The following is a 273,472-nucleotide window of genomic DNA, read 5'->3' on the forward strand; positions in this document are numbered from 1 at the left end:
ACATTCTGAACCTTCTTTGAGTCAAGTAGGGCACATGACCAAGGAGCTATTGAAATTCGAATGTAAAAAAAGTTTGTACTTTGTTTACACTCCCTAACTAATTCAACTAGGAATACAAAATGCCGTTTACATTTCCACATGTTTATCAGCTTTGGAAAGCGAATTAATGTCCAAATCGTGAAAATATGACCTGTGCAATGTTGTGTGCAATTTTTCCAACATCATGACACTTATTTGGAGTCTGTGGCTCAAGTGGTTTGAAAGCGCGAATATCCAACTTCAAACTGTCTTTACCTCGGTGACATGTTGCATGTTAAGAACCTGGACTTTTAATTTGGTTATGAACTGCACAGCGCAAAAGGAGAGGAAATCGGGGAAAATAGGCATCATTGTGAGTGCGGCTGAGCGTTACAAGGAATCCTTTCGATTAATGCTCCGTCCTCACGGGCACCTGAGCCTGTGTAAGGACGTTATTTGAATGTGACTGAAGGAGTGGGATGGTAGTTTTATGTATTCAAACAACCATCAATGGAATAGTATTTTTGTTTTGTTTTGTTTCAATACCCCGTGTAGTAGTTGGCGGCAATACACCAATAGGTGTAGTCTAACATAAAACTTTAACGAAGAAGGTCTTCCAAACAGATGTCAGATAATAGGCTGGGCAACGTATCAGCTACATACGTGTGCCAGTGCAATTCCCTCGTCGCTCTGGAGGAGCTGATTCGGCTAGCGTCATCAGCACCATCATCGACTTGACTTCATCACTCTCACACTAGCTATGACAATTACTTTGCCTACGATTCGACAGCCATCCCCAACAGTCATTGAACCACAGCCAGCTGTTGAGTGCACTTTGCACACCCCGCATAAAATTTAAAGGACATCCGATTTGTTTGGTGCAAGCAGCGGCCGATGTCCTGAACTGAAGCCGAAGTAGCCAGTGTGGGGCCTTGGGACGCCTGCGTTCACATTGCAGTTTTTTTCTTGCAAACATGGCGGCCCCTGCGCTAACCAGCCGGGCTGGGTCCGTAAATAGCTTGGGAAACAGCCCCACTGCGACTCCCAGCTCCACGAACAATAACAACAAGATCATGCCAAGCTACCCCGAGCTCGATTTCAGGTCCGGGGCAAGAATCGAGGATTTGAACCGAATGATTCTGGAATTTAGTAAACACGATCAGCGAGAATATGACGACCAGCGAGCGCTCGAGATTCACACCGCCAAGGATTTCATTTTTTCCATGCTCGGTAAGAGATTGTGGGTGGGAAAATCACGTCTGTTTAGCTGACATTTTAACCTAGAATGAGGCAGATTTTTAAAAAATGTATTATGCGAAACGTATTTATGACAATTCTCAATTAACAACTACAGTCCGCTAGCTTGATCAGTGGTGAATGGATGCAATAATAAAAGCAAGTGTGCTGTTGTGCTGTGTGCTGTTTCAAATCTATCAGAGATCAAATCAAGAGGCTGACTATAAATCCCGAATATCTATCTAGTCTCTGACCCATCATTGTCCAGTCCTAGATAAATTGAACAATATAATAATTCATTATTTTAGTCTTACATCATTCATAGGGCTGCACTGCCTGCAAACTGTCTGTGATTACCAATGCTCGAGGGCATACGGCGTGGTTGAAATCTGGTCGGGAGGTTTTATACCCATATAACAACCAGATTTCATCCAAAATACGTTTTTTTCATGATGTCATGAAAAATATGTATTAATCTGATCGAACTACTGACCAGTTATCTAAATGCTACTCAATTAATAAACATGTGCCTAGTGTTTGTGGGCCATGCACCCATTGAATATATGACACTGGAACCATTACAATTATACAAATTGGAGTAATGTTCTTTTTCAGAAGGGTTTGCATGATTCAGTTTAGAACAGTTGGCAAATAACAGCTGGCAGAGCACACCAAAGCGGGTTAGGGTCTCATGGACCCAGTCAAGAAGCTGGGCCTATTCCGTTTCAGACTTGGACTCGGGGGGCTTCATGCGGGCGGAGCTCTTCCCGAGTCCGGTATAATCATATTACCTTGGGCTAATGGTACTCGGGCCGAGTCCTCTTCAGTTTGTCCGGTCCGATTAACTTTTTCAGGAGTAGGGCCATTTTACGTTTTTATCCGGCAGGTGATGAAATACCAGTTAATAAAACATGTTTTATATTTCACCTCCAAGGCATCGAATTTGCTAGGTCATTAGCAAGCTAAAATGTGTGACAGTCTCTGCGGCCCTATAGCTATCGGAGATGGTTCCTAATTTAGAGGATCTATGCTTTAAATGCTTTTGATTTTAGTACAGGCTATGGCAATGCTTTTCGTAGTTTCAGTCCACCAAATAGAAAAGTGCACATTCACTTCCATAATATTTGTTCTAGGCTACCAGCATGTAAGATAAACATGCACTATAATATAGTATATGCTTACCCTTACAAAAATGTACTGCCGTTAAAATACAGTAAAACTTCAGTACAATGAAATAATGTTTTTTAAATGAATAATATCTGGTAGCTTGCTGTGTGTGGCTTTTAATGGTAACCGTTTGTTTATTGTACTGTGCATTTTCTTCTGTTCCACTGAATGCAATTTAGATTTTTTAGAGTAACTAAATTCGTTTTCAGAATTTAACAAAAAAACACATAGGCCTATGTATTTTATTTCAATATCCTACTACAATCCACCAGGATTTACAAACCCCTATATTTATTCCATTTATTTAAACATTATTCCACCTGAATTTGACCCTGACAATTGTACTGTCCCTTAAAGCTTTTCAGCAATTCAAATTACTGCACGCATTGTTATTTTAATGTCAGTAGCTAAATGAGGAGGTAGGCATATCTGTTCCAACAAAAATGTTGATTGGAATCGGTGCTAGCTGCAATAGATCTCTGTGCGCGGTGCAGGCAGCTTGAGCAATCAAGCACATTGCTCAAGTGTCATTGGGACAGAGCGCCCGGTAGGTTACACAACAACACAGCTGGAAAACAATGACAGCTTTGAAATGTGCACAAAAAACTTCGATAACCTCTCTGGGCTAGGCGGGACGAAATCGTCCCACCTACGCAACAGCCAGTGTAATCCTGTGGCGCGATTTTCAAATACCTTAGAAATGCTATTACTTCAATTTCTCAAACATATGACTATTTTACACCATTTTAAAGACAAGACTCTCAATAATCTAACCACACTGTCCGATTTCAAAAAGGCTTTACAACGAAAGCAAAACATTAGATTATGTCAGCAGAGTACCCAGCCAGAAATAATCACACACCCATTTTTCAAGCTAGCATATAATGTCACAAAAACCCAGAAGACAGCTAAATGCAGCACTAACCTTTGATGATCTTCATCAGATGACACACCTAGGACATTATGTTATACAATACATGCATGTTTTGTTCAATCAAGTTCATATTTATATCAAAAACCAGCTTTTTACATTAGCATGTGACGTTCAGAACTTGCATACCCCCCGCAAACCTCCGGTGAATTTACTAAATTACTCACGATAAACTTTCACAAAAAACATAACAATTATTTTAAGAATTATAGATACAGAACTCCTTTGTGCAATCGAGGTGTCCGATTTTAAAATAGCTTTTCGGTGAAAGCACATTTTGCAATATTCTCAGTAGATAGCCCAGCCATCACGGCGAGCTATTTAGACACCCACCAAGTTTAGCCTGACCAAAGTCAGATTTACTATTACAAAAGTTTGATTACCTTTGATGTTCTTCGTCAGAATGCACTCCCAGGACTGCTACTTCAATAACAAATGTTGGTTTGGTCCAAAATAATCCATCGTTATATCCAAATAGCGGCGTTTTGTTCGTGCGTTCAAGACACTATCCGAAGTGTAAATAAGGGTCACGAGCATGGCGCAATTCGTGACCAAAAAATTCTAAATATTCCATTACCGTACTTCGAAGCATGTGAACCGCTGTTTAAAATCCATTTTTATGCCATTTTTCTCGTAAAAAAACGATAATATTCCGACCGGGAATCTGCGTTTAGGTAAACAGAGGAAAGAAAACAAAGCATTCGGTCGACGCGGGCACGCGCCTGAGTCTCACAGTACTGTAACCAGCCACTACCCAAACGCGCTACTTTTTTTCAGCCAGAGCCTGCAAAGCCACGATTCAGCTTTTTGCCGCCTTCTGAGAGCCTATGGGAGCCGTAGGAAGTGTCACGTTATAGCAGAGATCCTCAGTCTTCAATAAACAGAGGCAAGAAGAACGACACCTTGTCAGACAGGCCACTTCCTGCATGAAATCTTCTCAGGTTTTTGCCTGCCATATGAGTTCTGTTATACTCACAGACACCATTCAAACAGTTTTAGAAACTTTAGGGTGTTTTCTATCCAAAGCCAATAATTATATGCATATTCTAGTTACTGGGCAGGAGTAGTAACCAGATTAAATCGGGTACGTTTTTTATCCAGCCGTGTCAATACTGCCCCCTAGCCCTAACAGGATAACATTCTCCTGCATTCTTGTTTTACTTTTGTAAGTAAGGCGGCGGTTTGTTGGGGAGAAGAACTTCAAGGAATGTTTTGCTAGCTGGCTAATTTTAGCTAGCTAACATTAGCTCTAGCTAATCTTCCATGGACATGGTAAGTTAACATTTTTACCTCCTGCAGCTAGCTAGCATTTTGACATTTTGAAATCTGTTTAGCTAATGACGGTGTTGCTGTCTGTCTCTCTGTCTGTGTATGTGTGTGGGAGAGACGGACAGAGTGATGATGATCACAATAACTTTAGAAAACGTGTGCAAAATGCTTACAGTAAGTGTCATGAAAAGCCTGGAAACTCAGAAGGTTGATGTGTTACGGGCCTGGCCCTCCGTAAAGTCCTAAAATATGTCCCAGATCGCTGTGGTGGAGGAGGATGCAAAGTATGTATATGAGCAAGTTGCTCTTTTTTTAAGACCTCTCTAAGCTATAACTGTAACAGACTTCTTCAACTAGTACCATGGAAATACTTTTAGCCAGCTGAGTCCACAAAGTTTTCAGGAAAGTATTTTTCTAGTTTTCTTTCAAAATCTGAAATTGATAAATTTGTAATGTGCTGATTCTCTTCACTGCAGATCTGACCCATCACACCACTATTCAAGAGGGCCACTATGCTGCAGATCGCCTTCTCTGCGGTCCTCGATGAGGATCTACCCGATTACACCACTCTTATTAGGCATTCATAAAAATCCCAATGTGCATTTATATACTCTGTCCCAGTCTTTCTATGCATGTAATGTCTGTGGGTTAATTATGAAACAATTACTGTGCAGATTTGCAAAGAATTGTGATGTAGATTGTTTTTTTGCCATTGCTTGATCTATTTTAAATGTAAGAATATGTTGCAGATTGAAACTTTAATTGGTGCCTATGGAAACAAATAGAAATGTAATGAACAAGGTTTTCAATATCCAACTTTATCCTTTGCAATCCTTTTTACAGTAGGTAATAAGCTGTAGTCAGGTGGTTATTATCAGGTTGTGATGAGGTCTTAACCATGACCTGTAGTCTACATAATAAACTGAGCAAAAAAATAAACGTCCTCTCACTGTCAACTGCTTTTATTTTCAGCAAACTTAACATGTGTAAATATTTGTATGAACATAACAAGATTCAACAACTGAGAGATGAACTGAACAAGTTCCACAGACATGTGACTAACATAAATTGAATAATGTGTCCCTGAACAAAGGGGGGGGGGGTCAAAGTCAAAAGTAACAGTCAGTATCTGGTGTGGCCACCAGCTGCATTAAGTACTGCAGTGCATCTCCTCCTCATGGACTGCACCAGATTTGCCAGTTCTTGCTGTGAGATGTTAACCCACTCTTCCACCAAGGCACCTGCAAGTTTCCGGACATTTCTGGGGGGAATGGCCCTAGCCCTCGCCCTCCGATCCAACAGGTCCCAGATGTGCTCAATGGGATTGAGATAAGGGCTCCTCGCTGGCCATGGCAGAACACTGACATTCCTGTCTTGCAGGAAATCACGCACAGAACAAGCAGTATGGCTGGTGGCATTTTCATGCTGGAGAGTCATGTCAGGATGAGCCTGCAGGAAGGGTACCCCATGAGGGAGGAGGATGTCTTCCCTGTAAGGCACAGCGTTGAGATTGCCTGCAATGACAACAAGCTCAGTCCGATGATGCTGTGACACACCGCCCCAGACCATGACGGACCCTCCACCTCCAAATCGATCCCGCTCCAGAGTACAGGCCTCGGTGTAACGCTCATTCATTCGACGATAAACGCGAATCCGACCATCACCCCTGGTGAGACAAAACCACGACTCGTCAGTGAAGAGCACTTTTTGCCAGTCCTGTCTGGTCCAGCGACGGTGGGTTTGTGCCCATAGGTGACATTGTTGCCGGTGATGTCTGGTGAGGACCTGTCTTACAACAGGCCTACAAGCCCTCAGTCCAGCCTTTCTCAGGCTATTGCGGACAGTCTGAGCACTGATGGAGGGATTGTGCTTTCCTGGTGTAACTCGGGCAGTTGTTGTTGCCATCCTGTACCTGTCCCGTAGGTGTGATGTTTGGATGTACCTATCCTGTGCAGGTGTTGTTACACGTGGTCTGCCACTGCGAGGACAATCAGTTGTCCGTTCTGTCTCCCTGTTGCTCTGTTTTAGGCATCTCACAGTACGGACATTGCAATTTATAGCTCTGGCCACATTTGCAGTCCTCATGCCTCTTTGCAGCATGCCTAAGGCATGTTCACGTAGATGAGCAGGGACCCTGGGCATCTTTCTTGTTATGTTTTTCAGAGTCAGTAGATAGGCCTCTTTCGTGTCCTAAGTTTTCATAACTGTGACCTTAATTGCCTACCGTCTGTAAGCTGTTAGTTTCTTAATGACCGTTCCACAGGTGCATGTTCATTAATTGTTTATGGTTCATTGAACAAGCATGGGAAACAGTGTTTAAACCCTTTACAATGAAGATCTGTGAAGTTATTTGGAATTTTACGAATTATCTTTGAAAGACAGGGTCCTGAAAAAGGGACGTTTTATTTTTTTGATGAGTTTATAACACAATTTAGTGGTCAGAATTATGACGAGGTGGTCAGATAGAGGTATCAATTGCGACCAGAATAAGATGTCATATTTTTTAACCCCCCTTTTCTCCCCAATTTCGATCTTGTCTCAGCGCCGCAACTTCCCAATGGGCTCGAAGGTCAAGTCATGTGTCCTCCAAAACATGACCCGCCAAACCGCGCTTCTTAACACCTGCCTGCTTAACCCGGAAGCCAGCCGCACCAATGTGTTGGAGGAAACACCTTTCGACTGTCAACCAGAGTCAGCCTGCAGTCGCCCGACCCGCCACAAGGAGGTGCTAGAGCGTGATGAGCCAAGTAAAGCCCCCCGGCCAAACCCTCTCTTAACCCGGACGACGCTGGGCCAATTGTGTGCCACCCTATGACATGGCTGAAACAGGAACTAACTTTGCCGCGTTTCATATATAGCAGTGGATATACAAATTAATGTGATATTTGATTCTCTCTTAATAATTCATTGTACAATGAACACACACAATTCCATTTGTGAGTGTGTGATATGGTGGTTGGTGACATATTTATTTCGACAAGAAAAACTTTTATTAACAATGTCAACACTGCCATGTTGATCTGAGACTTGCTGTTGGAAAACCAAGTTAGTGCTCGGCTATCACGGTTGAACCTCCCCTGACTTCACTCCTCGGCTTTCGTCTAGTCGGTTTCTTTAGACTTATCACTCAAACGTGCCCACTAACTCAGTGGCATTCAAAGTCTGGTCATGACCCTTAGTGGGGTCACCATTTTTTTATAAAACAATTAAGATGACAAATCATTGTATGGGACAATATACAAACGTTTTTGAGAAAGATGAAAAATAAATATTTTTTGAGTAAATGTATTTATTGGTTTCATTAAAATGTAATGAATGTAAGTTTTTTTGTTGATATAAAAATCTACATTTTTGCAGGAAGAAATAGGGTCCCCGCTGAAAAAGTTTGAATATCACTGCACTAACTTGAATAACTTTGATTTGACTGGCATATTAGGCTAACTGTTGTGGTGGTGTACTGTTTCAGCAGCAGTGCAGAAAACTGGACACCATGAAAACTCACTCAGATGATGTGAGCAAAAGATACAAAAAGAGTAGCAGACTGACACACACAGTCTCACACACACACAGACTCACAGTAGCACAGTCTCTCTCTTTCTCTCTCTCTCTCTCTCTCTCACACACACACACACACACACACATCATATGTTTTACTGTCCTTGTAAGGACCTAACATTTATTTCCATTCAAAATCCTATTTTCCATAAGCCTAATCCTTACCCGCACTCTTAACCCTAACTCAAATTGTAACTTTAAACCTAAAGCTAACCCCTAAACTTAAAATAGTCTTCGTCCTCATGGAGACCTAGGAAATGGCCCCACGAGGGACAATTTTCCTGGTTTTACTACCCTTGTGGGGACTTTTAGGGATTTACGGTACCCTCAAGGACAGTAATACAAGCCCACACCCACACACACACTTGCACTGTAGGCCTACACACTTAAGCTTCTTGCGCTTAGTGTCCCAAAGTCACAGTGTCTCAAACAAACAGTGACAGTAGACCACAGCGCTGAGCCACTCGGGCCCGTCTCTTATGTTGGGGGTTATGGCTGCTGAGAGGGAACAGACACTTTTTGGAATGAGTGAAGAGGAAGAGAGAAAAAAGAGACAGAGCACTGCAGTCCACATAAATAAACTCAGCCGATGCTAACGGAGCATGCTAGGCTAGCTCAGTCCACTGCAGTGCACACAGAACCCAGAAGCCAACGATGCATAAGATAATGGCAGTCATTTTTTTACATCTGAAATGTTATGGGAAGGTAGGATGACTATGACAGGGGAGATTTATTTAGCCTGTGTTAATATTATTTCATGTATCGGGTTGGAACCGGTTCAGGGAACAGAACAGAAAAATAACAAAACATTTTGAGGAACGAAACCAAAACCCGGGCATGAAAGTGATCTCTAGTGTTCCGGGACAATACCTTTTTTTTTCAAATCTTGAGAACTGGTTAATGATGTTATGTTTAGTTACAAATACAAATGTCATGACTCAAGCCAAGCCCCCTCCATGTCCACCGCTCTCTCCCCACCTGTGAAATTTCAGTCACATCTCGCGACTGCACTTAGTTGACTAATCAAAAATGTAAACAGCTATCTTACCCGTTCCACAGCAAGCTGCTCAATCTGCACTAATTGAGTCAATTTAACCATGTTGATTTCACAGGTTAAAAATGTATGAAAAGGAACTAAACTCAGCAAAAAAGAAACGTCCTCTCACTGTCAACTGCGTTTATTTTCAGCAAACGTAACGTGTAAATATTTGTATGAACATAAGATTCAACAACTGAGACATAAACTGAACAAGTTCCACAGACATGTGACTAACAAAAATTGAATAATGTGTCCCTGAACAAAGGGGGGGGTCAAAGTCAAAAGGAACAGTCAGTATCTGGTGTGGCCACCAGCTGCATTAAGTACTGCAGTGCATCTCCTCCTCATGGACTGCACCAGATTTGCCAGTTCTTGCTGTGAGATGTTACCCCACACTTCCACCAAGGCACAGGCAAGTTTCTGGACATTTCTGGGGGGGAATGGCCCTAGCCCTCACCATCCAATCCTACAGGTCCCAGACGTGCTCAATGGGATTGAGATAAGGGCTCTTCGCCGGCCATGGCAGAACACTGACATTCCTGTCTTGCAGGAAATCACGCACAGAACAAGCAGTATGGCAGGTGCCATTGCCATGCTGGAAGGTCATGTCAGGATGAGCCTGCAGGAAGGGTACCACATGAGGGAGGGGGATGTCTTCCCTGTAAGGCACAGCGTTGAGATTGCCTGCAATGACAACAAGCTCAGTCCGATGATGCTGTGACACACCGCCCCAGACCATGACGGACCCTCCACCTCCAAATCGATCCCGCTCCAGAGTACAGGCCTCGGTGTAATGCTCATTCCTTTGAAATAGCATAGGCTACCTTATTACAGAGAATTTGCACTGTTAAAACCTAATCATAGGCTAGCTATATGCTGTCTATTCATCCCCCTATTTTTTAAGGAGTGGGACAGTCTCCCTCCTTTTGTATTTTTGTCCTTTTTATTGAACAGATAGGACAGGCAAGGAAAGACAGGAAAGGTAGGAGGAGGATGAGTCAACGGGCAGTGGGCCGGATTCGAACCCATGCCAACTCTAACCGCTGGACCACACAGGCCACTATTAATCCCCCTTTATTCTTCTCCCATCAGGTATGGTGCAGAAACTGGACCAGAAGCTCCCTGTGGCCAACGAGTACCTGCTGCTGTCAGGTGGTGTGAGGGAGGGCGTGGTCGACATGGACCTAGATGAGCTGAGTGTTTACGCCCGCGGCACCGACTATGACATGGACTTTACCCTCCTCGTGCCTGCGCTCAAGCTGCACGACCGCAACCAGCCGGTCACTCTGGACATGCGCCACTCAGCCCTGTGCCACTCGTGGCTGAGCCTACGCCTCTTCGACGAGGGCACCATCAACAAGTGGAAGGACTGCTGCACAGTGGTAGACCACATCAATGGCGCCACCAACTACTTCTTCTCACCCACACTGGTGGCTGACTGGTTCTATGAGTCCATCAGCGTGGTCCTGGTGGAGATCCAGAAGAAGCCCCAGCGCGGCATGCCCCGCGTGGAGAAGGTGGAGCGGAACGGCACAATCATCTCCGTCATCCTGGGCGTGGGCAGCAGCCGTATGCTCTATGACATCATGCCTGTGGTCTCCTTCAAGGGATGGCCAGCGGTGGCCCAGAGCTGGCTGATGGAGAACCACTTCTGGGACGGCAAGATCACAGAGGAGGAGGTGATCAGCGGCTTCTACCTGGTGCCTGCCTGCTCCCACAAGGGCCGTAAGGAGAATGAGTGGCGCCTGTCTTTCGCCCGCAGCGAAGTGCAGCTCAAGAAGTGCATCTCGGCCAGCCTGATGCAGGCCTACCAGGCGTGCAAGGCCATCATTATCAAGCTGCTGTCAAGGCCCAAGGCCATCAGCCCCTACCACCTGCGCAGCATGATGTTGTGGGCCTGCGATCGGCTCCCCGCCACCTACCTGTCCCAGGAAGACTTTTCAGCCCACTTCCTGCTAGGCCTCATCGATGACCTGCAGAACTGCCTGGTCAACAAGATGTGCCCCAACTACTTCATCCCACAGTGCAACATGCTGGAGCACCTGTCGGACGAGATGGCCATGCTCCACGCCCGCAAGCTCAGCTCTGTGCGCTCTGACCCGGCCGAGCACCTGCGCACCACCATTGAGCACGCCAAGGCGGCCAACCGACTGACCCTGGAACTGCATTGGCGCGGCAGTGCCTCAAACCTGCCGTCGCCACAGTCGGACGCGGGCGGCGAGCACCAGCCGGATGACCGCTTGGCTAAGAAGCTGCAGCAGCTGGTGACGGAGAACCCCGGAAAGTCCATCTCGGTGTTCATCAACCCCGATGACGTGACGCGGCCGCACTTCCGCATCGACGACAAGTTCTTCTGAGACTTCAAAATAGAAAAAAGCTATTCTTCTCCTCTCCCCACATCACCCATTCTCCCTTTGACTAGATCGATCGGTCGAGTTGTCAAATTAGTCGGTTTCCCAAGTAAAGGTTGCCACAGAGCGTTGTGAGGTGCTTTTGTGCAATGGTGTCTTCCCATTTTGTTTACCTGTCCCCACACCCCACCAACCCTACAGTGCCGTGTCACCTTGAGAAGGCCTTTACAGGACTACATGAAACAGGTGGAAGAAGAGGTACTGCGTCTTTCCTCGGAAAGTTAAGGAATGGCTTAGTCCCTGTAGGGGAACTGATGGTACTAACGCCATAACTGTACATAAAGAGAGTTGAGTGGATATGTGTGTGTGTGGACATTGGTATTATTTTGCACAGAATGTAGAGGCACACAGTTATGGTGGAAGTTGTGATGTGAAGTCTGAAATGTTGCATATCTTTTAGGAAGGCAATTTCAATGGTCTTTTTTTTTCTCTATTGGGCAAAATGCTCTGAATTAATACCTACTGGTTTAGAGTTGTTATTCCAATAAGCTGTATCGCAATGACAAAATGTTTCTAACTTTACATTCTCTGTGCATTCATGTCCATGTCCTATGTGTATAGTGAACAGTTACAGACGTATCCAGAATATGCCAAAAACCTGCAGATATCTAACCGGCAATGTGATTCACATATCTTCATCCTCAAGTGCAATTAGTAAACAAAAACACACACACACACACACACACCACACCACACCACACCACTCCACTCCACTCCACTCCACTCCACTCCACTCCACTCCACTCCACTCCACTCCACTCTACACCACACCACACCACACCACACATACAAGTGCTAACACTCATCATACACACTCCTGATCAGTGAAATGGTGTATTTGTTACGTATTTGTGATATTCCAGAACTCTGGGACCTTGTCCTTTTGTTTGTTTGTGTTATATGGAACTCGGAAACATTTACTGTGATTCTTATTTTCCATATTGCTGCTGACCTTATGAAGATGTTTTATGATTGACTGGTTATGCAAATTAAGTGAACAAACACACAATTATGTATTTTAATTGGACATGGGCGTAGCTACTGTGTACATAGTATTGTAAAACAGCAGTGGGAACCTGCTTGTATCATTTGTATGGACCAATCTGGCAGCGGCATTGTCAGCACCAACGAATCGCGTGGCCTGAGGTTCTTCAAATCCTGTTGAGTCAAACCTGTCATGGACCAAATGAGCAACCTCACCATCGGCAGGGATCATTTGCTCTCGAGTGGCGCAGCGGTCTAAGGCACTGCATCTCATTGCAAGAAGCATCACTGCAGTCCCTGGTTCGAATCCAGGCTGCGTCACATCCGGCCGTGATTGGGAGTCCCATAGGGCGGCGCACAATTGGCCCAGTGTCGTCTGGGTTTGGCCGGGGTAGCCGTCATTGCAAATAAGAATTTGTTCTTAACTGACTTGCCTAGTTAAATAATAAAAAATAAAAACACACTGCCTTACCATCAATTCGGACTAATCACTGGACTGGCCTTTCCAACGGCATACTGGCCGCATTCCGGGCTGACTACATTGCAGATGCCTGCGAAATCTCACAACGCCTGGATAGCTGTCATATCACATCATATGAGATGTCATATCACATCATATGATATAGCAATCTGATGCCTGTCTGTACAAATCGATTGACCATGGGTTGATGCAATACAATATCTGCAATGTAGTTAGCCTGAAACGTGACCATACAGTATGAGAAGGAGAGCAAGTCCCCCCAATGATCAAATTAAATTTTCTGTAGATGGTAACACTATAATCAAGCTAAAATATAATTAAACATATTTAACAACAACTCTAAAGAGAAACTGCTTGAAAATAATTGTCAAAACGATGTTGTATAACATTTAACAGTTGCTTGTCTGATGCACATTAATGATACAGTATGTTGCAAACAATATCAATTTGTGTGATGAATAAAGATGTACAGGATCCTACACTGTTGTCTGGCTCTTTGTATCCAAATTATATCAGTTACATCAGGGGTGACAAAATTATTATATGGAGGGCCTAGTGTCAGCTGGACTTTGATTGTTTCCTTTCAATTAAGACCTAGACAACCAGGTGAGGGGAGTTCCTTACTAACTAGTGGCCTTATTTCATCAATCAAGTACAAGGGAGGAGCGAAAACCCGCAGAGACTCGGTCCTCCGTGGAATGAGTTTGACGTGCATTACATGATCTCACTGTGATATGAAACATGGGTCCCACTTTGCATGGTTCTAGGTTCTGCCATTACAGTATACCTATTTGTAGTTTGTGCACTCATTTACATTTTTAAATGCATTACATTTGTAAACACCAACTCGGTTGTCTTGGTGTCCGTCCTAAATGGGAATGTTGGGGGTTCGATCCCAGATCGAGTCATACCAAAGACTCAAAAAATGAGATCTGATGCCTTTCTGCTTGGCACTCAGCATTAAGAATGCAAACTCTCTCCGTTGTGAGTTATTGTACAAATCCTTGCAATTGTACATGACACAAACAGGTATTACAGTTGTATAACAAGTTGTAGCTATGTATTCAACTGCAATGTAATTACATAGGTTTTGGCTTCTTTATGTGACCGAATAAGGTGCATGTAGGCACAGATATGTAAAGCCGGGTGTACACTACTCGATTTTGGCTACAATTTAGCTGTCAAAATCCCCATGTCATTGCCTACTTGGGGCACACTGCTGTCACCGACGCTCGTTTAATGTGAGCGGTTCAGAGACGCAGTCTGAGGGCTACCAATCTTCTCTTTGAGCAGTCCCAGATGTCCCGATATTTACAAACATGTTTGATTTTATCTGCACAAAATCTGCAATGCTCTTTTAGTGTGAGATTTGCAAAAACACGTTTTGAGAACGCTGGTCAGCAATAGCCAATGAGAGGTTGCCAAAGAAGAAGCCAGTGAGATGATGACATTGCATCACCCAGAATGTGTAGACTCTCGAGCAGGAGCGATGACTACTACTAGTATGTATTTACCTATAACTAAAGCCAAAGTGTCAAATCGTTACAGCTCTGAAGTTCACAAGCAATGCTATTCAATTCAAAATGTTGGCTAGATATTTCAACTCTATATGGCAAGCGGGAATGTCTGACGGAAAACGTTTGAGGCTGCTTTGAGCCACAGCTCATTGTAGCTAAGTTAAATCTAATCACATCATTTTCGTGAGACAGCGTGGTATCGAGAATCCTCACGACCAAGTGAAGAATCTTGTAGTGTGTGACCCCGGTCTGTGCCATATTGTTTAGTGTGTGCACCACTAGGTTGGCCAGACAAAAACAACATCAGGAGTTGATTGTGAGAGGCTCAGCGATGTTAGTGTAGTGTTCACCCGTCTTAAGCTGTGGTAGCTGCTGTCCTTTGAGTACTTGGCTCTTTCGCAATTGTCTTTCCTCGATTCCACTCATCCTCTCTCCTCACATCCTTCTCAAAGTGCATTGAAGGAGAGAAAGCCAGAGATAATCCAGAACCTTGGATCATATCCTCCAATCCATATAGTAAGGTTTTTTGATATTGGACACGTTCACAGCTAAAAGCTGAATCCCATATACTGAAAAAAAGGGAAACAAAGAGAAAAAAGAAATACAAAAGTTGATTTAGATAGGGTAAAATGTAGAGTGATGGCTGAAGGGTTGATTGAAGCAGTTCGGGAAGACTGGAGTGGAGGGAGCATCGTTGGTCTCATAGGGAAGGAAACATCACGGTAGCAGCCAGGGGATTCAGTCAGTCAGACAAGAAGAGAACCGAAGCCTCAGCATCTTGCCATCTCAGACGTCCTGCCTCTCCATATAGCAACTTGGCTTAGTAGATATATAACTATTCATCCAATACCTTTTACAGCACAAACTTGGAGGCAAGGAGAGAAAGAGGCAAGGACTGAGTACACATGGAAAGTGTCACGCCCTGACCTTAGAGACATTTATTTTCCTCTAGTTTGGTTAGGTCAGGGTGTGATGTGGGGTGGGCAATCTAGTTTTTCTATTTCTTTGTTTTGGTTGAGTGTAGTTTCCAATCAGTCTCTAGTGCGTCTCCCCAATCTGGTGAGACCTGTTCTGGCTCCACGTAAGAAGCCTCCAGTGATGATCCATGGCACGAAGCCTCCAGTGATAATCCATGGCCCGGAGCCTCAAGTGATAATCCATGGCAAGAAGCCTGTAGGGATGATCCATGGCCCGGAGCCTGTAGGGATGATCCATGGCACGAAGCCTCCAGTGATAATCCATGGCCCGGAGCCTGTAGGGATGATCCATGGCACGATGCCTCCAGTGATGATCCATGGCGCGGAGCCTGTAGTGATGATCCATGGCACGGAGCCTGCAGCGACGGTCCCCGGTCCGGAACCTCCTGAGACGGCCTACAGTCCGGAACCTCCTGAGACGGCCTACAGTCCGGAACCTCCTAAGACGGCCTACAGTCCGGAGCCTCCAGCGACGGTCTGCAGTCCAGAGTCTTCAGCGGCGGTCTGCAGTCCAGAGTCTTCAGCGGCGGTCTGCAGTCCAGAGTCTTCAGCGGCGGCCTGCAGTCCAGTGTCTTCAGCGGCGGCCTGCAGTCCAGAGTCTTCAGCTTCGGCCTGCAGTCCAGAGTCTTCAGCGGCGGCCTGCAGTCCAGAGTCTTCAGCGGCGGTCTGCAGTCCAGAGTCTTCAGCGGCGGCCTGCAGTCCAGAGTCTTCAGGGACGGTCTGCAGTCCAGAGTCTTCAGCGGCGGTCTGCAGTCCAGAGTCTTCAGCGGCGGCCTGCAGTCCAGAGTCTTCAGCGGCGGTCGGCAGTTCAGAGCCTCCGGCGATGATCCACGGTCTGGTTCCTCCGGCGACACAGAAGCGGGGGGATCAGCGGGCGGAGTGGGGGCTACGCCCCGAATCAGAGCCGCCGCCAAGAATAGATGCCCACCCGGACCCTCCCCTATAGGTTCAGGTTTGCGGCCGGGAGTCCGCACCTTTGGGGGGGGGGGGGGGGGGGGTACTGTCACGCCCTGACCTTAGAGACGTTTATTTTCCTCTAGTTTGGTTAGGTCAGGGTGTGATGTGGGGTGGGCAATCTAGTTTTTCTATTTCTTTGTTTTGGCTGAGTGTGGTTTCCAATCAGAGGCAGCTGTCCATCGTTGTCTCTGATTGGGAACCATACTTAGGCAGCCCTTTTTCCCTCCTTGAGTTGTGGGATCTTGTTTATGTGTAGGTGCAGGTTATGCACTCCATGACTTCACGTTTCGTTTGTTCTGTATTGTTTTGGTGAGTTTCCTTTATTAAACATGTGGAACTCTACGCACGCTGCGCCTTGGTCTACCTTGAACGACGAACGTGACAGAAAGACTTGAGATTCAGCCCGTCACAGTGTCTTGGCCAAAGGACGAATAGAGGTGTCTTGGCCAAAGAACGAATAGAGGTCCCTTGCCTGGGATTCTTCCTCTTGAGGAGAGGAGATACGATCACTAATATTGACAACCTTCTGCTCCCAGACTGCTCTTACGGCTAATGTTGGTAGGTAAGGCAGAGACAGACAACAGCACTGTTCGCACACACTTATACAGGCGTCCTACCTCCCTTTTGGTAGGTAATCCCTGATCTGTAAGTCATTGGAAAAGTGAAAGCCAGTTTTACCACCCTGTTGCTTTCACTAACCCAACCTTGTCAGATCACTAATTACCTCAAGGAAGGTGGAAAGGTGGTATTCAAACAGGCCCCAGATGTGATGTAACAACAGGGAGGGCATGGCATGGTGAATATGGTTGGATGAGTCAGGTCGCAGGGACTGATATGATTTGATGGGGTGCAACAATTAATTGTCCTGAGAGACTGACATGTAGGAATGGGGTGTATTCAGTGAGGTGAAACATTGCAGATAGAAATGGAATGAATATAATACATGATGCTCAATTATGCATGCCAGAAAATCTGATCTGTTCTACAAAAAGCATTTCTATCTGAACGTTTGGTAACGTTGCACCCTTCTGAAGAGACTTTGGAAATCAATTTAGACTCCACCTTCATACTGACTAAGGGCTTCATGTATTGCTTACTGTGACTGAAAATGAGTCTCTGTTTTTTGTATTGTAGTCTACTTTATAGGTCCTCCATTTCCCTTGTAGATTAATAAAAAGCACTTATGAAAGGTAGGGGGTTGATGAAATTGACAGTTCTTTAGGGGCACATACGATATATAATCTGAAATTATACTGATTATATCTGTGTTCTCTGAATTTGTCCTCACACTCTGGCAGCTCTGGCCCAAAACATTCAAATGTGTTGGGATAATCTATTTCTATTTTGTGTACACCCCCACCAGCCTCCCTCCTCCCTCCCCTACCTCTCTACCTCTCTACCACTCTACCTCTGCCAGGTTATTTTTGCTTCCTGTTGTCACAGCACCTGCCAGGACACCTGCGGCCTAGACTTCAACCGTGCGGCCGCACCCCTCTCTTTCCAGCCCCAACCTCTGCAAGCACATGCTCAAGGGGGAAGTTTTCCCTTGGTACAGATCTAGGATGAGCCCCCCCCCCCCCCAATCCTAACCTTTAGAAAGTAGCCTTGTAGACATTAACAGACATTAATACATAGTGATGTACAGCCCACAGCAAAGTGGAAAGACCATAAAAGATTCAGTTTTCCATATCTCACTATGTTAATTTCTCTCCCTCAGGGGTTTTAGTGTGCGTCCCAAATAGCCCCTTATTACCCACACTCTAGAAGTAAAGGAGCCTGGAATAACCTTTTGGGGTTCTAAAAATTGCCACACAGGGAACCGTTCCAGTTCACAAAGGTTCATCGAGGAACCCCTCTGAAAATGTTATTTGAAGATCCCCTGTCACATGATGCTCGATTTGTGAAAAATTGTCACAGATTGACGTTTATATGCTGATACTGGGCTGCCTGTGTAAAAGTTCAAACAGGAACCTGTTTGTGATGGGAGGGGTTAAATGTTAAACCTTTTTAATAATATATTGTAGCAACATTGTAATATAATATTAACATTGCTGATTACATATAGAACCATGACAGTCATCCAAATGCAATGACGACTTTATATAGTAATAAAGTGGTAATTATTCCAACATTGGGATTTGTGTAGGCACTTGAGCAACTCATACACATCTGTAAGCCCATTAAAGCTACAAAACTGTCAGTGTTTAACCTTAACATGTGATGACAATACAACAGAACCGAAAAACAGGAATTATGTTCACTCTCACGGGGGGCCAAGAATAACTATCTGAAAGCGACGCCTTTACTAAGCCACGCCCCGAGTCTTCTCATCTGACCCTCTGGGTTATATTTTAATTACCCAGCATCAATAACCCAGCATCAACAACCCAACCTGGCTCTTTTTAAAGAAAACATTCCAAATAAGTGACCCAATGCCTGCAACCTAGCAGTTAGATCATCCAAACAACCAAGCATTTTTAAACGTGTATTTGTATTTGTATTTATTATGGATCCCCTAAAATACTCTTCCGGTGGTCCAGCAAAATTAAGGCAGTTATACAATTTTAAAAACATTACAATACATTCACAACAGATTTCACAACACATTAAGTGTGTGCCCTCGGGCCCCTACTCTGCTACTACATATCTACAACACAAAATCCATGTGTACGTGTGTGTATAGTGCGTATGTTATCGTGTGTTTGTATGCATGTGTTTGTGCCTATGTGTGTATTGCTTCACAGTCCCGCTGTTCCATATGGTGTATTTTTATCCGTTTTTTACATCTAATTTTACTGCTTGCATGAGTTACTTGATGTACATAGCTCTATGTAGTACTGTGCGTCTCCCATAGTCTGTTCCGGACTTGGGGACAGTGAAGAGACCTCTGGTGGCATGTCTTGTGGGGTATGCATGGGTGTCTGAGCTGTGTGCCAGTAGTTCAAACGGACAACTCGGTATATTCAACCTCTCACAAATAGTGATGAAGTCAATCTCTCCTCCACTTTGAGCCAGGAGAGATTGACATACATATTATTAATGTTAGCCCTATATGTACTACATCTAAGGGCCAGCTGTGCTGCTCTGTTCTGAGCCAACTGAAATTTTCCTAAATCCCTCTTTGTGGCACCAGACCACACAACTGAACAGTAGTCCAGGTGTGACAAAGCTAGGGTCTTTGGGACCTGCCTTGTTGATAGTGCTGTTAAGGCAGAGCAGCGCTTTATTATGGACAAACTTCTCCCCATCTTAGCTACTGTTGTATCAACATGTTTTCACCATGACCTCACCTTGCTCAATTTCCACATTAGACATTACAATATTTAGTTGAGGTTTAGGGTTTAGTGAATGATTTGTCCCAAATACAATGCTTTTCGTTTTTGAACTATTTATGACTAAATTATTCCTTGCCACCCATTTTAAAACTAACTGCAGCTCTTTGTTATGTGTTGCAGTCATTTCAGTCACTGTAGTAGCTGACGTGTATAGTGTTGAGTCATCCACATACATAGACACATTGACCTTACTCAAAGCCAGTGGCATGGCGTTAATCAAGATTGAAAAATGTAAGGGGCCTAGACAGCTGCCCTGGGGAATTCATGATTCTACGTCGATTATGTTGGATAGGCTTCCATTAATGAACACCCTCTGTGTTCTGTTAGACTGGCAACTCTTCATCCACAATATAGCAGGGGGTCTAAAGCCATAACACATACGTTTTTCCAGCAGCAGACTTTGATCGATAATGTCAAAAACCTAACAAAACATGCCCCTCAAGTCTAACAAAACATGCCCCTCATTTTATCATTAATTTCTCTCAGCCAATCAGTCATTTGTATAAGTGCTGTGCTTGTTGAATGTCCTTCGCTATAAGTGTGCTGAAAGTCTATCAATTTGTTTACTGTTAAATAGCATTGTATCTGGTCAAACACCATTTTTTCCAAAAGTTTATTAAGGGTTGGTAACAGGCTAATTGGTCAGCTATTTGAGCCAATAAAGGGTGCTTTACTATTCTTAGGTAGGGGGAATTAGTTTGAATTCCCTCCAGGCCTGAGGGCACATACTTTCTTGTAGGCTTAGATTGAAGATATGGCAAATAGAATTGGCAATATCGTCCGCTATTATCCGCAATAATTTTCAATCCAAGTTGTCAGACCTCGGTGGCTTGTCATTGTTGATAGACAACAATACTTTTTTCACCTCTTCCACACTCACTTTACCGACTTCAAAAGTACAATGCTTATCTTTCATAACTTTGTCAGATATACTTGGATGTGTAGTGTCAGCGTTTGTTACTGGCATGTCCTGCCTAAGTTCGCTAATCTTGGCAATTAAAAAAATTATTAAAGTAGTTGGCAATATCAGTGGGTTTTGTAATGAATGAGCCATCTGATTCAATGCATGATGGAGCGGAGTTTGCCTTTTTGCCCAAAATTTCATTTATGGTGCTCCAAAGCTTTTTACTACCATTGTTATGTCGTTTATCTTTGTTTCATAGAGTAGTTTCTTCTTCTTTTTATTCAGTTTAGTCACATGATTTATCAAAGTGTACGCAAGGTTATCATCGTAAACAAATGTCATTATCATCACAAGAAATCTTTTGGAATTAAAACAGGAAGGCTACAGTTATAATATAGTTGGCTTGACATCCAATGTTGTATTATTCACCATTGCTATTTACATTTACATTTTAAATTTTAGTCATTTAGCAGATGCTCTTATCCAGAGCGACTTACAAATTGGTGCATTCACCTTATAATATCCAGTGGAACAACCACTTTACAATAGTGCATCTAAATCTTTTAAGGGGGGGGTTAGAAGGATTACTTTATCCTATCCCAGGTATTCCTTGAAGAGGTGGGGTTTCAGGTGTCTCCGGAAGGTGGTGATTGACTCCGCTGTCCTGGCGTCGTGAGGGAGCTTGTTCCACCATTGGGGTGCCAGAGCAGCGAACAGTTTTGACTGGGCTGAGCGGGAACTGTGCTTCCTCAGAGGTAGGGAGGCGAGCAGGCCAGAGGTGGATGAACGGAGTGCCCTCGTTTGGGTGTAGGGCCTGATCAGAGCCTGAAGGTACGGAGGTGCCGTTCCCCTCACAGCTCCGTAGGCAAGCACCATGGTCTTGTAGCGGATGCGAGCTTCGACTGGAAGCCAGTGGAGAGAGCGGAGGAGCGGGGTGACGTGAGAGAACTTGGGAAGGTTGAACACCAGACGGGCTGCGGCGTTCTGGATGAGTTGTAGGGGTTTAATGGCACAGGCAGGGAGCCCAGCCAACAGCGAGTTGCAATAATCCAGACGGGAGATGACAAGTGCCTGGATTAGGACCTGCGCCGCTTCATGTGTGAGGCAGGGTCGTACTCTGCGAATGTTGTAGAGCATGAACCTACAGGATCGGGTCACCGCCTTGATGTTGGTGGAGAACGACAGGGTGTTGTCCAGGGTCACGCCAAGGCTCTTAGCACTCTGGGAGGAGGACACAATGGAGTTGTCAACCGTGATGGCGAGATCATGGAACGGGCAGTCCTTCCCCGGGAGGAAGAGCAGCTCCGTCTTGCCGAGGTTCAGCTTGAGGTGGTGATCCGTCATCCACACTGATATGTCTGCCAGACATGCAGAGATGCGATTCGCCACCTGGTTGTCAGAAGGGGGAAAGGAGAAGATTAATTGTGTGTCATCTGCATAGCAATGATATGAGAGACCATGTGAGGATATGACAGAGCCAAGTGACTTGGTGTATAGCGAGAATAGGAGTGGGCCAAGAACAGAGCCCTGGGGGACACCAGTGGTGAGAGCACGTGGTGCGGAGACAGATTCTCGCCACGCCACCTGGTAGGAGCGACCTGTCAGGTAGGACGCAATCCAAGCGTGCGCGGTGCCGGAGATGCCCAGCTCGGAGAGGGTGGAGAGGAGGATCTGATGGTTCACGGTATCAAAGGCAGCAGATAGGTCTAGAAGGATGAGAGCAGAGGAGAGAGAGTTAGCTTTAGCAGTGCGGAGAGCCTCCGTGACACAGAGAAGAGCAGTCTCAGTTGAATGCCCAGTCTTGAAACCTGACTGATTAGGATCAAGAAGGTCATTCTGAGAGAGATAGCAAGAATGCTGGCCAAGGACGGCGCGTTCAAGAGTTTTGGAGAGAAAGGAAAGAAGGGATACTGGTCTGTAGTTGTTGACATCGGAGGGATCGAGTGTAGGTTTTTTTCAGAAGGGGTGCAACTCTCGCTCTCTTGAAGACGGAAGGGACGTAGCCAGCGGTCAAGGATGAGTTGATGAGCGAGGTGAGGTAGGGGAGAAGGTCTCCGGAAATGGTCTGGAGAAGAGAGGAGGGGATAGGGTCAAGTGGGCAGGTTGTTGGGCGGCCGGCCGTCACAAGACGCGAGATTTCATCTGGAGAGAGAGGGGAGAAAGAGGTCAAAGCACAGGGTAGGGCAGTGTGAGCAGGACCAGCAGTGTCGTTTGACTTAGCAAACGAGGATCGGATGTCGTCAACCTTCTTTTCAAAATGGTTGACGAAGTCATCCGCAGAGAGGGAGGAGGGGGGGGGGGAGGGGGAGGAGGATTCAGGAGGGAGGAGAAGGTAGCAAAGAGCTTCCTAGGGTTAGAGGCAGATGCTTGGAGTTTAGAGTGGTAGAAAGTGGCTTTAGCAGCAGAGACAGAAGAGGAAAATGTAGAGAGGAGGGAGTGAAAGGATGCCAGGTCCGCAGGGAGGCGAGTTTTCCTCCATTTCCGCTCGGCTGCCCGGAGCCCTGTTCTGTGAGCTCGCAGTGAGTCGTCGAGCCACGGAGCAGGAGGGGAGGACCGAGCCGGCCTGGAGGATAGGGGACAGAGGAAATCAAAGGATGCAGAGAGGGAGGAGAGGAGGGTTGAGGAGGCAGAATCAGGAGTTAGGTTGGAGAAGGTTTGAGCAGAGGGAAGAGATGATAGGATGGAAGAGGAGAGAGTAGCGGGAGAGAGAGAGCGAAGGTTGGGACGGCGCAATACCATCCGAGTATAAATAGTACTTATATAGGAATGGATAATTGTTTATAAGTCGCTAGATATCCCATAAAGCTATCGCCAAAAACAGCATGTTTTAATCTTCTTCTGAGCAGGGCCGGCGCCAGAACGAATCATTTGGACGGGTATTTGATTTACTGGACCTCCTATGTATGTGTGAATTCATTTATTTTGGTTTTATAGTAAAGACATGTAATTTAACTGTAAAAATGTATTACCTTTTAATATGGCAAGAACACAACCAATCATGATTTTTTCATCTGATTGTCAAACAAATCACTTCAAAAAGTAGGTTAATTAACTTCGCACATTCGTCCAAAATAATTTTAGCAATCGAACAGTTCACTGTGCACCCACCAACTTTCCTTCAAATTCGCAAGTGGCTGAAACTATCTCACTGGAGAAAGCATCTGAGCAAGCAAAACAGCATCCCTCTGTCTTATGCTCTTCTAGGCCAGACAGCATCAGATAAATTGGCTACACATATTGAGACAGAGGGACTCTGTTTTGCTCGTTCGGTTGCTTTAGCTGAGATTGATGCGTCTTTCTGTCGGCACACATCTCGGTCAAATAAATTATCAATATTTGTTATTTTTATTTGGACAGGCCCCCTAAGGCCTGCCCATAATGCCAGTTCTGCTTTTGAATCTGGCAGCGCAACAAATCCAACTGCAAAATAAATTCAATGTGCTCTGCAAGCCCCAGCAAAAAGGTTCCTCCAGAAGCCTTTGCAACATTGAAACATTAAAAGTTCATCCAAGAACCCCTCAACTAACCAATTGTGCAAATATAAACCCGCTGACTGCAACGGTTTCTTGAGGAACTCCACGGTTCCTGGAAATCTCCAGGGTTCCTTGAGTCACCCCTAATTCTAAGATTGTATAGTGCACTACTTTTGTCTAGGGCCATATCGGTCTTGGTAAAAAAGTACTGCACTACATAGGGAATAGAGTGTCATTTAGGACACACCCTTAGAAATATTGAGAACCATAAACCAGTACCATATAGGCCTATATTATCGGCAATACATTACATCTAGCCCTACTAGGCCCAAAGACCATAACATTTTCAATTTCAATCTTTTTTGGAGCCACTAAAATGTAATATGTCATCACTTACAGTCTCCATAGCAACTTACAGCCAGGCAGCCCTTCAGCCCCTACTGCCTACAGGTCACACAAAAGTAACATCACTGTACTTGGGTACCAACCTGTGTTACCATGGAAACTCACACACTAAACCCGTTTGATAAAAATCCTGCAAACATGTTTAAATTCCTCCGGCCTACACCTGCACCCATTTGAGTCATCACTTGAGACTATATCTGGAAAAGAACAGGACTTGTAGTTTAGTGTGTATCCAGACATCTTCAGCCTCATACAACAGCAGAAATCTTAGGCCTATATAAATGGGATCAAAGGGACTTCTGAGCTCAGCTAAATGATGTGAGAACCAAACGTCTGAGTGTTTTGAACACAAATGAGTCAATGTAAAAATCACAAAAGAGTAGGCTATGACAAGGAAAATGTTATTCGATGGAATCTGATGCACCCTATCTTGTGATAGTCAACGCTGTGCAAAGATGTCATCATGGCAAGGGTGGCTATTTGAAGAATCTCAAATATAAAATATATTTTGATTTGTTTAACACTTTTTTGGTTACTACATGATTCCATGTGTGTTATTTCATAGTTTTTATGTCTTCACTATTATTCTACAATGTAGGAAATAGTAAAATATACATAAAAACCCTTGAATGAGTAGGTGTTCTAAAACTTTTGACCAGTAGTGTATGTAAAAGAGCAAAAAGCTTTATTTGATGACTAGAAAAATATATAGCAGGTAGTGCACAATAACAGGTGTTTGTTGTCGGATGCACAAATTCGATAGTGGAAGTGACTCCCCACTGTCTAAAATGTCACCTTAAAACTCCAGCAGGGGAGTCTATCCTGACGTCACTTCTGTAATTCATAGGAGCCCGAGCTGCAGCATAGACTTCAGCACCAAGGCGAGAGGACAGCTCCCGATAAGCAGCCCGCGGACACTGGTAGGCTTAATGCACACGCGTGGACAGACAGCGTACAATTTGCTTGGTCGGAAATCACCCCAAAATCTCCGAGTTAGCCATTTTGCCCTACACAATATCAATTGACTCACGGACAGTCCGGCCATTGATAAAACAGCTGTTCTCACTGGTCACGCTTGTTGATTACAGAGGTAGACAAACCAGGGGAGAAGAAGAACCACATCCCGACCAGAACAGCTCTGACATCTCCCAGAAACGAAGCGTCTTTAACTTCCCTCCCTGATCAACCTAATCACAACGGGAGATGGAGATCATTAAAGTAGATAAAGCAGACAAAGCACCCGGTAAGCAACTTCTTTACTTATTTAATAACAGACTGTGTGGGTGTGAAATAATCGCAGCATGTGTGTGTGTTGTGTGTTCTGTGTATTGAATCAGTGGGTCTGGTGGTGTGTCGGCGGGGGTGCGTGGCCCACGCCTCTGTATGAGTAGACTGCGGTACTTGGTGCTCCTGTACACTTGACAGGCGCCTTGCCGCTTAGCCTACATGAAAATTGCAGTGGTGGATTTATAAGGTGTGGTTTATTTGGCTATGAACATCTGTGTCTGTCTCCTGCTGCCTCGGGCGTAGAGCATCCGTAGCCTACTACGACTCGCCCTTGTAAGGCTACGTCGTTGCTTTTGTTTTCAGTGAATGGCTGACGGAACCCTGATGCAGCAAATGTATGCAGGTTAGCGTTTTTTGTAATGAATCTTGTTCTGGAGGCAGCTCTACGGAGCTGTCAGCTGGCACAGACACAAAGTCATAACATCGGATTTTAAAACTAACGCTAACCTTAACCACAATGCTAACTTTAATGCCTAACCCTACTATTAAATTAAGACCAAAAAGCCATTTTATTTTCGTGTATTTAATATTGCCAATTTTCATTTTCCCATCTAGCGGAAATCACTTAGTTCTGCCTGCAGGACAAGATTCATGACAATAAACGTCAACCTGTCAAATGAACAGCTGCGTAGGGTTTCTGGAGGAGGGGAAGGGTGGGTTCTCTCAATTCTCTGGCTATGGGCAAGGCTGAAGGCCCACACGCATTATCTTTACACATGTAGCAGCCTGTGTTCTAGCCTACTTTGACACCAATATATATATAATATCTATTAATATATAATAGTATCAATATATATATAATATCTATAGGTGTCCCATTAGAATTTTCAGGTAACCTTCTATGTGTATGGGGCATCGGTCACACACACACACACACACACCACACACACATACACAGACAACATCATGAATTGGCTATTGACAGATAACATGTGCCATGGCCCGTGAAGCACATGTATTTAATAGGTAGATGAAAATCAGGCTTGTTTAGGCATTCTTTGACTGAACCTAATTTTAATCTGATTATAAAAGACAGGCCAACTCATATTGGTTGATAAAACGGGTGTTTTGAGTTGGCCTGTCTTTTATAATCAGATTAAAATTAGGTTCAGTCAAAGAATGCTTACACCTGCCAATTTATGTGACCGATGCCCATACACATAAAAGATTAGCTGAAAATTCTAATGGGATACCTATAGATATAGTGTCCTCTCCATGTATTAAAATCAGCATGACGTACATCTTGCACTGGTTATAGGATGGGAATTCCCTTACAAAGCGGCCCTAATCTTATATCCAAAATATTTTTTTTACAGATGGTGGAGCAATTTCTGCATAGTGCATTTTAATATTGTTCTAAATAGAAAAATTAATTATGGCTAAGACAGTAACTTTTCTACAGGAACATTCCATAGGGTGGCGCACAATTGGCCCAGCATCGTCCGAGTTAGGGTTTGGCAGGGGTAGGCCATTATTTTAAATAAGAATTTGTTATTGACTGACTTGCTTAGTTAAATAAAGGTTAAATAGAAAATACATTGTATTTGGCGCATGTGACGAATAAAATTGGATTTAATTTGATAATTACGCTTTGGTTTCTTTGAAGTTCAATTCCACAAGCATCAACATATATAGCAGGTCGATTATTATCCATTGCTACCATATTGTTTCATAGCTATTAATACAATTTTACACGTTTTGTGTACAGGTTACACATGGTATACACTGCACAACACAATTCTTACTTGCAGGTTCCTTCTCGACAATGCAACAAAAATAATAAATAATAAAATATAATAATATTATAAAAGATAAGAAAATGGAGTAGAATAGAATAAACATTTTAGCATAAGTAGGATCTTTTTTAACCTTAACTTAACTAGGCAAGTCAGTTAAGAACAAATTCTTATTTACAATGACGGCCTATACCGGCCAAACCCGGACAACACTGGGACAATTGTGCCAGTTGTGATTAGAGGTCGACCGATTATGATTTTTCAATGCCGATACCGATACCGATTTCAACGCCGATACCGATGCCGGCGAAAACCGCCGATACCGATTAATCGTCCGATTTATTTATTTGTAATAATGACAATTACAACAATACTGAATGAACACTTATTTTAACTTAATATAATACATAAATACTATCAATTTAGCCTCAAATAAATAATGAAACATGTCCAATTTGGTTTAAATAATGCAAAAACAAAGTGTTAGAGAAGTGCAATATGTGCCATGTAAAAAAGCTAACGTTTAAGTTCCTTGCTCAGAACATGAGAACATATGAATGCTGGTGGTTCCTTTTAACATGAGTCTTCAATATTCCCAGGTAAATTTTAAGTTGTAGTTATTATAGGAATTATAGGACTATTTCTCTCTATACGATTTGTATTTCATATACCTTTGACTATTGGATGTTCTTATAGGCACTTTAGTATTGCCAGTGTAACAGTATAGCTTCCATCCCTCTCCTCGCTCCTACAATTCTGGCAAATTAATTACGGCCTTTGTTAGGAATAAATGGACTTCACAGTTCGCAATGAGCCAGGCGGCCCAAACTGTTGTATATACCCTGACTGCTTGCATGGAACGCAAGAGAAGTGACACAACTCCCCTAGTTATAAGAAATTCATGTTAGCAGGCAATATTAACTAAATATGCAGGTTTAAAAATATATACTTGTGTATTGATTTTAAAGAAAGGCAGTGATGTTTATGGTTAGGTACATTGTTGCAACGACAGTGCTTTTTTTTGCAAATGCACTTGTTAAATAATCACCCGTTTGTCGAAGTAGGCTGTGATTCTCTGTAACGGCGGTCTATGGAAGAAGTGGACCAAAATGCGGCGGAGTTAGGGTTCGTCATATTTAATTTACGAACACTATGCATTTCACAAAAAACAACAAAAACTGACAGCCAACACAGTCCTGTCAGGTACTACCACAATGACAAGAACAATTACCCACACCACACAAAGGAAACGTAGGCAACTTATGTGTGACTCCCAATCAACCACAACCCTCTACAGCTGTGCCTGATTGGAAGTCACACGGCCAAAATCAACGAAACAATAAAACACTCACTCCCTTCTGCCACGTCCTGACCCAACTACACCCTCTACTGGTCAGCACGTGACATTCGATGAGAAATTAACAGGCACCGCATCGATTATATGCAACGCAGGACACGTTAGATAAACTGGTAATATCATCAACCATGTGTAGTTAACTAGTGATTATGTTAAGATTGATAGTTTTTTATAAGATAAGTTTAATGCTAGCTAGCAACTTACCTTGGCTTCCTGCTGCCCTCGCATAACAGGTAGTCAGCCTACCACGCAGGCTCCTCGTGGAGTGCAATGTAAGGCAGGTGGTTAGAGCGTTGGACTAGTAACCGGAAGGTTGCAAAAACGAATCCCCGAGGTGACAAGGTAAAAATCTGTTGTTATGTCCCTGAACAAGGCAGTTAACCCCCGTTCCTAGGCCGTCATTGAAAATAAGAATGTGTTCTTAATCTGACTTGCCTAGTTAAATAAAGGTGTAAAATATATATATATATATATATATATATATATATATATATATATATATATATATATAAAAATCCCCCCCCCCAAAAAAAATTGGCAAATTGGTGGCCAAAAATACCGATTAACGATTGTTATGAAAACTTGAAATCGGCCCTAATTAATCGGCCATTCCGATTAATCGGTCGACCTCTAGTTGTGATACAGCCTGGAATCAAACCAGGGTGTCTGAAGTGATGACTCTAGCACTGAGATGCAGTGCCTTAGACCGCTGCGCCACTCGGGAACCCAGTATTTAGCAAAAATATTATGAGTCTGGTAGCAGCAGTTGTGTGTGTGTGTGTGTGTGTGTGTATGTGTGTGTGTGTGCTTCTGGGTTTGACACTTTATCACCTAAATTATTATTATTATTTATTTTGTATTTAACCTTTATTTAACTAGGCAAGTCAGACAAATTCTTATTTACAATGACTGCCTACCCCGGCCAAACCCTAGCCTGGACGACGCTGGGCCAATTGTGCACCGCCCTATGGGACTCCCAATCACATCTGGTTGAGATACAGCCTGGAATCGAACCAGGGTCTGTAGTGATGCCTCTAGCACTGAGATGCAATGTCTTAGACTGCTGCGCCACTCAGGAGCGAGCCCAACAGGTGTAGACCTTACAGTGAAATGCTTACTTACAAGCCCTTAACCAACAATGCAGTTTTAAGAAAAACAAGTGTTAAGTAAAAAATAGATAAGTACATTTAAAAATAATAATAATAATAATTACTATGCAATTATTAGGTAATTACAGTTTTAACTAAAAAGTAGCCCTTTCCTGCAGTCAAATGACCTAGTGGCTCATGGGTGGAATGTTTTAATATTTTAATACATTTCTTTTTTTAAACCCGCTGAAGATCTGGTGTTTCTATGTCAAACGGTTTTGTTATATTTCAGGCTTCTGTGATGTATATAAATTGTAATATTGGGATGCAAACTGAAAATTGAAAGCATTTGAACTCTATATCTGACATGGTACAGGTGTCTTATTTTTTTAAGCCCATAACCATGTGTGTGAGGTATATACTTTTGTTTCAAAGTAGATTTGTTTAAATATTTATTTTCTTATTTTTTATTTAACCTTTAATTATCTAGGCAAGTCAGTTAAGAAGAAATTCTTATTTACAATGATGGCCTATGACTACCAAGAAACACTGTGTGATCCTGATTTAGCCCACTGCAGTAAAAGTATATCGTTAAAGTGGAACTGACTGCCTTTTAACTACTTTGCAGATATGAAACAAACAGACAATCACAATATCATAAAAAAAATATCAAATTCCCAGTTTAAGCTACAAAACCAACTTCATAAGGTTTTAAAAATGCGTTTTATTTTAATAAAAATTCCATGACTTACAGTAAGGCATTGTTGGCAGAATAGATGGATGCAGTTCAATGCATGATTAATATAATTCACCAATACATTTCTTGGTAGTCCAAAACATATAGCTATCAGGTTGTAAATCACAGCTGGCCTGGTACATTGTATGCTGCCTCCACCCATTCGGGATGCACTATTTCAGTTTCAATGACTCAATATTTTGGACAAAAACAGACGAATGTAACTAAGTGTAACTGTAAGGGGTGCGTACTGGCGGCGGAGAAGTCAGACACAGGAGAGCAAAACCTGTGTTTCCAATGGCGCAGTTTAATAATAAAAACCCACCGGAAAACAGAACAATCAATAAATGGGTACAAAACCCAGACATAATGTGCACAAGCACTTACAATAAACAATTCCGGACAAGGACATGGGGGGAACAGAGGGTTAAATACACAACATGTAAAAAATGGAATTGGAACAAGGTGTGTGGGAAGACAAGACAAAACAAATGGAAAATGAAAGGTGGAACAGCGATGGCTAGAAGACCGGTGACGTCGACTGTCGAACGTCGCCCGAACAAGGAGAGGGACCGACTTCGGAGGAAGTCGTGACAGTAACGATTTGCGCTGAGAGTTGGGAAGCAAGTTCAGGGAGTGAGTGTTTTAATGAAGAAATGCAACATAAACCAAAACAAGAAGCACAAACAATGCACAGACATGAAACTGAAACAGAAACAATGACGCCTGGGGAAGGAACCGAAGGGAGTGACAAACTCAGCAAAAAAAGAAACGTCCCTTTTTCAGGACCCTGTCTTTCAAAGATAATTTGTAAAAATCCAAATAACTTCACAGATCTAGTTGGAAACGGTTTAAACACTGTTTCCCATGCTTGTTCAATGAACCATAAACAATGAATGAACATGCACCTGTGGAACGGTCATAACTGCCCGAGTTACACCAGGAACGCACAATCCCTCCACCAGTGCTCAGACTGTCCGCAATAGGTTGAGAGAGGCTGGACTGAGGGCTTGTAGGCCTGTTGTAAGGCAGGTCCTCACCAGACATCACCGGCAACAACGTCGCCTATGGGCACAAACCCACCGTCACTGGACCAGACAGGACTGGCAAAACGTGAACTTCATGGTTGGATTCGCGTTTATCGTCGAAGGAATGAGCATTACACTGAGGCCTGTACTCTGGAGCGGGATCGATTTGGAGGTGGAGGGTCTGTCATGGTCTGGAGCGGTGGGTCACAGCATCATTGTTGTAATTGCAGGCAATCTCAATGCTGTGCGTTACAGGGAACACATCCTCCTCCCTCATGTGATACCCTTCCTGCAGGCTCATTCTGACATGACCCTCCAGCATGACAATGTCACCAGCCATACTGCTTGTTCTGTGCTTGATTTCCGGCAAGACAGGAATGTCAGTGTTCTGCCATGGCCAGCGAAGAGCCCGGATCACAATCCCATTGAGCACGTCTGGGACCTGTTGGATCAGAGGGTGAGGGCTAGGGCCATTCCCCCCATAAATGCCCGGAAACTTGCAGGTGCCTTGATGGAAAAGTGGGGTAACATCTCACAGCAAGAACTGGCAAATCTGGTGCAGTCCATGAGGAGGAGATGCACTGCAGTACTTAATGCAGCTGGTGTCCTCACCAGATACTGACTGTTTCTTTTGATTTTGACCCCCCTTTGCTGACATAACACATTATTCCATTTCTGTTAGTCACTTGTCTGTGGAACTTGTTCAGTTTATGTCTCAGTTGTTGAATCTTGTTATGTTCATAGAAATATTTACACATGGGTTACCGAAACTCGGTCCTCGGGAACCCAAGGGGTGCACATTTAGTTTTTTCCCATAGCACTACACAGCTGAGTCAAATAATCAACTAATATTCAAGCTTTGATATTTTTAATCAGCTGTGTAGTGTTAGGGCAAAAACCAACATGTGCACCCCTTGGGGTCCTGAGGACTGAGTTTGGGAAACGTTGGGCTAGCTTATCTATTTATATAGCTAATTAGCAAACTAAAAACACGGAGCCTAACGTTAACTAGTTAGCTGCTGGGAGGATATCATGTCATTGGAGGAGTGGGTGAGTTACCAACTTTTTCCCCTCATCGTTTTTTGGTGGCTACCGCTAGAGATGCAGGTATCATTTGGCTAGCAAGAAATTTGAATCGCTTTGCTTGCTAGCTAGCTATGCTGAACTTGATCAACTGTTATCCAGTTAGCATATCTCTTGCATTCTTTCACTCTGGCCATCTACTCTGATTTCAGAGCACTCTCGTTTGAGTGTGCCAGAGCGCAGAATAACTAATGAATTTACGAACACACAACACCTGCTGAATATGACCGGTTTCAGTATACGTTGCCAGCAGCACAGTTAGTCACTAACGCTCTAGATAACATGTAAACAGGCTAAGCAGCTCTGCTAGAGCGAGTAAATGGTCAGAGTGAGGTGTTGTCTCATTTTTCTCTGGAAGTAGCTAGCAAGCTAGCCAACTTTAGCCAGTTAGCTAACAGAAAATCTGACAATGCTATGAATTTCCAAACGACCCAGATCGCACTCTGACACACTGGAGGCAATTTATGAATGCACCTTTAGTCGTCAATCAAATGTATTTGGCATCGATCAAATGGGCAGAAAGGCATGCAAGTTCCCATTCAGTTGTCAAGACGTGGTTTTGGAAAGCATGTATTGGCAGGAGAGCTGCAGAAGGACGAGCAGGCTACTATTCCCCATCGTTTATCAGTGCAAGTTTGATGGCAAACTAGCTGAAAAAGTTTGAGGGATTGTCTAATATACCCTCTTTAGATTTTAGCTCATCTCGCTAGCATTAGTTGTTGATCTTGTTGTTGTTGATATGCATAACTGAGGGAGAGACAGCCTACTTTTTCATGGTTGTTTGATCAATAGGACTGTAAAATTCCCAAATATAAGAGGACTCCCATGGTATTTACACATTTGTAGAAATCCATTCAGGTGTATTTTGTGGCTTTTGGCGAATGCGTTCTAATAATCTAAAGTCGCGATGTTGCTACTGCCTGCTGTAAACACACAGTCCAGTTCAAAGTGAATGATGGCAGGCCCATGTGGCAAATGGCTTATTTGCGTAAAGGTCTACTGTAGCTCTGATTGGCTATGGCGCACTGGTCTGCGTAGACTGGACAAGACAATATGTTTTTATTCGGTTTTAATTGTCCAAACGCACAGCCGCTTTCCCAGTCTATATTGCTATAGAATTTGCACAAATGCCTTACTATACGTCATTCCCAAACATTCTATGAATTTACTGTCAGTTCCATTAACCTGGAAAAGCAGGAGCCTTTTGGATATTTAACAACAAGTCAATATTCTTTGTTGATCTCAAGCATTGTTGTTGAGAGAGAGAGAGAGAGATAGAGAGAGAGGCAGGGATAGAGAGAGTGAGAGAGTGAAAGGGAGAGAGTGACAGAAAGGGAAAGAGAGGTCATAAAGATCCACCTCCACAACTGTACAGTGAAAATAAAACAGGTTCTGTTGAATAACTCTTCTTGAGGAACAGTGCAGGTTGCTATCACAAGACATCCCTGTAGAAACCATCCACCAGTAATATGATGAGAGAATTTGACTTTGTTATGAAATAAATGTAACATGTGATGTATCCCAAATGGTGAAGATGGCGCCGGAGGGGATGGCTGCCGTCTTATTGGCTCTTAACCAACCATGCTATTTTGTTCATTTTTTTTGCATTGTTTGTAACTTGTTTTGTACATAATGTTGCTGCTACCGTCTCTTATGACCGAAAAGAGCTTCTCGACATCAGAACTGCGATTACTCACCTCAGATTAGACAAAGAATTTTTCTTCAATGAGTCAGACGGGAGGGAGATACTACAGACACTTGACCAGGCCCAGATCCCCGGCATTCGCTGGAGAAGGAAACAGAGATTTCGCGGAAAAAGATCAGGGTGCCTTGTGAGGATCAGGCGACGAGTGGCTAATCTGCCTTTGTCTCCATCCTCAATTGCTGGAAAATAAATGGGACAAACTGAAAGCACGTATATCCTATCAACGGGACATTAAAAACTGTAATATCTTATGTTTCGAGGCTTGGCTGAACGACGACAACAAGAACATACAGCTGGCGGGTTATACACTCTATCGGCAGGATAGAACAGCAGCCTCTGGTAAGACACGCATGCGTATATGTAAACAACAGCTGGTGCACGATATCTAAGGGAGTCTCGATGTTTTGCTCGCCCGAGGAAGAGTATCTCATGATAAGCTGTAGACCACACTTTCTACCTAGAGTTTTCATCTGTATTTTTTGTAGCTGTCTACATACCACCACAGACCGATGCTGGCACTAAAACCGCACTCAATGAGCTGTATACCACTATAAGCAAACAGGAAAGCGCTCATCCAGAGGCGGCACTCCTAGTGGCCAGGGACTTTAATGCAGGGAAACTTAAATCGGTTTTACCTCATTTTTATCAGCATGTTAAATGTGCAACCAGAGGGAAAACAATTCTAGACCACATTTACTCCACACACAGAGACGCGTACAAAGCTCTCCCTCGCCCTCCATTTGGAAAATCTGACCATAATTCTATCCTCCTGATTCCTGCTTACAAGCAAAAACTAAAACAGAAAGCACCAGTGACTCGGTCTACAAAAAAGTGGTCAGATGAAGCTGATGCTAAACTACAGGACTGCTTTGCTAGCACAGACTGGAATATGTTCCGGGATTCTTCCGATGGCATTGAGGAGTACACCACATCAGTCACTGGCTTTATCAATAAGTGCATCGAGGATGTCGTCCCCACAGCGACTGTACGTACATACCCCAACCAGAAGCCATGGATCACAGGCAACATTCGCACTGAGCTAAAGGGTCGAGTTGCCGCTTTCAAGGAGCGGGACTCAAACCCGGAAGCTTATAAGAAATCCCGCTATGCCCTCCGACAAACCATCAAACAGACAAAGCGTCAATACAGGACTAAGATTGTCTCGTACTACACCGGCTCCGATGCTCGTCAGATGTGGCAGGGCTTGCAAACTATTACAGACTACAAATGGAAGCACAGCCGAGAGATGCCCAGTGACATGAGCCTACCAGATGAGCTAATTAAATTCTATGCTTGCTTCGAGGCAAGTAACACTGAAACATGCATGAGAGCATCAGCTGTTCCGAACGACTGTGTGATCAGGCTCTCCGCAGCCGATGTGAGTAAGACCTTTAAACAGGTCAACATTTACAAGGCCGCTGGGGCCTACGGATTACCAGGACGTGTACTCCGAGTTTAACCCTCTCACCAGGCTCGAATTTGACTCTCACAATATTACCTTATGCAGAATATCTCAACCGCATGGGGTATTAGGTGTGAAGGACATCTCCAATAAGAATCCCTATTGTAAACTATCTAGGGTGATGACAACTAGGGTAATAACTTCAGATAGATTTTTAGTTGTTGTTTAAGGATGTTTTTTACCATACATTAAATGAAATTGAAACAGTAAATGACTCCACCAAGGCAACATACAGTGAGGGAAAAAAGTATTTGATCCCCTGCTGATTTTGTACGTTTGCCCACTGACAAAGAAATGATCAGTCTATCATTTTAATTGTAGGTTTATTTGAACATTGAGAGACAGAATAGCAACAAAAAATCCTGAAAAATGCATGTCAAAAATGTTATAAAATGATTTGCATTTTAATGAGGGAAATAAGTATTTGACCCCTCTGCAAAACATGACTTAGTACTTGGTGGCAAAACCCTTGTTGGCAATCACAGAGGTCAGACGTTTCTTGTAATTGGCCACCAGGTTCTCACACATCTCAGGAGGGATTTTGTCCCACTCCTCTTTGTAGATCTTCTCCAAGTCATTAAGGTTTCGAGGCTGACGTTTGGCAACTCGAACCTTCAGCTTCCTCCACAGATTTTCTATGGGATTAAGGTCTGGAGACTGGCTAGGTCACTAGAGGACCTTGATGTGCTTCTTCTTGAGCCACTCCTTTGTTGCCTTGGTCGTGTGTTTTGGGTCATTGTCATGCTAGAATACCCATCCACGACCCATTTTCAATGCCCTGGCTGAGGGAAGGAGGTTCTCACCCAAGATTTGATGGTACATGGCCCCGTCCATCGTCCCTTTGATGTGGTGAAGTTGTCCTGTCCCCTTAGCAGAAAAACACCCACAAAGCATAATGTTTCCACCTCCATGTTTGACGGTGGGGATGTTGTTCTTGGGGTCATAGGCAGCATTCCTCCTCCTCCAAACACGGCGCGTTGAGTTGATGCCAAAGAGCTCCATTTTGGTCTCATCTGACCACAACACTTTCACCCAGTTGTCCTCTGAATCATTCAGATGTTCATTGGCAGACTTCAGACGGGCATGTATATGTGCTTTCTTGAGCAGGGGGACCTTGCGGGCGCTGCAGGATTTCAGTCCTTCACGGCGTAGTGTGTTACCAATTGTTTTCTTGGTGACTATGGTCCCAGCTGCCTTGAGATCATTGACAAGATCCTCCAGTGTAGTTCTGGGCTGATTCCTCACCGTTCTCATGATCATTGCAACTCCACGAGGTGAGATCTTGCATGGAGCCCCAGGCCGAGGGAGATTGACAGTTCTTTTGTGTTTCTTCCATTTGCGAATAATCGTACCAACTGTTGTCACCTTCTCACCAAGGTGCTTGGCGATGGTCTTGTAGCCCAGTCCAGCCTTGTGTAGGTCTACAATCTTGTCCCTGACATCCTTGGAGAGCTCTTTGGTCTTGGCCATGGTGGAGAGTTTGGAATCTGATTGATTGATTGCTTCTGCGGACAGGTGTCTTTTATACAGGTAACAAACTGAGATTAGGAGCACTCCCTTCAAGAGTGTGCTCCTAATCTCAGCTCATTACCTGTATAAAAGACACCTGGGAACCAGAAATCTTTCTGATTGAGAGGGGGTCAAATACTTATTTCCCTCATTAAAATGCAAATCAATTTCTAACATTTTTGACATGCTGGATTTTTTTGTTGTTATTCTGTCTCTCACTGTTCAAATAAACCTACCATTAAAATTATAGACTGATCATTTCTTTGTCATTGGGCAAATGTACAAAATCAGCAGGGGATCAAATACTTTTATCCCTCACTGTACATAAGGTTCAAGATTTGTTTTATTACATTTTCAATGCACCACATCAAAATAAATAAAAATAATAAACCCCAAGGCGTCGTGCACAACCCATGTCCAAATTATTTCAAGCTTGCTTAACCTGTTGGCACGCGTTGGAGCTAAAAAAAAAAATGACGACACACAAAGTCCAGAAGCACCCCACCGTTGTGGTTACTCACTACTCGTAGATATTCCCTGAGCGAAGTATAGCAGTTCCGTGCAGGTTTCCTCAAAATCCGCAGCAAGCACAGCTATCAATGCAGACAGTACTCCTTAGCAATAACCAATATCCCATGGAAACATGAACTTGTTAATCTTCCCCAAGTAATTCTCTCTTGGTGTCGCACGATGCTAGGCTAACCTCGAGGCTGTCAAATACATCCACGATGAGACGGTAGCTTCAGTCTTTACTAAGTCTTTCTTAACAAAATGATAACTCTTATAAAATAAAATCGGTATTTCCCTTCAAAACTCGGTATGTATGGGTTTTGTTCTATTTTTATCGTCTTCTTGTTACGCGGAGCAGCACAGGGAACCCAAGAGCAGAGATGAATGAACCAAGGTATTTATTGTAACACAGGGAGATATGGAGTGAAGATCCGGTGAAGCTTGGATGAGTTGTAGGAAACCAGATATGGAGGCTGAAGTTGGAGTGTGCTGGGTTGGGACAGGTCCGGAGGGGAATCCAAGGGAGTGGTGGTGAGTCCAAAACAGGGTAGCAGGGTGGTAAGATGTGGAACAGGAGACAGGAGCCAGAGTCAGGGCGGCAAAATGAGCAGAGTAGAAGTGGCAGAACTGAATATTTGTAGAGGTCTTGATAATGGAATGAATTGCAGCTGGTAGGGATCTGCTCTGACTCCAGCACACCTGTCTCCAACCACACAATCACACACAAACAGAAAGGGAGGGGGAGAGAGAGAGTGTACTGGGGGAATGGCTGCAGGTCAAGCAGGCACCAGATGACCACTAGGGGGTGTGGCAGGAGCAGATGTGACACTTTTATAATTTTTCTTCACCAACGGTCATAATGTAATGTCCATCCTTTTCTCAATGTCTCTCTCCCTCTCTTTTTTCCCAGGCCTTCTGTTAACCAGGTCAACTCCCATTGGCCACAGCTTAACAAGCGACCTTATTGGTCAAAACTTAAACTTAAAAGTAAACCAACCTATTCACTTAAGCATTACCAATTCATTATAACAAATAAACCCAATAGTTGGTTCTACCAAGGGTATTACACAAGCATGCGCTGACCAACTGGCAAGTGTCTTCACTGACATTTTCAAACTCTCCCTGTCTGAGTCTATAATACCAACATGTTTCAAGCAGACCACCATAGTCCCTGTGCCCAAGAACACTAAGGTAACCTGCTTAAATGACTACCAACCTGTAGCACTCACGTCTGTAGCCATGAAATGCTTTGTTGTCACAGTACCCAGTCCCACCACACACCAGTACCTCTCCCTCCCTCACCTACAGTTTTACATAGGGGCAAGCCCTGTCTGTGAGAGGGTGTTTAGGTTCTCCTCTGCTGCTGGGAGTGTAATTTGAGGCCCTGATGATGGGCCAAAAGGGTTTCCTTTATGTAACTCTCTCTCTCTCCACCAGCTGGCCGGCTAGCTTAGAGGCACACAGTCAAACAAGGTGCTGGGTTACATAATCAATGTCTGTAGTTACATTGCCCAGATGTAGTGGAGAAAAAACCCAAACAACCTTGGTTGCCAAAGGTGGGAAGTCCCCAGGCCCCCAAAGCAGAGTAGTGTTGTGGCTGCTTTGTCAAAGATTTTCAGCTGAATGTTAGACTGATGTTATGTTGTTTTCCCTTTCCTTCACCACCTCTACCACCCTGTCTTGGGAGGGACACTTTATTATTCATCAGGCCTGGGTTTACATAGTATGAGTAAAAACTTAATCATGCAAAGCTTAAGTATTTTAAAGATACTGTTGGAAACCAGGGGCTCTATTTTTGGCTGGCGTTAAGGCGGCACTAGTGTCAAACGCACGTTAGTTTGGAATTTTGTATTGTAAAAACTGGCGCAATGACCTTTTCCAGCCCTAACGCCATGTTCTGCAATTTACCTGTCTTATATCAGCTCACTTGTGCACAGATGGGCGGGGTGGAAATATTTTAGGTGTGTCCTTAACATGATCCAGAGTGCTAATTTCAGGCAGCACTGAAAGGGATAGTCAAGACCAACCAAAGGCTGGTTTTAGAGGTAACGCAGTTGGTTATGGCTGTGGCGATCAGAAAATCTTGTCAACCGTGATTGTCAAGCAAATAACTACTGGTCTCACGGTAATTGACCGTTAATTAACAAACACATTTAGCATCTCCTGGCTTCCACACATAACCTACAAGCCACTGATGCAGACCTTTGGAACATCTACATTTTAAAAAGGCTAATAAATCCATCACAATAAATCCATTATTTATTTTATACACGTCTAAAGAAACATGATATGAAGAAAATGTAGTCTGTTTCAGAAGAACAGAATAGCATACTCTGAGTTTGACCCATGCCGTATGGCTGTGTTCAATTAGCCTGTCTGGGCCAGTGGGACGCTTGCGTCCCACCCTAATCAACAGCCAGTGGAATCGCGTCGCGCTAAATGCAAAACCTCATAAATGCTGTAACTTCAATTTCTCAAACATATGACTATTTTACACCGTTTTATAGATACACCTCTCCTGAATCGAACCACGTTGTCCGATTTCAAAAAGGCTTTACAGCAAAAGCAAAACATTATATTATGTCAGCAGAGTACCCAGCCAGAAATAATCACACAGCCATTTTCAAAGCAACTAGCATGCATCACAAATACCCAAAACACAGCTAAATGCAGCACTAACCTTTGACAACCTTCATCAGATGACACTCCTAGGACATCATGTTACACAACACATGCATTTTTTGTTCGATAAAGTTCATATTTATATATAAAAACAGCATTTTACATCGGCGCATGACGTTCAGAAAATCATTTCCCTCAAATGCTTCCGATGAATCAGCGCTACAATTTACAAAATTACTATTCGAAAACATTGTTAAAATGTAATATTGTCATTCAAAGACTTATAGATTAACATGTCTTGAATGCCATCTCTTTGCCAGATTTAAAAATAACTTTACTGGGAAATCACACTTTGCAATAAACAACGTGGTATGCCCAGAAAAAAAGTCTAGGCTATAAATGTTGGAGCCATCTTGGAACGATCAACCATCAAAAATACTATTGTAAATAATCCCTTACCTTTGATTATCTTTATCAGAAGGCACTTCTAGGAATCCCAGGTCCATAACAAATGTAGTTTTGTTCAAAAAAGTTAATAATTTATGTCCCAATAGTGTTAGCGCGCTCCGAAGGCTAGTGAAAATGTACCGTGTGCGTCTGACTTGTCGTCAGGAATGAGCAAAAAATATATATTTAAGTTCGTTCAAACATGTCAAACGTTGTATAACAGAAATCTTTAGGGGCTTTTTCAACCAGGGCTTCAATAATATTCCATTGGGACGGTTGCATTGTCTTTCAAAACGTTTCGAAAAGGGAGAGTACCCATGGGCGCCGACATCACAATGGTAATGGCCCATCCCCTGTGACCAAGATAAACATCCTCTCTTTCAGTCAATTTTGATTGTAAAGACTGGGGACATCTAGTGGAAGCCATAGGAAGTGCTAAATGATTCACAAGCCCCTGTGTGTTTCAATGGCAAATGTTTGAAGTGATATCCACACATCAGATTTCAGTTTCCTGTCAGGATTTGTCTCAGGGTTTTGACTGCGATATGAGTTATGTTATACTCACAGACACCATTCAAACAGTTTTAGAAACTTTAGGGTGTTTTCTATCCAAATCAAACAATTATATGCATATTCTAGTTACTGGGCAGGAGTAGTAACCAGATTAAATCGGGTATGTTTTAGAAACCAAAGTTTCTAAAACAGTTTGAATGGTGTCTGTGAGTATAACAGAACTCATATGGCTGGCAAAAAATGTTTCCACCTCCATGTTTGACGGTGGAGATGGTGTTCTTGGGTCATAGGCAGCATTCCTCTTCCTCCAAACACGGCGAGTTGAGTTGATGTCAAAGAGCTCCATTTTGGTCTCATCTGACCACAACACTTTCACCAGTTGTCCTCTGAGTCATTCAGATGTTCATTGGCAGACTTCAGATGGGCCTGTATATGTATTCTTGAGCAGGGGGACCTTGCGGGCGCTGCAGGATTTCAGTCCTTCACGGCGTAGTGTGTTACCAATTGTTTTCTTGGTGACTATGGTCCCAGCTGCCTTGAGATCATTGACAAGATCCTCCCATGTAGTTCTGGACTGATTCCTCACCGTTCTCATGATCATTGCAACTCCACGAGGTGAGATCTTGCATCGCACCAACTGTTGTCACCTTCTCACCAAGCTGCTTGGCGATGGTCTTGTAGCCCATTCCAGCCTTGTGTAGGTCTACAATCTTGTCCCTGACATCCTTGGAGAGCTCTTTGGTCTTGGCCATGGTGGAGAGTTTTGAATCTGATTGATTGCTTCTGTGGACAGGTGTCTTTTATACAGGTAACAAGCTGAGATTAGGAGCACTCCCTTCAAGAGTGTGCTCCTAATCTCAGCTCGTTACCTGTATAAAAGACACCTGGGAGCCAGAAATCTTTCTGATTGAGAGGGGGTCAAATACTTATTTCCCTCATTAAAATGCAAATCAATTTCAAAATTTTTTGACATGTTGGATTTTTTTGTTGTTATTCTGTCTCTCACTGTTCAAATAAACCTACCATTAAAATTATAGACTGATCATTTCTTTGTCATTGGGCAAACGTACAAAATCAGCAGGGGATCATGTAACGGTCGTCGTAGGAAGTGGACCAAGGCGCAGCGGGTTGAGTGCTCATTTTAACTTTTAATATAGAAAATACAAAACAAGAGAACACACAGTAATGCAGGCTACACACAGCAATGCACAAACAACCTCCCACAATTCCCATAACAAACACACAATTATAGGACCTTCAATCAGAGGCAACGATAAACAGCTGCCTCCAATTGAAGACCCCAATCCCAATTACCTAAACATAGAAATAGAATGACTAGACGGAACATAGAAATACACTAACATAGAACATAGACCAAAACCCCGGAATACATAAATCAAACACCCCTCTACATAAACACACACCCCGAACCATATAAAACAAATACCCCCCTGCCACGTCCTGACTAAACTACAATAACAAATAACCCCTTTACTGGTCAGAATGTGACAGATGAATTACCTTTTCCACTTACTGTAGTTGTCTGTGCAGATTTAAGATAGCACGAGGTTGATAGCCCAAGGGCTCAACCGTCTAACTGCATTCACAACAGCAAACACTATAATGTGCTCCTTTCTGCAAGTTTCCATACATGTGACTTCCTGTAGCTGTATGCCCAGTCTTATGACTAAGTCACACAAAGACAAGTTTGTATCAGGTAAGAAAAACACTAGCATTTAAAACCTGTTGAGGATAGGGGGCAGCATTATCACGGCCGGATGAAAAATGTACCCAAATTAAACTGCCTACTACTCGGGCCCAGAAACTAGAATATGCATATTATTAGTAGATTTGGATAGAAAACACTCTGACGTTTCTAAAACTGTTTGAATGATGTCTGTGAGTATAACAGAACTCATATGGAAGGCAAAAACCTGAGAAGAATCCAACCAGGAAGTGGGAAATCTGAGAATTGTAGTTCTTCTTTTGAATCCCTATCGAAACTACAGTGTCTGTGGGGTCACGTTGCACTTCCTAAGGCTTCCATTGGCTGTCAACAACCTTTAGAAAGTGTTTTCATCCTTCTCCTGTTACTGGGCAGAGAATAGTAGCTCAGTCAATGAGTGGACTGCCTGAGGACAAAGGGCTTGGTTATGCGCGAGCCCGCGAGCGCGTTGTTCCTTCTTTTTCTCCTGGAATGAATACGCTATTGTCCGGTTGGAATATTATCGCATTTTTACGTTAAAAATACCCTAAAGATTGATTGTAAACAACGTTTGACATGTTTCTACGAACGGTAATGGAACATTTTGACTTTTTGTGTCTCAAATTACGCTCGCGCATTATGCCTTTGGATAGTGATCTGAACGCACGAACAAAACAGAGGTATTTGGACATAAATATGGAGTATTTCGAACAAAAATAACATTTCTTGTGGAAGTAGGAGTCCTTGGAGTGCATTCCACCAAAGATCAGCAAAGGTAAGGAATGATTTATAACACTAATTCAGAGTTTTGTTGATGCCAGAACTTGACGGGTAGCTGTATAGCTTGCATTGATGGTTGAGCTATGTACTCAGAATATTGAACAATGTGCTTTCTCCGTAAAGCTATTTTAACCTGTTAGGGCTAGGGGGCAGTATTGACACGGCTGGATAAAAAAACATACCCGATTTAATCTGGTTACCACTCCTACCCAGTAACTAGAATATGCATATACTTATTACATATGGATAGAAAACACCCTAAATTTTCTAAAACTGTTTGAATGGTGTCTGTGAGTATAACAGAACTCATTTGGCAGGCAAAACCCTGAGACATTTTCTGACAGGAAGTGGATACCTGATGTGTTGTATTGCCTTTAAACCTATCCCATTGAAAAACACAGGGGCTGAGGAATATTTTGGCACTTCCTATTGCTTCCACTAGATGTCACCAGCCTTTACAAAGTGTTTTGAGTCTTCTGGAGGGAGATCTGACCGAACAAGAGCCATGGAACGATGATGTCCCATTAGACACCTGGCGCGCGAGTTCATGTTGGGTACCCTCGTTCCAATACGTTATAAAAGAGTATGCATTCGTCCACCTTGAATATTATTCATGTTCTGGTTAAAAAAGGCCCTAATGATTTATGCTATACAACGTTTGACATGTTTGAACGAACGTAAATATATTTTTTCCCCTCGTTCATGACGAGAAGTCCGGCTGGCTTAGATCATGTGCTAACAAGACGGAGATTTTTGGACATAAATGATGAGCTTTTTTGAACAAAACTACATTCGTTATGGACCTGTGATACCTGGAAGTGACATCTGATGAAGAGAATCAAAGGTAATGGATTATTTACATAGTATTTTCGATTTTAGATCTCCCCAACATGACGTCTAGTCTGTATCGCAACGCGTATTTTTCTGGGCGCAGTGCTCAGATTATTGCAAAGTGTGATTTCCCAGTAAGGTTATTTTTAAATCTGGCAAGTTGATTGCGTTCAAGAGATGTAAATCTATAATTCTTTAAATGACAATATAATATTTTACCAATGTTTTCTAATTTTAATTATTTAATTTGTGACGCTGACTTGACTGCCGGTTATTGGAGGGAAACGATTTCCTCAACATCAATGCCATAGTAAAACGCTGTTTTTGGATATAAATATGAACTTGATAGAACTAAAAATGCATGCATTGTCTAACATAATGTCCTAGGAGTGTCATCTGATGGAGATTGTAAAAGGTTAGTGCATCATTTTAGCTGGTTTTATGGTTTTGGTGACCCTGTCTTTGAATTGACAAAACATTACACACAACTCTTGTAAATGTACTGTCCTAACATACTCTAAATTTATGCTTTCGCCGTAAAACCTTTTTGAAATCGTAAAACGTGGTTAGATTAAGGAGATGTTTATCTTTCAAAGGGTGTAAAATAGTTGTATGTTTGAAAAATTTGAATTTTGACATTTATTTGGATTCAAATTTGCCGCTCTTGAAATGCACCTGCTGTTGATGGAGTGCACCACGGGTGGCACGCTAGCGTCCCACCTAGCCCATAGAGGTTAACCTGTTGGGGATAGGGGGCAGTATTTGCACGGCCGGATAAAAAACTTACCCGATTTAATCTGGTTACTACTCCTGCCCAGTAACTAGAATATGCATATAATTATTGGCTTTGGATAGAAAACACCCTAAAGTTTCTAAAACTGTTTGAATGGTGTCTGTGAGTATAACAGAACTCATATGGCAGGCAAAAACCTGAGAAGATTCCTTACAGGAAGTGGCCTGTCTGACCATTCCTTGAGCTTCTTGACTCTGTTTATTGAAGACTGAGGATCTTTGCTGTAACGTGACACTTCCTACGGCTCCCATAGGCTCTCAGAAGGCGGGAAAAATCTGAATTATGTAATTCCAGCCCCAGGCTGAAACACATTAGCGCTTTTGGCAAGTGCTCTATCAGAGGACAATGGGCGGAGGCGCGTGCACGAGTCGACCCCATGTTTTTATTTTCTATCGTCTTTGAACCTAAACACAGATTACCGGTCGGAATATTATCGCTTTTTTACGAGAAAAATGGCATAAAAATTGATTTTAAACAGCGGTTGACATGCTTCGAAGTACGGTAATGGAATATTTAGAATTTCTTTGTCACGAAATGCGTTGTGCTCGTAACCCTTATTTACCCTTTCGGATAGTGTCTTGAACGCACGAACAAAACACCGCTATTTGGATATAACTATGGATTATTTGGGACCAAACCAACATTTGTTATTGAAGTAGAAGTCCTGGGAGTGCATTCTGACGAAGAACACCAAAGGTAATAACATTTTTCTTATAGTAAATCTGACTTTGGTGAGTGCTAAACTTGCTGGGTGTCTAAATAGCTAGCCCTGTGATGCCGGGCTATCTACTTAGAATATTGCAAAATGTGCTTTCACCGAAAAGCTATTTTAAAATCGGACATATCGAGTGCATAGAGGAGTTCTGTATCTATAATTCTTAAAATAATTGTTATGCTTTTTGTGAACGTTTATCGTGAGTAATTTAGTAAATGTTTAGTAAATTCACCGGAAGTTTGCCGGGGGTATGCTAGTTCTGAACGTCACATGCTAATGTAAAAAGCTGGTTTTTGATATAAATATGAACTTGATTGAACAAAACATCCATGTATTGTATAACATAATGTCCTAGGTGTGTCATCTGATGAAGATCATCAAAGGTTAGTGCTGCATTTAGCTGTGGTTTGGGTTTATGTGACATTATATGCTAGCTTGAAAAATGGGTGTCTGATTCTTTCTGGCTGGGTACTCTGCTGACATAATCTAATGTTTTGCTTTCGTTGTAAAGCCTTTTTGAAATCGGACAGTGTGGTTAGATTAACGAGAGTCTTGTCTTTAAAATGGTGTAAAATAGTCATATGTTTGAGAAATTGAAGTAATAGCATTTCTAAGGTATTTGAATAACGCGCCACAGGATTCCACTGGCTGTTACGTAGGTGGGACGATTTCGTCCCACCGACCCTAGAGAGGTTAAAATCTGACACAGCGGTTGCATCAAGGAGTAGTGTATCTATAATTCTTTAAATAATTGTTATATATTTTGTCAACGTTGATGATGAGTATTTTTGTAAATTGATGTGCTCATTCACTGGAGGTTTTGGTGGGAATACATTTTCTGAACGTCACGCACCAATGTAAAATGCTGTTTTTGGATATAAATATGAACTTGATCGAACAAAACATACATGTATTGTGTAACATGATGTCCTAGGAGTGTCATCTGATGAAGATCGTCAAAGGTTAATGCTTCATTTTAGCTGTATTTTGGGTTTCTGTGACACATCTCCTTGCTTGGAAAATGGCTGTGTGGTTATTGTTTGTCTATGTACTGTCCTAACATAATCTAATGTTTTGCTTTCGCTGTAAAGCCTTTTTGAAATCGGACAATGTGGTTACATTAAGGAGAAGTGTATCTTTAAAATGGTGCAAAATAGTCATATGTTTGAGAAATTGAAATTATTCGATTTTTGATGTTTTGTTTTTCGCGCCCTGCTGTTCCATTGGACGTTGGCTAGGCGTTCCGCTAGCGGAACGTCTGTTCTCAACAGTTAATAGGAGACTATTCTAAAAGCAGTAAAACATGGCATTGCATGAATAATTATGTAATTTCCCACAACATTTCCTCCCTTTTGAGGCTGTCTCACCCTAATAGAAAATTACTTTAAAGTATTTTCATTATACAAGCATTAACATGAGGGGAAAGAGGGAAAAGGATAGACTATCTTTCACGTTGTACATTACATTTATAAATAACCTCCATTGTCATTGAGTTTCATACCTTCACATAGTGCGATTCATTCTCAGAAAGGGGAAAGGCACTTATGAATTTAAACATCAGTACATAATTTATCACCACACACAAGGCAATCAAAAATATTACTAAGCCATACATCAACCAATGAAATATTGTAGCTCCCATAACACCAAACAATGACTGAAACCATCCAAACGGATTCCAATCGTTGTCTGGTTGGTGTTCATTTGTGAGATCACCACTGAGCTCTTTTAGACGCTCCACTACAACAGTCAAGTTACCTTCACCATGGGGTATAAATGTACAACAATGGTCACCTATCATTTGGCACACTCTTATGCAAACATTCTGTCTCAAACACATGCCCCGTATGTACTTTTCCTCCGGCTAGAAATACATTTTGCACAATGAATCATTCTATCTAACCCATAACACGTTAGTTAGTCACGCTACTGCTAGTCCACTTACATAGTTATAAACATATTAAAACATGCTCAAGTCAATTGTACTGTATCATCCAGAAAGCCATATGTATTGATGCGCTTTAACATTAGAATTCTGATAACATGATAAAACAAAATCCCTACTATAAATGTTATACAACCCAAATGAAGAATGACAGACTCAACATGAAGCACTGAAGACTATCACTCAAATTCAAGACCCTCAACTTAGCACACACCAACACAGTTAGAATGTACATTTACAAACAGGGGACCATGTATAGACAGTTTGTACTACTTATTACCTGTATTAACTTTTCTCATTGCAGCCCCCAGTTATCCCTGTCATACATGAAGGGAACATTTCGGTATTTGCTGTATGACTGATGAGGAACGTTTGTAAAATTCGCGGACGGCGCCGGGCCGTGCACCGGGGCCAGATCTTCCGGGAAGTCATCGAACGAAGTCTCTCAGACGTTCGGTTTCCGTTTAATACAATTTTTAAATTTTGGTCATTTTTCACCTGTCACGGAAAATAACAGCAGAGGGCGAATGGAGGGCACAAGGAATCATATTGCAAATGTAACAAACATCACCAATCACAACGTGGCCTTTTCTCCTAAACGGAAAAGACTTCGAAGACAAAACTTGGCGAGCATAGGTTTGGCATAATGGGCAGTTGGCCCCGAACAAGATGGAGTCGGGGCCTCAACGCTTTTTGAGTTAAGGCCCTTTTTCTGGGATTAAAGGTAAAAAATGAAAATAGAGTGCTAATTTGACCACTTCACATCAAAGTACATGAGCCTACAGTGTCAGAAAAAAAAGAACCAGACATTTACCTATCTTCATTTAAGAGAAATCGTACAATGTACATTTGGTAATGTTCAAAAAAATTAGTTTTTTTCCCAACAAGTTACAGATCCAGTTGCAGTGTGTTCAGATGAATCCGTTAAGGCGGGTTTCGGAGCTCTGCGATATTTCTGTGATTTTCTGAAATAACACAAACTCATTCAACCCTCTGTAAATAAGTCAGTTCTTAACGTAAAGACTTAAAACTCAATATTCTATAAGAGCCTAACCCAAGGAGGATATGTGTTTACTTTCAGCTTCCTGTGTCAACCAGAAGTGCCTTAAAATGGTGTCATAGGTGCTGTTTGGAAGAGTTAAAAAGGTCAGATCTTTCCACAACTTCATATGTGTGACTTGGCAACCCTCATGAACTGTAAATCAGTCATTTATCCCATCAGATGTCAAAGAAAAGCTTACACACAGCTGGTGTCAGGTGGAATGGGCCAAAATTCACCCAACTTATTGTGGGAAGCTTGTGGAAGGCTAGCCAAAACGTTTGACCCAAGTTAAACAATTTAAAGGCAATGCTAGCAAATGCTAATTGAGTGTATGTAAACTTCTGACCCACTGGGAATGTGATGAAAGAAATAAAAGCTGAAATAAATCATTCGCTCTACTATTATTCTAACATTTCACATTCTTCAAATAAATTGGTGATCCTAACTGACCTAAGACAGGGAACTTTTACTAGGATTAGATGTCAGTAACTGTTAAAAACTGAGTTTAAATGTGTTTGGCTAAGGTGTATGTAAACTTCCGACTTCAACTGCACATGCACATTCAGAGGCGGCGCTTCTTGTGGCCAGTGATTTTAATGCAGGGAAACTGAAATCTGTTTTACTTAATTTTTACCAGCATGTCACCTGTGCAACTAGAGGTTTCAAAACTCTTGATCACCTTTACTCCACAGACAGAAACACATACAAGGCTCTCCCTCTCCCTCCCTTCGGAAAATCTGAAAAATTCCTGCTTACAAGCAAAAACGCAAACAAGTACCAGTGATAAGCTCAATACCGAAGTGGTCCGATGAAGCGGATGCTAAGCTACAGGACTGTTTTCCTAGCACAGACTGGAATATGTTCAGGGATTCATCTGATAACATTGAGGTGTTTACCACAGTTACCGGCTTCATCAATACATCGACGACATAGTCCCCACAGTGATCGTACGTACATATCCCAACTAGAAGCCATAGATTACAGGCAAAATCAGCACTGAGATAAAGGCTAGAGTTGCCGCTTTCATGGAACGGGACACTAATCCGGATACTAATCCGAAATTCCACTACGACTTACGACAAGCCATCAAACAAGCAAAGTATCAATACAAGACTAAAATCGAATCCTACTACACTGGCTCTGACACTCTTTGGATGTGTCAGGGCTTGCAAACTATCACGTACTACAAACAGAAACTCAGCCACGAGCTGCCCAGTGACGCGAACCTACCAGATGAGATAAATTCCTTCCATGCTCGCTTCGAGGCAGGCAACACTGACCCATGCATGACAGCACCAGCTGTTCCGGACAGCTGTGTGATCTCGCTCTCTGTAGCTGATGTAACAAATTTAAACAGGTTAGCAGTCACAAAAGCGAAGGGCCAGACGGATTACCAGGACGCATACTCAGAGAATGCACTGACCAGCTGACAAGTGTCTTCACTGACATTTTCAAACTCTCCCTGACCCCGTCTGTAATAGTTACATGTTTCAAGCAGATCACCATAGTCCCTGTGCCCAAGAATGCCAAGCTAACCAGTCTAAATGGCTATTGCCACGTAGCACTCACATCTGTAGCCAAGAAATGCTTTGAATGGCTGGTCATCGCTCATATCAACACCATCATCCAGACAACATGAACCCACCAATTCGCATACTGCCCCAACATATCCACAGATGGTGCAATCTCTAATGCACTCCACACTGCCCTCTCCCATCTGGACAATAGGAACAACTACAGTGCATTCGGAAAGTATTCAGACCACTTTTTACACATTTTGTTACATTACAGCCATTTTCTAAATGGTTTAAATAGTTTTTTCCCCCAACCAATCTACACAATAGCCCTTAATGACAAAGCAAAAACAGTTTTTTTTTTAAATGTTTGCTGATTTATTTAAAAAAAATATTTACTTAAGTATTCAGACCCTTTACTCAGTACTTTGTTGAAGCTCCTTTGGCAGCGATTACAGCCTCATGTCTTCTTGGGTATGACGCTTGGCACATCTGTATTTGGGCAGTTTCTCCCATTCTTGTCTGCAGATCCTTTCTCCCATTCTTGTCTGCAGATCCTCTCAAGCTCTGTCAGGTTAGATGGGGAGCGTCGCTGCACAGCTATTTTCAGGTCTCTCCAGAGATGTTCATTCAGGTTCAAGTCTGCGCTCTGGCTGGGCTACTCCAGGACATTCAGAGACTTGTCCTGAAGCCACTCCTGCATTGTCTTGGCTGTGTGCTTAGGGTCGTTGTCCTGTTGAAAGGTGAACCTTTGCCCCAGTCTGAGGTCATGAGCACTTTGGAGTGGGTTTTGATCAAGGATCTCTCTGTACTTTGCTCCGTTCATCTTTCCCTTGATCCTGACAAGTCTCACAGTCCCTGCCACTGAAAAACATCTCCACAGCATGATGCTGCCACCACCATGCTTCACCATAGGGATGGTGCCAGGTTTCCTCTAGATGTGACATTTAGCATTCAGGCCAAAGCGTTCAATCTTGGTTTCATCAGATCAGAGAATCTTGTCATGGTCTGAGAGTCCTTTAGGTGCCTTCTGGAAGGTTCTCCCATCTCCACAGAAGAACTCTGGAGCTCTGTCAGAGTGATCATTGGGTTCTTTCATCATCTCCCTGACCAAGGCCCTTCTCCCCCGATTGCTCAGTTTGGCCTGGCGGCCAGCTCTAGCAAGAGTCTTGGTGGTTCCAAACTTCTTCCATTTAAGAATGATGGAGGCCACTGTGTTCTTGGGGACCTTCAATGCTGCAGACATTTTTTGGTACCTTATGTAGACAAGTGTGTGCCTTTCCAAATCATGTCCAATCAATTGAATTTACCACAGGTGGACTCCAATCAAGTTGTAGAAACAGGATGCACCTGAGCTCAATTTCAAGTCTCACAGCAAATGGTCTGAATACTAATGCAAATAAGGTATTTCTGTTTTTATTTTGTCATTATGGGGTATTGTGTGTAGATTGAGGGAAAACATTTATTTAGTCAATTTTAGAATAAGGCAGTAACATAACAAAATGTGGAAAAAGGGAAGAGGTCTCAATACTTTCCAAATGCACTGTATGTGAGAATGGTGTTTATTGACTACAGCTCACCGTACCATAGGGCCCTCCAAGCTCATCCCTAAGCTCTTGGACTGAACACCTCCATCTGCAACTGGATCCTGGACTGCCTGACGGGCAACCCCAGGTGGTGAGGGTAAGCAACAACACATCCGCCACACTGACCCTCAATGGGGGCCCCTCAGGTTCGGTATTTAGTCTCCGCCTGTACTCCCTGTTCACCTACTACTGCGTGGGCGCACACGACTCAAATCAAATCAAATTGTATTTGTCACATGCGCCGAATACAACAGGTGTAGACCTTACAGTGAAATGCTTACTACAACCCCTTTACCAACAATGCAGTTGGTTAAGGGTAACAAATAAATAAAGAGCAGTCGGAAAAGAACAATAGCGAGGCTACATACAGTGGGTACCGGTACAGAGTGGGTTTGCTTGGGCACCGGTTAGTCGAGGTAATTGAGTTAATATGTACATGTAGGTTGAGTTATTAAAGTGACTATGCATAGATAATAACAGAGTGTAGCAGCAGCGTAAAAGAGGCGCGGGCAATGCAAATAGTCTAGGTAGCCATTTGATTAGATGTTCAGGAGTCTTATGGCTTGGGGGTGAAAGCTGTTTAGAAGCCTCTTGGACCTAGACTTGGTGCTCCGGCACCGCTCCAACATCATCATTAAGTTTAATGACGACACGACAGTGGTAGGCCTGATCACAGAAGATTAGGAGACAGCCTATAGGGTGGAGGTCAGTGACCTGGCAGTGTGGTGCCAGGACAACAACCTCTCTCAACGTCAACAAGAGAAAGGAGCTGATCGTTGACTACAGGAAACTGAAGGCCGAGCATTCCCCCATCCACATCGACGGGGCTGTAGTGGAGCGGGTCAAAGGAGCTTCAAGTTCCTCAATGTTCCAAGTTGCAACGTTAGCACAAATACTGTTCATCGGTAGCTTCATGAAATGGGTTTCCATGGCCGAGCAGTCGCACACAGGCCTAAGATCACCATGCGTATTCCAAGCGTCGGCTGGAGTGGTGTAAAGCTTGCCCCCATTGGACTCTGGAGTGATGAATCACGCTTCACCATTTCTATTTGTATTTATTATCGATCCCTGTTCGCTGCTGCCATTTACTGCTGGCATGAGTTACTTGATAATAGAGTTCCATGTAGTCATGGCTTTATGTAGTACTGTGCGCCTCCCATAGTCTGTTTTGGACTTGGGGACTGTGAAGAGATGTCTGGTGGCATGTCTTGTGTGGTATGCATGGGTGTCTGAACTGTGTGCCAGTTGTTCAAACAGATAGCTCGGTGCATTCAACATGCCAATATCTCTCACAAATACACAAATACCTGTAGTGATGAAGTCAATCTATGAGTTACTTGATGTGAAATAGATTTCCATGTAGTCATGGCTCTATGTAGTACTGTGCGCCTCCCATAGTCTGTTTTGGACTTGGGGACTGTGAAGAGATGTCTGGTGGCATGTCTTGTGTGGTATGCATGGGTGTCTGAACTGTGTGTCCGTTGTTCAAACAGATATCTTGGTGCATTCAACATGTCAAAATCTCTCACAAATACACAAATATGAAGTCAATCTCTCATCTACTTTGAGCCAGGAGAGATTGACATGCATATGATTAATTATTAATGTTACACTCTGTGTACATCCAAGGGCCAGCTGTGCTGCCCTGTTCTGAGCCAATTGCAAATTTTCTTAGTCCCTCTTTGTGGCATCTGACTACACGACTGAACAGTAGTCCAGGTGCGACAAAACTAGGACCTGTAGGACCTGCCTTGTTGATAGTGCTGTTAAGATTAAAGAGCAGAGCTTTATTATATAAAGACTTCTCCCCATTCTAGCTACTGTGCTATCAATATTTTGACCATGACAGTTCATAATCCAAGGTTACTCCAAGCAGTTTAGTCTCCTTGACTTGCTCATTTTTCACATTATTCATTACAAGATTTAGTTGAGGTTTAGGGTTTAGTGAATGATTTATCCCAAATACAATGCTTTTAGTTTTTGAAATATTTCGGACTAACTTATTCCTTGCCACCCATTCTGAAACTAACTGCAGCTCTTTGTTAAGTGTTGCTGTCATTTCAGTCGCTGTAGTAGCTGACGTGTATAGTTTTGAGTCATTCGCATACATAGACACACTGGCTTTACTTAAAGCCAGCGGCATGTTGTTAGTAAAGATTGAAAAAAGTATGGGGCCTAGACAGCTGCCCTGGAGAATTCCTGATTCTACCTGGATTTTGTTGGAGAGGCTTCCATTAATGAACACCTTCTGTGTTCTGTTTGACAGGTAACTCTTTATCCAGAATATAGCAGGGGGTGTAAAGCTATAACTTATACGTTTTTCCATCAACAAACTATGATCGATAATGTCAAAAGCCGCACTGAAGACTTAACAAAAAAGTCCCCACAATCTTTTTATCATCAATTTCTCTCAGCCAATCATCAGTCATTTGTGTATGTGCTGTGCTTGTTGAATGTCCTTACCTACTTACCTAAAATCGTTCTGAAAGTCTGTTGTCAATTTGTTTACTGTAAAAACAGTATTTTTTCCCCAAAGTTTACTAAAGTTTGGTAACAGGCTGATTGGTCTGCTATTTGAGCCAGTAAAGGGGGCTTTACTATTCTTAGGTAGGGGAATAACTTTTGCTTCCCTCCAGGCCTGAGGGAACACACTTTCTAATAGGCTTAAATTGAAGATATGGTAAAAATGGGTATCAATTTCGTCCGCTATTATCCTCAGTCATTTTCGATCCAAGTTATCAGAGCTTGTCGTTGTTGATAGACAACAATCATTTTTCACCTTTTCCACACTCACTTTACGGAATGAAAAATTACAATTCTTGTCTTTCATAATTTGTTCAGATATACTTGAATGTGTAGTGTCAGCGTTTGTTGATGTCATGCCTAAGTATGCTAATATTTCAAATGAAAAAAGAATTAAAGTAGTTGGCAATATCAGTGGTTTTTGTGATGATTGAGCCATCTGGCCCTGAGTCAATACATGTTAGAATCACCTTTGGCAGCGATTACAGCTGTGAGTCTTTCTGGGTAAGTCTCTACAAGCTTTGCACACCTGGATTGTACAATATTTGCACATTATTCTTTTTTAAATTCTTCAAGCTCTGTCAAGTTGGTTGTTGATCATTGCTTGACATCCATTTTCAAGTCTTGCCATAGATGTTCAATGCTGATTGAAGTCAAAACTTCAATGTCGTCTTGGTAAGCAACTCCAGTGTATATTTGGCCTTGTGTTTTAGGCTATTGTCCTGCTGAAAGGGGAATTTGTCTCCCAGTGTCTGTTGGAAAGCAGACTGGACCAGGTTTTTGTCTAGGATTTTGCCTGTGCTTTGCTCTATTCTGTTTCCTTTTATCCTACAAAACTCCCTAGTCCTTGCCAATGACAATTTAACCTTTATTTAACTAGGCAAGTCAGTTAAGAACAAATTCTTATTTACAATGACTGCCTACCCCGGCCAAACCCGGACGATGCTGGGCCAGTGCCCCTATGGGACTCCCAATCACAGCTGGATGTGATACAGCCAGGATTCAAACCAGGGACTGTAGTGACGACCCCTTGATGCAGTGCCTTAGACAGCTGCGCTACTCGGGAGCCCATAACATGATGCAGCCACCACCATGCTTGAAAATAAAAGAGTGTTAATGTGTTGTTGGATTTTCCCCAAATATAGCACTTTGTATTCAGGACACTATTTATTTAACCTTTATTTAACTAGGCAAGTCAGATAAGAACAAATTCTTATTTTCAATGATGGCCTAGGAACAGTGGGTTAACTGCCTTGTTCAGTGGCAGAACAACAGATTTTTAGCTTGTCACCTCTGGGATTCGATCTCGCAACTTTCCGGTTACAAGTCCAACGCTCTAACCACTAGGCTACCTGCCACCCCTTAAATATGTTCAATAAGGAACCAACAACGGTCTTGGGATATCAAACAACAGCATAGGTAAGTGTGAAGACAGGTACACATGTCAAAATGGCGGAGATCATTTTTTAAATGGTGGGGTTGCTCTTTGCTTAAAGATAAACTTCCAATTTTGGCTTAAAGAACATTAAATGGGGTTTACACAACCCATATTTCTTGACAAACCCTACTTGTTTTACCAAGAATATATACAGTAGCGTTAAGGAGTGGTGCTAGTAAATAAATAAAGTTACCAGCACAGCACACCCTTTGTCCTGTCACCTCATTACCTGTATAAAAGACACCTGGGAGCCAGAAATCTTTCTGATTGAGAGGGGGTCAAATACTTATTTCCCTCATTAACATGCAAATCATTTTATAACATTTTTTACATGCATTTTTCTGGATTTTTTTGTTGTTATTCTGTCTCTCACTGTTCAAATAAACCTACCATTAAAATTATAAACTGATCCTTTCTTTATCAGTGGGCAAACGTACAAAATCAGCAGGGGATCAAATACTTTTCCCCCCCACTATACATTACAATTAGCTTATTATCATTATCGAAATTAAGGTTCTCATTACCCGAAACGTACCTAAACATGATGTGATAATGAGAAATGTGTGTTCGGTAATGAGAGGGCCCTTAGCTCAATTTGTAAACAATAGGATACAGATTATTATGAGTCATCAAACAATATTGACAACATCACTGAAGCCCATTCATGCTTCCATGTTGGTAAGGTAATGGTTTTTTCTCTCCCAATTTGAGATTTTTAGCTGTTTCGGTAACAAGAAGGCCAAGTGGGGTATAGGGGGTGTCTGAGAATAAGAACCTCCTGGTGAAGGTATATAAGCAAATACATTTACTTAGCATGTGCTCATCTAAGGACTACTCCTCTATATGATGCATCATTGGTGAATAAAACTTTATTTAAAAACTGATTGGAGTTTTTACAGGAACTTGAAAAAGTGTTACGTTAATGAGACACGTCCACAGACACTGTGTTTGTACGTAATAAATGTTATAGTTTAATGTAAACTTCAACTAGTATACCAATTTTATGATTTATGGACAAACTACAGCACCATATGTTGTGTTGTATTCAAATAACTTTTTTTCTAAAGTAACATTTCCAAAAATTCCCTGTAATGAGGATATTCAGGGGAAAATGTAAAATTGATATAAGATAAAACACTTTGCCAAAAACTAGCCATCTTAGTCTTTAGAATTTTCTAATTTCTGCAGATACATGATGGTTTTGTAACTGAATTACCCCCCCCCCCCCCCCCCCCCCAAACGTACTTGAAGATCACTCATAGAAAAAAACAGTGTTCAAACATACACTGACTTCCATATTTACCCACCCACACCCTGGTTACCTAACGAAGACATACTTTCTTTAATATGTCCCCAGTTTCTCTGATGTCTTGCCTCTGTCATTGTTCACTGGGAATTTCCTCTAACAGCACTTTCTCCACGTAAACACAGATATAAATAGTTCCCACCATGCAGTGACGCCCATTTACACTCTCAGAATAGACCCTATCCATTTCTATTTCCTGGCGTGCCGGGGTCAAGGGATCACATATCCACATAGTTAAACCGTTTGAATAACTCCTAATTGTGTTTGACGCATGGCGTTACACACACGGAACAGGGAGGTGTGCAGCTGTCCCGCTTGACAAAGGTTAAAAGGTTGACTCCAGTGTCTCATTGCAGTGTTAGATAACCTTCTCGTAAAGCCAAGGCGTGTATGGAAGCAAGCTTGTGTGTGCTACAGGAGCCTGGAGAGAGTGGTGGTGGTGAGGTGGGGGTTTAGGGAGTTAGAGTTTTAGTGTCGCGGCAGCCAGGGCTAAATATGGCCAGGCAGACACACACCGAGTAGACTAGGACTGGTCAGCTAACCTAACCCTTTACAAGTGACATGGACAACTGACTTATACAGGTGCAGAGGGGTTGTGTAAACAGGGGCAAAGGGGGGCGATAGCAGATTAATTAAGGGGTACGAACTGTGTTTTTATGGACGTCTCAGAGAGAGTTGAGGAGACAGAAATGACTCTTTCGCTTGGTAGCCTGTTCCGACGGTTGCTGTCCAAAGACAGTAAGGGAGAGGAGGAAGACGAGGAGGAAGGAACAGCAAAACCGGACAGCGATGAGCAGGGTGAGTTCTCTCTACTCCAAGCCAGGGGTTTCAAACTCATTCCATGGAGGGCCGAGTGTCGGCAGGTTTTTGTTTTTTCCTTTCAATTAATACCTAGACAACCAGGTGAGGGAAGTTCCTTACTAATTAATGATCTTAATTCATTAATCAAGTACAAGGGTGGAGCGAAAACCCTCAGACACTCGGCCCTTCGTGGAATGAGCTTGACACGTGCTCCAAGCCATCCGCATAGGCTCAGACTGAGTAGTTGGCGATAGTGTTCAGTAAGCTAGCTGTAGTAACGAAGTTAACTCAGTGCACGCTCATGTGAGGAGTAACTTTCCTGAGACCTGAAAACTTGCATTAGCTCCAACCTAGATGACTAGGATTTATATCAACAGGCTGAGGCAGTCTTGTGGAATTGGTTCAATGGAGTTGGTTCAGTGCACACTCACATAAGGAGTAACATTGCAGTGTGCAGTGCGATATCCAAGATGGCAATCCAAGATGGCAGCATGTCAAGTCATTTGTCTGTCACTAGTAGATTTTAACCTACAAATAACCTATTAATTTATGGTGGAGCAAATCTACAATTTCCTTGTGGTGTAGTGCAAACTGTTTAGTTTTGCTGGTGTAAAGATCGCGGGTCTCCGTCAACTCGGATAAAAATATTTTTTTATATTTGCACTTCTTTACTTGAAGTTTACCCAAGTAACCCTCTCTATGGCTGGCCTGGGTTCTATCCATAGCTTTCCCTCTGCGGAGTGTCTCGTCCAAGCTGATCCTCTTCGCTCTCAGCCTGGCTGTCAGAGGCAGCTAAACAATCCGCAACCCGTTCTCTCAATCGACCTCCCACACCCAATCTATTTACACATGCACACACTCACATACAAACTCATAGATACACACAGTCCCTCTCTCCCCTTACTTTTCCTTGGCCTCTATTTCTTACATCTCTCAGAGAAAATGACAATTTTCATGATATTACTTTGTGCACTGACTTTACTGAACTCAGGAGAAAACAAACATTGCCGCTGGGTGAGTACATCTGACAATGTGCTCTCCCGTCCATTAGACATTTTGTCTGCGGGAACTCGCTCTTTTTCACTCGGTCCACTCGTCCAAGTGCCGATGCATTTGTGGCATGATGTGAACAGTACAAACTTGTGTCACTACCAAAGTTTAATAGTTTTTAAATGACTGTTGGTTAAAGCCGGTGTCTGATGATTTAAAAATATACTAACTCTATTTTATCAATGTACCAATCGGGCTTCAGGAAGAAGCATAACACAATTACAGCAGCCATGAAGGTTTTAAATGATATCACTGAAGCCATTGACAAAAAAACAGCACTGTGTCTCACTTTTTATTGATCTTATCATCAATACTGACAAAACTAAACTAATGGTGTTTTCTAAAGCAAGAAATAGACCTCTGAACCTTTCACCTATTACTACCTGTCAGGGAAATTAGATTGAGACTGTAACCTCATATAAATATATTGGAATTTGAATTGATGACGGCCTCTCTTTTAAATTGCATATTCAACAACTTACAAAAAAATTGAAGCTGAAGTTGGGATTTTATTTTAGGAATAAGGCCTAATTTTATTTTGTATTGTCTGGAAACTCACTTGTAGAATTCGCTTGCAGTAGGTCTCTTAAAAAAGAGAAGCCATTCGAGGTTATTAAACAGAGGTGCCTAGTTATTCTTCTTTTGTTGATATCAGGTAATGTGCAACCTAACCCTGGCCCTGATATGCAATGTCTCCAAACTCCCTCTGATTTTAAATCTAGATCTGGTTTTGGTAATTTTTCATTTAAATGTATGCAGTCTGTTGTCAAATTGATTGGGTTAGGATTTGGGCTAAATCAACTGATGCAATTGTTTTTTCTGAAACCTGGCTCAGCAAGTCTGTTCTTGATAAGGATATTTGTATAAATGGTTGATCGAGTTAAGAAAGGTGGGGGTGTGGCTATATATGTAAAAGACTAAATTCCTTGTAAGTGTGGCAAAGTCTGACTCTATTTGTAAACAGTTGGAATTTCTTGCTTTGAATCTTGAGGTTTGAATCTTGAGGTTTCAAAGGGTCTCTCTATAACTGTGATTGGCTGTTATAGACCCCCCTCTGCTCTCAGTGATGCATTTTCTTCTCTGATGCACCTTATGTCTAAACTTCTTTACAGTGAAATGATCTTGATTGGTATTGGTTAAAGCCGGTGTCTGATGTTTTTAAAATGTTTTGTAATTCTATGAATCTTACCCAGTTAATTTACTCACCCACCCGCCCAAATCTCAAATGTCCAGAGAAATCTACCCTGATTGATTTGATATTGACATAACATAAATATTCTGCGGTTGGTGTTTTTTGTAATGATTTAAGTGACCATTGTGCTGTTGTTGCTGTTAGAAATACTAAGGTCCATAAGACAAACCCACGCTTTATTCGTAAGATACATTTTACGAGTTTTAATGAGCAAGCTTTCTTTCATGATTTGTTTTATTTTGATTGGTGCAAGAATGAGCTTATTCCTGATGTGGAAACTGGAAATTCTTTCATGCTGGTTTTATCCAAATAGTAAACAAGCATGCCCCATTCCGCAGGTTCAGAGTTAAAGGGTGGGATAATCCATGGTTTTCTTCTGAGCTGTCTTATATTATTCACAAACGTAATCTAGCCTGGGCTAAAGCAAGGAAATCATGTTCTGATGCTGATTGGCTTCTTTTTAGGCAGCTACAAAACAAGTGTTATTTTCTTCTCAGGAAGGCCAGGTCTGAATATTTTATGTTTGTTACCACTGATAACCTGAATGACCCTAGAAAGTTTTGGAAGGCAATTAAGACTGTATGGTAAGAGTATTGTTCATGAATTACCGTCATGTGTATTGAAGGACTCTGTTGCTGTATATGACAAAACTGAAATGCTGAATTGTTTCAATAAGTGCTTTGTATTATCTGGTAGGCTGTTTGATTCAGTATCCTCTGTCTCTGTACAACCCTGTGTGGATGAACCAGTGAGGGCAGGTCAAATGTTAAGCTTTTTGCCATTCTCAGTGCAGGAGGTACAGAAAGCACTGAAAACCTTAGATCAGAGAAAGCCTGCAGGTCCTGATCTTCTTGATCCCTGCTTTTTAAAACTGGCAGCTAATTCCATAGCTGAACCCCTTACATATCTGTTCATTGAGATTTATTTTAAACTGCAAAACCCTTATGCACCACTGCACTTTATATACAAGGGTTGGCTGGCCTTCTAGTCAATCGTAGGCTCAGTCACTGGTATACTTTTATTTACAAAGCCATTTTGGGTTTACTACCATTTTATTTGGGCATTTTTATTGTTCAGACGTGGTGGGTACTCTCTTCGTTCGCAGGACTTTATCCTGCTAACTGTTCCAAATGTCCGAACTGAATTTGGTAAAAGGGCTTTTATGTACTCTGCGCCATTGGCTTTGAACTCCTTACAAAATACTTTTAAACTGGAAGAACTTGTCCCGATTGGTGTTTTTAAATCGTTGATGAAGGATTTTGGGGCTGATTCCTTGACCTGTCAATGTTTTTAATTTGCTGTTTTATGATGTTGTTATACTCTTGTGACTTCTGTTTTTTTTACTAGATTACCTGTAGTTTTTCATGTTGTCTGTCTGTAATTGTGTAATGACTTGGTGCTGCTTATTTTGGCCAGGACAATCTTGAAAAAGAGATTTCAAATCTCAATGAGCACCTCCTGGTTAAATAAAGGTTAAATAAAAATTTAACCAGGTAACTTTGAGTCCTGAAAACTTGCGTTAGCTCCAACCTAGAACAAATGCCTAGACTTTCGCTCAACAGGCTGACACAGTCTTGTGCCGCACAGACCCGAGTTCGAACCCAGTCAGTAATAATGCCTATGCACATGGTAACAGCTGTAACATTAAGAGGCCATAATATAGTTGTCATTCACCAGTACAAGTTGAGGTTTCCATGGGCAAAAGTCGTTTAACGTTTTAGGGTTTTGAATAGAAGGCCTGGTTAGTGTAAAGATAAAATAAAAAAGTTTATAAAATTGCCTGGTTAGTTTTCGTGATAGATGATGGTGAATCATGATGATGAGGATGATTATGTGGAAGAGGAGAAGAGGGATGATGTGAATGACTATAATGGTAATTGTGATGATGGTAGTGATGATGAAGAGTACAGTAGTAGCTTGGTCTTAGTGGGATGGCTCGCTCTTTACTATCCATTGCTCCTGGCTTAGATTGCAGGGGTAGGAGTGTGGTTGGCAAGGACTTTGTGTTTGTCTAAGTGGGGGATGAAACTTTCTGTTTTAATTTCCAAATATCAGGGAAAGTAAGTCAGTAGGCTGATAAGAGTAAGCGGTATGATAACGGTAAACAGTAACATGATGATGATGATGATGATGATGATGCTCTCTAAAGTATCTGTGACACTGACCCAGTTCCAACTTGTCCACACCTGCCATCTGCCAACCAAACTTCTTCCTCCCCCTTCTCTCAATGCCGGCAATAGAAAGTACACAAGTACTCAGCACTGTATAAAAATACATTAATTATAAGGAGCTCCGATCACCTCTCATAACTCTGCCCACAATGTCTCACCTCAGAAATATCTCTGTTTGTTAACACCACCAATAGGACAAAGATGCTTGCCCCTAATACGCCCGCATGCACATACACAACATTTGTATTTCTCATACTTTTTATGAGAATATTCTTGTGAGTGGCAATAGTCTGCACATCTGTTCACTGGTAGGCCTATGTGTTGGATCCATAATGGGGGGCCAAAACAATGAGCCACATATGAAATCCATATTAATGAGGCATACAAGATTATTAGGCACATGTGAGAGGCAGAGACAAAGGACCGGAGGGTGCTACAGTGGTGTGAAAAGCGTGGGGTGCGATGACAATTTGTCATTCACTTCTGTCTTGTCTGCCTAATGTGTATGTGTGAGACTGTGTTTGCTGCTCTTTGTGTGTTAGTGGGTGTGTGTCTGTGAGAGAGCTGATTGTTCGTTGCCTATTCTCCCTGTGTGTGTGTGTGTGTGTGTGTGTGTGTGTGTGTGTGTGTGTGTGTGTGTGTGTGCGCACGCATCTCTGCGTGTGTGTGCGTGTGCATCAACGGACCTTGACCATGAAGACTGTTATGCATTTATAGCCGGCAGTAGCAGTAGCAGCAGCAGTATAGTTCCTTTTTCTATCTCATTTCAACACTCAAGTCAGAGATTTCATCACCCTGTAAATCTAGCGTGTGCCTGTATGATGTGGTTGTGAATGGAGGAATCTATGGGCATAGATAAAGAGACAAAACTATGGAAATATTGATGGCTATTTTCTAGTGCTATGATGAAACAAAATACATGTTCAGGTTGTCTGTCACGACTTCCACCGAAGGTGGTTCCTCTCCCTGTTCGGGCGGTGCTCGGCGTCGCCGGCCTACTAGCCATCACCAATCCATTTGTTTTGTCTTTGGTTCTTTCACACCTGGGTTCATTTGGTTTAATTTCTGTATGTATAATTTCCCCTGTTGCCTGCTTAGGTTTGTGCGGGATTATACGTGTTATGTTGCTCGTTGAGGTTGTGCCTCAGGTTTATTCACGTTTATACTGAGTGTGTATAAGTTTAGGAGCGTTGTTTTCCTCCTTCCGTGAGTACTGTGTTCTCTTGTGTCGTGGGCAGTTTGGGCAGGTGGCTGCTCCCATTACTTCACTGCTGAAGGGGGGACCGGTGCGTCTGCGGTGGTCGGCTGAGGCGGACAGAGCTTTTGGTCGCCTGAAGGCTCTGTTTACCTCGGCTCCCGTGCTGGCTCATCCGGATCCCTCTTTGGCATTCATAGTGGAGGTGGACGTGTCCGAGGCTGGGATTGGAGCCGTGCTCTCACAGCGCTCGGGTACGCCACCGAAGCTCCGCCCCTACGCTTTCTTTTTGAGGAAGCTCAGCCCGGCGGAGCGAAACTATGACATGGGGGATCGGGAGTTGTTGGCTGTCGTCAGAGCTCTGAAGGTGTGGAGACATTGGCATGAGGGGGCTCAACACCCTTTCCTCAGCTGGACTGACCACCGTAATCTGGAGTAACACAATTCGCAACATTGTCATCATGCAGTCATGAGAAAAGTGAGGAGGGTATTCTGTGTGGCACAGAGATAGGTTGCACAATGTTTACAATAGGACCACAATGAAACTGTAAGCAAAATGTAATTTACACGATTTGTTCTGTATCATATTTAGCAAACAAGCATTGATTTCATACTTTTCAATATTATGAAATCATGAAATGACTCTGCAGTAGGAATGAAGGTAATGTAGTACCCTATGAAGAGAGCTGTGTGTTGTTTGGTGTTTAGTTGCGTTGACTGTACGTGCACGCAAGTACGTAAGAGAGCGACGACCTGCCATCCTTTGATGTAGATTGATGTGATGGGGAGCCAGGGTTCCCCTGTGACAGCTGCATTTGCCTCTGTCCTCAGCATGATACCGCCCCCTCCTGGCTTAATGATTATCTTGCATGGAGTTGTGAGCACATTCACCTGAATAGACGTTAGTAGCCTATAATAGGCCTATATCGGGCAGATTTACATTTATTGGAATGAGTCTTATCCTGGAGGCAGAGATGAGCGATTTCCGCTAGATGTGCCAGCAGCAAAGTAAAAATGGTCTATATCGTAAAAATTCATGAAAACAAAAATGAGCTTTTTGGTCTTAATTTAAGGTTAGGTTTAGGCATTAGGTTTAGTAGAGTGGTTAAGGTTAGATTTAGAATCAGATTTGATAAAAGGAGGTCCCTCTATGTTCGATTCTACTATCCATGTATTGGCTTCACTCTTCTAAAATAACCAGGTATCATGATTTTATGATCTTCTCTTGATATGATCATCTTATTTAGCTGTTCCAACGATTTACATGACGATAGCCCTATGGCCCTAGTGCAGGCTACGTTTCAATGTAAAAAGCCCAACGTTCCTAGAGACAATTTATCTAATGTTATCACTTGGCATACTTAATGTAGAAAAAGCAAAACGTGATTTCATAGTCAAATGCATTACTTGGGCAGTGAAATATAATACCATTAACTGTTTCTCAAAGCTACTGATCGGATCATGTTCTGCGAATGTGTTATTCTACTCACACACATTTCTCTACTCACCTTCTTCTGAACCATAAAGATGTAGCCTATGTCTCTGCCTCATATTTCTGAACAGCTGAAATAAAACCTGCAGCGATTTGAATGCACAAACATTCAAGGCCATTGCTTTGCCAATGTTTGCAATGATGATTAAAACATAACATTAAATCGCTAATTAGACTGTGTGTCTGTGTCTTGCTTGTGTTTGATGTGCTGCTTGATGTAACTCCCCACTTTAGTTTTGCCCTTGAGTTTTGCATTTGCGAGTTTGTACAAACATGTTGATCATTTCCTTTGTGCACGTATGTAAATAGCTGCATGTAGCCTAACTACCTTCCTGAAAAAATAACATGAAATAGAGCTTATTCTTAATAGCCTACTGAGGCGTGGAACGCAATAGTTCAAACATATCGACCATGACCTCCTCTATGTACAACATGAAGTTTGTAGGCTACACCAGACAAAGGCGTTCATTGGCGAATTGGCAGTGGAGCATTGAGGAGCAGCAACGCAGGCAACGGAGTGGGCAGCGGCTACCTAAACAAAAATCATGCACATGCGCAGAACTATCCGTATATTTAGCCACGGCAAATCAGGTTTCCAGAAAATCCGGAACAGCAGCCACTTCGATAATCAATAGCTTCTCATTCTCACTCTGACATGTCCTGGAATCTCTCGCGCCCCAGGCTTTTCGCACCACTATAGCCAACCACCAAGGATGAACAAGGCGCATTACCTCATCCACGGCGATCCTGTCACTCTACCCTGCGGTTTAACTTTGGCGTGCGCGCTTGCAACAGAAGAGACATCGTTTTGTATGCGAATAAAACCGAAAGGAGTCATGGGCTTTGGGAAATTATTCTGACTTGTAGCATAACTTGCAATTCATGGAGCCATGGGTGTTTTTGTTGGAATTCTTATCAATGAAAAATATCTCAAGATGTGTCGGTCTAATCCATCGCGTCCCTTTGTCGATGCTTTTCTGCCGTTTTCGATCTGCTGAGGGAAGCCAGAGATCTGGATAGCACGGTGGTCGACCTGAGGTGGCTATGCTTCAATAACCTCCATCGTAATAGAGCGTGTCAGATTGCGTGAATTGACGAAGGAACACAATAACCCAAATCAATGAAGATTCTGAGGCTTTTCCTGAAGAAAGGTGCGCATATGCTGCAGTGTCTCTGTGGAAAGAGATCGAAGTCGACCACAACCACAAGCGGTGAGACATCTTGCATACTTCTTTCTTTCAGTGCGAGGGAGTCTGTTCTCAGTAGTGGCGTGGGGGGATTTTCCTCAGCAGCGGTGTGCTTTTAGCAGTCTAATTTTCTCAATGGGAGGAACAGTGAGAGACATAAATTTGAAAACAAACAAACAATTAGGCATTATGGTCGACTCATTACCTTTGAGACAAAATGCCTCCTTTATCAGCATTTTCACTCAATCAGTGCGACCAGCTCGACATCTAAAAGTCCTTATTTTCAAATCAGTGGAGTCGCATAAGTGGGCTACTGAGAGCCAGTAATTTCATACCAAATGAGCATCTATATACATTAGCCATGCCACTTATATGATAATATTTCATCATCTTCTATTTGATGTGTAAGCCAATGTGATTTTATCAGAAGACATGTTTGTGCGTTGGAGTATGTCAGTGTGTGGATACGTTAATGGGTGTATGTAAGCCTAGACTTTCAAGTGCAACGTTTCACAGGTCAATAGTGTATTGTGTGTAGGATAGATTGCTTCAAATAGTGGAAGAAAGAAACTGCATTCAGGAATTGTATTCTGGGGCGCTGGTATTCCACCCAGCGAAAATGTCCAAAGTCGCCAAATAGGTGCAGACTTCTATGTAGTAATGGATTGATTGACACAGGAGCTGGCTGTGCAGTATGCTACTGTACCTTTTGGCCATGTGTATATATATATATATATAAATAATGAGAGAGATGCATGCAGCTGACATTCAAATAACTACATCAAACTGTTTTTTTCTACTTCTTCTAATACTAAGACCTCAATAAAACAAAATTTACATATATTCTTAGGGTATTTTGACAGGGAGGAAATCAAAGGTGATACAGGCAAGTGGGAGAAAAAGATTGAGAGGTTGGAGTGGGAATTGAACCCTGGTCTCTGGTGAGGAGAGGAGCAGTGGTGATTTTAGCATGTAAATCTTGGTGGGGTAAAACAAAAAAATGTGGGATGCATGCCAGCAAAGCCACTACACAACACCTAAACAATACATGAATTGCACTCAAACAGTGCCTACATATAGCTGTCGCAACAGCAGAGTCCCAACACCTTACCACTGCTACACCTGGCTTTCAGTGGAGCTTATATATATAAAACACTATTTGACGTGTCAAATAACACAATTCTATTACAGAATGTTGTGTGTGCTGAATTTGCACGTGCAAGCCAAGCGCCACCACTACTATCAGTTGCACTGTTAAAGCTGTACAAAAAAAGTATGCAAACAAGCACACACTGGGCCACGAACGTTGTATTTACAACCGCGTTGGTGAAAATAGACCAAGTTATTAGGGTGAGGCACGTGGGCTACTAACAGCTTACTACACAACAGACACTTAGTATTACTTTCTTAGCTACAGTATACATACTTGCATACTATATAATTTATGCAGCAGCATACAAAACATTTTTGGACTCACCTTGTGAAGGTGGCGCAGCGGTCCTTTTGTGGGCAAATCTTATCAAAATCTGTCATTCTCTGGATTTATGGTGGGGGGGACGACACACAGCCACTCCATTGAATAGCAGGCTAACGTTAGTGGTTGCTTTGCCATGCTTGCAGTTAGCCACTGATTCCTTCCAACACACAGCCACTCCATTGAATAGCAGGCTAATATTAGTGGTTGCTTTGCCATGCTTGCAGTTAGCCACTGATTCCTTCCAACACACAGCCACTCCATTGAATAGCAGGCTAACGTTAGTGGTTGCTTTGCCATGCTTGCAGTTGGCCACTGATTCCTTCCAAACGACTCATTGTTGAATTTGCGATTTCAAATCAAATTGTATTTGTCACCTGCGCCGAATAGAATAGGTATAGACCTTAGTGAAATGCTTACTTACAAGCCCTTAACCAACAATGCTTTAAGAAGTAAAAAAAAGTGATAAGTAAAAAAATAAAAGTAACAAATAATTAAACAGCAGCAGTAAAATAACAAGCGAGGCTATATACGGAGTACCAGTACAGAGTCAATGTGCAGGCCACCGGTTAGTTGAGGTAATTGAGATAATATGTACATGTAGGTAGAGTTAAAGTGACTATGCATAGATTATAAACGGAGAGTTGCAGCAGTGTAAAAGAGGGGTTTGTGTAGCCCTTTGATTAGCTGTTCAGGAGTCTAATGGCTTGGGGGTAGAATCTGTTAAGAAGCCCTTTGAACCTAGACTTGGCGCTCCGGTACCACTTGCCGTGTGGTAGCAGACAGAACAGTCTATGACTAGGGTGGCTGGAGTCTTTGACAATTTTAGGGCCTTCCTCTGACACTGCCTGGTATAGAGGTCCTGGATGGCAGAAAAATTGGCCCCAGTGATGTACTGGGCTGTAGGCACTATCGTCTGTAGTGCCTTGCATTCGGAGGCCGAGCAGTTGCCATACCAGGCAGTGATGCAACCAGTCAGGATGCTCTTGATGGTGCAACTATAGAACCTTTTGAGGATCTGAGGACCCATACCAAATCTTTTCAATCTCCTGAGGGGGAATAGGCGTTGTCTCTCCCTCTTCATAACTATCTTAGTGTGTTTGGACCATGATATTTTGTTGGTGATGTGGACACCAAGGAACTTGAAGCTCTCAACCTGCTCCACAACAGCCCCGTCGATGAGAATGGGGACGTGCTCGGTCCTCCTTTTCCTGTAGTCCACGATCATCTCCTTTGTCTTGATCACGTTGAGGGATAGGTTGCTGTCCTGGAACCACACGGCCAGGTCTATGACCTCCTCCCTATAGGCTGTCTCATCGTTGTCGGTGATCAGGCCCACCACTGTTGTCATCAGCAAACTTAACGATGGTGTTGGAGTTGTGCCTGGCCGTGCAGTCATGAGTGAATAGGGAGTACAGGAGGGGACTGAGCACGCACCCCTGAGGGGCTCCCGTGTTGAGAATCAGTGTGGTGGATGTGTTGTTCCCTACCCTTACCACCTGGGGGCGGCCCGTCAGGAAGTCCAGGATCCAGTTACAGAGGGAGGTGTTTAGTCCCAGGGTCCTTAGCTTAGTGATGAGCTTTGAGGGCACTATGGTGTTGAAAGCTGAGCTGTAGTCAATGAATAGCATTCTCACATAGGTGTTCCATTTGTCCAGGTGGGAAAGGGCAGTGTTGAGTGCAATAGAGATTGTATCATCTGTGGATCTGTTGGGGCGGTATGCAAACTGGAGTGGGTCTAGGGTTTCTGGGATAATGGTGTTCATGTGAGCCATGACCAGCCTTTCAAAGTATTTCATGGCTACAGACGTGAGTGCTACGGGTCGGTAGTCATTTAGGCAGGTTACCTTAGTGTTCTTGGACACCAGGGACTGTGGTGGTCTGCTTGAAACATGTTGGTATTACAGACTCAGTCAGGGACAGGTTGAAAATGTCAGTGAAGACACTTGCCAGTTGGTCAGCGCATGCTCAGGGTACACGTCCTGGTAATCCGTCTGGCCCTGCGGCCTTAAGAATGTTGACCTGTTTAAAGGTCTAACTCACAGCTACGGAGAGCTTGATCACACAGTTGTCCAGAACAGCTGGTGCTCTCATGCATGTTTCTGTGTTACTTGCCTCGGAGCGAGCATAGAAGCAATTTAGCTCGTCTGGTAGGTTCGTGTCATTGGGCATCTCTCGGCTGTGCTTCCCTTTGTAGTCTGTAGTAGTTTGCAAGCCCCGCCGCAAACGACGGACGTCAGAGCCTTCCCTGTAGCTCAGTTGGAAGAGCATGGTGTTTGCAACGCCAGGGTTGTGGGTTCGATTCCCACGGGGGGCCAGCACAGGAAAAAAATGTATGAAATTGTATGAAATGTATGTATTTACTACTGTAAGTCGCTCTGGATAAGAGCGTCTGCTAAATGACTAAAATGTAAATGTAAAATGGAGCCGGTGTAGTACGATTCAATCTTATTCCTGTATTGACCCTTTGCCTGTTTGATGGTTCGTCAGAATATAGCGGGATTTCTTATAAGCTTCCGGGTTAGAGTCCCGCTCCTTGAAAGCGGCAGCTCTACTCTTCAGCTCAGTGCGGATGTTGCCTGTAGTCCATGGCTTCTGGTTGGGTTATGTACATACGTTCACTGTGGGGACGACGCCATCGATGCACTTATTGATGAAGCCAGTGACTGATGTGGTGTACTTCTCAATGCCATTGGAAGAATCCCGGAACAAATTACAGTCTGTGCTAGTAAAAAAGTCCTGTAGCTTAGCATCTGCTTCATGACCGCTTTCTTATTGACCGAGTCACTGGTGCTTCCTGCTTTAGTTTTTGCTTGTAAGCAGGAATCAGGAGGATAGAATTATGGTCAGATTTGCCAAATGGAGCGCGAACAACATAACCTGAAAGGCCGCTCAGCAAGGAGGAAGCCACTGCTTCAAAACCGCCATAAAAAAAGCCAGACTACGGTTTGCAACTGCACATGAGCACAAATATCGTACTTTTTGGAGAAATGTCCTCTGGTCTGATGAAACAAAAATAGAAATGTTTGGCCATAATGACCATTGTTATGTTTGGAGGAAAAAGGGGGAGGCTTGCAAGCCGAAGAACACCATCCCAACTGTGAAGCACGGGGGTGGCAGCATCATGTTGTGGGGGTGCTTTGCTGCAGGAGGGACTGGTGCACTTCACAAATTAGATGGCATCATGAGGGAGGACTATTATGTGGATTTTTTTGAAGCAACATCTCACTTCAGTCAGGAAGTTAAAGCTTGGTTGCAAATGGGTCTTCCAAATGGACAATGACCCCAAGCATACTTCCAAAGTTGTGGCAAAATGGCTTAAGTACAACAAAGTCAAGGTATTGGAGTGGCCATCACAAAGCCCTGACCTCAATACTATCAAAAATTTGTGGGCAGAACTGAAAAAGTGTGTGCGAGCAAGGAGGCCTACAAACCTGACTCAGTTACACCAGCTCTGTCAGAAGGAATGGGCCAAAATTCACCCAACTTATTGTGGGAAGCTTGTGGAAGGCTACCTGAAACGTTTGACCCAAGTTAAACAATTTAAAGGCAATGCTACCAAATACTAATTGAGTGTATGTAAACTTCTGACCCACTGGGAATGTGATGAAAGAAATAAAAGCTGAAAGAAATCATTCTCTCTACTATTATTCTGACATTTCACATTCTTCAAATAAAGTTGTGATCCTAACTGACCTAAGACAGGGAATTTTTACTAGGATTAAATGTCAGGAATTGTGAAACTGAGTTTAAATGTATTTGGCTAAGGTGTATGTAAACTTGGATGGTTGAGGGGCAGCTGTTTGGAACTGTGGGGGGGGGGGGGGTGGTGTTTGGAGAGCTGGCGGTTGGGAGCTTGGGCCGGTGGCTGTTGGATTGCTGGTTCGGGTCTGCATTTTTGACAGTGTGATAGATCTGTCGACATGCCCTTGAGCAGGGCGTTGCTTCTTTGTGTCGGTCTGGATGTGAGTCTGTTAGATGAATAATGTGATACAGTTGTTGAGCTGCTTCACTGCAAGTACATTGTGTTTTAAATATTCAATATATAAAAAATAAACACACACACACACACACACACCTTTACACATAATTTGCTGCTGCTACTGCTGCTGCTATTATTATCTATCCTCAAGCCTAGTCACTTTACCTTGCCTATGTACGTACACTATATATATATACAAAAGTATGTGGACACCCCTTCAAATTAGTGGATTCTGCCCATTTCAGCCACACCCATTGCTGACAGTTGTATAAAATTGAGCAGACAGACATGCAATCTCCATAGACAAACATTGGCATTAGAATGGTTTAACTGAAGAGCTCAGGGACTTTTTAAACGTGGCACTGACATAGGATGGCAACTTTCCAAGAAGTCCGTTCATCAAATTTCTGCCCTGATAGAGCTGCCCCGGTAAACTGTAAGTGCTGTTATTGTGAAGTGGAAACGTCTAAGAGCAACAATGGCTCAGCTGTGAAGTGGGAGGCCACACAAGCTCACAGAATGGGACCGTCGAGTGCTGAAGCGCGTAGCGAGTAAAAATCGTCTGTCCACGGTTGTAACACTCACTATTGAATTCCAAACTGCCTCTCGAAGCAACGTCAGAACACTAACTATTCGTTGGGAGCTTCATGAAATGGGTTTCCATGGCCAAGCAGACACACACAAGCCTAAGATCACCATGCGCAATGTCGAGTCGGCTGAAGTAGTGTAAAGCTTGCCGCCATTGGACTCTAGCGCAGTGGAAACGCCTTCTCTGGAGTGATTAATCACGCTTCACCATCTGGCAGTCCAACGGACAAATCTGGGTTTAGCGGATGCCAGGAGAACGCTACCTACCCGAATGCATAGTGCCCACTGTAAAGTTTGGTGGAGGAGGAATAAAGGTTGTTTTTCATAGTTCGGGCTAGGCCCCATAGTTCCAGTGAAGGGAAATCTTAACGCTACAGCATACTACGACATTCTAGATGATTCTGTGCTTCCAATTTTGTGGCAACAGTTTGGGGGAAGCGCTTTACTGTTTCAGCATGGCAATGCCCCTGTGCACAAAGAGAGGTCCATACAGAAATGGTTTGTTGAGATCGGTGTTGAACTTGACTGGCCTGCACAGAATCCTGACCTCAACTCCATCGGACACCTTTGGGATGAATTGGAACGCCGACTGCGAGCCAGGCCTAATCGCCCAACATCAGTGCCCAACCTCACTAATGCTCTTGGGGCTGAATTTAAGCAAGTCCCCACAACAATGTTCCAACATCTAGTGGAAGGCCTTCCCAGAAGAGTGGAGGCTGGTATAGCAGCAAAGAGGGGACCAACTTCATATTAATGCCCATGATTTTGGAATGAGATGTTCAACGAGCAGGTGTCCACATACACTACATCACCAAAAGGTATCTACCTCATACACCCTGTATATTGCTCCATTCTTGTGTATTTTTATTTTATTCCTCTTGTGTTACAATTTAATTTTTAACCTCTGCATTGTTGGCAAGGGCTCGTAAGCAAGCATTTCACAGTAAAGTCTACACCAGTTGTTTTCTGCGTATGTGACAAATACAATTTGATTTGTTTCACTCAATTGGAGAGGACACACCAAAGTAGGCATAATAAGGCCACATTTCTAGGACTCAATCTACAGTGAAGACATGCCTTGGAGAGTAGGACATTTTATTTCAGGTTGGGTTTAAATGATAAAATGGCCCTAATTGAGACCGTGTTGGTTATGCTCAGATAAGGAGATATGAAGAGTTTACAAAACGCTATACAGTATATACATTTTCAGAAATGTTGGTAAATGAGCATTTATTGTTTAAAGAACTTATGAAAGAGCTTGGTGTGTTTTTTTCATTATCTAATCATGGCATGGGCTTGTTCAATGACAAACATGTTTTTTTTAACTTGGTTTAATTTCAGAGAGACAAATAATCATGTTGTGGTACCCAAAACACTATATATTTGCATCTCTCTCAGAGAAATAAGTAGTACTGATAGGTTTTACACAGTCAAATGTAACAAATAATAATTTTAATAAAGAACTAAAAAGGATACATTTGTGACATCAGTATACCTATATATTTTTTTATGAATCAATACTGTCTATGAGATCTGTATGTAAAACAACATTTACATTTGACATTTAAGTGATTTAGCAGATGTGCTTATCCAGAGCGACTTAAAATAGCATCTTAAGATAGCTAGGTGAGACAACCACACATATCACATCCAGTTCAGACCTGGGTTCAAATGTATTAGAAATCTTTTTCACTGTGCTTGATGAAGCTTACCTGGTGCAACAGAACTAATCTTAAGGCCATCTGCATCTCTTATGTCTCATCACCATCATACTGAGGGAGGGATGGAGCGAGAGACCCAGTTCTGTTACCATGGCAACTGTCTGTTACAGCATCCCCTGACAGAGCAATCTTTCTGCCATCATCAGGAACATGACACCTGGCCGACGGAGTGACTGACTGCGCCTCTCACTCCTTCACTGCCTTTGTGTTCCATTATGTAATCCTTGCAGTAGTCTGCAGTCTCACTGAAATGTTTTTACTGCTGCAGCTGAGGTTTTGATGTTTTCGAACATTGACTTGATATGTCATTCAAGCCACGTCTTGTTTTGGTTTCCCACAAATGTTTAGAGGTGGGGGAAAAGAGGGGAGAGAGGAGGTGTGGGAGGAGGAGAGAAAAAAGGAGTATGGGGTTGAGAGAGAGACAGACGAGACATGCTGGCCCGCATAAATAATTAATACATATGTACGCTGAGTGTGTATTTTTAGTGTCTTGATCTATTTGAGAAACACTCGTTTGTTTGTTGAGGAAGTGGAATTCGTATCAATGCAACAGTGAATTTTGCTGCTCTTGAGTGAGAAAAGCACTGTCCATTTCTATGTGGGCTTGAGCTGCTGTTCTTAAGCACACCGTATGAATGACAGATATTCTAAAGAGTAAGAATGAAAGCATGTTTACCAAAGCACCCTGTGACATTGTTGCAAGGGAGAGATGGGGAGAGAGAGGAGGGGGTGTGAGTATACTGTAAGTTGTGAAATTCAACACTGAAAGGAATATAGAGGGGTACACATTTGTATTTATTATGGATCCTCGTTAGCTGCTGCCAAGGCAGGATCTACTCTTCCGGGGACCAAGCAAAATTAAGGCAGTTATCCAATTTTTAAAACATTACAATACATTCACAACACATTGTGTGCCCCCAGGCCCCTATTCTACTACCACATCTACAACACAAAATCCTTGTGCACATGTGTGTGTAGTACGTATGTTATCGTGTGTTTGTATGCATGTGGCTTTGTTTGTTTCTTCACAGTCCCCGCTGTTCCATAAAGTGTAATTGTATCCTTTTTTTTTTTTAAATCAAATTTTACTGACTTGCCTGAGTTACTTGATGTGGAATGGAGTTCCATGTAGTCATAGCTCTATGTAGTACTCCGCGCCTCCCATAGTCTGTTCTGGACTTGTGGGGTATGCATGGATGTCCGAGCTGTGTGCCAGTAGTTCAAACAGACAGCTCGGTGCATTCAACATCAATACCTCTCACAAATACAAGTAGTGATGAAGTCAATCTCTCTACCACTTTGAGCCAGGAGAGATTGACATGCATATTATTCATGTTAGCTCTCTGTGTGCATCTAAGGGCCAGCTGTGCTGCCTTGTTCTGAGCCAGTTGCAATTTACCTAAGTCCCTCTTTGTGGCACCTGACCACATTGAACAGTAATCCAAGTTTTCGTTCAAAGACTGAAAATGTAAACATGGAGTCGTCTCGTGCACGCGCGCACCAGTCTCATTGTTCTCAGATCGACCACCTACCAAATGCGCTACTGTTTTTCAGCCATGGCCTGCAAAGTCATCATTCAACGTTCTGGCGCCTTCTGAGAGCCTATGGGAGCGTTAGAAAATGTCACGTTACAGCAGAGATCCCCTGTTTTGGATAGAGATGACAAAGAAGGCCAAGAAATGGTCAGAGAGGGCGCTTCCTGTTTGGAATCTTCTCAGGTTTTGGCCTGCCAAATGAGTTCTGTTATACTCACAGACACCATTCAAACAGTTTTAGAAACTTTGGAGTGTTTTCTATCCAAAGCTAATAATTATATGCATATTCTAGTTTCTGGGCAGGAGTAATAATCAGATTAAATCGGGTACGTTTTTTATCCGGCCGTGAAAATACTGCCCCCTATCCATAACAAGTTAACCATATGGTATAGTTAACTTTCAGTAGAGGAATTGGGGGTCAAACCTTGGCTCTCTCTTCTGAGGTAAGCTGGTCTGAAGAAAGTAAATCAGGGTGGGGTTTTATACGTGAACATAGAACAGGCTTGTCACATGACGCTTGGTCCTGTCTGTGTCCCTGGGGGCGTGCCGATGACTGATTTTAATCTTTGAACAGAAATACATTCTATCACATTAACATCAGTACATAGCATCTCAATGTATTACAAAAAGCTTTATCGTTATTAATACATTTTATACAACCATTTAGATGCAAGTCCCATAGCTGAGGCTATTATATAAACAGTATTATGGTAATATGGCTATATTGTCTCTTCTGAGTATCACAAAATTGTACCAAGCGGACCAGTTCGGAGCTGGATTCTTCACCAATCTTTTATACCTTCTCCAGAACATAAATGTTGTTCGGTTCCCCAATTCTGTGAGTTGGAAGAATTTTCTGTGTCTCTCTATGAAACCCCTCTGTGTCTCAACTGGGCCACGTGGTAGGTGATTCTCCTCTAGAATTTTACCACCCCTTCACACAGGGCCTGGGTGGGGGGAGGTAGGTTGGGGGATGGTGCAAGGGGGAGGGGGTCAACTGTCCTCCCTGTACTCAAAGAGGGCAGCGTCATGACAGTAGTTTAGTAAATTCACCGGAAGTTTGCGGTAGGTATGCTAGTTCTGAACATCACATGCTAATATAAAAAGCTGTTTTTTGATATAAATATGAACTTGATTGAACAAAACATGCATGTATTGTATAACATAATGTCCTAGGAGTGTCATCTGATGAAGATCATCAAAGGTTAGTGCTGCATTTAGCTGTGGTTTTGGTTTTTGTGACATATATGCTTGCTTTGAAAATGTCTGTATGATTATTTTTGGCAGGGTACTCTCCTGACATAATCTAATGTTTTGCTTTCACTGTAAAGCCTTTTTGAAATCGGACAATGTGGTTAGATTAACGAGAGTCTTGTCTTTAAAATGTTGTAAAATAGTCATATGTTTGAGAAGATATAGCATTTTTGAGTTATTTGTATTTCGCGCCACGCGATTCCACTGGCTGTTGCCACCTCACCCAGGGAGGTTAAGAAGGTAGAACAGCGCTTTATTTTGGACAGACTTTTCACCATTTTAGCTGCTGTTGTATCAATATGTTTTGACCATAACAGTTTACAATCAAGGGTTACTCCAAGCAGTTTAGTCACCTCAATTTGCTCAATTTCCACATTATTCACTACAAGATTTAGTTGAAGTTTAGTGAATGATTTGTCTCAAATGCAATGCCTTTAATTTTTTTACTATTTAGGATTAACTAATTCCTTACCACCCATTCTGAAACTAACTGCAGCTCTTTGTTAAGTGTTGCAGTCATTTAAGTTGCTGTAGTAGCTGACGTGTATAGTGTTGAGTCATCTACATACATAGACACACTGGCCTTACTTAAAGCCAGTGGCATGTTGTTAGTAAAGATTGAAGAAAGTAAGGGGCCTAGACAGCTGCCCTGGGGAATTCCTGATTCTACCTGGATTATGTTGGATAGGCTGCTATTAAAGAACACCCTCTCTGTTCGGTTAGACAGGTAACTCTTTATCCACAATATAGCAGAGGTCTAAAGCCATAACACATACGTTTTTCCAGCAGCAGACTGTGGTCAATAATGTCAAGAGCTGCACTGAAGTCTCACAAAACATCCCCCACAATCATTTTATCATCAATTTCTCTCAGCCAATCATCAGTAATTTGTGTAAGTGCTGTGCTTGTTGAATGTCCTTTGCTATAAGTGTGCTGAAAGTCTCATCAATTTGTTTACTGGTAAATAGCATTGTATCTGGTCAAATAATGTTTTCCAAAAGTTTACTAAAGGTTGGTAACTGGCTGATTGGTCGGCTATTTGAGCCAGAAAAGGGGGCTTTACTATTCTTAGGTAGGGGGAATTACTTTTAGTTCCCTCCAGGCCTGAGGGCACACACTTTCTAGTAGGCCTAGATTGAAGATATGGCAAATAGGAGTGGTTCTTAGTTAACCTGTTAGGGCTAGGGGGCAGTATTGACACGGCCGGATAAAAAACATACCCGATTTAATCTGGTTACTACTCCTGCCCAGTAACTAGAATATGCATTTAATTATTGGCTTTGGATAGAAAAGAGCCTAAAGTTTCTAAAACTGTTTGAATGGTGTCTGTGAGTATAACAGAACTCATATGGCAGGCCAAAACCTGAGAAGATTCCATGCAGGAAGTGGCCTGTCTGAGAAGTTGTGTTTCATCTTGGCTCTTTTAATTGAAGACTGAGGATCTTTGCAATAACGTGACACTTCCTACGGCTCCCATAGGCTCTCAGAGCCCGGGAAAAAGCTGAACAATATCGAGGCAGGCTCTGGCTGAAACACTTTATCGCGTTTGGCAAGTACTATGGGCTTAGGCTCGTGCCCGAGTCGACCGGATGCTTTATTTTCTTTCGTCTGTTTACCTAAACGCAGATTCCCGGTCGGAATGTTATCGCTTTTTTATGAGAAAAATGGCATAAAAATTGATTTTAAACAGCGGTTGACATGCTTCGAAGTACGGTAATGGAATATTTAGAATTCTTTTGTCACGAATTGCGCCATGCTCGTCACCCTTATTTACCCTTTCGGATAGTGTCTTGAACGCACAAACAAAACGCCGCTGTTTGGATATAACTATGGATTATTTTGAACCAAACCAACATTTGTTATTGAAGTAGAAGTCCTGGGAGTGCATTCTGACGAAGACAGCAAAGGTAATAACATTTTTCTTATAGTAAATCTGACTTTCATGAGTGCTAAACTTGCTGGGTGTCTAAATAGCTAGCCCTGTGATGCCGGGCTATCTACTGAGAATATTGCAAAATGTGCTTTCACCGAAACGCTATTTTAAAATCGGACATATCGAGTGCATAGAGGAGTTCTGTATCTATAATTCTTAAAATAATTGTTATGCTATTTGTGAACGTTTATCGTGAGTAATTTAGTAAATTCACCGGCAGTGTTCGGTGGGAATGCTAGTCACATGCTAGTCACATGCTAATGTAAAAAGCTGGTTTTTGATATAAATATGAACTTGATTGAACAAAACATGCATGTATTGTATAACATAATGTCCTAGGGTTGTCATCTGATGAAGATCATCAAAGGTTAGTGCTACATTTAGCTGTGGTTTGGGTTTATGTGACATTATATGCTAGCTTGAAAAATGGGTGTCTGATTATTTCTGGCTGGGTACTCTGCTGACATAATCTAATGTTTTGCTTTCGTTGTAAAGCCTTTTTGAAATTGGACAGTGTGGTTAGATTAACGAGAGTCTTATCTTTAAAATGGTGTAAAATAGTCATATGTTTGAAAAATTGAAGTTTTTGCATTTTTGAGAAATTTGAATAACGCGCCACGGGATTACACTGGCTGTTGAGTAGGTGGGACGCAAGCGTCCCACCTAGCCCATAGAGGTTAAGATACTTTGGCACTAATACATGAAAAAAACCCACTAAACTAAAGGAAATAGTCCACTCAAGTCAAACGCGTATTAACACCACTAACAAATATTCATAACACATGTGTTGTGAGTGTGTATTTACAAATCATATGGCAAAAACAAACAAAAATGGCCAGGCCTTATTTAATGTGGTAGCTCCTCTTATGGCCTAATCCGGATACCTTTATACTAACAACACTGCAGAATTTCACTCACTGCTCTCCCAAGACCATAGCCTCAGGAAACATTCCAGAGAGAGAAAATGATTACCCCATCCCTGGAAAAGAAAGTGTCAATTTCTTTAGCATTCACTACCCTTAGACACGGCAACATGTATCTCACCACCGAGTCTAACATATCACTCCCATATTATATTATATGACTGGTCTCTCTTTTTCATAACCATGTAAAATTATCCTGGTGTCATTACTAGACCAATGTCCAACGACATAGGTAATAGCTGTTTTGCCTTAGATTGTTCCTGTTACCCCTCTAAATGTAATACTTTTTTCTGTCACAAATGTAGTCAATTTCTCAGCGTAAGGAATCAGTGACATTTGAACCCAGCCATCTATTAAAAAGTTGTTTTGAGACGTGGTCTCCGTTAACATATACACTGTAGTGGACTTCCATCAGTCCTGGAACAAAGAATCCTACTCAAGACACATCAGATAATACAGTGTTCCATTAAGTGGAATTGACACCTTCTAAAATAAACAAACATGTAACCCCTTTCCGGTAATCTAATCATTGCAACCTGTTGCATTATTTTAGTAAAAATATAAACCTGTTTGTTTAACAAATCTAGAACCTTCAAAAAGTTGGTGGTCTTATCAGCTTAATATTCAATACTTATTTCAATCTACTTTAATTACTGGACACTGTTCCGCGTAATGGAAACAGATGATCATTTTAGAAAACATTAACTACCTGCTCAAATTCATTGGTATTACCTAAACTATAAAACCGAGCAACAGTAATCAGAAACTGTCAAAGAACGTTTCGGATTCAACTATTCAGACCTCTGCTGAAAATGTCCCACTGCGTCCCTTACAGCCGATATAGCCCAGCGAGCACGACTTGCTTTCACCAGTTGATTAAAACATCGCATTAGTAGAGTCGTCCAAAAACCACTAATAACATATTTCCATTCAGATTATTAGAAGACATTGTTTTCATTTCAGTCTACCCAAACAATATAACATCTTTTTAATACCAACCTCTGCTTCACACTACTTTAAGATGAACCTGTAATGTGCCAAATGTATAAAATAAATCAGCCAATTTAAGGAAAAGACACATTTCGGTGGGCACAATACTACAGCCTCTTACTACCCACAACTTCGATTGTAGCCTTGTTTTATCATGCAATAATTAATACCCATGTTATCAATTATGATCATGGTCACAGCTCTATCGCAATTGCCTATCTACTATTAGTAGAATACATTAAATATAGGTACATCCTTTCTGAGTAGACAACAGGTAATAAAACAAACACTTGCTTTTGTTCACAAGCATATATTCAGTTCATATCCATATTATTAATATTTGATTTAGTTATTTAAATACGACTCCAATCTCAGTAGGTTATTCCAGTAGACCATTTAGGCAACAGAAAAGTGTATTACCTCAATCGCCAGCCATTCATGTTGAATACATTAGCCTTTTAATTCGAACTAAGCCAGCAGCTAAAACATTCAGTTTATATCTTAAACAAATCCTGGCTGCAGTATTTGTCTAGGATAAACATACCAATAAACATACCAATAGACCCAATGCTATTGAAGTGACAAAGAAATCCCGCAAATAACCCAATTACAATGGTTTGTAGTCTTAACATCTGGCACATAACGACACAATTTGCAGAAAACAGCCTTAAAGCTCTTCCAAGTGTTTCTCCAGAGATTTTCACATGCACAGGGATTTATTCACAATCATAGCAGTCAAACAAATTAAATTGACATCCATTGATGTAAAACCAGATCTTGCGCCTTGTAATAAAAGCAGATTATCTTTTCTCATGCAACATATTTAAATTACTTTACTACATCACATTAACTTTGCAATTACAATTAGTTTGATGGAAACCCTAAGTTAGGCTTTGTACGACGTTATAAGTTACGTCGAGATTCCATCTTAATTTGCTGTAACTGTATGAAAAAACAAATGTATTTGATAAATATAGCATCTCCTCTCATACTGCGAGGGTAAAAAAAAACAAATTTTCAGGCCGTATGGGCAGTTTTTATTTTAAATGTAGTACCCGTACGGAGAAAATCCCATAAGCGTTTTATAGTTACATCGTTTATGGTAAGTTAACCAAAACTGGACCCACTCCAATCAGTTTCTAAAACAATTGCCTTGACTTTGTAGACAGTTTAATAATGCTTAAACCTCATCTTCATCAAATTATCAATAAAGGGGACCAACTCAAACTATTTTCCCACTCCTGACAAATGTGTAAGTCTGGGTGTGCAAGTTAGTATTTGAATATTAGTCCAATTATCATTTCATCAAATCTCTAGTAATCGATTACACACATAAAATTCATTATATTTTCATATATTCACAGAATCCATATAGAACGTTAGAAATTCGTAGTTACTCACATCAACCAATCTATTGGCTCAGCAAACATTCTCCCAGTGGGAAAAAACTGAAGTTTCCCGGACACTGCCCTGCAGGATGATGGGATCCTCAATGGTTCTCTAGACTTCCAGAAATTATAGACTTGCCTCTACTTTCTAAAATAACATCCAGCACTCCATACCACCCCGAGATATTCTATGATGGGCAGTGATGGACGGAACCCCAAGATAACGTTATTTAAACGTATTATCCAAAGTTCAATCAACTTACTATGCATATTTCTATATCTTATTATCCAAATTTAAGATTAACACATTTCTACCCTCACACACTCTCATATCACATTCACAGAAAACACAAACAAAAGACACAGGGGCGAATTCAAGTTTTCATAACAATCGGTAATCGGCCTTTTTGGACGCCGATTATGGCCAATTACATTGCAAGCCACGAGGAAACTGTGTGGCAGGCTGATCACCTGTTACGCAAGTGCAGCGTCAAAAGGACCTTGTGGCTGCAAGGAGCCAAGGTAAGTAGCTAGCTAACATTAAACTTATCTTCACAATCACTAGTTAACTACACATGGTTGATGATATTACTAGGTTAACTAGCTTGTCCCGCGTTGCATATAATCAATGCGGTGCCGTTAATTTATCATCGAATCACAGCCTACTTCGCCAAACGGGTGAATTAACAAAAGCGCATTTGTGAAAAAAGCACAATCGTTGCACGAATGTAACTAACCATAAACATCAATGCCTTTCTTTAAAATCAATACACAGAAGTATATATTTTTTAAACCTGCATATTTAGTTAAAAGAAATTCATGTTAGCAGGCAACATTAACTAGAGAAATTGTAACTTCTCTTGCGTTCAGTGCAAGCAGAGTCGGGGTATATGCAACAGTTTGGGCCGCCTGGCTCGTTGCGAACTGTGAACTTATTTGCCATCATTTTACATGATTATGACATTGAAGGTTGTGCAATGTAACAGCAATATTTAGACTTAGGATTGCCACCCATTCGATAAAATACAGAACGGTTCCGTGTTTCACTGAAAGAATAAACGTTTTGTTTTCTAAATGATAGTTTCCGGATTTTACAATATTAATGACCAAAGGCTCGTTTTTCTGTGTTTATTATAATTAAGTTTATGATTTGATAGAGCAGTCTGACTGAGCGGTGGTAGGCAGCATTAATAAGCATTAATTCAAACAGCACTTTACTGCGTTTTCCAACAGCTCTTAGCAAAGCTTGAGGCACAGCGCTGTTTATGACTTCAAGCCTATCAACTCCCGAGATTAGGCTGCCAATACTAAAGTACCTATAAGAACATCCAATAGTCAAAGGTATATAAAATACAAATGGTATAGAGAGAAATAGTCAACGCATCATAATTCCTATAATAGCTATAACCGAAAACTTCTTAACTGGGAATATTGAAGAACTGGGAATATTGAAAAATTAGCTTTCATATGTTCTCATGTTCTGAGCAAGGAACTTAAACGTTAGCTTTATATATATATATATATATATATATATATATATATATATATATATATATATATATATATATATATATATATATATATACTGCTAAAAAAATAAAGGGAACACTTAAAGAACACATCCTAGATCTGAATGAAATAAATAATATTATTAAGTACTTTTTTCTTTACATAGCTGAATGTGCTGACAACAAAATCACACAAAAATAATCAATGGAAATCCAATTTACCAACCCATGGAGGTCTGGATTTGGAGTCTCACTCAAAATTAAAGTGGAAAACCACACTACAGGCTGATCCAACTTTGATGTAATGTCCTTAAAACAAGTCAAAAGGCTCAGTAGTGTGTGTGGCCTCCATGTGCCTGTATGACCTCCCTACAACACCTGGGCATGCTCCTGATAAGGTGGCGGATGGTCTTCTGAGGGATCTCCTCCCAGACCTGGACTAAAGCATCCGCCAACTCCTGGACAGTCTGTGGTGCAACGTGGCGTTGGTGGATGGAGCGAGACATGATGTCCCAGATGTGCTCAATTGGATTCAGGTCTGGGGAACGGGCAGGCCAGTCCATAGCATCAATGCCTTCCTCTTGCAGGAACTGCTGACACACTCCAGCCACATGAGGTCTAGCATTGTCTTGCATTAGGAGGAACCCAGGGCCAACCGCACCAGCATATGGTCTCACAAGGGGTCTGAGGATCTCATTTCGGTACCTAATGGCAGTCAGGCTACCTCTGGCGAGCACATGGAGGGCTGTGCGGCCCCCCCAAAGAAATGCCACCCCACACCATGACTGACCCACCGCCAAACCGGTCATGCTGGAGGATGTTGCAGGCAGCAGAACGTTCTCCACGGCGTCTCCAGACTCTGTCACGTCTGTCACGTGCTCAGTGTGAACCTGCTTTCATCTGTGAAGAGCACAGGGCACCAGTGGCGAATTTGCCAATCTTGGTGTTCTCTGGCAAATGCCAAACGTCCTGCACGGTGTTGGGCTGTAAGCACAACCCCCACCTGTGGACGTCGGGCCCTCATACCACCCTCATGGAGTCTGTTTCTGACCGTTTGAGCAGACACATGCACATTTGTGGCCTGCTGGAGGTCATTTTGCAGGGCTCTGGCAGTGCTTCTCCTGCTCCTCCTTGCACAAAGGCGGAGGTAGCGGTCCTGCTGCTGGGTTGTTGCCCTCCTACGGCCTCCTCCACGTCTCCTGATGTACTGGCCTGTCTCCTGGTAGCGCCTCCATGCTCTGGACACTACATTGACAGACACAGCAAACCTTCTTGCCACAGCTCGCATTGATGTGCCATCCTGGATGAGCTGCACTACATGAGCCACTTGTGTGGGTTGTAGACTCCGTCTCATGCTACCACTAGAGTGAAAGCACCGCCAGCATTCAAAAGTGACCAAAACCTCAGCCAGGACGCATAGGAACTGAGAAGTGGTCTGTGGTCACCACCTGCAGAACCACTCCTTTATTGGGGGTGTCTTGCTAATTGCCTATAATTTCCACCTGTTGTCTATTCCATTTGCACAACAGCATGTGAAATTTATTGTCAATCAGTGTTGCTTCCTAAGTGGACAGTTTGATTTCACAGAAGTGTGATTGACTTGGAGTTACATTGTGTTGTTTCAGTGTTCCCTTTATTTTTTTGAGCAGTATATATATATATATATAAAAAAGCTAAGCAAATAAAAATCGGCTGATTTTAATCGGTATCGGCTTTTTTGGCCCTCCAATAATCGGAATCGGCGGTGAAAAATCATAATCGGTCGACCTCTAATACCATTATCAAAGTATTGCCTAATTAGTGGTCCCAAAACAAAACACTCACAATAGCCTCGAACAACAGTAACCCAGCGCATACCTGTTTACCTCATCCATCAAAACATTACACGTTATAATTTGAACCACTAAGCCAGATGCCCTCGCAAGGCACTCTAGTTCCTCGTTCAATACATTAACCAGTCTTGCTGTGATCAACCCAGTACCACAGAATGACACACCCAAATCGAACTGCCTATAGCTCAGGACCTGAATATTCTTGATACCATTTGAAAGGAAACAGTTTGTGGAAATGTGAAATTAATGTTTGTTCTTAACTGACTTGCCTAGTTTAAATCAAATATCTCAACCATCAGTCATTTCTGTAAGTGCTGTGCTTGTTGAATGTCCTTCCCTATAAGCGTTGTGTTACACGGAGCGGCACAGGGGAACCCGAGAGCGGACTTAGAATGAGTTGCAGCTGATGGGGATCTGCTCTGACTCCAGCACACCTGTCTCCAACCACACCCAAACAGAAAGGGAGGGAGAGAGCGTGTACTGGGGGAATGGCTGTAGGTCAAGCAGACAATGGATGACCACTAGGGGGTGTGGCAGGAGCAGATGTGAAAGCTCTCGTCAGCACCTGAATCTATAAGAGCAGCTAGAGGAAAAGCCTGACTCTGCCACACAAGGTTGGCCTCAAACAGGAGTCTGGGGGAAGATGGGCAGGCGATTTGACCCAATAGTATTTTCCCCACATCGCCCGAGCCTCTTCTTACTGGACACAGGGAACAAGTGGAAACCAGGTGACCAACCCGGCCACAGTATAGACAGCTCCTAGAATCAACATGCTACTGCCTCTCCTCTGGAGATAGACGGGTCTGGCCGAACTGCATGGGTTCAGAACATGCCTGGGGTTGGGATACAGTCGGAGGGGAATAACAAGGCACTGAAGCAGCTGTTAAGGAATTTGCAACCTTAACTACCCTCTCCCTCCGCCGCTCCCGGAGACGGTTGTCAATGTGGATAGTGAGAGAAATGAGTTCATCAATATCTTCAGGCTCCTCCCTGGACACCAACTTGTCCTTTAGGGTCTCAGTGTGTGAGTTACGGAATGCTCCCTGAAGAGTCCTCATCCCAGCCACTCTCTGCGGCAAGGGTGCGGAGCTCACGTGCCATTTGAGCAACACTCTGGGAGCCTTGATGGAGGGACAGGAGTCGTTTAGCCTCTCTAGGGTAGGTGGCACTAAATCGTCCCACCTACGCAACAGCCAGTCTAATCCCATGGCGCGATATTCAAATACCTTAAAAATGCTATTACTTCAATTTCTCAAACATATAACTATTTTACACCATTTTAAAGACAAGACTCTCCTTTATCTAACCACACTGTCCGATTTCAAAAAGGCTTTACAACGAAAGCAAAACATTAGATTATGTCAGCAGAGTACCCAGCCAGAAATAATCAGACACCCATTTTTCAAGCTAGCATTTAATGTCACAAAAACCCAGAAGACAGCTAAATGCAGCACTAACCTTTGATGATCTTCATCAGATGACAACCCTAGGACATTATGTTATACAATACATGCATGTTTTGTTCAATCAAGTTCATATTTATATCAAAAACAGCTTTTTACATTAGCATGTGACGTTCAGAACTAGCATACGGAGTGCAAACTTCCGGGGAATTTACTAACAATTTACTAAATTGCTCACGATAAACGTTCACAAAAAACATAACAATTATTTTAAGAATTATAGACACAGCACTCCTCTATGCACTCGATATGTCCGATTTTAAAATAGCTTTTTGGTGAAAGCACATTTTGCAATATTCTAAGTACATAGCCCAGCCATCACGGGCTAGCTATTTAGACACCCAGCAAGTTTAGCACTCACCAATATCAGATTTAGTATTATAAAAGTTTGATTACCTTTTGTTGTCTTCGTCAGAATGCACTCCCAGGACTGCTACTTCAATAACAAATGTTGGTTTGGTCCAAAATAATCCATCGTTATATCCGAATAGCGGCATTTTGTTCGTGCGTCCCAGACACTATCCGAAATGGTAAATCAGGGTCGCACGCATGGCGCAATTCGTGACAAAAAAATCTAAATATTCCATTACCGTACTTCGAAGCATGTCAACCGCTGTTTAAAATCCATTTTTATGCCATTTTTCTCGTAAAAAAGCGATAATATTCCGACCGGGAATGTCCATTTAGCTAAACAGAGGAAAGAAAACAAAGCTTTCGGTCGACGCGGGCACGAGCCTGAGTCTCACAGTACTGTAACCAGCCACTACCCAAACGCGCTACTTTTTTTTCAGCCAGAGCCTGCAAAGCCACGATTCAGCGTTTTGCCGCCTTCTGAGAGCCTACGGCAGCCGTAGGAAGTGTCACGGGACAGCTAAGTTCCTCACTCTTCAATAAACAGAGACAAGAAGAACGACACCTTGTCAGACAGGCCACTTCCTGCATGAAATCTTCTCAGGTTTTTGCCTGCCATATGAGTTCTGTTATACACAGACACCATTCAAACAGTTTTAGAAACTTTAGGGTGTTTTCTATCCAAAGCCAATATTTATATACATATTCTAGTTACTGGGCAGGAGTAGTAACCAGATTAAATCGGGTACATTTTTTATCCAGCCGTGAAAATACTGCCCCCTAGCCATAACAGGTTAAACATCGTTTGACATGTTTCTACAAACTTTTATTGTACTTTTTTAACTTTTTGTCTGGATGTTGAGAGCGCGCTTTGTGCCTTTGGATTACTGAACTAAACGCGCCAACAAAACTGAGGTTTTTTACATAAAGAGGGACATTATTGAACAAAATGAACATTGTGTAACATGGAGTCCTGGGAGTGCCACCAGATGAAGATCATCAAAGATAAGTGATTAATTTTAATGCTATTTCTGACTTTTGTGACACCTCTCCTTGGTTGGAAAATGGCTGTATGGTTCTGTGGCTAGGCGCTGACCTAACATAATTGCATGGTGTGCTTTCGCCGTAAAGCCTTTTTGAAATCTGACACAGCGGCTGGATTAACAAGATGTTTATCATTAATCCTATGTATAACACTTGTATCTTTCATCAATGTTTATGATGAGTATTTCTGTAATTTGATGTGGCTCTCTGAAAATTCACCGGATGTTTGTTTGAGACAATAATTACTGAACATAACCCGCCAATTTCAACTGAGATTTTTGGCAGTAAAGAGGGGCATTATCAAACAAAACAAACATTTATGGTGTAACATGAAGTCCTGTGAGTGCCATCTGATGAAGATCAAATGTTAGTGATTCATTTAAGAGCTTGGTCATGTTGATTGAGCAGTGCGCCTTGACTAATGAGCATTTGGTGGAGAGTATCCAAGTCTGCTGGGTTCATATCTTGGCCAGATCATACTGTTATGCGGAGCGGCACAGGGGAACCCAAGAGCTGACTTAACCTCCCTGGGCAAGGTGGGACGTTGCGATTATGCAATCGCGGTGTCAGATTTTAAAATAGCTTTTCGGCGAAAGCACATTTTGCAATATTCTGAGTACATAGCCCGGCCATCACAGCTTGCTAATTTGACACCCACCAAGTTTGGCCCTCACCAAACTCAGATTTACTATAAGAAAAGTTGGATTACCTTTGCTGTTCTTCGTCAGAATGCACTCCCAGGACTTCTACTTCAACAACAAATGTTGTTTTGGTTCCAAGTAATCCATAGTTATATTCAAATACATCCATTTTGTTCGTCCGTTCAGGTCAGTATCCGAAGGGTGACGCGCGAGCGCATTTCGTGACAAAAAAATTCAAAATATTCCATTACCGTACATCGAAGCATGTCAAACGCTGTTTAAAATAAATGTTTATTCTATTTTTCTCGTAAAATAGTGATAATATTCCAACCGGGCAACGTTGTATTCATTCAAAGGCTGAAAGAAAAAAATTGAGAATTCACATGAACGCGCATCTCCAGTGTCACTGTTCTCAGCTTGACCACTCACAAAATCTCCTGCTGTTTTTTGCCCAGAGACTGGAGAGACGTCATTCCACATTCTGGAGCCTTCTGAGAGCCAATGGAAGCCTTAGAAAATGTCACGTTACAGCAGAGATGCTGTATTTTTGATAGAGATGGAAGGAGAACAAATTGTCAGACAGGGCACTTCCTGTATGGAATCTTCTCAGGTTTTGGCCTGCCATATGAGTTCTGTTATACTCACAGACACCATTCAAACAGTTTTAGAAACTTTAGAGTGTTTTATATCCAAATCTACTAATTATATGCATATTCCCGTTTCTGGGCAAGAGTAGTAACCAGTTTAAATCGGGTACGTTTTTTATCCGGCCGTGCAAATACTGCCCCCTAGCCCCAACAAGTTAAACGAGGAAACGGATGAATGAACCAAGGTATTTATTGTACCACAGGGAGATATGGAGTGCAGATCTGGGAAACCTTGGATGAGTTGTAGGAAACCAGATGTGGTGGCTGAGGTTGGAGTGTTCTGGGTTGGGACAGGGTAAACAGGTCCGATGGGGAATCCAAGGGAGTAGTGGTGTGGTGAGTCCAGAACAGGGTAGCAGGGTGTTGAGATGTGGAACAGGAGACAGGAGACAGAGTCAGGGCGGCAAAACTGCAGTGAGATGATAAACAGCATCAAGCAGGGAAACAGGTACAGCAGGGTAACAGGATCTTGAATAATAATAATGGCTAGAAGCATAAACTGACTGAGCAGAGATTACGATCTGGCAAAGTGGAAGTGGCAGAACTGAGTATTTGTAGAGGTCTTGATAATGGAATGAGTTGCAGCTGATAGGGACCTGCTCTGACTCCAGAACACCTGTCTCCAATCACACACAAACCGAAAGGGAGGGGGGGAGAGAGAGAGTGTACTGGGGGAATGGCAATTTCACTTCCAATAACATGCAACAAGAAGCCAATCGGCAGCAAAGGGAAACCAATCGCTTGTTATTGGAGGAACAAAGGATGTGTCAACTGCAGATGAATATGGACATGCAAAAGTTAACTGCTGAAATCACTGCGGTGAAAATTGCGCAACAGACTGTCGTGGCCACTCGGTATCTGCAGAAAATGACGCAGAATGATGACGTTGAAGCTTTCCTAAAGGCATTTGAGCACAGGGCAGAATGAGAGGCATGGCCACAGATAAAGTGGGCAGGAATATTGGCTCCATTTCTTTTGTGGGGAAGCTCAACAGGCGCGGTCTGATCTGGAAGCAACAGAAGCCAATGACTAGGACACACTGAAGAAGGAAATATTAGCACGGTTGGGAGTCACTGTCTCTGAGGGCACAGCGGTTCCATACTTGGACATATCAGCCCGAGAAGGCACCCAGGTCACAGACCTTTGACCTGGTCCACCTAGTAAAAAAATGGCTGGAGACCACTACCCTCAATACTGGGGCCATCGTGGAAAGAATAGTGATTGACCACTACATCCGGGACTTACCTTATGAGCTAACGAAGGTTGTCAGCCAGGGCAGTCCCACCACAGCGGACGGAGTGGTGGATTTTGTTGAGAGATGTCGAGCAAGTGACAAACTGCTCACATCCAGCCGTCTGGACAGAACCACCCATGAAAAGGGAGTCTTCAAAGGAGGAAGAAATACATCCGAACTGCAGACACCGCAGGTTTGGAAAGAAAGAATCCAAAGGGCGGATGGGGAACGTGGGCGTCAGGACCTTGCTTTCCAACCTGAAGCAAAGATGAGGAATAGAGGGGTTGATATCGACACCTGGGAGTGCTACCGCTGTGGTGAAATAGGACACATCGCATGGAACTGTCCCAAGAGGGAGGAACCCATGCAGGTTGACATTTCCAATCTACACCACTGCCATGTTATTTCTGGCCATGTCCAAGCCCACCGCCACCCCTCAATCGGTTACAGGTCCAAGGGAAAGAAGTAGATGATCTTCTAAACTCCGGGAGCATGGTCTCCCTCGTCATGCAAGCACTACTAACCCAGCCGCAGAGGACTGCCACTCCAACCATGGACATCACCTGTGTATACAGGGACACCAAAAGGTATCCAACTGCAGATGGAGAGATTAACACCACCAGAGGGCAGTTCAGATGTAACCTAGGGTTGATTTGAAAATCTACCATATCCCGTGCTACTGGGTCACGACTATCCATATTTTCAAGAATTGTGGAAAGGACTACAGGACAAAGGAGATGGCTGTGCCTATATTGGGGAATGCCATGTACCATTTTCCATTTTCCAGTGAAAATAAAAAGAAACCGATACCAAAGAACTCCCTGTCCTATGAAAAGAAAATTAACAAATTGGTCATTACCTGCCTGACTCCCATAGCAGACACTCGCATTCTCCTGGAGGAAGAAGGGGAAGAAATCGACGAAGAGACAGGAAACCCAGTGGGGATAAATGGTCCAGAAATGGTGGAAGAGGAGGAACCAGAAGAGCAGGGCGAGGGGCCTGCAAATGTTAACACAGTATAGGGGAAAGTTTGGTACTACTCAGCTGGACGACCCCACACTACAGAATGCAAGACAGAATGTCAAGGTAATAGATGGTATACCTATAAATCCTGCTAATGTACTCACTTTTCCATGAGAATCCCAGAGTCGAGTTAAGTACGATTTCAACAAGGATTGATCCCCCAAAGACAAAGCTTGGAGGACCTTCCACTGTTGGCAAAGTGTTTACTTCGTTTGTTTTAGGTTTGTATAACAAGAATGCTGCCAAAGCCTGATAATAATAAACAGGTTTAACCCTTTACTTGGACTGGTGTTGTGTGGCTGTATGTGTAAAACCCGCCTTACAAAGAACCCGGCACGGAAAACGCTACAGCGTGCTAAGTGTCTGTCGATTTGTTTACTGTAACATAGCATTGTATCTGGTCAAACACAATTTTTTCCAGAAGTTTACTAAGGGTTGGTAAGAGGCTGATTGGTCGGCTATTTGAGTCAGTAAAGGGGGCTTTACTATTCTTGGGTAGCAGAATGACTGTTGATTCCCTCCAGGCCTGAGGGCACACACTTTGTAGTAGGCTTAGATTTAATATATGGCAAAAAGGAGTGTCAATATCGTACGCTATTATCCTCCAGTAATTTTCCATCCAAGTTGTCAGACCCCAGTGGATTGTCATTGTTCATAGACAACAATAATTTTTTCACCTCTTCCACACTCACTTTACGGAATTCAAAATTACAATACTTGTCTTTCATAATTTGGTCAGATATACTTGGATGTTTAGTGTCAGTGTTTGTTATTGGCATGTCATGCCTAAGTTTGCTAATCGTGCCAATGAAAAAATATTTTAAGTAGGGAAAGGGGGATACCTAGTTAGTTGTATAACTGAATGCATTCAACTGAAATGTGTCTTCCGCATTTAACCCAACCCCTCTGAATCAGAGTGGTGTGGTGGGGCACCCTTATTCGACATCCACGTCCAGGTAACAGTGGATGCTCAGGGGCAGAACTACAGATTTTTACCTTGTCAGCTCAGGGATTCGATCAAGTAAACTTTCGGTTACTGGCCCAATGCTCCTATGTGCCAGGCTACCTGCTGCCCCAGTAGTTGCCAATATCAGTGGGTTTTGTGATGAATGAGCCATCTAATTTAATGAATGATGAAGCGGAGTTTGCCTTTTTGCCCAAAATTTCATTTAAGGTGCTCTAAAGCTTTACTATCATTCTTTGTAATTTGTCTTTGTTTCATAGTGTAGTTTCTTCTTTTCATTCAGTTTAGTCACATGATTTCTCAGTTTGCAGTACGTTTGCCAATTGGTTGTGCAGCCAGACTTATTTGCCATTTATTTTTTTCTCATCCCTCTCAACCATACAACCATACAATTCCTCATCAATCGACATGAATTTAACAGTTTTTAGTCATTTTCTTAATGGATGCATTGTTATTAGTAACTGGGATAAGCAATTTAATAAATGTGTCATGTGCAGCGTCTGGTTGCTTCTTATTACACACCACAGACCAACAAATATTCTTTACATCAACAACATAGGAATTATACAAAACGTATTGCATGACCTCTTATACACTATATTAGGCCCAGCCTTTGGAACTTTGGTTTTCCTAGGTATGGCTACTATATTGTGATGACTACATCCGATGGATCTGGATACTGCTGTCAAGCTAAATTCTGCAGCATTAGTAAAGATGTGATCAATACATGTTGATGATTTAATTCCTGTGCTGTTTGTAACTACCCTGGTAGGTTGACTGAAATGACTGCAACACCAAACAAAGAGCTGCAGTTAGTTTCAGAATGGGTGGCAAAGAATAAGTTAGTCCTAAATATTTCCAAAACTAAAAGCATTGTATTTAGGACAAATCATTCACTAAACCCTAAACCTCGACTAAATATTGTAATGAATAATGTGGAAATTGAGCAAGTTGAGGTTACAAACTGCTTGGAGTAACCCTGGATTTTAAACTGTCATGAACATGTTGATACAACATTAGCTAAGATGGGGAGAAATCCATTCATAATAAAGCGCTCATCTGCCTTCTTAACAACACTATCAATAAGGCAAGTCCTACAGGCCCTAGTTTTGTCGCACCTGGACTACTGTTCAGTAGTGTGGTCAGGCGCCATAAAGTGGGACTTGGGAAAATTACAATTGGCTCAGAACATGGAAGAACGGCTGGCCCTTAAAGGTACACAGGGAGCTAACAATGATATGCATGTCAATCTCTCATGGGTCAAAGTGGAAGAGAGCTTGACTTCATCACTAGTGTTGACAAGCTGAATGTACCGAGCTGTTCGTTTGAACTACTAGCACACAGCTCGAACACCCATTCATACCCCACAGAACATGCCACCAGAGGTCTCTTCACAATCCCCAAGTCCTGAACAGACTATGGGAGGCGCACAGTACTACATAGAGCCATTACTACATGGAACTCTATTCCACATCAGGTAACTGATGCAAGCAGTATAATCACATTTAAAAAAACACAGCTTATGGAACAGCAGGGATGTGAAAAGACACACAAAGGTACAGACATGCATACACACACAAGCGCTAGCACACGCACTCTACACACATGTACATTGTAATATTTTTGTATGGTGGTATTATATTTTGTATTGTAGATATGTAGTGGTGTAATAATGTTTTGTGATGTACTGTTTTATCTTTTGTTTTATATGTAATGTAAGTGCCTTAATGTGTTTGGTCCCCAGGAAGAGTAGCTGCTAATGGGGATCCCTAATAAATACAAAAATGCAAATATTTGAAATGTGTAACTAAATCAAGTAAATCGTGATTGAGTTATATAATCTATATTGTTTTATCAAATGAAAATGTAGTCTTAAGTTGTCTTGAATGGCATATGTTATATATTTTGCCATTTTAAGGTGAAGAATTTGAAGGAAATATAGGCTTACTACTTCTATACGCTTATGCCACGTTCATGTTCTAGTTGGAACTAGGAAACTGACATTTCCGACTTGCTAACTGGTTGAACGCAGCACATTTATAACTACAACCAGTTATCAAGTCAGACATTTGAGTTTCCTAGTTCCAACTAGCACATGAACGCGGTATTATATTCAAATACATTTTTTTTTTTTTTACATTCAGTATCCTTGGTTTCTAATGCTCCGTATAGGTCGATATTTCATTGTGGCGGGAGTATAGATCCTAGACCAGGTGTCATAATCACCTGATGCGGTAACAACTATCAACTGGGTATAATCATTCCTTTAATTCTGTTGCAAAATGCTTTGCAACAAACTGTTTACTCAACTGAAAACAATTGTTTCTATTGGACAAATTCAAGTAGGTCCAGTTTTTTTCTGTTTGCTTCCGTTTGGTTCTTAAACGGTTTCTGTAACCCCTTATCTGCTGTTTTATGCCATCAAGCTTAGTTTAGTCCACAGATGCATGTAATCTCCCATTAGTAGCATTTTAAGAAATCCAGCGGTAACCTGCAGGATCACGTTAAGTTCTGCCTGTTGGTTGCAATCAAGCCTCTGAATCTACTGAAATCACTTGTCACAACATCATAATGGTTGGCATGAGCACCCCCACCTGGCTAGATTAAGTAGGTAGAAGTTGCCCCTCACCCGGTCCTAGATCTGGGGTTAAGGGCAACTTCACCCTCAACACATGACGTGATGATGAGCCTAGATATAGCTCATTATCTGACTTATAGACACGGCTTGAAACGAGAGACTAGCCCAGACATGGTAGAAGAGCGTGACGCGGTATGCATTATGTAACATTTCTCAATCATTAAACAGTGGTGGCAGTCTCGGTTAGAGAGGGGGCCAGTAACCAAAGGGTTGCTGGTTCACATCCCAGGGCGGACAGAGAGCAATCTGGTGCAAATCTCATGTACCAGCTATTGCCATTGTGCCCTTGAGCAAGGCACCTAACCGGATCTAGGGGTGCTGCTCAGCAGCTGACCCTGTGCTGCTTCCAGCCTCTTGTATGTGTGGTTTTCGGGGGGGTTGGGAATTTCCGATACAATAACATTTTGTTCTTGACTGTATTGTAATATTAGAGATGGTCATTATTTAAGCATAAAGAAAGCAGTAAGAGTACAGTGATTTACTTACATTTAGGATAGTGATGGGAGAGTGCAGTGCGCTCTTGAAAAACAGAAGCCAAATCTCTAAATTAGTTATTAGTTGTGTAATGGAGCTCAGAGACATGTGGCATATGCGTGGGTGCCCGGCTGAAAGAGCAAGGCGATCTTTCAGAGATGTATATTTGTAAGCTACAGGATAAAATACTGTGTATAGGGTTTAAGGTGACAAAGTAATTCATCCTTCAGGTATGATCAAACAGTGCTGCTGATCATTGTAGTGGAGTACAGTTCTCATGAACATACACTAGATGGCAATGTCTCATGAATAACTCACCCATCAACATACACAGTATTTTGTTTCTATTCCACAAGGATTCATAGTATAGTAGCCTCATTATAATGTGCTCATTTATTTGCATTTGTGTGTCTGAGTGTCTACACAACTATTTGCTAAGGCTATTTATCCACATACACCTAATATTAGGGATGCAATGGTACAGATGCAATGGTACAGGCCATGGTAACGGTACAGTTTTAGTATCTTTATATTTAAGAAAAAAATGTAAACATCACCCTTTAAACAATGAACTCTTTAAAAAAAATTAAATCTTTAAAACTTTCCATTCAGAAAAATGGCAGCATGACTGACTAGGCCTGGTTTTTGTCTCTACTGTATGAAATCAAGGGGAGAAAAACATTAAAATTAAAAGTGCTTTGACAACCTGTAGCTCTCCATCTCCCAATCCAGTACATAGCGTCACAGTGAGGTAGCTTTGGAAGTCCAACGAGTGGAGAGAGCTAGATAGAAATTGAAAAAAAAATGGACACAGACACCCTATCTGTGATGTTTCATAGAGTTTAGGAATTACTTTGCAGCAAAAATGTATGCGAGAGGGGATATTGTAACATGGTTACATTTTTTTCATCAGGTGACGAAATCCTCAGTCAGTAACCACCGAATAGGGCTGCAAATCTTTGGCTATGAATACTCACAAAGCTTTTGTTATTTCTTTGTTTTATTGAATTTGTCACAAATTGTTGTTGGAAGGCAGCAGTGAGATTGTTGTGTTTTCGCTAACGAGTGGACTCTCCTTGCGCCAGCTCCACCTGCAATGGATACGGCTGGGTGATGGCGACGTAAATGACACATCATGTTAGTGTTTCCACTCGAGTAGCCGACAGTGGCAAAGCAATGCTCGCAGACTGTACTTTGTTTGTTCTTCTTACCCTCGTCATTGTATTGAACGCTGAATCCAAAATGTTCCCCCACAGCGGATTTGAAAGACATCGGTGCCAATTCAAATGTGCTTCTCTCGGTCTCGCTAGCACTTTCCATTGTCAGTTGGGGCTGAAAATATTTGTTTTTAGTTTCCCCTCTCTTCATGAGGCCCCTTTAGGGAGGTTTTCTACTGAGATGTCATTGCAAATTGTCCATTAGTTGTTTAAGGGGGAGGGGGTTGAGGTCACTACATTGAGACATTGCTGTGGAGTAAAGTTTGTCAACCCTCAGGAGCCCTTAACGGCCACAAGCTACGCATCTGGTTCTGTGGATCTGAATGTACAACGTGCGTGTAGTCTGCATCGTAATAAGCAAGTTTTGGAAATTATAGGAAAATTACAGGCATACCGGAATTCCGCGGTTCACGTGTGCGTATTGAACCATTGGGGGTGTACCGAATGGTTCAATAACATACTGTGTACTGTTGCATCCCTACTTTTAATATGCACACCTGTTCAACAGATCTGGGTTAAAATACTATTTCAAATACTTTTAGCGTTTGCTTTAGCCTGCCTGGAGTGCCAGATGGCCAGAATTTGCACTCCTTGGTTCTATTGTGCCAGGAATGCTTAATCAAGCCCAGATAAAGTATTTGAGATAATTTCAAATATTATTTGCTCTGCAGATGTTTTTCAAGCAAAGAGAACTCCACTATAATAGATTTAAGGGGACTGGGAGGTGTTGACTCTGGGCCAGAGTGTTCTCAGTGTTCTCTGCGAACAGGAAAAACATGACACTGGCTTACATTCACGTCAACTTGAATGTTTAATGCTGATAGCTTGCAGGCCGGCGAGCAAGAGGGATTTTGTGTACTTAGTAACACTTTAAAAACACAATGCACTGATTGCCTCCCTCCTCATCGAACGGGAGATAAGGCCATCATCATAATCTCCTCCTGCCTCTACTGTGTGCTGTAGGTTGACTCAGCCAGATGCACACAGAGAGGAAGTTGTAGGAAAATTGTCCTATTTACTCACACTGGCACAAACGAGTTGGATGCATGCAACCTGACGCCTGTAATAATGCGCAGTGCGCTATGATGAACTGCATCTAACTGATTTAATCAAGTGGCAGCTGCTTTCATGTACAATGCATTCAGAAAGTATTCAGACCGCCTGACTTTTTCCACACTTTGTTACGTTATAGCCTTATTCTGAAATGGATGAAATTGTCCCCCCCCCCCTCAATCTACACAATAACCCATAATGACAAAGCAAAAACTGTTTTTTAGAAATGTTTGAATATTTATTAAAAATAAACAAATCACATTTACATAATTATTCAGACCATTTACTTGTTACATTTTAGTCATTTTGCAGACGCTCTTATCCAGAGCGACTTACAGTAGTGAATGCATACATTTCATTTCATGCATTTTTTTTTTTGTACTGGCCCCCCGTGGGAATCGAACCCACATCCCTGGCATTGCACACACCATGCTCTACCAACTGAGCCACAGGGAAGCACTGTTGTTGAAGCACTGTTCCTCCACAGAGGAACTCTGGAACTCTGTCAGAGTGACCATCGGGTTCTTGGTCAACTCCCTGACCAAGGCCCTTCTCTGATTGCTCAGTTTGGCCAGACAGCCAGCTCTAGGAAGAGTCTTGGTGGTTCCAAACTTCTTCAATTTTAGAATGATGGAGGTTACTGTGTTCTTGGGGACCTTCAATGCTGCAGAGATTGTTTGGTATCCTTCCCCAGATCTGTGCCCTGACACAATCCTGTCTCGGAGCTCTACGGTCACTTGCTTCGACCTCATGGCTTGGGTTTTGCTCTGACATGCACTGTGAACTGTGGGTCCTTATATAGACAGGTGTGTGCCTTTCCAAATCATGTCCAATCAATTGAACTTACCACAGGTGGACTCCAAGTTGTAGAAACATCTCAAGGATGATCAATGGAAACAGGATGCACCTGAACTCAATTTCGAGTCTCATAGGAAAGGGTTTGAATACTTATGTAAATAAGGTATTCAGTTTTTTTATTTGTAATAAATTTGCAAAATTTTCTAAAAACCTGCTTTGTAATTATGGGGTATTGTGTGTAGATATGAGGAACATTTTTTATTTAATCAATTTTAGAATAAGGCTGTAATGTAATTTTTTTTATAGAAGGAGCCCATTTTTATTCTCAGCTTCTAAACAAACTAATCAATATTTTGATGCTTCATGAGAACTCACTCTCTCTCTCTCTATACTGTCTGGCCATGAGGAAGAATCAGCTTTTTCTATCCAGTTGCCCAGATATTTGGAAGCAGGGCACCATCCAAAGTACATACGCTTAAATCATCAGCGCTATGTTTATGTGCTCTAGAGAACAACATTTACACTGAAACAAAAAGAAGGTTAATGCTACATGAGAAAGATCACAAATGTTCCATACGCACAAAAAGCTTATTTCTCTCAAATTCTGTGCACAAATTTGGTTACATCCCTGTTGGTGAGCATTTCTCCTCTTCCAAGATAATCCATCCACATGACAGGTGTGCCTTATCAAGAAGCTGATTAAACATCATGATCATTACACAGGTGCTGGGGACAATAAAAAGGACACTCTAAAATGTGCAGTTTTGTCACACAACACAATGCCACAGATGTCTCAAGTTTTGAGGGAGCGTGCAATTGGCATGCTGACTGCAGAAATGACCACCAGAGCTGTTGCCAGATAATTGAATGTTAATTTCTTTACCATAAGCTGCCTCCAATGTTGTTTTAGAGAATTTGGCAGAACATCCAACTGGCCTCACACGCAGACCACGTGTAAACACGCCAGCCCAGGAACTCCACATCCGGCTTTTTCACCTGCAGGATTGTCTGAGACCAGCCACCCGGACAGCTGAGGAAACGGAGGAGTATTTCTGTCTGTAATAAAGCCCTTTTGTGGGGAAAAACATATTCTGTTTGGCTGGGTCTGGCTCCCAGTGGGTGGGCCTATATCCTCCCAGGCCTACCTATGGCTGCACACCTGCCCAGTCATGTGAAATCCATAGATTAGGGTCTAATGAATTTCTTTAAATTTACTGATTTCCTTATATGAACTGTAACTCAGTAAAATTGTTGCATGTTGCGTTTATTTTTGTTAGGTATACATTTTTTTCTATATATTTCATATATCAAGAAAGATCTTAGATGAGATTATATTATTTTTGCCAGGCATCAAAGTTTTGAAATAGGGTGATAGTTATTTAGGTCACAAGGGTCACCACCTTTGTGAATGGGGAGTACCTGAGCCCCCTTCCAAACCTAATCGTCATGTTACAAATGTAGGTTAATGATTCCACAATCATTAGGGGGGTAGAGAGCTGAATCAAAAATGGATCAAGCATATAAGCCCCAGTGGCGTATATGCTTGATCACGTTGAAATTAAAACAAAGATCACTAGAAGATGGCTTAACCGCCGAGTCAGCTAGAGCCTGGGAGAGGGAATAGCGGTCAATTGACTGACCAGGGTCAAATACACCACTGGTTTTCTCAAATAAGAAAACACTGCCAAGATAAAATGCTGGTTAAAAGTATACTTATCCCATTCTTCGCAGTAATGATGCCAGAGTCAGAACTTGCTTTGGCATGGAAGAAGAGGAATTTGTATGCTTCAGTGCATTAACCGTTTTCCATTATTTTGAAGAGTCAGAGATGGCGCTTAAAAAGTAGCTTGATTTAGCTAGCTTAATTGAGATAGTACATCTGTTTCTCAGTTGTCTGAAAGATTGCCAATCCATTAGTCAGTTTTCCTTGCTTTGGCCCAGGCCTGGTTTCTCATCTTGATGAGCTCAGATAGCTCTGAAGAAAACCAAGGGTTAAATCTAAATCTCGCCCCTTTTAAACAATTCAGAGTTAATCTGGCAGAGGCATAAATAGGGAGGATGCAGAGCCAAATCAGGGTCAGGAATAGAGGAGACAGTGGATAATTTACAGTAGAACATTTCATGTAAAAACCCTTGAGAAAAGGACATAATGTCTGACACAGGTAGGAATTATGTAATTTAGCTGCTTATTGTTTACTTGCTTATTGTTTACAACTCAAATGAATAAACATATCATTCATTTATAAATAATTCATTCAGTTTTTATTCATTATATAATTACAAATTATGTATGGAAACTAACTTCAATACAATTTTATTGATCACAGAATGGAAATTAGAAACTCCCTGAGGGGCAATTAAAAACATCACTAATACCACTGATATAAACCCAACTCACTGTAGGGTTACACATCCAAACTCTGTCCTTTGCCATACAGGATCAGCTCTGTTCAAACTTCACACCTGGAGCACACAAGCGGGTATGATTGGAACAGTTGGAACACTTCCTAATGCCAACTCTCCTAGAGGACAGGAAACAGGCCACACTCACGGCAGGCAGCAAGTGGATTGACCCGCCTGCCCATTGACACCCAGCTGCAGCCCCTGTGTTGTGTTTTCCCAGTTGATAGGGAAAGTGGTGATTGTGAAGGGATTCCATGCAACACACACTGTGTTCTCTGAACTGCTGAATCAGCAGTGGATATGAAGTTCTAATTTATGTATGCTAAAACGCAGTTTGAAGGAGCCATTGCTAACTAGCGTTAGCGCAGTGACAAAGTCTACAGGAACAGCTAGCATGCAGAAACATAGAATGTTAGCTGTTCCTGTAGACTTCCAGTCATTGTGCTAACACTAGTTAGCAATGGCTCCAGATACTACCTTCAACTTCCTTCAAACTGCAGGCAGAGACCTTTAACATGGTATCCATGAGTTCATGAGTAGAAAAAGTGGCAAATTTACAAAATGTCACACCATCCCTTTAATAAACCCATGTGTAAGTCCATAAAAGGAGGGAAGAGTTACTGTATATATTGTGTTAGGATTCACTAGTGGCTTGAAACAGGCGGATGAACCTCCTTATTGGCCAATGAATGGGTGTCTAAGACTGAAAAAGAGTTGTGATTGGGTGGTGGGTGCTGACATGCGGGAGGATAGGTTATACATGTCACTTTATCGATTGGATGATCTGCTTGGTCAATTGGTTTTGGAGGTCATTGCCTGGAATTTCGTCAAGCAAACTTTCATTGAAATGTTTTATTGCGTTTTATTTCTGAACCATTTTCTAGTTATGACATGTTGGTAGCACTTTTTTTTTTAACAGTACAAAAATTTCCTGGAATTGACTTCAAAATGACATGGCAAAATGGTTATTACACAATAGTAATTATGTCAGGGATAAATGCCTCCATTCTGTACATTATAATGGACGTCAGTGGGACGAGATGGAGCCGAGTCCTGCGGAGTTCATTTTTCCAAGGTAATGTCCCGCTTATACCACAGTTGCCAAAGAAAACAATAATAAAGCACAAATTTACTGGTAGAAATAACATGTTTTCCTTTATATTTTTATAAGAGAATTCATACTTTCTCATCATTTCTTTGCTAGAGCCGCGACCCAGTCGTTCTTGCGATTAGTTTGATATTTATGGACGCGACCCAGTTGTTCGTTCTATATGTTCCGTTACCATGCTCACTGGCAACGTTCTTGTTCCTTGCTTGATAGCTAGCTGACTAGCTACGGCTAACAGAGTCACGACCACTGCAGCCAGAGTAAAAGCAAAGTAGCTGCATTTGCGTTTGTTTAAGCTATTTTCTATTGACATTCATTTGGATACTTCCATAACAATGAGCTGATGATGCCCGATTTTGCCTGGCATAGCTAGAAAGGTTTCTCGTCAGGACACGTAACACTGTTCATTACAAGGAGGTCACATTGCATATCAAACACTAGGCTAGAAGGTAGCTAAATAGTTTGTTGCTAGCAAACCTGCCAATATGACAACCGAATTAAAAAAGAACAGCTGGTCAAACTAGAAACATGTGGGAGGATTTGACAGCGTAGCGTGACTTGTTGACTGCAACATAGGGACCAGAGAAATTCATGTTCATCATTCACCACGTTAGGTCATCAGATGGGCCAAAAAAAGAAATTCTGCAAAACAAATCAATGCTAGCTAACTATCTAGCTAGCTATGTTTTTCTTCATTGGGCCTGCATTTACAATGTATCCAAATTTGGTTTATGTGGTTGTTGGTTTAGCTTTCTGTAACTTTGTAGCAAGTACTATCTGCATGTGTAGTAGGCTGTCCCGATATCTTTTCCAACTGTCCCATTATCTGGTTTTAATGTCCATTCTAGAATGCCCTTCAAAAACTAGTATTCAACAATGCTATGGTATAATATTAATTAGTTAGCACCATTTTATACCAGGTAATTATTTGATGTACCAGCAAAAATAACCATTGATTCCTCATAATTTCCTAGTAAGCTTGTGGTTTTAACTCCAGTGTTAAGGTACTTATATATAACAACATATGCAATTTATCCAAATGGACTTAGTCATGCGTTTGGGTAGCCCTAGCGGGAATCAAACCCACAACCTCTGGCTTTGCAAGGACCACACTCAATCAACTGAGCCACTCACAACCACAGTATCAGCAGCCAACTGTAGGCCTACCACTGCTGATTTGATGAAGCAGGTCAGTGAGAAAACGAATCATGACATCCTCTCTTCGAGTCACATGGGTCCTCTCCTCTCAGCTCTGAGGTGATCAGGGGGGGGGGTTTGAGTGACAATCAGGAGAATGATAAAGAACCAGGTTGGCAGCCAAACCAAGCTCAATGCACTCTAATGGTATACATGTGCTCCATCCATTCTGTCCCAGCACCATGTACACGCACACACTGGTTGTCTCTACATGACAAGGTGCTCTGGGGATGGTGTCAGGCTAAAATAAAGAGGTTAGGAGAAGAGAGGGGGCTTCATAGTGTCATGTCTTTGGCATCATTAAACTGAAGACTTATTTTTATCAAAAATTCTCTGTAATTATTATTACATGACTAAACTAACTTAATCATGTAATTGTAATTAACTAGGAAGTCGGGGCACCAAGGAAAATATTCAGATTACAAAGTTATAATATAATAAAATTACTTTCAGATATTTTAATATCTGATCAATTAATCTTCTAATTAATGAATTATTCTTCACCTCACGTTAGTCTCATTCCAAACGTCGTAAATTGTTGGTTATCTGCACAAACCCAGTCTTCACTATGAGTCATCCATAGATCAATTGTCTTACATCGTTTATTTACTAACTAAATAATCACAGAAATGCACAAACAAACAATAGATATAGTTACAAGGAAATGATAGCGGATGTGCCCTAGTGGGCTAAACCGGCATCGCGGCTTGGTGGACAAAAGGGAAGTGGGGGTCGACTGAGATAAAAGACACTACAAAGTTGATAATTATAACAATTGAAATGCTAATCCTTTGCACATGAACGCTCACTCATTCGGGAATAATTGCAATCAATATATATATTTACGCTCAGTGTTTCGTCCTGATCTCTGTTGGAAAGTTTGTTTCTGTTGGAGAGTTTGTTCGCCCTCTCTCTCTCTCTCTCTCTCTCTCTCTCTCTCTCTCTGCCGTGGTTAGAATGGATAGTTCAGAGTAACATTCAGCAATGTTGTTATAGAATAGATGTTTCGGCGGTTGTCGTTCTTTGCGTTAAATGATACCAAATTCCTTCAAAGATTTGTTCTTATTCTGTCGGTTCGATAGTCTCAGAGTTTGACCACGTGGTATGGTTAAGAATTCAGCAATGGGTTCAAACCTTAGCCCTCTCGTAATTGAGGTAAGCTTGGTCTGAAGATAAATTCCCAAGGTGGGGGTTATATTCGGAAGAGCAGAAAGGGGCTGTCCCATGACGCCAGATCAATGTCTGTGCTCATGGGGCGGGCCTATGATTTAAAACAGTATAAAAATCACATGACATAATTTCACAAGTTTCATCGTAATTCATTCATTTTATACAGCAATTAGATGCAAGCCTCACAACTGAGACTCTTGTATAAACAGGGTTATGGTAATGTGGCTGTATTGTCTCTCATGAGTTTCACAAAATTGTACCAAACGGACCAGTTCGTAGCAGGCAACTTCAACGACCATTTATACATTCTCCAGAACATGAATATTGTTCAGTTCTCAAGATCTGTGAGGTGGAATACGTTTCTTTGTTCTCTCTATGAAAACGCACTCTCTCTATACTGTCTGGCCATGAGGAAGAATCTCCTCCAGGAATTTATGACCTGCCTAACAGCAGCCTGGGTGTAGGACAGAGAGAGGGGGATGGTGCTCGCTGTACCCAAAGAGGGCAACGTCATGACAATAGCCTCATAGCTCTGCAATTATGGTTGATTTGTTTTATTTCATTATCAGTATCAGCCATGAGCTTCTGATATTAACATGGGGTAATAGTTGTAATCCCCTTCCTCGTTTCCCATTACTTTGTCAACTCCAGAGTGATCACATCACAGTAATCCATACCAGGGTTGGGGTCAATTCGATTTGAAGGTAGTCAATTATTGGATTGGAATTTCAGTTTACTTCCTGAATTGATTGACTTTAATTGAAATTGACCCCGAACCCTGATCAAAATCAAATAACATTATATTTGTCACATGCGCCAAATAACCACTAGGCCACCTGGGGCGGCAGGTATCCTAGTGGTTAGAGCGTTGGACTAGTAACCGAAAAGTTGCAAGATCAAATCCCCGAGCTGACAAGGTAAAAATCTGTTGTTCTGCCCCTGAACAAGGCACTGTTCCTAGGCCGTCATTGAAAATAAGCATTTGTTCTTAACTGACTTGCCTAGTATTTTTTTGTTTGTTGTATTATTAAAATAATACAACAGGTATAGATAGACCTTACTGTGAAATGCTTATTTACAAGCCTTAACCTCTCTAGGGTCGGCGGGACGAAATTGTCCCACCTACATAACAGCCAGTGGAATCTTGTGGCGCGTTATTCAAATACCTTAGAAATGCTATTACTTCAATTTCTCAAACATATGACTATTTCACAGCATTTTAAAGACAAGACTCTCCTTTATCTAACCACACTGTCCGATTTCAAAAAGGCTTTACAGTGAAAGCAAAACATTAGATTATGTCAGCAGAGTACCAAGCCAGAAATAATCAGACACCCATTTTTCAAGCTAGCATATAATGTCACAAAAACCCAGAAGACAGCTAAATGCAGCACTAACCTTTGATGATCTTCATCAGATGACACACCTAGGACATTATGTTATACAATACATGCATGTTTTGTTCAATCAAGTTCATATTTATATCAAAAACCAGCTTTTTACATTAGCATGTGACTAGCATTCCCACCGAACACTGCCGGTGAATTTACTAAATTACTCACGATAAACGTTCACAAAAAACATAAATTATTTTAAGAATTATAGATACAGAACTCCTCTATGCACTCGCTATGTCCGATTTTAAAATAGCTTTTCGGCGAAAGCACATTTCGCAATATTCTCAGTAGATAGCCCGGCATCACAGGGCTAGCTATTTAGACACCCAGCAAGTTTAGCACTCACCAAAGTCAGATTTACTATAAGAAAAATGTTATTACCTTTGCTATTCTTCGTCAGAATGCACTCCCAGGACTTCTACTTCAATAACAAATGTTGGTTTGGTCCCAAATAATCCATTGTTATATCCAAATAGCGGCGTTTTGTTCATGCGTTCAAGACACTATCCGAAAGGGTAAATAAGGGTGACGAGCACGGCGCATTTCGTGACAAAAAAATTCTAAATATTCCATTACCGTACTTCGAAGCATGTCAACCGCTGTTTAAAATCAATTTTTATGCCATTTTTCTCGTAAAAAAGTGATAATATTCCGACCGGGAAAGCGTGTATACTTACAAAGAGAGAGAAAATAAAAACATCTCGTGCACGAGCCTGAGTCTCAGAGTACTCTGACCGGCCACTATCCAAACGCGATAATGTGTTTCAGCCTGGGGCTGCATTGATATCATTCAGCTTTTTCCCAGGTTCTGAGAGCCTATGGGAGCCGTAGGAAGTGTCACGTTACAGCAAAGATCCTCAGTCTTCAATAAAAAGAGCCAAGATGATCAACAACAACTTGTCAGACAGGCCACTTCCTGTTCAGAATCTTCTCAGGTTTTTGCCTGCCATATGAGTTCTGTTATACTCACAGACGCCATTCAAACAGTTTTAGAAACTTTGGAGTGTTTTCTATCCAAAGCCAATAATTATATGCATATTCTAGTTACTGGGCAGGAGTAGTAACCAGTTTAAATCGGGTACGTTTTTTGATCCGGCCGTGTAAATACTGCCCCCTATCCCCAACAGGTTAACTAGTAAATAGTAGCCTACAGAAAAGTGTGTTTTAAATAATTTCTAACTTGTTAACAATTTCTGCTTGTTAGTTTTTGCTACCATGTGGGTTTTAGATTGCTTGAGCCTGCTAACTGAGTGTTAATTCACCTGTTGTCATACATTTCATTTTAAAACATTTATCTTACAAAGGAGTTGTTTAATCGAACTGCTTAACTATTTATCTGTACATGGAATTGTATTTCTTAGTTTTTTTACTCTTTTTTTCTAATCTTTACAGGAAAATGCCACAGGCACTATCTGTGTGGAGACATTTCACTGCAGCTAATATAGAAGGAAAAGCTGTGTACATTTACAAATATTGTGCCAATTCATATGTGAAGAATGCAAAGATGCAGAATCATCTGGCCAAGTGCATACATTTCCCTCAGCGCTCACAACGCAATCTCTGACAAAATTCCCTCTACTTCTATTCGAGGTGAAAATGATGAATCAGACACCTTATCGATAGCAACAGCTCATGGTCGTCCTGGAATCAGAAGTTTTTTTGATTCAATAGAAGAACGTAGTCAGAAATGCTGATGAATGTCTTGCTCGAGCTGTGTATGCAACTGGTTCACCTTTGATGCTCACAGGCAATGTGTATTGCAAGAGATTTCTGAATGTTCTTTGCCCAGCATACACCCCTCCAACCAGACATGCTTTATCTACTCATTGGCTGGATGCAGAGTTCAAGTGAAGGTCAAGCAAATCACAGAGAAAGCAGACTATTGCAATCATCTCTGATGGGTGGTTGAATGTTTGTGGGCAAGGAATAATTAACTACATCATCTCCACCCCTCAACCAGTATTCTACAAGAGCACAGACACAAGGGACAACAGACACACCGGTCTCTACATTGCATATGAGCTGAAGGCAGTCATCAATGACTTTGGACCACAGAAGTATTTGCACTGGTGACAGACAATGCTGCAAACATGAAGGCAGCTTGGTCTAAAGTGGAGGAGTCCTACCCTCACACCACACCCATTGGCTGTGCTGCTCATGCATTGAATCTGCTCCTCAAGGACATCATGGCACTGAAAACAATGGATACACTCTACAAGAGAGCCAAGGAAATGGTAAGGTGTGTGAAGGGTCATCAAGTTATATCAGCAATCTACTTCACCAAGCAAAGTGAGAAGAATAAGAGCACCACATTGAAGCTGCCCAGCAACACCCATTGGGGTGGTGTTGTCATCATGTTTGACAGTTTCTGGAGGGGAAGGAGTCTCTCCAAGAAATGGCCATATCACAGTCTGCCAATATGGACAGCCCCATCAAGAGGATCCTCCTAGATGATGGATTTTGGGAGAGTGGTAAGCAGCCTGAAACTCCTGAAACCTATAGCAGTAGCCATTGCACAGATTGAGGGAGACAATGCCATCCTGTCTGATGTTCAGACTCTGCTTGCAGATGTAAGAAATCCGTACTGCCCTGCCCACTTTACTGTTGCTCCAAGCATAGGAAACTGCAGTTCTGAAATACATAAAAAAAGCGTTAAGACTTCTGCCTGAAGTCCATACATGCCACAGCGTACATGTTGGACCCCAAGTGTGCTGGCATCATTTTCCTGTCCGGTTGCAGAGATCAACAAGGCCTATGGTGTCATCACTACCGTGTCTCACTACCGTGTCTCACCACCTTGGCCTGGATGAGGGCAAGGTTCTTGGCAGTCTGGCGAAGTACACTTCCAAGCAAGGGCTTTGGCATGGAGAAGCAATATGGCAGTCGTGCCAGCATATCTCATCAGCCACCTGGTGGAAGGGACTTTGGATCTGAGGCTCTTTCCCCGTTGCCTCCATCATCCTCCAAATCCCACCAACAGCAGCCACCTCAGAGCGCAACTGGTCCTTGTTTGGGAACACGCACACAACATGCTGACAAATACAAGGGTTGAAAAATTGGTGGCCATCCAGGCAAATCTTATGCTTTTTGAGCCTGACAACGAGCCGTCCTCAACAAGGTTGGAAAGTGACAGTGAAGATGAGGCCTCAGAGTCTAATGTTCATCCCATGTGAAGAGTCAACTAATTTAATTAAAGTTCAATTCAAACTAAATTGTTTTATTTCTATTGGAAGGATTATCATTTGCAATTGTCTACTTATAAGGTTTATGTTTCTGTCTCCATATGATATGGTAAATATATCCAATGCCAAAAAGATCTACATTTAATTACTATTCATTTGCATATATTCCCATGGAAAGTTTACACCTCTGAATATTCCCCAAAATGTGCAACCCTAGCTGACAGACACATTTTTGCCTCTGAATTCAACTTGGATATATGCTATACGCTCTCTTTATCAATTAGCTTTACAGTAGAAGGTAGAAAGAAACAGTGCCTCAGGACAGCTGGCATCCAGCTGGTTCGTGTGTGTGTGTGTGGTCGGTAGGCTACAGGTACAGATACAGGCTACTAGCCTAGGGGCTAGACAGTGGTGGAAAAAGTAAGGATACCTTAATAGAAAATGACTCAAGTAAAAGTGAGTCACCCAGTAAAATACTACTTGAGTAAAAGTCTAAAAGTATTTGCTTTTACATTTATTTAGTATCAAAAGTAAATGTAATCGCTAAAATATACTTAAGTATAAAAAGTAGCCCTACAAGTAAAAGTATGAATAATTTCTTATTCCTTACATTAAGCCAACCAGATGGCACAATTCTTTTTTATTTATTTATGGATAGCCAGGGGCACACCACTCAGACATCATTTACAAATAAAGTATGTGTTTTTTAGTGAGTCTGCCAGATCAGAGGCAGTAGGGATGACAAGGGCCGTTTTCTTAATAAGTGTGTGAATTGGACCATTTTCCTGTGCTGCTAAGCATTCAAAATGTAACGATACTTTTGAGAGTCAGGGAAATGTATGGAATAAGAAGTACATTATTTTCTTTAGGGATGTAGTGAAGTAAAAGTTGTCAAAATGAATAAAGTACATATACCAAAAAACGACATAAGTAGTACCTTAAAGTATTTTTACTTAATTTACACCACTGGGGCTAGGTTTGCTTTACCTCATCCCCAGGCTATATTGCACGCAGGAAGTATGTGTGATGCACGAGATTGGTTTACGTGCCCAGGAAGTATGGATCGCTTTGCGTGATGGAGACCTGCCTTTCTCATAGCCTTTGGTAAAATGATGTTACCGAACACATGTAAGCTGCTGGCGCACCTCCTGCCAAGCAGCCCACCATCGCTTTCGTGTGCAATGCCGCCCCCCCTCTCGCTAACTCTCTTAAACCTCCCTCCTGCTCTCTCTCCCTCCCTCATACACACACTCGCAAAAAAAAAATATATATATATATATATAGTTTCTTCTCCCTATCGCTTTCTTTCTTCCAGCCTCCGATAATTCCTTGTCTGAACCACAACCAAGTAGGATTGCATAGTTAGAAAAAGAAAGGCTGCTTGCAAACCGGGCGACGAAGAGCAGGCTTCACCGGTTGCTCTGATAGTACTTTTCACTACAGGCTACCATGAGATTTGTGCTTAGATTTTTCCAACAGGGCACAGACGTCAATTCACATTGGTTCATATTAATTTGAAAGAATTTACGTGGAAATAACGTTGATTCAACCAGTGTGTGCCCAATGGGTTTGAATTATGTCCGTTTATGATGCTCATTACCTGTGATTATGAAGGCGACATAGATTTTCGACGGTCCTCCAACTTGTTGTGACTCTCAGTCTTCCAGAGAACATTGGGGTTTTTCGAATTTGGATTATTTTTTACCTGGGGCTCGCATGTCGAGGCCATAGTTGAGCAAAAGACAATGCCGTCCGCGGGCTGCGGGGCTAGTGAGTGAGACGTGTGTCCGCGCACATCCAGTACGCTGCTGCCACTGAACTCAGATAGTTGTGGAATGTCGAGCACTGGAAATTTAAGAGGAATGAAAACGATGGATAATGAAACTATTTACGGGACATTTTATCTGGATACCTGGGAATAATCTGGACTGGAGATTAAGAGCAATACCTTGGAGAATTCTGCACAATATACCTTTATGAATTCATGTATTTAGATATATAGTAGCCTACCTATTTGTAAAGACTGCCAGTGCAATATTTTATATGTATATCGATGTTGTTTACATTATTTGGATCACAAATATGTTTGATTTCAGCATTCAGCAAGTTGTCATTTTATTCACCTTACCTACATATTTGTCATCATGGTGCACTTATGCAACCTCATGCATTGGACCAGCCATAATCAGCACCCTCAGCAATATCTTGACAACATCTCGCTCATAGAAGATTTGGAGACGATTCAAGTGGTCTACACTCAGGTTAATCTACCGGGGAGATGGCGGCGGCGCTCGCCAGCTCCCTGATTCGACAGAAACGTCAAGCAAGAGAGGGAAACAGCGAAAAGGTCGCCACTTCCAAACGGCGCACCAGTCCCAGCAAAGATCCCCGCTCCTTGTGCGAGAGGCATATATTTACTGTCTTCAGCAAAGTTCGGTTCTGCAGCGGCAAGAAAAGACCAGTCCGCAGGAAACCAGGTCAGTGACCTCAGAGCAGCGCTGCGTTCAGTACATAAAAACGTAATAGAACGTTCAATTTAACGGAAACTGTACTGAACGACCATGGAGAAACGGTGAGGGGTTGGGTTGTGGTATAAAAATGCACTGCTTCCCTTTAAACACTTAACTCATTGCTTCAAGCCACACCCCGCACACCCACTGAGCGGAGCAAACATATTATCTCAGTCTGTTCAAGAACATACAGTACAAGGAAGTTTTGGGAAATGGTGTCTTTCAGTACAAATCGTTCTGCATCTTAGCAAACTTTCAAGCAAACTGAAAGTACATTTTGTTTTGTTGATAATCACAAGGTATGCTGTGATTAGTCACGATTAATTGCAAATTCAGAATTTCATCAAATTAAGCTGTAATCTAAGATTTTTTTAAATATAAAAAGCATTACAATAATATTGACTTGTTGATTATATCCAAAGTATTGATTAGAAAAATGGAAACCTCAATGTCAACTTGTTTTGACATCGCATTGTTGTTTTTAGCTGTATAGATAATGCATTTTGGATGTTTTCATTTTCTGAAAGCGTCCAAAATACTATGAGATGAATCGCGATAAAAGAAATTGTGCTCTAAAATTACAAAAAGCTAACAAGTTAACTGATTAACTCAGACAGACCTTATTCAAAATAAATCTCTGTAGAAAAGTATCTGTTTACATTCATTCCAAAAGCAAACACATTCACACATTTTCAAATACATAAAAATGTAGTTTAGGCGTGTGTAGTAAATGTAACAAAAACCAATGGACAACTAACAATAACAGATGCTAGCTAAGACGAAATGGAAGGATAGCTATCACCTTTCACTAAGCTAGCTAGCAGTTAGCAATTAACATGTAATGATTAGATACACATTTCATAGAAAGTAACCTTCTAAAATACATATAATTACCGTGGTTCATATGTACACATTTAATTACACTCAATATGAGCTCTCGTTTGTACAAAAAAAAGGAACTATTTAAGAGCCATTTATAATGGAAATGAAATATATTTCAGAAACGCCATCTTGTTCTCATTGACTTGCTTACAAACATAACTAGCTAGCTAGCTACTTAGCTTGGCTACACTCATGTAAATGTGAAAATCTCACTTGGTCAAAACAATTAAATTATACATGAAAATTACCAGAATTCAACACCGTTTAGTTAAACATGTTATCTCTAGATTTTTTTCAAACATAACCATGGGTAGAAACCAAAAAACAGGATAAAAATAAGGAGACATGGAGAGCTAGCTTCAATGTTCTTTTCACTGGGCTTCATCCAACAGTCATGGACTAATGTACGAAAAAAAGAGGCGGTGCCTGCAGCAATAACTCTCCGAATACCTCTCCCTTGTGGTAGTGTTAAGTATACATGTATATCAAGGCAACACTATGGAGGACTACAAAGTAATGGAGTGGATGAGCTTAGAAGTAAGACATTCTTATTTTGTATGATAAGCTAGGCTAAGTAACCTTTTTACAGAATATGCAATTCCACATTCCACATGTTAACACCACCTTTTCACATGTGAGGAGAATAACACTATTTCACCCACACATGTGAACTTACAATTGTGAAGTTTTCTTACATGTGAAACTGCAAATATGAACTTGTTATTATTCTAAGCTCATCATATGAAAAAAGACAAAAAAATTAAATACATTGTTGTTGTTGTTGTTCATGTTCCTCCAGTACATGAAGTGAAGGAAGGCACACTAACGACCTAGACCAGAGCTATCAGTGTCCATGTTAAGGTGAACTATTGTTGGTGAAGAATGCTTTATTGATCCACCAATGGGCCAATTCTCACAGTTCGGCTACAAGCAAGTTAGTCAGAGGTTTATGAGTATCATATCTATCACTGATAGATGAGAGGAGGCAGACCACACACTTCTGCATCCTATTTAACGTATCCCTCCACCTTTCAGTATTTCTATCATCCACTGGGTCTGCCTCATCATCAGCGTTTAACTGGCACACCGACTTGCTCTAAATAGTGCTGTATTTTAGTCTTCTTCTGTCTCTTCCTGCATGATTTGGGCGTCAAGTGGCTGTAGTGCCAAGTTTATCTGTCCCACATTGTGTGCCCTGTTCATGATTTGGAGGTGGCTTCTTAGACCGTTTGTTTTTCGGTTTGGTTTTGATCCACCAACTGAACCTTTTTTATCTATAAGACTGGGAGATGGTTTTCCACTGATTAGTGTTATGTTGGTATCTGCATGCTCTGAATGGCCCTAAAGTACTGTCGTGATTAACCTCTTCCTTTTATTCTCTTTACCTCCTTTTATTCTCTTTACCATTGAGTGATGGTCTGACTCTCTGTAATCTGTCTGCCTCTCTGTGATGATGGGAGGCATTGTTTGCTTCTGTGTCATCACATGTATCTCATGGCATTTCATTCATTATGTAGCCTATCACATGGTACTGCAATAATGGGTACTAACTCAGGCTTACACTATAAGACCAAGAGTTTTTCCTGATCACGTGACCAGACCAGGAAGAGCTCTGGGCCTTAGTTATAGTCTAGTTTTTGCTGGTTTGTCCCTAATCATTGAAAATGGTATTAAGAGTATGAGGGCATGGCATTCAAGTGTTCTGGTGTCTGAGTGACCTGGGCCTTGTTCATTGCAATGGAAAACAAAAATGGCTATTCTTATTGGACACATTCAGGTAGTTCCTCCCTGTTTCACTCCATTTTATTATGTTTGGTGCTTAATGAACATGACCCAAGCAGCTAGCTAACCCTTATCCCTGTTGTTGTGTTGCAGAGCCGCAGCTGAAGGGCATTGTGACGCGACTGTTCAGCGAGCAGGGCTTCTACCTGCAGATGAAGCCGGACGGCACCATAAATGGGACCAAGGACGAGAACAGCGACTACAGTGAGTTTATATGACACACATTACAATTCCCAACATGCACATCTCCTATCATATAATCTTAAAGTACAATACACTTTGTCCTGGTGAGTACGTGAGTCACGTGAGTACGTAAAAATGCCTAGCCGTTACGATAACAAATGCCATTTCATCATGATAGTGTACATGGATATTAACAAACCACAATCTAGAATTCCACAGACATCACCTGTGCAAGCCTCACCACTCCACGCACACCCGTCTGCATTACATTCACACACCTGTTGGAACAGGGTTACGTTTGTGTCACCTTCACAAACACAAACAACTCTGTGTGTGTGTGACCAGCTACATCTGTGCAGACACACTGAAAAGAGTGGAGTTGAGTAGAGAGGAGTGATGGATGGCCCGCACTCTGTCGCATGTACACTGTGACTTGTGTACATTGTGCGCACACACACACACACACACACACACACACACACACACACACACACACACACACACACACACACACACACACACACACACACAGAAACACACTAAAGTGACAGATAAAGTTGATGTCCAGAGCAAAGGGTTGGTTTTTGTATGGTGGGTGGTCCAAGCTATCGAACTGAGCCACAGAGGACCACACATCCAACCTGTCTCAATAGATATGAAGAGTATTAAGTAAGTAGTTAACTGGTGTGCTTGGTTGACTCACACACAACTTTTTACCCTATCTATGTCAGAGTGTGTGTGTTAGTGCTGCAGCACACACTGTATTGCAGGGGCGAGATTACCTACTGTACCTGGCAGTCGTGAAACGGTAGAGAAGAGTGGGCGCGGCAGCCACAGTTCCCACAGTAACTCAACTCGCAACTCTGCTGAACAAAAAACTATTCAGCAAAGAAAAGTCAAACTTCCTCCCCTTTCTCCTCTGCTGTACCAGGGGAAGAGAAGAAGAAGAAGGCCTCTCATTGTATCAGAAGGAAAGATCACAGCATATGAGTCTCCAGAGCTTTAGGGGAAGGAGAATAGAAGAAGAAACAGCTGGCAAGATGTTGAGCTTATTTCTTTCACATCTCCTACTCATTTTGAAGCGATAGATGGAATAGAGAAGTCAGAAGGATGTAATGTAAACTCAACGAGCTATATGAGATGAAGAGAGGAGAGAGAGAAAGAAAGGAGAGGAGGATGGGAGAGGAGGGGAAGAGAGAAAAAGATGGGGGAAAGAGAATAGAGGATGTGAAAAGGGTTGATAAGAGGAGGAGGATAGAAGAGAAGAGAGGAAAGGAGAGGTTGGAGCTGGTCCAAAAACTCTCTTGTTTCCTGGGCCAAAATGACAGGCAGCCGACTACCCAGTTGTGCTTTTTCAGAGTGGATGTATGGTGGGTGTACAGTACAATATGTGTTTTCGTGTAGAGAGAGAGGATTAATGCCTGGTGAGCTGTGTAGCTGGAGGGCTCCTTCACACAGGAGCTCAGTTGCACCCACTCACGATGCTAGAGTATTTTTGCATCCCCTCCTTACCCCGTTGGATTTGTGTCCTTGCGGATTATATCACCTATCCCTCTCCGTTAAAAATCAACAACTTTTATCTGCCTAGCCCACATCAGCGCATCCGATAGGCTTAGCGTTGTTACGTGATCCATGAATGATCGTCCCAGCTCTGCTTTGTGAGGATTGGCATTGTGGAGCTCCATAAGGTTGGCGTTAACATGAGGTTTACGGGCTGCCGAATTTAAAGTGCTTTTTTTTCCTGGGCTTTGGCTCAGAATACAGGAAGCAGTGGTGAGAAATGCTGCCAGGTCTTAGGAGGGTTTTAAGGATATGATGTTAAAGGGACAATATGGGATTGGTACATACATTTTTGGACCTTTAATAAATTATTTGATACATAGCCATTGATTCTTAAAAAATATAATTGATAAATGCTTCATGAGCGTTGTTCAACTGTCACCTTAAATATAAGCTTTCTTAAATCCATTGTTTGTTAACAATGTAATTGTAAACAAACACTGTATAGCCTAAAAACATTGTTAGGGCATGTACTCGATCCATAGCGCAGCGCTGTGGACAGCTGATAATTTCGTTTTTTAAAGGTCATTTCCAATTGAGCTGACATGTACAGCGTTTTCCCGTGACTGCAGTCACCGTGATAGCGAGAACATTGCCTTTTACATTTTTCCAAATCCCAGATTGCCCCTTCAAGCATGTTAGGATAAATGAGGTAGGAGCTGAGGGTGATGCAAGGAGATCAGTTAATGCAGGGATCACTGTCCTGTGTGGCTAAGTTGGTAGAGCATAGTACTTGCAACGTCAGGATCCTGTGTTTGATTTCTGCTGGGGCCACCCATACAAAAATGTATGCATTTTTATTTATTTTATTTCACCTTTATTTAACCAGGTAGGCTAGTTGAGATCAAGTTCTCATTTACAACTGTGACCTGGTCAAGTTAAAGCAAAGCAATGCGACACAAACAACAACACAGAGTTACACATGGAATAAACAAACATACAGTCAATAATACAGTAGAAAAAGTCTATATATAGTGTGTGCAAATGAGGTAGGATAAGGGGGGTAAGGCAATAAATAGGCCATAGAGGTGAAATAATGACAATATAGCAATTAAACAGTGGAGTGGTAGATGTGCAGAAGATGAATGTGCAAGTAGAGATACTGGAGTGCAAAGGAGCAAAAATAAATAAATAAATAACAGTATGGGGATGAAGTAGTTGGATGGGCTATGTACGGGTGCAGTGATCTGTGATCTGCTCTGACAGCTGGTGCTTGAAGTTAGTGAGGGAGATATGTCTCCAGCTTCAGTGATTTTTGCAGTTGGTTCCAGTCATTGGCAGCAGAGAACTGGAAGGAAAGGCGGCCAAAGGAGGAATTGGCGTTGGGGGTGACCAGTGAAATATACCTGCTGGAGCGCGTGCTACGAGTGGGTGCTGCTTTGGTGACCAGTGAGCTGAGATAAGGCGGGGCTTTACCTAACAGAGACTTATAGATGACCTGGAGCCAGTGTGTTTGGCGACGAATATTAAGCGAAGGCCAGCCAACGAGAGCGTACAGGTCGCAGTGGTGGGTAGTATATGGGGCTTTGGGGACAAAATGGATGGCACTGTGATAGACTGCATCCAATTTGCTGAATAGAATGTTGGAGGCTATTTTGTAAATGACATCGCCGAAGTCAAGGATCGGTAGGATAGTCAGTTTTACGAGGGTATGTTTGGCAGCTTGAGTGAAGGATGCTTTGTTTTGCGAAATAGGAAGCCGATTCTAGATTTAATTTTGGATTGGAGGTGCTTAATGTGAGTCTGGAAGGAGAGTTTACAGTTTAACCAGACATTTAGGTATTTATAGTTGTCCACATATTTTAAGTCAGAACCGTCCAGAGTAATGATGCTGGACGGGCGGCCAGGTGTTGGCAGAGATCGGTTGAAGAGCATGCATTTAGTTTTACTTGCATTTAAGAGCAGTTGGAGGCCACGGAAAGAGAGTTGTATGGCATTGAAGCTTGTCTGGAGGTTAGTTAAAACAGTGTCCAAAGAAGGGCCAGAAGTATACAGAATGGTGTCGTCTGCGTAGAGGTGGATCAGAGAATCACCAGCAGCAAGAGCGACATCATTGATGTATACAGAGAAGAGAGTCGGCCCGAGAATTGAATCCTCTGGCACCCCCATAGAGACGGCCAGAGGTCCGGACAACAGGGCCTCCGATTTGACACACTGAGCTCTGTGTGAGAAGTAGTTGGTGAACCAGGCGAGGCAGTCATTTGAGAAACCAAGGCTGTTGAGTCTGCCGATAAGAATGTGGTGATTGACTGAGTCGAAAGCCTTGGCCAGGTCAATGAATACAGCTGCACAGCATTGTCTCTTATCGATGGCGGTTATGATATCGTTTAGGACCTTGAGCGTGGCTGAGGTGCACCCATGACCAGTTCGGAAACCAGATTGCATAGCGGAGAAGGTACTGTGGGATTCGAAATGGTCGGTGATCTGTTTGTTAACTTGGCTTTCGAAGACATTAGAAAGGCAGGGTAGGATAGATATAGGTCTGTAGCAGTTTGGGTCTAGAGTGTCTCCCCCTTTGAAGAGCGGGATGACCGCAGCAGTTTTCCAATCTTTGGAGATCTCAGACGATACGAAAGGGAGGTTGAACAGGCTAGTAATAGGGGTTGCAACAATTTCGGCAGATAATTTTAGAAAGAGAGGGTCCAGATTGTCTAGCCCGACAGATTTGTAGGGGTGCAGATTTTGCAGCTCTTTCAGAACATCAGCTGTCTGGTTTTGTGTGAAGGAGAAATGGGGGAGACTTCGGCAAGTTGCTGTGGGGGGTGCAGGGCTGTTGACCGGGCTACGGGTAGCCAGGTGGAAAGCATGGCCAGCCGTATAAAAATGCTTATTGATATTCTCAATTATCGTGGATTTATCGGTGGTGACAGTGTTTCCTAGCCTCTGTGCAGTGGGCAGCTGAGAGGAGGTGCTCTTATTCTCCATGGACTTTACAGTGTCCCAGAACGTTTTGGAGTTTGTGCTACAGGATGCTCATTTCTGTTTGAAAAAGCTAGTCTTTCCTTTCCTAACTGCCTGTGTATATTGGTTCCCTGAAAAGTTGCATATCGCGGGGGCTATTCGATGCTAATGTAGTACGCCACAGGATGTTTTTGTGCTGGTCAAGGGCAGTCAGGTCTGGAGTGTACCAAGGGCTATATTTGTTCCTGTTTCTACATGTTTTGAATGGGGCATGCTTATTTAAGATGGTGAGGAAAGCACTTTTAAAGAATAACCTGGCATCCTCTACTGACGGAATGAGGTCAATATCCTTCCAGGATACCCTTACCAGGTCGATTAGAAAGGCCTGCTCGCTGAAGTGTTTTAGGGAGCGTTTGACAGTGATGAGGGGTGGTAGTTTGACCGCAGACGTATTACGGACACAGTCAATGAGGCAGTGATCGCTGAGATCCTAGTTGAAGACAGCAGAGGTGTATTTGGAGGGCAGGTTGGTTAGGATGATATCTATGAGGGTGTCCGTGTTTATGGATTTGGGGTTGTACCTGGTAGGTTAATTGATAATTTGTGTGAGATTGAGGGCATAAAGCTTAGATTTTAGGATGGCCGGGGTGTTAAGCATGTCCCAGTTTAGATCACCTAACTGCACGAGCTCTGAAGATAGATGGGGGGCAATCAATTCACATATGGTGACCAGGGCACAGCTGGGGGCAGAAGGTGGTCTATAGCAAGTGGCAACGGTGAGAAACTTGTTTCTGGAAAGGTGGATTTTTAAAAGTAGAAGCTCAAATTGTTTGGGCACAGACAGGGATAGTAAGACAGTGCACTACTGTAAATTGCTGTAAAGTGCATGCACTACGGTAAATTGCTTTGGCTAAAATAATCTGCTAAATGGCATATATGTCCCCTGGGATGTGATCAGTAAGATGGAAAATGTTATAAAAACCCAAATTAGTTCGGGTAGTCCTCTCTCATTGCAAAACATTGTCTCTGAACACGGCCCCGATAGCAATCCCAGCAACACTGTCTCATCTCTGCAGTCTCTGAATACAAATCAAATCAAATTTAAACAGCAGGTCTGGGACAGGTAGCACGTCCGGTGAACAGGTCAGGGTTCCATAGCCACAGGCAGAACAGTTGAAACTGGAGCAGCAGCACGGCCAGCAGCTGTACCACCAACACCAATGTTGTGCCTTTTGAGAAGTGGTCCAAAAATGTTAACATTTTTGGGCACATTTTTGGGCACATGTTTCCCCAAAGAGGTAAAATAAATAAAAATACCATAGTAAAGATGGGTTGGCTGACAACGTCACAAAAATGTATGCATGTGCATCGATCGGGTGCTTTGTTGTGATTCTGAACGGTCACATAACTTTAACAATGACAAGAAGCTGCCATATGGGGAATCGTAGGTGGCTTGTTTCAGCAAGTTTTATCTTGTTTTTGATACCATGTCGTTTTGATTTTTTTTGACTGATTTCATGTCAATGCTAATATGGCTACATTTCATTGCTAGCTAGCTGACCAACAACTGTAACAATGTATTTGAAAGACAAGAAGTGCTCTTTGTTGAAATGTATTTAAGTTTTCAATAAACATTTGGAGACTAAATATAGTTTACATGTTGTCATCAATCTAAGACAACCCTGTCTGTTTTGCCCCATAGTTGCGCACACGTCAGTTTTTTTGCTAAACAACCAACCTGTCTATAGAGAGCAATAGTAATGGCCTCTTTTTTTAGGCACTAACAGAGGCAAACTTTGCCATGGCTCGTTGCCCAAAGCCTATGGGGAAATGTGTGTTTTCTTTCTGGGGGTATGAAGGCAGAAAATAAGGTCTGTGTTAAACACAGACTTATGACATCTTATACATCTTGTTCTATAAGATAATCAGCTAACATAACTTTTTGTGTCTTTTGAAGCATTTACAGTGCATTCAGAAAGTATTCAGACACCTTAATTTTTCCACATTTTGTTACATTACAGCCTAATTCTAAAATAGATTAAATTGTTTTTTTCATTATCAATCTCTACACAATACCCCATAATGGCAAAGCAGAAACAGGTTTTTAATCATTATTGAAAATGTATTAAAAATAAAAACCTGAAGTATCATATTTACATAAGTATTCAGACCCTTTACTCAGTACTTTATTGAAGTACCTTTGGCAGCAATTACAGGCTCGAGTCTTCTTGGGTATGACTCTACAAGCTTTGCATACCGCCCCAACAGATCCACAGATGATGCATTCTCTATTGCATTCCACACTGCCCTTTCACACCTGGACAAAAGGAACACCTATGTGAGAATGCTATTCATTGACTACAGCTCAGCGTTCAACACCATAGTGCCCTCAAAGCTCATCACTAAGCTAAGGACCCTGGGACTGAACACCTCCCTCAGCAACTGGATCCTGGACTTCCTGACAGGCCGCCCCCAGGTGGTAAGGGTAGGGAACAACACATCCGCCATACTGATCCTCAACACGGCCCAGTACATCATTGGGGCCAATTTTCCTACCATCCAGGACCTCTATACCAGGCAGTGTCAGAGGAAGGCCCTAAAATTGCCAAAGACTCCAGCCACCTTGGTCATAGACTGTTCTCTCTGCTACCGCACAGCAAGTGGTACCGGAGTGCCAAGTCTTGGTCCATGAGGCTTCTAAACAGCTTCTACCCCCAAGCCATAAGCTTCTACCCCCCCCCCCCCCTTTTATGCTGCTGCTACTCTCTGTTATTGTCTATGCATAGTCACTTTAATTAACTCTACCTACATGTACAAATTACCTCAATTACTAACCGATGCCCCCGCACTTTGACTCTGTAACAATAGCCTCGCTATTGTCATTTTACTGCTGCTCTTTAATTATTTGTTACTTTTATTTCTATTTATTTTTTGGTATTTATTATAATTGTTTTTTAGGTATATTTCTTAACCGCATTGTTGGTTAAGGGCTTGTAAGTAAGCATTTCACTGTAAGGTCTACCTGTAAGGTCTACCTGTTGTATTTGGCCCATGTGACAAATAACATTTTATTAGATTTTGATTTGATTTGGGGAGTTTCTCCCATTCTTCTCTGCAGATCGTCTCAAGCTCTATCATGTTGGATGGGGAGCATCACTGCACAGCTATTTTCAGGTCTCTCCAAAGATGTTCGAACGGGTTCAAGTCCTGGCTCTGGCTGGGCCACTCAAGGTCATTCAGAGACTTGTCCCGAAGCCACTCCTGCATTGTCTTTGCTGTGAGCTAGGGTCGTTGCTCTGTTGGAAGGTGAACCTGAGAGCTCTGGATCAGGTTTTCATCAAGGAACTTTCTGTACTTTGCTCCGTTCATCTTTCCCTCGATCCTGACTAGTCCCTGCCGCTAAAAAACATCCCCACATCATGATGCTGCCACCATCATGCTTCACCGTAGGGATGGTATTGGCTAGGCGATGAGAGGTGCATGGTTTCCTCCAGGCTTGGCATTCAGGCCAAATATTTCAATCTTGGTTTCATCAGACCAGAGTATCTTGTTTCTCATGGTCTGAGAGTCTTTTAGGTGCCTTTTGGCAAACTTCAAGCAGGCTGTCATGTACCTTTTACCGAGGAGTGGCTTCCATCTGGCCACTCTACCATAAAAGCCTGATTGTTGGAGTGCTGCAGAGATGGTTGTCCTTCTGAGAGATTCTCCCATCTCCACAGAGGAGCTCTGGAGCTCTGTTAGATTGACCATCGGGTTCTTGGTCACCTCCCTGACCAAGGCCCTTCTCCCCCGATTGCTCAGTTTGGCCGGGCGGCCAGCTCTAGGAAGAGTCTTGGTGGTTCCAAACTTCTTCCATTTAAGAATGATGGAGGCCACTGTCTTCAAGGGGACCTTCATTGCTGCAGACATTGTTTGGTACCCTTCCCCAGATTTGTACCTTGACACAATCCTGTCTCGGAGCTCTACGGACAATTCCTTCGATCTCATGGCTTGGTTTTTGCTTTGACTTGCACTGTGGGACCTTATATTGACAGGTGTGTACCTTTCTAAATTATGTGCAATCAATTGAATTTACCACAGGTAGACTCAAGTTGTAGAAACATCTCAAGGATGATCAATAGAGACAGGCTACACCTGAGCTCAATTTCGAGTCTCATAGCAAAGGGTCTGAATACTTATATATACAAGGTATTCATCTTTTTAATTTTTGATACATTTTCATAAATTTCAATTTCTCTGGAGAAACCTGAAAATAGCGCTGCAGTGACGCTCCCCATCCAAATTGATCTGCAGAGAATAATGGGAGAAACTCCTTAAATACAGGTGTGCCAAGCTTGTAGCGTCATACCCAAGAAGACTCTAGGCTGTAATTGCTGCCAAAGGTGCTTCAACAAAGTACTGAGTAAAGGGTCTGAATACTTAAGTAAATGTCATATTTCAGTTTTAGTTTTTTTTATAAATTTGCAAAAAAATATTAAAATTTGTTTTTGCTTTGTCATTATGGGGTATAGTGTGTAGTTTGATGAGGGAAAAAACGATTTTATCCATTTTAGAATAAAGCTGTAACTTGTGGAAAAGTGAAGGGGTCTGAATACTTTCCAGATGCACTGTATGCAATCAAAACAAGCACATAAAGGCATCATAATTCATAAATGGCATGTTACAAGACTGATATTATTTCATAGAACACAACGTTTAAGCCTGTGCCTCATTTGCTGCGTATATCCCAAAGCCACATTTTCTTTCCTCATTAATTTCCCCAATAGGAATGGCCAATGAACCAGAGGTAGAAAATGCTAACTAATTTCTTTTTTTTAGGACTACAAGCTGGTGAGCTCTATTAAGTGCCAAATAAATTAACAGGGTTGGCCGTAACAGGGTTGACGATTTCATCTTAAATCGGACACAAATCCCCCTGTGGTGGGGAATGGAAGCTTGTTGTGGAAAGGGCAATTGAATGCGAGCTTCACCATTTTTATAAATTGTTAAAACATTTCTAGCCTGTCTATCTATGGCTTGACGTGTTATGCTCGACCCGGTCAGTTTTTCACCACAAAACACCAGAAAATGGCCAAAAAGAGTAAAACCAGTACACCTGCTCTTGTGTTACGAACTGTCTAGACAGCCTACTTTTAACCTCTCTTGGGTAGGGGGCAGTATTTTGACATCCGGATGAAAAGCGTGCCCAAAGTACACTGCCTGTTACTCAGGCCCAGAAGCTAGGATATGCATATAATAAATAGTAGATTAATGGTATATTTGGATAGAAAAAACTCTAAAGTTTATAAAACTGTTAAAATAATGTCTGTGAGTATAACAGAACTGATTTGGCAGGCAAAACCCAGAGGACAAACCATCCAGGGTGGAAAAAAATTTAGGTCATAGGATTTTCCAATGGGTTTCTATGGGATACCCTTATTATTAGGAACCTGGTTGCAGTTCCTATGGCTTCCACTAGATGTCAACAGTCTTTAGAAATTGTTCTATGTTTTTCTTTTGAGAAATGAAGAAGTAGTCTTATTCATTGTGTCACTCCAGGTGGACTCTACTGTTTTGGTGCGCGTGAACAGGAGCGTGCTCCACGTTGTTTTTATCCGGTATTAATTGTTTATTCCGTTTATTGTTTATTCTGTCTTAAATTTTATCGATTATTTACGTTTTAGGGTACCTGAGGTTGGATTAGGAATGTTGTTTGAAATGTTTGGACCAAGTTTACAGGTAACTTATTAGATACTTTGTAGGCATGTTGGGCGAGTTGAAACCGGTGTATTTCTGAATCAAACGCGCCAAATAAATGGACATTTTTGGGACATAAAGAAGGACATTATCGAACAAAAGGACCATTTGTGATGTTTCTGGGACATTTTGGAGTGCCAACAGAAGATCTTCAAAGGTAAGGCATTAATTATATCGCTATTTCTGACTTTTGTGTCGCACCTGCCTGGTTGAAAAATTATTTTCATGTATTTGTATGTGGGGCGCTGTCCTCAGATAATCGCATGTTGTGCTTTCGCCGTAAAGCCTTTTTGAAATCTGACACAGCGGCTGGATTAACAAGAAGTTAAGCTTTATTTTGATGTATAGCACATATATTTTCAAGAATGTTAAATATTTTAATTTAATATTTTTGAATTTCGCGCTCTGCAATTTCACCGGATGTTGGCCCTGTACGCACTAAGTCTAGGGGTTATAGGCTTGCCTAATGGTTCTGTAACCTGAATGAATGTGTGCATTAATTTGAAAAGTAAGCATATACGACCAGGGAGACAGCAACCTTACCTTATGTCCATGGCCAGCTCTATCTTGACTATTTTTTGTTGGCAAGCCAAAGCAGATTGTTATGTTCAGTGATGGAAACAAATATACCAACAGGACAACTACAAACAGCCATGCCTGAACTAAAGGTTCAAAATCCAAAGCAAAGGCTGCATGCCCACATGGGACACTAGCTGACGATCACCTTAATTGTGCAACACCTGTCCTTATCAAGACTTGGCAGCACAGCACTTGGACATGGTTCCTGCTACCCCCTGGGGGAATGGAATGTGGTAGTGGTGGTGAGCTGTAGTGTAGTGTCTAAACTACCTAACCTATTCCATAACACTTGGTAAAAATGTAACATTCTGTCATAAAGAACACATGTTCTACTTCATAAAAACATGTATTTCTGCTTGAAAAGAAAGTAGAGTCTATCGTGTCAGACATACACATAGAAGGCGTGCACATGAATGACCAAGAAAACAAAATTAGCCCTCTGGAAACAAGGCTGCAAACTTTAGAAGATGAAATGGGCCAGCAAGAAAACTGAATGAAAGAAAACAACATGAGAATATTGAGGAAATTAGGAAAAACAAGACCTTTCTAGCTATGTGGTCAAAATGATATCAGAGGAGCTTGGTGTGGACATATCACCAGAGGATCTGGAATGATGCCATCGGATCGGTGTGAAACAGAAGAATACCAAATACTCTTGCATGGTAATCTTCAAGCTGTGGAACTATCAGACCAAAGTCAACATTCTAAAGGCACATGGGGGAAAGGAAATCAAAATCCACGGCCAATCCATTCGATTCGTCCAGGACCTGTCTGCTAAGCTGAGAAAAAAATGCAAGCAATATATTCCGATCAGACAGTCACTGGAGGAAAAATGTATCAAGTACCAACTCTGCTTCCCGGCAGTTCTGTGGGTATGGAAGGGAACACAAAGATGGAATTCACAAGGGCAGATGGAGCCCTAAACAGGCTGCAAGAAACTTTTCCAGTTGAATGAGAGCCCATTGCCCTGAGGAGAGGACGATGAGAGAAAAAGCGATAAGGACACTAGGCAACATACAGTGACGTTTAAGACCAGCTTATCATACGTTGGGACAATAATCTTTCCCCCTCCCCCCCCAATACAATGAACTCTACTGTCCCCAAGTAATTGTTATTCTCTAGGAAGTAATGATAGAAGCTACATGGACACTGAAAAGGCAATATAAAAGAGGAAATATAGCACAGATGTTAATAATTGCTCTATGGGATATGTGTGTGGCGGTGTGAGTGGGTGTATGTGCGTGTATGTGTTTGTGAAAATGAATTGGAGTGTGAAGGGGTATGAATATGCGATGGATGGCGAGATAGAATGGGTGGGTGGTTGCATAAGGTATATGTTGTATGTGAATGAAGGAGAATCGATATATGGATGGGTGTAAATGTCTCTGAGAAGAAGGGAAGGTGGGAAAAGATGGGAGGTTGGGATAAACTTTGCCTGGGTGGGTCCAGGGAGGGCAGGGATGGGAGGTGGTGATAAGCTTGGCTTGGGCGAACAAGGGTGGGTAAGGATGGGAGGTGTGGGTAAAGGGGCAAGAAAACTGAGAGGGGGAGGTGGAGATGAAAGGATTGGCCTGGGAGAGGGAGAAGGAGAAGGAAGGATTTAACTATACTATAATGTAATTGTATTTATTTTGTGATTTGCAAACCTGTAAAATGAATGAGTTTTGGACAGATCAGGAGAGGATGTCGAGTCATTATTATTCCTTGTTTGTCATTATAGTTAAGATTTAATGGTGGTTATTGGAGAGATTGGAGGGGGGCTCTATCCGAGGGATTGGGACGGGGTGACTGGGAGGGCATCAGACACTTCTCTGAAGTATGTGTGGAGCTTCCACTCATCCCACTTCAGTCTCTTGGTGAACCCACACACCCCATGTAGACTCCCACCAGCCACTTTCATTTACTTTACAAGTAATACAAACTGACCACAGTACTTAAGTTGCAGTCTTTCTCCAATGTGAATACAATGACATAATCCACAGTCTTTTGGTACATTAGGAGATGAGTTTTAAAAGCCCTAAAAATGCATAGCGCCTCAAAGTACGAAGAAGTACTTTGTTGATTTATGTTTTTTGTGTGTTCTCTGTTAAATGTCTGCTCAGCCCACATACTGTACTTGCACGCTCTATATGTGTAATATATATCAAATTATGTATTCATACTATGACTCTCCCATTCCATGGAATGCCCACCGCCTCATATGACATGTCTGCTAAAATGTTTTATCTGGTTAGTCAATGATAGATGGAACAGACAAGGTTAACTTTGATTCTATACATGTAAAGACCATCCAAATTGAAAGTATTACTTGGAATGTGCACAGGCTTAATGATGGGGAAAAAATATATGGTTCTTGAACTCTTAAAGAGATTGTCAGCAGATGTGGTTTTCCTACAAGAGTTACATTTAAAAAAGTTAGCAATTGAATTTTTAAAGAGGAGCTGGGTTGGAGAGCCCTATGCTGCCACCTACTGTAGTAACAGCAGAGGTGTAGACATCCTGATAAATAAGAATACACCTGTTTCCCTTATAGCCCAGCATACGGACTAAGAAGGCCGTTTTCTCATTTTGAATTGTAGCTTACATGGTGAAAAATACACATTGATTATTTCACTGTACAGTGGTTCCTCCTTTAACCTGTTTAGGATAGGGGGCAGTATTGACACGGCTGGATAAAAAACATACCCGATTTAATCTGGTTACCACTCCTACCCAGTAACTAGAATATGCATATACTTATTACATATGGATAGAAAACACCCTAAATTTTCTAAAACTGTTTGAATGGTGTCTGTGAGTATAACAGAACTCAAATGGCAGGTCAAAACCTGAGAGATTCCTTTACAGGAAGTGGCCTGTCTGACCATTTCTTGAACTTCTTTTCCATCTCTATCATTTACTAAGGATCTCTGCTCTAACGTGACACTTCCCACGTCGTCCATAGGCGCTCAGAGCCCGGGAAAAAACAGAATGTCGTCATTCCAGCCCCAGGCTGAAACACATTATCGCCTTTCTCAAGTGGCCGATCAAGGGACACTGGGCTTATGCGCGTGACCCCGACCGCCCCCGCCTTTGGGATTTTTTCCTCTGTTTGCCGAAAAGGAGATTCCCTGTCGGAATATTATCGCTTTTCTACGAGAAAAATGTCGTAAAAATTGATTTTAAACAGCGGTTGACATGCTTCGAAGTACGGTAATGGAATACTTTGAATTTTATTGTCACGAATTGCGCCATGCGCGCGACACTTCTTTACTATTTCGGATAGTGTCTGGAACGCACGAACAAAACGCCGCTATTCGGATATAACGATGGATTATTTTGGACCAAACCAACATTTGTTATTGAAGTAGCAGTCCTGGGTGTGCATTCTGACGAAGACAACAAAAGGTAATCAAACTTTTATAATAGTAAATATGATTATGGTGAGTGCTAAACTTGCCGGGTGTCTAAATAGCGAGCCCGTGATGCCTGGGCTATGTACTTAGAATATTGCAAAATGTGCTTTCACCAAAAAGCTATTTTAAAATCGGACATATCGAGTGCATAGAGGAGGTCTGTATCTATAATTCTTAAAATAATTGTTATGCTTTTTGTGAACGTTTATCGTGAGTAATTTAGTAAAATGTTAGCGAATTCCCCGGAAGTTTGCGGGGGGTATGCTAGTTCTGAACGTCACATGCTAATGTAAAAAGCTGGTTTTTGATATAAATATGAACTTGATTGAACAAAACATGCATGTATTGTATAACATAATGTCCTAGGGTTGTCATCTGATGAAGATCATCAAAGGTGAGTGCTGCATTTAGCTGTCTTCTGGGTTTTGGTGACATTATATGCTGGCTTGAAAAATGGGTGTCTGATTATTTCTGGCTTGGTACTCTGCTGACATAATCTAATGTTTTGCTTTCGTTGTAAAGCCTTTTTGAAATCGGACAGTGTGGTTAGATTAACGAGAGTCTTGTCTTTAAATGGCTGTAAAATAGTCATATGTTTGAGAAATTGAAGTAATAGGATTTTTAAGGTTTTGAAAATCGCGCCACAGGCTGGCAGTGGCTGTTACGTAGGTGGGACGAATTCGTCCCGCCTAGCCTAGAGAGGTTAAAAGTTGCATCATACTGCGGCACACCTTGCGTGCTGCCGCAGCACGTCATTTAATTCTCAGCCATTTTTTCTGTTACTGCAAGTTATTGCTAGTTTGACCACCAGAGGGCATCTTTGAGAAGCATTTGATAGTATTCCGTATTGGCATTACCAGAGAATTTAAAACCTTTTTTGTAGTAACAGTATATGGGATTGATTTGAAGAAATTTGGCTTAATTAATTAGATTAATATTATGGTGTTTCTATTCAGAGAAAAACAAAAAACGAAACCCTCAGGGTTTCCGTTAGGATGGAATGGAAAATATGGCTATGTACAGTGGTTCCTCCTTTAAAAGTTGCGAGCTTGCACTGCGGGACTTAGAGGTACCCAGCGTCACGGCTTCATTACTCCAGACCACCACAAGGGGGAGTTGGAGCACTCATTATGCATTTGGGTCCCAAGGTTTTTATATGACCAATCATATCGAGTGGTTCCAATGACGAATTTGATGTGAGCCACCGGTCCCTGGGGCTTTCTTCAACAAAGTGGGCTGACAAAACATTACTGTGGAACCAAATGTAAGTAGTTATAATGTCATAACGAGTCAAGCAAAAATGTACAATTGAGAGGAATATGTTAGTTAACCTCTTACATCTAGATGTTCCGCTAGCGGAACACCTGCTCCAATATCCAATGATAGGCGTGGCGCGAATTACAAATTCCTCAAAAATCCCAAAACTTCAATTTTTCAAACATATGACTATTTTACACCATTTTAAAGACAAGACTCTCCTTTATCTAACCACACTGTCCGATTTCAAAAAGGCTTTACAGCGAAAGCAAAACATTAGATTATGTCAGTAGAGTACCCAGCCAGAAATAATCAGACACCCATTTTTCAAGCTAGCATATAATGTCACAAAAAACAAAACCACAGCTAAATGCAGCACTAACCTTTGATGATCTTCATCAGATGACACACCTAGGACATTATGTTATACAATACATGCATGTTTTGTTCAATCAAGTTCATATTTATATCAAAACCCAGCTTTTTACATTAGCATGTGACGTTCAGAACTAGCATACCCCCCGCAAACCTCCGGTGATTTTACTAAATTACTCACGATAAACGTTCACAAAAAACATTACAATTATTTTAAGAATTATAGATACAGAACTCCTTTGTGCAATCGAGGTGTCCGATTTTAAAATAGCTTTTCGGTGAAAGCACATTTTGCAATATTCTGAGTAGATAGCCCAGCCATCACGGCTAGCTATTTAGACACCCACCAAGTTTAGCCCTGACCAAACTCCGATTTACTATTACAAAAGTTTGATTACCTTTGGTGTTCTTCGTCAGAATGCACTCCCAGGACTGCTACTTCAATAACAAATGTTGGTTTGGTTCAAAATAATCCATTGTTATATCCAAATAGCGGCGTTTTGTTTGTGCGTTCAAGACACTATCCGAAGTGTAAATAAGGGTCACGAGCATGGCGCATTTCGTGACAAAAGATTTCTAAATATTCCATTACCGTACTTCGAAGCATGTCAACCGCTGTTTAAAATCAATTTTTATGCCATTTTTCTCGTAAAAAAGCGTTAATATTCCGACCGGGAATCTGCGTTTAGGTAAACAGACGAAAGAAAATAAAGCATGGGGTCGACTCGGGCACGAGCCTGAGTCTCACAGTACTGTGACCAGCCACTACCCAAACGCGCTACTTTTTTTCAGCCAGAGCCTGCAAAGCCACGATTCTGCTTTTTGCCGCCTTCTGAGAGCCCATGGGAGCCGTAGGAAGTGTCACGTAACAGCAGAGATCCCCTGTAATGGATAGAGATAATCAAGAAGGGCAAGAAATTGTCAGACAGGGCACTTCCTGCATGGAATCTTCTCAGGTTTTGGCCTGCCAAATGAGTTCTGTTATACTCACAGACACCATTCAAACAGTTTTAGAAACTTTGGAGTGTTGTCTATCCAAAGCTAATAATTATATGCATATTCTAGTTTCTGGGCAGGAGTAATAATCAGATTAAATCGGGTACGTTTTTTTATCCGGCCATGAAAATACTGCCCCCTAGCCATAACAGGTTAATGTAGAGACAAGTGTTTGCATATTTTTTTGTTAAAAAGGTAATTTACGAAATCGCTATTTAGCAAGTTATCTGACTAGCTACCATTTACACTAGCTAGCTAGCTGGCTATGACAGGAGAATGAATTTGTAATTCCTGTTGTTTAATGTTTTATGGACTCCTTAGAAAACCAGGAGGTCGTCTTGTGAAACCGTGGATATAAAGAATCTAGCTAGCTAAAGCATTTACTGCAAATTGAATGTACAATTGTGTAAGCTTGCCTTGCAATGCAGCTGAAGTAACATAGCTAGCTAACTATTTACTTGCTTATTGTGTAGTGGAGGATAAAAATTACTGTATGCCTATGGATGTGTAGCTAGCTACAGTATGTAGCCGATCTGTGTATGGACCCTAAAACGTTAGGTTCTGAACTAATATTCATACCAATCTATGACCCTCAGCTATCATAGTTGTTGTATCAACTTCAAGTCTGAATGGCATTAATGAAGCCTATGGATAGAGTAGAATATAGTAACTTTATTGTGCCAAGGATGCAAGTCCTATATACATGTACTGTAGTTATTACCACGCAAGAGATTCCCACATTGTAGCCTGTACATTGAATATATTCACTGATCATGTACTCTTCCTTGGCAAATAAAGGTGCGGTTCAGGTATGAATCTCTGAGACATTCTTTTTCAGTCATATCAAACTCCGTTATTTGAATGATGCTGTTTCTGCATGTATGTATTACAATTATACACTTCAACAGTGTTTACCACTCTTGCTCCTGGGACATCAATGATTACACATTGTAACTATGCAATAGACTAGAAACGTGATTGATTTGTAATTCATATATACAGAAAAAAACGATGCCTATCTAACTCCCTTCATCTGCATTAATCTGAGGACACCGGATAGTAGTTCAATGAGATACTTAATTTCAACCAGTGGAGAATGTGAAACGCTTTATTGAAAGAAGTTCATTATCCAGGTGTTAATAAATACATAATACATGCATTATAATTATGATAATTGTAATATTATATTATAAATACAAGTTCAATCTGTACTTCAATGCACATATGGTGTGCATTATAAAATGAGGAAGAAAGACGAGGTGGGGAGAGAGGTGTAGAAGAAAGAAAGGGAAAGAGGTAAGAACAGCAGCAGAGAGCATATGATTCATGAATTACAGTGCTACCCTAATATTCTCTCAGTTCACCACAATTGCGGTGTCTCCTAACCAGCCTTGAGCCCCCAGTTGGCCCGAAGGTTATCTTAAGAGTGGGTGAGGTGGGGATGACGAGACTGGCTTCCTCTCTCACATCAAAACATACCTGCAGACAAGAGACAGATGGATAAAGAGAGAGCATGATTAAGCCTTGTTTTTTTTATTCTAACGCGGTCAGTCATCATAATCATCAGGAGGTGAAATGCAAAACTGACCTTGGATCATTAACTCTGGGACTACTACATCTCTGTCTGTATTTCAATGTAAAGCATCTCTTTAATAATACTTCCTGTTGACCCGACCAAGTGACCTCTCACCTCTGATCATGCTGTGCCCTCTGTGTCAGCCAGTTCAGATGCGGGAGGGGTTCACCAAAACAGCTGATATAACCTAGAGGACTTAGGGAGAAGGGGGAGAGGGATGAAGTGAAAAAGAGAGACTGTTATTGTGTGTGTGTGGTCTCACCTGGTGTCCACACTAAGTGGCGACAGAGTACTTTGTGCTAAAAACAGACACATGAGGACAAACAATAGAAGATAATGTCAATAGAAGATACTGTATGTGACGCAGACACCCATCGGAGTGTACCAGAAACATTTAAATATAGAGAGCTATGTGTCTCACCACTTGGTTATTGCAAGGCTAACCCCAGGGAAATCATGACTTGGCAGCAACCGATAGCAACAGTCCAGTGAAAATGGCTGTGTTTATGTGGTGTAAATCTGAAAATTAGCAGCTGACATCTTATGGGTTTTTAAATTAATTTATGTGAGACAGGTTCCATGTACAACAAGACAGGTAGAGATGAAGAGAGAAAAATAACACAGAACAGTTTAATTACCTCTGGTTATGGACACTTTAGCCAGCAATAACGCTTCCACGGCCTTTTCCGCAGACAGTGAACATCTGGCAATATCTACATTATCGACCCCTTGATCAGCTCACTCTCTGAAAGTAAATAAAATAGCTTATTTTTTGTAGACATGAAAACAATAACTGAGATATAACCATTCAATCTAAAGCAGCAGATGTCATTTTCAGGATACGTCAATACAGGACAGAAAGCTTAACACCAGACTGGTACTGTGGTTGTTCATTAGGTGATGGGAAATATGCAATGATTCCTGCACCATCTACACGCTGCAAAGACACGCTGCAAAGACAACTATAAGCTAAAAAAAAAGCTAACCGTTACACTGTCATGAAATATGATTATATATTGACAATGAAACAAATATGACATGGCCTGCTTATGAGTTGCCATGGAAGGAAGTTAGATTAATTCAACTGAAAATGGCGAGAACAGGCATTTGTGGCTAAATGCTTTTGGTTAGCTTGAGAGAAATCATGCAATTATTAATCATTCTACGGTATGTATGTATGTAATATAGTAGAATGTTATGAACTGACACTGAATCCTAGGAGCTAACTACTAGCTATGTAAAAGCTGGACGGAAGAACACCCAGTGCTGCTTACCTGAGAGTCATCATCACACAGTCCTTTTTCGTAGGTGTCCGCTATGACTTCCTTTGTGTCGGAAAAAAGTTGCTTTCAGAACAGTTATTTTTTATTGAAAAAAAAGGTTTTGCTCTTGACCAAAAGACACAAATGTACCTCCATAGCATATAACAATTTGCCTGTGAATAACCACACCTTCATACAAACGTGCTACTGTATGCAGAATTCTTGACGCACAACCGAAGATGCTGCCATATCCTGCCAGCATGCCCACAAGCGAGCCACTCAGGCGCAGAATGATGACGTGTGGAAGAGGGAAAGGAACAACAACAATTTGTTGCAAGTTGGGGAGGGGGGCTAATAGCTGAACAATAGACTATTCAACTAAAGAATAGTCTAATAGCCGAGCTAGGTGTGAAAAAAAACTCCTATCACAATCCAGATTTGCCCTAATGACCAAGGGGTAGCTTGCTACTCAATTTAATGACTTTTCAAATAAGTTACCTTATTATTACCTTATTATGTTGCCTGACATTTTGTTAGCTACGCTGTCCTTATGAACCACATATTATATCATTACAGCAGTATGTACCTGTCACGTCCTGACCATAGAAAGCTGCTATTTTCTATGGTAGAGTAGGTCAGGGCGTGACGGGGGTTTTCTAGTTTAGTTTAAAATGGCGTCCGACTTGAAAAAATCTAAATATACACATTGCGAGATATTTGACGAAATAGACAGAAATGCCTATATTTCCCCCATAGGAAACAATGGGAAGACCGCAGAGTTCTAATATAATTTTATTGTTGGTTACATTTTAACTATAAAACAACGTGAGCAGGCCTCGTTGTCAACAATAGCGAATCAGGCAATGTGACATTGAACAATAAACTGGGAATAGAACGTTCAGAAGGCGAGTTGGTGCCACAGTGCTCAATAGAACTAATAGGATCTGGCAGGGTGAAAAATGCACAAAAATAAGGCCTGTTTTTTTGCGATTACTTCAAAACGAGGGCAAGCAGCTCGGAATTATAGTCATATTGTGAAACTGGGCTTCACGGCAGATGCAATGAACTAGTTTTTATCAGAAAAGAACGTTAAAAATGTCATGTGTCCAGCCTACTAGCTACACGGATTTCAGAGCACTCTCATCTGAGTGTACCAGAGCGCAGAATAATTAGTTTACGAGCGCTCAACACCCGTTGAATATGGCCGGTGTCAGTAAACGTCGGCAAGAAAAAGGAATTAAATTGTTTCCAGCAGCACAGTTACAGTCACCAACGCTCTGGTTAACACGAAAACTGCCTTACCAGCTCTGCTAGTAAAATGGTCAGAGTGGTCTCATTTGTGTCTAGAAGTTGCTAGCAAGCTAGCCAAAGTTAGCTTGGGTGCTTGACTGCCGTTGTAAGGCCAGAATGCTCAAATCAACCCTACTCCTTGGCCCGAACGTCCAGTGTGCACTCCAAGAGCGAAACGGTCTGAATTGAAATACTGACAATCTGACAAAGCTCTGAATTTATGAGCGTCACGTTGTGCAGCGCCATATTTTCTATTCCATCCTAACGGAAACCCAGAGGGTTTTTCATTTTTCATGGAATAGAAACACCATAATATTAATCAAATTAATTAAGCAAGTACCAGTCAAAAGTTTGGACACACCTACTCATTCCAGGATTTTTCTTTATTTTTACTATTTTCTACATTGTAGAATAATAACAATATTTTGGAGATTTTGTTTTCGTTTAACCTAGATTGAGCGAGAAAAAGGCAATTCTTGAACATGGGGTGAGACATTCTCAGTAATTTGTAAATAAAGCCAGTTAGAATGATTTATTTCTGGAGAAACCTAACTTGATTATTTAGCAGACATCACTTGCTTATATTCAGTCAACACATATCTGAAGAATATCATGGAATATTTAAACATTTTCGTTTCTCCATGCTTGTCTCAGAGCAGCGCGAAACGGTGCTGAAATAGACGGCCACAGCGGGAAGGCTATGTATTCTGTGCCCACTCGTAGTATCTCTCTTCGGTTACACATCCTTGGAATAGCAGAACAGCGTAACGGTCCGGGCAGCCCTTACTGTGCCTGGTTAGCAGTTGGTCAAGTTCTGTTGTCAGAAAAGGAATGGAAATTTCAGGGTGAACTGAAAACCTCATGAACCCGCCACATACTGTATGTTGACTCTGCCTGTCGGAGGTGGAGTTCCAGAGCTCACAGGTGTGCCTGGCATGGATTGTGACTCCATCTCGTTCTTTGCCCTTTTCAACGCGTGAGTGAGTCGATGACTATTCACGCCATTGACTCACTGATTAATGAAGATAATGAGCAATCGGCAAAGGCAATCTTTTTTTTAATTCTCAGAACATTAACCATGTGTGTTCGCTTGTTTTGTACTGTTCTGTATTTTCGACCCAATGATTCGTCTGACAAACAAAGAACTTTGCGTCCTGCAGGCCAAGGCATGGATCAAAGCTGGTAAGACATTCAATAACGTCATCTTCACAGACGAATCAACTGTGGCCCTTGAGCAATTTGCTCAAAATTGCTACAGAAAAAAAGGAAGAATATCAAGAAGATTAACGAAAGTATGAAGATGTTGAAGAAATGCTGCTTTGAGTTAGAAATGTAACACTTTAGAGTACTTAAGCATCGAATACATTGCATGTTGAGGGATTTTCACAACAGTAGCCAGGCTATAAAAAGTATATTTTTTCTGCTAATAGGAATCATTTGCATGATGCGCTACATTCTTTATTGTAACCACAATGTCACACATAATTTGTATCTACCTTTCCAATTACTTTTAGAGTTTGGGAATTACAAATGTGCGCTTTCTTATTAGTTACATTATTTTAGTTCGAACGTGTACACTTTTTTCTTTAAATGATTGTTTTATGTAGTATGCAACATTTTTGACCAGTTGCAATTGTAAGTAGGTCTTATGAAAAAAATCCTACTTCTATTAGGCTGTTAAGCCTCATAGCCTACCTCAGCCAATTAAGTTATTTTGTATAGGTTCTGAAGAAATAGACTCCAATTAATTCAAAACGCTCTCGCACATCTGAGCTATCTTTTTTGCAGGTGCATGGCAACAGCTGGATAAGATGAGGAAAAAGAAGAGTTGTGGAGGGGGGTTCACACCTAGCTCGGCTATTAGACCATTTTTTTGTCAAGGTTGAATAGTCTATTGTTCAGCTAATAGCCCATCCTGCTATGCTTGTGAAATCTAACAATAATACTTTTCCCCCTTTCCACGTTAAAGATTCCAATTGATAAAGTGTTTTTAGCCACAATCAACCCCAACCCCAATTAATACATTTGGGCACAGTCGATAGCTTGCTGGGCTCTAATGTTGAGAGTTCGAAACCTGCTCCCTGCTTGCTATAATGAATGAGTTTGATACACCTGGTATTGGATATGGCTGAGAAAAAACTTGTAAATAGCGGATTTCATAAATTAACTTTATGACAAAAAAATATGCACAATCGTTTGTCTCAACATTAACTAACATATTCCTCTCAATTGTACATTTTCTGCTTGACTCGTTATGACATTATAACTACATACATTTGCTTCCCCGTAATGTTTTGTCAGCCATCTTTGCTGAAGTCACCAGGGACAGGTGGCCCGTGTCAAATTCGTCATTGGAACTCGATATGATTGGTCATATAAAAACCTTGGGACCCAAATGCATAATGAGTGCTCTAACTCCGCCTTGTGGTGGTCTGAAGCAATGAAGCCGTGACGCTGGGTACCTCCAAGTCCCGCGGTGTAAGCTCGCAACTTTTAAAGGAGGAACCACTAAATATCCCAACAGGGGAAAATCTGGTGTTTTTAGATAGAATTATGGCTATATTAGATCAACTCCAGACATTAACTATTATTTTAGCAGGCAACTTAAATCATAAATTCGATAAGATTGACAGACGTAGTAATAAAAAAGGTCAATTCAAGGATGCTCCAAAGAGGCTGAAAAATGTAATCTACAGGACACCAGGATACTAATAATTCCAACTATAAAAGACTGCTCTTTTTTGTAAGAAAAGTTAGTCAAGAATTGACTGCATTTTTATTTCCAAAAATGCACTCAACAATTTACTGGGTTTAAAAATTCATGATGAAGTGATATCAGATTTTTCTTCAGTATCATGCTTAATTACACCAACAGAAAATACACTTAGTGAAAGAATATGGAAAATATAACAAAGTGCATCTTCAAGACCCGCAGTCTATTAAATACATACAGTACAGTACCAGTCAAAGTTTGGACCCACCTACTCATTCCAGGGTTTTTCTTTATTTTATCTTTTTTTCTACGTTGTAGACTAATAGTGAAGACATCAAACTATGAAATAACACATATGGAATCATGTACAGTCGTGGCCAAAAGTTTTGAGAAAGACACAAATATTAATTTTCACGAAGTCTGCTGCCTCAGTGTCTTTAGATATTTTTGTCAGATGTTACTATGGAATACGGAAGTATAATTACAAGCATTTCATAAGTGTCAAAGGCTTTTATTGACAATTACATGAAGTTGATGGAAAGAGTCAATATTTGCAGTGTTGACCCTTCTTTTTCAAGACCTCAGCAATCCGCCCTGGCATGCTGTCTATTAACTTCTGGGCCACATCCTGACTGATGGCAGCCCATTCTTGCATAATCAATGCTTGGAGTTTGTCAGAATTTGTGGGGTTTTGTTTGTCCACCCACCTCTTGAGGATTGACCACAAGTTCTCAATGGGATTAAGGTCTAGGGAGTTTCCTGGCCATGGACCCAAAATATTGATGTTTTGTTCCCCGACCCACTTAGTTATCACTTTTGCCTTATGGCAAGGTGCTCCATCATGCTGGAAAAGGCATTGTTCATCACCAAACTGTTCCTGGATGGTTGGGAGAAGTTGCTCTCGGAGGATGTGTTGGTACCATTCTTTATTCATGGCTGTGTTCTTAGGCAAAATTGTGAGTGAGCCCACTCCCTTGGCTGAGAAGCAACCCCACACATGAATGGTCTCAGGATGCTTTACTGTTGGCATGACACAGGACTGACGGTAGCGCTCACCTTGTCTTTCCGGACAAGCTTTTTTCCGGATGCCCCAAACAATCGGCAAGGGGATTCATCAGAGAAAATGACTTTACCCCAGTCCTCAACAGTCCAATCCCTGTACCTTTTGCAGAATATCTGTCCCTGATGTTTTTCCTGGAGAGAAGTGGCTTCTTTGCTGCCCTTGACACCAGGCCATCCTCCAAAAGTCTTCGCCTCACTGTGCGTGCAGATGCACTCACGCAAGCTCTGTGCTGGTGGTGCCCCGATCCCGCAGCTAAATCAACTTTAGGAGACGGTCCTGGCGCTTGCTGGACTTTCTTGGGCTCCCTGAAGCCTTCTTCACAACATTTGAACCGCTCCCCTTGAAGTTCTTGATGATCCGATAAATGGTTGATTGAGGTGCAATCTTACCAGCAGCAATATCCTTGCCTGTGAAGCCCTTTTTGTGCAAAGCAATGATGACGGCACGTGTTTCCTTGCAGGTTGACAGAGGAAGAACAATGATTCCAAGCACCACCCTCCTTTTGAAGCTTCCAGACTGTTGTTCGAACTCAATCAGCATGACAGAGTGATCTCCAGCCTTGTCCTCGTCAACACTCACACCTGTGTTAACGAGAGAATCACTGACATGATGTCAGCTGGTCCTTTTGTGGCAGGGCTGAAATGCAGTGGAAATGTTTTTGGGGATTCAGTTCATTTGCATGGCAAAGAGGGATTTTGCAATTAATTGCAATTCATCTGATCACTCGTCATAACATTCTGGAGTATATGCACATTGCCGTCATACAAACTGAGGCAGCAGACTTTGTGAAAATGTATATTTGTGTCATTCTCAAAACTTTTGGCCACGACTGTAGTAACTAAAAAAGTGTTTAACATATCAAAATATATTTTATATTTGAGATTCTTCAAAGTGGCCACCCTTTGCCTTGATGACAGCTTTGCACACTCTTGCCATTCTCTCAACCAGCTTCACGAGGTAGTCACCTGGAATGCATTTCAATTAACACGTGTGCCTTGTTAAAAGTTAATTTGTCGAATGTGTTTCCTTCTTAACCTCTTGGGGCTAGGTGGGACGCTAGCGTGCCACCCGTGGTGCACTCCATCAACAGCAGGTGCATTTCAAGAGCGGCAAATTTGAATCCAAATAAATGTCAAAATTCAAATTTTTCAAAAATACAACTATTTTACACCATTTGAAAGATAAACATCTCCTTAATCTAACCACGTTTTACGATTTCAAAAAGGTTTTACGGCGAAAGCATAAATTTAGAGTATGTTAGGACAGTACATTTACAAGAGTTGTGTGTAATGTTTTGTCAAGTCAAAGACAGGGTCACCAAAACCATAAAACCAGCTAAAATGATGCACTAACCTTTTACAATCTCCATCAGATGACACTCCTAGGACATTATGTTAGACAATGCATGCATTTTTAGTTCTATCAAGTTCATATTTATATCCAAAAACAGCGTTTTACTATGGCATTGATGTTGAGGAAATCGTTTCCCTCCAATAACCGGCAGTCAAGTCAGCGTCACAAATTAAATAATTAAAATTAGAAAACATTGGTAAAATATTATATTGTCATTTAAAGAATTATAGATTTACATCTCTTGAACGCAATCAACTTGCCAGATTTAAAAATAACCTTACTGGGAAATCACACTTTGCAATAATCTGAGCACTGCGCCCAGAAAAATACGCGTTGCGATACAGACTAGACGTCATGTTGGGGAGATCTAAAATCGAAAATACTATGTAAATAATCCATTACCTTTGATTCTCTTCATCAGATGTCACTTCCAGGTATCACAGGTCCATAACGAATGTAGTTTTGTTCAAAAAAGCTCATCATTTATGTACAAAAATCTCCGTCTTGTTAGCACATGATCTAAGCCAGCCGGACTTCTCGTCATGAACGAGGGGAAAAAATATATTTACGTTCGTTCAAACATGTCAAACGTTGTATAGCATAAATCATTAGGGCCTTTTTTAACCAGAACATGAATAATATTCAAGGTGGACGAATGCATACTCTTTTATAACGTATTGGAACGAGGGTACCCAACATGAACTCGCGCGCCAGGTGTCTAATGGGACATCATCGTTCCATGGCTCTTGTTCGGTCAGATCTCCCTCCAGAAGACTCAAAACACTTTGTAAAGGCTGGTGACATCTAGTGGAAGCAATAGGAAGTGCCAAAATATTCCTAAGCCCCTGTGTTTTTCAATGGGATAGGTTTAAAGTCAATACAACACATCAGGTATCCACTTCCTGTCAGAAAATGTCTCAGGGTTTTGCCTGCCAAATGAGTTCTGTTATACTCACAGACACCATTCAAACAGTTTTAGAAACTTTAGAGTGTTTTCTATCCATATATAATAAGTATATGCATATTCTAGTTACTGGGTAGGATTAGTAACCAGATTAAATCGGGTACATTTTTTTTATCCAGACGTGCAAATGCTGCCCCCTAGCCCTAACAGGTTAATGCGTTTGAGCCAATCAGTTGTGCTGTGACAAGGTAGGGGTGGTATACAGAAGATCGCCCTATTTGGTAAAAGACCAAGTCCATGTTATAGCAAGAACAGCTCAAATAAGCAAAGAGATACGACAGTCCATCATTACTTTAAGACATGAAAGTCAGTCAATCCGGAACATTTCAAGAACTTTTAAAGTTTCTTCAGGTGTAGTCGCAAAATCATCAAACGCTATGATGAAACTGGCTGTCATGAGGACTGCCACAGGAAAGGAAGACCCAGAGTTTCCTCTGCTGCAGAGGATAAGTTCACTAGAGTTACCAGCCTCAGAAATTGCAGCCCAAATAAATGCTTCACAGAGTTCAAGTAACAGACACATCTCAACATCAACTGTTCAGAGGAGACTGTGTGAATTAGGCCTTCATGGTCGAATTGCTGCAAGAAACCACTACTAAAGGACACCAATAAGAAGAGACTTGCTTGAGCCAAGAAACATGAGCAATGTGGTCTGATGAGTCCAAATGTTAGATTTTTGGTTCCAACCGTTGTGTCTTTATGAGACACAGATCTCCGCATGTGTGGTTCCCACCATGAAGCATGGAGGAGGAGGTGTGATGGTGTGGGAGTGCTTTGCTGGTGACACTGTCAGTGATTTATTTAGAATTCAAGGCACACTTAACCAGCATGGCAATCACAGCATTCTGCAGTAATATGCTATCCCATCTGCTTTGTGCTTAGTGGGGCTATCATTTGTTTTTCAACAGGACAATGACCCAGCACACATCCAGGCTGTGTAAGGGTTATTTGACCAAGAAGGAAAGTGAAGGTGTGCTGCATCACATGATCTGGCCTCCACAATCACCTGATATCAACCCAATTGAGATGGTTTGGGATGAGTTGGTGAAGGAAGAGTGAAGGAAAAGCAGCCAACAAGTGTTCACTTAATGTGGGAACTCCTTCAAGACTGTTAGTAAAGCATTTCTCGTGAAGCTGTTTGAGAGAGCCAAGAGTGTGCAAAGCTGTCATGAAGGCAAAGTGTGGCTACCTTGAAGAATCTAAAATCTAAAATATATTTTGATTGGTTTAACACTTTTTTGTTTACTACGTGATTCCATATGTGTTATTTCATAGTTTTGATGTCTTCACTATTATTCTACAATGTAGAAAATAGTAAAAATAAAGAAAAACCATTGAATGAGTAGGTGTGTCCAAACTTTTGGGATTCATATTATTTGGGATACATATGCATTATTTAGAAACAACAATGCAATTAATGACAATTTTAAAAGCTTCTTTGAAAATCTATGTAAATCAGCATTTAACAACAGCGGGACTGATCCTGCGGCCTTCATAGACTCGAACAATCCCGAAGCAATTATCTGCAGACAAAAAAGAATCACTAAAAACAGAGATTACTCAAAAATAAATATTAGACACTTTTAAAACATTTGTGCAGAGAAAAGCACGAAGAATGGACGGCTTTCCCATAGAATTCTATTTAACATTTTGGGACAAAGTAGCGCCCCTATTTACACAAATAACAACACACGTCTCTCAATTCAGTGCTTCCTAGTTCCATGTATTAAAGACTTATTTCAGTTATATTTAAACCAGGAATATCTGGAGAGTCCCCTGCTGATTACAGACCTATAAGTTTAATAAATTGTGACAAAATAATATCAAAGGAAATATTATATTAATTAAACAGGGTTTATTAAAAAATAGACACAAACAAATACAAGACCATGTTTCAGTTTAATACAATATGTCAAAAAACAAGATATCGATTTATTAATAATGCCTTTTCTATTCAAAACTTTCTATGCTTTCAACGTTCCAACTGAAATAATAAATGTAATAAAAATGTGAAATTAGTTTAGAAAAGGGCACAAGACGGGGATGTCCTCTCTCTCCCCTTCTGTTTGCACTGGAAATGGAACCGCTTGCATAAAGAATTAGACAGGAGCTGTCACGGCTGTCAGAATGATCGGACCAACGCGCAGCATGGTTGTAGTTCCACATCTTTTTATTTATAGTGAAACGTTGCAATACACCAAATACTGCAATACAAAAAACAACAAACCGTGACGCAGAGAGGAAAACACACTACTCAAAATTAACAACCCACAAACCCAAAAGGAAAAACCCCCTACTTAAATATGATCTCCAATCAGAGGCAACGAGGACCAGCTGCCTCCAATTGGAGATCAACCCCAAAAAACAACAACATAGAAAACCTCAAAATTGAAAACCAACTAAACACCCCCTGTCACGCCCTGACCCATCTACTATAGAAAATTACCTCTTACAAGGGTCAGGACGTGACAGGATCAAAAGGTAACAGTTATCAGTATTGGTAAACATGAACTTATAAACTAAACTTATTTGCTGACAATCTCCTGATATACCTGAATATTGAAAATTCAATACAAAAAATATTTTCTCGAATACAGAAAAATCACAGGAAATAAAATTTACCAAGAAAATGAAATAATGGCAATAGGAAAAAGAAATAGAAAGATATCAAATGGGATTCTTATAAGTGACAACAAACAAGAAATATATAAAGATAACTTTCTTCCATTACTCAACAATATGAAAACAGACCTAATTAAATGGAATAATCTCCCCATAAATCTAACAGGTAGAATAAAACTCTTCAGAATGGCATGTCTCCCAAAGTTGTCGTACTTATTCATAATATTCTCGGTAATACGAATTACCCCACCGAAGACTTTCTTCAAAAAAGTATAGTCGGTCATAACAGTATGTATATGGTTTTAACCTCCCAGATCAACTCGCCAACCAAGGCTTTTACTTGCGACATATAGTTAAATGCATAAGAGAGGAACAATGGTTACATATTGAAGATGTGAAATAATACCATGCTATTGTTTGAGGAGAGTGCATAGTTATGAACTTGAAAATGTATTAATAAACGAATTAGGCACATTTGGGCAGTCTTGATACAACATTTTGAACAGAAATGCAATGTTTCTATGAATCAGTCTAAAAGTTTGCACATACACTGCTGCCATCTAGTGGGCAAAATCTAAATTGCGCCAAACCTGGAATATTACATTTGAGCTTTTCACTTCCATTTCAAAGATGATTGAACAAAAAAAGTATTATCTTACCAGATCTAATGTGTTATATTCTCCTACATTAGTGTCATACACAAAATTCAAAGTGTTTACTTTCAATTGGTATCAAGAATATGCATATCCTTTCTTCAGGTCCTGAGCTACAGGCAGTTAGATTTGGGTATGTCATTTTGAAATTGAAAAAAAGGGTCCGATCCTTAGTTACAACAACATGTAAGAAAAGTAAACGTTTTCTACAAGAACCAGTATCACTCCCTAAAAACACAACCCTATGGAACAAGAGACAAAATTCACAAATTCTACAGGACAATGGCAGAGTCGTGCCTTAAGTGTAAAACTAACAATGATAACTAATAATCCATGCCTTCTGGGAATGTTATGCAGTCCAAAAGTTATGGGCGAAGTTAGAAAGTTGGCTGTCAGAAGTATTAAAATGTCAATTTACTTTTAACCAGTTTTTCTGCATATTTCAAGACATGGCATATGAGGGAGAGTGCAGTGACATACCCGATGTGTTGGATGCTACATTTCTCTTCAATCATCTTGAAAAAACATATCATTAAAAACTGAAAATCAACCAATCCACCGTTGTTAACACAATGGAAATGTAAAATGATTTATTATGTAAATGTTGAAAGTGCATGGAGAGAGAAACAAAATGGTGCAGTTTGAGGCCATGTGGTGGAGAGTGATGGGGGTGTGAGCATGTGGGTCTGGGCAGGTGTGATGTAGTTTGTGTGATGTTGTCGTTTGTATGTACATGTTTTGTATTGTTTAAAAAAGGAATGTAAGCCTGTTGTGTACAACTGGGAGTGGCAATAAAATGTCAAAAAAGAGTAGAACAAGTTCATGTGCTGTTAAACAAAACATTTGGCTATTAGATCTTCAATGTTTCTTTAGAAAATAATATTACACTGAACATAACACAACATGCAACAATTTCAAATATTTTACTGAGTTACAGTTTATATAAGGAAATCAATCAATTCAAATAAATTCAGCCTTAATCTATAGATTTCACATGACTGGGAATACAGATATGCATCTGTTGGTCACAGATACCTTTAAAAAAAGGTAGGGGAGTGGATCAGAAAACCAGACAGCATCTGGTGTGACCACCATTTGCCTTATGCAGCACGACACATCTTCGCATAGAGTTGATCAGGCTGTTGATTGTGGCCTGTGGAATGTTGTCCCACTGCTCTTCAATGGATTTGCGAAGTTGCTGGATATTGGCGGGAACTGGAACACGCTGTTGTACACGTCGATCCAGAGCATCCCAAACATGCTCAATGTGTGAAATGTCTAGTGAGTATGCAGGCCATGGAAGAACTGGGACATTTTCAGCGTCCATGAATTGTGTACAGATCCTTGGGACATGTTGAAACATGAGGTGACGACGTCAGATGAATGGCACGAAAATGGTCTTCAGGATCTCGTCACGGTGTCTTTGTGCATTAAAATGTTCATTGATGGAATGCAGTTGTGTTCATTGTCCATAGCTTATGTCTGTCCATACCATAACCCCACCGCCACCATGGGGCACTCTGTTCACAATGTTGAAATCAGCAAACTGCTCACCCACAGGACGCCATACACGGTGTCTGCCATGTGCCCGGTACAGTTGAAACCGGTATTCATCCATGACCGTTTGTGCTGAAGTTCTTTGGTTGTGCAAACCCACTGTTTCATCAGCTGTCCGGGTGGCTGGTCTCAGATGATGCCGGATGTGGAGGTCCTGGGCTGGTGTGGTTACACGTGTTCTGCGGTTGTGAGGCCGGTTGAACGTACTGCAAAATTCTATAAAATGATGTTGGAGGCGGCTTATGATAGAGAAATTAACATTCAATTCTCTTGCAGCAGCTCTTGATGGACATTCCTGTAGTCAGCATGGCAATTTCACGCTCCCTCAAAACTTTAGACATCTGTGGCATTGTGTTGTGTGACAAAACTGTACATTTTATTGTCCCCAGCACAAGGTGCACCTATGTCATGATCATGTTTTAATCAGCTTCTTGATATGCCACACATGTCAGGTGGATGGATTATCTTGGCAAAGGAGAAATGCTCACTAACAGGGATGTAAACAAATTTGTTTACAAATGAGAGAAATAAGCTTTTTGTGCATATGGAACATTTCTGGGATATTTTATTTCAGCTCATGAAACATGGGACAAACACTTTACATGTTGCATTTATATTGTTGTTTTGTGTAAATGAAATATCCTTGGAATGTTCTAACGTTCACTAAAATGTTGTGCACAACATCTGTAACAACCACCACACAACATCCCCCAAGTGTTCTCATTAGGTTGCCTGGTAATGTATTAACCTGTTAGGGCTAGGGGGCAGTATTTACACCGCCGGATAAAAAACGTACCCGATTTAATCTGGTTACCACTCCTACCCAGTAACTAGAATATGCATATACTTATTACATATGGATAGAAAACACCCTAAAGTTTCTAAAACTGTTTGAATGGTGTCTGTGAGTATAACAGAACTCATTTGGCAGGCAAAAATGTGAGAAGGTTTCATTCAGGAAGTGGCCTGTCTGACAAGGTGTCGTTCTTCTTGTCTCTGTTTATTGAAGAGTGAGGATCTTAGCTGTCCCGTGACACTTCCTACGGCTGCCATAGGGTCTCAGAAGGCGGTAAAAAGCTGAATCGTGGCTTTGCAGGCTCTGGCTGAAAAAAAGTAGCGCGTTTGGGTAGTGGCTGGTTACAGTACTGTGAGACTCAGGCTCGTGCCCGCGTCGACCGAAAGCTTTGTTTTCTTTCCTCTGTTTAGCTAAATGGACATTCCCGGTCGGAATATTATCGCTTTTTTACGAGAAAAATGGCATAAAAATGGATTTTAAACAGCGGTTGACATGCTTCGAAGTGCGGTAATGGAATATTTAGATTTTTTTTGTCACGAATTGCGCCATGCGCACGACCCTGATTTACCATTTCAGATAGTGTCTGGGACGCACGAACAAAACGCCGCTATTCAGATATAACGATGGATTATTTTGGACCAAACCAACATTTGTTATTGAAGTAGCAGTCCTGGGAGTGCATTCTGACGAAGACAACAAAAGGTAATCAAACTTTTATAATAGTAAATATGATTATGGTGAGTGCTAAACTTGCCGGGTGTCTAAATAGCTAGCCCGTGATGCCTGGGCTATGTACTTAGAATATTGCAAAATGTGCTTTCACCAAAAAGCTATTTTAAAATCGGACATATCGAATGCATAGAGGAGTTCTGTATCTATAATTCTTAAAATAATTGTTATGCTTTTTGTGAACGTTTATCGTGAGTAATTTAGTAAAATGTTAGCGAATTCCCCGGAAGTTTGCGGGGGGTATGCTAGTTCTGAACGTCACATGCTAATGTAAAAAGCTGGTTTTTGATATAAATATGAACTTGATTGAACAAAACATGCATGTATTGTATAACATAATGTCCTAGGGTTGTCATCTGATGAAGATCATCAAAGGTTAGTGCTGCATTTAGCTGTCTTCTGGGTTTTTGTGACATTATATGCTAGCTTGAAAAATGGGTGTCTGATTATTTCTGGCTTGGTACTCTGCTGACATAATCTAATGTTTTGCTTTCGTTGTAAAGCCTTTTTGAAATCGGACAGTGTGGTTAGATTAACGAGAGTCTTGTCTTTAAATAGCTGTAAAATAGTCATATGTTTGAGAAATTGAAGTAATAGCATTTCAAAGGTTTTGAAAATCGCGCCACAGGCTTCAACTGGCTGTTACGTAGGTGGGACGAATTCGTCCCGCCTAGCCCAGAGAGGATAACACAATGTACCAGTCATGTTTTTAGAACATACTGCGACAACAAAATGTCAGCGCAAAATAAATAGTTCTGAGAAAACATTACAGGAACGTTCTGCTAATGTTGGAGATGTTCTTAAAAACACCCTTTAACCTGTTATGGCTAGGGGGCAGTATTTTCACGGCCGGATAAAAAACGTACCCAATTTAATCTGATTATTACTCCTGCCCAGAAACTAGAATATGCATATAATTATTAGCTTTGGATAGAAAACACTCCAAAGTTTCTAAAACTGTTTAAATGGTGTCTGTGAGTATAACAGAACTCATTTGGCAGGCCAAAACCTGAGAAGATTCTGTACAGGAAGTACCCTGTCTGACCATTTCTTGGCCTTCTTGATTATCTCTATCCAATACAGGGGATCTCTGCTGTTACGTGACACTTCCTACGGCTCCCATGGGCTCTCAGAAGGCGGCAAAAAGCTTAATGATATCGAGGCAGGCCCTGGCTGAAAAACATTAGCGCGTTTGGATAGTGGCCAGTCACAGTACTATGAGACTCAGGCTGAGGCACGAGGGGATCCCATGCTTTTATTTTCTCTCTCTTTTGTACGTAAACACGCTTTCCCGGTCGGAATATTATCGCTTTTTTTACGAGAAAAATGGCATAAAAATTGATTTTAAACAGCGGTTGACATGCTTCGAAGTACGGCAATGGAATATTTAGAAATTTTTTGTCACGAAATGCGTTGTGCGCGTGACCCTTATTTACACTTCGGATAGTGTCTTGAACGCACAAACAAAATGCCGCTATTTGAATATAACAATGGATTATTTGGGACCAAACCAACATTTGTTATTGAAGTAGCAGTCCTGGGAGTGCATTCTGACGAAGAACACCAAAGGTAATCAAACTTTTCTAATAGTAAATCGGAGTTTGGTCAGGGCTAAACTTTGTGGGTGTCTAAATAGCTAGCCGTGATGGCAGGGCTATCTACTCAGAATATTGCAAAATGTGCTTTCACCGAAAAGCTATTTTAAAATCGGACACCTCGATTGCACAAAGGAGTTCTGTATCTATAATTCTTATCCTGTTGGGGATAGGGGGCAGTATTTGCACGGCTGGATAAAAAACGTACCCGATTTAATCTGGTTACTACTCCTGCCCAGTAACTAGAATATGCATATAATTATTGGCTTTGGATAGGAAACACCCTAAAGTCTCTAAAACTGTTTGAATGGTGTCTGTGAGTATAACAGAACTCCTATGGCAGGCCAAAACCTGAGAAGATTTCAAGCAGGAAGTGGCCTGTCTGAGAAGTAGTGTTTCATCTTGGCTCTTTTTTTTGAAGACTCAGGATCATTGCAATAACGTGACACTTCCTACGTCTTCCATAGGGTCTCAGAGCCCGGGAAAACGTTGAACGATATCGAGGCAGGCTCTGGCTGAAACACTTTATCGCTTTTGGCAAGTGGCCACTCAGAGTACTATGGGCTTAGGCGCGTGCCCGCTTCGACCGAATGGTTTATTTTCCTTTGTCTGTTTATCTAAACGCAGATTCCCTGTCGGAATATTATCGCTTTTTTTCTGAGAAAAATGGCATAAAAATTGCATGGCATAAAAATGGCGCAATTCGTGACAAAAAAAATCTAAATATTCCATTACCGTACTTCGAAGCATGTCAACCGCTGTTTAAAATCCATTTTTATGCAATTTTTCTCGTAAAAAAGCGATAATATTCCGACCGGGAATGTCCATTTAGCTAAACAGAGGAAAGTAAACAAAGCTTTCGGTCGACGCGGGCACGAGCCTGAGTCTCACAGTACTGTAACCAGCCACTACCCAAACGCGCTACTTTTTTTCAGCCAGAGCCTGCAATGCCACGATTCAGCATTTTACCGCCTTCTGAGAGCCTATGGCAGCCGTAGGAAGTGTCACGGGACAGCTAAGATCCTCACTCTTCAATAAACAGAGACAAGAAGAACGACACCTTGTCAGACAGGCCACTTACTGCATGAAATCTTCTCAGGTTTTTGCCTGCCATATGAGTTCTGTTATACTCACAGACACCATTCAAACAGTTTTAGAAACTTTAGGGTGTTTTCTATCCAAAGCCAATAATTATATGCATATTCTATTCTAGTTACTGGGCAGGAGTAGTAACCAGATTAAATCGGGTACGTTTTTTATCCAGCCGTGTCAATACTGCCCCCTAGCCCTAACAGGTTAAGCCTCGTACTTAGTCTGCTTCATCACCTAGATCCACATTTTCTATTGGATTTCCATTTGCAGTGAAATCATTAAATTATTTTGAAACTATGGCTATATTGTAACGGCCGTCGTCAGAATTAGACCAAGGTGCAGCAGAGGATGTGTTCATCATTAGAATTTTAATTCAAAAAGAGAACACTTTACAAAAACGAAACAAAAACGACCAGAAACAGTCCTGTCAGGAAACACACTGAACAGAAACAATTACCCAGAAAACCCAAAGGAAAAACATGCTCCTTATGTGTGACTCCCAATCAGCAACAACGAACTTCAGCTGTGCCTGATTGGGAGCCACACACGGCCCAAAACAAAGAAATACAAAAACATAGAAAAAGGAACATAGAACGCCCACCCAATGTAACACCCTGGCCTAACCAAAATAAAGAACAAAAACCCCTCTCTATGGCCAGGGCGTTACATATATGTCTTAGTACATATGCACATCTATTTACACCGCACCACAAACTGCCAGGCAGTAATTTAACATAAATTCTGAAATTAAAAGTCTAAACTTTGCAGTATATATAGAGGATATAAAGAGTAAGAAATAATAGAGGATACTTTGTAGATTTCGTTAGCCTCTCTTTATATAAGACCACAACCTGGAAGTCAGTGAAAAGTGAAGTGTGACGCCTGCTCCCGCTCCCCCACTCTGGCGCTCGAGGGCGTCAGGTGGCCCGTCATTATGCACACTTGTCACCATCATTACGCGCATCTGCGCAATATTGGACTCACCTGGACTCCATTACTTTGTTGATTGCCCTTCTATATCTGTCTGCTCGTCAGTTGGTTCCCTGTGTCAGCATTGATGTCGTTATGTTTTCCCCTGTCCAGATGATGTCTATTGTCCATTAAATGTTCACTCCGTGTACTTGCTTCTCATCTCCGAGCGTCTGTCCTTACAGTATGCTAACACCACAATTTGAAGCATCAGGGAGTTTTTAGTTTTGTTGGTGACGTCGGGTCCGGGTGCCGCTGCCGGAAGAACTATGGTCTATGGTCAAAACATATAGATTCAATGGTTGTAAAGATGGGGAGAGGTCTGTCCGTAATAAAGAGATCCTTTGCTTTTTTGACACCATGATCCAAAAATCAAGTCCCACAGGCTCTAGTTTTGTTTTATCTTGATTATTGTCCAGTCGTGTGGTCGAGTACTGCATGGAAAGACCTAGTTAAGCTGCAGCTGGCCCAGAACAGAGTGGCACGTCTTGTTCTTCATTGTAATCAGAGGGCTATTATAAGTACTATGCAGGCCGGTCTCTCTTGGCTAAGACTTGAGGAGAGACTGACTGCATCACTTCTTCATTTTTATAAGAAATGTTAATGTGTTGAAAGTGCCAAATTGTTTGTATAGTCAACTTGCACACAGATCTGATACACTCACTTACCCGACCAAACATGCCACCAGAGGTCTTTTCACAGTCCCCAAATCCAGAACAAATTCAAGAATGCATACAGTATAATAAAGAGCCATTATTGCATGGAACTCCCTTCCATCGCATATTGCTCAAATAAACAACAAACCTGGTTTAACCTGTTTGGGATAGGGGGCAGTATTTTCACGGCCGGATAAAAAAACGTACCCGATTTAATCTGGTTACTACTCCTACCCAGAAACTAGAATATGCATATAATTTGTAGATTTGGATAGAAAACACTCTAAAGTTTCTAAAACTGTTTGAATGGTGTCTGTGAGTATAACAGAACTCTTATGGCAGGCCAAAACCTGAGAAGATTCCATACAGGAAGTGCCCTGTCTGACAATTTGTTGTCCTTCTGTAGCATCTCTATCGAAAATACAGCATCTGTGCTGTAACGTGACATTTCTAAGGCTTCCATTGGCTCTCAGAAGGCGCCAGAAAGTGGAATGGGGTGTCTGCAGTCTCTGGGCGAAAAACAGCAGGAGAATTTGTGAGTGGTTAGGCTGGGAACAGTGACACTGGAGATGCGCGTCCACGAGACTACTCCATTTTTTTCTTTCAGCCTTTGAATGAATACAACGTCGCCCGGTTGGAATATTATCGCTATTTTACGAGAAAATAGCATAAAAATGTATTTTAAACAGCGTTTGACATGCTTCTAAGTACGGTAATGGAATATTTAGAATTTTTTGTCACGAAATGCGCTCGCACGTCACCCTTCGTATAGTGGCCTGAACGCACGAACAAAACGGAGCTATTTGAATATAACTATGGATTATTTGGAACCAAAACAACATTTGTTGTTGAAGTAGAAGTCCTGGGAGTGCATTCTGACGAAGAACAGCAAAGGTAATCCAATTTTTTAATAGTAATTCTGAGTTTGGTGAGCCCCAAACTTGGTGGGTGTCAAATTAGCTAGCCTGTGATGGCCGGGCTATGTACTCAGAATATTGCAAAATGTGCTTTCGCCGAAAAGCTATTTTAAAATCTGACACCGCGATTGCATAAAGGAGTTCTGTATCTATAATTCTTAAAATAATTGTTATTTTTTTGTGAATGTTTATCATGAGTAATTTTGTAAATTCACTGGAAGTTTGCGGTGGGTATGCTAGTTCTGAACATCACATGCTAATGTAAAAAGCTGGTTTTTGATATAAATATGAACTTGATTGAACAAAACATGCATATATTGTATAACATAATGTCCTAGGAGTGTCATCTGATGAAGATCATCAAAGGTTAGTGCTGCATTTAGCTGTGGTTTTGGTTTTTGTGAAATATATGCTTGCTTTGAAAATGGCTGTGTGATTATTTTTGGCAGGGTACTCTCCTGTTTTGCTTTCGCTGTAAAGTCTTTTTGAAATCGGACAATGTGGTTAGATTAACGAGTCTTGTCTTTAAAATGGTGTAAAAATAATCATATGTTTGAGAAATTGAAGTAATAGCATTTTTGAGGTATTTGTATTTCGCGCCACGCTCTACCATTGGATATTGGTGAGGCGTTCCGCTAGCGGAACGTCTGTCCCTAAAAGGTAAAAAAAACGGATAAAAAAACACCTACGGGCACAAACCCTCTCCCCTATTTGACCGAGATAGTTTGTGTGTATGTACTGATATGTAGGTTACGTGTGCCTTTTTAAAATTGATGCAGTTCTGTCCTTGAGCTTTTCTTGTCTATTAATGTTGTGTATTATGTCATATTTTATGTTTTGTGTGGACCCCAGGAAGAGTAGCTGCTGCTTTCGCAACAGCTAATGGGGATCTTCACAAACAACACATAAACAAACGGCCACTATACAAAACATTATTTAAGATGGTCAACATATGTTTCCAAATTCTGTGAAATGTTTCTGTTTTTTGTTTAACTTTTTTACATTTTAGTCATTTAGCAGACGCTCTTATCCAGAGCGACTTACAGTAGTGAATGCATACATTTCATACATTGTTTTTTTTGTACTGGCCCCCCGTGGGAATCGAACCCACAACCCTGGCGTTGCAAACACCATGCTCTACCAACTGAGCTACAGGGAAGGCTAACTTTATTATATTAACTTTATAATATACCAATTCAAAAGGATGTATCTAGATAGTTCAGTACTTCAGTTTGTTATTGAGGGTGAATATGTGGCTTTCCAATTGATGGCTATATATTTTTTTGCAGCAATTAGACTTAGATTAGAAAAGTTTCCCTGATATTGATCGCCAATATTTACTTTTCCCAACAGACATTATCGTCGAGATGGATATAAATTCAAAAGACACAATGAAATGATAGCACATACATGATCCCAAAATTGTGTCAGTTTATCACAGGACCACAGCATATGTAATAGGGTTCCTTTGTGCTTTCTGTACCTCCAACAGAGATGTGACAAAAGCTAGCCAGCTAGATTGCTAGGTGGCTAGTATTACAGAGAAACAATAAAACGTTCTTATTTATTTATTCATCAAGAAGGAATCAATAAGCTACATAGCTTGATCAAATACATTTACAAACATACCTCCTGCGAGTCCTGCCCATCACTGGCAGCTAAAAATCTTCCACTGGCCTATGGGCATGACGCCTCTGAACAGAGTACACAAACACTTACACAGCCATTTCTAACATGTTTTCTCAGTCTCTTTATCCCACACGCATACACTCACACTTATTCCACTCCCTCATGCATTTGTTTTGATCCACCCCCATCGTGCTCAGACATCCACACACATGCATGCAAAGTCACACGCACGCACACACACACACCATTTTTGGGCTCTTGCTTCGCTTCTTTCCTGGCTTCTGTTATGCATTACTTTTTTTCTGCCTCCAAAGAGAATTTCAAATCAAATCAAATTCTATTAGTCACATGCGCCAAATACAACAGGTGTAGACCTTACAGTGAAATGCTTACTTACGAGCCCCTAACCAACAGTGCAGTTTCAAATAATACGGATAAGAATAAGAGATAAAAGTAACAAGTAATTAAAGAGCAGCAGTAAAAAATAACAATATAAACAGGGTACAGAGTCAATGTGCGGTACAGAGTCAATGTGCGGGGGCACCAGTTAGATGAGGTAGTATGTACATGTAGGTAGAGTTAATTAAAGTGACTATGCATAGATGACAACAGAGAGTGGCAGTGGTGGGGAGGGGGGCAATGCGAATAGTCTGGGTAGCCATTTGACTAGATGTTCAGGAGTCTAATGGCTTGGGATTAGAAGCTGTTTAGAAGCCTCTTGGACCTAGACTTGGTGCTCCGGTACAGCTTGCCATGTGGTTGCGGAGAGAACAGTCTATGACTTGGGTGGCTGGAGTCTTTGACAATTTTTAGGGCCTTCCTCTGACACCGCCTGGTATAGGGGTCCTGGATGGCAGGAAGCTTGGCCCCAGTGATGTACTGGGCCGTTCGCACTACCCTCTGTAGTGCCTTGCGGACGGAGGCCGAGCAGTTACCATACCAGGCAGTGATGCAACCAGTCAGGATGCTCCCAATGATGCAGCTGTAGAACCTTTTGAGGATCTGAGGACCCATGACAAATCTTTTCAGTCTCCTGAGGGGGAATAGGTTTTGGCGTGCTCGCTTCTCGACTGTCATGGTGTGCTTGGACCATGTTAGTTTGTTGGTGATGTGGACACCAAGGAACTTGAAGCTCTCAACCTGCTCCACTGCAGCCCCGTCGATGAGAATGCGGGCCTGCTCGGTCCTCTTTTTCCTGTGGTCCACAATTATCTCCTTTGTCTTGATCACATTGAGGGAGAGGTTGTTGTCCTGGCACCACACGGCCAGGTCTCTGACCTCCTGCCTATAGGCTGTCTTGTTGTTGTCGGTGATCAGGCCTACCACTGTTGTGTCATTGGCAAATTTAATGATGGTGTTGGAGTCGTGCCTGGCCGTGCAGTCATGAGTGAACAGGGAGTATAGGAGGGGGCTGAGCACGCACCCCTGAGGGGCCCCTGTGTTGAGGATCAGCGTGGCGGATGTGTTGTTACCTACCCTTATGTGTTGTTACCTACCCTTGGTTGTGGGCCAACCAAGGACCCTGTTGATTTTGACGGAGTGAAATTGAATGGCACATTCCCCCCCTACACCTGAGGTTCTTATCTGATTCGCTTATTATCTTTTCCCTTATTCATCCAAAGATCCACCATAGATCACTTTTCTTCCACGTCCTACCTTATTCACTACAATGACCCCCAGATAACACTGAACCTGGTTTCCATTCAGTCAACACCCTTTCGAAATTCAAAAGTCACACAGTGCTGTGATGTTGCTGTACTGTATGAGCACTAGGGTATTTAAATTGATGGATAGGAATACACTGTGACCTTTATTATACCTTCCATTCAAGTGAGTGTTCTTTCTCCCGATCCCTCTCTATCTCTCTCTCTCCCATTATATCTCCTCCCGTCTTCCTCTTTTCCTCTTTTCCTCTCTCTCCCTCTCTCGCTCTCTCTCTCCATGTCTCTCTCTTTTTCCTCCCACCTGTCTCTCTCTCTCTCTCTCCCTCCCCCCTCAGCTCTGTTTAACCTCATCCCGGTGGGGCTGCGGGTGGTAGCCATCCAGGGGGTGAAGGCTGGCCTCTACGCAGCCATGAACGGAGAGGGCTTCCTCTACACCTCAGTAAGTCCTGCCTCTTCTACTATACCTGACAGACTGAGTGTGTGTTTTTTTGTTTGTGTATGTTTGTGTGTGGGATTGATTATATTCTAGATATATTAAAACTCATTCTACAGTTTAGATAAACTTTATTAACCGGTACTTTTGTTGTACTGGATATTACTGATTTAGTACTGTGGACCAAATCAGTGTAGATTCGCTGTAAGTCTGCATTTGAACACTGTTTGATTGTGTTCCAAGTGGCACCCCATTCCCTACATAGTGCAGTACTTTTGACCAGGGCCCATAGGGCTCTGGTCAAAATTTGTGCACTACATAGAGAATAGGGTGCTATTTGGGATACAGTCTTTTGTCTCTTTTGGGTTATTTATGGATAATGGCTATTTAGTGTCTGCCTCAGTGAAGTCCTATCCTCTTTTTATCCCTGTTATCATCCTCCTTTCCATCCCTAAATTCTATCTGTTCCCTCCTCTTCCTCCTCTTCTCCTTCCTTTCCCTCCCTCCTCTTCTCATGTTCCCTTTTACTTCACCTACGTTACATTTTCTTCCTCCAGTCTGGTGGTATATAATCCTCTCTTCAGGGCCATTTCATCAAGTGTCTCAGATTAAGTGTGCTGATCTATGATCAGTTTTGCTTTTAGATGTTAATGAATCAGATTATTATGGACAGGGAGAATCTGATTCCAGATCAGCACTCCTATTCTGAAATGTTTGATAAATATGGTCCCAATATTCCCCATTTTGTTTTTGGGTCGTTCTCTGGGGACCATGAGATATCGTACAGCGCACACACACACACACACACACACACACACACACACACACACACACACACACACACACACACACACACACACACACACACACACACACACACACACACACACACACACACACACACACACACATATAGCAACAGCTCTCCAAATTGCGATTTCATCAATGCCCTCTGACCATAATACACTCATTCCTGTCGTGGAAATTCTAATCAATAATGAGGAGAGACAAGGTCAATCACCAATCGGGATATTGCTTTATTCAAAACGTATTAATAACATTTATTAATTATTGCAATAATGAAGCTTATCGACAACCCACCCGTAGGTGATTCGTTGAGAAGCCCAATGATTGGATTTGAGCCACAGCATTTTATAGCAAAGTCCATCCTCCTGGATGTTCATGACAAACAACATATGTATGGAATGGGTCACAAGTTTAAGATTTGTATGAAAGATACTAATAATTCACAGCAAACAGCATCTGCTGTAAAGACTTCTCATTGTGTAGAAACCAGGGTCTGGCCCCGAGCCATCTCTCCATGGTACCTTCCAGTCAGGCACACAGACACTAATCATGCTATGGAATGCGGTCTTTATCACCAATCCATCGTACATCCATTGTCAGTGTTAAATCTCCCAGAGGCCCACTTTCAGTTCACACAGACACAATAGAGTTATAAAAACCCTATATTCTGTTGCATAAAACAACAATTTGATGCAATAAATTCACATGTAGAAAATGCATACATTCTTCATAAACCAAGAAGCATAAAAGCAATAACTAATTGCATGGATACCTGCACATATCACTTATCCGGCTGCTATATCACTGGCACAGCCTCCTCCCAAGAAACTTAGCACTGTCTCCCATTTAAACCTCCAACACATATTCTAAGCATTCTACCAATTTGTCTAGGGAGGTCATGATACACAGTCACCTGCACAAACCCATGAAGAAAAACAAAAGATGCATACAGTTTATATGATTCAAGGCCATATCTTCATAGACAGTGAAAGCTAATATTTAATGCATAATGCAGTGCAAGCAACAATGGAGTTTAATAAAATAAGCTTTAGTTATCTAGCACACCCCAATACATCAGCATGGTAGAAATAACTATTTCCATCCCAGAAACTAAAATTAGCATATGTTGTTGAACAAATCCAGGTAGTGACTCCTGGTTTATTAAAATGTATTCCATTGCTGCCTAATGAACATGACCCAAGACAAGCATCATGATTCCACTATTTATAAGGCAACACCTATAGATCAAATAGATTAGGATCAGTTTCACTCTCTGGATCAGAGTTCCCCTCTCCATTCACCAGGGCATGCTGAGAATAGTGTCAACATCTTTTAGTTCACAACAGCAATCAAAACAATCAATCCATAATACATTAATTGCTTCACTCATAAAGTTATTAACATTCTAAACTCAAATCAATCCTTCAGTTTTAAAAATCATTCAGTTTGCTAATCATAATCAAACCCAATTTAATTATCCAACGGAAATTGACAACGACATTGCTCAGTGATAGGACCAATCACTCAAAACCCTCAATTTAACACACATCGACATTGGCAGAATGTACATTTATATTAACATACAGTATAATTATCCTATAATTCTAGTATTAACTTTCTTATCACGAATATAATACAGATCAGTATCTTAATGCATTCTTAATCTAAATGACTATAATTTTAGCAGTTTGTAGATCTCTACAATCAACCTGATACCCCAAAATGAAATTTTTTAGAGAAGTCTAAAACAATTTTGGGCAACGTTGACTAACCCCCCCCCCCCTCCGCCCCCTCACTTTAGGCACTCAATCTTCTGCCGTCTTCTTCATTGGTTCTTCTTCAGATAGCTTCATAGTTCAAAGTGGATGGCCCATGATAATGTCCCAATTTCAATGTCTCACCTGGGCCGCCACCACCTTTACCACCTATTATGTCTTGTCCATTTGTCAACCAGTATACCAGCAACATAAGAGAAGTTTGGAAAAGATCTCTCCCCATGCTCACTCCACATGGATTCCTGTCACATTCCTGAGAGAGAAGACATGAGAGATAAAACAGTTGATAGCTTAGATTGGAGACTGTACACCGGTTGCCGGCTCTGACTCAGGTCTCTCGGTAGAAGTGGTGCGGACAGGGCCGTATTGAACACCTTTGTCACTTTAATTCAGACAGTTAGAGGGGGTTTTGAGGTACACACACTGTTCGGTCCAATTATCTCTTCCATGCATTAAGACACCGACTGACGTCACCTTTCATGATGACCTCAAGAGAGGACAGATCAGAACAACAGTTTAGTTCAGTTCATTTTTGATTCAGGAAATCCAGACAAGCATTGACTATATGATAAATTATTACCTTTACCAATGATTCGTAATACCAATGTCTAAACATATGTCAAAGAGAATAACACATTCTATTGAAACTATTTTTTTCAAATTGGCTTATGCTCCCCATCACTGTCAACTTCACTGCAGGGCCAAAGGATCAGGAAGTTAGACCTGTAACCCATCAGGAGAAATTCCAACAGTCCAGCAGACCTAATCTGGTGAGATTTGTATCAAACAGAACAGAACAAACAACACAACAATACACTTCTTCACATGTCACTCAATATTTACATTTACATTTAAGTCATTTAGCAGATGCTCTTATCCAGAGCGACTTACAAAATGGTGCATTCACCTTATGATATCCAGTGGAACAACCACTTTACAATAGTGCATCTAAATCTTTTAAGGGGGGGGGGGGTTAGAAGGATTACTTTATCCTATCCTAGGTATTCCTTAAAGAGGTGGGGTTTCAGGTGTCTCAGGAAGGTGGTGATTGACTCCGCTGTCCTGGCGTCGTGAGGGAGCTCAATACACTCCTACATATCACTCAAGGTGTGTAAACTTAACCCTTGGGCGGCCTACATCCAGCGAAATTTTTTTTTTTTCAAATGATATCGTTTTATAGATACACCTCTCCTGAATCGAACCACGTTGTCCAATTTCAAAAAGGCTTTACAGCAAAAGCAAAACATTAGATTATGTTAGAGGAGTATATCGTAAAAGTAGCCACATAGCCATTTTCCGACCAACCACATGCATCACAAATAACCAAAAAACAGCTAAATGCAGCACTAACCTTTGACAATCTTCATCAGATGACACACCTAGGACATCATGTTACACAATACATGCATTCTTTTGTTCGATAAAGTTCATATTTATATATAAAAACAGCATTTTACATCGGTGCGTAACGTTGACTAACTATTTTCCCTCAAATGCATCCGATGAAACAGAGCTACAATTTACTAAATTACTATTCGAAAACATTTTTTAAATGTAATATTGTCATTCTAAGATTTATAGATGAATATCTCTTGAAAGCACCTGTAATGCCAGATTTAAAATTAACTTTACTGGGTAATCATACTTTGCGATGAAAGGGGATGCGATACTCTGAAAAATAGGCTAACGTTACAGGTCAGCGCCATCTTGGAACAATCGCATATCACATCTAGTCTTGTATACTATTGTCAATAATCCCTTACCTTTGGTTGTCTTCATCAGAAAGCACTTCCAGGTATCCCAGGTCCACAACAAATGTATTTTCGCTCGAAAAAAATACTCCTTTATGTTCCAAGAGCTTGTTCTTGTTAGCGCGTCTGAAGGCTGCTCCAAAACTTCCGTCGGCCACGGGACAGCCATTTCGAGAAAATGCATTTTTTCCCCATTTAGGTTCGTTCAAACATGTCAAACTTTGTATAACATAAATCTTCAGGGCGTTTTTCAACAAGAGAGCCAATAAGATTCGAGGGGGACGATTGCATTGTGTTTCAAAACGTTTCGAAAGGGGAGGGTAACCAGGGGCGTCGGCGTCATAATGGTGATGGCCCTCTCCGTGTGACCACGTTCCACTGCATCTCATTCATTCAGTTTTCACAGTAGGAGTCTCAAATCACTTTGTAAAGACTGGGGACATCTAGTGGAAGCAATAGGAAGTGCTCAATGAACCATAGCTCACGGTGTGATTAATAGGCAACGTGATGAAGTTGAGTTCGCAATTCAGAATTCCACTTCCTGTTTCGATCTGTCTCGGAGTTTTGACTGCCATATGAGTTCTGTTATACTCACAGACACCATTCAAACAGTTTTAGAAACTTTAGGGTGTTTTCTATCCACAAGTATTAATTAAATGCATATCCTAGCTTCTGAGTTTGAGTAGGAGGCCGTTTAAAATGGGCACTAATTTTTTTCAAAAATCGCTTTAGCGCCCCCTATCCTAGGGGAACGCCAAGAGGTTAATCTAAAACCTCAGAGGATTAGTACCCCCCAATTTTGACACATGACTCCCAATGTGAGTAATGTGTAAAAAAAAACAGTACTACTGGTTAAAAATAAAACAAAATCATTTCAAGTAGCTAAGTCGAATTAGAATCGATGCCCTTAATAACTCTATAAAGAAAAATAATTGTACCCATATGGTCATAGTAAAATAGACTTAAGACAGCCTACCCGTAGTCAAAGGCAACGCCCTCTCCTTCTTCATAATGATCAATATTACAAATTACCTTCAAATCAGTATTACAAATGACCTAAATTCATTATCCAAATAGCTTTCCAGTGAGGGTGATCAAACCACACAGGAAAGTCAAGACAGAGAGGTCAGAGGTCATACAAACCCTTCAAAGAAGTATTTCTTACTATATTAGACTAATTAATGTAAAACAGTCAAACATTTCATACATTTCCTATCCCCGGTTTCCAGTAAGTTTCCAGTACATTTCTAATCAAAAGAATTCACGTGTTCAATTAAAACTCAGAATAGAAAAACTTCAGAATATTCCGTGTGTGTGTGCCCCTTTAAGCTACCTTGCCACAAAGACCAATGGAAAACTCACAAAACCCAAAGGAAATAGAACACTCACAATAAATCAAACATAGTATTTTAAAAACACCAAAAAATAGTCATAACAAGAGTGTTGTGTGTGGGTATTTGCAGACCTTAAGGTAAAAATAAACAAAAATGGACAGGCTTTATTTAATTTGCTAGTTTACGGCCTCAATCTCACTCACTGCTCTCCTCAAGACCATAGTCTCGGGAAACATTCCAAAGTGAGAATGAAAAAACAACATTTCGGAAAAAAACACAACATTTTGTTAGCATTCACTATACTACACCGATTCACCAACCCAAAAGTTTTAACTACAAACAAAAACTGATAAAAGTCCACTGTACTCCCTCAAATTATTCATTGTTTGTTTTAATGTACCCCAACGTTTATGTGCACTTAATTTAGCATGCGCCATCTCACCACCGAGTCTAACGATTCACTCCCATATTATATTATATGACTGGTCTCTCATTTCCATAACCATGTAAAATTTTCCTGGTATCATTACTAGACCAATGTCCAATGACATATGTAATAGCTGTTTCTCCTTAGATGTTTCCTGTTACCTCTCTAAATGTAATACTTTTTTCTGTCGCAAATGTAGTCAAAGTCACAGTGTAAGGAATCAGTGATCCTTTCCGGTATTCAAATCATTTCAACCTGTTGCATTAATTTAGTAAAAATATTAACCTGTTGTTTAACCTCTCTCGGGTATGTGGGACGAAATCGTCCCACCTAGTCAACAGCCAGTGGAATCGAGTGGCACGATATTCAAAAACCTTAAAAATGCTATAACTTCAATTTCTCAAACATATGACTATTTTACACCATTTTAAAGACAAGACTCTCGTTAATCTAACCACATTGTCCGATTTCAAAAAGGCTTTACAACGAAAGCAAAACATTAGATTATGTCAGGAGAGTACCCAGCCAGAAATAATCACACACCCATTTTTCAAGCTAGCATATAATGTCACAAAAACCAAAACCACAGCTAAATGCAGCACTAACCTTTGATGATCTTCATCAGATGACACTCCTAGGACATTATGTTATACAATACATGCATGTTTTGTTCAATCAAGTTCATATTTATATCAAAAACCAGCTTTTTACATTAGCATGTGACATTCAGAACTAGCAAACATACCGAAAACTTCCGGTGAATTTACTAAATTACTCACGATAAACGTTCACAAAAAACATAATTATTTTAAGAATTATAGATACAGATCTCCTTTATGCAATCGCGGTGTCAGATTTAAAATAGCTTTTCGGCAAAAGCACATTTTGCAATATTCTGAGTAGATAGCTCGCCATCACGGGCTAGCTAATTTGACACCCACCAAGTTTGGCGTTCACTAATCTCAGAATTACTATAAGAAAAATCGGATTACCTTTGCTGTTCTTCGTCAGAATGCACTCCCAGGACTTCTACTTCAACCACAAATGTTGTTTTGGTTCAAAATAATCCATAGTTATTTTCAAATATCCTCTGTTTTGTCCATGCGTTCAGGTCCCTATCCAAACGGTGACGCGCGGACGCATGTCGTGACAAAAAATGTCTAAATATTCCATTACCATACTTCGAAGCATGTCAAACGCTGTTTAAAATCAATTTTTATGCGATTTTTCTCGTAAAATAGCGATAATATTCCGACCGGGAGACGGAAAGAAGAAAAAGCTGTCAACGACCGGATTTGAGCCACAGCATTTTATAGCAAAGTCCATCCTCCTGGATGTTCATGACGAACAACATATGTATGGACATATGTATGGAATGGGTCACAAGGTTCAGATTCATATGAAAGATACTAATAATTAATTCAAACAGTTTTAGAAACTTTAGGGTGTTTTCTATCCATATCTAATAAGTATATGCATATTCTAGTTACTGGGTAGGAGTAGTAACCAGATTAAATCGGGTACGTTTTTTATCCGGCGGTGTAAATACTGCCCCCTAGCCCTAAGAGGTTAACATAATGTCCTAGGGTTGTCATCTGATGAAGATCATCAAAGGCTAGTGCTGCATTTAGCTGTGGTTTGGGTTTATGTGACATTATATGCTAGCTTGAAAAATGGGTGTCTGATTATTTCTGGCTGGGTACTCTGCTGACATAATCTAATGTTTTGCTTTCGTTGTAAAGCCTTTTTGAAATCGGACAGTGTGGTTAGATTAACGAGAGTCTTGTCTTTAAAATGGTGTAAAATAGTCATATGTTTGAAAAATTGAAGTTTTTGAAGGTTTTTGAATAACGCGCCACGGGATTACACTGGCTGTTACGTAGGTGGGACGATTTGGTGCCACCTATCCTAGAGAGGTTAACAGCAAACAGCATCTGCTGTAAAGACTTCTCATTGTGTAGAAACCAGGGTCTGGCCCCGAGCCTGACTGGTACCTTCCAGTCAGGCGCACAGACACTAATCATGCTATGGAATGCGGTCTTTATCACCAATCCGTCGTAAATCCACTGTCAGTGTTAAATCTCCCAGAGGTCCACTTTCAGTTCACACAGACACAATAGAGTTATAAGAACCCTCTATTCTGTTGTATAAAACAACCATTTGATGCAATAACAGTATTATTGTAATTTCTGTTCTGATACTGCATAACACACCTACTAAACAGATGTGTCCTAGAGGTTTGGAAAATACCATTACCCCCTTATTTTGGAGCACTATATTGTATTTCTTGGGTATTGTTATTCTGGCCAAGATCAACAGCAGATTTCAAAGGGGAAGGACAACTCCCTAAAGAGTGGAATTGCAGAGGTTGGAGCCATTAGTTTGTTTGACATCCCAACATAAAACACAGTCTCCCTACAACAGGCCTCTTAGCAGTTGTACATGTATATCTGTGTGGCTCTTAGAGAATGCGAGAGTGGGGCCACTGGCTTTGTATGCCACTGTGCTGTGGGTCCATCCCTAATTCATTATTGATGCCTGTCTATAAAAGTTAAAAATGCAATTCTTGATTTTCTATATGCAGAGAAGGGGGGGTTCTTTCAGTGTCAACAAGCAACCATTGTTTTACGAACAAACCACAATGGTTGCATCGTCAGTGTTTTCTCAGATCAAAGTCAAACGTGTTTTTATGCATTGCCCACGATGTGAATTTAATAAATACTGCAGTACATTTTTCAAATTCATCAATGTCAAAACTTACTTGACTATCTTGGATATTTTTATAGAAGTAATAGCACAAACGATCGATTAAAATGTCAGTAAAAACTTTCCACAGTCCCCCTCATCTCCCCACCTCACCAATGGGCCTACACCCAGTAGTGCACTACGCCAGATTCAGCCGTGGACATTTTTTTCTTGATCGGATAGTCAGGGGTGCGAAGCATAATTATAAATAAATTTGGCCACAAAAAGATTGGCCACAAAAAGCCCAAGCAGATATAATAGACTAAAACATAATCATTTCAAACCTTGTTTACATTTGTATATGGTCACATATACTCCATCTTTATTATGAGTGGGAATACTTTGGAACAGATTTCCAAAATGGTAATCACTTGGAGCTGATTTGCTGGTGTTTTTACAGTCTTTTATATCCAACAATAAAAACATTTAAATTAAACTTTTTTGGAAGGTGGTTGTGTGCAACAAGGAGTGGCAATTGAATGCAAGCAAGAACAACAAAAAAGGAAATTGTTAAAACATTTCCAGCCTGTCTATCGAGCAGGTTGACATTTATTGTCATGAATCTTACCCTGGAGGCAGAACTTAGTGATTCCTGCTAGATGGGCTAGCTGCAATGTCAACATTGTCTACATTGTAAAAATATATGAAAACAAAAATGTTCTTTTTTGGTCTTAGTGTAGGGTTAGGCATTAGAGTGAGGGTTAGATTTAAAATCAGATTTTATGACTTTATGGCTGTGCTAGCTAGTGACCACTCTGCAGAGCTGCCTCCAGGGCAAGATACATGACAATCAATGCACACCTGTGTTTATCTATGGGAAACAGTGTTGACGTGTTATGCTCGAGCTGCTCAGTTTTACACCACGAAACACCAGAAAAAGGCCAAAAAGAGTAGAACCAGCTCACCTGCTTTTACACTATGATTTGACTATTGGATGTTCAATGTTTCTTTTGTAAAAAATATTTTAAAATGAATAGTTTAAAACGAGAGTTCAGTTCATGCTTTTGTCAAAACAACAAAATGAACTAAGGCTTTGCAATGATGGTGAGAACTTCGGTACAGTTGGGGGTCAAGAGAGGGTGCACGAAGATACATGTCAAAATGCTGAATTTTGGCACTTTAGCAAGTCTTCATTCATATAAAAAAATATTCTCCATGTGGACTATATGAAAGGGCACTAATATAGCAGAATTGTAATATTGGTGCACAATGTATACTTAAAATATCAGAGGGATGCAAAAGGCACTCTTTCAGTTGAACGACCCAGGAACCAAAAGGAAAAAGTGTGATCGTGGGGTGTGATTGCGTTGATTGCTGTCTTTGCTTGTTAAACTGACGTGTGCTCGCTTTTTTGTCATTTTACTTGATCAAGATCTGTGGCCGAGGAAATAAATAACCTTTGTAGCTACAGTCTCCTACCGCTACGTTTGCGTTATGTAATGTCATAAGTGTGACAGTGGTGTTATCAGGAGGATAAGACATTTGTTGCTGTAGTTAGTGATGATTGGTGGTGATGGGAGTGTAATAAGGAGGCTCTGGCTGCGATTCCCTCCTTCATTTCAGAAATCGATTGATGGAGACCATGACGGGTAGAAAGAAGATATATGGAAGAAAGACATGTCCTGGATAATCTTGATAGGATATGGGTATCACAGCACAGTAAAGTGAGTGGCCTCCAGTTTTGAGGTGTACTGGGTTATTACAGCATATTGGCCTTTTATCTTCCTGCTTCAATAGCTTTCATCAGCTTGCCCTGCGCTACCTGGAACTGAGCCTTATTGCTTAGTCAGTGTTCTTCTCCGGTATAAAGTGAGCTTAGTAACACAACCTGCAGGTATAATGCTTCAACTCAAAATAACTGTTATTTACTCAGGCATTATAAGGGGGCATACATGATTAGCAGAAGTCTTATAAACGTATTATAATAATACATTATGCAGTTTTTAAGTAAATGTTATCATCCAGTGGAAGCAGCCTAAGGCGGGAAATCTGGGTTATTAAACCTTAAAGCGGAAGTACTGCTTTCATTGTAGGAGATACAGAAATGTTTGGATTGGATATACAGTACCAGTCAAAAGTTTGCACTCACCTACTCATTCAAGGGTTTCTCTTTATTTTTTTTATTTTTTCTACATTGTAGAATAATAGTGAAGACATCAAAACTATGAAATAACACATACGGAATCATGTAGTAACCAAAAAAAGTGTTAAACAAATCAAAATATATTTTAGATTCTTCAAAGTAGCCACCCTTTGCCTTGATGACAGCTTTGCACACTCTTGGCATTCTCTCAACCAGCTTCATGAGGAATAGTTTTCCAACAGTCTTGAAAGAGTTTCCACATATGCTGAGCACTTGTTGGCTGCTTTTCCTTCACTCTGCGGTCCAACTCATCCCAAACCATCTCAATTGGGTTGCGGTTGGGTGATTGTGGAGGCCAGGTCATCTGATTCAGCACTCCATCACGTTCCTTCTTGGTCAAATAGCCCTTAGACAGCCTGGAGGTTTTTTTTTGGTCATTGTCTTGTTGAAAAACAAATTATAGTCCCACTAAGCGCAAAGCAGATGGGATTGCGTATTGCTGCAGAATGCTGTGGTAGCCATGCTGGTTAAGTGTGCCTTGAATTCTAAATAAATCACTGACATTGTCACCAGCAAAGCACCCCCACACCATCACACCTGCTCCTCCATGCTTTACGGTGGGAACCACACATGCGGAGATCATCCATTCACCTACTCTGCGTCTCACATAGACAGCTGTTTGCACCAAAAATCTCAAATTTGGGCTCATCCGAACAAAGGACAGATTTCCACCGGTCTAATGTCCATTGCTCATGTTTCTTGGCCCAAGCTTAATAATAATCCAAGATGGCGTAACAGTCAGACGTCTTTGTCTTTGTCTTGTCGTGTCCCTTGTATATATCTTTTTATATATTTTTCTTCGCATATCTTTTTAAAATATTTTCCTTAACCTCAACTTCTAAATACTCTCCTGCAACCCGCCTCACCCAATGTGGCGTGATCTGTTTTTTTCTAAAGTATTTCTATTTACTTCGGATCTGGAATCCCTCAACTGAAGCTAGTCAGCTAACTAGCTACCAGCTATCAGTCAGCAAACCACTGCTAGCGGTCATCAGCTAACCTTTACAGTGAGGGAAAAAAGTATTTGATCCCCTGCTGATTTTGTATGTTTGCCCACTGACAAAGAAATGATCAGTCTATAATTTTAATGGTAGGTTTATTTGAACAGTGAGAGACAGAATAACAACAAAAAAAATCAGAAAAACGAATGTCAAAAATGTTATAAATTGATTTGCATTTTAATGAGGGAAATAAGTATTTGACCCCTCTGCAAAACATGACTTAGTACTTGGTGGCAAAACCCTTGATGGCAATCACAGAGGTTAGACGTTTCTTGTAATTGGCCACCAGGTTTGCACACATCTCAGGAGGGATTTTGTCCCACTCCTCTTTGCAGATCTTCTCCAAGTTATTAAGGTTTCGAGGCTGATGTTTGGCAACTCGAACCTTCAGCTCCCTCCACAGATTTTCTATGGGATTAAGGTCTGGAGACTGGCTAGGCCACTCCATTACCTTAATGTGCTTCTTCTTGAGCTACTCCTTTGTTGCCTTGGCCGTGTGTTTTGGGTCATTGTCATGCTGGAATACCCATCCACGACCCATTTTCAATGCCCTGACTGAGGGAAGGAGGTTCTCACCAAAGATTTGACGGTACATGGCCCCGGCCATCGTCCCTTTGATGCGGTGAAGTTGTCCTGTCCCCTTAGCAGAAAAACACCCCCAAAGCATAATGTTTCCACCTCCATGTTTGACGGTGCGTATGGTGTTCTTGGGGTCATAAGCAGCATTACTCCTCCTCCAAACACGGCGAGTTGAGTTGATGCCAAAGAGCTCCATTTTGGTCTCATCTGACCACAACACTTTCACCCAGTTGTCCTCTGAATCATTCAGATGTTCATTGGCAAACTTCAGAGGGGCATGTATATGTGCTTTCTTGAGCAGGGGGACCTTGCGGGCGCTGCAGGATTTCAGTCCTTCACGGCGTAGTGTGTTACCAATTGTTTTCTTGGTGACTATGGTCCCAGCTGCCTTGAGATCATTGACAAGATCCTCCCGTGTATTTCTGGGCTGATTCCTCACCGTTCTCATGATCACTGCAACTCCCCAAGGTGAGATCTTGCATGGAGCCCCAGGCCGAGGGAGATTAACCTCTCTAGGGTATGTGGGACGAAATCGTCCCACCTACTCAACAGCCAGTGGAATCCCGTGGCGCGATATTCAAATACCTTAGAAATGCTATTACTTCAATTTCTCAAACATATGACTATTTTACACCATTTTAAAGACAAGACTCTCATTAATCTAACCACACTGTCCGATTTCAAAAAGGCTGTACAACGAAAGCAAAACATTAGATTATGTCAGCAGAGTACCCAGCCAGAAATAATCAGACACCCATTTTTCAAGCTAGCATATAATGTCACATAAACCCAAACAACAGCTAAATGCAGCACTAACCTTTGATGATCTTCATCAGATGACACTCCTAGGACATTATGTTATACAATACATGCATGTTTTGTTCAATCAAGTTCATATTTATATCAAAAAACAGCTTTTTACATTAGCATGTGACGTTCAGAACTAGCATACCCACCGCAAACTTCCGGTGAATTTACTAAATTACTCACGATAAACGTTCACAAAAAATATAACAATTATTTTAAGAATTATAGATACAGAACTGCTTTATGCAATCGCTATGTCCAATTTTAAAATAACTTTTCGGCAAAAGCACATTTTGCAATATTCTGAGTAGATAGCTCGCCATCACGGGCTAGCTATTTTGACACCCACCAAGTTTGGCCCTCACCAAACTCAGATTTACTATAAGAAAAATTGGATTACCTTTGCTGTTCTTCGTCAGAATGCACTCCCAGGACTTCTACTTCAATAACAAATGTTGGTTTGGTTACAAATAATCCATAGTTATGTTCAAATATCCTCTGTTTTGTTCGTGCGTTCAAGACACTATCCGAAGGGTGACGAAGGGTGATGCGCCCGACGCGTTTCGTGACAAAAAAATTCTAAATATTCCATTACCGTACTTCGAAGCATGTCAACCGCTGTTTAAAATCAATTTTTATGCGATTTTTCTTGTAAAAAAGCGATAATATTCCGACCGGGAAACCCTGTTTTCGTTCAAAGACGAAAAAATTAAAACATGGTGTCGGCTCGTGCACGCGCCTCCCAGTCTCATTGTTCTCTGATCGACCACTATCCAAATGCACTACTGTTTTTCAGCCATGGCCTGCAAAGTCATCATTCAACGTTTTGACGCCTTCTGAGAGCCTATGGGAGCCGTAGGAAGTGTCACGTTACAGCAGAGATCCTCAGTTTTCAATAAAGAGAGTGTAGAAGGCCAAGAAATGGTCAGAGAGGGCACTTCCTGTAAGGAATCTTCTCAGGTTTTTGCCTGCCATATGAGTTCTGTTATACTCACAGACACCATTCAAACAGTTTTAGAAACTTTAGGGTGTTTTCTATCCAAATCAAACAATTCTAGTTTCTGGGCAGTAGTAATAACCAGATTAAATCGGGTACGTTTTTTATCCGGCTGTGCAAATACTGCCCCCTACCCTAGAGAGGTTAACAGTTCTTTTGTGTTTCTTCCATTTGCGAGTAATCACACCAACTGTTGTCACCTTCTCACCAAGCTGCTTGGCGATGGTCTTGTAGCCCATTCCAGCCTTGTGTAGGTCTACAATCTTGTCCCTGAAATCCTTGGAGAGCTCTTTGGTCTTGGCCATGGTGGAGAGTTTGGAATCTGATTGCTTCTGTGGACAGGTGTCTTTTATACAGGTAACAAACTGAGATTAGGAGCACTCCCGTTAAGAGTGTGCTCCTAATCTCAGCTCATTACCTGTATAAAAGACACCCGGGAGCCAGAAATCTTTCTGATTGAGAGGGGATCAAATGCTTATTTCCCTCATTAAAATGCAAATCAATTTATAACATTCTTTACGTGTTTTTCTGGATTTTTTTATTGTTATTCTGTCTCTCACTGTTCAAATAAACTTACCATTAAAATTATAGACTGATCATTTCTTTGTCAGTGGGCAAACGTACAAACTCAGCAGGGGATCAAATACTTTTTTCCCTCACTGTAGCTCGGAAAGCTCTCGCCAGTTCGTACAATCGTGACTCAAACCAGAGCATAAGGGACCTATTTTTTCTCTCCATTTCCCCGGATTCCTACCGCAAACTCTGAACATTTTCATCTGGATCTTCGCAACTAGCTAACCACAATCCCGAGTGATTACTCCTGGCTAGCGTTTCCATCCCGGAGCAAGCACCAAATAGCCTGAAGCTAGCCCGGCTAGGGCTTCTGGGCTACCACCGAAGCCCACTCCTGGGCTACAATATCCGGACCCCTCCTACTGCCGGTACGGGGCACGGAACCCTGCCGATCCTCTACTACTGGAATACTGACATAATCTGCCCGAGGATTCCAACAAGCCCCTCAGGTGCGACGTCTGCTGAAGGCCCATTCTGCTAACCGCGGCCTGCTAGCTACCTAGAACTACTTGGAACCCTACTAATCCACGACTGGTCTATCGACGTCACCGCACGAAGAGGCAAAAACCGACTTACCTCCATCGCGATGTCCCCCAAAGGCCCTTCTGCTAACTTGCTAGCCCTGGTCTGCTAAGTGGCTAGACCCGGTCTGCTAGCTTGCTAGCACCAGTCTGCTAACTGCTTGCTTGCTAACCCCGATCTACTAACTGCTAGCTGTTAGCTTGTTAGCCCCGGCCTACTAACTGCTAGCTTATTATCCCCGGCCTGCTAACTGTCTGAATCGCCGTGTCCCCAGCCAGCCCAACCACTCACTGGACCCATATGATCGCTTGGCTATGCATGCTTCTCTCTAATATCAATATGCCTCGTCCATTACTGTCCTGGTTAGTGATTACTGTCTTATTTCACTGTAGAGCCTCTAGCCCTGCTCAATATGCCTTAACCAACCATGTTGTTCCACTTCCTACATATGCGATGACATCACCTGGTTTAAACGTCTCTAGAGACTATATCTCTCTCATCATTACTCAATGCCTAGGTTTACCTCCAATGTACTCACATCCTACCTTACCTTTGTCTGTACACTATGCCTTGAATCTATGCTATCGTGCCCAGAAACCTGCTCCTTTTACTCTCTGTTCCGAACGTGCTAGATGGCCAGTTCGTATAGCCTTCAGCCATACCCTTATCCTACTTCTCCTCTGTTCCTCTGGTGATGTAGAGGTTAATCCAGTTCCTGCAGTGCCTAGCTCCACTCCCACTCCCCAGGTGCTTTCATTTGTTTCTGTAACCGTAGAAGCTTTGGTTTCATTCATGTTAACATTAGAAGCCTACTCCCTAAGTTTGTTTTACTCACTGCTTTAGCACACTCTGTCAACCCGAATGTCTGAGCCGTGTCTGAATCCTGGCTTAGGAAAACAACCAAAAACCCTGAAATCTCCATCCCTAACTATAACGTTTTCCGCCAAGATTGAACTGCCAAAGGGGGCAGTGTTGCAATCTACTGCAGAGATAGCCTGCAGAGTTCTGTCTTACTATCCAGGTCTGTACCCAAACAATTCTAGCTTCTACTTCTAAAAATTCACCTTTCCAGAAACAAGTCTCTCACTGTTGCCGCTGACTATAGACCACCCTCTGCCCCCAGCTGTGCCCTCGACACCAATCTATGCTTGATGCCCTCAATCTCACACAAATGATCAATGAACCTACCAGGTACAACCCCAAATCCGTAAACACGGGCACCCTCATAGATATCATCCTAACTAACTCGCCCTCCAAATACACCTCTGCTGTTTTCAATCAAGATCTCAGCGATCACTGCCGCATTGCCTGCATCCGTAATGGGTCTGCGATCAAACGACCACCCCTCATCACTGTCAAACGCTCCCTAAAACACTTCTGCGAGCAGGCCTTTCTAATCGACCTGGCCGGGGTATCCTGGAATGACATTGACATCCCGTCAGTAGAGGATGCCTGGTTATTCTTTAAAAGTGCCTTCCTCACCATCTTAAATAAGCATGCCCCATTCAAAAAATGTAGAACTAGGAATAGATATAGTCCTTGGTTCACTCCAGACCTGACTGCCCTTGACCAGCACAAAAACATCCTGTGGCATTCTGCATTAGCATCAAATAGCCCCCGTGATATGCAACTTTTCAGGGAAGTTAGGAACAAATATACACAGGCAGTTAGGAAAGCTAAGGCTAACTTTTTCAAACAGAAATTTGCATCCTGTAGTACAAACTCAAAAAAGTTCTGGGACACTGTAAAGTCCATGGAGAATAAGAGCACCTCCTCCCAGCTGCCCACTGCTCTGTGGCTAGGAAACACTGTCACCGCCGATAAATCCAGTATAATTGAGAATTTCAATAAGCATTTCTCTACGGCTGGCCATGCTTTCCACCTGGCTAACCCTACCCTGGTCAACTGCCCGGCACTCTCCACAGCAACCCGCCCAAGCCCCCACCTTTTCTCCTTCACCCAAATCCAGATAGCTGATGTTCTGAAAGAGCTGCAAAATCTGGACCCCTACAAATCAGCCGGGCTAGACAATCTGGACCCTCTCTTTCTAAAATGATCTGCCGAAATTGTTGCAACCCCTATTACTAGCCTGTTCAACCTCTCTTTCGTATCGTCTGAGATTCCCAAAGATTGGAAAGCTGCCGCGGTCATCCCCCTCTTCAAAGGGGGTGACACTCTAGACCCAAACTGCTACAGACCTATATCTATCCTACCCTGTCTTTCTGAGGTCTTTGAAAGCCAAGTTAACAAACAGATTACCGACCATTTCGAATCCCACCGTACCTTCTCCGCTATGCAATCTGGATTCAGAGCTGGTCATGGGTGCATCTCAGCCACGCTCAAGGTCCTAAACGATATCATAACCGCCATCGACAAGAGACATTACCGTATTCATCGACCTGGCCAAGGCTTTCGACTCTGTCAATCACCACATTCTTATTGGCAGACTCGACAGCCTTGGTTTCTCAAATGATTGCCTCGCCTCGTTTACCAACTACTTCTCTGATAGAGTGTGTCAAATCGGAGGGCCTGTTATCCGGACCTCTGGCAGTCTCTATGGGGGTGCCACAGGGTTCAATTCTCGGACCTACTCTCTTCTCTGTATACATCAATGATGTCGTTCTTGCTACTGGTGATTCTCTGATCCACCTCTACGCAGACGACACCATTCTGTATAACTCTGTCCCCTCTTTGGACACTGTGTTAACTAACCTCCAGACGAGTTTCAATGCCATACAACTCTCCTTCCATGACCTCCAACTGCTCTTAAATGCAAGTAAAACTAAATGCATGTTATTCAATCGATCACTGCCCACACCAGCCCGCCCGTCCAGCACCGCTACTCTGGACGGCTCTGACTTAGAATATGTGGACAACTACAAATACCTAGGTGTCTGGTTAGACTGTAAACTCTCCTTCCAGACTCACATTAAGCATCTCCAATCCAAAATTAAATCTAGAATCGGCTTCCTATATCGCAACAAAGCATCATTCAATCATGCTGCCAAACATACCCTCGTAAAACTGACCATCCTACCGATCCTCGACTTCGGCGATGTCATCTATAAAATAGCCTCCAACACTCTACTCAACAAACTGGATGCAGTCTATCACAGTGCCATCCGTTTTGTCACCAAAGCCCCATATACTTCCCACCACTGTGACCTGTACGCTCTCGTTGGTTGGCCCTCGCTTCATACTTGTCGCCAAACCCACTGGCTACAGGTTATCTACAAGTCTCTGCTAGGTAAAGCCCTGCCTTATCTCAGCTCACTGGTCACCATAGCAGCACCCACTCGTAGCATGCGCTCCAGCAGGTATATCTCACTGGTCACCCCCAAAGCCAATTCCTCCTTTGGTCGCCTTTACTTCCAGTTCTCTGCTGCCAATGACTGGAATGAACTGCAAAAAAAAAAATGAAACTGGAGACTCATATCTCCCTCACTAGCTTTAAGCACCAGCTGTCAGAGCAGCTCACAGATCACTGCACCTGTACATAGCCCATCTATAAACAGCCCATTTATCTACCTCATCACCATACTGTATGTATTTATTTATCTTGCTCCTTTGCACCCCAGTATCTCTACTTGCACATTCATCTTCTGCACATCTACCATTCCAGTGTTTAATTGCTATATTGTAATTACTTCGCCACCATGGCCTATTTATTGCCTTAACTCCCTTGTCTTACCTCATTTCCACTCACTGTATATAGACTTTTTGTTTTCTTTTTTTTCTACTGTATTATTGACTGTATGTTTTGTTTATTCCATGTGTAACTTTGTGTTGTTGTATGTTTCGAATTGCTATGCTTTATCTTGGCCAGGTCGCAGTTGCAAATGAGAACTTGTTCTCACTAGCCTGGTTAAACCTGGTTAAATAAAGGTAAAAAAAAATTTTTTTAAAGCAAGTCTCTTCTTCTTATTGGTGTCCTTTAGTAGTGGTTTCTTTGCAGCAATTCGACCATGAAGGCCTGATTAACGCAGTCTCCTCTGAACAGTTGATGTTGAGATGTGTCTGTTACTTGAACTCTGTGAAGCATTTATTTGGGCTGCAATCTGAGGTGCAGTTAACTCTAATGAACTTATCCTCTGCAGCAGAGGTAACTCTGGGTCTTTGTTTCCTGTGGTGGTCCTCATGAGAGCCAGGTTCATCATCGCGCTTGATGGTTTTTGCGACTGCACTTGAAGAAACTTTCAAAGTTCTTGACATTTCCCGGATTGATTGACACAATAAAAAAAGTTATCCTTTGAGATAATACTATACTCATTTTATTCACATTAAAACACACTGTTTTGCAATGAAGGTCTACAGTAGCCTCAACAGCACTCTCTGGGGTAGCACCATGGTGTAGCCGGAGGACAGCTAGTTTCCGTCCTCCTCTGTGTAAATTGACTTCAATACAAAATGGTTCTCACTCCCTTCCATAGACTTATACAGTAAGTATGACAACTTCCAGAGGACTTCCTCCAACCTATCAGAGCTTTTGCAGTATGAACTGACATGTTGTCGACCCAATCAAAGGATCATAGAATTAATCTAGTACTGATAGCACAAGCTAAAGCTAGCTAGCACTGCAGTGCATAAAATGTGGTGAGTAGTTGACTCAAAGAGAAAAATACAATAGTTGAACAGTTTTGAACAACTTAATTTCTTCAAAAATGAGAGAGAAGGCTAGCTATTTTTAGTTGTATTTTTTTCACTTTCACTTAACTAGCTAGAGAATGCATCTAGCTAGTTTAGCCTACTCAAACACCCAGCTCAAACAGAGGGATGCTATGTTAGCTAGCTGACTATGGCTATCCAACACTGGAACTTCCAAGTCAAGGTAAGTTTTTGTTTTTATTCATTTATTGCCATCGGGGTCCACCGGGGTAACTGCTAAACTGCTTGCTCCACACTGTACTGCATGGTTGTAGCCTGTTTATGAACGCCTTAGTTCTAGTTGACTATGACATTAGCTAATATGATGACAATGATGTAGGTTGTGTGTAGTGGTTACGTATGGCTTGGAAAGGTTTATTCGCCGGGTCACAGACAGCTGTTGTATTGTGCACTGAAAAGGTGAGAGGAGAGCGCGTAGATTCTTGAAGGAATTATACAACGAGGAAATGTTCATGCTTTTTGGACGTGGCTGCTATGAAAATGAACTGTGTTTGCGTTGATCAGGGGTGTATTCATCTTTTATAACCTTTGTCTACGTGGCAGTTTAGCAGATGTGTGAGAGGGTGGTGGGAACATAGTGTACAAACAAGTGATAACGCCAGTTTTCTTACTATCTAGCTGCTGCTGCTCAAGCTAGCCTATGTTCTCTTCATATCTCCACACAGCTGTGCCCTTGAAAGATACAAAAAGAACAGTATGGACCAAAAACTGTGGTCACTCTCAGACGGCCCTTTGTCTTTGACCTTGTGACTAAGTTACACAAAGACAAGACTGGAAGAACACTAGCTTCTTCTTACATGACAGAAACAGACAGTGGATATGTACAAATTTAAGGCTTAATATATACAGCGTATGTATTTAATAGAGTTTGTAATTTTCCACCTTACACCACCAATCAGGCCTTTATGGTAGAGTGGCCAGACGGAAGCCACTCCTCAGTAAAAGGCACATGACAACCTGTTGGACAGCCCCTAAAGGACTCTCAGACCATGAGAAACAAGATTCTCTGGTCTGATGAAACCAAGTTTGAACTCTTTGGCCTGAATGCCAAGCGTCACGTCTGGAGGAAACCTGGCACCATCCCTATGGGGAAGCATGGTGGTGGCTGCATCATGCTGTGGGGATATTTTTCAGCGGCAGGGACTGGAAGACTAGTCAGGATCAAGGGAAAGATGAACGGAGCAAAGTACAGAGCGATCATTGCTGACAACCGGCTCCAGAGCACTCAGGATCTCAGACTGGGGCGACTGTTCACCTTCCAACAGGACAACGTCCCTAAGCACACAGCCAAGACATCGCAGGAGTGGCTTCGGGACAAGTCGCTGAATGTCCTTGACTTGAACCCAGACTTGAACCCGATCGAACATCTCTGGAGAGACCTGAAAATAGCTGTGCAGCGACGTGTCCCATCCAACCTGACATAGCTTGAGAGGATCTGCAGAGAAGATTGTGAGAAACTCCCTAAATACAGGTGTGCCAAGCTTGTAGCGTCATACCCAAGAAGAGTTGAGGTTGTAATCGCTGCCAAAGGTGCTTCAACAAGGTACTGAGTAAAGGGTCTGAGTGCTTATGTAAATGTGATATATATATTATTATTATTAATTTTTTTTTCATTTGCAAAAATTTCGAAAACCCTGTTTTCGCTTAATCATTATGAGGTATTGTGTGTAGATTGATGAGAAAAAAAAATATTTAATCAATTTTAGAATAAGGCTGTAACGTAACAAAATGTGGAAAAAGTCAAAGGGTCTGAATACTTTCCGAATGCACTGTACGTTGTAAACTTCAATTTGTAGGCTAGGTTGTAGAAACCTCCAATATGCTGTAATACAAATAAGACCATTCTCATTAAGAAAATTGTCCTCCCGCATCTTAAACGGCACCGACCGTCACTGTAGACAATGTAAGTTTTTATTCAAATTATGTGATCTTATATCTGAATAGAGTGATTTGGGTTGGGAGGTGAGATGGTGATATTAAAAGCCATGAGCTTTGACTGAAGTTCACTGTCTATTTCATCATGTTATATTCTCTACTTTTTCTTTTCCATCCCTCAATTTCCCACTGCTCTCCCCCCTTTCTTCTCCCACTGTCCTCCATGCGGTCTTCCTCACAAAAACATCCCTCAGAGCTGAAGGAAACATTACCATTGGCTGAAATAATGGAGGGGTGATGGTAGAGATAATGTTGTTAAATTGAATTTCTGGAAACAGGGCGATGGCTGTCTTTTCATTCATGTCTACAGTATGTGTCAGGTGTGTGTGTACACAGTACTTGATGTGTTTTGTGCTGTGATTAATCGTATTCTCCACCCTGTCCACCTGTTCACAGCTCGAGGGTACTATGACACAATGGCACAGTCAACAATTCCAAAGTCTGGCGAAAAGGAAAAATCTAGACCAAATGTTACGCTCTGCAGGTGTAGTGAGACGGAGGATCTTTTTGAGGTCGACTTGTATTATTCTACTCAAACTCCATCAATTTACTGGATTTTATACATATCCAACCTGTAATACCCAGTGGACAGGGATGTAGGTAGAAATCCTCCTAATTTCTTCCATCAACAGCCTCCACTGGTAACACCCCTTCAGGCAAAAACCTGACATAACTTAAAATTAATGTCCATTTTTGGTGGATAATTATTTGAGTTGTCAACAAACGTGAATTCTACTTGAAATAAATAAAACCTTGAAATCTTGTCATTGATTGGTGGTTGAAATGCAGTTAAAATTTGTGTTCATTGACAACTTTTTGCATTTTCAACCAAAAATTCCATTGATGTTCAACGTTTTTTTAAATCGGTGGGCTAGCTCTTTGAGCACTGTAATACCTGATATCAAGTCTTCCGCTCTTTGTTTCTCAGGACTTGTTCACGGTAGAGGCGAAATTCAAGGAGTCTGTGTTTGAGAACTACTATGTCATCTACTCATCAACACTGTACCGGCAGCATGAATCTGGCAGGGCCTGGTACATGGGCCTCAACAAGGATGGTGTGGTCATGAAGGGCAACCGGGTGAAGAAGACCAAGCCCTCTTCACACTTTGTTCCCAGACCCATCGAAGGTGAGACTGAAACACAGTCTGACTGCCAGCCAGCCACACTCAGGGCTGGATTCAAATGCAACACCTGCCGTTAGTCAAGTCAAGGTTTATTTAAAAGTCACACAATTCAGGAAGTGTTCTAAATTGAAAATTGTTGAAACTTTTGAAATAAATAGCTTCTCCTTTTCAGTTTATTGAGAAGTCATAGAAAATGTATGCCATTTTTTTCAATTATCGAATTAGAATTTCAGTTTATTTCTTGAGTTGACTGACTTCAATTCAAATTGACCCCAACCCCACTGGGGGGCAAATGTAGGTTCTAATGTTGTTTTAAACTAATTTAACTAAAATTACTATAAACTAATGCTGAATCTCTCAATTAATCTCCTCTGTTTTTTGTCTCTCTCTGACCTTTATCTCCCCTCCTCTCACTATCTCTCTCCCTCTCCCCTCCCGCTCTCACCTATATCTCTTTACTATACTGTATAAATATCCCTCCTCTCTCTCTCTCTCTGTCTCTCACACTCTCGTTGTCTTGTCTTTCTCCCCTCCTGCTGTCATCTATATCTCTTTACTATACTGTATAACTATCCCTCCTCTCTCTCTCTCTCTCTCTCTCTCTCTCTCTCTCTCTCTCTCTCTCTCTCACCCCTCCTGCTCTCACCTATATCTCTTTACTATACTGTATAAATATCCCTCCCTTTCTCTCTCTCTCTCTGTCTCGTTGTCTTGTCTCTCTCCCCTCCTTTCTCTCCCCTCCTGCTCTCACCTATGTATCTTTACTATACTGTATAAATATCCCTCATCTCTCTCTCTCTCTCTCTCTCATATTGTCTCTCACCTATATCTCTTTACTATACTGTATAAATATCCCTCCTCTCTCTCTCTCTCTCTCTCGCTCTCTCTCGTTGCCTTGTCTCTCTCCCCTCCTTTCTCTCCCCTCCTGCTCTCACCTATATCTCTTTACTATACTGTATAAATATCCCTCCCTCTCTCTCTCTCTCTCTCTGTCTCGTTGTCTTGTCTCTCTCCCCTCCTTTCTCTCCCCTCCTGCTCTCACCTATGTATCTTTACTATACTGTATAAATATCCCTCATCTCTCTCTCTCTCTCTCTCTCATATTGTCTCTCACCTATATCTCTTTACTATACTGTATAAATATCCCTCCACTCTCTCTCTCTCTCTCTCTCTCTCTCTCTCTCTCGCTCTCTCTCGTTGCCTTGTCTCTCTCCCCTCCTTTCTCTCCCCTCCTGCTCTCACCTATATCTCTTTACTATACTGTATAAATATCCCTTCTCTCTCTCACTCCTCTTTGTTCTCTACCTCCATCTCCATCTCTCTCTTTTTCTCTCACTTGCCCCGCTCCCCCCGCCCCTTCTGCAGTTTGCATGTACAAAGAGCCATCGCTGCATGACATCGAGGAGAAGGGCCGCTCACGGAAAGACTCAGGGACTGAGGCTCCCGCTCTCCTAAACGGAGGAGAAAAAGTGGCGGGCCAGGACTCCACAGAGCAGGACGGTGGCTCATAGCCTGCACATCGCTCCATTGATTTCTTACACCTTGTTCAACGACAACAACAACGACGATAAATGAGAACACAACAAAAAATAAAAAATAAACATATTTTAAAATCAGGACGTTGAATTGACATTTTATGCAAAAGCCTGATGCGAGTGTGGCACCAGGAAGCTCATCTTCCTTATCATGACAATGTCAATGTTTCAAAGTCAAGCTCTAAAATAAGCTTTAAACCATGGTAGATCACACATCTTGATTTTATGAAAGCAACAGCACTTTCATTTGCTTTCTTTGTGTTGTTATAATCATGAATAAGAATTGTATTGTAATTGATTTTGGGCTCTATTCAATCAGATCGACTTTTGTCGGAATACGCATAGCGGTCGTCTTGGCAGTGTTGGAGATGGAACTGCACTAGAGCTGTCAAATCGACATGCGGCTCCTGGCATTATACCTAAAGCAGACATTGCCATTAAGAGAAATCCCATGCAGCCTTGTTTACAAGTTCGAACACAGGAATGTGAGATTAGGCTGATAGAAATCCTCATAATTTCGTTTAAAGATTTTAAATTTCAGCGTCATATTTTCTCTATATCCTACACTTTCTCATTCTGAACTCGGGTGTGGCTTCATGACAATGATCAAGAGCAGCTGCTCACAGATTTGACAGCTCCAACACAGTTACACCTCCGACCCTGCCAAAACATCAGCTATCGCCGGTTAACGCTTGATCTGATTGACTCTAGGCCTAAGACTCTTTCCCCCCTCCCTCCTATCATTATTATAATTTTCCTTTTGGGTTGGAGGAGGGGAGTCATGGTGGGGTAAAGGCAGGGGTTTGGCACGGGGAGGTTTGAGGGTCTCTTCTACAGACACTGCTTTCATAGGGGAATAGGCGTGTATCACAAATTCTGCTGTGTGATTTGATATGATGCTCTCATTGGGAATGGGAAGGGGATGGGCCAGGGGTATCACTGGGGTAGGGGGTTTAGCTACCTGTACAAAGGTAGGCTGGTCACATGGTACAGTTTAGTATTATTGTTATCTACTTGAGCTGTTAGTGCAGCCACTGTTCTCCTGCACTCACAGAGCAGTCACGCTGGTACAGAAGTTTCTGTGAGACAGACAGATATGTAGAGTTCCGATACTGTACAGTAGTCAAGGATTCATATAATATTTTTTACGCCTAGAAACATTGTACAGTATGAAACTCTGAAAGGAAGTCTTATTATTGGTGTGATGCTTTTTTAAAAATAATTTGGTACACTAATGAGCATTTGAACAAAAGACCCAGAAAAATATTTGAATGTGAGAGTTGTGATGGACACTCTGGAAGGATCCTGAGTGAGGGGACAGCTAGGGCTAACGAGAGAGGTCAAAGGTCAAACCCTGATGTCAGATGTCATGATACTTACTGCTGCCATCAAAACCTGAGTTCCACGCCCAGTTATACCTTCAGACATCATCCAGGAATTCCTTCATAGTTCATTGGGACCTCCACTTATTATGGCTATTTATATTTTAAAGTGCTCTACTAAAAGCACAGACTGCATTCTCGACCATCCAAATCATACAATGTGTCATTGTATGAACCTCAGCATTCCTGTGTGATAAGTTGCACTACTGGGAATCTGTTATACACTGCCCTGATTCATTGTAGACTCTGGATATGCTGCTGGGAATATCTACACGCACTGCCCTATATCCTATTGTCTTATCTCTTTACTCATAACAGTTCAACTCATCTTATAACTCACCACAGTCCACCAACACTGGAGGAGAGTTTTTAGATATGTTCATATTAGACTATTAAGGAGTCATGAGGTCTATGAGGTTGTCTCTGATTGGCTGCTGTGCTGAAGGAGGCCCGACCTGAAGGCGGGGTTCCCCCCTGAATTTTCTTTATGTAAATTGGTGATTTTGCATTTCATCGGTATACTACTACTCCACTAAGGAAAAAAAATATCCAATCACTCAATACTGCCTCTGAGAAGTCTTCCATTGGGGAAAAATGACACCAGCACTAGGACTACTTGTGTTGGAGGGTTGGGGTTGGGCTCATTGAGATTAGGTCAGGTCCATGGCATGCAGGCAATGGTATGAGGGCAAAAAGAGCCCTGCCTCAATATGTACCAGTTTGTTTGGATGTCTCATAAAGGAGGTAGGCCCTTTGTCGATCTCACCCTGACCATGGAGGGTAAAACTGAAGGGTGAGATTAATGCCATATTTACGGTAAATGGTCTTTGTGTTTGCTAATGTTTGCTCCTATATTGAAACACATTCATATGCATCATATAATAGAAAAACATTGCAAATAAAAAGCAGGATGAACAAATATAATAGAACAATAAAAAAGAATGGAACCAAACCGGCGTCTCTGTGGCATTTTATTGCTCCTGTAGTATAAACAGGAGTCTGTGGCTTTTGAATGCCTTTGATCTGAATTAGATACATATAAACTATGCAAGTTTAAATTCTAAATGTTTAAGTAAAATGTCTTGAATGTTGGTTCATCTATTTGATGTTATAATCAATTTCCTGTCATGAAACTACACAATAGTTTTGGGCAAACAAGGTAATTTGGCTAATTTACAGGACAATATTGTAGTGAAGCAATATTTAATATGTTTGTATAATATATACTCCTCACATGCGACTCGTAATAGGATTAAGCAATTAGCCCATTAAATTAATTATCTGACTCCATAAAGATGATAAAACAATATGCCAGCGATAATAGTTATACCATGTGCAATCAAGTATTAGGCGTTTAGCTGACTAAGATCAAGGAATGGTCATAAGGATTGTTTATATCAAAGGCAAATATTTACACTGAACAAAAATATAAATGCAACATGGAAAGTTTTGATCCTGTCATCGGCGTCGTAAGGATTGGACCAAGGCGCAGCGGGTAAAGTGCTCATCTTCTTTCTTTATTAAAGAAAACACAAACAAAATAAACTGACCACGAAAACAGTCCAGTAAGGTACACAGACTATACTGGAAACAACCACCCACAAAACACGTGAAAACAAATCCAACTAAATATGGCCTCCAATTAGAGACAATGACAACCAGCTGCCTCTAATTGTAGGTCATTGCCAAAAACCCAACATAGAAATAGAAAACTAGATATACACATAGAAATAGAAAATATAGAACATAAACCAAAAACACCGAAACACACAAAACAAACACCCCCTGCCACGCCCTGACCAAACTACAATAACAAATAACCCCTTTTACTGGTCAGGTTGTGACAGTACCCCCCCAAAGGTGCAGACCCCGAATGCGTCTCAAAAACAAAACCCCACAAAAATAACCCCAAACTTGAAGGGAGGGTGGCCACCGTCAACAACGGTCCCTGTGCTACACCCCCCCCTCTCAATCCTCCCACTACAGAGGATGCTCTGGGCGTAGCTCCCGTTCCGTAGGCTCCTGGCTGGGGAGCGTCGCTGGAGGCTCAGGGCTGGGGAGCGTTGCTGGAGGCTCAGGGCTGGGGAGCGTCGCTGGAGGCTCAGGGCTGGGGAGCGTCGCTGGAGGCTCAGGGCTGGGGAGCGTCGCTGGAGGCTCAGGGCTGGGGAGCGTCGCTGGAGGCTGCAGACTGGGGAGCGGCGCTGGAGGCTCAGGGCTGGGGAGTGTCGCTGGAGGCTCAGGGCTGGGGAGCGTCGCTGGAGGCTCAGGGCTGGGGAGCATCGCTGGAGGCTGCAGACTGGGGAGCGTCGCTGGAGGCTCAGGGCTGGGGAGCGTCGCTGGAGGCTCAGGGCTGGGGAGCGTCGCTGGAGGCTCAGGGCTGGGGAGCGTCGCTGGAGGCTGCAGACTGGGGAGCATCGCTGGAGGCTGCAGACTGGAGAGCGTCGCTGGAGGCTCAGGGCTGGGGAGCATCGCTGGAGGCTCCAGGCTGGGGAGCGTCGCTGGAGGCTCCAGGCTGGGGAGCATCGCTGGAGGGTCCAGACTGGAGAGCGTCGCTGGAGGCTCAGGGCTGTGGAGCGTCGCTGGAGGCTCAGGGCTGGGGAGCGTCGCTGGAGGCTCCAGGCTGGGGAGCGTCGCGTGAGGCTCCAGACTGGGGAGCGTCGCTGGAGGCTGCAGACTGGAGAGCGTCGCTGGAGGCTCAGGGCTGGGGAGCGTCGCTGGAGGCTCAGGGCTGGGGAGCGTCGCTGGAGGCTGCAGACTGGAGAGCGTCGCTGGAGGCTCAGGGCTGGGGAGCGTCGCTGGAGGCTCAGGACTGGAGAACGTCGCTGGAGGCTCCAGGCTGGGGAGCGTCGCTGGAGGCTCAGGGCTGGGGAGCGTCGCTGGAGGCTCATGGCTGGGGAGCGTCGCTGGAGGCTCAGGGCTGGGGAGCGTCGCTGGAGGCTCAGGGCTGGGGAGCGTCGCTGGAGGCTGCAGACTGGGGAGCATCGCTGGAGGCTGCAGACTGGAGAGCGTCGCTGGAGGCTCAGGGCTGGGGAGCATCGCTGGAGGCTCCAGGCTGGGGAGCGTCGCTGGAGGCTCCAGGCTGGGGAGCATCGCTGGAGGCTCCAGACTGGAGAGCGTCGCTGGAGGCTCAGGGCTGGGGAGCGTCGCTGGAGGCTCAGGGCTGGGGAGCGTCGCTGGAGGCTCCAGGCTGGGGAGCGTCGCGTGAGGCTCCAGACTGGGGAGCGTCGCTGGAGGCTGCAGACTGGAGAGCGTCGCTGGAGGCTCAGGGCTGGGGAGCGTCGCTGGAGGCTCAGGGCTGGGGAGCGTCGCTGGAAGCTGCAGACTGGAGAACGTCGCTGGAGGCTCCAGGCTGGGGAGCGTCGCTGGAGGCTCAGGGCTGGGGAGCGTCGCTGGAGGCTCAGGGCTGGGGAGCGTCGCTGGAGGCTGCAGACTGGGGAGCGTCGCTGGAGGCTGCAGACTGGAGAGCGTCGCTGGAGGCTCAGGGCTGGGGAGCATCGCTGGAGACTGCAGACTGGAGAGCGTCGCTGGAGGCTCAGGGCTGGGGAGCGTCGCTGGAGGCTCAGGGCTGGGAGGCGTCACTTGAGGCTGCAGACTGGGGAGCGTCGCTGGAGGCTCAGGGCTGGGGAGCGTCGCTGGAAGCTGCAGACTGGAGAACGTCGCTGGAGGCTCCAGGCTGGGGAGCGTCGCTGGAGGCTCAGGGCTGGGGAGCGTCGCTGGAGGCTCAGGGCTGGGGAGCGTCGCTGGAGGCTGCAGACTGGGGAGCGTCGCTGGAGGCTGCAGACTGGAGAGCGTCGCTGGAGGCTCAGGGCTGGGGAGCATCGCTGGAGACTGCAGACTGGAGAGCGTCGCTGGAGGCTCAGGGCTGGGAGGCGTCACTTGAGGCTGCAGACTGGGGAGCGTCGCTGGAGGCTGCAGACTGGGGAGCGTCGCTGGAGGCTGCAGACTGGGGAGCGTCGCAGGAGGCTGCAAACTGAAGAGCGTCGCTGGAGGCTGCAGACTGGAGAGCGTCACTGGAGGCCGAGTGCTCACAGCATGCACTGGCTGTACTGGGTTATGAAGCCTTCCCTGTAGCTCAGTTGGTAGAGCATGGTGTTTGCAACACCAGGGTTGTGGGTTCGATTCCCACGGGGGGCCAGCACAGAAAAAAATATATATATATGAAATGTATGCATTCACTACTGTAAGTCGCTCTGGATAAGAGCGTCTGCTAAATGACTAAAATGTAAATGTAAGGCGCACTGGAGGGTGAGTGCGCGGAGCAGGACGTACTGGACTGGGCAGGCGCACTGGAAGCCTGATGCGTGGGGCTGGCTTTGGAGGCTCCAGACTAGTAACACGCACCTCATGGCTAGTGCGGGGAGCAGGCACAGGACGTACTGGACTGGGCAGGCGCACTAGAGGCCTGATGCGTGGGGCTGGCTTAGGAGGTGCCAGAACAGGACGTACTGGACTGGGCAGGCGCACTAAAAAAAAATAAAAAAATAAAAAAAATGTATTTATATAGCCCTTCTTACATCAGCTGATGTCACAAAGTGCTGTACAGAAACCCAGTCTAAAACCCCAAACAGCAAGCAATGCAGGTGTAGAAGCACGGTGGCTAGGAAAAACTCCCTAGAAAGGCCAAAACCTAGGAAGAAACCTAGAGAGGAACCAGGCTATGAGGGGTGGCCAGTCCTCTTCTGGCTGTGCTGGTTGGAGATTATAACAGCACATGGCCTAGATGTTCAAATGTTCATAAATGACCAGCATTGTCAAATAATAATAATCATAGTCGTCGTCGAGGGTGCAACAAGTCAGTAACACAAGAGTAAGTGTCAGTTGGCTTTTTCATAGCCGATCTTTGAGAGTATCTCTACCACTCCTGCTGTCTCTAGAGAGTTGAAAACAGCAGGTCTGGGACAGGTAGCACGTCCGGTCAATAGGTCAGGGTTCCAGCAGGTCTGGGACAACAGGTCTGGGACAGGTAGCACGTCCGGTGAACAGGTCAGGGTTCCATAGCTGCAGGCAGAACAGTTGGAACTGGAGCAGCAGCACGGCCAGGTGAACTGGGGACAGCTAGGAGTCATCAAGCCAGGTAGTCCTGAGGCATGGTCCTAGGGCTCAGGTCCTCCGAGAGAGAGAAAGAAAGAAAGAAAGAAAGAAAGAAAGAAAGAAAGAAAGAAAGAAAGAAAGAAAGAAAGAAAGAAAGAAAGAAAGAGAAAGAAAGAGAGAATTAGAGAGAGAATATTTAACCTCTCTAGGGTCGGCGGGACGAAATCGTCCCACCTACTCAACAGCCAGTTGAATCCCGTGGCGCGTTATTCAAATACCTTAGAAATGCTATTACTTCAATTTCTCAAACATATGACTATTTTACACCATTTTAAAGACAAGACTCTCGTTAATCTAACCACATTGTCCGATTTCAAAAAGGCTTTACAACGAAAGCAAAACATTAGATTATGTCAGGAGAGTACCCAGCCAGAAATAATCACACACCCATTTTTCAAGCTAGCATATAATGTCACAAAAACCAAAACCACAGCTAAATGCAGCACTAACCTTTGATGATCTTCATCAGATGACACTCCTAGGACATTATGTTATACAATACATGCATGTTTTGTTCAATCAAGCTCATATTTATATCAAAAAACAGCTTTTTACATTAGCATGTGACGTTCAGAACTAGCATACCCACCGCAAACTTCCGGTGAATTTACTAAATTACTCACGATAAACGTTCACAAAAAACATAACAATTATTTTAAGAATTATAGATACAGAACTCCTTTATGCAATCGCTATGTCCGATTTTAAAATAGCTTTTCGGCAAAAGCACATTTTGCAATATTCTGAGTACATAGCTCGCCATCACGGGCTAGCTATTTTGACACCCACCAAGTTTGGCCCTCACCAAACTCAGATTTACTATAAGAAAAATGTTATTACCTTTGCTGTTCTTCGTCAGAATGCACTCCCAGGACTTCTACTTCAATAACAAATGTTGGTTTGGTTCAAAATAATCCATAGTTATGTTCAAATATCCTCTGTTTTGTTCGTGCGTTCAAGACACTATCCGAAGGGTGACGAAGGGTGACGCGCACGACGCGTTTCGTGACAATTTAAAAAAATATATTCCATTACCGTACTTCGAAGCATGTCAACCGCTGTTTAAAATCAATTTTTATGCGATTTTTCTCATAAAAAAGCGAAAATAGTCCGACCGGGAAACCCTGTTTTCGTTCAAAGACGAAAAAATTAAAACATGGTGTCGGCTCGTGCACACGCCCCCAGTCTCATTGTTCTCTGATCGACCACTATCCAAATGCACTACTGTTTTTCAGCCAGGGGCTCCAAAGTCATCATTCAACGTTTTGCCGCCTTCTGAGAGCCTATGGGAGCCGTAGGAAGTGTCACGTTACAGCAGAGATCCTCAGTTTTCAATAAAGAGTGTGTAGAAGGCCAAGAAATGGTCAGAGAGGGCACTTCCTGTAAGGAATCTTCTCAGGTTTTTGCCTGCCATATGAGTGCTGTTATACTCACAGACACCATTCAAACAGTTTTAGAAACTTTAGGTTGTTTTCTATCCAAATCAAACAATTATATACATATTCTAGTTTCTGGGCAGTAGTAATAACCAGATTAAACCGGGTATGTTTTTTATCCGGCCGTGCAAATACTGCCCACTACCCTAGAGAGGTTAAAAGGTCATTTACCACCTTCACAAGTGCAGTCTCAGTGCTATGATGGGGTCTAAAACCAGACTGAAGCGTTTCGTGTACATTGTTTGTCTTCAGGAAGGCAGTGAGTTGCTGCGCAACAGCTTTTTCAAAAAATTTTGAGAGGAATGGAAGATTCGATATAGGCCGATTGTTTTTTATAATTTCTTGGTCAAGATTTGGCTTTTTCAAGAGAGGCTTTATTGCTGCCACTTTTAGTGAGTTTGGTACACATCCGGTGGATAGAGAGCCGTTTATTATGTTCAACATAGGAGGGCCAAGCACAGAAAGCAGCTCTTTCAGTAGTTTAGTTGGAATAGGGTCCAGTATGCAGCTTGAAGGTTTAGAGGCCATGATTATTTTCATCATTGTGTCAAGAGATATAGTACTAAAACACTTTAGTGTCTCCCTTGATCCTAGGTCCTGGCAGGATACTAGAGGCCTGATGCGTGGGACTGGCTTTGGAGGCACCAAAGTAGTGACTCGCACCTCAGGGCTAGTGCGAGGAGCAGGAACAGGACGTACTGGACTGGGCAGGCGCACTAGAGACCTGATGCGTGGGGCTGGCTTTGGGGGCGCCAGACTAGTGACACGCACCTCAGGGCTAGTGCGAGGAGCAACAACAGGACGTACTGTACTGGACTGGGCAGGCGCACTAGAGGCCTGATGCATGGGGCTGGCTTTGGGGGCGCCAGACTAGTGACACGCACCTCAGGGCTAGTGCGAGGAGCAGAAACAGGACGGACTGGACTGGACTGGGCAGGTGCACTAGAGGCCTGATGCGTGGGGCTGGTTTTGGAGGCGCCAGCCTAGTAACACCTACCTCAGGGCTAGTGCGAGGAGCAGGCACAGGGTAAACTGGACCGAGGAGATGCACTGGTGGCCAGATGTGCTGCGCTGGCGCACTTCTCCCTGGCAACGCTGCAGAGCCCTTATTGACCACACTGGACTGTGCATGCGTATTGGCGACACAGTGCGTATCTCCGCATAACAAGGTGCTTGCTTGATCCGTCGCTCCCCATAATAAGCACGGGGAGTTGGCTCAGGTCTCCATCCTGACTCTGCCCAACTCCCCGTGTGCCCCCCCCAAAAAAAAATGTTTTGGGGATGCCTCTCGGCCTCATCTAGCTCCCTTAGTTTCCTCTCCCAGAAACGTCGTTCTGCTTCCCACGTCCATCCTCCTCTTCGGTGCTCCAATCCCCACTGCTTGGTCCTTGTTTGGTGGGTGGTTCTGTCATCGGCGTTGTAAGGATTGGACCAAGGTGCAGCGGGTAAAGTGCTCATCATCTTTCTTTATTAACCTCTCTGGGCTAGGCGGGACGAATTCGTCCCACCTACGCAACAGCCAGTTGAATCCCGTGGCGCGATTTTCAAATACCTTAGAAATGCTATTACTTCAATTTCTCAAACATATGACTATTTTACAGCATTTTAAAGACTCTCGTTAATCTAACCACACTGTCCGATTTCAAAAAGGCTTTACAACGAAAGCAAAACATTAGATTATGTCAGCAGAGTACCCAGCCAGAAATAATCAGACACCCATTTTTCAAGCTAGCATATAATGTCACAAAAACCCAGAAGACAGCTAAATGCAGCACTAACCTTTGATGATCTTCATCAGATGACACACCTAGGACATTATGTTATACAATACATGCATGTTTTGTTCAATCAAGTTCATATTTATATCAAAAACCAGCTTTTTACATTAGCATGTGACGTTCAGAACTAGCAAACATACCAAAAACTTCCGGTGAATTTACTAAATTACTCACGATAAACGTTCACAAAAAACATAACAATTATTTTAAGAATTATAGATACAGAACTCCTTTGTGCAATCGAGGTGTCCGATTTTAAAATAGCTTTTCGGTGAAAGCACATTTTGCAATATTCTAAGTACATAGCCCAGCCATCACGGCTAGCCTTTTAGACACCCACCAAGTTTAGCCCTGACCAAAGTCAGATTTACTATTACAAAAGTTTGATTACCTTTGTTGTCTTCGTCAGAATGCACTCCCAGGACTGCAACTTCAATAACAAATGTTGGTTTGGTCCAAAATAATCCATCGTTATATCCAAATAGCGGCGTTTTGTTTGTGCGTTCCAGACACTATCCGAAATGGTAAATCAGGGTTACGAGCATGGCGCAATTCGTGACAAAAAAAATCTAAATATTCCATTACCGTACTTCGAAGCATGTCAACCGCTGTTTAAAATCAATTTTTATGCAATTTTTCTCGTAAAAAAGCGATAATATTCCGACCGGGAATCTCCGTTTAGGTAAACAGAGGAAAGAAAACAAAGCATTCGGTCGACGCGGGCACGCGCCTGAGTCTCACAGTACCCAAACGCCAGCCACTACCCAAACGCACTACTTTTTTTCAGCCAGAGCCTGCAAAGCCACGATTCAGCTTTTTGCCGCCTTCTGAGAGCCTATGGCAGCCGTAGGAAGTGTCACGTAACAGCAGAGATCCTTTGTAATGGATAGAGATGGCAAAGAAGGCCAAGAAATGGTCAGACAGGGTACTTCCTGTACAGAATCTTCTCAGATTTTGACCTGCCATTTGAGTTCTGTTATACTCACAGACACCATTCAAACAGTTTTAGAAACTTTGGAGTATTTTCTATCCAAAGCCAATTATATGCATATTCTAGTTACTGGGCAGGAGTAGTAACCAGATTAAATCGGGTACGTTTTTTATCCAGCCGTGTCAATACTGCCCCCTAGCCCTAACAGGTTAAAGAAAACACTTAAACAAAATAAACTGATGACGAAAACAGTCCAGTAAGGTGCACAGACTATACTGGAAACAACCACCCACAAAACACAAGTGAAAACAAACCCAACTAAATATGGCCTCCAATTAGAGACAACGACAATCAGCTGCCTCTAATTGGAGGTCATTTCCAAAAACCCAACATAGAAATAGAAAACTAGATATACACATAGAAATAGAAAATATAGAACATAAACCAAAAACACCGAAACACAGAAAACAAACACCCCCTGCCACGCCCTGACCGAACTACAATAACAAATAACGCCTTTTACTGGTCAGGACGTGACAGATCCCATCATTTATCAGCTGAAATATAAGATCCCAGAAATGTTCCATAAGCTAATAACTCAAAAATGTTGTGCACAAGTTTTTTTACATCCGTATTAGCAAGCATTTCTACTTTGCCAAGATAATCCATCTACCTGACATGTGTGGCAAATCAAGAAGCTGATTAAACAGGATGATCATTACACAGGTGCTCCTTGTGCTGGGGATAACAAAAGGCCAATCTAAAATGTGTAGTTTTGTCACACAACACAATGCCACAGATGTCTCAAGTTTTGAGGGAGCGGGCAATTGGCATGCTGACTGCAGGAATGCCCACCAGAGCTGTTGCCAGAGAAGTTAATGTTTATTTATCTACCATAAGCCGCATCCAATGACGTTTTAGAAAATTTGGCAGTCCGTCCAACTGGCTTCACAAACGCAGAACACGTGTATGGTGTTGTGAGCGTGGGAGTGCTGATGTCAACATTGTCCTGTGTAGCTTCTTCACTATTACACTCAAAAGTTTGTGAGAAAACAAAATCAGACCTCAAAAGTGGTGTTTTGTTGAGATAAATCCATGTCACAGGCCATCTATTTTGTAGAGCCGCAGGATGCTAGATTTTGTTTTTATCAATATGTCTCTCTTAAAGGTCAATTTAATAAATTATCTGTCTACCAATGGAATAGATTAATCCTGTTTACAGAGCCAATCAGCAGTTGCTACATCCATTTTTGGACTTGATATTGATATTGACATTGATTCTTGAAGAATATAACATATAAATGACTCATGAGCTTAGTTCAACTGTCGTTCACAATCTTAACCCAAAATATGAGCTTGTTTTACTCCAATGTTTGTAAACAAAGTAAATGTAAACAAATACTGTAAAACTTAAAAACATGGATAAAACTATGATTGTTATAAACTCAGCAAAAAAGAAACTTCCTCTCACTGTCAACTGCATTTATTTTCAGCAAACCTAATTAACATGTGTAAATATTTGTATGAACATAACAAGATTCAACAACTGAGACATAAACTGAACAAGTTCCACACATTTGACTAACAGAAATTGAATAATGTGTCCCTGAACAAAGGGGGGGGGGGGGGGGGGTCAAAGTCAAAAGTAACAGTCAGTATCTGGTGTGGCCACCAGCTGCATTAAGTACTGCAGTGCATCTCCTCCTAATGGACTGCACCAGATTTGCCAGTTCTTGCTGTGAGATGTTATCCCACTCTTCCACCAAGGCACCTGCAAGTTACCGGACATTTCTGGGGGGAATGGCCTTAGCCCTCACCCTCTGATCCAACAGGTTCCAGATATGCTCAATGGGATTGAGATCCGGGCTCTTCACTGGCCATGGCAGAACACTGACATTCCTGTCTTTCAGGAAATCACGCACAGAATGAGCAATATGTCTGATGGCATTGTCATGCTGGAGGGTCATGTCAGGTTGAGCCTGCAGGAAGGGTACCACATGAGGGAGGAGGATGTCTTCCCTGTAACGCACAGCGTTGACATTGCCTGCAATGACAACAAGCTCAGTCCGATGATACTGTGACACACCGCCCCAGACCATGACGGACCCGACCCTCCACCTCCAAATCGATCCCACTCCAGAGTACAGGCCTCGGTGTAACGCTCATTCCTTCAACGATAAACGCGAATCCAACCATCACCCCTGGTGAGACAAAACCGCGACTCGTCAGTGAAGAACACTTCTTGCCAGTCCTGTCTGGTCCAGCGACGGTGGGTTTGTGCCCATAGGCGACGTTGTTGCCGGTGATGTCTGGTGAGGACCTGCCTTACAACAGGCCTACAAGCCCTCAGTCCAGCCTCTCAGCCTATTGAGGACAGTCTGAGCACTGATGGAGGGAGTGTGCGTTCCTGTTGTAACTCGGGCAGTTGTTGTTGCCATCCTGTACCTGTCCCGCAGGTGTGATGTTCGGATGTACCGATCCTGTGCAGGTGTTGTTACACATGGTATGACATTGCGAGGACGATCAGCTGTCTGTCCTGTCTCCCTGTAGCGCTGTCTTAGGCGTCTCACAGTACGGACATTGCAATTTATTGCCCTGGCCATATCTGCAGTCCTCATGCATCCTTGCAGCATGTCTAAGGCACGTTCACGAGTCAGTAGAAAGGCCTATTTAGTGTCCTAAGTTTTCATAACTTTGATCTTAATTGCCGTTAACGGGATCGATTTGACAACATCCGGTGAAATGGCAGAGCGCCAAATAAAATGTATTACAAATATTCAACTTTCATACATTCACAAGTGCAATACACCAAATTAAAGCTGAACTTCTTGTTAATCTTACATCTAGACGTTCCGCTAGCGGAACACCTGCTCCAATATCAAATGATGGGCGTGGCGCCAAATACAAACTTCCATTTTTCAAACATATGACTATTTTACAGCATTTTAAAGACAAGACTCTCGTTAATCTAACCACACTGTCCGATTTCAAAAAGGCTTTACAGCGAAAGCAAAACATTAGATTATGTCAGCAGACTACCCAGCCAGAAATAATCAGACTACCCATTTTTCAAGCTAGCATATAATGTCACAAAAACCCAGAAGACAGCTAAATGCAGCACTAACCTTTGATGATCTTCATCAGATGACAACCCTAGGACATTATGTTATACAATGCATGCATGTTTTGTTCAATCAAGTTCATATTTATATCAAAAAACAGCTTTTTACATTAGCATGTGACGTTCAGAACTAGCATACCCCCCGCAAACTTCCGGGAAATTTACTAACAATTTACTAAATTACTCACGATAAACGTTCACAAAAAGCATTACAATTATTTTAAGAATTATAGATACAGAACTCCTCTATGCACTCGATATGTCCGATTTTAAAATAGCTTTTCGGATGAAGCACATTTTGCAATATTCTAAGTACATAGCCCGGCATCACAGGGCTAGCTATTTAGACACCCAGCAAGTTTAGCATTCACCATAATCACATTTACTATAAGAAAAATGGTCTTACCTTTCCTGTTCTTCGTCAGAATGCACTCCCAGGACTTCTACTTCAATAACAAATGTTGGTTTAGTCCCAAATAATCCATCATTATATCCGAATAGCGTCGTTTTGTCCGTGCGTTCCAGAAACTATCCGCAATGGTAAATAACGGTCGCGCGCATGGCGCATTTCGTGACAAAAAAATTCTAAATATTCCTTTACCGTACTTCGAAGCATGTCAACCGCTGTTTAAAATCAATTTTTATGCCATTTTTCTCGTAGAAAAGCGATAATATTCCGACCGGGAATCTCCTTTTCGGCAAACAGAGGAAAAAAATCACAAAGACGGGGGCGGCCAGGTCACGCGCCTAAGCCCACAGTCCCTTGATCGGCCACTTGAGAAAGGCGATAAAGTGTTTCAGCCTGGGGCTGGGATGACGACATTCTGTTTTTTCCCGGGCTCTGAGCGCCCATGGAAGACGTAGGAAGTGTCACGTTAGAGCAGAGATCCTTTGTAAAAGATAGAGATGGCAAAGAAGTTCCAGAAATGGTCAGACAGGCCACTTCCTGTAAAGGAATCTCTCAGGTTTTGACCTGCCATTTGAGTTCTGTTATACTCACAGACACCATTCAAACAGTTTTAGAAACTTTAGGGTGTTTTCTATCCATATATAATAAGTATATGCATATTCTAGTTACTGGGTAGGATTAGTAACCAGATTAAATCGGGTACGTTTTTTATCCAGCCGTGAAAATACTGCCCCCTAGCCATAAGAGGTTAATCTAGCCACCATGTCAGATTTCAAAAAGGCTTTATGGCGAAAGCAAACCATGCGATAATCTGAGGACAGCGCCCAGCATACCAACACATGAAAATCAAATTTCAACCCGCCAGGCGCGACAAAAAATAAAATAACAATTTAATTCATGCCTTAAATGAAATCAAATCAAATGTATTTATATAGCCCTTCTTACATCAGCTAATATCTCAAAGTGCTGTACAGAAACCCAGCCTAAAACCCCAAACAGCAAGCAATGCAGGTGTAGAAGCACGGTGGCTAGGAGAAACTCCCTAGAAAGGCCAAAACCTAGGAAGAAACCTAGAGAGGAACCAGGCTATGAGGGGTGGCCAGTCCTCTTCTGGCTGTGCCGGGTGGAGATTATAACAGAACATGGCCAAAATGTTCAAATGTTCATAAATGACCAGCATGGTCAAATAATAATAATCACAGTTGTTGTCGAGGGTGCAACAAGTCAGCACCTCAAGAGTAAATGTCAGTTGGCTTTTCATAGCCGATCATTGAGAGTATCTCTACCGCTCCTGCTGTCTCTAGAGAGTTGAAAACAGCAGGTCTGGGACAGGTAGCACGTCCGGTGAACAGGTCAGGGTTCCATAGCCGCAGGCAGAACAGTTGAAACAGGAGCACCAGCACGGCCAGGTGAACTGGGGACAGCAAGGAGTCATCAGGCCAGGTAGTCTTGAGGCATGGTCCTAGGGCTCAGGTCCTCCAAGAGAGAGAAAGAAAGAAAGAGAGAATTAGAGAGAGCATACTTAAAATCACACAGGACACCGGATAAGACAGGAGAAATGCTCCAGATATAACAGACTGACCCTAGCCTCCCGACACATAAACTAATGCAGCATAAATACTGGAGGCTGAGACAGGAGGGGTCAGGAGACACTGTGGCCCCATCCGATGATACCCCCGGACAGGGCCAAACAGGAAGGATATAACACCACCCACTTTGCCACAGCACAGCCCCCACACCACTAGAGGGATATCTTCAACCACAAACTTACCATTCTGAGACAAGGCCGAGTATAGCCCACAAAGATCTCCGCCACGGTACAACCCAAGGGGGGGCGCCAACCCAGACAGGAAGACCACGTCAGTGACTCAACCCACTCAGGTGACGCACCCCTCCTAGGGACGGCATGGAAGAACACCAATAAGCCAGTGACTCAGCCCCTGTAATAGGGTTAGAGGCAGAGAATCCTAGTGGAGAGAGGGGAACCGGCCAGGCAGAGACAGCAAGGGCAGTTCGTTGCTCCAGAGCCTTTCCGTTCACCTTCACATTCCTGGGCCAGACTACACTCAATCATAGGACCCACTGAAGAGATGAGTCTTCAGTAAAGACTTAAAGGTTGAGACCAAGTCTGCATCTCTCACATGGGTAGGCAGACCATTCCATAAAAATTGAGCTCTATAGGAGAAAGCCCTGCCTCCAGCTGTTTGCTTAGAAATTCTAGGGACAATTAGGAGGCCTGCGTATTGTGACCGTAGCGTACGTGTAGGTATGTACGGCAGGACCAAATCGGAAAGATAGGTAGGAGGAAGCCCATGTAATGCTTCGTAGGTTAGCAGTAAAACCTTGAAATCAGCCCTTGCCTTAACAGGAAGCCAGTGTAGGGAGGCTAGCACTGGAGTAATATGATCAAATTTTTGGGTTCTAGTCAGGATTCTAGCAGCCGTATTTAGCACTAACTGAAGTTTATTTAGTGATTTATCCAGGTAGCCAGAAAGTAGAGCATTGCAGTAGTCCAACCTAGAAGTAACAAAGGCATGGATTAATTTTTCAGCATTATTTTTGGACAGAAAGTTTTTGATTTTTGTTACGTAGATGGAAAAAAAGCTGTCCTTGAAACAGTCTTGATATGTTCTTCAAAAGAGAGATCAGGGTCCAGAGTAACTCCAAGGTCCTTCACAGTTTTATTTGAGACGACTGTGCAACCATCAAGATTAATTGTCAGATTCAACAGAAGATCTCTTTGTTTCTTGGGACCAAGAACAAGCATCTCTGTTTTGTCCGAGTTTAAAAGTAGAAAGTTTGCAGCCATCCACTTCCTTATGTCTGAAACACAGGCTTCTAGGGAGGGCAATTTTGGGGATTCACCATGTTTCATTGAAATGTACAGCTGTGTGTCATCCGCATAGCACTGAAATTTAACATTATGTTTTCGAATGACATCCCCAAGAGGTAAAATATATAGTGAAAACAATAATAGTCCTAAAACGGAACCTTGAGGAACACTGATATTTACAATTGATTTGTCAGAGGACAAACCATTCACAGAGACAAACTGATATCTTTCCGACAAATAAGATCTAAACCAGGCCAGAACTTGTCCGTGTAGACCAATTTGGGTTTCCAATCTCTCCAAAAGAATGTGGTGATCGATGGTATCAATAGCAGCACTAAGATCTAGGAGCACGAGGACAGATGCAGAGCCTCGGTCTCACACCATTAAAAGGTAATTTACCACCTTCACAACTGAAGTCTCAGTGCTATGATGGGGTCTAAAACCAGACTGAAGCGTTTCGTATACATTGTTTGTCTTCAGGAAGGCAGTGATTTGCTGCCGTGACCAGTGAACAGCTTTTTCAAAAGATTTTGAGAGGAATGGAAGATTCGATATAGGCCGATAGTTTTCTATATTGTCTGGGTCAAGATTTGGCTTTTTCAAGAGAAGCTTTATTACTGCCACTTTTAGTGAGTTTGGTACACATCCAGTGGATAGAGAGCCGTTTATTATGTTCAACATAGGAGGGCCAAGCACAGGAAGCAGCTCTTTCAGTAGTTTAGTTGGAATAGGGTCCAGTATGCAGCTTGAAGGTTTAGAGGCCATGATTATTTTCATCATTGTGTCAAAAGATATAGTATTAAAACACTTCAGTGTCTCCCTTGATCCTAGGTCCTGGCAGAGTAGTGCAGACTCAGAACAATGGAGCTTTGGAGGAATACGCAGATTTAAAGAGGAGTCCGTAATTTGCTTCTAATGATCATGATCTTATCCTCAAAGAAGTTCATGAATTTATTACTGCTGAAGTGAAAGCCATCCTCTCTTGGGGAATGCTGCTTTTTAGTTCGTTTTGCGACAGTATCAAAAAATACATTTCGGATTGTTCTTATTTTCCTCAATTAAGTTGGAAAAATAGGATGATCGAGCAGCAGTGAGGGCTCTTCGATACTGCACGGTACTGTCTTTCCAAGCTAGTCGGAAGACTTCTAGTTTGGTGTGGCGCCATTTCCGTTCCAATTTTCTGGCAGCTTGCTTCAGAGCTCGTGTACTTGCTGTTTACCAGGGAGCTAGTTTCTTATGACAAATGTTTTTCATTTTTAGGGGTGCAACTGCATCTAGGGTATTGCGCAAGGTTAAATTGAGTTCCTCAGTTAGGTGGGTAACTGATATTTGTCCGCTGATGTCCTTGGGTAGGCAAAGGGAGTCTGGAAGGGCATCAAGGAATCTATGGGTTGTCTGAGAGTTTATAGCACGACTTTTGATGCTCCTTGGTTGGGGTCTGAGCAGATTATTTGTTGCGATTGCAAACGTAATAAAATGGTGGTCCAATAGTCCCGGATTATGAGGAAAAACATTAAGATCCACAACATTTATTCCATGTGACAAAACTAGGTCCAGAGTATGACTGTGGCAGTGAGTAGGTCCAGAGACATGTTGGACAAAACCCACTGAGTCGATGATGGCTCCGAAAGCCTTTTGGAGTGGGTCTGTGGACTTTTCCATGTGAATATTAAAGTCACCAAAAATTTGAATATTATCTGCTGTGACTGCAATGTCCGATAGGAATTCAGGGAACTCAGTGAGGAACGCTGTATATGGCCCAGGAGGCCTGTAAACAGTAGCTATAAAAAGTGATTGAGTAGGCTGCATAGATTTCATGACTAGAAGCTCAAAAGATGAAAACGTTGTTTTTTTGTTTTTTTTGTAAATTGAAATTTGCTATCGTAAATGTTAGCAACACCTTCGCCTTTGCGGGATGCACGGGGGATATGGTCACTAGTGTAACCAGGAGGTGAGGCCTCATTTAACACAGTAAATTCATCAGGCTTAAGCCATGTTTCAGTCAGGCCAATCACATCAAGATTATGATCAGTGATTAGTTCATTGACTATAACTGCCTTTGAAGTGAGGGATCTAACATTAAGTAGCCCTATTTTGAGATATGAGGTCTCACAATCTCTTTAAATAATGGCAGGAATGGAGGAGGTCTTTATTCTAGTGAGATTGCTAAGGCGAACACCGCCATGTTTAGTTTTGCCCAACCTAGGTCGAGGCACAGACATGGTCTCAATGGGGATAGCTGAGCTGACTACACTGACTGTGCTAGTGGCAGACTCCACTCAGCTGGCAGGCTGGCTAACAGCCTGCTGCCTGGCCTGCACCCTATTTCATTGTGGAGCTAGGGGAGTTAGAGCCCTGTCTATGTTCGTAGATAAAATGAGAGCACCCCTCCAGCTAGGATGGAGTCCGTCAGTCCTCAACAGGCCAGGCTTGGTCCTGTTTGTGGGTGAGTCCCAGAAAGAGGGCCAATTATCTACAAATTCTATCTTTTGGGAGGGGCAGAAAACAGTTTTCAACCAGCTATTGAGTTGTGAGACTGCTGTACAGCTCATCACTCCCCCTAACTGGGAGGGGGCCAGAGACAATTACTCGATGCCGACACATCTTTCTAGCTGATTTACACGCTGAAGCTATGTTGCGCTTGATGACCTCTGACTGTTTCATCCTAACATCGTTGGTGCCGACGTGAATAACAATATCTCTATACTCTACACTCGCCAGTTTTAGCTTTAGCCAGCACCATCTTCAGATTAGCCTTAACGTCGGTAGCCCTGCCCCCTGGTAAACAGTGTATGATCGCTGGATGATTTGTTTTAAGTCTAATACTGCGGGTAATGGAGTCGCCAATGACTAGTGTTTTCAATTTGCCAGAGCTAACGGTGGGAAGCTTCGGCGTCTCAGACCCCGTAACGGGAGGAGTAGAGACCAGAGAAGGCTCGGCCTCTGACTCCGACTCGCTGCTTAATGGGGAGAACCGGTTGAAAGTTTCTGTCGGCTGAATGAGCGACACCAATTGAGCATTCCTACAGCATTTCCCTCCAGAAGCCATGAGAAAGTTGTCCGACTGCGGGGACCGTGCGAGGGGATTTATACTAACGTTAATATCTGTACTTACTGGTGGCACAGACGCTGTTTCATCCTTTCCTACACTGAAATTACCCTTGCCTAACGATTGCGTCTGAAGCTGGGCTTGCAGCACAGCTATCCTCGCCGTAAGGCGATCATTCTCCAGTACAGCGACTGCAATTAGAAGGCATCATGTTAATGTTACTACTTAGCTTCGGCTGTTGGAAGTCCTGACGAACCATGTCCAGATAAAACGTCCGGAGTGAAAAAGTTGAATGAAAAAAAGTTGAGTGAGGGAAAAACAAAAAATATAAACGGTTATTAAAAAATAAAAACCGTAAAGTTGTCAGGTAGCAAAGTAAGGTTGGCAACAAAACCCACAGCAGCACGTAAACAAGTCTGCAAGTTTGAAGAACTTCTTCTGTTGGCACTCCAATATGTCCCATAAACATCACAAATGGTCCTTTTGTTCGATTAATTCCGTCGTTATATCTCCAAAATGTCCATTTATTTGATAAAAAAACACCGGTTCCAACTCACGCAACATGACTACAAAATATCTTATAAGTTACCTGTAATCTTGATCCAAACATTTGAAACAACTTTCCTAATACAACTGTAGGTGTTTTTTAACGTAAATAATCGCTAAAATTTAAGACGGGATAAACTGTGTTCAATACCGGAGGGAAACAAAGAAAGCGCATTCCAGGTCGCGCGCATCAAAACATTAGAGATCCCTAGGCTGGACCCTCGTTCTGGACAGCCGTACTTCTTCATTTCTCTAAAGAAAAACATCAACCAATTTCTAAAGACTGTTGACATCTAGTGGAACTATAGGAACTGCAAGCATATTTCTATTAAAACGGGTTTACCATAGAAAACCAATGGAAAACAGATTGACCTCAAAACAAATTCCCCGGATGGATTGTGCTCGGGGTTTCACCTGCCAAATCAGTTCTGTTATACTCACAGACATTAGTCAAACAGTTTTAGAAACTTTAGAGTGTTTTCTATCCAAACCTACCAATTAGCTGCATATTCTTGCTTCTGGGCCTGAGTAGCAGGCAGTTTACTTTGGGCACACTTTGGGCACACTTTTCATCCGGATGTGAAAATAGCGCCCCCAAGCCATAAGAAGTTAAACCCTTTACAATGAAGATCTGTGAAGTTATTTGGATTTTTATGAATTATCTTTGAAAGACAGGGTCCTGAAAAAGGGACGTTTCTTTTTTTGCTGAATTTATAATGGAGTGTGCAAAGCTGTCATCAAGGCAAAGGGTGACTACTTTGAAGAATCTAAAATCTAAAATATATTTTGATTTGTTGAACACTTTTTTGGTTACTACATAATTCCATATGTGTTATTTCCTAGTTTTGATGTCTTTACTATTAATCTACAATGTAGAAAATAGTAAAAGTAAAGAAAGACGGAGTGAGTAGGTGTCTCCAAACTTCTGACTGGTACTGTACACTCTTAGAAAAATGGGTTCAAAAAGGGTTCTACAGCTGTCCCCATAGGAGAACCTCTTTTGTTTCCAAGTAAAACTTTGTTGGGATCCATGTAGAACCCTCTGTGGAAAGGCTTTTGGAACCAAAAGGGCTCTACCTTCAAAGGGTTCTCCTATGGGGACTGCCGAAGAACCCTTTTAGGTTCTAGATAGCACCTTTTTTTCTAAGAGTGTACTAGTCATACACAGAGTGTACAAAACATTAGGAACAGCTTCCTAATATTGAGTTGCTCCCCCTTTTGCCCTCGAACCAGCCTCAATTCTCCAGGTAATGGACTCTACAAGGTGTCGAAAACGTTCCACAGGGATGCTGGCCCATGTTGACTCCAATTCTTCCCACAGAAGTCCTTTAGGTGGTGGAACATTCTTGATACACACGGGAAACTGTTGAGCATGAAAAACCCAACAGCGTTGCAGTTCTTGACACCCTCAAACTGGTGTGCCTGGGATCTACTACCATACCCAGTTTAAATGCACTTAAATATTTTGTCTTGTCCATTCACCCTCTGAATGGCACACCTGCCCCCCCCACACACACCCAAACATCCATGCATACACACGGGCACTCACTCACAAACATCGATTTTACACTGTCGATACTCGCTCATACTCTCTATTCTGCAATATTAACACAAAATGTTTCACATTCTTCCAGACCTCCTTAAAAAGGGGTAAGCACAACCACTCCGGTACAGTATAGGGATAAATAAACCATTCTTCAAAAATCCACTTCAGGGCCCTGTGTCTTCAATGTCTTGCTGTCTTAAGAGCAGTAGATGGTTATGAAAGATGTATGAAGGCCAATATAAATACAGCTCTTCTTCACACTGCGTGACAGATAAAACAAGACTCCACGTCAAAACGACAAGACTCTTTCACAACAGTTGACACGGCACTCTCCACCAAAAAGTTTCAGGAAAAAACACCACTCTTAACTCCATTAAAACCCTGAGCAGTTATTTATGAGACATTATAAACAGATGGACACAAATTATTTTTTTACATTTTTTATTTAACCTTTATTTAACCAGGTAGGCTAGTTGAGAACAAGTTCTCATTTACAACTACGACCTGCCCAAGATAAAGCAAAGCAGTGCGACACAAACAACAACACAGAGCACATGGAATAAACAAACATACAGTCAATAATACAATAGAAAAAGTCAATAAACAGTGTGTGCAAATGAGGTAGGATAAGAACTAACTAAGAAACGCTATGTTTCAGGGAGCTATTAAAAGTGATAACACCAATTTCTTCACACTCTCCATGTCTTGCTACTGTCATAGCAAACAGTGAATGTTCCTACAACATTAGGTAATGTTCCCTATGGAGTCCTAATTGACCCATTGTCAAGCCCAGACCTCCTACTGTTGCTATTCAGGCCAAGCTCAATTCTCCATTTAAACCAATGGAGAAAACCTCACACAATGATCCCAAACTGTGTTTTTAATATAGAATGAAAGTTAACATAGACTACCTCTTGCTAATCAGGAGACTTTCAGGTATGTTGTGGTGGACTGTCTTAGTTATATTAACTGGCTACCTGGCTAGTGTTACCAGCATTTTCAATGGTGGTCAATGAGAGCTAGCTCACCAGCGAGCAAACAATGTAACAGGCTCTGCATTTCAGGAATTACAGTTGCAAGTACCTCTGGTGCACTGTTCAATAATTTATCCATTTAAACAATTTATTAGGTGAGCATGTTGAAAGCCAAGCACAACTATAGAAACTGTTCATTATTTTTCTTATTCACTTTCTGCTGCCACCTAGATAGTGTGGACCAGAGCTAGAGCGGACCAGTGCTACCTATGCCCTGGACCAGAGGTCTGGTCTTTCTCTGGGCCGCACCAACTAGATGTGTTCCAGGGCATAGCGAGTAGCTAGCTAGCTCTGGTCCGCACTAGGTCTGGTCCAGGGAGTAGTTAATAGCTAGCTAGCTCTGGTCCGCACTATCATCGGTCTTGCTCTGGTCCGCGCTAACTAGGTCTAGTAGCTAGCTAGCTTTGCTCTACACTAGCTGCACTAGCTGTTTTGCCTGTCTTCCCAATGGCCTAATTGATGTGTGAACTGCTCATAATTTGCAGATAGTTGTTGACACATCAACCAGAACTAAGGGGGTAGGGTCATTTTTTACTTGTTTTGGTAATCAGTGGCTCTTTTCTGAGTGCACGGTGTATTCAGAGAGTATTCAGACCCCTTGACTTTTTCCACACTTTTTCCACATTTTGACTAAACCGTTTTTCTCCCTCATCAATCTACACACAATACCCCATAATGACAAAACAAAAACAGGTTTAGAAATGTTTGCTAATTCATAAAAAAACTGAAACATCACATTTAAATAAGTATTCAGGCCCTTTACTCAGTATCTTGTTGAAGCGCCTTTGGCAACGATTACAGTCTGAAGTCTCTTGGGTATGACGCTACAAGTTTGGCACCTATATTTGGGGAGTTTCTCCCATTCTTCTCTGCAGATCCTCTCAAGTTCTGTCAGGTTGGATGGGGAGTGTTGCTGCACAGCTATTAACAGGTCTCTCCAGAGATGTTAGATAGGGTTCAAGTCTGGGCTCTGGCTGGGCCACTCAAGGATATTCAGAGGTTGTCCCGAAGCCACTCCTGTGTTGTCTTGGCTGTGTGCTTAGGGTTGTTGGACAACAACCTGGACAAAACCCTGTCATTCTCTGCAAACATCAAAGCAGTGACTCACTCCTGCAGGTTCATGCTCTACAACATCCGTAGAGTACGACCCTACCTCACACAGCAAAAGGCGCAGATCCTAAACCAGGCACTTGTCCTCTCCCGTCTGGACTAATGCAACTCTCTGTTGGCTGGGCTCCCCGCTTTTGCCATCAAACCCCTGAAACCTATCCAGAATTTTGCAGCCCACCTTCCCAAGTTTTCTCATCTCACCCCACTCCTCCGCATGCTCCACTGGCTTCCAATCGAAGTTCGCATCCACTACAAGACCATTGGTGCTTACCTACGGAACAGCAAGATGAACTGCCCCTCCTTACCTTCAGGATATTCTCAAACCCTACACCCCAACGCGAGCACTGAATTCTGCCACCTCAGGTCTCTTGGCCCTCCCACCCCTATAGGAGGGCAGCTCCTGCTCAGCCTAGTCCAAGCTCTTCTCTGTCCTGGCATCTGTAGCTTAAACAATCCTCCTCCTCATCTAAACCCTCCCTTCTAGCTCTCGTTTGCACTTGCTGTGGTCTAGCGCTGGACCACACTAGCTCTAGTCCAGCTCAGGTCCAGGGCATAGCTAGTCCTGTAGCTAACTGTCTCTGGTCTGCACTAGTAGGTAGCTGGTAATGGTTTGCACTAGCACTGGTCCAGCTCTACTCCAGGGCGTAGCTAGCATTGGTCTAGCAGTGGTCTGCATTAACTAGCTCTGATACAGATTGACTCATCTTAGATTGCGTCAATAAGCCTTTATGCTTCAAATTACCATAGTCACTACTAATACCACTACTATTGAAGTTACTACTACTACTGCCACAGTTACCACTACTATCACTACCATTACTACTAGCCCACTATGACTCAGTATAACTCCACACCTACAAACCACCCTATAGGTCACTATAACTAACCCATAGCCTATGAAAACCCTATTAACTACTACCATTATTGCTGTCACTACCATTAATGGTACAACTTCTTTAATTACCATGAAAAACACTTAAAGAGGATCAAGCACAACACATTTTCTTCAGGAAATAATATTTTTCTACTTGCCATAGGCCTCATTGGTTTCCATGCATTTGGAAACGAGAGCTTGCCCTAGGCGTCAGACTTGAGCTTGTTTAGTGACAACTGCTATGCACTGGAGTGATTGGTTGTCCAGCAATTCAACCAAATGCCCAAAATTCTGGGGCGGGGCTTGACAATGGGTCAATTTGGTTTACGACTAACGTTAGCATGACAACATCCCATGAATACATGTTTGTTTTTTCAGGGAATATTATTTGATACACATAAACAGCTTGTATATCAGGCTATGTGTCATGCCCTGGCCATAGAGAGGGTTTTATTCTCTATTTTGGTTAGGCCAGGGTGTGACTAGGGTGGGCATTCTATGTCCTTTTTTCTATGTTTTTGTATTTCTTTGTTTTGGCCTTGTCACGTCCTGACCAGCAGAGGGAGTAATTGTATTCGTTTTGGTCAGGATGTGGCAGAGGGTTTGTGTTTTGTATGTTTTCTACGTTCTGTCTAGTTTAGTTTTTCTATGTTTAGGTTTGGGTGTTGGACTTTCAATTGGAGGCAGGTGTTGCTAGTTGCCTCTGATTGAGAGTCCTATATATAGGTGTGTGTTTGGTTTGGGTTTTTGTGGGTAGGTGTATTTGCACTGCGTTATGTTAGCCTGCAAATCTGTTAGCTGTCATTTCTTGTTTTTTTCCGTTACTCACTTTATATAATTTATTAAAGTATGAGTATTCCGGTACCCGCTGCGCCTTGGTCTCATCTCTTCAACGACACTTGTGACAGGCCTGGTATGGCTCTCAATCAGGGACAGCTGTACATCGTTGTCGCTGATTGGGAGCCATACTTAGGTAACCTGTTTTCCTTTGGGTTTTGTGGGTGGTTATTTTGTGTTTCGTGAGTATTACCTGACAGAACTGTTTGGCTGTCGTTTTTGTTTATGTGTTCACCAGAAATAAATACATGATGAGCACTATCCAGGCTGCGCCTTGGTCTACTCTTTCAGACGGCCTGTGATTCACAATAGGCAATGCCAGGAGTTTTTCCTGATAATAAGACCTGACCAAGTTTTTCCTGCTTTGATCATATAGCCAGAAAAAACTCTTGGCCCCAATTATTTGTATGTACTGTAACTTACAGTCAACTTACAGTAAGCCAAAATATTTTCAGGAAGGCTGTCAAGTCTAAAGACACAAATGGCAGAAAGAAAGACTAAGCTACAGCCACAGAAAGGAAAATAAAAATATTTAGTTGTAATTTCCCTGAACAATAAGTGTCAATACACGTGCCAAAAGTAGAGATATGTTTGAAATGAAAAGTGCAATAAATTTGTATAAATGCCTGGAATAAGAGGGTTGATTTGCCAGCTTGCATTATGTGATGACATCATAAAGAGCCATTGTATTGTGATGGAGAACCTCCCTCAGAGACAAACCTTGTCCCAACAACTTTTGCTAAATCTGGCAGATAGAACAATATTTCCATGTGCATTACTTCTTTCAAAGGAACGTAGTAAAGTAAAAGTTACAGACACTTTTTTTGCAAAATCAATTTATATTATGTCATAATAAACCATTTTCTAACTACACTTTGATAATGATAGCCTATACTTGCCCCTATTACAAAACAGAAAGCATTTATCTAGTAGTAGCGACAGATTTCCACATAACCGAGAACTCTTCTGTGCTTTTACTTGACCATGGCTGTTCTCACTGGGCCTTGTTGCAAAAGGTTTATAACTGACCAGCAATGTATACTCAGCACAGCCCCTGCCCTCTGCCATTGGATACCAGAGTCTAGCAAAGGACATGGATTAAAAGAGTCATAGGAAACTGCTTGTAGACAGGCACACTGTTCGACATGGCCCACTTGCTAAACTAGAGCCAAGCAGGTGCATCATTTTCTACTGACTCTGAGAAAAAAAGGTAGTTGTATTCTGACGATTGACTCTTGAACTGATATAGAGAGCCCGCCACACACCCAATGACATTCCCTTGCACTTGAACACAGTAGCTCCTCCTGTAAGACTGAGCATAAGGAAATTAAATCCTAAATTGATATCCTGAAGCTTAACTGCCGTATACAGAACACAAATCTGATAACGTGAACTCCCTGGTTTAATATAGCCTGGACCCAAATCTGTTCGTGCTGTATAGCCAAGTTATAGCACAAACAGATCTAAGATCTGACTAGATTTCATACCCTGGGAGGATGCCGATCACGTCCTTGTGGTGGTCAGGTTTTGGGTCAATTCGAATTGAAGCCACAAAAAAATTTACAAATGTGGGTGGTATTTCCATTATCTGAGAACTGGAGAGAGCCTGTGTTGGTTTCTCATGATAGGCATTGCTCACCACCTGCTGGTCGTGGGTGGATGGTGCATTTGGGAAGCTGCAGTGCAGCCTGAGGGTGAGTCAAAAAATGTTTTCCTTTGATTCATTCCTTACGTCCTCTCCTCACCTTGTCTTTCCTCACCTTCGCAAAATGTCAGCGAGAAGTGAGGAGATTATTGGAAGAGAGATCTCCTCGGATCTTCTCCTCCTACTCATAGCCGCGGTGTTGTGTTTGTTGATGAACTTTTACAACAAAAATAATCAAACGGTAAACAGGAGTACCGTTTCAATGAGTTCAGTCAAAAGCTTGAGATATACAATGAGTCAAAAGTCTGGACACACATACTCATTCAACAGTTTTTCTTTATTTGTATTATTTTCTACATTGTAGAATAATATTGAAGACATCAAAACTATGAAATAACACATACGGAATCATGTAGTAACCAAATAAGTGTTCAAAAAAATCTAAATATTTTTTATATTTGAGATTCTTCAAAGTAGCCACCCTTTGCCTTCATTACAGCTTTGCACACTCTTGGCATTCTCTCTACCAGCTTCACCTGGAATGCTTATCCAACAGTCTTAAAGGAGTTACCACATATGCTGAGCACTTGTTGGCTGCTTTTCCTAAACTCTGCAGTCCAACTCATCCCAAAACATCTCAATTGGGTTGAGTTCTGGTGATTGTGGAGGCCAGGTCATCTGATACAGCACTCCATCACTCTCCTTCTTGGTCAAATAGCCCTTACACAGCCTGGAGGTGTGTTGGGTTATTGTCCTGTTGAAAAACAAATAATAGTCCCACTAAGCACAAACCAGATAGGATGGCATATTGCTGTAGAATGTAGAAAATAGTAAAAATAAAGAAAAACCCTTGAATGAGTAGGTGTGTCCAAACTTTTGACTGGTACTGAACAACATAATTCATTTATATTAGAGTTGTCATGACGTTGGCCTCTTTTGGTACAATTTTGTGATACTCAGAAGAGACAATATAGCCGTATTACCATAAAACTGTTTATATAATAGACTCAGTTTAAGACTTGCCTCATATGGGTGTATGGAATGTATTAATAAGGATAAAGCTTTTGTAAGACATTGAGATGCTATGTACTGATGTAATGTGATAGAATTGTATTTCTGTAACCAAATCTAACTCAGTCATAGGCACGACCCAGGGACATATACAGGACCAGGCGTCATTTGACCAGCCTGTTCGATGGGCACTATAAAACACTCCCTGATTTACATTTCTCCAGACCAGGCCTACACCCTATGGCCAGAGGTTTGACCATCCAAGTACTCTACTGAAAGTGAACCATACCACGTGGTTAACTTTTAGACTATTGATACCGACAGAATAAGAACAAGTCTTTGATATTAATTATTAGTCTGCAGCTAAGTAAATTATATCATCGAACGCGAAGACCAACGAAACAACCATTCGATGACGACATTAATGAATGTCGCTCTGAAAGATCCATTCTAACCGAGAGAGAGAGAGAGAGAACGCGGACAAAACTCCCCAACAGAACAACTCTCCAACAAGAATCAGAACGACACACTGAGCGTAAATATATATATTGATTGCAATTGTTCCCGAATGAGTGAGCCTTCAATTGTCAATTGTTAATGAACTCTGTGTAAACTTCTCAGCTGACCATTTATGACCCATTGTTCAACAGGCCGACCAGCCTGTTTAGCCCACAAGGGCACATTCCGATACCAATCCTTTGTTGACGATAATTACTGTTTGTATGTTTTTCTGTTAATTACTTAGTGTAGTAAATAAATGATTTTAAGACAATTGATGTATGGATGATTTTAGTAAAGACTGGGTTCGTGCAGATACAACAATTTACGACGTTTTGGAATGAGACTGGACTAGAGGTAAATCCACCATTTAAACTTAGAAGATAATCGACCTATACTATAATAGAATATAATATTATAGTACAGGAAAGTTATATTAGGAAAATTATAGCTTTGTAATCTGAATATTCTCCTTGGTGCCCCGACCTCCTAGTTAATTACAATTAAACGATTAATCAGTTTAATCGCGTGATAATAATTACAGGGAGCTAATTGATAAACATATCTTCCGTTTTATGGTACCCCCAAAGACACGACAGAGTTCAATTGATGGGTAACACAGAGTTCTTATTCTATCCATTTTTTATACAATACACTACAATTCCTCCCCACTATAAGTCCCCAAAATAAGCTATTCTTTCTCCTAGAACTCTAATGTGCTTGAATAACAGTACTTAGTCCTTTTTTTGATAACTAAGCTCTTGTTCTTCTAAGATAACTTTGTACAGTCCACACAACTCTTGTGCTGTTCTGTTCTTTCATTTCTGTTTCTTTTTTACAGGTTCAGATGCTGTGGTGGGATATGAGTCTGTCTAGGATAACGTTTCTCTTCACAGGTTGAAGCAGGAACTGACAATGCTTGGCGTTGTGTTGATGCTGCAACCACTTGTGGATCCTCCATTTCACTTACAGTAGTAGTAGGTAATCCAGGAGGTATAGCAGGTGCAGGCGCTAAGGTCACATTTGGAAGAGTATCATCCAGAGGAACATTTGATCTTTTCAACTGGTTGATGTGGCATCTCCAGATCATGTCTTTGACCTTTGCAGGTATCCACTTGCGATTTCCTCTGTAGTCCTTGGTGAATACAGTTTCTCCTACTTAAAACTGTCACATTTTGTCACGGTTGTTGTCGGTAGAAATGGACCAATACGCAGCAGGTACGTGAATGCTCATCTTGATTTTTAATTATTTTCAAAACGAACATACAAAATAACAAAACACGAACGATCAACAAAAACAGTCTGGTAAGGCACAAGGCGAAACACAGAACACAAGACTGCCACGTCCTGACCCCAAAACTACAACAACAGCTCCATCTGCTGGTCAGGACGTGACAGTACCCCCCCCTCAAGGTGCAGACCCCGGAATGCACCTAACAACGAAAAAACACCAACAAACAAAATCCCCAACAAAACCCATAAACAATAACCCCTAAACAATAAGGGAGGGAAGGGAGGGTGGCTGCCGTCAACGACGGCACTGTGCTACACCCTCCCTCCCCAACCCACCTATCCTGGAGGTGGCTCCGGTGCAGGATGTGGACCCTGCTCCACCCTCGGCGTCGCCCACTTCGGTGGAGCCGATAGCTGCGCCAGGCAGACGGACCCCTCGAGCCGGGCCGGAGGACAGGAGGGCCCCTCGGGCTGGGCCGGGGGACAGGAGGGCCCCTCGGGCTGGGCCGGGGGACAGGAGGGCCCCTCGGGCTGGGCCGGGGGACAGGAGGGCCCCTCGGGCTGGGCCGGGGGGCAGGAGGGCCCCTCGGGCTGGGCCGGAAGGCATGCGGGCCCCTCGGGCTGGGCCGGAAGGCATGCGGGCCCCTCGGGCTGGGCCGGAAAGCATGCGGGCCCCTCGGGCTGGGCCGGAAGGCATGCGGGCCCCTCGGGCTGGGCCGGAAGGCATGCGGGCCCCTCGGGCTGGGCCGGAAGGCATGCGGGCCACTCGGGCTGGGCCGGAAGGCATGCGGGCCACTCGGGCTGGGCCGGAAGGCATGCGGGCCACTCGGGCTGGGCCGGAAGGCATGCGGGCCACTCGGGCTGGGCCGGAAGGCATGCGGGCCACTCGGGCTGGACCGGAGGGCATGCGGGCCACTCGGGCTGGACCGGAGGGCAGGAGGACCACTCGGGCTGGACCGGAGGGCAGGAGGACCACTCGGGCTGGACCGAAGGGCAGGAGGACCCCTCGGGCTGATCCTGACAGGCCGGGCACCCTGGCAGATCAGGGCAGGCGGGCACCTCTGACAGAACCGGGCAGTCCGGCCACTCTGGCAGAACAGGGCAGTCCGGCCACTCTGGCAGAACAGGGCAGTCCGGCCACTCTGGCAGAACAGGGCAGTCCGGCCACTCTGGCAGAACAGGGCAGTCCGGCCACTCTGGCAGAACAGGGCAGTCCGGCCACTCTGGCAGAACAGGGCAGTCCGGCCACTCTGGCAGAACAGGGCAGTCCGGCCACTCTGGCAGAACAGGGCAGTCCGGCCACTCTGGCAGAACAGGGCAGTCCGGCCACTCCGGCAGAACAGGGCAGTCCGGCCACTCCGGCAGTTCAGGGCAGTCCGGCCACTCCGGCAGTTCAGGGCAGTCCGGCCACTCCGGCAGTTCAGGGCAGTCCGGCCACTCCGGCAGTTCAGCGCAGTCCGGCCACTCCGGCAGTTCAGCGCAGTCCGACCACTCCGGCAGTTCAGCGCAGTCCGACCACTCCGGCAGTTCAGCGCAGTCCGGCCACTCCGGCGACTGTTGACTGGCGGGCAGCTCCGACGACTGTTGACTGGCGGGCAGCTCCGACGACTGTTGACTGGCGGGCAGCTCCGACGACTGTTGACTGGCGGGCAGCTCCGACGACTGTTGACTCCTGATGCGTGGGGCAGGTATTGGACGTACCAGCCTGGAGACACGCACCTCCATGCTAGTGTGTCTAGCGGGAAACACCGGACCGAAAGGGCGCACTGGCGGTCTTGAGTGCAGGGTTGGCATCACCCCTTCCGGCTCGATGCTCCCCTTGCCCTGGCACCTGCGGGGCGCTGGTACTGGGCGCACTGGGCTGTGCATCCGTATAGGCGAGATGGTGCGCACCTCAGCGTAACATGACGCCCTCCACCTCGTACGCACCTCCCTGTAGTCACGGGTAGCTGGCTTACGGCTCTTCCCTGGCCTGGCCAAGCTACCCGTGTGCCCCCCCCCAAAAAAATCTTGGGGCTGCCTCTCGGGTTTCCTAGCCAACCGTGTTCCAGCGTAACTCTCCCGATGGTTCCTCTGTCCAGCTGCCTCCACTCTCCTGAGTGCCTCCACCTGTTCCCATGGGAGGCGATCCCTTCCGGCCAGGATCTCTTCCCAGGTGTAGGCTCCCTTGCCGTCCAGGACGTCCTCCCATGTCCATTGTTCCCTTTTTCTCTCCTGTGGCTTCCTCCTCTTCTGCTGCTTGGTCCTTTGGTGGTGGGTAGTTCTGTAACGGCTGTCTTCTGTGGAAATGGACCAAGGTGCAGCAGGTTGCGTGTTCATCATGATAATTTATTAAATAAACGTGAACACGGGAAAAACAATAAACAAAAGAGAACGACAGACCGACAGTTTTACAGGCTAAGTACTTACATACAGCAGTGCAAAATCAACTACCCACCAAACCAAGTGACAAACATACTCCTACATATATGACTCCCAATCAGGAACAACGATCCCCAGCTGTTCCTGATCAGGAGTCACAAGACCAACACAGAACACAAGACTGCCACGTCCTGACCCCAAAACTACAACAACAGCTCCATCTGCTGGTCAGGACGTGACACATTTCCCCCCTCCTAGTTGTTGCTTTATCTGATTGTCCTGTACACTCCTCCTCAGGTTTAGTTTAAGTTGATCCAGCCTGGGCGTCTCTTTCAGTGTCTTTAGGCTTGGGTTCTTTTATCCTTTCTTGCCCTCACACTGTACACAACATGTGTCTTGGAGTTATCAATATATACCACTCTTCCTGTCCCATCATGTACTGTTTGTACTTTAACATGATCGGGCATGCCCTAAGTAAGTACACTTACAGGGTGCACGTAGCCAAATTGATTTGGATCAGGCAGATTAGGCTGAACACTAGGTTTCCCTAAGATGGAACTTTCCATCTGTAGCCTGTTGTACTTATGAATAGGCCCTGTTGACAGGTCCCCAGGGAAGGGAGTTGTCTGAATTAATTTTTTAATCTAAACAAAACATTTTTCCAGTTATTTTCAAAACATAGCCAGTTTTAGCAACTCAAAACCCATCAAAGAAAAATAAAACCTTCTTATTCCGGGCAGACTCCTCAAAATGCCATCCTCACTTGGATCACACCTTGAGTGCTGTCCCCCTGACTAGTCAATAAGACTCATTATCTCAAGCAACTCAACATCAGTTTCTCCCTTCAACTGAATCTGAGTGTCTAGCTCAGCAATGGCCCTTATTTACCCTAAGGCCCAGAGTTTTGTTAAGATCTCCATGACTTCTGCTGTTTTAACTAAGAGGGCCGCTAGCTCACCAGCCTCTATTCTAGCCCTTTTATTCCCTTCCACCAACACTTCACTCATCTCCTGATAGGCCAACTGACTAGCCATCCCTCTTTCCTTTCCCTCTTCAGCCTTTCTCTGAACTGATTCTCCCCTGTGAAAACTGAGGTTAAGGCTCCAAAAGCCCCATCCTCAGTTCTCTGAGGTTCCATGCAAGTCACCGGTTTCAGTCAGGACTGGAATCAAGGCACCAGTAGCCCCATCCCCAACCCTGGTTGATTCAGGCCATCTACCAGGGTGTCTGTCCGCTCTCTAGGCAGAGATGGTGATTGCGGTCATCATTTCCAGTGGCCTTACAAGTACTACAAGAAGTTATATAAACTGCTTCACCATGTTTGATTATTTTACTGAACCATAAAAGTCACATTTCCCCATCGTCTTCACAGAGAGCTGTCTTCACCCTAGTTCTTTCCCCAACTTTTGTTCTCTAATTTCTCAATGCTCCCTTTCCCAAAAAGACTGCTCTCTTTCCACATAGGTCGGTTCTGGGCTCCCCAATGGCGCATATGGTGGGGAAACGGCCGACGACTCACTTTGGGATGGGCTACTACCTGTCTGAGGTCCTCTGCCCTCTCCTTTTCCACCGTAACCTTCCATTTCTGGTCTAGCCTTTTCTGATGACGATGTGTCACAAAATGCTTATCATAACAGGCACTCCATCCTCCATATCTCTCTGCATAACTAGCCTCGCTAGTGGTATATCTCCTGGGTACAGTGAGCCTTTATACTCCCACAACTCTCTAGTTAACCAATTCAAGTACTCAACCACTTCCTGAGTCTCTGTCTTGGGTTCGCAAGCATTGTGACTACACTTAGGGCAATTCTTCCTCTGGCAAAATCCACACTGGCAAAATCCACACTGTAAGCCTGAGAATGGCGCCGGAGGGGATGACTAACCAACTGTGATATTTAGTTATTTTTTTGCGTTGTTTGTAACTTATTTTGTAACTTATTTTGTACATAATGTTACTGCTACCGTCTCTTATGATCGAAAATAACTTCTGGACATCAGAACAACGATTACTCACCTTGAACTGGACAAAGATTTTTTCTTTAACGAATCTGACACGAAGGACATACTGCTTTCTCAGGAACGGGACAAATCCTCGTCATTTGCATGAAGAAAAGACAGAGAAAAAGGGGTCGCCTGAGGTAGAGTACCTTCTGATAGACTGTACCCACACTATCTATCAAGAGAGTTCTCATCTGTATTATTAGTTGTTGCCTATTTACCACCACAAACCGATGCTGGCACTAAGCCTGCACTCAATCGGCTGTATAAGCCTATAAGCAAACAAGAAAAGAAGCGGCGCTCCTAGTTGCCGGGGACTTTAGTGCAGGCAAAGTTAAAACCGTTTTACCTCATTTCTACCAGTATGTCACATGTGCAACCAGAGGAAATAATACTCTAGACCACCTTTACTCCACACACAGAGACGCATATAAAGCTCTGCCTCACCCTCCATTTGGAAAATCTGACCATAATACTATCCTCCTGATTCCTGCTTACAAGCAAAAACTAAAGCAGGAAATACCAGTGACTTGCTCAATACAGAAGTGGTCAGATGACGCGGATGCTAAGCTACAGGACTGTTTTGCTAGCACAGACTTGAATGTGTTCGAGACTCATCCAATGGCATTGAGGAGTATATCACGTCAGTCATTGACTTCATCAATAAGTGCATCACGACGTTGTCCACACAGTACGTACATACCAACCAGAAGCCATGGATTACATGCAACATCCGCATTGAGCTAAAGGCTAGAGCTTCCGCTTTCAAGGAGCGAGACATGCTTCAAAGAAATCCCACTACGCCCTCAGACGAACCATCAAACAGTCTAAGCATCAATACAGGATTAAGATTGAATCCTACTACACCGGCTCTGACGCTCGTCTGATGTGGCAGGGCTTGAAAACTATTACGGACTACAAAGGGAAACCCAGCCATGAGCTGTCAAGTGATGCGTGTGATAAAGCCCTCGGTTACCAATGTGAGCAAGACCTTTAAACAGGTCAACATTCACAAAGCTGCGGAGCCAGACGGATTATCAGGACGTGTACTCCAAGCATGCACGGACCAACTGGCAAGTGTCTTCACTGACATTTTCACTGACTCTCCCTGACCGAGTCTGTAATACCTACATGTCTCAAGCAGACCACCATAGTCCCTATGCCCAAGGAAGCGAAGGTAACCTGCCTAAATGATTACCGCCCCATAGCACTCATTACCTCGACTTACCTGTTCCCCCGCACATTGACTCGATACGGGTACCCCTGTATATAGCCTCTTTGTTGTTATTTTCTTGTGTAACTTTTTATTTTATTTTTTACTTTAGTTTATTTAGTAAATATTTTCTTAACTCTATTTCTTGAACTGCATTGTTGGTTAAAAGGATCCATCCCGTTGAAAAAATTATATATTTTTAATTTGCCTAAAATGACATACCCAAATCTAACTGCCTGTAGCTAAGGACCTGAAGCAAGGATATGCATATTCTTGATACTATTTGAAAGGAAACACTTTGAAGTTTGTGGAAATGTGAAATAAATGTAGGAGAATATAACACATTAGATCTTTTAAAAGATAATACAAAGAAAAAAAATATGAATTTTTTTGTACGATCATATTTGAAATGCAAGAGAAAGGCCTTAATGTATTATTCAGCCCAGGCACAACTTAGATTTTAGCCACTAGATGGCAGCAGTGTATATGCACAGTTTTAGACTGATCCAATGAACCATTGCATTTATGTTCAAGATGTTGTTTCAAGACTGCCCTAATGTGCCTAATTGGTTTATTAATGCATTTTCAAGTTCGTAACTGTGCACTCTCCTCAAACAATAGCATGGTATTCTTTCACTGTAATAGCTACTGTAAATTGGACAGTGCAGTCAGATTAACAAGAATTTAATCTTTCTGCCAATATCAGATATGTCTATGTCCTGGGAAATGTTCTTGTTACTTACAACCTCATGCTAATTGCATTAGCCCATGTTAGCTCAACCGCCCCGAGGTCGGGACGCCGATCCTTTACAGGCTAACTTCTTAGGGCTAGGCACCTTTTTTCTCCATTTCCGCTTGAATGACATGCCCAAAGTAAACTGCCTGTAGCTCAGGCCCTGAAGCCAGGATATGCATATAATTGGTATTGTTGGAGAAAAAAACACTTTGAAGTTTGTAGAAATGTTAAAATAATGTAGGAGAATATAATTCAATAGATATGGTAGGGGAAAATCCAAAGAAAAACCAACCTGAATTGTTTTTTCTTTAGAGAGACCATCCTCTTAGAAATGCAAGAGAAAGGTAATATTTTAAATTAGCAATTCCTCTGGCTTCCACAGGGTGTCAGCAGTCTATGTTCAAGGTTCGGGCTTGTAACTTCAAAACTAATAAGAAATAACAGTTTTAGTAGAAGGACACTTCTTGGAAATCCGTGTTTGTGCGCACCATGAAGAAATTACGCACCTGCTAAAATCGGTTTCCTAATTGAACATACTTCTTTCCGAAATTAATATTATAGTTTGAATACATTTTAGGGTATCTGAGGAGTAAATATAAATGTATTTTGACTTGTTGAAACAAAGTTTAGGGGTATATTTTCGGATTCCTTTCTCTGCAAATTGAACGAGTGGATTAATCAAATCGATGTTGCCAATTAAACAGACTTTTTGGGATATAAAGAAGGATTGTATCTAACAAAACAACACTACATGTTATAGCTGGGACCCTTTGGATGACAAATCAAAGGAAGATTTTCAAAAAGAAACAGAATATTTAACCTTTATATGTGAATGTATGAAACCTGTGCTGGTGGAAAAATATTTTGATGTTGCATGGCATGTTTTCGCCATAATGGCTACTGTAAATCGGACAGTGCAGTTAGATTAGCAAGAATTTAAGTTTTCAGCCGATATAAGACACTTATATGTACCTAAATGTTTAAAATCCATAATATTTATTGAATTTATTTTGATTGTGCGCCCTCCAGTTTCACAGGAAAAATTGTTGACTTGCATAAAGCTGGAAAGTGTTACAAAAGTAACTCTAAAAGCCTTGATGTTCATCAGTCAACAGTAAGACAAATTGTCTATAAATGGCAAAAGTTCAGCACTGTGGCTACTCTCCCTAGGAGTGGCCATCCTGCAAAGATGACCGCAAGAGCACAGCCCAGAATGCTCAATGAGGTTAAAAAGAATCCTAGAGTGTCAGCTAAAGTCTTACAGAAATCTCTGGAACATGCTAACATCTGTATTGATGAGTCTATGATACGTAAAACACTAAACAAGAATGCTGTTTATGGGAGGACACCATGGAAGAAGCCACTACTGTCCAAAAAAAACATTGCTGCAACTTTGAAGTTTGCAAAAGTGTACCTGGATGTTCCACAGCACTACTGGCAAAATATTCTGTGGACAGATGAAACTACCGTTGAGTTGTTTGGAAGGAACACACAACACTATGTGTGGAGAAAAAAAGGCACAGCACACCAACATCAAAACCTCATCCCAACTGTAAAGTATGTTGGAGGGAGCATCATGGTTTGGGGCTGCTTTGCTGCCTCAGGGCCTGGACAGCTTGCTATCATCGACAGAAAAATTAATTCCCAAGTTTATCAAGACATTTTGCAGGAGAATGTTAGGCTATCTGTCCGCCAATTGAAGCTCAACAGAAATTGGGTGATGCAACAGGACAACGACCCAAAACACAGAAGTATATCAACAACAGAATGGCTTCAACATAAGAAAATGAGCCTTCTGGAGTGGCCCAGTCAGAGTCCTGACCTCAACCCGATTGAGATGCTGTGGCATGACCTCAAGAGAGCAGTTCACACCAGACATCCCAAGAATGTTGCTGAACTGATATAGTTTTGTAAAGAGGAATGGTCCAAAATTCCTCCTGACCGTTGTGCAGGTCTGATCCGAAACTACAGAAAACGTTTGGATGTGTCACGTCCTGACCACAGAGAGCTCTTATTTTCTATGGTAGAGTAGGTCAGGGCGTGACTGGGGGGGGGGGGGGGGGGGGTTATCTAGTTTATTTAGTTCTATGTTGTTTTGGTTCTAGTTTCTTTTTTCTATGTTGGGACTTTTGTATGGTCCCCAATTAGAGGCAGCTGGTCATCGTTGTCTCTAATTGGGGATCATATTTAAGTAGTTGTTTTTCCCCACCTGTGTTTGTGGGAGATTATTTTGAGTTAGTGCATGTTGCACCTCTTTCATCACGGTTTGTGTTTTGTTTGTAGTTTATTGCTTGTTTTGCAAAGTTTCACATAAAAATAAAAGATGTGGAACGATACCCACGCTGCGCTTTGGTCTCCTTCCTACGACGAACGTGACAGGATGAGGTTATTGCTGCCAAAGGAGGGTCAACCAGTTATTAAATCCAAAGTTTCACATACTTTTTCCACCCTGCACTTTGAATGTTTACACGGGGTGTTCAATAAAGACATGAAAATGTATAATTGTTGTGTGTTATTAGTTTAAGCAGACTGTGTTTGTGTGAACTAGATGAAGATCAGATCAAATTTTATGATCAATTTATGCAGAAATGCAGGTATTTCCAAAGGGTTCACATACTTTTTCTTGCCACTGTACATGTCCCCAGGCTTGTACTGTAAATCAAATCCAAATCCAACTTTATTGTCACATGCGCCGAATACAATCTTTAGACCTTACTGTGAAATGCTTACTTACAAGCCCTTAGGTCTTCTGACATCTCTTTTGTTCGAGGCATGGTTCACATCAGGCAATGCTTCTTGTTAAATGATGTATTCAATATAGACAAGAAAAATTCAATAATTTGTGTGTTATTAGTTTAAGCTTTCCAGTAATTTCCCCACACCTTTGCTGCATTGGTGTTGGTTGGCTTTTTTTCTTCTTCGCCCCCTATTCAAATTTTAAATCCTCCCACCATCCAATATTTGCCCTTAAATATTACTTCCCCGTTTACTCCTGTCACTGTCAATTGTGGGTCCTTTACCATGCATCCTGGAGTACTTGCTCTGACTAGTGCTCTGTAGTTACGTTATTCTTCATAACATTGTCAGCACACAGCCACAATTCCCCCTAGAATCACTGCAACCCTAAACCCCCCTACATATTTATGGAATTGGTGACAATGGGATGGATCCAGTCTGTCTGGGTAGGGCACCAGGGTTTCCTCGCTGTCTGGGGCTGTTTGTGAATACAGTTCCATAGAACATCATCCACATTAGTATTAAGTAGTTTGAACACACGAGGATAAATCACCATGACCACAAGTACTCCCCACCTCATGGTCCAGAGAATCAATAGGATGATACAGACTTCCCAACCCCTTCTCAGGAATTTTCCTCCTTCTGTAGCCAGACATCCCATAGTACCCATACCCAACCATTGTTATGGCCAGCACGTACAAGATCCATCTCCCTTCATAACACCATATTATTGCCATATCTAATATTTGCCAAATCAGCAGTTGCCTAACATAATTTTTTTTTTAGCTATTCTTCACTCTCTTTTTTTATATTGTACATGCCATTATTCCTTACCCATTCAAAACAACTCCTCTCTATCTACATGCCATTTGTTTTTCTTCACACATGGTCCTTTAACTCCTTTTAAAGATGGTTGTTTTGAATGTAAGATACACATATTCATCCTTATCTTCTACTATTTTCAAACCTTTCTTAGCAACAATACTTTATCTTGTTTCCAGGCGCACATCCTGTTTATTGCTGCACTTACAAAAACTTTCCAAACATTAACACTATTAACAATCCAGCTAGTGCATCCACTATGGTTAGAAGCATTCTGTCCCATTCTAGCAGCATCTCCCTTAACCACTCCCAACATACTTTTAATCCTTCTACAACCTTTTCTACTGTCTCTTTAATCTGTTTAACATTTTCTTCAATACCTCTGTAGTTTGGAATCCCCACCATACTCTACTCTTATCCATGGTAGAAAAACTGGGTAGTGTATATAACTTTTAACAGAGCTCGACTGCAGAAACCCAGTGCAATTATACAACCAGTATCCTTTCTCTGTTTGACGTATCAGGCATCTAGATTGTCAGGTGTCTGACAATCAATCAATCAATAAAATGTATTTATAAAGCCCTTCTTACATCAGCTGATGTCACAAAGTGCTGTACAGAAACCCAGCCTAAAACTCCAAACAGCAAGCAATGCAGGTGTAGAAGCACGGTGGCTAGGAAAAACTCCCTAGAAAGGCCAAAACCTAGGAAGAAACCTAGAGAGGAACCAGGCTATGAGTGGTGGCCAGTCCTGTGCCGGGTGGAGATTATAACAGAACATGGCCAAGCTGTTCAAATGTTCATAGATGACCAGCAGGGTTAAATAATAATAATCACAGTGGTTGTCGAGGGTGCAACAGGTCAGCACCTCAGGAGTAAATGTCAGTTGGCTTTTCATAGCCGATCATTCAGAGTATCTCTACCGCTCCTGCTATCTCTAGAGAGTTGAAAACAGCAGGTCTGGGACAGGTTGCACGTCCGGTGAACAGGTCAGGGTTCCATAGCCGCAGGCAGAACAGTTGAAACTGGAGCAACAGCACGGCCAGGTGGACTGGGGCCAGCAAAGAGTCATCAGGCCAGATAGTCCTGAGGCATGGTTCTAGGGCTCAGGTCCTCCGAGAGAGAGAAAGAAAGAGAGAGAGAGAAAAAGAGAGAAAGAGAGAATTAGGGAGAGCATACTTAAATTCACACAGGACACCGGATAAGACAAGAGAAATACTCCAGATATAACAGTCTGACCCAGACTGACCCTATAAACTACTGCAGCATAAATACTGGAGGCTGAGACAGGAGGGGTGAAGTCCCTTCCCTCCATCGTCTTACTCACACACCGATCAAATTCTCTGAAAGGTGTTTTATTAACCCCCTCAAAGTCCCCAGGACTAGGCTGGCGTTGTACCCACATTTCTCTTTCACTTTCTACCATTCTTCTGTGGGTGTGCTTGGATCAAGTGTGGCTCAGTTGGTAGAGCATGGTGTTTGCAATGCCAGGGTTGTGGGTTTGATTCCCACGGGGGACCAGTACGGAGGAAAATGTATGAAATGTATGCATGCATTCACTACTGTAAGTCGCTCTGGATAAGAGCGTCTGCTAAATGACTAAAATGTAAAAATGAGTAGATATAAAGTTACAGGTGTTTTCCACACCCAGGGTAAGGTTTTATTAATCTCACTATCTATGCCTACCCCCACTATACTGCGATATCCTGGACAATTACCACCACCCAAAGGGTAACTGGTTACAGTAAATGGGGCCCAACACCCCTCTGGGGTGCATGGTTGTCTGTCCACCTGCAGTCCTTTATCCATGTTCAATATTGCGTCAACACAATTCTCAAAATATTTATATATAGCTGGGTCTACTGTAGTCTGCCTACGGCCTTCTGATTTTCCTTTAAGAGGTTCACTCTGGGTCCCCTTTACATGAATACATTTCTCTGTTCTGGAGCATGTCAAGTTTAAGTTACCCTAGAACAGACTAGAACGGGGTATGTTTGCCTTGATTCGCTGCTTCTACACACTCCTTTTCCCATATAGGCATGCCCGTGTCCCCTTTAAAATACTGAACACACCAATCTGAGTACAGCCTTGGTTGTTCCCTTTCCTTTTTAATCCGGTTCACTTGTATGACTTTATCTTCCAGCTCGGTCCAGTGCACTGGGACCCGGTGTAAGTATCTACGGTCCCAGTTCATGTCCAAAACCCGGTAACCAACCTCATAATTTAAGTGACCGTCAACCGTCCAATTTACTAGTCTCTGTGACCACCCAGCTCGAGTTTCATTTCTCTTTCCCTACTTCCCTCAAACTTTTCCCATCTTCTGCTGACAATCCAGTGCTTACAGTAAAAAGCAAAACCCCCTTCGTAGAGTTCATTCTCTGCCCCCAATCACATATCATTGGGAGGGCATGGGTCTCAAACATTGCAATGTAGGCAGCCTTATTTGATCTTTCAGTTGGCTTTATACCAACTACTTCTCTGATAGAGTTCAGTGTATCAAATCAGAGGGCCTGTTGTCTGGAACTCTGACAGTCTCAATGGGGGTGCCACAGGGTTAAATTCTTGGGCCGACTCTCTTCTCTGTATACATCAATGATGTCGCTCTTGCTGCTGGTGAGTCTCTGATCCACCTCTACGCAGATGACACCATTCTGTATACTTCTGGCCCTTCTTTGGACACTGTGTTAACAACCCTCCAGACGAGCTTCAATGCCATACAACTCTCCTTCCGTGGCCTCCAACTGCTCTTAAATACAAGTAAAACTAAATGCATGCTATTCAACCGATCGCTGCCTGCACCTGCCCGCCCGTCCAGCATCACTACTCTGGACGGTTCTGACTTAGAATATGTGGACAACTACAAATACCTAGGTGTCTGGTTAGACTGTAAACTCTCCTTCCAGACTCACATCAAACATCTCCAATCCAAAGTTAAATCTAGAATTGGCTTCCTATTTCGCAACAAAGCATCCTTCACTCATACTGCCAAACATACCCTCGTAAAACTGACCATCATACCGATCCTCGACTTCGGCGATGTCATTTACAAAATAGCCTCCAATACCCTACTCAATAAATTGGATGCAGTCTATCACAGTGCCATCCGTTTTGTCACCAAAGCCCCATATACTACCCACCACTGCGAACTGTACACTCTCGCTGTACACTCTCGTTGGCTGGCACTCGCTTCATACTCGTCGCCAAACCCACTGGCTCCAGGTCATCTGCAAGACCCTGCTAGGTAAAGTCCCTCCTTATCTCAGCTCGCTGGTCACCATAGCAGCACCCACCTGTAGCACGCACTCCAGCAGGTATAGCTCACTGGTCACCCCCAAAGCCAATTCCTCCTTCGGCCACCTCTCCTTCCAGTTCTCTGCTGCCAATGACTGGAACGAACTACAAAAATCTCTGAAACTGGAAACACTTATCGCCCTCACTAGCTTTAAGCACCAGCTGTCAGAGCAGCTCACAGGTTACTGCACCTGTACATAGCCCATCTATAATTTAGCCCAAACAACTACCTCTTCCCCTACTGTATTTATTTATTTATTTTGCTCCTTTGCACCCCATTATTTCTATTTCTACTTTGCACTTTCTTCCACTGCAAATCTACCAAATCTACCAAATCTACCATTCTTGTGTTTTACTTGCTATATTGTATGTACTTCGCAACCATGGCCTTTTTTTGCCTTTACCTCCCTTATCTCACCTCATCTGCTTACATTGTATATAGACTTATTTTTCTACTGTATTATTGACTGTATGTTTGTTTTACTCCATGTGTAACTCTGTGTTGTTGTGTGTGTCAAACTGCTTTGCTTTATCTTGGCCAGGTCACAATTGTAAATGAGAACTTGTTCTCAACTTGCCTACCTGGTTAAATAAACCTCTCTAGGGCCAGTGGGACGATTTCGCCCCACCTACGTAACAGCCAGTGGAATCCCGTTGCGCGTTATTGAAATACCTTAGAAATGCTATTACTTAAATTTCTCAAACATATGACTATTTTACACCATTTTAAAGACAAGACTCTCGTTAATCTAACCACACTGTCCGATTTCAAAAAGGCTTTACAACGAAAGCAAAACATTAGATTATGTCAGCAGAGTACCCAGCCAGAAATAATCAGACACCCATTTTTCAAGCTAGCATATAATGTCACATAAACCCAGAAGACAGCTAAATGCAGCACTAACCTTTGATGATCTTCATCAGATGACAACCCTAGGACATTATGTTATACAATACATGCATGTTTTGTTCAATCAAGTTCATATTTATATCAAAAACCAGCTTTTTACATTAGCATGTGACGTTCAGAACTAGCATACCCCCCGCAAACTTCCGGTGAATTTACTAAATTACTCACGATAAACGTTCACAAAAAACATAACAATTATTTTAAGAATTATAGATACAGAACTCCTCTATGCACTCGCTATGTCCGATTTTAAAATAGCTTTTCGGTGAAAGCACATTTTGCAATATTCTAAGTAGATAGCCCGGCATCACAGGGCTAGCTATTTAGACACCCAGCAAGTTTAGCCCTCACCAAAGTCAGATTTACTATAAGAAAATTTTTATTACCTTTGCTGTTCTTCGTCAGAATGCACTCCCAGGACTTCTACTTCAATAACAAATGTTGGTTTGGTTCAAAATAATCCATAGTTATATCCAAATAGCGGCGTTTTGTTCGTGCGTTCAAGACACTATCTGAAAGGGTAAAGATGGGTGACGCACCTGACGCGTTTCGTGACAAAAAAATTCTAAATATTCCATTACCGTACTTCGAAGCATGTCAACCGCTGTTTAAAATCAATTTTTATGCCATTTTTCTCGTAAAAAAGCGATAATATTCCAACCGGGAATCTGTGTTTTAGTACAAAGAGAGAGAAAATAAAAACATGGGGTCGCCTCGTGCACGCGCCTCAGTCTCATTGTCCTCTGATAGACCACTTACCAAAGGCGCTAATGTTTTTCAGCCAGGGGCTGCCTCGACATCATTCAGCTTTTTCCCGGGTTCTGAGAGCCTATGGGAGCCGTAGGAAGTGTCACGTTATAGCAAAGATCCTAAGTTTTCAATAAAAAGAGTCAAGAAGCCCAAGGAATGGTCAGAGAGGGCACTTCCTGTACAGAATCTTCTCAGGTTTTTGCCTGCCATATGAGTTCTGTTATACTCACAGACACCATTCAAACAGTTTTAGAAACTTTAGGGTGTTTTCTATCCAAAGCCAATAATTATATGCATATTCTAGTTTCTGGGCAGTAGTAATAACCAGATTAAATCAGGTACGTTTTTTATCCGGCCGTGTAAATACTGCCCCCTAGCCCTAACAGGTTAAATAAAGGTGAAATAAATAAAAATCCCTGCTCTGAAATGCGTTAGTTCCCGGCCTGGCTCCCCTGTCAAGTATAAAGTCACCACCCGAAGTACTAGAAACAGCATGCCCATGCTCCTGTGGAAACAGTATTTACACTTTGGTGGACGACCCCGCTTTAGGAGAGATTCGTGGTCTGAGAATGTTAGGGAGTCTAAAGAAGAACAAACACTTCGTGGAAGGCTCCCCAGCATGCCCAGCTCTTCCTCCTTCTCCATCCACAATACTCATCCTTTTTGTAGTATCTTTAGGTTCTTTGCTTGAGTCCTTTTGTTTACCCTTACTACCGCTTACTTTAGGTGATTTCAGTTTTGTCTTTCTGGCTCAGCAAATCCTGGTTCTATCTGCATAGAGAGTGAATAAACACCTTTGCATGGTACCACCACGCCTTAATAGATATTTCAAAAATTGTCCGGCTGCCCCTCTGTGAGGGGCATCCTATTCCCTGAGATCATCAAGCGACCCTGAATTGCATTAGTCCCCCTCCTAGCTCCAATGGTCACCCTTTTCTCTAGTACTTCCAGGCATTTTTCACACTTAAACAGCTGGGCACCATCCCACTTACAGGTACAGTCAGTGGGCATCGTTACTTCATCACCCTCATTTTACCACTCAACAACTATTTTCAGCCTAGGGAGTAGGTTAACTCAGCAATGGTAACAAAACAATATATCCCCCAATTTAACTGGTCCTGCTGTTATTCCATCTAGTCTTATCAGGACATCGTTCCCGCCCGGTATCCTTCTTGGCCTTTCCGTCCCAGAACCCTTCCAGGCTACTGGCAACGGTGTCCCAGGTCAGGTGGCACACTCGCCGTCAACAGCTTGGCGCCACCTCAGACCTTCAGATATCGTGCTAGTCATGCCGTCCTTCCCTAGCTGTAGTAGTGCTTAGGCCCTTCCTGACCATATGTAAGTATGTCCCCTTCTTACTAATCCCTTCAAATTCACAACCTCTGCCCCCAGAGGTAATGGTAATTGGGCTTTAGGTTTGGTCATAGGGTCTGCCTTGAAGTGCTGATTTAGCAAGCTTTTCCGATTCTAGGTATTTACTTAATCACATAATAAAAGGACATTAAAATGTGCAGTTTTGTCACACAACACCACAGATGTCTCAAGTTTTGAGGGAGCGTGCAAATGGCATGCTGACTGAAGGAATGTTCACCGGAGCTGTTGCCAGAGAATTGAATGTTAATTTCTCTAGCAGAAGCCACCTCCAACCGCAGACCATGTATAACCACGCCAGCCCAGGACCTCCACATTTGGCTCCTTCACCTGCGAGATCATCTGAGACCAGCCACCCGGAAAGCTGATGAAACTGAAGAGTATTTCTGTCTGTAATAAAGCCCCTTTGTGGGGAAAAACTGGCTGGGCCTGGTTCCCCAGTGGGTTGTCCTGGCTCCCAACTGTGTGGGCCTATGCCCACCCATGGCTACGCCCCTAACCAGTCATGTCAAATCTATAGATTTAGGGTATAATGAATTTATTTCAATTGACTGATTTCCTTAAATGAACTGTAACTCAGTAAAATTGTTGAAATTGTTGCATGTTGTGTTTATAATTTTGTTCAGTATACATTTGATGTCACACAGTTTTTCAGTTTTGACTACCGTTTTACTCTGTATCCCATTGCTTTCAGCCTTTCCCTAGTTCATTTTATCCCTTGGTTTCCTAAACCCATATGGACACCATAGATCAGCTCTCCCTTAGCCTCCTCAGGGACTTCTCCCTTCAGGAGTTGTTTTCCACCTTTCCCCCTTCCACTGTTATACTCCTCATCTAAGCAATAGCATCTACTCCCTCATTACCCTGCCAGTACTCTCCTTCTTTCAAAGTGCTTTCTTGTGTATTATTTAATGTTGCAAATCCATTAGCAGCTCAGCTATTTAAGCCCATACATCGTCATTGGCAGTCTGCTTTCCTTTAGCTCCTTCATAACCATTTCATTCATAGATCCCTAAGTCCTACCTAAGTCTTATTTTAAGGCTATATGGCAGTAGCCACTATCGGTTATTATTCTCTGTTTAATGTGTGTATCTTTAGTTTTTAACAGGCCTTCAAGTACCGCAGTTACTTCAGTGGTTTGAAGTTACCCACAATTGTTGGGCCCCTTCAGAGAAGGGTGTCTAGTAAATGTTTTACTCTGGACAGGTAGTTTATATATTTTTCAACTGTCTCTTTTAGGCAACACTGCCTATAATATTTTCAGTTCTCGCAACACATCAGACTGAAGCAAGGTTGTCATGGGTACCGCTTGTGGTTGCGGTAACCCAGCTTCTGTAGCGATTTGCCAGAGCTCAGATCTAAACTGCTAGCACTTCCTGTGGAGGAAGCACTGAGGCCCCGGGTGCTGTTACTATTTAACATCTCAGAGCTAGAGTCATCTCCCTCTGAAATTCTAACTCTCCTCCTTGTTTTAGTGTCTGCTTTCAGCTCCTTTTTAATCTTTCTCCTAATCTCCTGTAACATGTGCCACTTAAATTATGGACATTTTAAGGAGGAGAGTGAGGCCCTGAGCTGACAATAAATGCTTTGAGGAGGGGTGATTGGCAAAATTCACATAATCCCCATAAGTGAATTGTGTTTCACAAGTTCCCTCATCCATCTTATCCACCCATGATCTGGGGGGATAACTACAGGCTATTCTGTTGTAGGAACATAGTATTCCCTACCATCCGGCCCCATCACCGTCCCACAATAGGTATTAATTGCATGTTTTCTAGTAGCTCTTTTGGGGTTTTGCTTTTTATACTTGTGTTGCCTTTGTAGCAACCCTAATGATGGAGCAGCAATCACCAACGTACACCCCAGATTTCCTCATCGGTCGTCCTCTCCATCATCCCTATCTTCCCCCTCTTTTTCAGAGGTTAAAGGAGTATCCAGGCGTCTCGGGGGTCTTGGAGGGTTCCCCTGGGGGTCCCACATCTCCACCCTGTCTACGCCCAGGACGTCTCCTCCAATCCCTTCTGGCATTATCATCATCCCCATCATCTTCACTGTTGTTATTACTAGTATAATATGACACACTGGTGATGGTGGGAGCCTGGAGGTGTCCAGGAGTGTTCCCACACGGTCTGTCCACCCCCATCCCTTGGCCCTATTCATTCATTCTAATTCCCTGCTGATAGTCACCTAGGCCACTATCATTATATGTCTCAACCCTGAGGGCTCACTAGGGCCTGAGGGCTTACCCCCATTTCCAGGATTTCTCCTAGGAAGTATAGTGACATTTTATTTTCTGGTCTCACTGCATGTATCACATATTTCCTAACCTCTCCTGATGGGGTGCTTTGGGTCAGATTACCTCCAGTAATGGTTACATTTTTTAAACATTTACTGGTTCCTTTACTGCTACCCGGGCTTGTCCTTCTACCTCTAATCGAGGTACCGCCCAATAGCTATATTCCTGCACTAAACCCCCTGGATGATTCAGGTGACCATTGGCGCCATTGGTAATGGCCTGAGTGTGTGCCCCACAGATGAGTGATCCTTATTTGGGGTTGTCAGGGAAACACTATGCTTCCCTTTATTTCCTGGGGCACATTGGTGGGATTTTGCTTAGGGGCTGAGCCATCTCCTTTTGCCTCTCTTTCCCTTTTGCTATTTCCCCTGCCTGACCCTGGCTCACTCTGGTCTCGGCCCCTTGCGGGTGTGCACTCCTTCTCATTTCCATTTGCCCCCTGGGTTCTGTAATCATAGAGGCAAAATCTTCAACCATCTTCCTCCAGGTTGCCCCAGATGAGGTTCTAGGCACTAATACTGGCTTTTGTATTCTTGAACACTCCGCGGTTAGAGGTGACTACTACTTCGCTATCACCAGTACGTTCAATCAGGGACCCATACCATGGCAGGGTACTCCCTGGACCGGAGTCTAGCGTTTTGTGTATTTCCTCCCCTTCCGACTCCACATCCACTCATTCACCTATACTCATCTGACCCAGAAACCCAGAAACGTACTTCACCCCCTCGGTGCCAGATCCCACTTTAATTCCTAAAGGGATCCGTAACTATGGGCGGGTCCACTTTCTTTCTTCCGAGTCCCATGTATCCCTACTTATTTTGGAAGGGGAGCCGAAGGGTGTCCGTGAGTAACCGATTTTTGGTAAGAGGGAGGTGAAGGTATATATGGAGGAGCCAACCTTGCCGGGTCTAGGTACTCTGGCCCTGAACCTCTCCATCCAGGTAACTGGTCCTGTCTGTTCCACTTCTCATGCAACTGTAAATAGCATGCGTGCCATTCCTCGTCTGAGGATGCCATAGAGGTTGATGTTATATGGGACACTGCATTGCTGCTTGCCCCCCCCATCGCTCCGCCAGGGCCCCTCATTTACCGTTCCTACACTGTATGACCTTCTTAAATTACTATACCCACACAATGCACTAGACACTCCCCTCTCATAGTGTAAGCTGAATGTATGGTCTGCTACTGGGGGTGTGACTTCCATTCCATTTTCTGGATCCACATACTCAGATGTCTGAACAATCAAGGTGGGGTTGTACTTACCAAGCGCCACCAACCATCTGTCCATTTTTGGGGAAGTACTAATTATTCTCTCTCAATTTCCCTCCCTTCTTCTTAGTTTTTTTTTGCCTGGCCACCCAGTTCTCCAATGTTGCTTCTGCCACTACACCTGGAGAGAGGGGCTCCGGTCAATATCAGCGTATGCTGCCATGTAAATGGATTCCAGTAGAATTGCCCTCCTTTCAATTCTACCATCAACTTAACCCATTTGTCACAGTTCATTTCTCAATTAATTAAATGGCACATAATCCGACACTTCTAGGACCGGTACTGGGTCACTGGTATTGCTGAGCCTTCGTTTGAACCATGTGCCATTTTGATTCTTTTCTATATTGTATCTAAGCATAAGATGCCTTTCTCACAACTAGTTACTTTATGTTGCTTTATCTACTACCAGATACAGTGCATTCAGATAGTTTTCAGATCGCTTCAATTTATGCACATTTTGTTACATTAGAGCCTTATTTTAAATTTATAAAATATTTGTTTTTCTCAATCTACACACAAAACCCTATAATGACAAAGCTCAAATGTTTTTTTAGAAATGTTAAAAATACAGTTCAAGTCAGAAGTTTACATACAGCTTAGCCAAGTACATTTAAACTCCGTTTTTCACAATTCCTGTCACGCCCTGACCAGGTGAACTCGGGTATATTGGGTCAGGGTGTGTCATGTTAGGTATTTTTCATTGGTTTGTGTTTGGTTTACGTTTTAGCCTTGTGTAGGCTCTAGGTGGGTTATTTCTATGTTGGGTTCTGTCGATTCCCAATCAGAGACAGCTGTCGCTAATTGTCTCTGATTGGGATCACATTTAAGTTGCTGTTTTCCCCACGCTGTTTGTGGGGTGTTGTCTCTTTGTTTGAGCACGTAACGTATCTGCATTTTTCTTGATTTTTGTGTACATGTTTAATTCCAGTGTGTTGAATAAACATGTGTTCGCTCCCAGCTGCGTTTTGGTCCGCTTCCTCGTCACCAGGCGACGAACGTTACAATTCCTGACATTTAATCCTAGTAAAATATTCCCTGTCTTAGGTCAGTTAGGATCACCACTTTATTTTAAGAATGTGAAATGTCAGAATAATAGTAGAGAGAATGATTTATTTCAGCTTGGATTTCTTTCATCACATTCCCAGTGAGTCAGAAGTTTACATACACTCAATTAGTACTTGGTAGCATTGCCTTTAAATTGTTTAACTTGGGTCCAACGTTTCGAGTAGCCTTCCACAAGCTTTCCACAATAAGTTGGGTGAATTTTGGCCCATTCCTCCTGACAGAGCTGGTGTAACTGAGTCAGGTTTGTAGGCCTCCTTGCTCGCACACGCTTTTTCAGTTCTGACCACAAGTTTTCTATAGGATTGAGGTCAGGGCATTGTGATGGCCACTACAATACCTTTTCTTTGTTATCTTTAAGCCATTTTGCTACAACTTTGGAAGTATGCTTGGGGTCATTGTCCATTTGCGACCAAGCTTTAACTTCCTGACTGATGTCTCGAGATACTGCTTCAATATATCCACATCATTTCCTCCCTCATGAGGCTATCTATTTTGTGAAGTGCACCAGTCCCTCCTGCAGCAAAGAACCCCCACAACATGATGCTGCCACCCCCATGCTTCACGCTTGGGATGGTGTTCTTCGGCTTGCAAGCTTCCCCCTTTATCCTCCAAACGTAACAATGGCCATTATGGCCAAACAGTTCTATTTTTGTTTCATCAGACCAGAGGACATTTCTCCAAAAAGTACGATCTTTGTCCCCATGTGTAGTTGCAAACCGTAGTCTGGCTTTTTCATGGCGGCTTTGGAGCAGTGGCTTCTTCCTTGCTGAGTGGCCTTTCAGGTTATGTCGATATAGGACTCATTTTACTGTGGATATAGATACTTTTGTACCTGTTTCCTCCAGCATCTCCTCTAGTCCCTTTGCTGTTGTTTTGGGAATCGTTTGCACTTTTCGCACCAAAATACGTTAATCTCTAGGAGACAGAATGCGTCTCCTTCCTGAGCGGTATGACGGCTGCACGGTCCCATGGTGTTTATACTTACGTACTATTGTTTGTACAGATGAACGTGGTACCTTCAGGCATTTGGAAATTGCTCCCAAGGATGAACCAGACTTGTGGAGGTCTACAATTTTTCTTCTGAGGTCTTGACTGATTTCTTTTGATTTTCTCATGATGTCAAGCAAAGAGGCACTGAGTTTGAAGGTAGGCCTTGAAATATATCCACAGGTACACCTCCAACAAATGATGTCAATTAGCCTATCAGAAGCTTCAAAAGCCATGACATCATTTTCTGGAATTTTCCAAGCACAGTCAATTGGCACAGTCAACTTCTGACCCACTGGATTTGTGATACAGTGAATTATAAGTGAATTAATCTGTCTGTAAATAATTGTTGGAAAAATGACTTGTGTCATTCACAAAGCAGATGTCCCAACCGACTTGCCAAAACAATAGTTTGATAACAAGAAATTTGTGGAGTGGTTGAAAAATGAGTTTTAATGACTCCAGCCAAAGTCTATGTAAACTTCCGACTTCAACTGTATATATATATATATATATATATATATATATGGAAACAGGATGCTCCTGAGCTCAATTTCGAGTCTCAAAGGGTCTGAATACTTATGTATATAAGGTATCTGTTTTATATACAGATACCTTATATACATAAGTATTCAGACCCTTTGAGACTCTAAATTGAGCTCAGGAGCATCCTGTTTCCATTGAACATCCTTGAAATGTTTCTACAACTTGGAGTCCACCTGTGGTAAATTCAATTGATTGGAAAGACACACGTCTGTCTATATAAAGTCCTACAGTTGACGGTGCATGTCAGAGCAAAAACCAAGCCATGAACTCAATGGAATTGTCCGTAGAGCTCTGGGACAGGATTGTGTCGAGGCACAGATCTGGGGAAGGGTACCAAAAAATATCTGCACTATTGAAGGTTCCCAAGAACACAGTGGCCTCCATCATTCTTAAATGGAAGAAGTTTGGAACCACCAAGACTCTTCCTAGAGCTGGCCAACCATCCAAAATTAGCAAATCGGGGGAGAATGTCCTTGGTCAGGGAGGTGACCAAGAACCCGATGGCCACTCTGACAGACCTCCAGAGTTCCTCTGTGGAGATGGGAGAACCTTCCAGAAGGACAACCATCTCTGCAGAACTCCACCAATCAGGCCTTTATGGTAGAGGGGCCAGACAGAAGCCACTCCTCAGTAATAGGCACATGACAGTCCACTTGGAGTTTGCCAAAAGGCACCTAAAGGATTCTAAGACCATGCAAAGTACAGAGAGATCCGTGATGAAAACCTGCTCCAGTGCACGTAGGACCATAGACTGGGGCGAAGGTTCACCTTCCAGCAGGACAATGACCCTAAGCACACAGCAATAAACACAGGAGTGGCTTCGGGACAAGTCTCTGAATTGTCCTTGAGTGGCCCAGCCAGAGCCCAGAGTTGAACCTGATCGAACATCTCTGGAGAGATCTGAAAATAGCTGTGCGGCGACGCTCCCCATCCAATCTGACAGAGCTTAACCTCTCTAGGGGGTGTGGGACGGTAGCGTCCCACCTGACCAACATCCGGTGAAATTGCAGAGCGCCAAATTCAAATTAAATTACTATAAATATTTAACTTTAATGAAATCACAAGTGTAATACATCAAAATAAAGCTGAACTTGTTGTTAATCCAGCTGCCGTGTCAGATTTCAAAAAGGCTTTACGGCGATAGCAAACCATGCGATTATCTGAGGACAGAGCTGAGCACACAAAACATTACATACAGTTTCCAGCCAAGTAGATTAATCACGAAAGTCAGAAATAGCAATAAAATGAATCACTTACCTTTGATCTTCGTATGGTTGCACTCACAAGACTCCCAGTTACACAATAAATGTTTGTTTTGTTCGATAAAGTCCCTCTTTATATCCAAAAACCTCCACTCTGTTGGCGCGTTTTGTTCAGTAATCCAATGGCTCAAATGCGTTCACAACAGGCAGACGAAAATTCCAAATAGTATCTGTAAAGTTCATAGAAACATGTCAAACGATGTTTATAATCAATTCTCAGGTTGTTTTTAGCCTAAATAATCGATAATATTTCAACCGGACAATAGCGTCGTGAATATAAAAGAAAAACAAGAAAGGTGCGCTCTCAGTCGTGCGCAGAAAACATCTCTGGGGACATCCCACTATCCACTCACTCAAAGTTGTCATTCTCCCTCATTTTTCAGAATAAAAGCCTGAAACAATGTCTAAAGACTGTTCACAACTAGTGGAAGCCATAGGGAACGGAATCTGGGTCCTATCCCTTTAAATGGTGAATAGGCTTTCATTGGAAAAACAGCCATTTCAAAATAATGGCACTTCCTGGATGGATTATCCTGCCATTTCAGTTTTATTTAATTCAGTTTTATTTCATTTAATACATTTTAGAATAAGGCTGTAACATAACAAAATGTGGAAAAATTGAAGGGGTCTGAATGCTTTCAGAACGCACTCTATATCCACCTTGGTTATCCTGTACACCAATTACTTTAGGTCTTAAAACTTAACTGTTCACCAATGTAGGGTTATAGACTGGTCGTCCCTAATTGGATTAAATTGGTTAAGATTCTTATTAGAGTTTTAATGTTTACCCTTCTACTTTTGTCACAGGGCAAATAATGTCCCCCGGCCAAATAGTGTCCCCCTCTACGTCACAATGGGGATTCAATGAGTTCTAGCTTTTGTTGCTAGGACTGCTGCTAGAACTTGCAAAATTCTGACCGGATTACCTAATGAACCAAAGTGTCGTTTGCTATGCTGGTTGCTTGACTTTATCTTACCTTCGCGACTGCGAAGGAGGATGAGGCAGTTTTAGTTCACCGCATAAACACTCGCTCAATCTGCGCAAAATGATTAACTCAGAATTGTTCTCCAAGGATGGTGGTTTTGATGGTTACAACCTCATGACCACCTGCTGCTTCAGAGGACCGAAAAGACTGGAAGAGAACAATCTTTCTTTACCATACAGTGGCAAGAAAAAGCATGTGAACCCTTTGAAAATACCTGGATAACTGCATAAATTGATCATAAAGTTTAATCTGATCTTAATCTTGGTCACAACAATAGACAAACAGTCTGCTTAAATGAATAACACACCAGCAATTATACGTGTTTATGTCTTTATTGAAAACAACGTGTAAACATTCACAGTGCAGGGTGGGAAAAGTATGTGAAACATTGGATTTAATAACTGGTTGACCCTCCTTTGGCAGCAATAACCTCAACCAAACGTTTTCTGTAGTTTCGGATCAGACCTGCACAACGGACAGGAGGAATTTTGGACCATTCCTCTTTACAAAACTGTATCAGTTCAGCAACATTCTTGGGATGTTTGGTGTGAACTGCTCTCTTGAGGTCATGCCACAGCATCTCAATCGGGTTGTGTTCAGGACTCTGACTGGGCCACTCCAGATGGCGCATTTTCTTATGTTGAAGCCATTCTGTTGTTGATTTACTTCTGTGTTTTGGGTCGTTGTTCTGTTGCATCACCCAATTTCTGTTTAGCTTCAATTTGCGGACAGATAGCCTAACATTCTCCTGCTAAATGTCTTGATGAACTTGGGAATTAATTTTTCTGTTGATGATAGCAAGCTGTCCAGGCCCTGAGGCAGCAAAGCAGCCCCAAACCATGATGCTCCCTCCAACATACTTTACAGTTGGGATGAGGTATTGATGTTGGTGTGCTGTACCTTTTTTTCTCCACACATAGTGTTGTGTGTTCCTTCCAAACAACTCAACTGTAGTTTCATCTGTCCACCAAATATTTTGCCAGTAGCGCTGTGGAACATCCAGGTGCACTTTTGCAAACTTCAGACGTGCAACAATGTTTTTTTTGGACAGCAGTGGCTTCTTCCATGGTGTCCTCCCATGAAGACCATTCTTGTTTAGTGTTTTATGTATCATAGACTCGTCAACAGAGATGTTAGCATGTTGCAGAGATTTCTGTAAGTCTTTAGCTAACACTAGGATTCTTCTTAACCTCATTGAGCATTCTGCGCTGTGCTCTTGCAGTCATCTTTGCAGGACGGCCACTCCTAGGGAGAGTAGCAACAGTGCTGAACTTTCGCCATTTATAGACAATTTGTCTTACCGTGGACTGATGAACATCAAGGTTTTTGTAACCCTTTCCAGCTTTATGCAAGTCAACAATTCTTAATCTTAGGTCTTCTGAGATCACTTTTGTTCGAGGCATGGTTCACATCAGGCAATGCTTCTTGTGAATAGCAAACTCAAATTTTATGACTGTTTTTTTATGGGGCAAGGCAGCTCTAACCAACATTTTCAATCTCGTCTCATTGATTGGACTCCAGGTTAGCTGACTCCTGACTCCAATTAGTTTTTGGAGAAGTCATTAGCCTAGGGGTTCACATACTTTTTCCAACCAACACTGTGAATCTTTAGATGATGTATTCAATATAGACAAGAAAAATGCAATAATTTGTGTGTTATTAGTATATGCACACTATGCTTGTCTATTTTTGTGACTTAGATGAAGATCAAATTTGATGACCAATTTATGCATAAATCCAGGTAATTCCAAAAAGTTCACATACCTTTTCTTGCCACTGTACAGGTAAGAATAAAGTAATCTTCTCTCCAGCACTTTAAATGTTAGGGGTGGACCTCATCGGACCCTTCACAAAATCCATGAATGGCAACAGCTGGTGTCTGACATCGACCGATCACTTTACCAAGTGTGTGGAGGCAATACTCATTAAGGTCAGTAAAGGAAGAGTACGTACTTAACTCTAAATTCCCTTATGTAACCCATTAAAAAGGGTGCTTGGAACCAATAGATTTTCATTTTGCATGATACCCATCAAGGACAAGACTGGCGAGGCCACCTGGTGGACATCTTCAACACCCACGGTTCTCCTGAGGTCACCTTGAGTGAACAAGGTCATGAACGCTGGAACAAGGTATGGATGTTACAGGTTATAGTCTGTCACCAATGGTTTGTTTTATTTATTTTTTACAATCAGACATATTTCAATATTGTAAGAATTTGTAAGATTTTCTACTTAGTGTGCCTCTAACATGCACCAAGCTAACAAACGTTATTACCATGAATTGCAGCTATTACACATGTTTTCCACTAACCAACTAGTTATGTCTCAATGCAGCTTACACAAGCAAACTGATGTTTCCACTTGCAGCACATAACAGGAACTGGCCCAAACACAAGCCTGCGGGGGCCCCATCTCGTGATAACAGCAACAGTGTCTGGCATGCTCGACCCTGTGAAAACAGGAACACACACACACACATATGCCATAGCTTATCCAAGGCACTCACACCCAGATTTAGAGCTTTGATAGAAACCTAACATCATCAGAACATTGTGCAAGATCGCAGGAAGACGCATGAACAGATGGAGCCAATTGACGGTGACAACGCCTGGACCTGAGCCAACCAGAGGATCGGGACTTCAAGACTCAACCTACTTTCTGTGTTGTATAAAACATGTAAACAAACTGTTTTAGGGGCTCTCTTCCGCTGGCTCCCTCAGAGCTACTGGAACGAGTCCGTGCACGCTGTACCAAATATCTTCACTCTGAATAAACTATCGCTTGTCATATAATTTAGCGCCTTGTCCGAATCAGTCCTTGACCGACTCTCCCTTCTACTCATTCCATCACCAACAATATCTTACATTGTCAATAGATATCGGTTTCCTATCCCCTCCTCCAGGTTTGGTGAATGGACCAACCAGACCCTCAAGACTGCCATGGGCAAGTCCCTTGAATGGTACCAGGAGGGTTGGGAGAACAACCTAAATTCGCTTTGCACACAATAGCAGCATCCAGGCCTCCACCGAGTACGGACGGGAGCTGCAGATGTTGACTGAGGTAAACAATGCCATTGTATATACAATTATTGCATATACTGTCTTTCAAATTTGTGATTGATTTAGCATTGTTTGTCTATTGCTATTTTTGTATAACGTACTTTCAGATCACTGAAAACCCCACCTGATGTGGTTGAATCAGATCAGAACGCCTTCGAGGACCCCCTTCATATGAAATATAATTGCATTTATTCCTGTTATCAGTCAAGGTGAGACTGAACATGGACAAGGCAGAGGAGAAACAGGAGAGCTACCAGAGCAGAATCAAGAAGGGGACCAAGTGCTACGACATCCGGGCAAATTACTCGGTTTGTCTTCCTAGGGTACCTAGCTAGAAAATGCAGTTATGCTGAGCTTATCAAAATGTACCTCTTAAATGTACCTCTCCAAATGACTTAGGACCATTGACTGTCCGAGCCCCCCAGGAGGTATCCCATCCACCAGAACCAGTGAGTTCGGATCAGTCTGATTCTCTGTGCTCTGAGCCGGAGGGGGACCAGCTTGAGGTAGGCTATACCTTCCAAAAGTGTTGAAAAGTACATTTAAATCACTGCCCTAATCCATTAAATTTACTCACAGTAAAGTGTAACCTGTGTGTTTGCTTGTTTACGTCTCTGTCTCCTACCCTGTTCCCTTTAACTCTGCTCCTGTTCTCCAGGAGCTAGGGGTTCTGTCCAACACCCAGACGTGGATCCACCTGATATCTTCCATTACCAACCACCCTCTAACTTTTCATGACATCATCTACAGCTACTGTTTTTTTGCTCTAACATACTGGGCACATAATATGTGAGACACACAGATTAACTAAAAACACCAGCACTGCAAACACTCAACAAAGAGAGCAGCAGTGCCTAGACTTTGCAGTCTCCCTCTTCAAGTCCCCCTTCTGAGACTGGCTGCCTGTTGAGAACAAGTGACAGGCAGAACCTCCAACCCACACAGCAACCAGGTCATATTGACTAGGCTCATTCATGACAATCTACTGAACTATTCCTGGCCACCATATGAAACTTCTGACGAGTGCCTTCATTTTCATGACTCTGAGGTGCGCCACATAGATCTCTTCCAAGACCCCGGTTCGCAACTTGGGTGGAATGAAACTCCCTCCCATACGGATACTGGTTGAATCGTTTCATTCCCCAGACCAGATTCAGCTGCTCCTGGTCGATCTGTGCATAGTTTCTCTCTGCAGCGGTGAGTGAGCGGGATGCAAAGGCTATTGGACTTCTGTCTCTCATGACGTGACATGACCACGGTGATGCCATATGGTGAGGCTTCACATGCTATTTTCACAGGTTTGTGTGGATTGAAGTAGGTCAAAACTGTCTGACGTCACCATCTTTTTGCTTCTCGGAATGCTTGCTCACATTAATTTGTCCACATCCACTTCCTGCTCGTAGCGGCTCATTAAGTAGGTGAAGGACTGTGGCTCGGTTTGACAGGAACCTGTTGTAGTAGTTGAAAAATCCTAGGAACTGTGATACATCTTTCAGCCATGGAGCCTTTGCGACGGCCTGTCTCTTCCCTTGACACTTATGCAGTCCACTCGCATGAATTGTGTGTCCACAGTATGTGATAGTTGTCTTGACAAACTCAGACTTGTCACTTCTTGCACAAAGTCCATAGTCTTCCAGTCTCTTCAAGAACCATGTGAGGTTCTCCAGATGAATGCCATCATTGTCCTCAGTAACTATAATGTCATCCAGACAACATCGTGTGCCGGGACAGCCTTGTAACACCTGGTCCATAGCTCTCTGCCACAGTGCTGATGCAGACGCAATGCCAAAGAATAGCCTGTTGTAGCAATACAACCCCTTGAGTGTGTCAATAGTCAAACACCTACACCAGAAACCAGTCTTCCTCTATCTCCATCTGTAGATATTCTTCGGTGCTGTCCCCCTGAGAGTGTTGCAAAGATATCCTCTATTCTCAGTAGTGGATATTACTCTGATTGAAGCATTGGGTTGACAGTGACTTTGAAATCACAGCACAGTCTCACGGCTCCATTCTTCTTTGCCACAGGCACAACTGGAGTAGCCCATGGGCTCCAGTCCACTTTGGACAGTATCCCTTTGGCATCCAACCTATCCAGCTCAGTTCCCACTTTCTGGCGGATAGAGTATGGAACTGGGTGTGACCCTGGTCCCTGGTTCGAATCCAGGCTGTTTAACATCCGGCCGTGATTGGGAGCCCCTTAGGGCGATGCACAATTAGCCCAGCGTCATCCGGGTTTGGCCGGGGTAGGCCGTCTTTGTAAATAAGAATTTGTTCTTAACTGACTTGCCTAGTAAAATAAATGTTAAATAAAAAAATAAAATTTAGAATTCACGACCACAGAGAACTGGTCCAACTGACTTGATCACGTACAGATCCTACTTGCACTGTTGGTCATTGTACTTAAATGCAGAGGTGTGAAGTATTTAAGTAAAAATACTTGAAAGTACTACTACTTAAGTCGTTTTTTAGGGTATCTGTACTTTACTTTGCTATTTATATTTTTGAAAACTTGTACTTTTACTTCACTACATCGCTAAAGAAAATTATGTACTTTTTACTCCATACATTCCCTGACACCCAAAAGTACTGGTTACATTTTTAATGCTTAGCAGGACAAGAAAATGGTCACACGCCTATCAAGAGAACATCAAATCAAAATTATTTATATAGCCCTTCTTACATCAGCTGATATCTCAAAGTGCTGTACAGAAACCCAGCCTAAAACCCCAAACAGCAAGCAATGCAGGTGTAGAAGCACGGTGGCTAGGAAAAACTCCCTAGAAAGGCCAAAACCTAGGAAGAAACCTAGAGAGGAACCAGGCTATGAGGGGTGGCCAGTCCTATTCTGGCTGTGCCGGGTGGAGATTATAACAGAACATGGCCAAGATGTTCAAATGTTCATAAATGACCAGCATGGTCAAATAATAATAATCACAGTTGTCGAGGGTGCAACAAGTCAGCACCTCAAGAGTAAATGTCAGTTGGCTTCTCATAGCCGATCATTGAGAGTATCTCTACCGCTCCTGCTGTCTCTAGAGAGTTGAAAACAGCAGGTCTGGGACAGGTAGCACGTCCGGTGAACAGGTCAGGGTTCCATAGCCGCAGGCAGAATAGTTGAAACTGGAGCAGCAGCACGGCCAGGTGGACTGGGGCCAGAAAGGAATCATCAGGCCAGGTAGTCTTGAGGCATGGTCCTAGGGCTCAGGTCCTCCGAGAGAGAGAGAGAGAGAAAGAGAGAAAGAGAGAAATAAAGAGAGCATACTTAAATTCACACAGGACACCGGATAAGACAGGAGAAATACTCCAGATATAACAAACTGACCCTAGCCCCCCGACACATAAACTACTGCAGCATAAATACTGAAGGCTGAGACAGGAGGGGTCAGGTGACACTGTGGCCCCATCCGACGATACCCCCGGACAGGGCCAAACAGGAAGGATATAACCCCACCCACTTTGCCAAAGCACAGCCCCCACACCACTAGAGGGATATCTTCAACCACCAACTTACCATCCTGAGACAAGGCCGAGTATAGCCCACAAAGATCTCCGCCACGGCACAACCGAAGGGGGGGCGCCAACCCAGACAGGAAGACCACGTCAGTGACTCAACCCACTCAAGTGACAAACCCCTCCTAGGGACGGCATGGAAGAACACCAATAAGCCAGTGACTCAGCCCCTGTAATAGGGTTAGAGGCAGAGAATCCCAGTGGAGAGAGGGGAACCGGCCAGGCAGAGACAGCAAGGGCGGTTCGTTGCTCCAGAGCCTTTCCGTTCACCTTCACACTCCTGGGCCAGACTACACTCAATCATAGGACCCACTGAAGAGATGAGTCTTCAGTAAAGACTTAAAGGTTGAGACCGAGTCTGCATCTCTCACATGGGTAGGCAGACCATTCCATAAAAATGGAGCTCTATAGGAGAAAGCCCTGCCTCCAGCTGTTTGCTTAGAAATTCTAGGGACAATTAGGAGGCCTGCGTCTTGTGACCGTAGCGTACGTGTAGGTATGTACGGCAGGACCAAATCAAAAAGATAGGTAGGAGCAAGCCCATGTAATGCTTCGTAGGTTAGCAGTAAAACCTTGAAATCAGCCCTTGCCTTAACAGGAAGCCAGTGTAGGGAGGCTAGCACTGGAGTAATATGATCAAATTTTTGGGTTCTAGTCAGGATTCTAGCAGCCGTATTTAGCACTAACTGAAGTTTATTAAGTGCTTTATCCGGGTAGCCGGAAAGTAGAGCATTGCAGTAGTCCAACCTAGAAGTAACAAAGGCATGGATTAATTTTTCTGCGTCATTTTTGGATAGAAAGTTTCTGATTTTTGTAATGTTACGTAGATGGAAAAAAGCTGTCATTGAAACAGTCTTGATATGTTCTTCAAAAGAGAGATCAGGGTCCAGAGTAACGCCGAGGTCCTTCACAGTTGTATTTGAGACAACTGTACAACCATCAAGATTAATTGTCAGATTCAACAGAAGATCTCTTTGTTTCTTGGGACCTAGAGCAAGCATCTCTGTTTTGTCCGAGTTTAAAAGTAGAACGTTTGCAGCCATCCACTTCCTTATGTCTGAAACACATGCTTCTAGCGAGGGCAATTTTGGGGCTTCACCATGTTTCATTGAAATGTACAGCTGTGTGTCATCCGCATAGCAGTGAAATTTAACATTATGTTTTCGAATGACATCCCCAAGAGGTAAAATATGTAATGAAAACAATAGTGGTCCTAAAACGGAACCTTGAGAAACACCGAAATTTACAGTTGATTTGTCAGAGGACAAACCATTCACAGAGACAAACTGATATCTTTCCGACAGATAAGATCTGAACCAGGCCAGAACTTGTCCGTGTAGACCAATTTGGGTTTCCAATCTCTCCAAAAGAATGTGGTGATCGATGGTATCAAAAGCAGCACTAAGATCTAGGAGCGCGAGGACAGATGCAGAGCCTCGGTCTGACATCATTAAAAGGTCATTTACCACCTTCACAATTGCAGTCTCAGTGCTATGATGGGGTCTAAAACCAGACTGAAGCGTTTCGTATACATTGTTTGTCTTCAGGAAGGCAGTGATTTGCTGCCGTGACCAGTGAACAGCTTTTTCCAAAATTTTTGAGAGGAATGGAAGATTCTATATAGGCCGATAGTTTTTTATATTTTCTGGGTCAAGATTTGGCTTTTTCAAGAGAGGCTTTATTACTGCCACTTTTAGTGAATTTGGTACACATCCAGTGGATAGAGAGCAGTTTATTATGTTCAACATAGGAGGGCCAAGCACAGGAAGCAGCTCTTTCAGTAGTTTAGTTGGAATAGGGTCCAGTATGCAGCTTGAAGGTTTAGAGGCCATGATTATTTTCATCATTGTGTCAAAAGATATAGTACTAAAACACTTTAGTGTCTCCCTAGGTCCTGGCAGAGTTGTGCAGACTCAGGACAATGGAGCTTTGGAGGAATACGCAGATTTAAAGAGGAGTCCGTAATTTGCTTCGAATGATCATGATCTTTTCCTCAAAGAAGTTTATGAATTTATTACTGCTGAAGTGAAAGCCATCCTCTCTATGGGGAATGCTGCCTTTTAGTTAGTTTTGCGACAGTATCAAAAAGAAATTTCGGATTGTTCTTATTTTCCTCAATTAAGTTTGAAAAATAGGATGTTCGAGCAGCAGTGAGGGCTCTTCGATACTGCACGGTACTGTCTTTCCAAGCTAGTCGGAAGACTTCCAGTTTAGTGTGGTGCCATTTCCGTTCTAAGTTTCTGGAAGCTTGCTTCAGAGCTCATGTATTTTCTGTATACCAGGGAGCTAGTTTCTTATGACAAGTGTTTTTAGTTTTTAGGGATGCAACTGTATCTAGGGTATTGCGCAAAGTTAAATTGAGTTCCTCAGTTAGGTGGTTAACTGATTTTTGTCCTCTGATGTCCTTGGGTAGGCAAAGGGAGTCTGGAAGGGCATCAAGGAATCTATGGGTTGTCTGAGAATTTATAGCACGACTTTTGATGCTCCTTGGTTGGGGTCTGAGCAAATTATTTGTTGCGATTGCAAACGTAATAAAATGGTGGTCCAATAGTCCAGGATTATGAGGAAAAACATTAAGATCCACAACATTTATTCCACGGGACAAAACTAGCTCCAGAGTATGACTGTGGCAGTGAGTAGGTTGAGAGACATCTTGGACAAAACCCACTGAGTCGATGATGGCTCCGAAAGCCTTTTGGAGTGGGTCTGTGGACTTTTCCATGTGAATATTAAAGTCACCAAAAATTAGAATATTATCTGCTGTGACTGCAATGTCCGATAGGAATTCAGGGAACTCAGTGAGGAACGCTGTATATGGCCCAGGAGGCCTGTAAACAGTAGCTATAAAAAGTGATTGAGTAGGCTGCATAGATTTCATGACTAGAAGCTCAAAAGACGAAAACGTCGTTGTTTTTTTTAAAATATTTTTTTTGTAAATTGAAATTTGCTATCGTAAATGTTAGCAACACCTCCGCCTTTGCGGGATGCACGGGGGATATGGTCACTAGTGTAACCAGGAGGTGAGGCCTCATTTAACACAGTAAATTCATCAGGCTTAAGCCATGTTTCAGTCAGGCAATCACATCAAGATTATGATCAATGATTAGTTAATTGACTATAACTGCCTTTGAAGTGAGGGATCTAACATTAAGTAGCCCTATTTTGAGATGTGAGGTATCACGATCTCTGTAAATAAGGGCAGGAATGGAGGAGGTCTTTATTCTAGTGAGATTGCTAAGGCGAACACCGCCATGTTTAGTTTTGCCCAACCTAGGTCGAGGCACAGACACGGTCTCAATGGGGATAGCTGAGCTGACTACACTGACTGTGCTAGTGGCAGACTCCACTCAGCTGGCAGGCTGGCTAACAGCCTGCTGCCTGGCCTGCACCCTATTTCATTGTGGAGCTAGGGTAGTTAGAGCCCTGTCTATGTTCGTAGATAAGATGAGAGCACCCCTCCAGCTAGGTTGGAGTCCGTCACTCCTCAACAGGCCAGGTTCGGATATCATAAGGTGAATGCACCAATTTGTAAGTCGCTCTGGATAAGAGCGTCTGCTAAATGACGTAAATGTAAATGTAAATGTTTGTGGGTGAGTCCCAGAAAGAAGGCCAATTATCTACAAATTCTATCTTTTGGGAGGGGCAGAAAACAGTTTTCAACCAGCGATTGAGTTGTGAGACTCTGCTGTAGAACTCATCACTCCCCCTAACTGGTCATCCCTACTGCCTCTGATTTGGTGGACTCACTAAACGCATACTTCGTTTGTAAATGATGTCTGAGTGTTGGAGCGTGCCCCTGGCTATCCGTAAATTAAAAACCAGCGATTGAGTTGTGAGACTCTGCTGTAGAGCTCATCACTCCCCCTAACTGGTCATCCCTACTGCCTCTGATTTGATGGACTCACTAAACACATACTTCGTTTGTAAATGATGTCTGAGTGTTGGAGCGTGCCCATGGCTATCCGTAAATTAAAAAAACAAGAAAATGATGCCATCTGGTTTGCTTAACAAAAGGAATTAGAAATTATTTCTATTTTTGCTTTTACTTTTGATACTTAAGTATATCTTCGTAATTACATTTACTTTTGATACTTAAGTATATTTAAAACCAAATACTTTAAAACTTTTACTCAAGTAGTATTTTACTGGGTGACTTTCACTTTTACTTGAGTCATTTTCTATTTACTTAAGTATAACAATTGGGTACTTTATCCACCACTGCTTTAACAGTCACAGACATCACTCCAAGAGGAAGCATCTCAGTTGTACAGTTGATGGCTTCAACTTTGCATTCTTGAAATGCCTCTTTAACTCACTTTGTGACATCACTTATACAGCATAGACTGTGTCTAACTCAATTTTCACAGTCTGTCCATTCACTTGTGGTGTTAGCCAGATAGCTTGTTTCAAGTCATTTTTCACATTGTAGATCTCCAGGCTAGCTAATCCATTGTCACTCTCTTGGTCTAATTTGTCATCGACAGTATGCACATCACTGCTCTTCTTACTCTTGAAATTTGTATTTTTCTGTCTTTAGCACTTTTAGTTGTCTCAGAGCGACAAACTCTCTGAATGTGCGCTATTTTGTTAAATATCAGGCACTTTTCAGTCTTGAATCTGCTTGGGATGCATTATGCCAGCCTTTGCCTCAATGTTAACACACCACGATCTCCGGTTGTTTTCTGTGATTTATTTACTGCTGCCATCTTGTTCACATGTATTTTTACTCCTGACCGTAGCGCTATAGCATCTCCGCTGACTGTTTCCATGGCTACAGAGATTTCTTGAAAGTGAGATCAACATCGGCCAGCAGTATCTTTTGGATACTCTCTTTCAGTATTCCATATACCAAATGGTCTCTCAATGCATCATTCAGTCCCTCTCCGAAGTGGCAGTGTTCTGACAATGTCTTTAGCTCAACTACGTAGGCTGTAATAGATTCTCCTTCATCCTGATTGCACTTATGAAATCTGAAACCTGCTATGAGCAATGGTTTTGGCGCCAAATGCGCTTGCATTGTTTTCACAATGTCATCAAAACTGAGCTCAGATGGTTTTCTAGAAGTCAAACTTCTCAGCAAAGCATAAGCTTTACCTCCCATAGCACTCATTAACATTGGCACACGTTTCTCTTCATCTAAGCTCTGCAAAAAAAGAAATGTCCTCTCACTGTCAACTGTGTTTATTTTAAGCAAACTTAACATGTGTAAATATTTGTATGAACATAACAAGATTCAACAACTGAGACATAAACTGAACAAGTCCCACAGACATGTGACTAACAGAAATTGAATCATTTGTCCCTGAAAAAAGGGCGGGGGGGGGGGGGGGGTCAAAAGTAACAGTCAGTATCTGGTGTGGCCACCAGCTGCATTAAGTACTGCAGTACATCTCCTCCTCATGGACTGCACCAGATTTTCCAGTTCTTGCTGTGAGATGTTATCCCACTCTTCCACCAAGGCACCTGCAAGTTTCCTAGCCCTCACCCTCCGATCCAACAGGTCCCAGACTTGTTCAATGGGATTGAGATCCGGGCTCTTCGCTGGCCATGGCAGAACACTGACATTCCTGTCTTTCAGGAAATCAGGCACAGAACGAGCAGTATGGCTGGTGGCATTGTCATGCTGGAGGGTCATGTCAGGATGAGCCTGCAGGAAGGGTACCACATGAGGGAGGAGGATGTCTTCCCTGTAACGTACAGCGTTGAGATTGCCTGCAATGACAACAAGCTCAGTCCGATGATGCTGTGACACACCACCCCAGACCATGACGGACCCTCCACATGGATCCCGCTCCAGAGTACAGGCCTCGGTGTAACACTCATTCCTTCGACGATAAACACAAATCCGACCATCAAAACAAAACCGCGACTCGTCAGTGAAGAGCACTTTTTGCCAGGCCTGTCTGGTCCAGCAACGGTGGGTTTATGTCCACAGGCGATGTTGTTACCGGTGACGTCTGGTGAGGTCTTACCTTACAACAGGCCTACAAGCCCTCAGTCCAGCCTCTCTCAGCCTATGGCGGACAGTCTGAGCACTGATGGAGGGATTGTGTGTTCCTGGTGTAACTCGGGCAGTTGTTGTGGCCATCCTATACCTGTCCCGCAGGTGTGATGTTCGGCTGTACTGCTCCTGTGCAGGCATTGTTACACGTGGTCTGCCACTGCGAGGACAATCAGCTGTCCGTCCTTTCTCCCTGTAGCGCTGTCTTAGGCATCTCATAGTACGGACATTGCAATTTATTGCCCTGGCCACATCTGCAGTCCTCATGCCTCCTTGCAGCATGCCAAAGGCACGTTCACGCAGATGAGCAGGGACCCTGGGCATCTTTCTTTTGGTGTTTTTCAGAGTCAGTAGAAAGGCCTCTTTAGTGTCCTAAGTTTTCATAACTGTGACCTTAATTGCCTACCATCTGTAAGCTGTTAAGTGTCTTAATGACCATTCCACAGGTGCATGTTCATTAATTGTTTATGATTCATTGAACAAGCATGGGAAACAGTGTTTAAACCCTTTACAATGAAGATCTGTGAAGTTATTTTGATTTTTACGAATTATCTTTGAAAGACAGGGTCCTGAAAAAGGGACGTTTCTTTTCTTGTTGAGTTTATATCATTGGCTTCGAAATACTGCTCAATCCGTTCACAGCACATATTCCAAGTGCATATAGGCCTACCCCTGTGAGTGTGCTGGTGACGGAAGGTGTTTTACAAGCCTGAGTTACAATACTCTATACCGCCATTCATTTTCCACATCGTACATTTTTTTTAAATTCAAATTAATTGTGTGTTTGGTGTGGGCTTATCTAGGCATGGTGTTTTTGAAAGCCGTGTAATTCTCTCTTGAACAAATTGAGAATTCCCTGTCAGAAGAGAGACACGGAAGCCCAGCAAGCTTAGTCTCAAATAGAGGACACTAACAAAAGTTTTCAACGCTGCAGAAGCTCTGTATATTTTGCTTTATTCCGGAACAATGTGGGCTGCTCAAACTTTCAATGTAGCAAATGTTTGCTACATTGAACTACAGGGGCGAAGTGGCAATTCTTAGCAAACAAAGCTAATTTACACAAGCTACTACTCTTCTACCCCAGTAGCCAGATGCCACTCTGGCCTGGTGGAAGTGTCGCTGTCATGTCAGCTCTCCACAGCCGACTGGCTGGTACTCTACGGGGATTTCTCCCCGAAGTGTTCTCCCCCATCCCTGGAGAATGGGGTTAGTAGAATGGCGCCGGAGGGGATGGCTGACGTTTTACATGCTCCTAACCAACTGTGCTATTTTGTTATTTCTTTCTTGTTGTTTGTAACTTATTTTTTTAACTTATTTTGTACATTATTTTGTGCTACCGTCTCTTATGACTGAAAATACGAATTTATCTTTAACGAGGCAGACGCGAAGGATGTACTGCTTTCCCCGTCATTTGCGTGAAGAAAAGTTGGAGGAAAAAAAAGTTTCCTTCTGAGAATTCGTAGGCAAGTGAATAAACTACATTTACATTTTTTTTTTTACATTTTAGTCATTTAGCAGACGCTCTTATCCAGAGCGACTTACAAATTGGTGCATTCACCTTAGAATATCCAGTGGAACAACCACTTTACAATAGTGCATCTAAATCTTTTAAGGGGGGGGTTAGAAGGATTACTTTATCCTATCCCAGGTATTCCTTGAAGAGGTGGGGTTTCAGGTGTCTCCGGAAGGTGGTGATTGACTCCGCTGTCCTGGCGTCGTGAGGGAGCTTGTTCCACCATTGGGGTGCCAGAGCAGCGAACAGTTTTGACTGGGCTGAGCGGGAACTGTGCTTCCTCAGAGGTAGGGAGGCGAGCAGGCCAGAGGTGGATGAACGCAGTGCCCTTGTTTGGGTGTAGGGCCTGATCAGAGCCTGAAGGTACGGAGGTGCCGTTCCCCTCACAGCTCCGTAGGCAAGCACCATGGTCTTGTAGCGGATGCGAGCTTCGACTGGAAGCCAGTGGAGAGAGTGGAGGAGCGGGGTGACGTGAGAGAACTTGGGAAGGTTGAACACCAGACGGGCTGCGGCGTTCTGGATGAGTTGTAGGGGTTTAATGGCACAGGCAGGGAGCCCAGCCAACAGCGAGTTGCAGTAATCCAGACGGGAGATGACAAGTGCCTGGATTAGGACCTGCGCCGCTTCCTGTGTGAGGCAGGGTCGTACTCTGCGAATGTTGTAGAGCATGAACCTACAGGATCGGGTCACCGCCTTGATGTTGGTGGAGAACGACAGGGTGTTGTCCAGGGTCACGCCAAGGCTCTTAGCACTCTGGGAGGAGGACACAAGGGAGTTGTCAACCGTGATGGCGAGATCATGGAACGGGCAGTCCTTCCCCGGGAGGAAGAGCAGCTCCGTCTTGCCGAGGTTCAGCTTGAGGTGGTGATCCGTCATCCACACTGATATGTCTGCCAGACATGCAGAGATGCGATTCGCCACCTGGTTGTCAGAAGGGGGAAAGGAGAAGATTAATTGTGTGTCATCTGCATAGCAATGATATGAGAGACCATGTGAGGATATGACAGAGCCAAGTGACTTGGTGTATAGCGAGAATAGGAGTGGGCCAAGAACAGAGCCCTGGGGGACACCAGTGGTGAGAGCACGTGGTGCGGAGACAGATTCTCGCCACGCCACCTGGTAGGAGCGACCTGTCAGGTAGGACGCAATCCAAGCGTGCGCGGTGCCGGAGATGCCCAGCTCGGAGAGGGTGGAGAGGAGGATCTGATGGTTCACGGTATCAAAGGCAGCAGATAGGTCTAGAAGGATGAGAGCAGAGGAGAGAGAGTTAGCTTTAGCAGTGCGGAGAGCCTCCGTGACACAGAGAAGAGCAGTCTCAGTTGAATGCCCAGTCTTGAAACCTGACTGATTAGGATCAAGAAGGTCATTCTGAGAGAGATAGCAAGAGAGCTGGCCAAGCACGGCGCGTTCAAGAGTTTTGGAGAGAAAGGAAAGAAGGGATACTGGCCTGTAGTTGTTGACATCGGAGGGATCGAGTGTAGGTTTTTTCAGAAGGGGTGCAACTCTCGCTCTCTTGAAGACGGAAGGGACGTAGCCAGCGGTCAAGGATGCGTTGATGAGCGAGGTGAGGTAGGGGAGAAGGTCTCCGGAAATGGTCTGGAGAAGAGAGGAGGGGATAGGGTCAAGTGGGCAGGTTGTTGGGCGGCCGGCCGTCACAAGACGCGAGATTTCATCTGGAGAGAGAGGGGAGAAAGAGGTCAAAGCACAGGGTAGGGCAGTGTGAGCAGGACCAGCAGTGTCGTTTGACTTAGCAAACGAGGATCGGATGTCGTCAACCTTCTTTTCAAAATGGTTGACGAAGTCATCCGCAGAGAGGGAGGAGGGGGGGGGAGGGTGAGGAGGATTCAGGAGGGAGGAGAAGGTAGCAAAGAGCTTCCTAGGGTTAGAGGCAGATGCTTGGAGTTTAGAGTGGTAGAAAGTGGCTTTAGCAGCAGAGACAGAAGAGGAAAATGTAGAGAGGAGGGAGTGAAAGGATGCCAGGTCCGCAGGGAGGCGAGTTTTCCTCCATTTCCGCTCGGCTGCCCGGAGCCCTGTTCTGTGAGCTCGCAGTGAGTCGTCGAGCCACGGAGCAGGAGGGGAGGACCGAGCCGGCCTGGAGGATAGGGGACAGAGGAAATCAAAGGATGCAGAGAGGGAGGAGAGGAGGGTTGAGGAGGCAGAATCAGGAGATAGGTTGGAGAAGGTTTGAGCAGAGGGAAGAGATGATAGGATGGAAGAGGAGAGAGTAGCGGGAGAGAGAGAGCGAAGGTTGGGACGGCGCAATACCATCCGAGTAGGGGGAGAGTGAGAAGTGTTGGATGAGAGCGAGAGGGAAAAGGATACAAGGTAGTGGTCGGAGACTTGGAGGGGAGTTGCAATGAGATTAGTGGAAGAACAGCATCTAGTAAAGATGAGGTCAAGCGTATTGCCTGCCTTGTGAGTAGGGGGGGAAGGTGAGAGGGTGAGGTCGAAAGAGGAGAGGAGTGGAAAGAAGGAGGCAGAGAGGAATGAGTCGAAGGTAGACGTGGGGAGGTTAAAGTCACCCAGAACTGTGAGAGGTGAGCCATCCTCAGGAAAGGAACTTATCAAGGCGTCAAGCTCATTGATGAACTCTCCAAGGGAACCTGGAGGGCGATAAATGATAAGGATGTTAAGCTTGAAAGGGCTGGTAACTGTGACAGCATGGAATTCAAATGAGGAGATAGACAGATGGGTCAGGGGAGAAAGAGAGAATGTCCACTTGGGAGAGATGAGGATTCCAGTGCCACCACCCCGCTGGCTCGATGCTCTAGGGGTATGCGAGAACACGTAGTCAGACGAGGAGAGAGCAGTAGGAGTAGCAGTGTTATCTGTGGTGATCCATGTTTCCGTCAGCGCCAGGAAGTCTAGGGACTGGAGGGTAGCATAGGCTGAGATGAACTCAGCCTTGTTGGCCGCAGACCGGCAGTTCCAGAGGCTGCCAGAGACCTGGAACTCCACGTGGGTCGTGCGCGCTGGGACCACCAGGTTAGAGCGGCAGCGGCCACGCGGTGTGGAGCATTTGTATGGCCTGTGCAGAGGAGAGAGAACAGGGATAGGCAGACACATAGTAGACAAGCTACAGAAGAGGCTACGCTAATGCAAATGAGATTGGAGTGACAAGTGGACTACACGTCTCGAATGTTCAGGAAGTTAAGCTTACGTTGCAAAAATGTTATTGACTAAAATGATACAGTACTGCTGGCTGGTGGAGTAGGCTAGCTAGCAGTGGCTGCGTTGTTGACTTTGAACGTGTAGCTGGCTAGGTAACCTCGGTAGTTTCAGTACTACACCTTGTCATGATACAAAGCAACTTTGTAGCTAGCTAGCTAACATAACACTAATCAAGACGTTCCTTGTAGTGTATTTAGTTTCAACAATGCTGCTCGTCGGTAATAGTTGGCTAGGTTAGGAAAAATGGCGTCGCGGGGTACGGAAATAGCTGGCTAGCTAACCTCGATGGCTGGCTAGCTAACAATTATCAATTAACAATTATCAAACTATGACAAAGACAACTAGGTAGCTAGCTAGGTAACACTGCACTAGTCAAATCGTTCCGTTGTGAAGTATTAGTAACTACAGCGCTGCTAGTCGGTAACGGATGGCTATCTGGCAGTGGGTTAATGATGACTAGGTGTGTTGAGTAAGTCTGACGCCGCGTCGCGGCTGGCTAGCACACCTCGATAATACTCAAACTCAAACTACACAATTATCTTAGATACAGAAACAGCACAGACAACTATGTAGCTGGCTAACTAACACCACACTAATCAAGTCGTTGCGTTGTAATGTAATAGTTTCTGCGGTGCTGCTAGTCGGTAGAAGTTGGCTAGCTAACAGTGATGACTAGCTAGCTAGCAGCTAGCAGTGTTGACTACGTTAGGAGGACGAAGATAGCTAGCCTCGATAATTACTCAGTTACTCTAAACTACACAATTATCTTTGATACAAAGACGGCTATGTAGCTAGCTAAGAAGAATTGCTCAGATCAAACAAATCAAGCCGTTGTAATGTAGCGAAGTGGAATATTACCTGTGGAGCGAAGCGTGGTGCGACTGCTCGCTCCAAACCGGAAGTTCAGAGGACTCCCACTGCCATTCGTTCTAAGGGGCCAACGTGCCATCATTGGAAAATAAAATGGATGACCTACGATCAAGATTATCCTACCAACGCGACATTACAAACTGTAATATCTTATGTTTCACCGAGTCGTGGCTGAACGACTCCAAGCTTTATCACATCCGGCCATGATTGGGAGTCCCATAGGGCGGCGCACAATTGGCCCAGCGTCGTCCGGGTTTGGCCAGGGTAGGCTGTCAATGTAAATAAGAATTTGTTCTAAACTGACTTGCCTAGTTAAATAAAGGTAAAATAAAAACGACAACATCGATAATTAAAAAATATCTTTATTTTAAATGTAACCTTTATATAAGCTGTGGACCATGCAGCTTTATTAAATAGTACCTGCAAAACACCAGTATCAACGTCAACAGCGAAGAGGCGACTCCAAGATGCTGGCCTTCTAGGCAGAGTTGCAAAGAAAAAGCCATATTTCAGACTGGCCAATAAAAAGAAAAGATTAACCCCTGTGTGGCCAGTGAAAAATCCAGCGAAAAATCATATCGCCATTAGCATAACAAAATGTAATAATTAAAAAAAATATATATATTATTAAAATCATATCGTTTTATAGATACACCTCTCCTGAATCGAACCACGCTGTCCGATTTCAAAAAGGCTTTACAGCAAAAGCAAAACATTAGATTATGTTAGAGGAGTATATCGTAAAAGTAGCCACATAGCCATTTTCCGACCAACCACATGCATCACAAATAACCAAAAAACAGCTAAATGCAGCACTAACCTTTGACAATCTTCATCAGATGACCCACCTAGGACATCATGTTACACAATACATGCATTCTTTTGTTCGAAAAAGTTCATATTTATATATAAAAACAGCATTTTACATCGGTGCGTAACGTTGACTAACTATTTTCCCTCAAATGCATCCGATGAAACAGAGCTACAATTTACTAAATTACTATTCGAAAACATTTTTAAAATGTAATATTGTCATTCTAAGATTTATAGATGAATATCTCTTGAAAGCACCTGTAATACCAGATTTAAAATTAACTTTACTGGGTAATCATACTTTGCGATGAAAGGGGATGCGATACTCTGAAAAATAGGCTAACGTTACATGTCAGCGCCATCTTGGAACAATCGCATATCACATCTAGTCTTGTATACTATTGTCAATAATCCCTTACCTTTGGTTGTCTTCATCAGAAAGCACTTCCAGGAATCTCAGGTCCACAACAAATGTATTTTCGTTTGAAAAAGTTCATCCATTATGTTCAATTAGCTTGTTCTTGTTAGCGCGTCTGAAGGCTGATCCAAATCCTCCGTCGGGCGCGGGACAGCCATTTCGACAAAAAGCATTTTTTTCCCATTTAGGTTCGTTCAAACATGTCAAACGTTGTATAACAAATCTTCAGGGCCTGTTTCAACAAGAGAGCCAATAAGATTCGAGGGGGACGATTGCATTGTGTTTCAAAACGTTTCGAAAGGGGAGGGGAACCAGGGGCGCCGGCGTCATAATGGTGATGGCCCTCTCCGTGTGACCACGTTCCACAGCGTCTCATTCATTCAATTTTAACAGTAGAAGGCTCAAACCAATTTGTGAAGACTGGGGACATCTAGTGGAAGCAATAGGAAGTGCTCAATGAACCATAGCTCACGGTGTGATTAATAGGCAACGTGATGAAGTTGAGTTCGCAATTCAGAATTCCACTTCCTGTTTCCATCTGTCTCGGGGTTTTGACTGCCATATGAGTTCTGTTATACTCAGACACCATTCAAACAGTTTTAGAAACTTTAGGGTGTTTTCTATCCACAAGCATTAATTATATGCATATCCTAGCTTCTGAGTTTGAGTAGGAGGCCATTTAAAATGGGCACAATTTTTTTTCTAAAATCGCTTTAGCGCCCCCTATCCTAGGGGAACGCCAAGAGTTAAGGTGGGCTAAAGAACACACACCGTTTTGGGTTGGAGGGTTTGTATTTTGTCCTGAAGTTCATTTAATGTAATTGGAGAACCAGTGGGTTCTGGTAGTCGTTAATAGTTGATTCTAAGATTTGTATTTGATCATGTACATGTTTTTGCTGTTTGTTCTTTGTTATAGGTGCGAGGACAGATGCTGGAGACGAGAAGCAGGTACAGGGAGTGAGCATTTAATAACCAACGGACAGGAACAGAATACAGCGTCTGGACAGGGGAAACTTGAACGACAATAATGCTGACATGGGGAACCAATGGAGGAACAGACAGATATAGATGGGGCCATCAACAAGGTGAAAGAGTCCAAGTGAGTACAAGGAGTGCTGATGCGCATAATGATGGTGACAGGTGCGCGTAATGAAGGTCACCCTGGCACCCTCAAGCACCAGAGAGGAAGAGCATGAGCAGGCGTGACAGTACTCCCCCCAGGGGCCTCACCCGATGTCCCACCTGGGCGAGCCTGACGGGCCAGCCGAGGCATGGGCTCTGGACAAGCCGACTGAGGTGTAGAAGCCCAACAAGCCGGCAGAGGCGTGGGAGCCCAACGAGCCGGCAGAGGCGTGAGTGCCTGATGATCGGGCTGAGGGGTGAAGGCCTGATGATCCCGCTGAGGTGTGGGAGCTTGACGAGCCGGCTGAGGCATGGGAGCTCGATGAGCCGGCTGAGGCATGACGTAGGGTGGGCGCCTGCAGAGCCAACCGAGACAAGAAATCCTTTCAAGCCAGCTAAGGTGTGGAAGCCCGACGAGCCAACTAAGGCACCCCCAGTTCCATCGGCGACAGCATCCGGACCCGACGTCACCAAAAAAAAAAAATCCCTGTTGCTTCACATATGGGTGTCAGCATTCTGTGAGGACAGATGCTGGAGATGAGAAGCAGGTACAGGGAGTGAACATTTAATAACCAACGGACAGGAACAGAATACGGACAGTGCTTGGACAGGGGAAACTTAAACGACAATAATGCTGACACGGGGAACCAACAGAGGAACAGACAGATATAGATCGGGGAATCAACAAGCTGAAGGAGTCCAGGTGAGTCCAGGTGAGTCCAATGAGCGCTGATGCGCGTAATGATGCTGACAGTTTTGTGTAATGAAGGGCAGCCTGACGCCCTCGAGCACCACAGAGGGAGAGAGGGTGCAGGCGTGACAATAGGGACAAAAATATTGGAGAAGTGGTTTATCAATACATCTCCGTTTTGGAGAGATAACTCTTTGTGTTATTGTTTTTTTATTTTTTCTGATTTTCCCAGAAGTGGTTAGAGTCCACGGATTCTTCAATTACATTGAGCTGATTTCTGACATGCTGTTTCTATATTATTTTAGTGATTCACCATAGTGAAGGCATAGACTTAGGTTTTCTGGGTCTCTATGTTTTTGGTTGGATAGGTTTCTCAATTTCTTTCTTAGGTTTTTACATTCTTCATCAAACCATTTGTCATTGTTGTTAATTTTCTTAGCTTGCCTGCTTGACATTTTTAGATTTGATAGATAGGGAAGCTGAGAGGTCAAAAATACTGTTTAGGTTTTCTACTGCCAAGTTTACACCTTCACACTGTCATGACTCTCCTGTGAAGATTTGAAGGATCAGGTTAAGGTGGGTCCGCTCTAAGGCTCCCTCTCTCTCCCGCATGGGGGAGAGGGGTGAAGTTGGCCGTTCTGTGACGGTCGCAAATACCTGCAGGAACTCTCTCTCTCTCCCACTCTGCAGTAATGGAAGTTAAAAATCCCTTCATTACAACAGAGAGAGATTTTGTAGTACTGTGACATCCAAGATTGGATAATGTTGTGGAATTTATAAGATTCAATTTTTAACTATTTGGGAGAAGATGAAATGTGATGTTAGCCTTCTAAATGAGAATTGTTTTTCATATAAAAGTTCTACCCAGTCAGTGACCACACCCATGTGAGCATTATGTTGGCGTCATGGAACGCCCCCTTTTGCCAGAGTGCATAAAACCCCTCCTAACGAAATTTACATTAGACCAAGCAGGCAGACGGTGTTGAACTGGACGTCACGAATGTTCAGACTCTGAGACCAGAAAAACGTGGAGCGTGGCTGCACGTTGAAATGGTTAGAAACTCTGAAACTCTCACTCTCGAAGAAGACTACACAGGAACATCCAGTCTGCTGCTGTTTAAGTACTTTAGTCTAGTAAACTCAACCGAGAACCACAGGGTGATACTTTGAAAGCTCTTACGAACACTTCCTCTGGAAGATCCGTTCTCACAGACACTCCGAAACCAAGAAGCTACGACTACGAAAGACATTGTGATCTCTGGGGACAAACCAGAGACTTCTGTCGAACTACTCTCCCTAGACGGACCGGTGATTTCAACAGAGAGACAACAAAGACATACAATCATAAATATGTACATTGCATTTCTAAATCCGAATGAGCGCATGTTGGCGTGCTAAATATCCATATTTACGATGATCGTATTATTCAACTGTATGTACGATAGGTGAAGTTCTTTGTCTCGTCTCCCACTCTTTCTTACATGCCCCTCCCTAGTGGTTAGTCCACTAGGGCATTTTCATTGCATTATGTATTAATCAATGTGTAAGCTATCCTGTTTGTGTGTTTATGTAATTCTGTGTGATTATTTAGTTAGTTATTAAATAAATAATTAAGCCAATTTGTATATCACTGATTCATCATTTATGCTAGGATTTGTGCAGATATCCAAGTGTTTTGCGACATTAAGAATGAGACTGAAGGTAAATAACAATGAATGAATTGACTGTGACTGATGTAAGAGATATCTTTAGAGTTTAGTCGGGAGATAGTAACTCATTAAATAACTTTTCCCGTGGTGCCCCAGATTACTACTTAATTAATTGTTATATGATTAATTTAATTGCACTAATTGAATGTGGTATGTAATTATTTGATAAAATAACAGTCAAACACATTAACGACATATTAATGCCCCCGTGCGAGGAATCTAAGATAGGCTGAATTCAAAATGAAGGCCTCATTCTATGAAATTGAAAAGCAGATTACATTATGGACACAGATTATGTTATATACCATGAGAGTTGTAGACAGGAATTGTTGGTTGTTTGTGTTGCCATTTGAACAATACATAGAGGTTGCCTCCGTGTTGTTTCTCTGACATAGTCAGTGTAGTGTCGATTACCGAATGCTACTAGCCAGACCATACATATGGGCCGGTCGATTGAGCTATTCTGAGAAATAGAGCATTGGGCCAAACGTGCTATTTCTGTCACTTGCGCCTCAGGAGCGAGTAGACTCGGTCAGTATTAATTTCTTGAGCCAAACATAATGGGATGGCAATTAGAGAATTTTTTGTAGCTATATTAGCTTAACAAGCAAGTAAATATCTCTCAGTTTCTCATGTTTTCAGTAGCGCGAGTAGACCACGGTGTGTTTCATTGTTTTCGGCGCGTTCTGGGAAAATATCATGAAAAATAACAAAGAAAGGATTTGAACATAAGATGTTATTAGTAAAACCATTCCCTTATTGAAACGGGTCCTATGTTGTGGTTGAAAGTGTACAAAGTAGGATTAGCATGCACAAGATGCTAAAGCTAACAAAGGGAGAGCCGCCATGCCTTAGAAAACAGAAGTTCCGCTTCCTTTGGACTCCCATTTGATTTCAGGTTTCTGCGATCCCCTGGGGGTGAAGAATCGCAAGTAATTAAAAAAATATATATATTTCTATGTGACACCCAACGTTGTCTCACATTGGTAACAAGTGGTTAATCTTCTGATGTCCAGCCAATCTCCACTGATTGGATATCGTTGTATCATTCACTTTAACTAGTTCAAGTAAATTCCCGAACAAATCTTTTCCGTTTATCGTTGGGATAATATCCAAATGAATTTCTTTCTGCCTACAGTGGTTCCTCCTTTAAAAGTTGCGTCATACTGCAGCACACCTTGCGTGCTGCCACAGAATTCTGTGGCACGTCATTAAATTGTCAGCCATTTTTTCTGTTACTGCAAGTTATTGCTAGTTTGACAACCTTTTTTTGTAATAACATAGTTTATGGGATTGATTTGAAGAAATTTGGCTTAATTAATTTGATTAATATTATGGTGTTTCTATTCAGAGACATGAAAAGGAGGGAATGGAAACTATGGCGCTCTACAACGTGACGGTCAGGAGTAGGCTACAGGATTGGAGGATTCTAAATTGTTTGCCTTCATTAGACAACTTTGTTCCAATATTTCTGTAAATCAGTGATATGTATTCCCATAGTAATTAGTTATGGATCCATAACTAAATTAACATATGCAATTTGAAATAGTATTTTCTTATCATTATTTTTGTTTATTAGGCTACTGTGCAGTCTACAATACATACTGTAGTAAACATGGGAAAGTGCTGCTGGAAACAATTTAATTACGCTTTCTGCTGACGTTTACTGACACCGGCCATATTCAACGGGTGTTGAGCGCTCGTAAATTAATTATTCTGCGCTCTGGTACTGTCATGACTTCTGCCGAAGCCAATGCCCCTCCGTGTTCGGGCAGTGCTCGGTGGTCGACGTCACCGGTCTTCTAGCCATCATTGATCCATTTTTCATTTTCCATTGGTTTTGTCTTGTCTTCCTACACACCTGGTTCCAATCTCATTCATTACATGTTGTGTATTTAACCCTCTGTTTCCCCTCATGTCCTTGTCAGAGATTGTTTGTTGTTATGTGCTCGTGTTGTTGGATTGGTGCGCGACAGGTTATTGTACCCATGTTTATTTTATTATGTACTTTGTATTTGGAATTTGTTTTTACTTTATTAAACTACTCCAGTTACACCAAGTTTGTTTCTCCTGCGCCTGACTTCCCTGCCACCTACACACACAATGTGACAGAATCTCTGACCCTAATATGAAGTCAGCAGGAGAAGGTATCCCGGACATGGAAGTGGAGGAGCCCGTCCAGGAGCATGCGGAGAAGCTTCACTATCTGTGCGCCGCCATGGATTGCGTTGTCCAGAATATGGACCGCTGGGAGAGACGGAGTTCTTCCAGTGCCTCCACCAGCTGAACCGGGGTCTATCCTGAGAGCCCCTTTTCCGCCTGAACCCAGCGGGATCCGTCTCTCCAACCCACAGGGGTACGACGGAAGTGCTGCCAACTGCCAGGGTTTCCTCCTCCAATTAAACATTTATCTGGCCATGGTCCACCCAACTCCATCGGACCGTGAGAAGGGTTTCACCCTCGTCTCGTGCCTCACCGGGAGAGCCTTGGAGTGGGCCAGCGCCGTGTGTGGAGAGGGAAATGCGGCGTTGGACCATTGTGAGGAGTTCACCTGCCGTTTTCGGGCAGTCTTCGACCACCCACCCGAGGGCAGAGCGGTGGGTGAGTGCCTCCACCATCTGAGGCAGGAGACGAGGAGCGTCCAGGAGTTTGCCCTGGAGTTTAAGACCCTGGCAGCCGGCGTGGGATGAAACCACAGGGCTCTGATCGACCATTACCGCTGCAGTCTGCGTGAGGACATCCGTCGGGAGCTGGCCTGCAGAGACACCACCCTCACCTTCGACCAGCTGGTGGATCTGTCCATCCGGCTGGACAACCTGCTGGCTGCTCGCGGACGTCCAGATCGGGGTCTGGTGGTTCCATCCTCCCGCACCCCCTCTCCAATATCCATGGAGCTGGGAGGGGCGCAGGGAGACCGGAGGGGGTTCCCGCTCGTGCACCATCTGTGGCCGCAGAGGTCACACTGCTGGTCGGTGCCGGGTTGGTTCCTCTGGGAATCAAGGCAGCAGGCAGGACGCTCTAGCGTCACCCCAGGTGAGCTGGCATCATTCTCACCCAGAGCCCTCTGTTGCACATATATTTGTGTCTGTCACTTTTCCTGAATTTACCCCGCGTTCCCAGCATAAGGCGCTAGTAGATTCAGGGGCAGCTGGGAATTTCATTGATTAAGCGTTTGCTCATAGTTTAGGGACCTCCATTGTACCCGTGGATGTGCCTTTCCCCGTTCACGCCTTAGATAGTCGACCATTAGGGTCAGGGTTTATCAGGGAGGCCACCGCTCCTTTGAGTACGGTGACGCAGGGGGTCACACGGAAAATATTAGTATTTTCCTTATTGACTCTCCTGCGTAACCAGGGTAGGCCCAGCACCACGGGATAACTTGTCATAACCCCACCTTTTCTTGGCCACAGAGGGCTCTCACGGGGTGGTTGCGAGAGTGCTTAGGTAGGTGTTTAGGGGTTTCCGTTGGTGCTACTATGGTGGAAAGTCCAGACCAGGTCTCCACCGTGCGCATTCCCCCCAGATATGCCGATTTGGCTCTCGCCTTCTGTAAAAAGAAGGCGACTCAATTACCACCCCATCGACGGGGAGATTACCATGAGATTTATCGCACAGACGCTGCACTCCCAGGAGTCACGTGTATCTCCTGTCACAAGCAGAGATGGTGGCTATGGAGACGTATGTCTCCGAATCCCTGCATCAGGGGTACATTTGGTCCTCTACTTCACCCGTCTCCTCGAGTTTCTTTTTTGTGAAGAAAAAGGATGGAGGTCTGCATCCGTGCATTGATTATTGAGGTCTCAATCAAATTACGGTGGGGTACAGTTACCGGCTACCTCTGATGGCCACGGAGATTGAGTCAATGCACGGGGCGCGCTTCTTCACTAAACTGGATCTCAGGATAGCGTACATCCTGGTGCGTATCCGAGAGGGAGACGAGTGGAAGACGGCATTTAGTACCACCTCAGGGCATTATGAGTACCTCGTCATGCTGTATGGGTTGAAGAATGCTCCATCAGTCTTCCAATCCTTTGTAGATGAGATTTTCAGGGACCTGCACGGGCAGGGTGTAGTGGTGTATATCGATGACATTCTGATATACTCCGCTACACGCGCCGAGCATGTGTCGCCTGTTGGAGCATGACCTGTATGTCAAGGCTGAGAAATGCCTGTTCTTTCAACAGTCCGTCTCCTTCTTAGGGTATCGTCTTTCCACGTCAGGAGTGGAGATGGAGAGTGACCGCATTGCAGCCATGCGTAATTGGCCAACTCCCACTACGGTGAAAGAGGTGCAGCGATTCTTAGGGTTTGCCAACTACTATCGGAGGTTTTATCCGGGGTTTTGGTCAAGTAGCTGCTCCCATTACCTCACTGCTGAAGCGGGGCCCGGTGCGCTTGCAGTGGTCGGCTGGGGCGGACAGGGCTTTTAAGCACCTGAAGGCTCTGTTTACCTCGGCTCCTGTGTTGGCCCATCCGGATCCCTCTTTGTTCATAATGGAGATGGACGCTTCCGAGGCCGTGATAGGAGCTATGCTCTCTCAGCACTCGGGTACGCCACTGAAGCTCCGCCCCTGTGCCTTCTTCTCTAAGAAGCTCAGCTCGGCGGAGCGAAACTATGATGTGGGGAACCGGGAGCTGTTGGCTGTCGTCAAGACTTTGAAGGCGTGGACACATTGGCTTGAGGGGGCTAAACACCCCTTTCTCATCTGGACTGACCACCGCAATCTGGAGTACATCCAGGAGGCGAGGAGACTGAATCCTCGCCAGGCAAGGTGGGCCATGTTTTTCACCCGTTTTGTGTTTACCCTCTCTTACAGACCAGGCTCCCAGAACGTTAAGGCAGACGCACTGTCCCGGCTGTATGACACAGAGGAGCGGTCCATGGATCCCACTCCCACACTCCCAGCCTCTTGTTTGGTGGCGCCGGTAGTGTGGGAGGTGGACGTGGACATTGAGCGGGCGTCACATGCAGAGCCCGTTCCCTCTGTGTCCAGCTGGGTGTCTGTATGTTCAGTCTGCTGTCCGTGACCGGTTGATCTATTGGGCCCACACGTCACCCTCCTCTGGTCATCCTGGGATTGGTCGGACGGTGCGCTGTCTTAGTGGGAGGTACTGGTGGCCCACTTTAGCTAGGGACGTGAGGGTTTATGTTTCCTCCTGCTCAGTGTGCGCCCAGTGCAAGGCTCCTCCTCCTGCCCAGAGGTAAGTTACAACCCTTACCCATTCCACAACGGCCGTGGTCGCACCTGTCGGTGGATTTCCTAACCGATCTTCCACCTTTGCAGGGTAACACCACGATCCTGGTCGTTGTGGATCATTTTTCTAAGTCCTGTCGTCTCCTCCTTTTGCCCGGTCTCCCTACAGCCCTACAAACTGCGGAGGCAATGTTTACACACGTCTTCCGGCACTACGAGGTGCCTGAGGATATAGTGTCTGATCGGGGTCCCCAGTTCACATCAAGGGTCTAGAAGGCGTTCATGGAACGACTGGGGGTCTCGGTCAGCCTTACCACAGGTTTTCACCCCGAGAGTAACGGGCAGGTGGAGAGAGTTAACCAGGATGTGGATAGGTTTCTGAGGTCTTATTGCCAGGACCGGCCAGGGGAGTGGGCGGCGTTCGTGACCTGTGCAGAGATGGCCCAGAACTCGCTCCGCCACTCCTCCACTAACCTCTCTCCCTTTCAGTGTGTGTTGGGGTATCAGCCGGTTCTGGCCCCTTGGCATCAGAGTCAGACCAAGGCTCCTGCGGTGGACGACTGGTTCCGGCGCAAGGAGAAAACATGGGACGCCGCTCACGTCCACCTTCAGCGCGCCGTACTGTGCCAGAAGTTGGCGCAGACCATCACCGCAGTGAGGCCCCGGTGTTCGCTCCGGGAGACAGGGTGTGGCTCTCGACCCGAAACCTGCCCCTGGTGGCTGGCCCGCTCCAGGAGGCTGAGGTGCGGGAGGTTCCTCCGCCCCCTCTGGACATTGAGGGGGCCCCAGCGTACTCTGTTCGATCCATCCTGGATTTGAGACGTCGGGCGAGGGGCCTTCAGTACCTCGTGGACTGGGAGGGGTACGGACCGGAGGAGAGATGCTGGGTTCCGGTGGAGGACGTGTTAGATCCTTCCCTGCTGCGAGATTTCCACCGTCTCCATCCAGATCGCCCTGCACCTCGTCCTCCGGGTCATCCCCGAGGCCGGTGCCGACGCGCAGCTGGAGCCGCGCGTCGGGAGGGGGGGTACTGTCACGACTTCTACCGAAGTCCATACCCCTCCTTGTTCGGGCGGTGCTCGGCGGTCGACATCACCGGTCTTCTAGCCATCATTGATCCATTTTTAATTTTCCATTGGTTTTGTCTTGTCTTCCTACACACCTGGTTCCAATCCCATTCATTAAATGTTGTGTATTTAACCCTCTGTTTCCCCTCATGTCCTTGTCAGAGATTGTTTGTTGTTATGTGCTCGTGTTGGATTGGTGCGCGATGGGTTATTGTACCCATGTTTATTTTATTATGTCCTTTGGTTTAGGAGTTTGTTTTTACCTTATTAAACTACTCCAGTTACACCAAGTTTGTTTCTCCTGCACCTGACTTCCCTGCCACCTACACACACGACGTGACACGTACACTCAGATGAGAGTGCTCTGAAATCGGTGTAGATAGCCAGAGCGAATTTACGAAAGCACCCGAATGTCCATTGGGAAGGCACAACGACTATACCATTTAGCTAATCTAAGAATGACGTGAATAATCAAGTCAATAAAAGTTGTGTAGTCAGATAGCCTATTGTTAATATACTGGCAAGTTTGATTTACAACTACTAATGTTAGGAAGCTAGCCAACATACCGGTACATACTGCTGTAATGATATGCTATGTGGTTCATAAGGACAGTGTAGCTAACAAATTGTCAGCCAACATAACGTGTAAGGTAACTTATTTGAAAAGTTATTACATTGAGTAGCACGCTACCCCTTGGTCGTTAGGGCAAATCTGGTCTGTGATAGGAGGGGAGTTTTTCACACCTAGCTTGGCTATTCGACTATACTTTGGTAAAGGTTGAATAGTCTACCGTTCAGCTATTAGCCCCCCTCTCCAACTTGCAACAAATTGTTGTTGTTCCCATCTCGTTCCTTTCCCTCTTCCACCGTCATCATTCTGCGCCTGAGTGGCTCGCTTGTGGGTGTGATGGCAAGATATGGCAGCATCTTTGGTTGTGTGTAAAGAATTCTGCATACAGTAACACATTTGTATGAAGGTGTGGTTATTCACAGGCAAATTGTTGTACACTATGGAGGTACATTTGCGTCTTTTTGTCGAGAGCAAAACTTTTTTTATTTTCAATCAAAAATAATTGTTCTGAAAGTAACTTTTTTCCGACGCAAACAAAGTCATAGCGGACACCTACAAAGAAGGATTGTGTGATGACGGCATCTCGGTAAGCAGCACTGGGTGTTCTTCCATCCAACTTTTACGTAGCTAGTAGTTAGCTCCTACGATTCAGTGTCGGTTCATAACAATCTACTATATTACATACATACATACCATAGAATGATAAATCATGCAATTGTTATTCTCAAGCTAACCAAAAACATTGAGCTACGAACGCCTGTTCTCGCTATTTTAAGTTTAATTAATCTAACTTTCTTTCATGGCAACTCATAAGCAGGCCATGTCATATTTGTTTCATAGTCGATATATAATCATATTTCATGACAGTGTAATGGTTAGCTTTTTTTACAGAAGGATGAAAGAACACAATATGTCTGTCACAAAGAGTTAGGGAGTCTTTGCAGTGTGTAGATGGTGCAGGTAACATTATCATTGCATATTTCCCACACCTAATGAACAACCACAATACCAGTCTGGTGTTAAGCTTTCTGTGCTGTATTGACGTATCCTGAAAATGACATCTGCTACTTAAGATTGAACAGTCATATCTCAGTTATTGTTTTCATATTGTAACGGCTGTCTATGGAAGAAGTGGACCAAAATGCGGCGGAGTTAGGGTTCGTCATTTTTAATGTTACGAACACTATGCAATTAACAAAACAACAAAACTGACAGCCAACACAGTCCTGTCAGGTGCAACAACAGTGACAAGCACAATTACCCACACCACACAACGGAAACGTAGGCAACTTATGTGTGACTCCCAATCAACCACAACCCTCTACAGCTGTGCTTGATTGGAAGTCACACGGCCAAAATTAAATGAAACAATAAAACACTTACTCCCTTCTGCCACGTCCTGACCCAACTACACCCTCTACTGGTCAGGACGTGACACATATCTACAAAAAAATAAGCTATTTGCTTTTTCTGTCAGAGAGCGAGCTGATCAAGGGGTTGAAAATGTAGATATTGCCAGATGTTTACTGTCCGAGGAACAGGCAGTGGAAGCTTTATTGCTGGCAAAAGTGTCCATAACCAGAGATAATTAAACTGTTCTTTGTTCTTTCTCTCCATCTATGCCTGTCTTGTTTTACATGGAACCTGTCTCACACCCATTCATTAAAAACCCTTAAGATGTCAGCTGCTGATTTTCAGATTTACACCACATAAACACAGCCATTTTCACTGGACTATCTGTTGCTGTCAAGTCATGATTTCACTGGGGCTTAGCCTTGCAATAACCAAGTGGTGAGACACATAGCCCTCTAAATGCTTTAGCTAGCTAGATTCTTTACATCCACTGTTTCACAAGACGACAGCCTGGTTTGCTGGTTTTCTCAGGAGTCCCTAGAACATAAATAGCGATTTTTGTAAATTAACTTTATAACAAAAAATATGCAAAAACGTTTGTCTCTACATTAACTAACATATTCCTCTCAATTGTACATTTTTTGCTTGACTCGTTATGATGTTATAACTACTTACATTTGGTTCCACCGTAATGTTTTGTCAGCCATCTACAGCCAGGGACGGGAGGCTCGCGTCAAATTCGTCATTGGAACCACTCGATATGTTTGGTCATATAAAAACCTTGGGACCCAAATGCATAATGAGTGCTCTACCTCCCTCTTGTGGTGATCTGGAGCAATGAAGCTATGATGCTGGGTACCTCTAATTAACGGGGTGGAAGCTTGCAACTTTTGAATGAGGAACCACTGTATATGACAATCTAAACTTGCCTACATTAACCTAGATCATGCAGCACTGCTTTCAGGTTAATTAAAGTTGAATTCCCATATAGCCTATACAGGTGGATTTATCATTAACATTGATGAATAATTTAAATTTGCTTATGCAAATTCATTCACGTTCAACTCCCACATTACTTATCCAGTATTGATGCATTATTAACGTATTTATATAGATAAAAATTGTCTTTGCAGCTTCCACCGACTCAAACATTTTTTTTAATAATGTGCAAGATATCAGAGGGGGTGGTTCCCAGTCCATCGCTAATTAGTGAACCCTCACCCATAGAAGGGTTGCTCACTGACCTCAGCAGCGATACAAACCCTAACTATGCCATTAGGGGAAAAACGCTCTCCAAAATCAACCATCGGGCGCAGGCATTGTAAAGGTTCTCTCCACTTTACCCCTTATTGATCGCCATCAGAGATTGGCATCGGTCCAGTACCACAGTGCTCAGCAGAAGCACGTGCAAGACATGGCTGATATGAAGGGATAGGTGGAGAGAACCGAGCAACTAATGACAAAAGCAGGAAATGAAAACATTATGCTAGCTGAGGAACTGCGTTTGAAAACTGAACAATTAAAAGTAATTGCAAATACTTATGATGATGAACGAGCACAAACTCTTCAACAAAATCGTTTTCTAAAAGGAACTACTCGATTTAGCCAAAACTAAATATGATTTTGCCCACACCAAACTAGATAAATCTGTCGAGTTATCTACAAACAGCAGTGCGCAATTTGATAACATGAATGTTATGAATGTTACTCAAAGCAATTAAGTTGTAGTCCAAATGCTGCAAACCAATGACAATCAGTTAATGAACACAATGACTGAGTTGGATGACAAATCAGCAGAAGTTATTGATGACGCTGACCAAATGAATGATGACAGGACTCAGGCGATGAAGATGGAAATATTGATTTCTAAGCAAGCGGAGGAAAACTCATTACTGAATATCTCGCTCCGTACTGAAAACCTCTAGCTGCAAACCATGACAGATAAGTATGAGGTTGAATGGAGCAGGTGCGACACTAATGTGTCTAAAATCAGTACTCTAAGTGCCCAAGTGGACTCTGCTATGCAGCAGAATACCATCCTTAGATACCATCTGGAGGAATTCCAGAACGGTCACACGCTACAGCGTGTCTACCCAACCAAGCAACCGGAGCTCGGTACTCAAAGGAGTGAGGCCGAAAGAAGGTTTCAGACTTTTCCTCCCTCAGGGTTGGCGCCTTTTTGCCAACAAAGTCAAAGCTTTGCTTCTCCTCTTTGCCTTACGGCCCCAATTTCTCCACAGGATGAAGGCAACCCTCTCTGCCCGCTTGGCACGCAACGCCTTGACAAAATAGTCAAATCCTTCCGCACCTTCGACCCTGTTCCAGGTCAGCCAAACAACACTGAGACGTTCCTAGCAGACATAGAGGACGCCTTGAATGGCTACCCAAATGCTACGGGTTCTGACAGGCTTTACTTGTTGAAGTGAACGTTGAAACGACACATGACAAGATTCATTCGTCTACAACAGTAACACGTGCAAAACGACTACACTACACTTGCCACAGCTTTGAAATTGGAATTCAGTGGTTCTGTGACTTGCAAACACGACAGCTCGCTGGCTAACACTATCATACAAGCTCTGAGTGAACACCCACAAGCTTACTATCATAGGCTTCATTCAGCTTACTTTGACCTACTCACTGAAACAGGAATGGAAGAGCTGTTACCCTTCAAACAAATGTTGCTGTCGAACATGTATCCAACCTTCATTACCTACTTGGGCCTTACAGCCCACGTTGGCTTGCTTATCTTACAACTCAGAGAGCTTGCAAGCACAGCTTTAGAGGCATCAAAAGTACACAACGCTAAGAGCCCTGACATCTCGGTTTTGAAGTTTGACCAGGAGCACTCACTCCAGTTAGAGGGTGCATTATCAGGTATTGGAGCGTTGAAAGATGACACACAACAACGGTTTCTATCAAGGACGACCAAAACGTAGACCAATGTTCTCTAGTAGTTCCACTACGTGGAGAACTAAAGCGACAAACATTTTAGAAAAGGGAAAAGATAAGGTTCTAGGACTAGACATGGAATCACCGGACAACAGGTCCGCAGGAAGTAACACCCTTAGCAAGGACGTTAACATTCAAATTACTCCCACTCTCACTTGAGACCCTATCCAGGGCCCGCTCAATCAAGACAAAAGCCCACAGGCGTTGTCTATAGACTCTGATAAAAAAGTTGCGAAGAAAAGGGTCAAAAGCTTTGCAAAAGTCCACTCAAAACTCGACAAGTCGATCTAGTTTCACATTGAACAGAAATGACACATCACGTCGTTGTGAAGAACCACTCCACTTTTTGTGGAAAATGTCCACTAAATGCAACTCAAAATGACCATACCTGGAGGACTGCTTACCTGGAGGACTCCTGGAGGACTGCTTAACCCATCATGTGCTAATTTATTCGGGCTAAAAAATATCGCTCATCTCTCAAACATTGTTAAATGATCTCAAAAGGGCTTTGAAGCCAACTAAAGTGGAATGATGCGACACTACACTTCGAGGTTTCACTTAGACTACCTCGCCTCTCACATTGAGACTCATGCTGAATCTACACGTCCAGGATATGTCGCTTGTTCACCGCGTTATTAGATTGGCTTTAACCTTTCAACCAAATCTCCAGGTGTTTGTGCTTCAAACACTTCACTTCGACACTTCAGCTCTCAAGGCCTGCCAGTCACCCCAGCGTCCGCGTGTGGCAACCTCTTCAGTACCTGTGAACTGAGACGAGGATATCTGCCTGTGATATCGCAAAGTATTTCACCAGTGAGAGTCATCGGGTCAGTTGCGGGAATGATGCCGTTAGTGTAATTGTAATGGGTGCAACACTATGTGCAACACTGTATGAGACTGCCAGTACAGAAAACAAATCTAGTTGTAAACTTCCCCATGAGAACAGAGAGGAGCGGACAGGCCCCTCGATGGGGATAACCTTAGAACCCATCTAAGATATTACTGAGGTGTACCACACTGGTCGGCAATCTCCAGAACACTCTTCTGATGGTTAACACACATGCAACTAATAAATAGAACCATCCATTCAGGAGGAAAGTTATTAGAAGTTATGAACCATGATCACACTGCGTATGACTGGTTCAGTACTTATAGAGTAGTTCCATCGTGAGGTTAGTTCCTCCGTGGATAATATAGCTATCAAATAGACTCCTTCATACCTATCACCACTACAATGGTGTAAGACACATTGACGTGTAATAAAACACATGTACAATGGAACTTTTAATGAGGATTTATACTAGGATCACTTAAGGGTACGAGCATATTATCAGCCTTAGTAATGTTGAAAATTTACTCTGAGGCTCTACAGCTACAGTACTCACCAGTTTCTCCACAGAGGTCCATAGATCATGCCTGTAGACTGGCCGAAGCTGGTGCTTTACAGCTGTAGACTTATCATGTAGTTATCAACTTAGGATAGTGCCCTAAGCAACACACCGCGAATTAGGAATGCCCTAGATATGACATTAGACAATGCCATGATTGGGTCATTTTGTCAAGACCGTGGACGTATATAGAATACAGTCCAATTAGATGAGTAAGGTGTGATAACTATAGTTTGTATATCTTTTGTTTATGCTTTTAGTCTATTTCGTTTAATTTCCTTTGACACTTAGGAAGTGATAGAGCCATAAACAAGTGCCCCATTCAACCATCACTTAGTGCCACAACGCTGCTCATTTGGGAAGAAATGTAATTATGCATTTCGTGAGTGTGTGTGTGTTGTTAACATCTGCCTAAGTTACTGCCTAGATCCACCAGCCTGGACGACCAGACGACGTGTCCGTAACAGCGATCCCAATCCGGACATCCGCTGCCCATCCTGGTGGTGGACTGCTCCATTGGCAGAAGGCCTACCAGGATAAACCACCAGAGGGGGACCG

General features: G+C 42.8%; 2 protein-coding genes and 1 long non-coding RNA gene across 8 annotated transcripts; all 3 read left to right on the plus strand.

Moving 5' to 3' along the window:
• Positions 1 to 124: 124 nt before the first annotated feature.
• Positions 125 to 13,570, plus strand: LOC106612350 (nucleotidyltransferase MB21D2). 2 transcript variants are annotated; one of them, XR_014378847.1, is made up of 2 exons: positions 125 to 1,248; positions 5,098 to 5,564. XR_014378847.1 is itself a non-coding variant. In XM_014213409.3 (2 exons), the coding sequence occupies exons 1-2, from the start codon at positions 993 to 995 to the stop codon at positions 11,570 to 11,572; spliced, it is 1,521 nt and encodes a 506-aa protein (XP_014068884.3). In that variant the 5' UTR covers positions 277 to 992; the 3' UTR covers positions 11,573 to 13,570. The 2 variants fall into 2 exon arrangements, 1 of the variants encoding a protein (XP_014068884.3); XM_014213409.3 differs by lacking the exon at positions 5,098 to 5,564 and adding an exon at positions 10,308 to 13,570 and having other exon boundaries at positions 277 to 1,248.
• An 11,953-nt stretch (positions 13,571 to 25,523) lies between these two features.
• Positions 25,524 to 184,883, plus strand: LOC100306788 (fibroblast growth factor 12). 5 transcript variants are annotated; one of them, XM_014213400.2, is made up of 6 exons: positions 25,524 to 25,579; positions 25,748 to 25,902; positions 115,408 to 115,518; positions 157,732 to 157,835; positions 180,819 to 181,017; positions 182,380 to 182,630. In XM_014213400.2, exons 2-6 carry the CDS (start codon positions 25,863 to 25,865, stop codon positions 182,523 to 182,525), a joined length of 600 nt encoding a protein of 199 aa, XP_014068875.1. In that variant the 5' UTR covers positions 25,524 to 25,579; positions 25,748 to 25,862; the 3' UTR covers positions 182,526 to 182,630.
• On the plus strand, positions 102,720 to 111,070 carry LOC145858058 (uncharacterized). The gene is made up of 2 exons (XR_014378846.1): positions 102,720 to 103,161; positions 108,351 to 111,070. It is a non-coding gene; the product is annotated as an uncharacterized LOC145858058 (long non-coding RNA).
• Positions 184,884 to 273,472: the final 88,589 nt, after the last annotated feature.

Source organism: Salmo salar, chromosome 09 (genome assembly GCF_965601325.2).
Source record: "Salmo salar chromosome 09, fSalSal1, whole genome shotgun sequence".
NCBI lineage: Eukaryota > Metazoa > Chordata > Actinopteri > Salmoniformes > Salmonidae > Salmo > Salmo salar.

Bases quoted from the DNA above. Each gene is read 5' to 3' on its own strand.
- LOC106612350 (XM_014213409.3), top strand. From the start codon at position 993: ATGGCGGCCCCTGCGCTAACCAGCCGGGCTGGGTCCGTAAATAGCTTG. The intron at 1,249-10,307 runs GTAAGAGATTGT...TTCTCCCATCAG, and splicing joins TTTCATTTTTTCCATGCTCG to GTATGGTGCAGAAACTGGAC.
- LOC100306788 (XM_014213396.3), top strand. From the start codon at position 112,419: ATGGCGGCGGCGCTCGCCAGCTCCCTGATTCGACAGAAACGTCAAGCA. The intron at 112,618-115,407 runs GTCAGTGACCTC...GTTGTGTTGCAG, and splicing joins ACCAGTCCGCAGGAAACCAG to AGCCGCAGCTGAAGGGCATT. The intron at 115,519-157,731 runs GTGAGTTTATAT...CTCCCCCCTCAG, and splicing joins GGACGAGAACAGCGACTACA to CTCTGTTTAACCTCATCCCG.